General features: G+C 39.2%; 4 protein-coding genes across 9 annotated transcripts in view; 1 reads left to right on the top strand and 3 right to left on the bottom strand.

The window, feature by feature from the left end:
• Positions 1-5,922: 5,922 nt before the first annotated feature.
• Positions 5,923-14,270, bottom strand: C2H5orf15 (chromosome 2 C5orf15 homolog). Its single transcript, XM_063292318.1, has 3 exons — positions 14,063-14,270; positions 8,436-9,025; positions 5,923-7,023 (listed from the first exon to the last, which is right to left on the bottom strand). The coding sequence occupies exons 1-3, from the start codon at positions 14,199-14,201 to the stop codon at positions 6,892-6,894; spliced, it is 861 nt and encodes a 286-aa protein (XP_063148388.1). The 5' UTR covers positions 14,202-14,270; the 3' UTR covers positions 5,923-6,891.
• Positions 14,271-17,152: 2,882 nt separating this feature from the next.
• VDAC1 (voltage dependent anion channel 1) lies at positions 17,153-40,898 on the bottom strand. The gene is made up of 9 exons (XM_063292317.1): positions 40,677-40,898; positions 30,499-30,568; positions 27,796-27,845; positions 27,233-27,385; positions 27,085-27,137; positions 24,402-24,629; positions 21,870-22,020; positions 19,632-19,689; positions 17,153-18,098 (listed from the first exon to the last, which is right to left on the bottom strand). Exons 1-9 carry the CDS (start codon positions 40,797-40,799, stop codon positions 18,007-18,009), a joined length of 978 nt encoding a protein of 325 aa, XP_063148387.1. The 5' UTR covers positions 40,800-40,898; the 3' UTR covers positions 17,153-18,006.
• A 98,170-nt stretch (positions 40,899-139,068) lies between these two features.
• On the top strand, positions 139,069-270,765 carry TCF7 (transcription factor 7). Of its 6 annotated transcripts, none has more exons than XM_063292311.1 (12): positions 139,071-139,897; positions 140,014-140,080; positions 140,894-141,000; positions 223,103-223,235; positions 229,628-229,718; positions 242,356-242,442; positions 245,264-245,374; positions 247,582-247,744; positions 248,825-248,932; positions 258,776-258,868; positions 263,263-263,311; positions 270,584-270,765. In XM_063292311.1, exons 1-12 carry the CDS (start codon positions 139,649-139,651, stop codon positions 270,661-270,663), a joined length of 1,338 nt encoding a protein of 445 aa, XP_063148381.1. In that variant the 5' UTR covers positions 139,071-139,648; the 3' UTR covers positions 270,664-270,765. The 6 variants fall into 6 exon arrangements, with proteins under 6 accessions (XP_063148383.1, XP_063148381.1, XP_063148382.1 ...); XM_063292312.1 differs by having other exon boundaries at positions 270,561-270,671; XM_063292313.1 differs by lacking the exon at positions 242,356-242,442 and having other exon boundaries at positions 139,069-139,897.
• Positions 270,766-277,912: 7,147 nt separating this feature from the next.
• SKP1 (S-phase kinase associated protein 1) overlaps positions 277,913-288,358 on the bottom strand; it is a 12,832-nt gene continuing 2,386 nt past the window's right edge. The window contains exons 3-6 of the mRNA XM_063292310.1: positions 283,856-283,929; positions 281,544-281,687; positions 280,811-280,951; positions 277,913-278,994 (exon numbers count right to left, since the gene is read on the bottom strand). Coding sequence (XP_063148380.1) covers positions 278,959-278,994; positions 280,811-280,951; positions 281,544-281,687; positions 283,856-283,929 — 395 coding nt within the window. The 3' untranslated portion in view covers positions 277,913-278,958. The remainder of the gene's footprint in view (positions 278,995-280,810; positions 280,952-281,543; positions 281,688-283,855; positions 283,930-288,358) is intronic.

The raw sequence follows: 288,358 nt of genomic DNA, 5'->3' as shown, positions 1-288,358 counted from the left end.
AACTACAAAACTACAAAAAGAAAAAAGGGTGGAGATGAGGTTAGATGAATGGATAGCTGCATGAGAAAGAGAAGGAGGAGGAGGAGAAACTGAATGGAAGAGGGGTGGGGGGCAACAACATATAAGGAAGGGAAGGGAAGCCATGTTGACATCACAGAAAGGGTTAAAATTCACAGGGAAGCAGCCCTCCAGCAAAAGCTAAAGTCATTCCACAGAGTGGTGACAATCAGAGTCATCACGTTGTTCAGTAGCATGTTTCATCTCCCACCCATTTGTCTTCAAGGGAGCCTTTTATTCTTACTGCAACCAACACAAGATCATATCCCCACCACTACTACCACTACCTAGAAAAAAAACCTATGTTCTTTTATCAGATAAATAAGCTGTTGCTCTGGATTATCTTGAGTGTAATTGCACAAAATTCATTTTACTGTAATCTCATTTCACACAACATCCAATCTTCCATTGATTTTTGTCATATGAGATAATAAAGAATTTGACAGAAGATTGATTGAAGTAATGTTACTTCACTAGTGAATACAAATATGAACAGCTAAAACTGGCTTGTAGAACAGCTGGCCTTCTATATAAATACAGCTGGCAAACCAGAAATAGAAGGGGAAAGAGGATCAGCTTAATTCTCTAAACAGTACTGAATCAACTCACAAAATTCAAATCTGCTACTTTTAAGATGATTCTGCAGCCTCCGTGTTTGTTCTACCATTCTCTAATTCAGATGGCCTTCTTTCCATGCTTAGATAAGCAAAAGGAGACAGCCCTACTATTATGCAGCAAGAGGAGTTTACCACAGGTGGCAGAAGCTGAGGCTCAGTAGTGGCAGATACTTGAGGTCCCCGAGTTTCCCCCAAAATGCTAATCTTTCTATGGCCCTTTATGCTAGCTTTCTTTCTCGAGTTTGGTGGAGGATGGCAGCCCAGTCAGCTTCTGTATAGGAAAGGCACTGACAGCAGAATGTCTTGCACCAGCCTAGCAGAAATCTTAACAAAGATCAATGATAATTACATTTTAAAGAGAGACAGTAACTTAAAAAAGGACATCCAACATTTGGTATGAACATCATGGCAAAAAGTTTCACTGCGAGTCAGCTCAAACTATGAAAAATAGGTAAAGGTCAGTTATGGGCCACCCCTTTGTCTATTGATCAGTGATATGGATCGGTCTGAGACCATTGTCTCTACCAGGGCAGGCAGCCTGGAACCCTCCAAATGTTTTAGACTATCAAAATCTTTAGTTAGTAGACTCAATACTGTAAAGTCTATTTTAAATAAAATTCACGAATATCTGATACTAGGTTGCTGATACATAGCATACAGAATCATATCAGCCAGAATCCGTATCATTGTTCAACAAGTTCAGCTGTAAACTAAATACTAATTTTAAACTACTATTCACTTTCAGGTTACAGAAAGGCAGTAGGTAATACCACAAGAAATACAATGCCACAATTGAGCAAGAGTTGAAACCAAAAATATTACATGGACTGTAAGTCAAATAAGAAAGATCTGATTTGCTGATGGATTGAATTATGTCCATCACCCTTCCAGCAAATGTAATTTTTAACCTTGGCATAGTGTTTGCTCTTATTTCAAGGGAAGGAGAAAACTGACCATTGTTTTTCTCTTTTGCTAAAATGTAAACATTGTGTTGCATAGTAAGATTGAGTTCTAGTGGTAATACACTGCTTCCAGCTAGTTATTTTAGCTATGTTAACCAGGTGGCCTAGCAAACTATCACTCCATCTTGCCTCTTACCCTGTCTTCCAGCCAAACCTAGCTGCTTCAGCTGCTCAGTAATGGCAATTCCTGAGCTGGGCTGGTGATCTTTTAACATGTCTTTGTAGCATTTTAGCTGACCAGAGCTGACAGATGGAAATCATGCAGAAAAGGGTGCAGTTGGGGAAAGTGATCAATGCCAATGAGGAGGGACATTCAAAACTTTTTATCTTGCTTGTCAGAATTACATTACCAAGATAAACAACCTAGAACAAAAGGATGTACTTTATGTTATCACACAGCTGTCTTCTATCAGCTATTGTCTGAAGACCTTTCAGTGTTTGTTTGGAAACTTAACTCCTTTTTTCAGATTTTAAAAGTTATAATATGTAGTCACACTGCCCTCTGCTGCATAGTCAGCAGATCTCTTTTGATACAAGGAAACGAGTGGGTGTATTCTTTAACACACACAGAAACAGACAGAAATACAAATTTAATTTTACCTAAGGACAAAAAGTCCATGCTAGGCAAGACTAAACACTATTCTCTGACTCACTCATGGCTCAATGGCATTGTTAGTGTAGCCATAGTTTGCTGACTAAACCAAACTGGCTTATCACATTTCATGCTACACCATAAAGCCTGGTTTACAAACCACTGTTGTGGAAATTTGCACCCACCTTTCTAAGGAAGCAAACCAAGTGGAGATCTGCAACAAAGTTTTTTTACTAACACATGAAGACTGCAGTGATCACAGGGCTCCCAGCCAAGAATGCCGCAAGCCCTACACAATATACTTACAGTACTGCATTTTGTAGGCATGAGAGGATACTTAAGTTTATCATGAGTAATTAATTTATTACCACCAAGGGGGCATCTTCTCAAATGGCAGGGCAGCAAACCTTTGCCAATAGATGGTGCCCGATTGCGTCATCAAAAATTGCCCCCAATTTACGTATCAGCTCACAGTTACTATAAACGAAGTGCACTGACCTCTCTTCACCTTCACTAAAAGGATGACCTTCTTAACTTTTCTCCAAGGAAGTATTATGTTATTTGTCTCCTGGAGTACCAGCCCAGGGCCATTGATTCTTCAGAAAAACAACACATTTAAAAATCAAAAGGGAGTACAACAAAGTATGCTAACTTACAAAAGGTCTATATTGAGAGGGCACATGGTCTAAGGAAGCAAGGCACAGAAAGGCAAAGGTCTCCTAAAACTATAGAAAAGGAAAGTATTTTATTTTTTGATGTAGATCAAGTTCATTTAATATTTAATTATCCCCCACCATAATGCTAGGTTCATATATTATGGTAAACCACAGTTAAAAAAAAAACACAAGCACCATTGGGTCTAGTGGTGCTACAATCTAATTCAACAGTTTAAATACCCATTATGACTTGTTAGTTGTTAGTATATTTGCACCCCAAACTAAAAGCACAACATTAATCACTCAAACAGGCGTGGCCCTGGATGTAAGAATTTGCGTATCACAAGAGCTACAGTGAGGCAGGTCCCCCATTGCAACAACTTAAGGCAGATGATCATCTGTGCATCACTGTATCGTTCTCCACTGGAGTAACTGTCCAACATGAGAAAAAGGAGTACAAGGAGCGGCATCAGTGATATGGGCTAATCCTGCTTATTGTTCCAATAGTTCCAGCATAGAAAACTGATAACTCACACCTGCATAGTCTAGTCTCTTTATTTCCTATCCCCTAAAATATATTCAGGATTATGATTCTTAATTACATCCAAGTAAAATTAACCATTTGTTGAATATTTAATACTCGTTTTAAAGAACAAAAGGTTCATTGGTAACCAAAATCTAAGATTCCTTTTGTAAGATGTTAATGGTACAGATACTGTGGGTTGCTGGGAAAATACATGGAGGAGAAAATATTCTCATTACCATCACTCCCTAGGCCTTATGGACAATCAATGGAACCTTGGTTGCTGTATTACGTATCTTATTTGTGAAGAGACCTGATTACAGAATTTTCCTTTCTTGTTAAACATCCAATCTAGTTAATTTTCTCCCTTCGGGAAACATACAAAGTCCTGAAGTCCATTCTGCCATATTTCTGTCGGACTGTATTTGGTGATATTCAGAACAGCATTTCATAAAATGACCAAAGTACTCCTCCTATCCGTTGCCCCAAGTGTCAAGGCTCTTGAGTATCATCTCTCACAGGCTTGGCATCACTACTCTGAGGCCTTTCCTGACCTTTATGAGCATGCACAGGAACCATTTCCACCAGGATTCCCACTCATGTGAAGATTTTACCAAGACTGTGCCTTTCCAAGATGCAACTCCCTTGGTACTTCAAACAACATATCCAGTGGGCATGTCCATACCTTTGTAAAGTGCCCTCACAAATACTTTGCACAGCCCAAATATTTGGCTTTTGTAAGTGAAGCTATATGAGTATTAATTGACTTTCCTAGTCACCATTTATACTTTTGAAATTTGTAGCTAACATATTATCACAGCAGTCACAGTTCTGCTTACATCATTAATTAGCTCCTTCACATTTTAGAAGAGCCATTTTAAAAATTCAGTTAATCAGCATTTCACAAAATCATACAAAGCCAAATTTAACTATTCCATGATTATCAAAGTTGTGCACTATTCGTTCAGACAAGAGCTTTGGTGAGCCATGAGATAGAAGGGAGTTCTATATCCATTCATCGTTAGTAGATATCTACTAATCAGAGTCACAGATTCTGGTGATATATAAAGGCAGGCATCTTTAATTATTTAGAGAATATACAGATCTTGGTGCAATTATTTATAGAATTTATAGATCTTGGTTTGTATTCTAAAGTAGATGTAGAAAGCTGACAGAAGATGGCAAAAGAACAAACTACTCATAAAGTACTCTCCATTTCCTGTAGGAGAGAAATCTCTGATGACTGAAATGTTTTCAAAGTCAGTACCTATACAGCAACCTAAGTAAAGACCACTATCGGTATGTAAAAATTAAGGACAAGGCGAGACCTATCTGAAAATATAAGGATATTACTTGCTATGTTATGAACTATCAGATCCATATCTATCTGATAACTAATTCAGTTCTCATGCCAGGTAATACATTAATTCATGTTATTTACACAGATCTATGGTTTCCCATTCAGAGAAACAATGATACAACTTTGTATGAATTTGGCATCAACTTTGTGTGTCTACATGCTGGTTGTTAAAGCACTCCAGCTATTTATTTATGCATAGACATACACACACAGATACACACACACACATCCTTATTTTTCCTAAAAAGTTACCAAACCTTTTTAGGTATTCCTTCCAAACTGAAGAGGCTGCCTTCCAGATGTTATTCTGCATTTGACAGATTTTATCCTCTAGAAACAGTACTATGCCCAAAAATTTACCCAATTCTATCAAAAAAAAAATGAAAGAAGTAGAATCATTTCTTGATTTCCAGTGATCTCTGGGACAAATGAAGCCTCACATTTCAAAAGTAAAACTGTAACATAAACAACTGGCCTTCAGCTGAATGAAATTCTAAACTGAACCTTGCAGTTAAACTTGCCTCATCTTTTAGTCACAATATATATATTTCCCACTGAATCTTATGCTGCTCTAATGTCAGTGGCAATTATTGTATAGTTCAGTGCTCTATGCAGTCCTCACCAAGAAATAATTTTCTACAACTGTATACAAATCAAGCTAGTTGCAACATTATACAGTTTATTTGAAAAATCTTATTAAAAATAAGTCAAGTTCATAAGAATACTGCAAGAAAACAGTCCTACCACATATTTCTGTGTTTCTCACATTAAGTTCAGTTGCTTAATTTACTAACAGAAAGAATACAATGCTCACTGCAAATTTTCTTAGTCCAGAGTTTAAAAGTTTTCATAACATTGCATCACTTGAAAATAAAGTCATTAATTATGGTTCATTATTTACATATTTTTTAGCCCTGGGGTAAAGTTATAACTCACAAACAGGATTTTTACAGTATGTCAAACTGCTAACAAATATTTTACAATTATGTAGATCAATATAAATAGCAAAAGTATGCATTCAAAAAAACTACAACCATACCAATAATTTGTCATTCACCTCAAGCAGAAGAAATTTTCAAAGTTAAAGAAATTGGTGCACTATTCTCCAAAGCTGGGCAGCTTCATACGTATGTATGTATGTATGTATGTAGGTATGTATGTGAAACTAATTACCAGGTTGTACTGATCCCTAAATAATTTAAATAGTTCAAATCAACATCCACAATAGTAAATTTGTACTTGTACAATGGGACTTTCCATTCTTTTTCTGCCCATACCTTGCACTATGTCAAATTTTCTCCAGACTTTAGGGAGGCATAGAGGGGGAATGAAGAAGAAAAAGGAATCACTTCTGCCACTCATGTTCATTTTGCACTTGTTGGCAGAATGAGACTTTGATGCAATCTTTTTTTTTTCAGATGTACATGCCTTCAACATCTGTAATACCACAAAGATATGCCTTCACAAACCTTACTTAACATGCTAAAAGCAAATTACTATTATATTTTGGCACTAGTTTCTAGCCTGAAAAAGTTTGTCTTCATTCTGAGTGGAGCTTCTTCTGTTACACAGATTTTTGTTGCTAAGAAAAACTAAGATCAGAATCATCAGACCTCATATTTCTGAATTGTGTAAGATCAATTGATCAGCAATATGGAAGAAAATTATATTCTCTTAAAATGCTTCTTTATGCAAATGTTCCAGAGAAGAAATGTAAGCATGAACTTTTAAGAAATCATTTAGCTAGAATTATACTGATAGACTGTACATAGTATTAAGCAATTTGAATTGAGAAGGCAACAGGGTCAATTATCCAAACAGGGAATCTGGTACATTCTTCAGCATGTTGAATATTGATCAGCTGGAAAGGTTCTAGCTAGGACTAACTGCTCCAGGCAGAGAATACATGAAAAATAAATCAACTGATGAACAACTGGCTGTATGCACAAAAATGATGAAATACAACTTTCACCAAAATAAACATTTACTTTGCATACCCTCATATAAGGCTAAAACCTTCAAAGCAAGAAGAGAGTACACACATCACTGCTATGGCAATAATCCATATTATATTTTGAGAGGCAAAGAAAATTCTTAATTCTGCAAATTTGGGTCATGCTACTTTTAAAAAATATATTCATTGGTAATTTTTAATGAAGGCATAGCCTCATTCACATTTTGATCTAAACGTTGATATCCAACTGTTCTGGAGCACAGCCCATCTCGCCATCTTCTATTCTGAACCAACAAAATGATCTGAAAAGAACAGAACAGAACAGAACCATTAGATCATTTTAAAGTTATAACATGTGTATGTTTACAAAGATTTATAACAATATTTTCAGATCATTCTTTGCAAATGTTATAGATATATTTTTCATCAAGTCTCCATATTGATGTCTAATCTTTTTAGGTTCTTGCTAACAATGTTATCTATATTAACAAGGAAACTGCCTGCCTTATCCCTTATAGGGTTCACAACCTAATTACATAAAAATCTATTTTGCTTGGTTTTGCCCATTTATGATGATTGATCCAAAAATTATTTCTTACTGCAATACATGAAACATTTTTTTTTCTTATAAACCAGTGCCAGCTTTACACTTCTATAGGAAAACATGACATGCTACAGTTAAAGAGACAGCTGAAATGAAGAAACCCTGATTCATATTCTAATATCATTCAACAAGATCCCAGTTATACTGGGACTATAATGAGGGATAAAATGCAGTAGAAAACCCAATATACCCATAAGTGAAACTGAAAGAGGATATGGGGGAAAGGATTTTCATTTCCATGGACTTTTTAAAATATTTGCTCTGGTCTAGCTTGCATCTGTGAATCTAAAACTTTTAATCTAAAATACATTACCAGTAGCAGGTCCTTAAGCTGTAAAAATTCATGTTTATGATTCCAAACATCAAAGAAGCCTCAACAGAAGAATTTATTGTCTTTGAAAACTTGTAATAAAACAGCTTTCTATATTAGTGCAGATAACTGCAGAAAACATGACTATTGACAATGGAAGATAGATCTCCAATTTAAATAGGCTTGTAGACAAATCCCACTTTGCCATCCTGAAGCAGTAGTTTTGTCATCAATTCATCATGTTAGATTATAAATCCGCAATAAATAAAAGGGGGGAATAAAGATCAATGATACTGAAGCAAATTTACATTTCTCAGAAAAGCAGATTTAAAATTTATGATACAATTTTACAACTTATGTAATAGAACTACTCGTATATGCTGGCACATCTAGTAGGAGCTTTATGTCTAAGCATTTTTCTCAGCTTGCTTAGACTGGTATGTATTTATTTTTGTAAAATTATTAGAAATGCTGTGTAAAAAAGATTAATTTCAAGCAGATTAACCACTTGTAAATTCCAGGTGTTAAATTATCTCATTATTCTGCATTAGAAACCAATTTAACCTGAAGTTTTCTAAAGTTTACAGGTTTGCAGCTTATAGTTTAACTTTTCTTAGCCCTTATGTCAAGAATAAAAAAAGAAAATAAAAAAGATTCCTGATATTATCTGAATATTAGATCTCCATATTATTTATAAAACTTACCAATTAGCTAATTATTAACTGCCTCTAACTGTATTTCAAAATAACATTATTCCAATATTAACATCATATTGCAAGTTGTTAAGAAGCCCATCCTACCTTTCTTTTATTGTGATATGTGATATAAACTACAGCTACCAAAAAGGCAAAAATAACAAGGTGAAAAAAGAAATGACTATCATCTTCCAATCCTGAGACTGTGGCGTCCTTCATGTTATCAGCAAATGACTTTTTATTCTCGTAGGTCCTCATACTTGCCAACTCTTCTGCAAATTCTGATATGTCTTGGTCATCTTGATTGTTTTGAGAATTAGAAGCCATATCATACATGCTATAATCTTTAGAAATATCTTTAGGTTCTTTTGCTGTTGGTAGGGAACCAGCAAATATATTTCTGTCTGCCATGTCATATTCTTCACTATCTGCATCTTCTGAAACATCAATATTTTGTTGATTAATGCTAAGAGTTTCTGAAGGTGACACAGGAGGTTGGACTACTTCATTTTCTGCTAGAGTTGGTGCATGTACAACAGAAGCATCAACTTTCAAAGAAGTTGGGAGAATATCTTCATTTGTTTTATTCTTCATACTGTTCTCACTGGCTGCAGACATAACTGATGATAAATTCTGTTTTTCATCCTTATGAATTGACTTAAAGTTCTGAGGTATTTCTGCTTTAGGTGCAATATCTTGAACAAGGGAAAAAAGAATAATGTGAAATCTTAAGCAGTTAATTTCACTGTATACAAGGATACACAAATTAATATGGTTTGAGGATAAACAGTATCTGGGTTGACAATAATGCATCCAAAATTTATAGTAAATAAAAACATGGAAGATTAAAAAAGTAGTATTAGCATATCAGAATCAAATAATTAATAGACTAACGTGGAAATTTGCTTAAAATAGTTACAGAACTGAAGTATCAAAACAAAACATGCAGAAATCATATATTCAAAAACTCCTTTAAAAAAGAGAGCTGGGCCTGTGTGTTAAGCATTTGTGAAATCAAGACACAGCTACACAAGGCATTGTTCCATTATATCAACACTGTCTCATGCCTGCCTGCAAACCTACAGTAGGTTGCAATTATATTACTATTAACATTGCTTCTAGATAAAGTGGCACACCCTGATCCACACGTAAGAATAATTCATCAGTGGCTTGTTTGCTTTTAGCTTAGCTCGGTATATGACCCCACCTATTATGACTTATGTGTCAGTCAGGTAATGAATTGGATCCAGAGCTACATTTAGAATGGAACTACAGAAATCAGTGGGACCAGTTTCTAGCCTCCTGGTTTTCTTCAGTTCAAAAAGAAGCTACTTGCTTTATATTTTAATTAAAACATACGCTTGCATAAATTTGATGGTAACTGGAAAGCAAAAACGCATCTCTTCTTCATCCCCCTATGAACAAAAGCTTTGTGAAAAAGAAATTAAGAAATGAGCTCCAAAGCCAATGAGCTTGGTTATGTTCCTTCAGGATATGAGTCTTGGTGAACTCATAGCATTTTATGTAACAACATATTTAGAGGATTCTAGCTAAGAAATGAGAGATGCATACGAGTAATGTATCAGAAAGGAAGGCATTTAAATGGCATATGCGAAGAAGACTATCCAGTATAATTAAGAACACCGCTCCTGAAGATTACCAACACAGAGACATGCACAATATACTAAAAATGAGTTTTCTCTCACACAATGTTGAGCTATAGCAATATAATTTTAACAATATTTCAGAGGGATATTTTTGTTAATTTTGTTAAAATAGACTCCAAGTGAAATGAGGATTAATGAACAGGTTTGATCTGCCTTGTACTTTTTTAGTATAAGTAAACTAAATGCTAATTATAACAATTAAATGCAAGTGTAACAGCAAATTCATTCACTTACCATAGTAAACTTAATCGCCTTAACAACTAGACCAATTTTTCTGGTTTGCACAATAAACTAAAGTATAAACTAACTACAGATGCTGTGTTTGTACAATTGTACTACGTGTAAAATGTGGTTGGCTAGTTTATAATTCAGCCAATGAGGTTTAGCATCAAAAATTCTTGGGAGTATTGAACAAGAATATTTGTAATCACTCTGAAATAAAAATATTAAATAAATGTTGAAATAAAAAAATCATGGAGTTGTGGGATAATGGATTTATTTATTTATATACAAGAAACAGCTGAATAGCCTCTTTCTTATTATAAGCCACACTTTTTCTATATTAAACTGACTTTAGAATTTAAAACAAATACCCAAGGCACACAGTTTTCAATAGTTTGGAGGAAAAATCTTAGAATGTTTGCATTTAAAAAAAAACTTTAGATATCAGGAAAGGTGACTAAATAAACTCAAGAAAATCCTAGACATAATTCCATGACCAGATAATTTAAAAAGGAATCAAGATAATTTTTCTAAAGGTAGGGTTACAAAAAATCTTTATTTAAAGACCAATCTGTTTGCACAAAAAGGTTAGTGGTAAGTTTCTTAAAAAAATAAATGGAACAAAAGGACGAGTACACATGAATAGCCTCAAACTTGTAGGAACAGGATCAAGAAAGGGAAAGCAACAAAGGGCTTTTGTTGAAAATAATGTATGCTGCTCAGTAATACCCATGAAAAATTTAAAATGTGGTAGAAACTGCTCTCACCTTCCCTTAGAAGAAACCTTTGTGCAACTTCATTAGAGTGGCATGAAAAAATAAATGAGTTCAAATCTTCAGAATTGGAAGAGTTGTAACCTAGCCACTCAAAAATTGGCTACTGTCTCTCAGAACCTCTATTATCAAAACTACAAAATTCTTGAAATTGAATTCTTGAAGTGGCACTAAAACACTGAAGACAGCAAAATATTGGTCCAGTCTTCCCTTCCAACCCCCAAAAGGGGCAGGGGCGGGGAGACGGACAGGAAAACCCTAGAAACGATAAGCCATCACCTATCTTCCAAGGAGAGTATAAGAACAGACCACAAAGCAGCCAACATAAGCATTGTAACTATGTAATAAAGATTAAGAGAGCTGTGCACTACGTCCAATTAATAGGCACAAAGTGCTTCTGAGTACACACAGCATAACACCTGACTGCCATAAAATGGGTGCATCTTTTCCTGAGAGTACACAGATGGCCTCAACAGATGCACTGCAATCACAAGTAAGACTCATTTGGTATAAAGAGTTGCAGACAGGTGCTACTTTTGCATCCTTGCATCTTGTGAAGCATTTTTTGACTTCGAAATCAAAATGCTGCAGAACTCCAGTGACTAATAGAAACCAGTATGTTCAACAATCCCCCTTCCTTAAAAGTACTAGTTTTACAATTGTCAGAATGCTATATAGTTTGAGTTTCTTGTATCTCAAAGAGTTTTACAGAAAGCTGTGCATGAAAAAATTATGTCATTATCACTATTTTATGATATCTCATAAATCTTGAGGATAGAAACAAGTTTCTTGAAGGAGTGAGATCCTATATTCAAAATCTTTCCTATTCTAGCTTTTAAAGTTTGCTAAAACAGGAAGGGAGGGGTCTGGGTCTAATTAATTAATGCTTTTTTTGAGAGGAAAAAAGGAGCAAATTGCTCATAATCAATTATTAGCCCTTTCCTGAAAAACAATTACATCTGGACTTCTCATTATGTGTAACAACCTTTCTGTATCTACTTTCCCATTTTAAATGAGAACTTCTCCAATAGGAATACGTTTGGTTGTCTTGATCACTGTGTGCCTTAATGACACAAATTGTGGAATGAAAAGGAGAAACTTGCCTCTGTTAGTTCTCCTGGACCTCTTGGTGACTGTTAATACCAGCAACTGGATTATCCATTTAGGCTGGGTTGGTTTATGGACAATCAGTATGAACAATCCAATCTCACACAGAGCTGAGAAATTCTTATTTTTGTTTTGTGACCTTTGTTCTGTAAGGCAGCACAAAGTTCCATTCTGTTCCATGCTCCGTATCTGCTGGAATTTGGGGGTGTAGGAACTCTAATATAGAGATAAAATGCAGCTTTTAATCTACTAATGCCAGAGAGGCTGTGGAAGTCTTGAACAGATGTTTGTATGTGCTTTTGAGATGGATGACAGAATGCAAACTGGAACTTAATCCAGATAAATTGGAATTCTTGCGTTAGGAAATTTGCTGATTATAAACTGTACCAGATAAGCGTGAACAGTGGATTTATCACTGTCTATGGAAACACAAGTCATGACAGTAGTTCAGTAGGTCTTTCATCAACTTCAGACTTTGAGACTTCAGCTGGGAAAGATTTATATGATCTGAAGAGATACCAAAGTATACTGGTCTTGGGCCACAACAATAAAGATTTAATCCTACTGGACTTCAGCTGCTACACAGTGTACACTGCAGCCCTCAGTGGAATTAAAAACTCCAGTACTGCACTAATTGTTCATTTCTGTTCCTAATTAAAATGCTGGTTTTGACCATAAAACAGTGCAAGTTATTTGAAAAACTGCTTACATACATATGAGCCTGTCTGTTTTTAACATCAGTTATGAATAGGCTGCTCATGAGTCTACCATTAAGATCAGTACAAATGGCATTAGAAAGAAGAGTCTTCCAACTGGAAGCACCACTCTGCTGAATTCCCTCCTACAAGATACACAGCTGACAACATTTTGGTTGCATTTAAAAATTAGCTATTCTTAATGGGTACTTAGATTGTACTGGAATCTGTTCTTATCTAATTACATTTAATATTATATTTCTGTATCATATTACCCTATAAATTGCCTCGAAAAGTGTATGATCTTGAAAGGCCACTAGAAAATGGATAAAATTATCAAATGAGATTGCCAAGTTACCATGTCTTCTTGAAACTGTTCCAGTAGCCAAGCTCCAGAAGCTAAAATATCAACCAAAGAACTATTAATAAATTGTGTAATTATTCTATGAACTACGCATTATGCTTAAGTAGCAAGAGTTAAGAATATATGGAAGTTGCAGCCTGCCTGTTACATATGCATGCATGCGCGCGCGCACACACACACACAAAGGATATTCAAAAGGACAGTTAGAAACCCAGTACTGTAAAGCCATAAAATTCTGTTTGTTACACAACTAAGGAGCAAAGACATACAGTATTTGCACCAAAAGAGGAAGAAGCAGAATTTGTCTCGATTCTCTCTCTCTCTTTCTCTATACACATATATACTCTGTGTGAGTGAGTGAGGGAGGGAGGGAGGAAGGAAGAGAGTTCTTTCAGAGCAGTTGTACACAGCTCCCGATAGCCCCTTATAATATTCGTACCGAACTTCTTAAGAAGGCGGGAGCCACGATTAGGGCAACCCAGACAGACCTCTCGGAGTGGACAAAGTGCAGGAAAGCGCCACCTTCACCCTTGAAACCTCCGCAAAAACCTGCGAGGTCCCCATTCTCAGCAGACCGAAACTCACCGGTGAAGAGGAAAGGAAGAGGCGGGGGGTCTTCCAGATGTATTGAGGCACAAGCCCCATCACCCCCAGCCAAGAATGGCCACTCCACCGTGCTGTGGATGATAGGTGCGTGGTCCAACCCATCTAGGTGGCGCCAGATAGAAGCAGGTTGAAGGGGAGGTTGGGGGTAGAGGAGCCCGCTGCGTGACTTTACTCCAGCCAGTCTTCCCACCCCGACCCCGGCAAGCTCCCCGGACTCGCCGCTTCCTCCATCGGCACGTCCTCGCACGCGCCGTTTATCTGCCTTTCCCGCCCCGCCGAGCGATTGCTCGTTACTCACCGTTTGGAAGGTGGCCCCGAAGCGGCAAGGCCAGGAGCAAAAGAAAGACCGACGTCCGCGCCAAGAACGACAGCGTCGGCGCCTCCCCCATCGCAGTTCTCCTAGCTCTCCGTTCGGGGACCGCCATGGCTGCCGCCATACCGTCGCCGGGGGAGGTGGCCTCACCCAGGCCCGCCCACCACCCTCCCGCGCTACTAGGCAACTGCGTTCGCCAGGAAGGGAAGCCTCTGACGAAACGCGCACGAGCTCCCGTCCCCTGAGATAATCACGACCCTCACCCAACCTCAACTTCCTACAGAGGTACAGGATGTTATTTATAAAGTGGTGCCTCCTCTCTTCTGAATACAACACTTCCGGGTTTCCAATGCAGAAACGTCTATTGGAAAAGGAACCTCAGTGTGTGTCACTCTTCACGTTTCTATCTCTTACAGATTCTAATAAAAATCCGCAATCACCTGGCCTTCTAAATGGTCCAGGTATTCTTGCGGTTTTGACGGTAAGAGCTATACGTCATTTGCGTTGGAAGGTAAAAGGCGGGACTCAATTTGGTCTTAAAGCGGAAGTGCTGATGGGGATTTGTTATTCCCAGGTTGTAAAGTACAGTATTAGCTGGAATGCTATGTGTCAATCTGTTTACGTTCAACAGGATTTTCTTCTGAGTAGACACATATAAATATTGGCCACAGAGCTGAACATACAGATCATATGAATGATATCACAGAACATACTCAAACAGATCCAATTGTGAATTCCAGCAGTATACTGCCACTTTAACATGGGACCAATTATTTTGTAGCATAATCTAATTCATATCTACTCAAAAGGAAATCCCATTTTCTACTAGTAAGGTGGGTTGTACTCTAATATGCCCTGATATGATTCCTATGGTTTTTCTTTTTTGTACAAATGCATGACATGAACAAAATTAGGAATATTCTTCCAGGAAGTATCCAAAGGTACAGCCATAGCTTACCACTTAATTGATTCATGGATGTTGTCCTACATTCAGAGTAACTGAAGTAATTGTGTGTATAAACATTTCTTAAAGTATCATACTGATAAGGATCATATATTTGACTTGGCAGTCATTGTTTATCTGGCCTCCCACAACTTTCAAACATTACACTAAATTTCTAAAACACCAACATTCATATCCTTTACTCAGTTATTCTGTAGTATTTTTCCAGTGCCTTAGACCAAAGATCTTTCCTGCCAAGGTTTTTACATCACCTTGCATTCACAGAATCTTACAAAGGGCTGGTTAAGCACATTTTGTAAAGATCTGACACAGTTGACTCATTAATAACCTGACCCATGCATCCATGTAAAATGCAGATTTCAGATTTATTGCAGGTGTGTACAGAATGGAAGCAAAAAGCCACGACTAAAGATTCCCGTGCAAACTACCTAATTTAAAAGCACACAGGCATGTCAGAACCCCCCTCCACATTCCTTCCCCCTTCCACCAACAGTCCAGCATTCCAAGTCCGACCATCTCCGGCTAATAAGACCTTGGACACCATAATTAGACGAAACAGTATTCTCACTCTCAGCAAATCTCCCCCTCCCATCCGGTACTTGACACGCATTGACTGAGGCGGCAGAGAGCCCGACCAAATGATCTACCAGGTCTTTGATCGTGGGTTCTGATACATTTTGCCCAACACTTGTTTTTCTTTCTTGAGAAAAATATCTAGTGCCATATCTTATATATTAGAACTATGGGCCCACCATTTGGAAGGACTATTAGTTAGAAAGGTTTTATAGCAGTCTAAGATGATGAAGAAACATCCCTAGAATATAATTTATAGATCAAGGCAAGATCAAGAATACCATGAACATTACTTCATGTTCACCTAAGACTATTATTGTATATTCCCTGAAAGACCTGACTGGAATCACCCAAAAACTCACTTTGCACTTCATATTCCATCCTCAGTTGCTTTGATTCCAGAAACAGAAATGAGCATGCACAACTATCCCCATGGGAAGATACAAATCCTTACAAATTGCCTTTTTGTATGATTTCATTGCCAATTCTGGCCACTGAGTTATGGACAAGGAAATGCACTACATTGGAGGGCAATGGTTTTTGAAAAGGTGTTCTACAAGCAGAACTGTTTCTCAGAAGTCAATAATGCTAGCTGTGATCATTAGCTGTCAACCGAAAAGCTAGAGTGTTTCATGTATGATTAAATGGGCTAAGAATTCTGGATATAATATTCTGTTGGAGCAATGGGAGAATATGTGGAACAAAGGTTTGAAATTTACTTTGAGTTATAACTTAAAAGAGAATTTTTATAAAATGATGTGTCGTTGGTATTTAACTCCTGATAAGTTGTCAAAAATGTATAAAGGAATAACAAATGTTTGTTGGAAATGCTTTCTTGGTGAAGAAACTTTTTATCATCTTTGGTGGACTTGTGAAAAGGCTAAAAATTTTTGGGATCAAATATGTGCTAATATCCAAAAGATTCTTAAAGTGGACGTACAAAAAAAATCAGCAGTTTCTTTTAGGTTTGATGGAGAAACAGCTTGAGAAACAACATGGGACTTTGCTTTTATACATGATCACAGCAGAAAGACTTTTATACACACAGTGATGGAAAGATTCACAAGTACTTACAGTGGAGGGATGGATAATTAAATTGATGGAGCTGGCCCAAATGGCCAAGTTAACAGTGCTGGTAAGAGAAAATACTGTTTCTGGATTTCTTTCTGCTTGGCAACCACTTTTAGACTACTTGCTTGTGTTAGAAAAAATTAAATTTTGATTTTAGGTTTTGATAATTAAATTGTTTGATTTGATAGAAATAATGTTATTAAGGTTCAACTAATTGTAAGAGATTATATTTGTAAATGTATTCATATCTGTACTGGAGAAGGTCGGAAGTCACTTTCTGTTTCTGTTTTCTCTCTGTTCTGCACTCTAGTCCTGTACTCGAGCTTTTCTATATACTATATTTTGTATTTTAACTATAGTCTGAAAAATAATAAAAGTTCTTTATAAAAAAAAGAAAAAAGAAAAGCTAGAGTGTTTCATAAATACCCAGATAGGAATGTTAAAACTATTTAGGAAGACAGACACAATTAGAGATGAAGATGTTTTATTTATGTTGGAGGGAGGTTGTATTTTTTTCATCTTTAATTTTAAGTGGTGTCCAGTACAGCATTTGAGGGTCTAGTTCCACACACACAAAAAATGGAAGACTGAAGATGTATCAATTAAAATTGTTTTTTTAAAAAATGGTAAAACAAAGTCCATTTTGTTTAATGCAATGCCACTAAGGGATTACAATAACAACAGTTTTTCTGTTCATGGCTCTGTTATACAAGCTTTTCAATAATCAGTGCAAGGGAAAGGATGTGAAATTTTAAGTAGGATTGGCTGACTCACATCAAACTTCCTACACACCAAAGTAATACAAAGTGAACATTCTAAAGCACTCTAAAGATAAGCTGTTGGTGTAAAAAGAGAGCTGTAGGAAGGAAAAGTAAGAAATGGGTTTGATGCACCTGCCTAAGCAGCCTGTTGAATAAATGTGAATGCTCCATTAGAGAATGAAATCCTGATGAGTTAGATAGCAGAAAATTGTATTTTCTGCACCCTATGATGAATCAGCTTTTTCACAGCATGAATTTCAGATGTGTCTTCCATTACAATCATCATCATTTTACTGTAAGAAAAGATCATTCCTGCATCTAAGAGTTGATAAGCACAAAGCTCCAACCAACAATATACCCCAAATGCCTGGAACTGGAGAAAGAACTTCCATCTTTCTCTGAAAATACATGCTCTGAAGCTTAGCCTTTAACCAGATTCAATATGACTGACACACAGCAATAATTGCATCCCAGACATAAAACATTGAAAAATACACTAAATCCAGAAGGTAGCTATGCTGTATAGTGTTTCAGAATTAGTGATGGTAAAATCCCTTCTTTTATGCTTCGAATTCTAGTCCTAGACCTAGTTTGTGGCCACCTGCATTAATGTTCTTCCCATCCAATAAAGCAGACAACGTCAGTTTGATACCTAGGCAGGAAATAAGAGAAAAGATATTAGCATTAATTTCTAAGCATTGCAAGGACATTTCAAAGAACCTGATTAGGAAAAATATTGGAGTTCTATAAAAAGGAACCTATGGAGAAACATTTAACTTTCCTGATACACAATGAATTCACTCAATTGCTAAAATACTTATAATGTTAAGGATTGACCAGAATAGTGTCTTTTGTTCTTACCTATTTAGATTTAATTTGATGATAAACCATAGATACACCAGCACATAATTTTATGAATTCATAGAGAGTAGCATTTGCTTGGCTTAAGCAAGTCATCAGAGGAACTAATAATTAAAATAAATACACTAGGTTGCAGAAGAAAAATTTGATCTTATATGTTTAGATGCTCTTTGAACTTGGTAAGGTATGACTCTCTCTTGAAAATTCCATCAAATAGCATATATTAGATGCTCTTCATTAGGAGGTGCTTTTTTATTTTGTTTTTTGGTACTTTCAAATCAGTCTTGATTCCTGGTGACTGCCTGAACCAGTCCATGTGGTTTTCTTGGCAGCATTTTTGAAACTGGTTTTCCATTGCCTTCTTCCTAGAGCTGAGAGAAACCAACTGGCCCAAAATCACTCAACTGGCTTCCATACATGACTAGAACACTTTCTAGCCTGGTACCTTTAACCACTACACCAAACAGGTTGTCAGAAGGATTTTACACCCCAACCAATTATTCTTCAAAGATTCTGTGGTCCTATATGTAAGATCTGTAAGATTCAATAAAAAGGAACCTCTAATGTAAAAAGTTGTATGACTATATACCTATTTGAAAAAATAATAAAGCCCTTATGTCTGTGGAGAAATATATTTATGTAAGGTAAGTATGGTTCCCTTTATCCATAAATCTTTATAAAAAGTAGGTCTGTTGAAAGCATTCAAAAGAGATGTTTTGCAACATGAATTACTGCAAACAAAGCACCTCTCTCTGAATTGTTAAAGAAGCTGCATGTTGTGCAGATCCCATGATGCTATTTTGAATGCTTTACCTATTTGAGTAAGTGTGCGTTCGCATGTACTAACAATGCTTCTGCTGAGAACACTAGTGAAGTAAAGTCACTATGCAGATATGCACCAGCACAGATAGCAGGGACAAGTCCAAAACAGCTATATGACCTTTCCTTTGAAAATCCAGAGAGGTGCTTAGTTTAAACCAGTGTTTCTCAACCATGGCAGCTTTAAGATGTGCAGACTTCAAATTAACAAGTTGAAGTCTGCATGTCTTAACACTGCCAAGGTTGGGAAACATTGGTTTAAATAATTTTACAGTGTGAAGTAGCTCTTTCAAATACTTTGCACAGTCCCAATATAAAGGATTGCTTTTTCATTTCTTACAATGTGAAGAAAAGCTTCCACATCCTCAGCAAAGGTAGAAGAACTGATTGGTTTTCATCACAGTTTTCATACAAGTGGCATACAACAATTCACAGTTATTGGCAAAATAAGGCTTGAATTTAAGAAATATGTCAGTCACATCAAATACATTCCATCTGTACATACCTGGCTTCAGAATCTGAGTATATCCTAAACCAATCAGACTGGAATTATTCACTTTGGCCTGCAAAACAAAATCAGTCATGTAACAATATTCTTTCAAAGTGTTTGCTGCATGGTTCATAAACAATTCAACTGGTCAGATACAAGAAAGGGAGTATATTCAAGTACTGAATATAATGAAATAATGTTCAAATATTTTTTAACATTTCACTAAGTTCAGTGAATCTGCTCCCAAGTACATGTACACATGAATGCAATTCTAACGTTTACATTTTGTTCCAAAAATAGGGAGCTTTATAACAACTAGAGATGTGCAGAGGTCATATCTTAAGTTTCGAAATGACTTAGTCTGCTCTGGGTCACTCTAATAGTTCAGTGTGACTTGATGCCTACATCTGAGCAAAGATACAGAAAACCTATTCTGTATATTCCCCCTATTTTAGGATGAGAAAAAGCAGAAACCTCTATAACATTTTTGTTTTCATCAGATTGGGATGGAATTTGTAAGACAAGTTATGGGGGGTAAAATACACCCAATTTCATAGAAACTCATGTAATGCACTTAGAGCTATGTTTGTTTGTTTATCATTTATTATCACTGCAATCAAAACAGATTTTTCATTTCCTTGCAGTCAGATCTGTTTAATTCAAAAGAGCCTGTAACTACAGATTTGAAGCAGAGTATGAACAACTTTGCAGTGAAGGTTGTTAAACGTCATGCCAGACACAACAATGAATCTTGGCTCTCCCAGACTGCAACGCCATTCTGTAACCAGCTAACAGCAGAAGCTCCACAGACTCAATAAGACTAGCCATTGTTTTATCGTAGACAAGAAAGAAGTCATAGGTATACAAGACATCTGCCTACTGCAGAACACAGGAATTAAGCCATATATTCATGTGTACGTGTGTGTATGTGTATGTGTATGTGTATGTGAGAGAGAGAGGGAAAAGGAGGGAGGGAGGGAGGAAAAAAAAAAAGAGGAGTTAGCCAAAGGTCTTAATCCTAAGCCTTTTCCTCTGTCCTTTTCACAGTAAGATGTTTGGACATTCTTTTCTCAGTCAACAATGGAGACATGTGTTCCATGTTTATATAAGGGTTGTCAGGTCTGAGTCCCATTGATTCTCATCTCATCAGCATCAACCCTCACAAAAATTGGCAAATATTTATGACAAATTTCAGACAAATTGATTGAGTGCTAACCAAAAAAGATTATCTGGGTGGAACTTATTTATTTTCTATCCCACCTTTATTATTTTTATAAATAACTCAAGGCAGGGAACATACCTAATACTCTCTCCTCCTCCTTTTTTCTCCACAACAGTAACCCTGTGAGGTGGGTTGGGCAGAGAGTGACTGGCCCAAGGTCACCCAGCCGGTCTTTATGTCTAAGGCGGGACTAGAACTCTCAGTCTCCTGGTTTTTAGCCCACTGCCTTAACCACTAGACCAAACTGGCTGTGCATTTCAAATGGTACAAGTTAAGTTAGATTTAGTGAACAGCAAAAGAAATCTGTTTATCTGTCTGGCTGTCTGTCTCCCAGTAAATAATTTAATACATAAATAATTGGAACCTAATACTAAGCATAGGTTTTATGTCCTTTTAGCCTCAAAACTCAACCATAATCAATTAATGAACCCATTAAATAAGAAGTCTTCACTGCACTGTTTGTTTAAAAAGAAGAAAACCAGATTTGTGTTTTGACACTTTCCCATTCTAATCATTAACCAGTAGCTACAAGACTTTAAAAAAGAGTAATGAAATTTTGCATGTAGCTTATTGTTAACTCAGAACAGAACTATGGTAGTTCCATACACACTTCCACCCAACTATCATCAGCGTGCATGTGATAATCCAGAGGTGTCAGTTACTCACAATACACAATCAGGCAGTGTTAATATACAAATATAGGCAATTCAGTGAGAGATAAGAGAGTTACATACGCCAAACATATCTAAAGGAAACCAGAACAAAATAAAACGATTTTAAGATTGTGACACTGAGTGGAAAGCAGCATTTTAAGAACCTGTATTTATGACAAAGCATATGGTACTAGTTTCTCTTTTCTCCCAATGCTTCTTTACTTGCTTTTACCTCATTTGATAAAGAAACAATTCTGTGAAGCAAGAAAAAGGAGTGTTCACTAAACATTGTAGTGAAATCATTTGTTTAAGCAACAGTTGGCTTTGAAATTGAAGGAGCTCTAGTCCATTTTTGTCAAGGAATCAAATTCTACTCACAGAAAAAGTTGCATCTGAATCAATCTGATACTTGGCTGCTATTCCAAAGCGGGTGTTGCTATTTCCAGCTGTCCAAGCAAGATTGACAGCAGTTTCTAATTTATCATTCACCTTCTGATAAATGGAGCCTCCAAATTCTGTACCATCATTTCTATAACACAATCAAATCAATCAAATATTACATGTTATGAGAACCTAACTAATGAAAATAAAACATAGCTTTAAAAGATATTTTAAAACACTTTAAAAACTTCCCTACTTCATCAGTTAAGTACAGGAAGACTTGCACAATCCTTCAAAATCTAAAGAAAAATCTCCCAGTGGCCCAAACACATCATCTTCCCAACATAAGAACAATTATGTCTATATTCTGCATGTTTATACCTGATGGAAACGTGTGTGAAAATGGAAAAGTGCTTCAACCAGAAGGGCAAGAATACAAGTAAAGCCAGAGTAATATGGTCATGCAGAGAGGGCATGCTACGGACCCCGTCGGCAAGGGAATTCCATCTAGCGGGGTCCAGGAGGTGAGCCTTCTCTGCAGTGGTGCCCGCCCTGTGGAACATTCTGCCCCCCGAGGTGAAGCAGGCCCCTTCGCTCCCGGCCTTCTGGAAGAATTTGAAAACCTTGTTCTGCCTCACTTGGGATGGGAAGGGGAATAGCTCTTCCTGGGCGTGGCTGGCACCATAGTGCCCTCCCCATTGAATGAGAGCTTTTCGCCACAAGGATCTTATATTTATCCATAAGGATATATTTTTATAATGATGGTCTGTATCGTAATTTATGTTTTGTGGTTTTAAATTTATTTTGTTGTAAACCGCCAAGAGTCCCCCTTTGGGGGAGATGGGCAGTGACAGATTTGAAATATAAATAGATAAATAATATCATTTTAATTTATTCCTTTGAGTGTGTTTTTTGGAACAGCGAAACAGTATACATTTAACCTAATAACAATTCCTCCACCACCAGTTGAGCATGACTCCTGGAGATTTCATAGCCTTGATGATTCCTATGTTTTCTTGGCAACTACTTCTGCCGTTGTCTTTTTTCCGGACATTTTGTTGACTTCTCATATGAACGTAAAACCATGGGATTTCCCATCAGAATACTATTTGGTCTGACCCTGCTTAGTTTTCCAATAGTTGGTCAGTAAGGTAGCAAACAATTTGTAAAAACATCAGAAATATAGTAAAACTATAGAAAATCCTTACCTAATAACCTGAAAGCTTCTTAAACAAGAAAATCATATGAACTCTTCTTTTGTAAATAAAAGAGCTGATTAGCTCTTGGTCCCATGCTTATAGGCTCCAGATGATTTTAGAGATTAAAAAAAATCTTAAACTACAAATACAGATAATGCAAAACGTATGTAATGTGATCCCTTCATGAACCACCTATCTAATGTATCAGCTACAGTGGTCAGGTACTTTTCAATGGTTGCTCTGATACTATACACACATTATTTTATGATAGTTAGACTCTTGCTCCTAAGAAGCAAGTGAAAGGTTAGGATGACAGTACCACACTCACTAGCAATGAGCCAGTTTTTTAGATCTTCTCCTACCATCTGTGCTGTAATACAGCTTCATGCATATAGTACAGCTTCATTCTCCAAGAAGGCTGAGTATCAGCCAGGAATATCCGTGCTTGACCCTACATAATTTTCCTGACAACAGAAATCAATACTCATCGTTTTAATTACGTTGACAAGACCCTATCTTTGGATAATGGCGCTGGTTTTGATAAAAATGTTTTTGGAAAACAGCACTGGTTCTGATAAAAAAGTTTGTGGAAAACTTTTGATAAAAATGTTCACTCTGAATCAAAAGGGTTTTTTTAGGTGATCTACTGAGACTCAAAACAATGTCCAAGTTACCTTCAGCTACAAAAAAGTTTTAAAACTGCTGCTCTACTGCCAGAGGCAGCAACCTACATCCCCCAGATGTTTTAGATTTTAGCTTCCATAAAACCCAGGAGGCATATCCAGTGGCAAGAGGCTTTAAGATTACATTATGGTCTAAAATATCCGCTTATTCCTAGTCTAGCATATACAAACATTGTACACACCATTATGATGCACTCAAAAAGTTCTGTGTCACCATGATACTAGATAGTATTAGTTCAAAAAAGCAAAGTAAGATCATAAGGCAGGGTGGGCAAAATGTGACCCTCTAGTTGTTGGCTGATATTCTACCCAGCTCTACCCAGCCAATAGTGTGGGACTCTGGAATAGTTCAGCAACAGAGGAGGTCAAAAAGAGGTTTCCCATATCATTCTCCAAAAATCTTCCTCATTATACAAGTGTGTGTGTGTGTGTGTGTGTATACATACATACACACACACATACATACATACATGCGATATTCATCCTTCCAAAGCTTGTATTTAGGGTACCCAAATTATGTTTATCTTTTCTCTCTAAATTTTTTTTAAATGGAGAAGAATATATATGGAAAATAGTTCCTTCATTTTCACCAAGCTTTTTCCTTTTGTTATAATATTTTCACCCAGCACATTCTTATCAGTACTTACACATTAGTATGAAGCTGGAACTCATCAGTCTTATAGCCAACAGCAAAGTTACTCTGAGTTATTCTGGTTTTAGCTGTCTCAAAAGTCATTTGGTAGCCAGCCAGCCAGCCTTCATAGCCAAAGACAAAGGCACCACGTATTGAAGGACCCGCAATATCAAAATCCATATCACAGCCCACATTGATATGTTCCCGCTTGTATCCCGACTTGATTTTAGCATTCTTCTTTCTAAATGGAAGACAAAGTTTTACACTGCTATTTGTAAAATGTTCAGGCAATCTCTACTTTAATAGCTGCAAAGTAGGAAGAGACACACAATTTGACTCTGATCTCAAGAGCATAGCATATAAAGTGCATACAAAATAAACCAATTTTAAAAATGTAATACTCTACTTACCAGCTGACATCAGCATGCTACAGTCAAAGTTCACTTGTCTGACAGACGTGCATCTTTCATAGCCCATTCTTGGCTTTCACACATTTTGCATATTTTGGCTTAGTAAGACAAGATGGGAATGGTCAAGCCAGAACATCTTTATTTAATTATAGCAGGGGTAGGCAATTCAGTGCCCTCCAGCTGAATATATATGTGACTACTAGCAATACAATTAACACATTGTTATTGTGTAACCCAATTGACTTGACCTAATACGCCAAATTAGATGAGAATCATACTAATAGAAAACAAAGAGTAAGAAGGTAGCAACATGCAGAATCAGAGTGGTGGTTAAGCTGAGGCTGGGATGGTTCAGGAAGGGTTTGATAAAGTGGATCTTCCTAGTCTATATGCTAGACTAGGAATAATTTTAGGGTAGAACAAAGCATTGTGTAATCATGGATAGAAATGAAGGAAGAAGTGAAAGAAAGAAATCAAGTGTGGAAGTAAGAATGACCCCGAGAACTGAGCAGAGTAGATGAACTGGTAAAGGCAGAAAAGTGAGGAAAGAACAGCAGGCTGAGAGAGAGAGGATGGCTTGAATTCCCATCAGAATTGTAGAGGTAAACCTTACGGTCCAAAACAACTGAAAGATTCCAGGCTGCCAATTCTTGAGGTACTGTGACTCCTGGACAGACCTCCAGAGTATTGTGCAGAAGCTGGAATGGTATACCTTTGCATGCAAGGATATGATACATTACTGAGAGATTCTTCCTCCTCTAAAAGCGGAATGAAATTGCACTGGTAGAGCAGGGTTCTCAACCTGGGCCACTTTAAGATGTGTGGACTGCAACTCCCAAAATTTCCCAGCCAATGTTGCTGGCTGGGGAATTCTGGGAGTTGCAGTCCACACATCTTAAAGTGGCCCAGGTTGAGAAACTCTGCTGGTAGAGAGAGGAAAGGTTAAGGACAGTTCTACTAGCAAATGCTACCTGTCATTCTCCTCCTCCTTACCATTGCTACTGGCTCTTTGATCACTTCTCTGTGCCCTTCCCAATCTGTTCTTCCCACTTCCAAACTCTAATACAGGCCCCAAAACGAAAGGATGTGATAGACGTTCCCTAGCAAAAAAAAATCAGGACTCTGACAGAACCTTTTCTGACTAACAAACTTTATGAAAAGGCATAAGCTTTAAAAAAAAAAAGGCAAAAACAGTCAGAAGAATTAACTATTTCATCCATATATTGTACAGTCTGTAAGGATTTAGTCTAAAAATCCAGCCTGAAGAAAATAAGCTGCCAAAATAGTGCAGCTGACATACAGAAAGGAGGAGGCTAAGAGATCAGTTGCACTACTGAAATCTTGCACTGCCAACCATTGATACATCTATTTAGTCCTTATATTTTAGGCAGAAATTAGCAATAATTATGGCAAGAAGCTCAAATATTAAATATTTTAAATAGCATCACACTTCAGATCTTGAATTGATCTATGTAATGTGTTAGAAGAAGATGGAAGGAGTCCGTTCTGGTCTGAAATAGTAGAATCTAAGTAGCATCTTTGCTTTGTAAATAAAATACATTTATATACCACCCATTCCCAAATGTCTTGGTCCCAAATGGTTCTAGTCTGCTTATTATAGCGATATATAAGTACTATGGGTATGCAAAACATTTCATTCAATATTTTGAGCACTAAATTTCATGAAATGTCCCACCTAAAATACAAAATGCACAATTCTAAGGATTCTGGGAATGTTTTGAGCTTGCAGAAATGCTGCTCTTACACTCTGCTTTCATGTTCAGAATGCTTCCAAACTGCCTGAGATACCAGTTTCCTGGTCAAAACTAGTCATTTTGCTCAAAAATTCTGAGACAAAGATTTTGTATACCTCAAAAGATTTTGTATAACCAGAAATGGGCCTGCTTCAGCTCTAAAAAGAAATTTATGGTATTTAATAATAAAAGACCAGAAGGTAATCATATGAGCCAGTTTGGTGTAGTGGTTAAGGCAGCAGGCTAGAAACTTGGAGACCTTGAGTTCTAGTTCAACAACTTTAGGCACAAAGCCAGCTGGGTGACCTTGGGCCAGTCACTCTCTCTCAGCCCTAGGAAGTAGGCAATGGCAAACCACTTCTGAAATCTTGCCAAGAAAACTGCAGGGACCTGTCCAGGCTGTCACCAGGAGTCAACACTGACCTGAAGGCAGGCATAAATAAATAAATAAATGCACAGATGCGTGCACGCACACACAGGTAATCAATAACAAAAAATATTATTCTGCTGTTGAAATGTACTCATTCCTTACCCAGTGTTAGGTGAGAATGAGGAGTCAAAAGTCAGTTTCAGTCCATGTGCCAGCTGAAAAGAAATCCAGTAGTTGCATTTATAGGTTGAAAGCAGTTTGTTTAAAAATTTGATCCATTAAAGTATTTTGCAAGTCAATGGTCACTCACCTGATCTTCTAAAGTTATTTCTGTTCCTAAAGTATTGTCCGTGTTCCACTTCTCTGTAAATGTCAAGCCATATTCTGTCCATCTGTACTTAGTTTCCAAACTTCCAGTAACTTTGCTTGTTTCTGTATTTGCAGAACCTGAACTTGTAAATTCCTGAGGTCAAAACAGAGTATTTTTATTCACAATGACACCTTACAAAAAGGGGGGAAAGATATATCAATGTTCCATGTTATGAAGAATGTTATAATCTATATGAGAGAAATTCTTTGTGATTTTTATATGTCAGTTGCACTGACGCCACTAGAAATGCTAAGCATTTGTCATTCGAAGTGAGTAATGACCAACATCCCTCACCCTATCAAGCCCAGAAAATTGTATGAATGTGTACAGTAATGACATGGAGGGCACAATCTTGAATATCCCTGGTTCATGTTTCTATGGAAGTTGGATGTTTACAAAAAACTAAATGTTATAACAAGGCGAAATGCAAGCAACATCCAAAATGGTCAGAGATTCAAGTTTACACTTAAGTTTCAAATGCATGCTCAGCCTTTCCTACTCACCAGTCCATTTTCAGATTTTGTTTTCAAATCCAATTTTATTAAGCCAAATCCTAAGGAAATAAAAGTAGGCCAGTATAAGTAATATGTAAGGTGAGAGAAAATACATAGTATTTCTCATTATAAAATTTGAGCTTCCTATGAAGAAACCAGGTTTATTTGGTTTTATTTGGTTTTGTTTGCCCTGCTGTAAGACTACTGAATATAATGTTTACAAATGAACCTTTGCAATTCAGCCAGCCTTATTTATGGAAATTTACTGGGGGTGCATCATTTCTTTGCCCTTTATATTTTCCCATTGTTTTTTCAATACCCTTCTTTCCACAAAAAGCCCTTTCAAAAGGAAAAGGTGAAATTGCTAATCTGTCCTTTTGGAGTTTCAGCACCAGTTGCTCTGTGGCAGTGTTGAGAGGTAAACTGATGTGTAGTCACCAAAGGACGGCTTACATGGTACAAAGCCATTCCAGCTGCAGCCTGTGAGCAACCAACTGCCTGCAGAAGGGTCTCTGGGGCTCTGTTAAGGTCTCAGGGTGCTAAAGGCTGATTCAACAGGTGGTCAGGAGACTCAGGAGACAAGCCACCACCTGAGACTGACCCAGAAGCAATCAGCAGGAGTTGGGGACAAGGGGCCCAACCCTGGCAGAGTACCCAATCGAAGGATGCCTCAGTAGCTTTGAAGAGATGTGCCGAGGTGCTCTGTTCAGCTGCTTGAATACCCATAATTGCGCCATGCCTACACCTGGGCTGTTTCAGAGAAGCCACCGATGGCTGGCCTCTTTGTAAGGAATAACTGTGCCATCCTCAGATCTTCATCCTTGTGTCCTTGTTTCCTGCTCTGTCTCTTGCATCTTGGTTCTTCAGCTCAGATCATCTGACTCATCTCTTTGGCATTTGGACCTCTGGGCTGTTTTGGACTACACTTGTGGCTCTAAATCGGTGCTCAGTTTTAGACTGAACTAACTGCCTGGCTGTGAGGCAACATCCTTTTCTCTACATATATTTCCAGGGTGGCTGTGTACTTGCTATTCATGCTCTGTCAGCCTTTGCATGTGACTCCTTGCTATTCATCAGTAGCCGTTTGTAAATCAAGCTGGCCTGTGTGTGCTCAATCTGAAATGGAACAGGAAAGGCTCCACAGCAGGTCTTTTCTTCAGCAGCAGAGAAGATGCTGCCACTTAGAGAATCAGAAGAGGAGAGGGAAGAGAAGAAGGCTGGAAACCTTCTGTTATATCACATAAATTGTTAAATTACTACAAGAAGGCTTTCTACAAGCTTGTCCTTAAATGGCTAGATTTGCAATTTTCTATTTATTTATTTGAGAATGAAAACAATGAATCTTTCTTTTAAGTAGACATATTATGTATACTGATTGCATAATAAAGACATAAGTGGACTAAATTACAAGCTATCCATAAATGACAACTGGATTCTGGATCAGTAATACGATTGATTGCAATCAGTCTAGCACCTATTTATAATACACACAAGCAGTTTTCTTGATAAGAATAAGGAACGCATTGCTGAGGAAAATATCTCCAGCTCAACTTCTGGTAACTATATGGACAAGTCCTTGTTGTTTCCTTGGCAACAAAATGAGTTTGCCATAGCCTTCTGGAAGGTTTTTCTAAGCTACATCCCTGGGATTTTTGGTGGTCTCCGATCTAAGTACTAACCAAACCCAGCCCTGCTTAACTTTTTCCAGAATCATCCAAGGACATCTAGGTGCCGCCACCTGCTAGGATAAACCCAGATGCAACATAAAACTCTAGTGTCCAAGTTCAAGTCTTGCTAGATCTCAAAAGAGAAATAAAGCAACATGAATGATTACTTAGGCTGTCAAATAGGCCATTAAGCCTGGATAAAAAATGAGATGTATAACACATTGATTAGCTGATTGATAACCCTACAAGCATTTCGTTTCAAAAATTATTAAAAGCAATACGTAGAAAAAGGATTTTCTGATTATATTCATTTATTATTTATCCATCAATGTTAAAAGCTAAGGAAGGCATAGAGAAGTTAATTCATTACATTATGATATAACATCCTAAAGTATTAACAAAATAACATTGAAACTAAATAAAAATGTGGAAAGAATCTAAAGACAGTGTGAGTTAATACACTGGACTAAGCTATATTGTGGTTTACTTGGCTTTAATTAATCCACCCAGATATGTGGCTTATAAAACAAGCCATGGCTTAGCTGATTACATAGCTCCAGAATGACAGTGCAACGTAAATTCTTCTTTGAGCTAAACATTGCCCAGCAAAATGCCATGTAGCGAAGTGTAATGAATTTGACTTCCCACACTTTGTACCAATTACAAGTAGAAAATACTAAAATGCTGTAACGTAATTGCAAATAATGACTATTTACAAATTAAACAAATCTCCCCACTCTAAAAGAAACATAATGATCAATAACTTAACAACTTTTTCCTAATAGACCAACCATCCGTAAATAAAGGGAATTATATAAATAGATTTCAATCCAGAAAAATAAGGACATTCCAGCAAATCATGTACAAAACTAACAACTGTCAGTTGCCTACAAAGTCTTTCCCCTCAAAAAAGGTAACAGGGCAGAATGTAGAACGCACTCTTGATACATGTTATAGAGCCCTATTGCATCCTCTATGAACAGAAATTTCCTTTAGATGAAAGTGATAGAGTGAAAGTTGTCCCTTTTCACTTGGCAATATTTACCATATCCTTTGGTGAAGATGTCTCGAGCAGATTTTCCTAAATCAGCATACGGAGGAGGAATTTCCATTTTCTGTTAAAATAAAGATGCCAGAATTATGTTTCTACCACCAGTCCAAAGATCTGCACTTTATTTATGATTCTAAAAGTACAGTCATTGCTTAACCATGAAGCAACCTGTAGTTATCTATAGTAAACCATTTCCCTCTTTTGGATCCCATCATTACTAAATTCCAGACTTTAGCTTTGCAAGGAAATTAAAGGCCTTCAACACATTTGATCAGTTGTGTGATCAGACTGAAACCATTCTTTGTCATAACAAGAAAAATAAAACAAGATTAAATATTCACTGGCTTTATCTATCTTGACCCTGAATCCATACAGTTTCTGTACAGAAGCCGCTGCCAAAAACTGACCTTTGTGGTCCACATGTCCTAGTGAAACAATTCCGTGTGGCTGGTTCATACTTGTGCTTTGAAATCATGGTGTGCTTTTGTCTTTCTGGTGAAAATGGGTGGTTGATTTATAGCAGTGTTTTTCAAACTTGGCAACTTTAAGATGTATGGACTTCAGCTCCCAGAATTCCCCAGCCAGCATTGAAGTCCACACATCTTAAAGATAGATTCTTACAGATTCTTCATTTGTTCCTGGATCTTGCCCAAGCTTCTAACCAATCCATGGAGGTGCAAGGCAAGAGCCGCTAAAAACAGAGGAGAAACAAACTAGAAATTTTCCACATGAGCCAGAGTAATTTTGTTAATAAGAATGACTCTGACTTGGTCGACAAACCCAACTTAGCATATTATATTATCCAGAAAATGACTTGGATATAACAATTCCAATTAAAAGCTCAAGTTTTACATTACCCTTTTTTTCAAATATTCCCACCAAAGAAAAACACTTTCTAATTTAAGTTGTTCAATCTTCCCCTTCCAGAAGCAGAACAGCCATAATATAAGCTTGGATGGAATAGCTAAGAAGGGTTTAATACATGAGGCCCCAGAGATTTAGCTTCTTATCTGAGCATCTGTGAAAAAGACCCAGGTTACCTCATTTATGCATAATGTAAGTTGGTTCACTGTAAACATTAAAGGTTTCACCCTCATTTCTTTAATGGAGCAGCAAATGCAGGACCCTTTAACCTGCATAGGTTAATTTCTTTTACATTCACCACTACCTCTCTGCCTCTGAACAAGCAGCTAGGAAAACCTTTTGCTTGGCAAAGGTTTTGTCATTTAGGGCTTGCATTATCTTAATTTTGTTCAAGGAAAAAATAAATTAAAAACTAGGGATGTGCCACAGAGGTAAATGGTGAGCATTCTCAACTGTCACAGGTCCCTAAATCACTTTGTTAGAAACATCACGGACTGAATTATTGGTAATTTTGGCTCCTTATGAGAACTAATTTATGTTACCAGGGCATTACAAATGCAGTGATGCCCCCTAAGTATTTTAGTAGCTACTTTCAACATGAAGCATTAAGTGCAACAAACTATTGCATGTCAGAGCAGCTAGAGAAGTTAAGATTTTCTTTGCTGACTTGAGTTCAATGGAATTACTATCTCAACCATACCTAGGAAGCTTGTTATAAAGACACATAGTAGGACTACCAATATAGTCAAGGTTCCCAAGCTATATTAGCTAACAGGAGAATAACTGACTACTTCGGGGTAGGGTTACCAAATGTTAGGGTTACCCTAAACAGAGGGAAAGTTTGGGGGAGTTGACAAATGATGCTTCCAGCTACATAATCTCTCTCCTTCACTAAGAAGCCAGTATCAGAGCATATCCATTCAAAACTCAAATTCATACAGTTAAGTATATACGAGAAGTAGGAAAAAGTCTAAAATGACTCTACAGAACAGTAAAAGTTGCCAAAATTGACCAGCTGATATGGTTTATATAGCTGCCCATCTCACAGAATGACTCTAGGTGATGTACAAGGATGAAAAAACAAACAAACATGACATATAACCCTGGTGCTGAAGAAAAAAAAAAGCCCATCAATGACAGCAGAGCTCATCCAACCTACCGACCCAAATGCTTGGAGAAACAGCCAGGTCTTCAGGCCTTATGAAAGGCTAAAAGGGTTGGGGCCATCCAAATCCCATTTTATGCAAAATATACCAGCCTAATTTACACTGGCATACACTGAAGCCAAACTCTAATCTGCCTCAGCTTGTGAGGCTCCTGTCCTTACAGATTTACTGTGAGACCATTTAAGGCATTTGTAGAATCCTGTGGCTTTGTTTCCCCTCCCAAACAGTATCATCATGCAGAGAAAACCACTACCAACCATTCTCCTTAAAGTGTGGCAGGATAGGCCTGGGCAAATGTTAATGGGTACCTGGGATAGAGGTTTTACACAGTTGCTTGAATGACAGGTTGCTGGTGCAGAGATGCTTCGTGCTGATTATCTGTCATTCAGGACATTTCTGAACATAGGTCCACCAGTCATCTTGAAGACCGGTAGACCTGTCTGTGAAAATTACCCAACTGAAGAGAGGCGTAGGATGAAGTGGGAAGAAGTTTATCCAGCACACTGAACAAGTGCCCTCCTAGAAGAACCATTCCAATATCTTGAAATAAGTAGCAACGTTTTAATAATTCCCAGTATCTTCAGATAAGTAGCAAAATTTTAACTGCAAAAATAAGGGGAAGGACTTATAAGTATACTTATAAATACTTATACTCATGGCCGCTCTACCGAGTGCTGGTCTGCAGTGTGTTTCTTGATCACTTGTTCCTCACTATTGATGACTGATCCTAAAAGGCAGAAGCTATCCACCACTTTGATACCTTCATTGCCAGTTCTAAGGCTGGTTGTTCTACCTGTTGTCATTAGTTTGTTCTTTATATTTAATTTTAGCCCCATCTTTTTTAACTGTGCTCCTTGACTGTTATTACTAGAGCTTGCAGATCTTTTACATTTTCAGGTATCAGAGTAGTGTCATCAGCATAGCGCAGGTTATCGATGCTCCTTTCTCCAATTTAAAAAGCCTGCTCATCTTCTTCCAGTTCGGCTTCCCTTAATATATCTACCTTCCAGAAGAACCTGAAGACTTGGCTCTGCCGCCTCACTTGGGGTGGGAAGGGGAGTAGTTATTCCTGGGGGTGGCTGGCGCCTTAGGGTTCTCCTCACTGAATTAGATCTCTTATGGCCACTTGGATTTTATATTTATATTTATATCTGATAATTGTATTCATATTTTAGATGTTATTTATGGTTATTGTTCTGATGTGCTAGTTTTATTGTAAACCACCCAGAGTCCCTCTCTTTGGGGGAGATGAGTGGTGACAAAATTTGAAAAATAAATAAATATGTTCATCATATAGGTTGAATAAACAAGGGGAGAGTATACAGCCTTGTCTCACTCCTCTGCCAACCCGCGGCCACTCTGTTTTGCCATGTTCTATCAGGAAGGTGGCTTCCTGACCTGTATATAGGTTTTGTGTGAGGACAAGATATTCTGGGATTCCCCTTTTTCTAAGCACATTCCACAGCTGGGCGTGATAGACACAACTGAAAGCCTTTCTATAATCAATGAAGCACATGGTGACTTCTTTTTGGTATTCTTTGGCTTTCTCAGTTATCCAGTGTGCATCAGCAATAATGTCTCATGTTCCTTGGCCTTTTCTAAAGCCAACTTGAACATCTGGCATCTCTTCTTCCACGTAGGGCTCCAATCTGCGTTGGATGATCCTAAACATTATTTTGCTAGCATGTGAAATTAAGGATATTGTACGATAGTTTCCATGCTCTGTTTTTTGGTATTGGAATGTAGATTGACCTCTTCCAAATCTGTTGGCCACTGTGTTGTTTTCCAGATTTACTGGCATAGCCTGGTTAGAACCTTGACTGATTCTTCTTCTGCTTCTTGCCATATTTCAGTGGGTATTGCATCAGTTCCTGTAGCCTTCTGACTTGATAATGACTGGAGTGCTGATCTAACTTCATCTTCTAGTACCAGAGGTTCTTGTAAGTAGAGAATATCTTCTCAGATACCTTGGATGTTGACATCTCTACTGTACAGCATTTCAGCATACTCCTATCTTTCTTTGATCTCCTTTGAATCAGTTTCTTTGTGTCGATTGGCATCCTTTAGCATGCCAATTCGAGGTTGGGCCCCCTTCTGAGTTCATGCTTCTTATGCTTCATGTTCTTACTGTAATTCTGTCCTTGAAGTTTCAGATTTTCTTTTCCTGTATGGCAACATTAGCAACTAGACATCCCAAAGGCTTTAATCTAGCCATGTCATAAACATGATTAGAACTTGGAAAGATCCTCAACTCTTCCTCAGTACGTTGAGGGCCATCTGACCTGAAAGGCCTATCATCCAGCACTATATTGTAAACCATTTTATATTCATGTGATTTCCTGGTAAAAATACAGGAATGATTTACCATTGCATTCTTCCACACAGTATGAATTGATGCTTTGCTATTGTCACTAAAGAGATCATCTGCCTCCATTATCTTCCTATATTGCCATTTATTATAGGTGCCTGTTTGCTTTAGGTGGGCAGCTGGGATGACCTTCATGCCTTGGGTGACTCTGCTGGGAATATATACTCATGGCATACACTTCCAACTTTCTTTACTCATCCCCCCCACACACACACACCCGCCATAATGAGGCAGCAGAGCAAGACTTGGGGGAGGGAGGACTTTTGTTGATAGTTGTATATTAATTTGATTTTATTAATAACATGCAATTTTTAAAATGAAGTAAAAGATTTAGTTATGTAAAACCATACTAATGCTATCCTGAAAATTCTTACCTAATATATTCAAATTTATTCAATTTCATGATGTTTGTAAATTTCTCATTTATTCAGTACCTGTTTTATTCTTTTTTTTTGTCTATTTCTTTTTCTTTCATTTGTCTTTTTTCCCCTTTAAAATGATTAAAAGGTAAAGGTAAAGGTTTCCCTTGACGTAAAGTCCAGTCGTGTCCGACTCTAGGGGGCGGTGCTCATCTCCGTTTCTAAGCCTTGGAGCCGGCGTTGTCATAGACACTTCCGGGTCATGTGGCCAGCATGACTCACGGAACGCCGTTACCTTCCCGCCGAAGCGGTACCAATTAATCTACTCACATTTGCATGTTTTCGAACTGCTTGGTGTGCAGGAGCTGGGACGAGCAACGGGAGCTCACCCCGCCGCGCGGTTTCGAACCGCCGACCTTCCGATCGACAGCTCAGCGGTTTAACCCGCAGCGCCACCGCGTCCCTGTTAAAATGATTACCTTTTTTAAAATAAAAAATTGTCTTCTGCCTCATGTTTTCTTATTACAAGAGCTGATCAAGCATAAGCCACAGCCCAAAAATAAATGTAAATACTTTTGAGGGAGATGGGCGGTGACAAAATTTTAAATAAATAAATAAATAAATAAAATACCCCTCACATCAGCTCCAGGTGATTACACAAACACATCCATGATGTTCACCTGGTAGCAACATAGAGGGGACCACTACTACTTTCTTACTGGAAATTTTTTCAAGTTCTCAGTCTAGCCTACCACCCCGGGATTTCTTGATCATCTTCCATCCAAGTATTAACTGCTTAACTTTTTTGGACAATTAGTCAAAGTACACTAACTGGGGAACCAGCATGAGTTTTAGTTTTCATCGGACTCTACAACTGGTGGGAAACGTAGCTTTGGAGCCACCTAACGTATCAAAAATACAGTCTTGATTATCTCAGGATGCACCTCTTGTCTGAAAAACTATGGGCAAAACTGCCAGAATGAGTTCTCCCTGAAGACTTTCAAACATGAAAACTCTTGTCTGACAAAGGAAACTCTGGCTGGGTTCATACATCATTCTAAGCCACCAAAGCTTGGTTCACTCTTTGGTTAACCCAAAACCAAACAAAACCACAGGAAAATATAGTACAATGTGTGAAAACAAATGCTAAAGCTAAATATATAAATATATTATTAGTAGTTTGAACTAAACTTCAGGAACTTCAAGTCCCTGCTTTCACTAGAATTCAGTCTCTTAACAAACCTACATCCAGATGAGTGCCTGTAGCTATTGTTTTCTACCACCTGAATTAGCATTTCCTTCTGCTACTTGCTTCATAAATTATAGAAGGATTGGCTCAGAGCTCCTTCAATCACAGTCCGTTCTTATCTATTTTGGCAGTGAAGATGAAAAGTTGAAGTTGAAAATCCTGAAATGCTTGTGTACCTGGATCATTATTTTTTCTATAACAAGGGCAAACGGTTCAGGAAAAAAAGTTAATATTTTGCCCCCTTAAAGAAAAATGTTTAGCATTTGACTCTTGTTAGCATACAGCAACCTTTCACAATTCATGTATTTCCTGATATTTTGACTTAGCTTGTAAATGGCAAGGACTGAAGTTCCAAATGCCTGAAGGCTACCAGGCTGGGAAGGTATATAGTAAGTCTCCTACTTTCTTCAGGCTGAATATGTATGAAAGTATCACACATCTGACAAGATGAGAACAGTAAGCATCTATCAAGAACCAATTTTTGCTCATAAAGGTCCATTACCCATGGGAAAAGTCCATAAGGCTGATGGAGAATAAATTATGGAGAATTACAGGCAGATCTAGAATAAATGATGGTCAAAGCTATTTCCAGTGGTGGGCACAATGTACAGTGCTGCAGGACTGCATAGTTCATACAAATCATTTCTCCATACAAATCACTCTATCCCTTCTCTCTTTCCATGTTCATACAAAGCACAAAGTGGAAAAGAAAAAGCTTTTTCAGAGAGTTGCTTCAGAGAACAAGAAATGGCCACACAGTGTCCAGAAAAGTCACCACGCAGTGAACCAGTTTCCTCATCCCAGCTCTACCTTAAGCACACCAAGAAAAGCTTCAGTGACATGTTTTTATCGCAGTGTCTGACAGCCATTACAAAGTTCCAGCATACCAAGCAGCCACAAAATAGAAAGGCTGATCCTGAGACACTGATATTGCTCGGGCAATTCAAATAGGGAAAGGCAAAATATGGGAAGCAAAATGCTAGGAGGGCAACAACGGGTTCTCATGAGTGTTTTTGTTAAATCATACTATATTTTACGGTACATAATTTAGCTTTTCTTACTGCTAAGAGCAGAGAGAATGTGATGTATTGCAGCTGCCACAAGCAGTGTCCTGACCGTAGAAATTATTTTTAGCTATTCAGGTTGGAAAGGTTAAAAGAAACAGCCCTAGAAACATGAAGAATGACAGGAGAAATTCAGTGACGTTTTCTAGTTGGAGGTGCAAGCACTGGCCTCTTTTTCCTTATTCTTTTTTAAAAATAGCTTTGAAAGATGAAGTATCTTTTATTTTATTTTTAAAGTGCAACCTTTTGTGCTTTATGAAATGAGCATTTCAGGAAGTGTAACCAGCTTGAACACTGAACACCAAAAAGTAGAGGATGAACAGGAAGGGAGGGAGGGAAGGAGATTCAACCTGCAGCTACTTCATTATATTATTAAGATAAGAGCAAGCAAAATGACAAAACTCACATCCTCCAAAAAAGTTCCTCTAGGTTTTTTTTCTTCCTTATCAGAGCAGCAAAAATGTACACCCTGCTTCTGTGGAGTATTATGACATTGGAGAGCAGGGTCGGCATAGCTCTAAGTCAAAAGTTATTTTGTCACTAAGCAAAACCAATGCTGCTCCTAACGTTATCCCAAATTCTTATTAGAAAAGGTCCCCTACTGCAAAACATTCCTTATTCTGCCCTACTTTACTAATTGGGAGATTAAGTTTCGTCCTGACTTCCTGCATCATAAATTCCTCCATTTCTGCACACACAGGCTGTAGAGATTACACAATCACCTGAATTATATTGCTATTCTGTATGAGGCAAGAGAAAAAAACTGACCAAAAAGGGGAGGGGGGAATCCTTTTGCCAAAGACATGGTTGCATTTTACTGCCTTTATCTACAGTATCCTTGACTATCCCATCCAACTTTCAACAATATAGATCAATTCACACTTTTTCGCAGTTGATAAAACAAGGAAGTGTATGTTTTACCCTCTCTCTGCTTCCGTATTAAAACCTGGTTGTCTATGCTAGAGTTTTATTGCTGTGAAGCTCATGCTACAATATTGATACTCATTGACAAAACCTGAATGAAACATTGTAAGCATAGTTCCAAGTTCCAAAGAAGATGGAGATGTGCAAGGGGTAGAAATCATAAAAAATACTATTCATCAAATAAATAAACAATGGGCAGATTTCTGCAACTTATTTATCAAATAAATAAAGCATGTGTACTTAAAATACATAGTCCCTCAAAAGTAATAGTTGTGATTCAAATGTAATATTGGGCAATTTATTAGCCATATCTGGATGTTTAAGTTCTATTAAATAAACTACTTAATCAGAATCCTTTGCCCTTACTTGTAAACACACATGCATGCACACCTGGTTGACTGAATATGGCAAGGTTTTGGAGGGGTAGCGAGCATATTTAGAATACTGTTATAAATGTCCTCTAGTCTTCCTCCCATAGATGGCACTCCTTACATTTGATCTTTTCCTAGGCGGGTGTACTTACTGCACTAGGTTGCAGCCCCCACTGTTTTTATTTTCTAAAGGAATTTAGAACCTTATGGGATCCACAGGAATTTTTGGAAGTAAAGGCAATACTGATAGCTGCGCCAGCTCTGGTTTTTCCTGGTATTTCTCCCATTAGGAATCAACCAGGCTTGACCCAGGTTAATTTTGGAGCCCGTACAAGGTCACTGAGGACCTACCACCCAGTGATACCCATGCAACCTGTATCCAGCCATAAATGATAACTATCAATTATTAAAACTGCAATGCTGGTAGCATTCCAAAATTCTAAACATAATTCATTATCAAGGAGTTTTAGATGTGACCTTTTTAATATACTAAACTAATATCAATTGGAAAAGTAAAAAGGTGTTGGATTAATCTAATTTAATCAATGAAATTGATATATTTTTTTAAGTGTCTGATTTGGGGGGGGGGAGATAAAAACAGAATAAGTAGAGAAACATATAGATGGTGCCCTTGGATTTTAATTTGCAAATCTGGTCCCTCTCTGCCTCTGGGCACTTTTGAAGACATTGCAATGAAAGAGGTTGGAAATCCTTTGAAAACTGTCAAAACACAAATAACTTTCCTGGACCAAACCTCAGGATTTCACATCATCACCACTTGCCTTCTTCCTATGGGTGGGCGTAAGAGCAGGCAAGGACATTAAGGGCATTTGGAGGGCAAGGAAGAGCTGAAGACAGGAAGTGGGTAGAGGAAGGATAAGTGCCTGAAAAGTAGCCAGAAAGGGCTGCTAAGAAAGTGATCCCTTGGAATCGAGTCTTGCTACAGAGCTGCTGCCTGTGGTCAACGACATGGCTGCCCGACCTTGCTCTCCTGACTGTGCCCTGTGCGGCTCTCCATGAGGGAAGTTCGCATTCCGCTCGAGGCCTCCAGAGCGCACGGGAGAGAAGGCGCGCGCAGGGAGTCAAATGACCGGCGAGAGGCAAGGAACGCTTCGGGAAGGTCACCGAGAACTCGGCGCGCGCGACTGCAGGAGAGCGATCGATCCCGCTCTAAAACCCTCTCCTCGTATTTCCATAGTCACAGTCAAGGATTGGCAGGCAAACATACGGCGCTGCTTAAAATAGGGGCCCAATGGCAAGCAAGCCTCTTCTGGGAAGGGAGACCGGCAGCGGAGGCGCCGCCTGGGGAAGCAGAAACGACGGGTGGGAAAAGAGATGCTGGCGGCGATGGAATTGCCAACTTCTCAAAGAAGCTACTCCCCAAATTAGGTAGGGTGGGGACAGATGCTCCTTTCCTCTCTACCGCCCCAAGAAGAAACGGATGAGAGAAGGACGACTAGCGGCGCGCCCTCGGCCAGCGTGCGCGGCCTTGAAATAGGAAACAACCACTGACTCACCACTGGAGGACAAGAACAAGTCCCCATACATTCCCAACCACGACCTCCGAAGGCCCGTCGTGACTCAGAGTCTCCCCGCTCCTCCTCCTCCTTCCCCGGCATCTTTTCGGCCGCTGCGGGCGTCGAATGGCCGAATAACCAAGCCTGTGCTAACTCGGCCCCCGCCTCCAACGAGTCCCCTGAGCCCCCTCTGTTTCGTTTAATCCTCCCGAGCCCCGATTCCTGCGGCGGGCCCGGGGCTGGTCCACCATGATGTCGTCTCAAAAGCAGTTGGCCTGGCTTTGCCTTACCGCGCAATCCCGGTCTTTTTCGTGGCTGCAGCAAGGCTTCTGATGAGCGACAACTGGAGAGACAGAAGCGGCGACGGAGGAGGAATGAAATGGGGCGGGCCTCCCCTGCGCTGAGGCCAGCATAGCTAAAGCAAGGAAGCCCGGCAGGCACCGTGTGGCACGCCAACAGATGGAACCACCCCGGCTCACAGAGGGACGTGCCTGCACCGGCCTCGCACGCTCGCCTGCCCCCAGGCTGCGGATAGGCTGAAGGCTGGAGAGGCAGCAAAAGCGAGGCAGGACTTTCCGTGCCAAGACAGCGACTCCGCCAATCGAAGGGCGTCGTCTCTCGCGTCCTACACATCCGGGAGTGCGCCAAGATGCCAGATGCCGGGAGGGGGCTGTCGGCTGCAACGCGCGGGATCGGGGGAGCGCCCGGGCGCACGCGTCGCCTTCGGTGCTGTATCGCAGAGGTGGTGAAAGAAGAAAAAAGCGCCTTGTTGTTAGCCCCCACCCATCTCCATACTTATCAGCTTGGGGTGGAGGTGAACTGAACTAGGATGATTTTCTGACTTCCAAACCAATCTTCTTTCGGGCTTCTTTCCAACCAACCTAGCCCCTACAGTAGTTTGGTTCTTAAGCAGTTAATCCTCCTCTTCTGGTCCTATTGTTTTAGCTTCATGAATAAGTAAGCAAACCCCATTAAGCACCTTAAACGTGGAAGAGATGGGAGGTAGCAATCAGATGCTATTGGTTCATGCAATAAGCCAGATTTTATTTAACAGTGGTTTATTGAAGAAGACACAATTGGCTTGGTTTACACAACATCGATTCCAAATCACAAGACATGGATTCACTTACTTAGCTTAAACGAAATGTGGCAAAATGTGATGTGCAAGTCCAGATGATGTCTTTGCATGACATGCTAAGTCATTGTTTGCGTTAATCATAACATGCTGGAAATCTATGACTTAGGTTTTCACATAATGCTAGGCCATAGATTTACAAGGTGTGATGGCTGTGTTCACACATTGCACTAAACTCAACAAACCATATTATGGTGTATGTAAATCCAGCTGCTCAGACACTAGAGAGGTATCTCCTAGGTTTGAAATTTCTTGGGCATGTAATGTCAACCTTGGGACTGGAATGACAAGGCTGGGACTGAAATATTGGCAATTGAGGCTGGAGAAGGATGGCTCTTGGGAATGGAATGCCTTAAATTGAAAGCCACTTAAGTTACAGAGACATGAAGATTCTTAAATTAGGATTTTTGTTGTTGTCTATTCGTTTAGTCGCTTCTGACTCTTCGTGACTTCATGGACTAGCCCACGCCAGAGCTTCCTGTCGGTCATCAACACCTCCAGCTCCCCCAGGGACAAGTCCGTCACCTCTAGAATATCATCCATCCACCTTGCCCTTGGTCGGCCCCTCTTCCTTTTGGCCTCCACTCTCCCTAGCATCAGCATCTTCTCCAGGGTGTCCTGTCATCTCATTATGTGGCCAAAGTATTTCAGTTTTGCCTTGAATATCATTCCCTCAAGTGAGCAGTCTGGCTTTATTTCCTGGAGGATGGACTGGTTTGATCTTCTTGCAGTCCAAGGCACTCTCAGAATTTTCCTCCAACACCACAGTTCAAAAGCATCTATCTTCCTTCTCTCAGCCTTCCTTATGGTCCAGCTCTCACAGCCATATGTTACTACGAGGAACACCATTGCTTTAACTATGCGGACCTTTGTTGTCAGTGTGATGTCTCTGCTCTTCACTATTTTATCGAGATTTGTCATTGCTCTTCTCCCAAGGATTAAGCGTCTTCTGATTTCCTGACTGCAGTCAGCATCTGCAGTAATCTTCGCAAGTCTTTCACTGCTTCTACATTTTCTCCCTCTATTTGCCAGTTATCAATCAAGCTGGTTGCCATAATCTTGGTTTTTTTGAGGTTTAGCTGCAAGCCAGCTTTTGCACTTTCTTCATCATAAGGCTCCTCAGTTCCTCTTTGCTTTCAGCCATCAAAGTGGTATCATCTGCATATCTGAGATTGTTAATGTTTCTTCCAGCGATTTTAACTCCAGCCTTGGATTCCTCAAGCCCAGCATGTCGCATGATGTGTTCTGCGTACAAGTTGAATAGGTAGGGTGAGAGTATACAGCCCTGCCGTACTCCTTTCCCAATCTTAAACCAGTCCGTTGTTCCGTGGTCTGTTCTTACTGTTGCTACTTGGTCTTATACAGATTCCTCAGGAGGCAGACAAGATGACTTGGTATCCCCATACCACTAAGAACTTGCCACAATTTGTTATGGTCCACACAGTCAAAGGCTATACAATAGTCAATAAAACAGAAATAGATGTTTTTCTGAAACACCCTGGCTTTTTCCATTATCCAGCGGATATTGGCAATTTGGTCCCTAGTTCCTCTGCCTTTTCTAAACCCAGCTTGTACATCTGGCAATTCTCGCTCCATGAATTGCTGAAGTCTACCTTGCGGGATCTTGAGCGTTACCTTACTGGCATGTGAAATGAGTGCCACTGTTTGATAGTTTGAACATTCTCTAGTGTTTCCCTTTTTTGGTATGGGGATATAAGTTGATTTTTTCCAGTCTGATGGCCATTCTTGTGTTTTCCAAATTTGCTGGCATATAGCATGCATTACCTTGACAGCATCATCTTGCAAGATTTTGAACAATTCAGCTGGGATGCCGTCATCTCCTGCTGCCTTGTTATTAGCAATGCTTCTTAAGGCCCGTTCAACCTCACTCTTCAGGATGTCTGGCTCTAGCTCACTGACCACACCGTCAAAGCGATCCCCGATATTGTTATCCTTCCTATACAGGTCTTCTGTATATTCTTGCCACCTTTTCTTGATCTCTTCTTCTTTTGTTAGGTCCTTGCCATCTTTGTTTTTGATCATACCCATTTTTGCCTGGAATTTACCTCCGATATTTCTAATTTTCGGGAAGAGGTCTCTTGTCCTTCCTATTCTATTGTCTTCTTCCACTTCCATGCATTGCTTGTTTAAAAATAATTGCTTATCTCTTCTGGCTAACCTCTGGAATTTTGTATTTAATTGGGCATATCTCCCCCTATCGCTGTTGCCTTTTGCTTTCCTTCTTTCTTGGGCTACTTCTAGTGTCTCAGCAGACAGCCATTTTGCCTTCTTGGTTTTCTCTTTCTTTGGGATGTATTTTGTTGTTGCCTCCTGAACAATGTTACGAACTTCTGTCCATAGTTCTTCTGGGACCCTATCTACTAAGTCCAGTCCCTTAAATCTATTCTTCACCTCCACTGCATATTCCTTAGGAATATTAGTGAGCTCCTATTTAGCTGATCTGTGGGTCTTCCCTAATCTCTTTAGTCTGATCCTAAATTGTGCAAGAAGAAGTTCGTGATCTGAACTACAGTCAGCTCCAGGTCTTGTTTTTATGGACTGTATAGATGTCCGCCACCTTTGGCTGCAAAGGATGTAGTCAATCTGATTTCAGTGTTGTCCATCTGGTGAAGTCCATGTATAAAGCCGTCTCTTAGGTTGTTGGAAGAGAGTGTTTGTTATACAGAGTGAGTTATCTTGGCAAAATTCTATCAGCCTATGTCCTGCTTCGTTTTGTTCTCCCAGGCCATGCTTACCTGTAATTCCAGGTGTCATTTGACTGCCCACCTTAGCATTCCAGTCTCCCGTGATGAAAATAACATCTCTTTTAGGTGTGTTGTCCAGTAGGTGCTGCAGATCCTCATAGAACTGCTCTACTTCAGCTTCTTCAGCATCTGTGGTTGGGACATATATTTGGATCACTGTGATGTTAGATGGCTTGCCCTGAATTCGAATTGAGATCATTCTATCGTGTTTTGGATTTTATCCAAGCACTGCTTTAGCCACTTTACTATTAATTATGAAGGCTACTCCATTTCTTCTGTGGTCCTCTTGTCCACAGTAGTAGATCTGGTGGTCATTTGATGTGAAGTGGCCCATTCCAGTCCATTTCAGTTCAGTGACACCCAGAATGTCTATCTTTAATCTTGACATCTCCCCAATAACCACATCCAATTTGCCCTGGCTGATAGATCTCACATTCCAGGTTCCAATGGTGTGTTGATCCTTAGAACATCAGATTCGCCGTTCACCACCAGCACCGTCGGCCGCTAGCCGTCCTTTCGGCTTTGAGCTAGCTGCGTCATCACGTCTGGGGCTAGTTGAGCTCATCCTCTGTTCCTCCCCAGTAGCATTTTGACCATCTTCCGACCTGGGGGTCTCATCTTCCAATGGTATACCGACATATCTCTGGTTGTACTGATCCATTTAGTTTTCATGGCAAGAATGCTGGGGTGGGTTGCCATTACCTTCCCCAGGGATCGCATTTAGTCTGACCTCTCTGTCATGACCTTCCCGTCTTGGGTGGCCCTTCACGGTTTAGCTCATGGCATCATTGAGGTGCTCAAGCTCCAGCACCATGACAAGGTAACGATTTAAGTCCATTTTTTTTTTCTACCACCATAAAATACATTTAATTATTTCCAGACAGAATTCAGCTGTTTGGCTAATGATCTGAAGCAGATTTGTAAATGCTAATAAATATTTCAGTATCGACTTCCTAATTTATTTTGCTCTAGTTTTTGCTGTTGTTGTTATTCCTGCAGTTGCCTTTCCTTCCATTCCTGTTCCAGGACTAAAATTTTAAAACTAGCACTTCTAAAGTTGTTACTTGAAACCATTTCAGTTGTGTGTGATATCACTAAAAAGAACACCACCAAACCTTAATTTATTTTATTTCTATTTTAGAATAGCATATACACTTTTTGCACATAGCATAAGTTAAAAGCTTTGTAATGACCATCAGCAAGCAAGCAATAGGATGCAGCAGATCTGCAGCTAGAGCAAAATACCATACAATCTTCCCATGAGATGTTGTCTTTGCATGGCTTCTGAATGTGCACTTTTACTAGCTGTTTTTTTTTAATTTATGAGTGACAGAAAGATATGAGGGAGAGCTCCCTCCTCAAAAATAACTTCTGAGGTCATGCAAAGGAATTTGAATTACATTCTTTGACTCTGAATTCCTAACAGTAACATTACTTTTATATGATTATACATACACATATTATACATACCTTATTCGTCAATAACGTATCACTGTATGAGTTCTTTCAGGAACTTCAGTTCAACTTACGCTGGTAATCTACCTGCATTCCATTTCCAAACACCCTCAGTTGCAAATGCCTATGTTGCAGGAAAAAAGTAAAATGTCCTCATTGAGCATTGATTGATTGATTATGTGCCATCAAGTAATTGTCAGCTCTTGGTGACCACATCGATAGATTTTCTCCATGATGATCTGTCCCTAACCTAACCCTAGCTGACTGCACTCATTGCCACTGTAACTGAGTCTATTCACTCTGCTGCTGGTCATCCTCTTCTCTTTCCTTCCACCTCTTCCAATATTAGAGCCTTCTCTAGAGAGCTAGGTCTTCACAAAATCTGTCCAAAATAGGATAATTTGAGCCTGGTCATTTGTGCCTTGAATGGGTTGATTTGTTCCATGATCCATCGGTTTGTTTTCTTGGCTGCATTGAGCATTATATGGACTTTTTAAAATAATGTGGAATGCATACGTATTTTTCAAGAAACATTTTTATAGATGTGTATAATCTATTCTCAGTAAGTAAAACCTTTAAACAAATGAAAGTTATGCTTTACCGTTCCCATAGAACAAATTCTTGATTTATATATCAATTTCTGTGGCTACCCTAGAACTCTAAAGTACTCTATTTTCTGCCTCCTCTTTCTTCCCTTTTACTTTGGTTTGGAGTACATAAGAAGCATTTCTTATGGTGGAAAACCTGGAGTAGTAGTACTTTGCTGAATTTTAGAAACACGTTACAACTGTTCTTTGGGTTATAATTACCAAGATCACAATATGGGCATTAAAAAGATTAAGTCCACATATAGTACTGGTATAAAGCAATTAGCAGGGCTGTCATTCTTCCTTTTTATTTTGGCTGATATAATTGGATTTATTTATTTATTTATTTATTTGTCTATCAAATTTTATCACCGCCCATCTCCCCCCCAAGGAGGGACTCTGGGTGGTTTACAATAAAATAGAATTAAAAACCAAAACAGTTATAAATACAATATATACAATAAAAATAAGAATGGAATGGAATCGAGATGGGCAAGAGTTCTTTATCAGACCGTGAGAATAGTAGGTCCATCAGAAGTCACATCAGGGCACTAGCCATCCCCAAATACGGCTATTCCCTCTTCCATTCCAAGCCATTTATTTATTTACTTATTTATTTGTCACATTTATATTGCCACCCATCTCACACAAAGTGACTTTGGGTGGCATATAATAAAACCTTCTATTAAAAACATACTACAAACCCAGTTAAAACAGTAAACAAAGATAAAAACAAAACCACAAGTAGGAGAATATTACACATAATACAGCTAACATGCAGGCTCCCTGTTACCAGGGGATCCACAGGCCTGTTGAAAAAAAGATGTTTTAAGGGCTTTCCAGAATGCCATGAGGGTTGAGGCTAACTTCACCTCACTGGGATGATGTTCCAGAGGGCAGGTGCCATCGCTTCCTGGATCCCATCAGATAGACCTCCTTTGCAGACAGGACCCACAGCATGCCTCTCCTGCTGGACCTGAGAGGATGGGTAGGTGTAATGAAGACCTGGCAGGCAATCAGCCACCTGAGGCAGCTCTCAGAGACAATGAGCCTGTGCAGATAGGGGCTGATCCAGATAATGAGAGCCTAGCCCAAGAACATGCTAGCAGCGACAGAGGGCAAAGCAAAGGTGATCAACACATCTCTGTGAGAGGAGAGGGCAGCAACACCTGAGGCTGTATAGAAGAACAGTCTCCAGGCCCTTGCCCCACCATTAGAGCTAACTATCCAATTCTGGATACACGTTCCTGTTGCTCATGAGCTCCTTGCCTTCCATCTGGACCACCTTGTGGAATTCTCTGATAGTAGAAACCTGGAGTGTTACAAGCAATACTCCTACTGTATCTCCACCTCTGCCTTTCTCCTGCTAACAGATTGCAGATGGCTCAAGTTTCAAGTGCTCTCTGGCTAATTACTCCCCCAGTTCCCAACTAACCTCAGGAAGCTTGCGACACAGCAATATCATACAACTGTCCAACTTATATTTGCCCTGGCTTTCACTCTGCATTTACTGGACTAGGAAAAAGAGTAAAATGGGAACCAAATGCAACAGCCTGCCCATTGGTGGGTGAGAGCTGCTGTAATCACAAACACTGGTACTTAACTGGTTACCCATAGGCTTCCAAATACAGTTCAAAGTGCTGGTTGTTACCTATAAAACGGTACCTGGTTTGGCGTTGAAGGACCTGCAGATTACCTGCTTCAAGTGAATCAACCCATTTTGTGTCTGTGTCCCAAACTGGGATGCTGAGGATCCTCCCCCCATGTGAGATTTGGGAAAGAGGAGGCAATATTTTTCAGTCCCAGCAACATCCCTGTGGAACAGTTTGATAGCTTGCCCCTGGAGATCCTGATAGAGCAGTTCCTGACAGTCCTTAGGAAAGCAGTGAAAACAGAATTATGTCATAAAGCTTAACCTATAATACTGAGGCAGAGCTGAACATTTTTATGGCTTTGTCTGTTTTTTGGTTTTATGAATACAGTGTAAATAACTGGGAGTCTATGTAGACCTGCTGATTTATGAATAATGTAAATAAACAGCACACCATTCCATACTGTAATCTCACATTCTCAGATTGTGCTGCTTGAGTCCTATTTGGCTCCTTCTTTCTTTTATTGTCTGATTCCCCCCTGGTTTGTTAAGGATGCAGTTTGGGGGGGGGGTGGCTTCAAGTCAGTCCCTGCAATTTTCTAGGCAAAATTTCCGAAATGGTTTGCCATTGCTGGCTTCCTAGGGCTGAGAGGGAGTGACTGGCCCAAAGTCACCCAGCTGGTTTTGTGCCTAAGGCAGGACTAGAACTCAGTCTCCCACTTCTAGCCTGGTGCCATAACCACTACACCAAACTGGCTTTCTTATTAATGTTACTTGTTTTAATTTTTTTTTTGTCTTAGTTACTGTATTATCTGTCACCACTTTCTTCATGCAGTCAAGGGCTGTGTGTGAAGCAACTTCCAAATTTAGTGCTCATACAGTTAGCTGCTACAGTTCATTAGTTGCCATAGCAAAAGGGTTTCCATATGACCCTAATCTTGGAGGAATTATTTCAGTGAAAAATAGTGATTTTAACTTCCTTGAATTTAAGGTCATGTCAAATGTCTTCACCTTTGTCCATTAACAAGTGAGAGTCCTTAGGAAGTCGTCTTCTATGATCTGGAGATGGAATCTGTACTAGCCAAATGGTAGCCGCACCATCATCTGACCCAAATGTCATGTCGTGGGTACTGATGGTGAGCAGTGGGGGGCGGGGTCCTGTCCAGGGGGGAAAACGCATGCGTAGTGCTGAGGAGTTGAGCAGCCATTCAGGGAGACACAGATCAGACCCGCCTTGACTTTTGGGGTTTATCTGTCTGGGTTTTTCCCACGCTTCTTCAGTTTGTTAGGATTTTCTGTCTAATGTAGCAGTAATAAAACACTAGAGACCTATTCCTCGTCTCAGCGTGGTTCCTGGCTGTTAGGACATGTCAGCTGCTTCAAATGTTTATATGAAATGGGCTAGAATATTTTGAAGCAGGCAAGCCTTCAGTAACTTTGTTTTACCAATCGAAGCAAACTTCGTTTTTCTTATAATGATGCATATCTGGGATCATATCTGTCCACTCAAAATATACAACGTTATGCATTTTCTGGACAACTCTGTGCATATGTATCAAGATGATATGCCTCATAGAAAATGAAAGCATGCTTTGGTTATTATGTTTATCTCCCAGAAGATGGCAGTAAATCTCTTATTAATTTACTTACACATATCCTTTTTTTTTTTAAAAAGTAATAAATTGATCATGCTGTGGAACATTGAATGGAATTAATAACTGAGCAGAATATCCTCTGACAAGTGCTGTGGGCTGCCGTATCCCCTCCTATACTTCTCCTGGGAAGATTATTGGTTCTCCATGCAACCCTCTCACTGCTCTACGGGAACATACACTGGGAGGAGTTTTAGTCAGGAATTCCGGGAATTGCGATCCCGGCATACATGGAGAGCATCAGGTTGAAGAATAGTGGAATGCCTTCTCAGAAGTCAAACTTTGAGGCCACTGTGTTGAAGGTTTATTTTAACTTGTTTATTAGAAGTTGCTTGGAAGCCTACAAGAACTCATACAAGTATATTATCCCCATATTTTTCCACTATGACAGCCTTGCTAAAATCCTCACATGTTCCCACTTATAAAGATATTTTTAAAGCATAATGATGTTTTTCATATTGTTTTATTTTGCTTAATATGAGTTTAACCAATCTTTGCACTGGCCAGAAGAATGAGGCTATTAGCCAATGGAAAATCAGAAGCAGCAAACAGTGTTAAAGAGAAATTCAGTCCTTGGATTTGTACTTTGTAAACCTGTGTCCAAAGCTAAGGGGGATGTTTTACATTCAAATCATTGTGTGCCATGGAGGGATAGTGGTATGTGTTTTTTTAAAAAAAACCCCACCAGGTTCTTATCTTTTCTAAACCCTTTAATTTGAAATGTACTAGTGGTCATCTCGGTTGTTAAATTCGGAACAATTTGGAGGATGCCACTGTGGATGACAAAATTTGTCATCCTTATTATGGCTGCGAGACTGTTATATGCTCAACAATGGAAGGATTCACAAATACCTACGGTTGAAGATTGGATGATCAAACCAATGGACTTGGCTCAAATGGCTAAATTAACAGTTTTAATAAGAGAACAGTCTGTTTCTGGATTTGTATCTACTTGGCAACCATTTTTAGAGTATTTGCTTATAACAGAAAAAAAAGATGTTTTGACTTTAGGTTTTAGTGATTAAATGGTCTATTGTAATAGAAATAATGCTAAAATAGGTTAACTAAATTAATGGATTTAGTTCAAATAGCTAAATTAACAGTTTTAATAAGAGAACATTCTGTTTCTGGATTCATATCTACTTGGCAACTGCTTTTAGAGTACTTGCTTGTAATGGAAAAAAAACTATGTTTTGATTTTGGGTTTTCCTGATTAAATGGTTTGTTGTAATAGAAATAATGTTATGATAGGTTAACTAATTGTAAGAGTCTGGATTGTAAATCTATCTATATCTGTATTGGAGAAAGTCAGAAGTCACTCTTTGTCTTTTTTTTCTTTCTACTGACACTTTCATAGTTTTTTGTTTTTCTTTAGTTCTATTTTCCATCTATTCTATATTCTCTTTTTGTATTTTAACTATATCTTGAAAATAATAAAATTTTATTTAAAAAAACCAAATTTGTCATCCTTAAAAATAACCCCAGTACATGACATGCATTGACCAGCTTCTCCACTGATAGGTGGTTGAAGAGTAATTGATGCCTCATAAGATGGGTCCTCATGGATGCACATAGACTGCTCACAGATATACATCTGTTTAAGGTGGTGGTGGTGTTTTTTGTTTAGTTTCAGCTTGACTTGTTGTATAAACCCAGTGATTTTTGCTTCTAAAACATGGTTAGTGTAGCCCTCCCCAAAATAGCACCTTCCAGACATGTTGGATTTCCAACTTTTAAAATGACCATGCTGGCTGAGAGTCATGGGAATTGCAGGTCAACAGAACTGCAGAGCTCCATGTTAGAGATGGGTTAAAAGTATTGTGCAAAGCCATTGAATTGTGGTATTTCATTTAACCACAATGAAATAAACCACGGTGTAGCAAGTGTGAGTTCAGTTAAAGTTGTAGCTGTCACTCATATTTGATTTATTATTACTGCATGTTATTGCTTTCGAGGGTTGGAGAAATTGAGTAATGACGATGGAGCCATCATAACAATGTACAGTAGGTCAGTTTAAGATGCAGCTGGAAAATGCTAAGGTAACTCCATGAATCAAGCATGAGTCCTGATGACAGCATCGACCCATCCATTGTAATGAATGCCTATCCTAAAACACTATCAGACTCATGAGCAGGAATTCAAAGATATCTGATTTATTAAAGAATAGTATGCAGGATCACAAAGAAAGCTGAGAATGATAAAAGTGCGCCAAATGCAAACTAAAAACCCTCGGTGCAAATGAGATCCCTCCCCCCCCCCCCGTAGAATCTTCCCAAGCTCACAATCCCAGGTGCTCCTAATGGCTTCTGATGGTCTGCGGGAAAAGTCCTTGAACAGAGCACATAACCCAAACACATTCCATTGAAATGAACATAGATACAGAGCTTGGTACAAGGTTTCACAGCAGCTCCCTCCCAAACAGAAACGCGCGTCAGTGCCATGGCATGTGAAACGTTACGATGTACAGTGTACATTGAAACAGTGAACATGACATCCATGTTGTTTTCTTGGCAGCAATAGAGAAGCAGACTCCGCAGCCCCAAGTCTCGTGGTACTCCTTCATCTGAGTTCTACAGATGTGCCATTTCATGTTAAGGAGGGAGATATGACATTCTCTCATCACCCAGTAACCAATAACGAGATTCTACTACCAACATCATATAATTTAAAACCCTCCGGTCTGAACCAACCAGATCAGAGACAGAAAAGTAAGTTCCAGGGGCACATTTTGAGAATGCTTTAAGAGCCCTGAGTTTTTAAACTATTCCACAGAAGAATATTTCTGGGTTTGTGGGTATCTGGAATAAGGTAGGCTATGTCTGGAGAAAGATTCTTCCCTACGATGGCTCTTCAGTTTTGGTTTTTGCTGGAATTTTCTGTTTTTTCCTTGATTCCTCCTCTCATTTTTGTTATGTTTTCTATGCTACTTACCCATAGACTTTGTATAAGTCTATAAAGAGGGACTGTAACCTCTGTCTTTGCCTCCAGCACTGTCAATAAACCAATATGTGCTTCAATGTAATGTGTCCTGGTCTCTAGTTTAAATAAACTCTCTTAAAAGAAACATTTCCTGCTACATACCTGCTCCTTTTGCAGGAATGCAAAACTATTTGGAAGAGGCAGATTTTCCAGTTCCTATGCTCAGGAACCATCCACAGACAAGGTCTCCATCTTGTCAAGATTCAGCCTCAATTTATTGGCCCTCATAATCCAGATTCCAGTTTATGATGTACACAGCCTCTCTTGTTTCAGAGGTTACAAAGAAATACAGCTGGATGTCATCAGTAGATTGATGGTAGTGGGAACTGAAGCTTCTGATGACTACTTCAACACTTCATACAAATGTTAAAGAGCATTACAGACAAGATAGTTTCCCATTTGGCACCCCAGAATATAAGTGCATGGTTCACCATACACATATTTCCAACACTACTCTCTGAGAACATTCTGCCACTATAGAATCACTATAGAAGAATGCCTCCAATCTTCATTTCACAGACACAGTTCAGAAGGATACTATGGTCAAGAGTATCAAACATTGCTGGGGATCCAGTGAGATCACTAAAGTTGTACTCTCTCTGTTTCCTTCCACAAGAGGTCATCCATCAGAGTGGGAAAAAAGTTGATTCAGACCCCAAACCAGACTAAACTCAGAATAAAATGGCTCAAGATAATGTGTTTCTTCCAAGTACTCCTGTAGCTGCACAGACTTTTCCATCTCCAATATCTTGCCCTCCAAAAGAGAAATTGTGATTGGATAGAAGTTGTCATAAACTTTTGGATCTATAATCATTTTTAAGGCTGGTAAAACAACGCCACCATACATAGTTAAGCACTCCCTGGATCTGATATAGCATACTTCTATATATCTTATGCAAGTTATATTTTTACAGCCTGGCCTTTGCCTGAATAATGAGCAGTTTCTTTTTTTAACCTCATTCAAAGAGTTCATCCTAACCTGACTGAGATAGGGAATAAAAAAAAAGCACCTACTGTAAAATAACCCTTAGTAATATCTTGAAAATAATCAGAATTTCTAAAATAGCAGTGCAGCTAAAGTTTCCCAGATTTAAGCTTGCATTTATGAACAGACTTCCTTTGGACAGAGAGTCCTAGAATCTCAATGAACCACACTGTTTTTGTAACATGAATTTCATGCAGTTGTTCTTAACTGCTTTAAAAACAAAATAGGTCACAGAAAAGTTCCTTCTTCCCAACATTTCTGAAAGCATATGTTTTCTATATTCAAATACAGTACATGAAAAGAAACACCAGTAGGAGTTATGTGTCACATAATAGAACTCTGAATTTCCTCCCTACTCTTCACAAGCGCAGATCACTCTTAAATGATGGGAACAGGGATTCCTATAACAAAATTAGTAGATCAAATGTTTTGCCACTGCTGAAATAATTATATTCATAAAGGAATGAATGTAAGGTGACCCGAAATATATTTATTCAAAATGAAGGCTCACTGAATTAAGTTAGATTTGTTTTATACAGGATTAAAGTCTTGGTATATGAAGAATGGTGACTGTGGAGGAAAGAAATGTTCTCCAAGCAGTAGCTGGAACTCAGAAGCAAGAGGCTATTAAGATGTATGAGAAACATATGGGCATCAGGTAATGTACAACTGAGGACCCAGATGATGGTCCTCTAAGAAGGATGCCCTGCACTGTGTTGTTTAATAAGAATGTTATTAAATTTCAGGCAAAGGTAAAAGCTACAGAAAAAGAAAAAACTAAAAGAAAAAGCTGAAAAAGTGTAGAAACACAAGAGAATTTTTTTTCAAAATTACAAGAAGAGGTGTCATGTTACCCATTTCAATGTATTGTTAACATTGTAACGTTTCACATGTCATCTTCTGTTCCGTGTTTCTTCACCCATCCCGGGTTTTTCCATTCCTCCGCCCTCCGTTGTTTTGAGGGCTTGGAATGTATGTTTGGGTTTGCGCTCCTGCTCAAGGTTACTTTCCCAGGCGCGTCTAACGGTTCCTAGCACCTGGGAGGGGGTGCGCACTGACGGGGCATGGGGGCGGAACTTGCTCACAGGCAAGGCTTTTAAGTTTGTATTTGGCGCGCTTTTGCTCATTCTCAGCTTTCTCTGTATTTGCATACTATTCCTTTAATAAATCAGTTATCTTTAAGCCCGAGCTTGTGAGACTGAGTATTTGGGATTAGGCAACCATTACAAGAGGTGACTTCCGACTTTTAACAGCAAGGATATACAAAATTTTTCCCTTTTTCCATCCTAATCAACTTCCCCCCCAAAGATGACAGTTATTTAATTATTTCCTTCCTACTACTATTCTAAACATTCCTGTCTAACATAATAAAGATCAAACTAAAAAACATATAAATTGTCGGCCATTCTACTTGATAATACAACAATTTTGATAATCTTAATCATATTAAACCCAAAACCATCCAGGTAGACATTTATTATTTTTTAATTATACCTTAATAATCTTAATCCAAATTGTTAAAGATAAATGAAATCAGACAAACCCTAAAAGCAATCCACATAAATATTCTTAAACCCTTAACCCACTTAAAAATAAACCAGAGCATTTATATATCCCCACAATGCGCACAGAGCTTTTTTCTTTAAAAAAAATTGAGCAGCCCAACTGCCCCCCTCAAAAACTCTGACTTCTCTTCAGGAGACCTCCCATACATAATAACCCTTTATTTTCCATGGCGTTCCATCAGAAGATCAATTTCACTTATGACTTGCAGCTCACTCTCTCCCTTTAATTTCTTCAACTTGACTATCTGATCTTCATCCAGCATTTCAACAGAAGCCCTGATCTCACTCTTAGAAGAGACATTTCTGTCACTGTTAAATTTATCAGTTTCATCCACGACATCCCCAACCAGATGACACATTTTAGACCTCATATCTTCCACAATGTCCTGAATGCCTTGCATAAAAACTTGGTAGGAATCAGAAAGAATCTGTTTAAAATCTTGTTGGAAGTCAGAGAAAGTCTGTTCAAAACCCTCCATGTCTCAAGCAGTAGATTATGGCACCCCCTAGGAGCTCAACCAGTGAAAGTCAAAGATATGAAAGAATTCCAAAATGTGTTTACACAAGTGAAAGTGAGATATGCAGACAGTTCTCTAGGGAAAGTAGAAGCAGAAGACTGAAAGTTCAAAACTGCTGATTCAACATGTAGGAAAATGCTAAAATCTTCAAATTTAGTAGAAAAATAATAACAGTGAGACAATTATTTACTCTCAATCCTCCTTAATATTTGGAGGGAAAACAAAGTCCAAAACTTAAAGAGATTTTTTTTAAAAAAAATTGATCCCAAAAATAACAATAAGCACCAAGAGAACCCACTTCTCCTTGCTGTAGAATGGCTCTCTTAAGGTATGTGTACTTAAAAGAAATATAAATTGGGTGATTTAGAAATGGGGTGGCCAGTCTTAGTGTCCCTATAAGGCTACAGCACAACTTGGAAAATGATGACGTCCCAGCCTCCCGGCAGCTCTTACCAGTCGAGCACAAACACTATTTGCGATCTTCTGGCTGCAAGCAGCCATCCGGAGGACAGATGGGGTGATTCCAGGTGTTTTCCTTTTTCCAGAAAAACAGTCCTGGGTGTCATGTTCACTGTTTCAATGTGCACTGTACATCGTAACATTTCACATGCCATGGTGCTGACACACGTTTCTGTTGGGAGGGAGCTGCTGTGAATCCTTGTGCCAAGCTCTGTATCTGTGTTTGTTTCAATGGAATGTGTTTGGGTTATGTGCTCTGCTCAAGGACTTTTCCCTCAGACCATCAGAAGCCATTAGGAGCACCTGGGATTGTGAGCTTGGGAAGATTCTACGGGGGGAGGGATCTCATTTGTACTGAGGGTTTTTAGTTTGCATTTGGTGTGCTTTTTCCATTCTCAGCTTTCTTGGTGAACCTGCATACTATTCTTTAATAAATCAGATATCTTTGTGATCCTCTTATGAGTCTGATAGTGTTTAGAATAGGCAATCATTACACTGGGCTTCAGAAAAAACATGTTTGAGCCTGAAAAAACTGCCGCACTGTCAGTTCTGCCCACTGAGCCTGCAGGCACAGCTGTTCAGTCCGCCATGTCCCCACTGGAAGACCCAGGATGCCCTGCCCATTTGTCATCATCTGTCATGTTGTTGTCCTTTAAATGGGCTGCTGCTGAGCAAGCCATCTCTCCAATTAAAGTCTTTTACCCTAGCAATGTTAACAGGGCCTATGAAATGTCCAACATTACAAGTTGGTTAGTGGTTCTTTAGCTGTCTTGGTGGCTTGCACTTCAGTAGAGGAGGGCAGCTGGTTTCTAATTGCAGTTAGGCTTTAGATCTCAGCATCCGGCAGACAGAAGACAACTATGTTCTTGCATCCTGTAGTCCTGTATTCAGAGAACTGTCTCCCCCTTGAAACATGACCTGGCAACATCTTTTCCCCCCGCACTTTCCCATGATGCTGTCTTCTTCTCATCCCCAACCCATGGATGAGACAGGCATCCTTAGTTCTATGCAGTAATATAAAAGTAATATTTTTCCTTATTGCCACATTGTCCAAGGGACAATCTCAAGGTGGTTGGTTGGTTACCTTTTACCTTGGCAGAGAACACAGACATCCACGCGGAGGGGGGCAGGGGATGATAAAAGGTGCATCATAATGCAAAACAAGCAACTTGCATACTTGCAACAGATGCAAGTGCATAAGGGCAGGATTTGCAGCATGACACCATGTATCATCATTTTGACATAATCTCAGATTGTGACATCTGTGGAGGGAAGTCAATGACAGCAGTATTTTGAAAGGCCCAGAATCAGACAGACAAGCTTGCATGGACACAAACACTGCCCCACTGCCCTGTCAGTTATGTCTTCTCTATATTCAGAGCTGTGCCTCAGCATTTACACTCACCTGTACTGAGAACGGTCACCGCTTCCCTGATACTCCTCAGAGTAATACTGAGCAAATGACAATGAATGAACAAATATAAATGGCCATTTTTAACTGCCAGACATTTAGAGTTTAATCACAAGCTATGCACACATAGTAACTGTAGGGGGAGACTAAAACCTTCCATGAAAAGATGATGTAAGAAAAGAAATCTTGCTTCACTTAACACTTAGCAAATTATCATGATATGCTGGATGTATCTGGAGCAGCAGGATCTGGCCACATCCAGAGTTTCTTCAAAGCTGAAGATCCATTCAGATTCCATTTGTGAGCAGCACTGGAGCAGCCCTATGTTCTGGACTCAGTTCAGCAGCTAATACCCAGATATCACCAGCCTGGTCACTGAATCGTGGTATTTGCTAGCACTGAATGCTTTTTGCGCACATTCCAATATTACCCTCTTTAAAATAGAATGGTTGTGTCCAGACCAGACAGAATACAGCACTGTATTCTGCTGCTGCACTGGTAAGATCACACTTGAAGTATAATCTTCAGCACTGAGCAACCCCGCTTTAAAACAGACATAGAGAAATTGGCCTGGATTCAGAGGAGAGCTAGCAAGGTGAGAAGGGGTCTGGAAACCAAACCCCATGAGGAACAATTAAAGGAGTTGGATGTGTTTGGCTTGCAGAAGAGAAAATTAAGAGCAGATATGATACAGGTCTACATGTGGAGTCCTTGGTGCTCTCTAAATTTGGTTGTTTGCTTGCAGACGACTACGTAACATCGTCAGTGCACTGATGATGTTACCTAGCTGTGTAATGAAATGTCCACAAGCAGACAAGCAAGGTCAAAGAGCACCAAGGACTCCACAGTTCAACCCTGAGCTACAGATATTCTCTTCTGTTGGGACAGGTCTACATAGAGCTAAAAAGCTATTTTGTGCAGGGGCTAGAGATGTGTTCTCTGCTGAAACATTGATCTGCATAAAGAACAGTAGGTTGAAATTAAAAAAGAACTTCAGCAAGGAGAAAAGGAAAAAAATATTTGGAGGAAAACAATGTAGGAATACAGTGGCCAAGAAGAAATGAAAATGTGTGGTTGAAGAGAGGGAGAAATTGGGGATGAGTGTCCTAAAAGGAAAGTATAGGAATGGTAGAGAAGAAGGTGTCAGAGGGGGAAGAACCTGGAGAAAAAATTACAAGGTGGAATCAGTCGTAAAGAGGCAAGATGCAGGGAGAGCAGGATAGGCGAGGAAGAAATGGAGAGAACCACACAATCGCATATCAGGCTAGCTCTCCTCCCAGGTGTTGTGTAGGCAAGGTTGCAAGAAATTCCTACCCTGAAGCCTTACAGTTGTCTCTACAACTGGGAGACAATCAAATATGTGCTTAAACACAAGGAAGAGGTGGTAGAGAAAAAACCGAGCCAGAGTTTGTGGGACAGAGATCAGGGAAATGCAAATCTCTGGTCTCTTGCTTAACCCAGAAAGATCTGTGAAGAAGAAACTCAGGACCTTGAAATAAAGACTTACTTGTTGAAAGAACGCAACTCCTAAGGGGATTTGATTCAATGACTATCTGGGATCTGAGTCTTATTAGACATGTAGGAATGAAGTTGTTGTGTACCATTCCCAAAAGAAAGTACAATATATTCATAGGATTCAGAATACCTTCCTGAAATCTATGTCAATATATCTCTACACATCATCTCCCATATTTCTACGTGCTGCAGAAATATATGAAGTGGCTGTTTCAAACATTTGCTAATATTATTCCTGCTGCCTAAGCAGCATCCCAGTAAGGATTCTGGGTATTGTAGCCCCATTTGTAAAAAATACTGTGACTCTCTTGGGTGAGAGGGAGGCAAAGGAAGCACATGACATTTTCAACTATTCAGGGTATATTTAAAAGATCCCTTGGAGTTTTTCAGATCCTTGAATACAACAATCAAAGCCGCAAGCTCCTTTTTTAGATAAAAGAGAGAACGACCATCCTTCCTGAAATTCAACATCCTTTTTATCTTCCAATGGGTATAATAACTTGGACAAATACTTTTATATTGTTCTACTTGTAATTATATTTACATTTGGATCAGCTTTCACTACTCTGTCCCATATCCCCTTACTTCTATTTTCTGATACCATCTTCTGAAGATCACTTTTTTATGTATGCATACATAATGGTGCTACTTTATAAAATTTTATTACTCCTGAAGGCAAAACAGATGTTTTGTTTTTCTTCAAAGCAACTGTGGGGGAGTGTTAATTTGATGGGGGAAGGAGTGCAGTGCCAGAGGAGTCAAACTATTTTTTTTCCATGTCATTTCTTCAAACTCAATTGTCCCCAGCTGTGATTAGCCTCACACGGGGACAGAGACCCATAGACATCTCAGTGGGAAGAGGGCTAGCCGCTGGCTTGCTTGTGTGGTAAAGGAGGACCTACTAAACACTCAGGACCACTTCCCCAGACAAATTTGCATTCCATTCTGCAGGTTCCAAGGAAAGAAATGTCAAGACATTCTCTCATATCCTTTCTACTTCGTGTCAAGTTTATTTTAGTTCTGTGTCAGTTTGAAAAACAATCCTTCCCCCCCTCTCCCGAAATAAAGAAGTTGCTAAATGTGTTCTTTCATGGAAAGTCTTTGAACTGAGCAAGCATAGCTTAAAAATATTGCACAGGTTGGATCACTACAAGAACATTTTTTGCCAAGAAAAATATCTTCACTTTGCCCGTTCTGACCACTCCGGGACACTGGGTCAGGTGACATCATCAAGCCACACAGTCCCTGAATTTATTTGAAATCACACTGGCAGCAAGAAAATCATTTTTTAAAAAAGCATGAAACCATTCCCAACAGCAGCAAATAGGAGTGAAGATTTTTTTTTCAAAGACATTTCAACATTTGTGTAATATTTAGACCCTCCCAAAAGGCCTTTTCTCCCTTTCTTTTCATGATTTCCCCTCAAATTCTGGCTGTTTGTTGCTTCTCATGAAGAGACCACAAGGGGAGAATGGTGGTTTCTGGAAGGTGGGAGAACCAGGAGCCCAGGGAATTTGCCATACTTGCTCCAGCCGCAATCGGAGCCCTCCAAAGGACACGGTGTTTACACTTTCTCTCCTAATTGATTTCAAAATTGCCTATTGATTGCTTTAAAGAAGTTAGGCACCTTCAGAAATGACAAGGCTGGAAACACTGGGTGAGTGCCTTCAGTCCTCAATATAAGAAAATGAAACTCTATAACCTTTAAGAATTTAAAATAAACAGCAAAAAACAGGACAAGGTTTTGGCTATAGAAAGTTTAAACAGACTAAGAGCTCAGAAAAATTGGAATATTTGATTTTGAATATTAAGACTTTGAAATTAATTTTAAAGAATAAATGCATTTTTACAGGAAAGAAAAATTATTTTCAGTATTGGAGACATAACAAGATAAGCAACTTATAGTGGCTTTCAGAGACATTTTTGAGAAATTGTATCGGGACCTTGAATCAATAATGTCAATTGTATTGTGTCTTCTTAGGAACAGTCTGTTCCCAGAAGAAGCTGTTACAGAAAAAGATATGCAACGAAGTCTGAGAACAACATGAACAAGAATTTGTCATTAGACAATAAAAAAAATAATCAGATGAGGCTGTAAAAATTAAGAAGGAAATAAAAATGACAACCCCAGAGAGCAATTGGAATGAGTTCTTCTTGCTGGACTTAAAAAAGAAGCTTTTTAAGTTTTGAAGAAATTCGAGACAACAATCAATAATCATCTGAATGGATTAAAGAGCAAGATTGTTTTACGTAAAAAGAAGGAACACAAAGTCGTTTTATTTGATCAGGTTTAAAATGGGACATGTTATTTTGGGTGGTTCTCTTTGGACTTGCTGACATCTGGAATGGAAAAATGTTGTGTACTGGATTTGCTGACAGTTAACATGGTGCTTAAGCATTTTTCCCTACAGTTACTTTATGTATCCTAATCTGATAGCATTTAAATTGGCTTTGTATCTAACTGTCCTTTCACTTAAAGTAAGGGATTTTTGTGAGCTTGTTCTCTTTAAAGGAGAAATTGTCCCTCTTTGTCATGTTAAATTTCAGTCTTTTGTTCATACTAGGATAGTGGGACCACATTATGCCTTCTAAATGTGGATCTGCTTACAGTTAAGAGTTGAGATATGGAATTATGAGTTTTACATTTGTTAATTAATTTTATTATCTTAGGGTTCTGTTTGGACTTTTGTTGACACTTGGATTGGAGAAGACTTATCAGATTTATCTATAGTTAAGAGCCGAGTTATGGGATGAAGAGTTTTTTATCTGCTAATTAGGAGGAGATAGTGAAATTGTTTACAGGTAGTCTTCACTTAACGACCATTCATTCAGCAACCATTCAAAATCACAACGAAACTGAAAAAATTGATTTACAACCTGTGCCCGAAATTACAACTGTTGCAGCAACCCCGCAGTCACGTGATCAAAATTTGAGCACTTGGCAGCCCACCCACATTTACAACTGCAGATGTGCTTCAACTCCCCCCCCCCACCTATCTCCCCCCATCTCTGTCCTTTTGGAAGCCCTGCACCCTGCCTTGCGGGGTGGCAAGCAGGCCCAGAACTGCACTGTTCTGGGGCTGCAACCAGCTCCAGACTCCCTAGCCCAGCCACGTGAAGATCCAGCCTAGCTCATCCCAGCTGACCTGCACAAAAATCTAGCCCAGCCCAGCTGACCCGCTGTAATGATTGCCTATTCCAATAAAAGGAGTCTCATCAGTAATTACTAGAGAAAACTAATTTATTGAATGAATAGTATGCAAAGTACGAAGAAAGCTGAGAATGAGCAAAAGCGCGCCAAATACAAACTTAAAAAGCCTTGCTCCCGTTGCGAACCCTCCCCTCAGGCTAGCATAGCAACCACCCACCCCAGATGCTAGCAACTGTTAGAATCGGCCTGAGAAAGTAACCTTGAACAGCAGAGATAACCCAAACATACATTCCAGAAGATCACAAGTCAGCACAAAGGAAATTTACCAGCGTGGCCAGGCAGGCACGCAACTGCAGATATGACATGTGAAACGTTACGAGGAACCATAAACATCGGAACGGGAACATGACATACCGCCCCCCCACAAAGAAAAAAACTTAATTGTTAAGGCGCAGGTTTATCAGGGTAAGCAGCATGAAACTGAGCAACCAAGTGGGGAGAGCGCACATGTTGTGCAGGGACCCACTCTGGATGAGAGAAATGCTTCCAGCGAATGAGATATTGCAGAGTGGAATGGAAACGTCTAGAGTCTAGTATTTCCTTGACTTCGAAATGTTGTTGACCATCAATCATTATGGGGGGAGGTGCAGGCGGCTCAGGATGCCAATGGGTAGACTCCACGAATGGTTTAAGCAAACTGCAATGAAAAACAGGGTGTAAGCGCTTGAGATTGTGAGGTAAGTCCAACTTAAAGGTAACAGGATTAATCTGAGCAACAATAGGAAATGGACCTATGAACTTGGGCGCCAGTTTTTTGGATGGTTGAGGGGATTTGATGTATTTGGTGGAAAAGTATACTCTATCCCCTATTTGAAAAAGAGGTTGTGGTGCCCTTTTTTCGTTGGCATGTCGTTGATAAGTGGCTTGAGCATCGGCTAAAGCTTGCTGTAGTTTTGGCCAGGAATCTGCCAGTTGTGAGGCCCAATCGGTCGGGGAGGTGGGCGAAGTAGACGGTGGAGGCAATTCAGGAATAGGGACAAAGTCATGGCCGAATACAGTACGAAAGGGCACCGCCCCAGTACTTTGATGCACAGCATTATTGTAAGCAACTTCAGCAAATGGCAGGAGGTCTACCCAGTTGTCTTGTTGATAATTAACAAAAGCACGTAAATATTGCTCCAACGTGGCATTAACCGCCTCAGTATTTCCATCCATTTGGGGATGAAAAGCCGTGGATAGCGCCTGTTTAGTGCCCAATAGTTTCATAAATTCCCGCCAAAAGCGTGAAGTAAATTGTGTTCCTCTGTCGGTCACCAAGCGGGCGGGGCTACCGTGTAATCTGTACACGTGAACTAGAAAGAGGCGTGCCAGCTGTTGTGCAGATGGTAGAGACGCACAAGGGACGAAATGAGCTTGCTTCGAGAAAAAATCCTTAACAACCCAAATGACAGTCTTTCTCTGGCTAGGAGGTAGATCCACAATAAAATCCATAGAGATTTCCTCCCAGGGGTGGGAGGGATTGGCCACTGGCTGCACAAAGCCCTGGGGTTTTCCCCCCTTTTCGTTTTGCAGTAGCACAGACAGGGCAAGACTTGACATAGGCTTTTACATCTCGCCGAAGGGTTGGCCACCAGAACTGTCGACGCACTAGATGAATAGTTTTTGTAAAGCCAAAATGCCCAGCTGTTTTATTGTCATGAGACCTGAATAGCACGGTTTTGCGCAAGGTTACAGGCACATAGAGGCGATCATCTTTCCATGCCAAACCTTGCTTCAAAGTAACCTCGCTCTGATTGTTTTGCAACCAAGTATCCGATTTCAACTCTGCCAGAAACCTTTGTTGCAAATCTGCAGGAACGGATACATGTATCGCGCTAGGACCGGCAGGAGTGTCAGGTTGCTGCGCTCGCGTCTGACTGCGAGTGACTGCTGCTAGTGCCATTTGGGAATCTGTCCAGAGGGTTCCCACCACATCTGGGGCTGTTCCTGAATCCTGGGGTTGGCGTGACAGTGCATCAGCTAAAAAGTTTTTCTTTCCCAGAATGAATCTGAGTTTAAAATCAAAGCGGCTGAAGTACTGAGCCCATCGCACTTGCTTAGGGCTGAGCTTACGAGAGGCAGTAAGGGACTCCAAGTTTTTATGATCAGTCCACACTTCAAAAGGGTGTGCCGCCCCCTCCAATAGATGCCTCCAATTCTCCAAAGCGGCTTTCACCGCAAAAGCCTCCTTCTCCCAAACATGCCAGTGTCTCTCTGTCTCAGAGAATTTACGTGACAGATAAGCACAAGGCTTTAATTGTCCTTGCTCATCGCCTTGCAATAAGAGGGCACCAATAGAAAAGTCTGAGGCATCGACTTGCATCACAAATGGTCTGTCAGGATCAGGGTGTTGCAAGATTGGTTCAGAGGTAAACTGTCGCTTGAGTTGGTCAAACGCCTGTTGACAAGCAGGCGTCCATTTTAGGAGTGCCCCTGGATTCTTTGATTTGCGGGTGTCTCCCACACCCTTTGTTTTGAGTAATTCAGTTAGGGGTAAGGCAATCTCAGCAAATTTTTCTAAAAATGGACGATAGAAATTCGCAAATCCGAGGAATGATTGTAGTTGTTTGCGTGTGCGTGGGGGCTCCCATACTAAAATAGCCTCAATTTTGGCAGGATCCATTTCAATGCCTTTATCTGAAATCCTATACCCCAAATAATCAATTTGTGTTTGATGAAATGCACATTTGGATAGCTTGGCATACAATTCAGCATTTCTCAATTTGGTTAACACTTGCCTAACCAATTGCACATGTTCCCTCATGGTTTTTGAATATATTAACACATCATCTAAATAAACCAAAACCCCATTGAACAAGTGGTCGTGCAAGACCTCATTTATCAATTGCATAAAAACCCCAGGTGCCCCAGCCAATCCAAACGGTAACACTTTATACTGAAAAGCCCCAAATGCACAATTAAAAGCTGTTTTCCATTCATCCCCCTCCCGAATGCGAATGCGATAATACGCCTCCCTTAAGTCCAATTTAGAGAAGATTTCCCCCCCCGCCAAGTGGGTTAACATTTCCTTGATGACCGGGAGGGGAGATTTGTTTAATAGGGAGACTGCGTTTAACCCACGGAAATCCGTGCATAGTCTTAAAGTTCCATCTTTCTTTGATCTAAAGAGTACTGGAGCACCCACTGGTGAATTGGCTGGTTCTATGAAGCCCCGCTGTAAGTTTTTGTCTATGAATTCATGAAGAGTAGCCAATTCCTTTGGGGTCATTGCATATACCTTTGGTCTGGACAACTTGGCATTGGGAAGAATTTCAATGGCACAGTCAGTTTTCCGATGAGGCGGCAGCCGATCTGCCTCCTTCTCCCCAAACACATCAGCAAAGTCCTGGTATTGGTCCGGTAGCCCTTCCAATGGTACAGCGAGGGTATGCAGCGTTGACACTGCTGCCCTCCCCACATTGGTATCCTCCTCCTCATCATCCCCAGGAGGGGCTTTATAGAACCCATCTGCAAAAGTAACAGTTCGGTGTACCCAGTTTATACTAGGGTTCTGTTGAACAAACCAAGGCATCCCCAGAATGACCAAGGGACCACCCACCGGTGCAACTACAAAGGGCAACTTTTCCCAGTGGCTACCCAGTTGCAAAGCCACTAACGCTGTAGACTGGGTGACTGGTTTTCCCCCCGATATAGATCCATCCAATTGGGTGAAAATCATGGGACGTTTCAACGGGAAGGTGGGTAACTCCAAAGCAGCTACTACATCAGGATGCATTAAGGAACGTGAGCATCCAGAATCAATCATAGCCCATAGTTCCACAGTTTTTGTAGGGGAACCGAGCTTAAGTCTCACGGTTAACGTTGGGAAATTTCCACTCACCGAGACATGATCGCGCCCCTCTTCTTCCACCTGCTCTTTGGCGCTTTTTAGAGCAGGTGGCTGGAGTTTTCCACCGGTTGGGAGGCTTCTTTTTCGTCTTGCCCACCATAAAACAAGTCCACATCCTCCACCAGCTCTGCTACTGTCGCTTTCAGCTTCCTCGGTGCCACTGGTGATTTCCCCCCCGATCTGTCTCTCCGTTCCTCTGGTTTCCTGCGGGGACATGCAGCTGCCAGGTGCCCCTCCTTACCACACCGCAGGCACAATCCTTTGGCAAAACGGCTTTCTTTTTCTTCTTGCCACGACCGTCTCACTGGTTTGCTAGCAGTAGCTGCTGGCCTTGTAGGTTTCCCCATCGCTTGTTGTTTGGGACCTCTTTTAGTTTGAGTATACTTAGCTTGGGCTTGCTCAACCTTCGCAGCCAATTGTATCCACTCATACAGCGTTGCTGGGTCGTCCCGTACAACTGCCCATCGTAGGATATCTGGTCTTAGTCCATCTTTGAACATCTCTACAAGGGTGGTGGCAGACCAATCCTCTACTTTGCCGGAGAGTGCTTGAAACTCCAGCGCATAATCCGAGACTGATCTGGAGCCTTGAACCAACTCCCTTAGGGCTACCTTTGCTTTTTCCTCAGCTAGAGGATCACCAAAATGCATTTTCATTGCCCACATGAAATCATCAAAGCAATCCAACTCCAAAGCGTCCATGTCAACCAGTCTCACGAACCAGTCTGCTGCCCTCTCCTCTAGTTGGGTCGCGACAGCATTAATCTTAGCCCGCTCAGAATGAAACACGCTCCCAAACTCTTCCATATAGCTGTGTGCATTAGTCAAAAAAAATGACAGCTTTGTAGGATCCCCATTAAACTTCACATTAAAGTCTCGATATCGGACCCGGGTTGGGCTATCGTGTCTCTTTTTGTGCTTAGCCTTTCGTGGCTGTGGTGGCTCTTCCTCCTGCACCTCTGGCGCTATTTCTTGAGCCTCTGCCAGTCGAAGTTTCACACGTCTCCCCCCCTCCCGGCTCCATCCTCTCTCCTTCTGCTCCCTACTTGGGGAAGGTAAGGAGGCTTTCTTTGGAGGCCTGCTCGGCGGGGGCCCTCCCCCCCAATATTTCCGTTGCTTTCCCTGTTTGTCTACTGGGGGAGGGGGGTTGGGGACGCGGAGGTGTCAGGAGAGTCACTACCTTCTTCACCTCCCGTCTTTTCCTTTTTCTGAGTGTCCCTGGTAAAGGTTAACTTTGCCAACAAATCCTCTATGGATTTCATCCTCGCCTCCAGCTGCTGGGATTTCTCCGTCTCCATCTCCGTTGGTGTCACTGCTCTTGTCCTTTTGGTGATCTGCACGGTCGGAAACAGCGAGGAATACACCGGCTTGGCTGGGGCTGGTGGCGACCCATACAAGGGTCCCTCCATCTTCTTGACTACCACTGACTTCACTGCCTTCTCCGTATCGCAACTGGAATCCGTTGCCTCGGAGAGGTCATCCGACCCTGGCGTGAGAGTCCCCTCTCTCCGTGGTCCCATGGGCTCTTGTTCCCCACCTCTGGAGAGCTGACTTTCCCCCGAGCCGGTGGTTGAGGTTGGGGCAGTTTCAGTCATCGCTAATTAAACTCCTCACAGGAAACTGGATGGATGCTAGCAGACTGATATTAAAGATTCTCAGCTTTATGTAATGATTGCCTATTCCAATAAAAGGAGTCTCATCAGTAATTACTAGAGAAAACTAATTTATTGAATGAATAGTATGCAAAGTACGAAGAAAGCTGAGAACGAGCAAAAGCGCACCAAATACAAACTTAAAAAGCCTTGCTCCCGTTGCGAACCCTCCCCTCAGGCTAGCATAGCAACCACCCACACCAGATGCTAGCAACCGTTAGAATTGGCCTGAGAAAGTAACCTTGAACAGCAGAGATAACCCAAACATACATTCCAGAAGATCACAAGTCAGCACAAAGGAAATTTACCAGTGTGGCCAGGCAGGCACGCAACTGCAGATATGACATGTGAAACGTTACGAGGAACCATAAACATCGGAACGGGAACATGACACCCACATGAAAAGGGTGCAGGGCTTCCAAAGGAGCAGAGATTGGAGGGGAGATAGGTGGGTGGGGGGAGTTGAAGGCAGTGTTTGGGGCTGGGAGGGACCAAGCCTGGAATGGCTTGGATTGGGTTGGTGCTCAGGCTAACGACAGGTAAAATTCACTTAACAATGGCAAGGGGAGTTGCCAGGATTGCCGTTGCTAAGCGATGCCATCTTGCTTTACAACCATATTGCTTAGTGATGGAAATTCCAGGCTCTGTTACCGTCATTAAGTGAAGACTACCTGTATACTTGACATGATGAGGGTGGGAAGTCACTTTCTTAGGGTTTGTTTGTTTTTCTCTTTCTCTCTCTTTTTTTTCTTGCACCTTTTATTCTATTTTTTTCTTTTTAGTTTGTATTGTCTTTTACTGTTGTAATTAAAACTTTTAATAAAATTATTTTTAAAAAAGAAAAGTATAATTCAGGAAACTTCTAATTTTTTAAGCTGCCTACAAAATTATCAGTGCGTGAACTGGTAGAAAATCTTTCCCAAATTAGTATTGCACATAGTGAAACTGAACATTTTAAGTTTATTTCAATAGCTTAGGGTAAGAATGATTTTTCCCCCACTGTAGTGTAGTGTAATAGCTGAGCTGTAAATTAGGTTTTTCACAGTTGATTATGCATCAACTACTCAAGGCAGTTGTACAAAACTTTTGCAGTGTTTTGGGTTCCAATGATGTATTCTATAATGCTCTGACTTCACTTTTTCAGGATTTTCTCTCTGCAGCCTAACTATTGTGTTGAATCCTTGTGCCTGCTTTGGTTTACTCCATTTTGGAAGGGAAGATAGAGTTTCTCCCTTTCTCAGTTAAATTAATATCTAATAGAATGTTTGCCTATTTCAAGCTTGTTCTTGTTTTTGTTTTGTAAAAATAGATTCTATCCTTGTTTTCATATCAAATCTACACTTACAGGTACATTTAAAATCACAAAATATATTATTCAGTTGACAGAACTTGCTGAGATGACCAAACTGACTTCTTTGATTAGAGAAAGATCATTTTTGACATTCCTCAATAACTGGAAACTCCTTATGGACTTTTCATGTAAAAAAGAAAATGGTTTTGTGACTTATGGTTTTGATGATTAGAAAGGTTACAGAAAGAAGGGAATTATGATGTAATATTAGAGAGAGGGGTTTGATTAGAATTGTATGTATAACTGCCAAGAGAAAGATTGGAAGCCACTTCTTTATATATTTTGTTTTCATGTTTTCTCTTCTCTTCTTTTGTTTTCTTTTTCTTTTTTCTATCTCCTTTTTTCTTTGTCTCCTTTTCCTTTCTTTTCTTTTTTCTTTTGCATATTTACTATTTCTTTCTTTGCATGTATTTTGTATTATATATGTAAAATCTTTTAATAAAAACTATTTTTAAAAAAGGTAACAAAGTATTGGACTTAAAGATTAGGCTTGGATTTTAGTGATTTCTCTTTTCCTCATTCTGGAAAAGGATAGTCAAGAAATGGGAAATTGAGTTGAGTTCTAAGAATGAAGAGATAGTCTTTGTATAGTCTCATCCTTTATTTCCAAATAAATAGTAAAATATTCTTTATGGAAAAGGAAATAATGGACCTGAATCTTAATTACAATACATTTCTCTGTGTTGCTGAATACCTAGAAGTGGCATGCAAACTTTTAGGGAACCCCCTAGTCGATCAGCTATGTCAGTCCTCCTGGTCATGAGTTAATCCAATCCAGAATGGGTTTTTTAATTATTATTATTAATATTCAAATTTCTATTACCACCCATCTCCCCCCAAAGAGGGAGTTTCCCTCATTAGTTTCCCTGATAATCGGTTATCCAAACCTAGGTAAAGTAGTTTTGAATAAAAACTAGAGATAATCAAGGTGTACTCCCATCTTTTGTTTCCATTGTTGCTGATTTTATAACTGCATTCTCCCAAATAAGCAATCTGGCATTCATCTACCTACACTGTTTGGGTAACATCACACTGATAATCAAGGAGAAGTCACTGCCCCAAAGCACAAAAGCTGTGTCCTTTCCCCTAGGCTTTCCATAAGCTTATAAATAAGACCCCAGTAGCATGAGACCACTGCTTCTATGGAAACCTTCATGAAGTCTAGGATTTTCCAGGGGTCTGTTTTTCAATGGGATGATTTGACAGAAACAATGACTATTCTGGCCAAACCAAGACAGTACTCAATTACACTAGGCTGTGTCAGGAGGATTGGTTGACTGATGACAGTCTACTACAGTTTTGCTGTTATTGCTGTTCACTGCAAAACCATTTGGAGAACAGGTCCACCAATACAGTAAAATCTTCCCTACTGCAATTTGCACAAAATGCAATATACTGCTTGGAGCAATTCATTGCTACTATAGATAAACAAGTTTGTAGGGGTCACCTAAAAAATACTAATCTCTGTTTATTTCAAGAAATCTCTTAAGTATGAAAATGTTAATTGTGTGTACCTATTAGAGATGCTGGAATATTCACACAGCCATTACTCCAGCAGCTGTCAGACATCGCAGCCCCATAAAATGATAAAGGGATTTGTGAAACACACCCAAGGATAAATGATTTTATTGGGATTATGGCTGTGCAAGAAATAAATATACCACTTAATTTTAATAATTACATTTTAATCTATATAAATAAAGCATCACCTGCATATAGTTCAATGTCATCTGTCTTCTTTCTCTCCCACTTTCTCAATGTTTAGTTTTCATAGCTGTGCAATACCATTGGAAATACCATTAATCTACAGATCCAAATCTTAGAATTCCAAGTTCTCCATTTCACCAGCTGTTGTGTTCTAATCAGCCATTAGGAATACTACATCCTTAGAGATGTTGTATTTAACACAATGTGCCATAGAATTCTGCTACTCTTCTACCATTGTGCATGTAGAAGGCCATGCACTTGCATAACACTGATGTTCATGAATTGGCACTGATCCTGTTTTTTTATTTTATGAATTTTATGCATTATATGTATATATGTATTGTGTGAATGAATGCATGAAAAAGGTTTACTATGTATTTGTTGATTTTGAGAATGCATTTGATAAAAATGAGTGAGGTAGAATGTTTTGCATGAATGTGGAGTTGAAGATTAGTTGCTAAATTCAATCAACTATATTTGATGGAAGTCAAATATGCATAAGAATAAATTGAATCCTTAGTAAATATTTCAACACTGAATAGGGAGTAACTCAAGAATATGTAATGTTCACTTGGTTGTTTAATATAATTATGGACAATTATAAAAGGAAGCTTGTAGTGTTAGAAATCTGTGATTAAAAACATGAAAGATATACTTTTGTATGCAGATGATGCTGTTTGTTGTTTGAGAATCCAGATTACTTGCAGTACATGTTAAATTGTAGGATCACTGAGGTATACAGATCTGGAAATTAATGTATCAAGGACTAAGGTAGTTTGTATAGAATACAGAGATGGCCTTGAAGAAATATGCAACTGTTAGTAAAACATAAGCTCAGCCCCGGAAAACAGGAAAGTGTGAGAAAGAAACTCAAGATTACCCCTCTTTGACTCTATTTGGTATATGAGGGAGGGAAAGAGAGACTCTGTCAGGCTTTCAGCCTTTATCAACAAAGTAGAGTTCTAGGATTTATTGAGGTGTCTGTTTCCTAACTGGTTTACCTTGAAGGGCTAACAGTTTGACAGCGAAAATGAAGTGAACAGTTGCAAATTATTCATAATGGTGAAAAATTAGAGCATGTAGATGCATTTGCGTATTTTGGTAGAATGTTTATTAAAATGGTAACGTGGATGGGAAAAAAATTAAATGTGCAAATACTGGTGGAAAGATAGTACATTAGATAGTATGTGGTCTGCTGAGAAAAATGAACCTTTGTCAAAAGAAACAAAAATGAAATAACAGCATTGCTGGAGGATGGGAATGGATAACAATGGATAACAGATACATATACAGCTAACAACTGAAGACAGTGCTGTTTACTACTATACAAATGTAGTGCAAAGTATATTTACAAGATGTTATGCATGTGTGTGTGTGTGTGTGTATCCATCCATCCAGAGTGAAGAAGCATAAATATGTAGCCTAATACCTAACTTAATTTAATACTTGAAATGTAGCTGACTTAAATGTCTCCTGCTATGTTTGTAATCCAAAAATGCTTTGCTGCTAGTTTTTTCCTCCTCCCATACTTACCCCCCTAAAGGTTCAGGAATGCCAACAGCTTCTCCCCTTAATGCCCTCTTGCCCAGTAATCCAGTAATCCAGCCCTTGAACCACGTGGAGTTCACTCTGCCACTATCTCGAGCCCTGAGCTGCATTTTCTTTCTGCTGGCTCTTTTCTCTGGGTCCTCCTCCCTGGTGGTGGATCCTCTGGCTTCTGGCTCTCCCAGCTGTTGACTCTTCTGTTCCACACCTCATCTAGTCGCCTCTTACTCCAGCAGCATCTCCTTTCCTTGTTGATATGCAGAATTCTGAGTTGTTTATGTTTTTCCTTTTCTTGACATGAATTCCATTGCTGTGAGACTTCTTTCTTAATTGAATGCCTTCCTTGGGTCTCCTGGCTTTCTGTTTCCCAGTTATTAACTCTATCTCCTCTCCTTCAGGATATGGAATGTGGCCTACTGTAGCCGGGGGCCATTTCACTGGATTGTCTTGTGATTTATGTTCTTTTCCATTTAATGTTTTGAGTGTCAGTTCTGCCAATGTTTGTAGCAAATTTTTACACTCTTTTAAGAAGGATTGCATTGTGGAGATGTCCTGCATCCAAGTGGAGGCAAGGTTATTTAAATCCTGTTGTTGTTTGCTAAATATATCCATTAATGTTATCAAACAAGAAATTGTTTTCTTGTTTAATTTTATTGGCTTTATTATTGGCTTTTTCCACACTTTGCATAATGTTGCTTACTCCCGAAGGGAATAGTGTGATGCTTTTGTATGCTGTTTACTGAGTTATAGCTGAGTACGTAGCAATGTTGTTTTTTACTATCATTGCACTCCTTTTCATATAGTCTGAACTGTATATTAAGCAATAAACTAAAGTGGCCCATTTCAGTTTGCTTAAATTAACTCATTCCTAAAATTTCAAATTAGTATGTTTCATTTCTGCTTTAACAATTTCAAATTGTCTTTATATCATGCTCCATACATTCCATCTTCCAACTGTATGTGACTGACATATGAGAGATTCCTTTTTCAACATTGACTCCATCAGTGACCAGACTTCCTTGTGCTTTTTGTATGACTATATTATTACTCCAGATCTACCCTTGGAAACTCATTTTCTTCCTGAGTAACTAGAGGGCCCCTTTGACCTAGATAGCTTTTCCCACAGCACTCAAATTATCAGAATATTTCAGCCAGTTCCACAGAGTTTTCCTTTCAGAAAAACTTTGCTATTGCCTTATTCTAGCTATGATTTGGGGAGGTGGGGGTGGTGATTCTTAAGTAATTCGGCTTCTCTCACATCTGCAAAGCCCAATCTGCCTTTATTCCCATTGTGGATTACTCTTAATTTCACCCATCCCTTTTCAACCTTACTGGCTAGGGTACCCAGATGATCCACTGATATTGATGATATTGATCTCTGATGATATTGATGATATTGAGAGCTAGTTTGGTGGCTAGCTCTCCTCCAAAGTTTGGTGATTAAGATGCTGGCCTAGAAACCAGAAGACTGTGAGTTCTAGGCCTCCCTTAGACATGAAAGCCAGCTGGGTGATTTGGGGTCAATCACTCTCTTCCAGACCAACCCATCTCACAGGGTTGTTGTTGTGGGGAAAAATAGGAGGCAGGAGTATTAGGTATGTCTGCCGACTTGAGAGAGAGAGAGAGAGAGAGATGATAGAATAAAAATGTGATGATGATGATCATCATCATCCTCATCAACCCAGTATCATTGGAACTAGTGAGCTCTCCAGCCATGTCAAGGTCGTAATTCGATTAGTGGAAAAAAATTCTGAAGATATATTCAGGATTTTTTTTTTCAGTCCATTAAAATTATCTGTGCATGAGGAAAGTTCATTCACTTTGGGACCTCCCTACCTCTTTCTGATTAACACAGGTAAAGAAAGCAAATCTGTTCATCCGCCACCTCTAATACAAGTAGCCTCTCGTTTGTTTAATGGCAGAGCATCGTTGAGGCATCCAATGGCTTCCAATCTCATCTCTCGTTTTGTTTCTTTCCCCTCCGAGGCCAGACATGAAAAGAAAGCAGCCTTCCCTAATCCACATTTCTTTGAATCTTTGCTCTTTGAATTCTCAGCAATGGCCCTGCTGGCTGTGAGTTCTGAAAGTTGACATATCTGAAAGAGGCCAAGGTTGAAAAAGTGTGCCATGAACCATGGTGAATAAATCAGAAGTAACTGGATTTTACAGAAAAAGTGAAGCCAAAACCAATCAATTCATATTCGAGTTTAGTATATTTTGTGAACCACTCCTTTTAAAAATAATTTTATTGCTTTTTAATTAATAACAGAAAAAAGAAAGAACCCCAAAATAATATTAATATACATACACTATAAAGAATTAAAAAAACATAAAGAAGTGCTATTACAAAAAAGTGAAAAAATACAACAAAGGAAAAAACTTGTCATAGTATATCGTTACAGTTACAAAACTATATATATTTATCTATATACAGTATGTGTGTGTGTGTGTATATATATATATATATTAACCTACTGTATTTTGTATAAATGAGTTCTATATTTCATTATACTTGTCCATAAAAAAATCTAAATCTATAGGCAATCCGCTTGTAAGAAGCAAGTGCAGTCAGGTCTTCAATTCAATGAATAAATGGGGCCATACATTTTCCAGTGCTGCAATTCAAGGCTTTTGGCTGTAGTAAGGGTATGGAGAATCCAGTCCTTTTATTATGTAAGATTTGATATTGCGGTTGGGGCAGGAGGGGGCATCAACAAAGATGGGTGACTGCCACTGTGCGATCTAAGCTCATCCCTGTTTTGAAAGGATGGGGTTTCAATTGATTAGTCACAGTTGCCATCTTGACTTTTTTGACTCCCCCTAGAGACACACTTGATTTATGTGCTATTTGAAGAAAAAGAACCCACAATGATATGAAGATGATCTTGTAGTTATGATTATCATAATGCTTAGCATAATCAAATGAATAACTACTATCAGTATAATAATGGAGATGATAGAAAAAGGTGGAAATTCATGAATTCCAAATCAGTAGTTCAGGACAATGCTGCTGATTCATGAGTAAATCAACAGAGTTCCATAGTTTTATTTCTAAATAATTATGCATAGTACTGCAGTCGTATTTTGTCAGAAGTAATGGATTGCATATATTGATTCTAGAAATAATATACAACAAGGGACAATAGAAAGGTTCATTGAACATTTTGAGGAAATTACTGGAAATAGAGTACTTTGCATCTTCGAGATTTGAAAAGCAACAGAATTTAACACTGTGCTCTAGAGTGTTTAAAACATTCATGAAATGACAAAATGAATATAAGTTAAAGTATATATTTTGCTTGTTGTTTGTTAAAGGTTATTTTTAGGAAAATATTTTCGCTAATCTTTTGGGCATTCTTCTGTCTCTCTTTCCTTCTGTCCCCCTTCCCTCTTTTTACTCTTTCCCTCCTCCAACACCACCCAGCATATTCTAAGGAGAGAACATTTTGGATTACCCCTGGGGCATTGGATCAAAAGCCAGACATAGAATACTTCATTTACAAATGATAATCATTCCATCTACTTGCCTTTTCTTATATTTCTATTGCTATATTACACAGGAAAAAATAAATAAAAATACAAAACTATTTTTAAAAGGAAAACAAAAGCAGGTATCTGGTGTTTCCTGCAGGCCAAGCCAAAAATGGCCATTGGGGGCACTGCCCAGCAAGCAAAAAAGAGGGATCATGCCCACAACAGCCTCAAGTGGTCATTTGGAATTGGGAAAATCTCAGCTTTTGACTCTATCATGGACATCATGATCAATGAGGTGTCATACCTCATTCATATGGAAGGTTTAATATCAGGATATGGGGAAAAAGACTACTTTTAACACTACTTTTAACCTTGAGAAAGAGACAAATGTAACATTAATAGTATATGTCCTTTAACAATTTTTTAGCATCTTCGTAACTTTCCAGGGTGGTCAGCAGAACAATTATCTCCAAAGCTAATTGTGACCAGAAGTCATTAATACTTGGGTAAAAAACCATCAGGAAATTAGGTTGTAGTCTAGCCTGTGCTGTGGGGCAGGGGTGGGGGGGAGCCAAGAAGAAAACAATGACAAACTGCTGCGTCTTGTAGAGAAAACTACATGAATGAGTTCTTGCAGTCACCAGGAGCCAAGCCTGACTGAAATGAGGCTTTACCTTAATTATAGAAACTGTCCTGTTTAGAGGAACAGTTGTGCCATTACTCATGATGTGCCCAACACTAGATAAGAAAGGGTCTTGCTGGTGGCATCAGTTCTCTACCTGTCACTTTTCTCATCAACATAAGACATGAGATCAGTGCTTGGACATTATGGCTGTGCCCTTGTAGCATGTTAGAAGCACACAGTCAAGAAAAGATTAGAGTACTTCATATCATTCTTTGTCAGGGGATCTCTCAAATTCAGAATCACTGAAACACCTATCTCAGCAACAACACTGTTGCCAGAGAAAGGTGGTAGTAACAAGTGCCTTGGCCATAAAGTTAAGGCTAAGTTTTATGAGTTCCAAATGTTAAGGCTTACAAAAAAGCTTTACAATGGTTATTTAGAAGTCCAGATAACTCCTTCACACAAGAGGTATCTGGTAGACTGAAAACAACCCAATAAGGTCTATAAAGATAAGGCATGTATGAATGCTGACACAGATATTAAAGAAATAAGATAAGGTAGTGAATGTGTGTGTGTGTGTTATATGCCTGTTTGCCTGAATGCCTGTGGCTGGTTTGTACATCGTGGTAAGCCATAATGTGGTTTGATATCAACTTAGTGCAATATGAATTCAGGCAGTGTCTTTTTCTCTGCAGATATTCCATGTATGGGTGAATATAGAACTACTGTATAGTTAAAGAAGCAAAGAGAAAAAGGTAGCTGTCACATTATCCATTCCAGGAAGACCTTTCTAGGAAATGCAAACAGTTTTACAAGTCACTTCTCCTTCAGTATAAGCTCAGAGTGTCTCCACAGAACTCAGAAGTGGTTTCCTCAGAAGTGTCTTATTTTCTGCACATGGCTTGGTGGAAAAACTGCATCGAGGGAGCAATTTGTTTATCAGCTCAATATGAGCCACCACTAATTGGTCAGCAACTGTTCTGTTTATTTCACCTACCTGGGTGAAAATTGTGTTTTTCAGATGTGGTTAGTTTGTTTTTCTAGAATGCTTTCTGAACTCCACCCTTGCATTTGCATCTTCCTCCTATATTGCAGGCTTTTGTTTGGTTTTGTTGTTTTGTTGTTTTTTGTGGGTTTTTTGAACACTGGAGAGATACCTAGTAAAGGTCATTTATTTTTTTGTTAAAAATAAGAAGTGAAAGCTGCAAAAAAAAATTCATTGCTTTAGAGTAGATTTAGAAAAAAACATCTTTAGGAATAAAATTAGACCTTTCATCATTAGTCAGATGTACCTGATAGAGTTGCCTGTAACCCCTGACTGCTAATAGCAATGCTCTAGGCAATTTCCATTCTCTAAATTGTAACTAGACTTAACCCGGCTTCATGATTTGAAAAATAACACGGTTCCCTCTGTTGTCCAGCTTTTCCATATGACTTACTTGTGAACTTCAGGAGGAGGAGGAGGAAGAGGAGGAGGATTTCCTGTAGCCACCCACTCCAGTGGACTCCAGTGGATAATGAATGGAAAGTCTCCTTTGCTTCTCTGACTTTCTTTTTGCTTTGCTTTGTGTTTTCTTGCTGGCTTGTTTTGGTTTTGCTATTTTGTTATTCTGGGGATAAAATGAAGGGTGATTCTCATGTAACCATCTTAAGTGCCCAGGGAAAAGGTGCAATATAAATCTAACAAATAAAATAAAGTAATTGCCTTAAGAGTGCATCTAAAAGTATATGAACAGAACCCATTATTGCAAAGACAATTGAATGCCTTCTCAGCAATGTTCTTTTGGGGTTTTGTTTGTTTGGTGTTCCTTCAAGTCAGTTTTTGAATCCTGGCAACTGCCTGGACAAGTCCCTGCAGTTTCCTTGGCAAGGTTTTTCGGAAGTGGTTTGCCCTTGCCTGCTTCTTCCTAGGGCTGAGGAAGATGGACTGGCCCAAGGTCACCCAGCTGGCTTTGTGCCCAAGGCAGGACTAGAACTCACCATCTCCCGGGTTCTAGTCTGGTGTCTTAACCACTAGACCAAACTGTAGTCTTTTGGTTTACCATACAGTATATATTTCCATACATACAGTTCATAGTAACATTCTGAACCACACCTCCTGAATCTCCTAAGGCGACATTGTTTCATAGAGGATATTTGAAGCATGCCCATTCTGTTGGACTGGCAGATACATTTTAGTTTGTGTATTGTATTATACTGCTTTTGGGGGTCTCTATTTCTAGCTTTTTATAAACCATCCAGAGCCACTTTGCTGAGTTGAGCAGCCTCTCCCTCTCTCCCATTCTCTCTCTCTCTCTCTCTATATATATATATATATGATTTTTTTTCAGAAAAAAATGCTTTTTAAAAAATTCTTGCTTCTTTGTATTTATTGGAGAAATTGGTAAAAACTAAAAAATTAAAAAGACCATTAACCAGTTCCTAACATTAGCTAATGAACTAGTTCTCATGCAGCACACTTGATAATTTGAGCCTGAGACTCTTGCTTTAAGTTGTTGTAGCCCCCCCACCCCCAACTTCAGGCTTATAGCCTGACAGTATTTTAAGACTGAAACTTAATCCAAAATCCAATTGGCTATTTCAGTTCAAAGCACCTTGATGCTTCAGTTTCCAAGAAGTAACAAGACTTTAATTACATTTAGGTGGTAGTGGTAGTGATTAGATTTCTATCCCATTTTTTCCCCAAGAGCTCAATGTGACTCACCTGGAGATGTCTCTTCATGTTATCCCCACAACAACATCATTATGAGATAGATAGGGCTGAGACAGAGCATCTGGCACAAAAGTCACGCAGTGCATTTCAGTGGCGGAGGGCAGACTTGAATATGGGTCTCCTCAGTCTTAGTCCAACACCGTTACCACTAGTCCACATTAGTTTTTAGCAAAACAGAATAGAATTGCTTTCAGAATCTTCAGCAGGCTTAGCTTTTTCATGCAAAATAATGGAGATGTACCCCAGTAATACCTATTTTTGCTTCTAGCCTATCTCTGTGTACTCAGTTCTGATTGTGATATATTGATTCCCTATAACGTTTTCCACATGAATTTGCTGATCTAGTGAAATTGAAATATGATTTTTTTTTTAAAAAAAGCTAAGATTTCTTTCTTTCTTTCTTCTTGGGTAGTGGGATTGTCCTCCTGCTCCTGTTCTCTTTGTTTTCAGTGCAGTCTGCCACTGTAAAGTGGATGGTCACCGTAGATAGGCTCATTCTTTGGATTATGATACTGAAGTTCATCACATACTTTTATTCTATCAGGACCCCAGAAGTGCACCTTCTCTGTACCAGCACCTGTCCTCTGGAACAAGGTACCTCCAGAGATCCAGAAGGCACCCATTCTGCCATTGTTTAGAAGAGCCATGCAGACCTAGCTATTCACCCAGGCCTTCAGCGAAGGAGAATGAGACCCCTCACTTTATCATGATTGCCATCTTCTATTCTTAATTTTTTATGCTTTGTGTGTGTGCATATGTGTGTGTTTTATGAGTCACTTAGAGCCAGGCAGCATACAAGTTTAATAAATTATTATTTGTAGTATTAGTATTCAGTGGCAAGAAAGTATTGGAGGAAAATGGAAAAGAGATATTCAGATTGTTCTTGGATCAGTGTTCAGTTCCAGCATTTACTCTAGCAGTAAATGATAACTTTATGGGATTACATTTAAATACTTTTTATTACATTTGCATTCTAATTATCAAGTAAGTCGATGATATAACCATAGAGAGCTGTTCTACAAATATTTGGCAGAAACTTTCAAGAATATCAGACAGATATGCACATCCTTCACATCACATACTACTTGATCCTTTTTTAAAAAAAGAATTCTTGGGAGTTGAACCAGGATACGAGAGCTCTGTCATGAAGTGTAACTGCTCTGTGTGTGTGTGTGTGTGTGTGTGCATGTGTGCATAGGATTGATATTTTATAAGCTTTTGAATTAAGGGACAAGATGACAGAGAAGGAATAACTAAGCCATATATAAGCAACTGGTCTAGCCTTTGGCCAAAAACATGCAGATATATAGGTATACAGATCTTCCACTCAACTATTTCTCAGTATTGTTCAGCTTAGCGTAGCACTGTGTGGTGCCTTCTTAAACAACCGCTTTACAAAGTTGCTATTGTTGACAAGCTGACATCTCTATTTCAGCTGAAACATCTTTAGTTCTTTGTTGCTGTTAGTTACTGTATATGGGTTAGCATTTCCACCCTAAAACAGCTTTATAATTCTTTAATATATAGAAAACAAAAATTGTTCAAGGATGATATCATGAAAATAGTTTGGTTTATAGCCACTTGTGCACTTAATTTTTCTTCAGAACAGATGTTCAATGGGAACTGACAAAACAAAGAAAATGGACCACCAACCAAATGTTTCCACAACTAGAGCTTTTAACTTGGCTTCATAATATTAATCCACCCAATCCCAGCAGAAGATTATTTTTCAAATAGATGCTTAAATTTTTAGCCTAATTAAATGACAGACTACTAATTTCAGATCCCATTTCTTCATGGTACACACCCCATCAGTGTTTTCAATTATTTAACATAAACTCTAGCACATCTAATCTTTTAATGGTGGGTCTTGCACGGTATCACCATAGTTGGGCCACTTCGGCTGAGTCTTTGTGTCAGATCAATACTATGTTGGACAAAAGTGGCTGGTTCAGGTATGTATTTGCTCCATTTGAAGCAACCTTTTGGAGAGACAGAACCAGATGGAGAAATTAATATCTAATCCAGTGTATTTCTAGTTATGGTTGGTAGTTTCTGGTGTGAAAATATATGTAAGCTAAGGTTTGTGTTCTAGCTGTCATTTTCACACAAATTTCACCTGTACATACAGTGATGTTACATCTTTCTTAGGACCACTTTCTAAGGAGGCCTGGAGCCTTCAGCTAGTAGGAAACAATTTTCTGATTCCCTTTTCTGAATAATTTTGTCTATGTGCACTCAAAAACATGTGAATTCAGGGGGTTTACTCTCAGCATGACAGTAGGATATGATTGTGTACTGAGAGTTTTTGTAACCCTGAGAATGGCACCTTTGCGCTGAGGTAAGTTCATTCAATGAAACAATATATTTTTTAAAATTTTCCTGAGACTACGTTGAATACCAAGAAACATATAAAGGCATACAGAAGGTTTTTCCTGACAGAACTTTGCAATTTAATTTTGAATGGAATTTTGCCTGCTTTGATTATAAATAATACAGTACAAAATGCACAATCTCATTCATTTCATAAAACATGTCAGTGAATCTATGCTCCAGTTAAGTGTGCATACTACCTTTTTTTTTAAATGTCAGTAATGCACAGTCAATAGCTTAGTAGGTTATCATAAAACTGGCAAATACCACAAAGATTGTGCAAAGCACAACATGCATCAGGTAGAAACTACACTGATTAAATAGCAAAGTATCATTATTATGTTATAATTGCAGGGAACAGAACATTCAGTATCGGTCAGACGTATGTCTCTGTAATGCAAAATGTGGAATGTCCCTAACGTACAGTAAGAATTAAAAAAAAAAAACCCACCATGCATGTTTTTTCCAGTCCAAAGCCTGACAAGGTATCATGAAAATAAATGACGAGGTCTCCCTGAACCCTAGTTCCCTAAATCTAAGCTAGTCAAATACAGTTAAATCAGCTAACCCAAAGTCCTACTGCATAGAAAGTCCTCAGACATAGCCTTTGGTCCCTAGAAAAGCATGCTACTTAGACTAGACATAATTCTCAAAAATTAGATTTGTTTCACAATCTTTTTAAAGTAATCATTCAATTGTTCTGATTTTTTTTTTTGTGACCTGTTGGACAACAGTTAACCAGGATTGTCTGTCAGCAGCTATTTCTTTGAGTGCTTATAAGCTCATGCTAGTGATATCAGTAATAGCATCTAGCCATCTTGTCTTCTACCAGCCTCTATTTTTTTTTTATTGTCTTCCATTTTTCCAAGCACTGGGTTCTTCTCCAAAAACTCTTGCTTCTGTATTATGGGTCTGAAATATCTAAGTTTCATGATTAGAGCCTCCAGTAAGCAATCTCTCAATGATTTTTTTCAAGGACATAGTTACATTGATTATCCAACATAATTGTGACATACCTATGAAGACACCCAGAGAAGGCCTGATGAAAGTTCTACCTTGGCACATGGTGATGACCAGAAGGCAAGCCTTGTCACTGGTTGACCCCTCATTATGGAATATGCAACCTCCAAAGATACATTTAGGCTCCTCACTGCGTCCAGGAAGGTGTTAAAAACCTTCCTTTTTAAGCAGGCCTTTGACATTTAGTGCCATGCATGGAGGGCTATCTTGTTGGTGGTATAATTACTGTTTTGTTATCTGAAATTTCTGTAAACACATGGTAGTTTGCTGAACATTTCTTTTTATCAGTATTGAAACCATCTGGAATCATAGGATTTGGTGGTATAACAATCATGGGAATGATTGAGGAAACTACTGGCCTAGTTTGATTTGCACTAAATGAAAATATGGTTTCCACAAGTAAGCAAAACTTGTCTATATGATACCATACCATGCTAAAGTGGAATGTCTTATGTATACATTGCCATAGGGAAAAATCTGAGCCTTTCCTCTATTATACTACCATTGTACATGTAAGATTTTTTAAAATAAAAAATATTTAACAACAGTGCAGTCCAAGAACAGTTTTTAGCATTCATCTGTAGCCTGTGTGAAAGTTGATGTGTTTCCAGTAGAACAGAGAATAAAGCCTATTTATCTTTGGATTTTTAGGGCGATTATTATTATTATTCAAAGTATGTTGTGTATATATTGCATTAAATATTCCACCTTCAATTCTTGGAAATTCCAATAAAAGGGAGAGGGAGAGGGGGAAGGAAGGAAGGAAGGAAGGAAGGAAGGAAGGAAGGAAGGAAGGAAGGAAGGAAGGAAGGAAGGAAGATGCCAACATCTTCTAAATAACTTGGTATGATTAGTTTACCTGACCAACTCATACATATTAAGCACCTGCAGAATTTTATACAATTTAGCTGGAGGTCACTAGTGTCATACGTTAGAAGCTACAACAATCGTATTTTTCTGCAAGCTGATTGGATAAGAGGAGGATCTCTGAGCATGTACTGCATCATTATCTTTCTTTTATTATTTTGTAAGCACACCAAATAACAAATCTGTAACTGGGAACTTCTAAGCAGACATAAAGTCCTTCTCTTTCAGGCACTAGATTAATCTGATATTAGCTCTAAGTTCATTTAAATCATTCCCACCAGCATGGAACAAATTTTACATCAGGAGTTGATTTCCCAACAGCAAAGGCATTTCTCAGTGATGAGGTAGTTCTTCATTTCCTACAGAGTCATCAGACTAATTGGGTTGAATGAGAAACTGCAAGGGTTTCATTCTGAAACTTGATGTTCTTATTTTTAAAGTACATGATGGGCTTTATGAAATTAATCTAATATTTTCCAGTAACCTAAAATCCCACTAGAAAGTTAGAATCAGAGAACATCATGGCTTAGCTATTAACAGGCAACCATGGATTTCAATAATCAGAATGAGCCCTGAGTTTACATGCTTTTCCTTAACTCTTAACTCTGAAAACATCACAATGAGCTGATGGGATTGTGACATCACAGCTGTGGCTCTCTGGCTATTGCAGAGAGAGTTTGCTGTTCCTCTGTTGTATTTTACTCTATACTTTTATGCAACTTCTGCCATCATGCACAGCTTCCACATCAGCTTATTTTTTGGTCAGTTCCAGTACTCTTTTGCTCTGGAAGTTCTTCCTCATTTAGGGCTCTCCATTACTTTCCCCAGAGCCCCTAAAGAAGTGGGCCTGGCAGGGGCCTTCCAGATATGACAGGAACCTGGGAGTTGTAAGTTCCAACATATGGAGGCAGCAGTAAGTTAGGGAAACTTTCTGGCACAGAAAGTAGGGAGCAGAAGCAAATATGGTGGTGCAAGTGGTGTGTAAGATGTCCCCAAGATACCCCTTTGGTATTTTTCTTATGTGGAGGTGTGGGAAGAGGTTATGTGTAAGTAGCCTTTTTAGAGGTAGGCAGCTCTCAACTTTGGAATGGTTTCCCTAGTGAGGCATGGTGGCACTGCCCTTATTGTATTTTTGGTGTCATTTTTATTTTCCCAGTCCATTTGATAATGTTAATATTTTACTAACATGTGATTAATTATCTTTATAATTATATATGTGATTTATAACTCTTTGTTCATGCTTTTATTTTCTATTACTATGTTAATCTTGTATTGATTTTGCATTTTTACTGTATTTTATAAAATGTCTTATTTTGCATTTTTACATCTTAGCCTGATGTTTTTAATTGTAATTTGTCATTGTAACCACTTAAACATTTTTGTTCATGGGAAGCTGTATATAAAATGCTTAAATATATAAATAAGAGCTGGTAGAGTGTTTCAGAGATGCTTCTAAACTTCAAGATTCAATGAATTCCTTCCTGCCAAAGAACCTGCTTCATGACGAGCAAAGTTTTATCCTTTTTTAAATTATTATTTTGGCCTGCAAGAGAAAGCTGTTTGATTAGGAATGGTAGTTCTGTAGCTTTCTTCCCATAAGAGCTTGGCAGGATGTGGGAAACGGATATTTGGCAGCAGGCGTATTTCAGTGAAACAGAAAAGAAAGCAAAAGCATCACTGAAGAGCTACAAAAGGGAACTTCCTCACTACTAGTGTTTAGACCCCTGATCTGTCACAGAGCAGTTCGAACTGCCCTGTGGTCACCTTCACTTTTGCCAAGCAAAAAACACTAGTTCCATCCTTGTGAGCCAAACACTAGTTCCCTTCCTCAAGCTGATTAATAGGGGAATGTAAAGAAGGCCATTTAATTAAAATCCTGCTCCTTGAAATACCACTCTTCATGGAGTAAAGCAAGCCCACACCTTCTCCACACAAGTAACAAATAAGATAAATTGCTAGCATTTCACTTACCCATAATTTTTCAGTACATATATAATACCCTCCAAAGAATTCCTGGCTGCCTTGCAACCATTCCTCTATCACATTTAGATGTTCCTGTGAGTTGTGCAATTATAGGATATCAGAAATGTTATAACTGGATGCATTTCCCAATAGCTGTAATCAAGGTTGCATGCTATCCTGGTGTGGGGAGTGGAGGAACAGGTGATTAGTTCTAAACAACACATATAAGAAACGTCAGGCTCCATAAACAGGCAGTGAAACTCAGAGATAAAAACAACATTTGGCTTGGACCCAAGTATCCAGATGAGGGATGTGTCAAGAGTTCCCATCAATAGGAAAACAGGCCATCCACAAGGCCTGCAGAATTGCAGAAATTCAAAGGAAAATGCCAGACTTGCTTCAGTTTCAAATAAGCTAGGGGAGAGTCAGAAATGAATTCACCTCCCCAAAGGAGGCAGTTTTGTTAAAACAACCACATCCAGAGCTGATTCTAATGTGGTACAAAAATATTGGTGTAGAATTACCCATTTTGAGGAGAAACTGGAGGACACAACGTGCGATGTGACACTTTTACTAGCCTTTGAAAAACATGTTCAGTTGCCTTCCAGGCTTATAATTTTCTACCAACATTCAAGTTAGGTAGGTTGGGCTGAGAAACAGTGGGTAGCTAAAAGTCATCAAGTGGGTTTGCATAATTTGGGAGTTAAAGTAGGGTCTCCCCAGTTGTAGCCCAACAGGCCATATTTCAGGCAGTTCAAACTTGAGCTCCAATAAATATACCATATTTATTCTCCCTTATCTTTGCAACTAACATTATTTAAGCCACCATGGCACTACAAATCTGGCTGTAAGTTTTGAAAATAGGATTGCAGACAGCCTCTAATACAGCACAATGTGTGTCTGAGGGCAGCATGCTAGATTAGCTGTGACAATGTATGCACCATACACATTCTTGCAACTATGCATATGTTTATGGCTGCAGTAGCAGAAAGCAGAAGTCCCATTTATTTTTCCTCCCAGAACGGTCCCTGACTTCTTATGCATTTCTAATCACAAAGAATATGCTTCTTCATCTATGCAGCTGGGGGCAGTGGCATCTCCTGCCTCCTCCCCTCCACATGTTGCCATCTCTGCAAGCATCTCTACTAATAGGAATAACACCAGCTGGATTCTTTTTACTATTGCAAGGGTTTGCCATATGGTCTGCCTCTTGATTATACTTACCACAAAACCTATTTCAGAATGACAAGCACAGAACAAGATGATAGTCATATAACTGCCTGTGTGTCCTTTTTTACAGTACAGTATTTTTCATCTGCCATTCATAAATCATCAAGGAATTTTTCCCAATCAAACTGTTTCCCCATGGGCTAATTTTCTCCCTTTATATACATTCAACCATTGTCAACAGTCATCAGCTGTTCTTCATTTTCCCACCACCCAGTAGCATTATGGGAATCAATTCCTTCAGATAATCCAGTTCAGTGACATCTTACTAGAAATAAAGGTCAGTTATGCATGTATCATTATGTGCTTGCAAATGTACCAGGAACAGGCAAGAAAGACAGACACACACCTCTAAGGAGACAAAATACAAAATTTATTATTAACTCTAGAGACATATTTAAACCAGTAGTAAATCAGTAACAAGTCAGACTGTTTGGGACAGCTGTGGGAGATGTTCAATCAGTGACAGGCTCCTCTCTTGAAGCTTGGATAGGAATTCTAAGATTTGTTCATTTTTACAAGATTTTTATACTGCCTAATTCAGTTTGACTGGGGGGTGGGGTTACATAAGCCTAAAGCTACATACAAGAACACAATTAATACTTTAATACAGATGGTCACCCAAGTAGACATCAGTATCTACTCAACCTCGGCTTAGAACAAACTGCACCAACCTGCAAATGGTACAAGTAAGGTGTCCCAGAACATAGGGGCTACAGCTGAGAAGGACACCTCTCTCCACATTTATGAAAGGATGGGACTCACAACATCCCCTTCCTGCATGGGCCCAGCAACTGAACAAATTCCATCTGGAAGACACAGCTGAGAGGGGCCCAGAGATTTAGGTGGTACTTTAACAAAAATTGATACATTTCTCCTCAGTCTCACCTTGTAGGGGAAATACAGAGGTGTAACGTTTGGATTGTATTACAAAATGGAGGATAACTCTTTCTTCAAACATGACAACTGCCTTCTACAAAAATGACTGACTCTGTACTACAGTTACTGTCTTTTTGAAATCCTTCCTAGGTATGTCATCATCAAAATTGCCTCTAAAAAGTAGAGGGACATGTATCCATTTTGGAAATCTGTAAAGGCCTGACCCTACCTGAAAGGGCAAATAGGTCTGCAAATATCCTCCCATTATGCCAGGAGTTTAAAAAGCTGTTGCTTTTAAACCTAACACACCCACCAGAGAAAGTTTACTGCACCCAGTACAAACCCCCAAGCCTATTGCATGATTAAATTTTGCAGACTTCATCTTTTTGCATGGTTGCTACACCAGTACATTTCATTGGTTTTGGTTATATATGTCCCCAAAGTAGTTATGACTATTGATTTCAAGTGACAGTCAACAGGAATCATTAAGCTTTAGATTTTTAACTGTTGATTCAGAATTGACCCCCAAATCCAGATTCACTTAGATGCTTTTCTAAATCCAGAATCAGCATCCAAACTTACTCTTCCTGCTGTCCACTGATCATTATAATCCATTCCTCGTTCAGTGTAAATTTATACTCTAATACAGCATAATTTCTGCCATTTCTCTCCCTTCCCCTTAAAACATAATGTAGAGTTTTTCTCTTTTGCTCTTTGATGTGGGCCTTGTCCAGACCATAAGCTAAACCCAACACATTTGTTTTACTATGCAATTTAATATGGATCTTTAATATGGAACCAAACAAATCAGGAATTGGTCTTACCACACTTAGGGCTCATACACATATTATATTAGATCTGTTAAAACTGTTTTATTACTGTGGCAACGTGGACTAATTCCAAAGCAGATTCAGAAGTTCTGTATTAAGCTGATCATCACAAAACCATAATTTTTCAGTTGTTCTGCTGAGAAATAGCAACTGCATGCATGTGTCAACTGGCCAGCCAAGGCAATGGAGGGCTGTAATTGCATGCAACTGTACCAGTTGCTAGACTTTTAAGGGAACTGAAGAATTCATACATACAGGAAGATGAAGATCAAGCATGTGAAGCTGCCATTGACTGACTTAGGTCTTCAACTCACCTTACTCAATGCTGGTTGTTTGCTGTGCTACATGGGAGTTTGGAGAACTATAAGTTCATCCTCATGTCTCAGTAACCTTGGGATGAAGATGGCTTGCTGACCATTTTTAAAAGACATATCTTCATGATATTGCTTTCAACAAATGTCCAACCCACCATCTAGGTAGCTGATATTTGTCTTTAGTTGTTCCAGTTTTAAAACAGTGTTTTTACCTTTGTCCCAACATAATTCTTGCCATATGAATATTCTACTATGCCTCATTGATGATGTTTATGACGACTTGTCAGGGGCTGAGATTACTTGAAGTTGCTGCAGGAATGCCCCTCCCCTTATGTCACTGGCCACAATCCTCCATGGCCATTTTGGCTTTGACTGCAAGAGAGACCTGATGCTTGGCTTCCAGAAAGAGATTGCTCGTGTAATGTCTGCATATTCTAAAGTGCTTGTCAGGTCTTTAACAAACTCCTTATATACATGTGGTTATTGCTCTTTTAAAAGAGCATGAGCAAGATTCAGCAAGAGTAAGGTCCTGTAATATCCTTGGAGAGCTTCATCTGGCCTCAATGCGCTCTCCTCCTCCACTTCACCAATCTTTCAGCCAGACTATTTTTGAGATATGAGTTTTATTGCTCTTCCAGATCAGTGATAGCTTCATGTTCAGAAAAGACCTGATAGACAGGTCACCAGTGCAGAGAATCTCCACATTAATAACCTGCCACTTGAGCAACTTGAAAAGTGGTTACGGGCTCAATCCCAGGGACCTGCTTAGAGTGACCATGATTGGAGGATCTTTTTTTCCTGCCAGCAAGTGATGATGGATGGGAGGAGAGAGTCAGCTGGGGAATCCACTAACTGCTGCCTTTAAATTGTTCCATATTAAATTTGTAAGGATTCTTCCAATTCCTGGGCTCATCACGGAGGCAGAAAAAGACACAATCATCAAGGCAATACAGTTTAGGTCAGGATATGGTTCTGCTGATTTAAGGCCTGGAGAATGCATGTTACCATGGTTGTGAGGAAGAGCCTATCATCTCAGCACCTGAGAAGATCACCAGATTGGAGAAAACAATACCTTGTCTACATATACATCATCACTGAGCTAGCTAGGACAGTTCCCAGTAAAAGGCATGAAACCCTGGCATGTGAAGAAATGTTGCAAAGAATGAAAGAAACATAAATAAATGGGATAATTAGTCTGGCTTTATCCAGTCATGGCTCCACTTTGAAACCTCTGTTTCAAACAAACGTCTCTGTTTATAAGTTTATTTTTTTATTTTTGAAAAATATATATTAGGTGGGTTTGGGGCAAATAAATTGAAGTGATCCAAAAGTTCTCTTAGCCATGTTACTATGATCTCCAAATATTCATGAATGATACATAAATAGCAACTCCCATTAGACCTCAAAAGCTACAGGAATGTCAGCTCCTTATATCACGGCTTTACCTCAGAGCACTCATAAAAAAAAATAATGTTGTTGACATTTGAGGAAAAAGCAGGTTTCCTGTTTGAACTTTGACAAGTATCGGAAGATGTGAGTAATGTCAAATCTTGGGTTCACATTAAAGGCAGTCTGTGGTCAGGGGTTTCTCATATTTGTTGTGTGCCAAGCTACCTTGAATTGTTTGCAGTTTTAAAAGCAGTATTCTGTTTTCATGTCGTAGAAGAAGAAACCTCTTGGAGATTCTTATCAGGATCCGTTATGAAATATGTGCATTTGTGAATAGGCCACTGGAGATCAAAACCACTCCACATGGGGTTCATCGCTTGCTGTAAAATGTGGTTGATCATCCTGATACCTCTAAACACCCAGTGCATGCTGCATATACAAAATGATCTAGCTTGTTTCTACTTCAAAGTATTTGGTAAAAAAAGAAATGCTTTTTCTAAAATACCAGAGTTTTATTTGTTTTTTGTCTGAATCAACACCTTTGGACAACACAGGAGGCTCCTTGTGAAATTTAAATCAATAACATTGTACATTCTGATTAAGTCTGGACCTTGGATGATCTGGCTGTGGTGTGCGATATTCAGATTCAGAGAGGGAAAGGTGCTTTGGACCTGATGTGGACATGTTTGCTCTGTCCCTGCTCCATTGCCACTTCTTTAATGCCTTCGGAGCTCAGCTACATATTTTCCTGCCCCTGTGCAGGTACTGTGTGAGATCAGGAAAAAGCACCAGTTCTTTAAGATGCCACCAATTGGTATTGTAAGTACACCCACACCAGATCCAAAGCATCTTTCCCTAGTTGTGGATTATTTTTTTCTTATTCTTCCTGATTCTGAGAACTCTCATAAAGACTTACCTCAGTTTTTACTGAATTGGTGCCCTCTAGATCTCTTGAAGTACAAATCTATCTTGATGGATAGATCAAGGGGGTATGATGCGAGTTTTAATTCAACATGTCTGTTGTCAAAGTTTTGCTAGTAGCTAGAATCAGAGCAGGAATGCAGAGAATGTAAACCTACAACTGCCATTTACCAGCATGTGTGAGAAGGAAAAGGCAGGATTTCCATTGCACAGAGAGAAACATAAGCAGCTAGATGTTGGATTTGAATCCAAAGGACATATAAGTTCTGGAATCAGCCTAAGGGCTCACTGATCGTAAGCTGCTGGTAATGGCATCTGTTCTTGAATTACAGTAAAGATAAAAGTCAATGTTTTTCTTAAGTATAATATTAAATAGAGAGTCCATGTTCTGTCAAATCTCCGGGAAGCTTCAGTCAAGTTTGTACTTGCCTTTGAGGAGTCTCTCACAGCTGACAGGCATGAAATCAAGGAGGACAGGTCTATATACTGGCCTTCTCTGTACAGTACAAATGGCTGCCACTCTCTTCCCATTCAGCTGACTCACCTACACACACCAGCAGTAACATGGTTGGCTATTTCATGTAGTGTTGTTTTTAGTCTTCTAGATGATACAAGGGAGCCTGCTTCCCCTGCCTGCCTTTCTGGAATAATCAGGCTTAGTACAACCGCAGATAGATTCAAGGAGTCGTATGTCAAAAAGACTAATATTGGCTGGAATATAGGAAGCTTCTCTCTCTCTCTCATTTGTTGAGAGTGCAATTTGGACAGTTCCATTCTCACTGCACTACAATCCAAATTCAGTTTGGACTCTCTAATATTATACTTTAAAAAAGAAAAACAAGTTCAGACAAAAAGCTTCAAGTAATGTATTTAAGGTCACAGATAGTTAGGCTTGATTGTTCTTTGTCTTCCTTGAGTTACTGGGTGTGACCTTAGTCCAGAAGATTGGGCAGTTGCCTGTTGGAGGCAGTTCCCCAACTATTATGGCACTTAACAGGTTAGTCTGTTAGTAATTCATATATGTGTTCTGGTTTGGATTAAGGAGATCAAATGAACCAACTATCTATGATATCTAAGAGAAATGTTTATATGGAAATTGTTCAGACCATTTTAAACACCAGTAGGACCTACATGTTACTTTAATGTTTCTATGTTTAGATTGTCTGTTAGCAGCATCTAGTACAAAATTGATAAGGATCTTAGGTATAACTGTACCTGTGGTGAATGCATTTGCATAGATTCGTAGCAAGATAAAAAGAGGCAGTGGAAACATCTGCCACTTATAACGTCATTTTTTGTCAAGACTGTTCAGCATGTGTATTATTTTAAGGATACTAGTAGTTTTCCTCTTCCTTTGAACATAAACAAAGGTTTTATGAAAATATCCTGTTTCTGGATAATCAGAAATCAATTCACATTCATATGGATAGAATGTGTCACATGAATGTATGTAAAAACTGTAAAATATGCATGTGAACACACACATGCTCGCACTACCCAGGTTTGTTATCCACTTTTTAGAAAATTATAAAACCAGTATTATATCACCCTAATTTTACAAATATCCAATGTTTTAACAAACATATAACTGAAAATTCCCTGAAAGTTTGGTGAAAACCTTGGGAAGAACAAGATGGTTTTTTTTAAAATTGAGATCAATTTGTCTTCTCCTGAAAACTAAAAAGTTTGGGATATCATATTTTCCCCATCACTGCTTGCCTCAAAATCCTTCTATGTGTTAAAGACAAATGCAGCAAGGAGTTAGCCATTGGGTATCATTTGTAATAATGAATCAATCATTCCTGGAAACATGACAGAATTGTTCAGAAAAACTTCTCTCAGAAAACCTTTAAAACAATATCAAGTTATGAAGAGTGAAGAAGCTGCAGGTAGTCCCTTCAAATATTTCCCACAATCCCATTTGCTCCCCATCTTTTTTTTCATGTGTAGCATGTTTTCCTAATTAGATAGACTGTGAATCTTCTCAAATGATAATGTGCCTGTGTTCTTCCAAAATTATTTTTTCTTGAATCACCTCTCAGTGACAGAGATTGGGGAATTAACTCTTCCTTAGTTTGTCTATGTTCTACTTCAATTCACATAGAGATGAATGCATATATTTCTGTAGAATTCTAACCTTGTATTTTCAAGGATTGAGCAAGAATAATTAGGTGAAATAATCATTTTTAAAGGGCCACTTTTTCATACCGGCTACTTACAGATCACCAAAGGAGGTACATTACCACAAAAGAAAGAAGGCAAAGATTTGCATAAAATTTGTACATGCTAATTTTTCATATGGATAGAAATTCAGAAATAAGTAATGTAATTTAGATACTATGCGCCTTAGCTAGGAACATTTTAAAAAGTCATCAAGAATGACAGAACAAAATGGTGCAGTGTGCCAAAACAGACTCTGTCACAGTCTTTGTCAGCCAACCCAATGCAGCCAATGATTATGAGGATTGCAGTTGGTGAGGCAGGAACCAGCAGTTCTCAGCCAAGGGAGAATCTCATCTGCCTTCCAAGCCTTGAAAGAATGGCCAAATATCCTTTGGCTGAAAAAAGCAGTAGGAAAAACCTTCACATCCCGACCCCTAAGCACACAGCTAAATACAGCCATAGATGGCTTTGTTCTTCTCTGCAGTAGCAGATCTTCACTATGCATATGGCTTCCTCTTTGTCTGCAAAAAGGCAACTAGCCTAACCATGTTGTATCTGCGAGCTTCTACTGTAAGCAAGTTCCTAAATACACTGGCATGAAGTCTGCAAGGTAACAGCCATCATTTCCTGTTCAAAATGTGCATGTGTATTTTGGAATGGTGCATATACTTTTGAAAAAGCATAAATAGGGATAATTATCACTCTTTAAAAATATACACTAGAAAAAGTTACAGCATGTAGAAAATACAGTAGGGGTCTGTAGATTGTCTCTGATCTAACTGAGTAACTAAAATCTATTCAGAATTCAAGTTGATTTAATGCTTTTCTTGAAAGCACTGCTATGGTAATTATGATTGTTTTCCAAATCAATTTAATTAAAAGAAGACTTAAGGGGATAGGACAACTTAGTTACTGGCGAGCAAGGGAGACCTAATTGACCAAGAATCTGTACTCACCCCTTGTTCAAAAAGAGAAGGCTTTGTTTGGCTAGTGGTTTTCTGCATTTTAAGTAGGATGCAAAAAAGATATTAGCTGAAATGGCTTCTTGTCTAAAGGAACTCAGTGACTGATGTAAGGGAACTTCATGGAGAAAAAGTTACACTATGACTTGTTTTGAAACTCACCGGGCTAAAATGTAATGGGGGAGTTTGTGGCTCAGGATGGCAACATGTTATTACCATCGTGTATCATTGTGCCTAAAAAGTTAACATATTTGAAAGGCTTTTCCAACTGGTTTGCTCCACAGAGAATTGGGACATAGAAATTGATGAATTAAGGACAAATGCTTCAACAGGTGGAGACATTTCCCAAATTATAGTGCCCTTCTCCATTTCAGTAATGAATTTTATTTTCACTACAAAAGAAATCTGTTTAATTTCTCCTTTTGGGCTGAACAAATATTTTGTTCAAGTTCATTGTCAAGGTTATTCATTGGTCTTGATGTACACACATAGCATTCTCAGTGTTACCTCAATTGCAGCACACCTCTTACTCTTTTTAACATCCCTCTTATCCTCCCAACATACTATATCACTGGTAAATTTTAAAGTGCCTCATGGATTTCCAGTTCTGTGTTCAATCTTCACGGAATTTCAAGGCCGCATTCTAGCATTGATTCTTCCCTTACTAGAAGTTCAGATGAAAATCTGATTTGCTTTTTGATTTCAGCAAAGTAAAACAACCAGACTCTTGACTTTTTTGGGAGGATATCTTGTACTTCTCTACTTCATGTTCAAACTGGTAAGGTTTGTATTTGAAAATAAAATCTGATATATACACTGTTCTTTTACTCTATTAAATAAAAATTAATAATAGGTTTTTAAAATGTTTATTGAATCCAACTAATAAAAAAGGCAACATTCTACACATAAACAGAATTAATTAATTAATATAGCACTGAAGTATATGAAACAAAAGAAAAAAGGAAAGGAAAAACCTGGAAAAATATCTCATAAACAAAACAATTCCCCAAAATATGACCAAATTACTCAAAAGTTCTTTCCCCATGCCCCTTTGCTAAAAACAAACAACCACCTATTTCAAATGTAAGCAAGTCACATATTTCAGCCACCCACTGCTACAGATCAAGAAAATGTGTCCTTTCAAAGCTATCTTCTTTCTGCCATTCCCATTACATACACACATGGACATATATACACACATCAATTCAACTTGATATCTGTATATTCCAAATGCTGGAGATATAGCCAAATATGCAACCTTCAAGAACTAAGATATGCTCTACAACAGCCTTTTTTGACCCTGGAGGAACCCTTGCAATATTTTTCCTGTCTTGGGGAACCCCTGCACATTCAGGCTCAAATATAGGCCAGAACTTACAAAATCATTATACTCATTTCATGTGTAGGCCTGTATAGATGCATTAACAGTGTTCTTAAACTAAAAATAAAGAATGAAACTTACCTCTTTAATGTGAAGTTGCCCAAATTTGAAATAATTTTTTAAATAAATCATGATCTCCCAGGGAACCCCTAGTGACCTCTTGCAGAACCCTCGGGTTCCATGGAACCTGGTTGAGAAACCCCGCTCTAAAAGCATCTTAACAAATCCTGTGGATTTTACCCCAAAATGTGGCAATACTAGGAGAAATGAGTTAATGTTCCTTCTTCAACTGCAGTTAGAATTTTCTCTTGTACTAACTTCATTTTAAGATCAAAAGAAATTAATTTCATACTCTTTAAGGTAACCTTTCATTTATCCAGATATTTTTGTATCCAGATACAAAATATCCAGACCATTCAAACTTGTTATTCCAATGTTCACACAGAAAGTTAAGGTAAATTTATAAAGTTCTTTCAGCTTCTTATAAATTTGGGTTATCAGTTTATGAATCTCAACTGATACTCATAAAGTATTAATAACTGTGTACTTTCAGCAGCAACAATGGCTTAAGACCAAGCAGCCCAAATACCTGCTGAAGGTGAATAAATTGCCAAGAATCATTGTTAAGTGCTACAAATGACTTACAATGTTTAAGTAAAAGAGATGTCAATATAATAATGGTGAATCTCTTATTTTTCAGGGTTACACAAATATTAACAAATCACATGATCTGAATACTGAACTTGGTGAAGTCCAGTTATCAAGCTATCATTTTCTATTATCTGACATAAATTAAGCAGGAGGTAAGTAACTTTTCAAATATATATCAGAAATAATGAATGGATGTAATGTTCTTGGTGTGCAAAGACAAGCGATACTACAGAGCTGAAACCTGAGAACAGAGCTATATTGACTAACTTGCTCATTCATGCCAGAAGAGAATGTGGCCAGAGGAACTTACTATAAATAAGTATGAAAGGAATGCTCAACTTTGACCCATATATCTCAGCCATTGTAAAGAAATGACTTGTGATGTATCAAGGATTCAGCAAATATCTGAGTACACAGAAATACATATGGTACCTTATGGGGGGGTCAGTTATACAACTATTCCTTAAAAAGTGGCTATTTTCTTGCATCCTTGTCAGACTAGGGTCTAAAATTTTGCTGCTGGCTGTATATACAAAGCCCTGAATGGGAAGATGAGCCACTTTGAAAAATAGATTGATTTGTAGTATTGAAATACCATAAGATACGCTTTCTAGATAGTTAGCAAATGCATGTCTTAGAAATTTTTTCACAGATGTATCAGGTAACAAAGACTTTATTTGCATTGTTTCTCTTCTAATACAGTACAGTTGCAATCAAAATTATTCAACCCCCTTTGCAAATTAGGTTGATTGTCAAAATGTACAGACTTTCAGCTGTTTGCAATGAACAAATCAAACAAAAGCAATTGAAATAGCTCAACACAACGAATGCTTCAACTTACAATGACTTCTCCAGTCTCAAAACTATTCAACCCCCTGAATAGAATCCGTCACAACAGCACACATACAGTATGCAAAACAGGTGTTGTCTCAAGCACACCTGATGCAACTAATCAAGGGCTTCATTAGTTGCACCAGGTGTGCTTGAGCTGGAACACATGAAATACCTGAACTGGCTAGGGGTTTGTTGAGTGTCACGTTTGACTGCATGTTAGACATACAGTATGACTAAGTCAAAAGAATGGTCCAAAAAGGTAACAGAAGAGATCATTGCCCTTCACAAACAAGGAACAGGATATAAAAAGATAGCGAAGGCACTGAATGTTCCTAGAGACACCGCTGGAAGCATAGTTCGCAAGTTCAAAGAACAGTGGTCATACTACCTGGCAGGGCAGAAAAAGGAAGCTGTCAATGGCTGCAACCAGATTTCTGAGAAGGCAGGCGGAGAGAAACCCCCAAGTGACTGCAAAAGACCTGCAGCAAGACTTGGTGGCAACAGGCACTGAGGTTTCAGTGAGCACAGTAAGGCTTGTACTAAACACAGAAGGTTTCCATGCCAGAACTCCCAGACATACACCACTACTGGCCCAAAACCACAAGAAAAGTCGGCTCCAATATGCTCAAAATCATATAAATAAGCCACAGAAGTTTTGGGATTCTGTTCTGCAGAGCGATGAAACAAAACTGGACCTTTTTGGCCTGATGGATCAGCAGTATGTCTGGAGGAAGAACAATGAAGCATATGCTGAAAAGACCACTCTGCTTACAGTTAAGCATGATGGTGGTTCCGTGATGCTCTGGGGCTGCTTTGCTTCCTCTGGCACCGGAAACCTGCAGCATGTGGACAGCAAGATGGATTCACTGAAGTATCAGGAAATCCTAGGAGAAAACGTCATATCATCTGTAAAGAAGCTGAAGCTCGAGCATCATTGGACCTTCCAACAGGACAATGATCCCAAGCATACCTCAAATTCCACTAAGGCTTGATGCAGAAGAAGTCCTGGAAGATTCTACAGTGGCCATCACAGTCACCTGACTTGAACCCCATTGAAAAATCTCTGGTGGGATTTGAAGAAGGCGGTTGCAGCATGCAAACCCAAGAATATTACTGGACTGGAGGCCATTGCTTATGAGGAATGAGCTAAGATTCCTCAGGAACGCTGCCAGAAGCTGGTGTCTGGCTATGCATCTCATTTGCGGCAGGTCATAACAGCAAAAAGGGTACTCTACTAAGTACTGAAGATGTTTGCCATGAAGGGGTTGAATAATTTTGAGACTGGAGAAGTCATTATAAGTTGCATTTTCAGTTGAATTTGGGGATACCACTTGAAGCATTCGTTTAGTTGAGCTTTTTCAATTGCTTTTGATTTGTTCACTGCAAACAGCTGAAAGTCTGTACATTTTGACAATCAACCTGATTTGCAATGGGGGTTGAATCATTTCGATTGCAATTGTATAAGGAGATGTTTTCTGAAATTCCTGTATTGCCAATTTAGAATTTCCAGGATGGATACTGAAGCAAGACAACAGTAAAAGAGGCGCCAGGACCAAAAACTGTCTCTATTAATTACTTACAGCACCAAAGACCCCTCCTCCATCTGCCAAGTGACCCAAGTGGCAAGGATGGTCTCCAGAATTCAACTCACAAAGGGGTGGCTTACATTGGACAAGTTTTACAGTCCTGCAACCTCTCTTTCCCCCTCCATCCCCAGAGTTGCTCAATTTAGGAACCAGCAAGGGAAGATTAGATATGAGGATTAAGTGTGTAGCAGGCACTGGGTGTCTGCTATGACAATAGAGGGATAATTATCTGACTGGGGTTAGAGCTGGAAGTTTGTTTTCTCACAGCTCATAAGAGTAAATAAGAAGAGCTAGCTTGTCTAACCAGCCTTTCTTCCAGGTGTTAATTGAAAAATGCAGGTCAGTTACAGGACAGCAGAATTCACCTAAGTGCTATTTTAATTTGAGAAGTGGCATAAAATTCATTTTGGCAGGGCACTCTCCATTCCTCTACCTTTTCCATTCTACATTTTCCAAAATACATTGCCCAATCATCAGTAATCTTGAACCTTTTCCTTTTTGATATTTACATAAATAAAAAAACAAAGCAGTCAGTTTATCAATCACAGTGACATATTATGACATCACAACATAAATTCCATCTCTTTACTTGTTTGCAATATTCAGTGCAGGTACAAAAGGGCAGAACTTGACATCATGATGCTTGTTTCACCATTTTGACATCATAGTTAGGAACTGATGTCTATATTATGAACACGTATCTATGAAAAATTGTTTTTTTGTATTTTTAAACATCTGGTATCTGGAATGATATTCATTCTGCAAAACACTTGAAATGCAACTCTATGCTTGCCTATTTTCAGCAGTGAAATGTTCAGTGGTCACTGTGTTTTATTGCTTGTACTTAGTGGTTTACAACTTGTTTTATCTTCTGTGCATTAGCATAAGTAGTGGGCTATAAAAAGCCTCCTAAATATATATTACACCAAGACTGCTGGCCCTTCACAGCAAGGAATTTTGAGTTATATTCAGTAGTCAAATACTGGGCAATGTATTTTGGAGTCAATGAGATATATCCTAAATTTAGTATCCTGTGCAGTACTGACAGCCCCCAAAATAAACATGTGCAGTATATCATTTATCTTTACAAATATATTTTGACAGGTATGGCAGCAGTTGAGAGAGTCTACGTTCTGCACCATTCTATTATCTACTGAAGAACAAATTTCGAATCTCAACAAGCAAATACTTATGGGTAGCTAAGGAACTAGAGTGTAAATGGGAGGAATAGGAGCACATATCCTGCCTGTTCGTTGTACATGTGTAATGAAGGGTGTGCGACAACTTTATCAATAGGATACATGGACCATCAAAACATTAGCTGAGGTGTGTGGGAAAGTATATTGATCTGTTCCAACCCTGTCACATAAAGTTAATTTCTGGCATGAAAAGGTAAATGAAGGAGTAGATTCTGTAAGTTTGATGTAATACAAAAGTATTATCTGTAATACTTAATTTCGATAGTCGAGGGAAGTGGAATGCATAAATGATCTCTAGAATACAAAACTGTATTCTAAATTTGAGCCTTAAATAAATGCTTAAAAACAGACAAGCAGTACCTAAAAAAGCCCTGTAGCTGAAACAGTCTAGGTAAATAAACAAGACATTCATATTCTGCACAGTTCCATCTTCTGCAATACTACTGCATGCATAGGATTTATCTCTTCTTCTACCCACATTGGGACATTCTCTCCTGTTCTAGACCATTGACCACATCGACAAATACAGCTTATGCAGAAAACAAAACAAAAAGGTCATGGAAAAACATTAGGAAATGATAGAAGTTGAGGAAATACAGTGACATCTTATACATATTTACTCACAAGTAACCCCCACTGAGTTCAGTGTAACCTACACTCAGAAAAGAAGGCATAAGATTACAACCTCAGTTTTTCAGAATGTGTAGCCAACTAAAATCCCTGTTTACCATATGCTAGTTCTGTCTCTAATAAAATCCAGTAAGAAATGCTTTCCCGCGCATTGAATTGGCTCAGTTTGTCTTGGGACTGATCCAGTCGTCCATTACATCTTTCCACCCCCTTTCATGGATGATGTTTTGTTCTTAAAAGGTTTTACTTCCACAACCTTTTATCAGCAACAGTTCCATGAACACAAGAGATTGGTCAAACTATCCCTACTGACATATCACTACCAGTTTAAATCCATTATTTATAGATTCCAGTAGAATCTAACATAACACTAGTTAAATGTTATGCTTTCAATGGAAAACATGCGGGCTTAGCCCATATAGACAAACAGTCTGGACTGATTACCAAATGTGACGTAGGCACTGCTGACACAAGGGTTTTGTCTTTAAATTAATTTGGTGGGAGGGGGGAATCAAAAAGCTGAATAATCCCTTTAATTATATGTTTAAGACACTGAATGGAAGAAATTAGGGGATATGAAGGAACAAATGTATACTAATTATTCCTTGTTTTTCAGCAAATATATTTCTATGGTAACCACTGTGGTCTTAGAAGAAATTAAATGACTTTTTAAATCAGATCATCAGCAAAGTTACCCAGTAGAGCCACAAACCAATACTCTTCCAAATAAATCTTTAGATGATGAAGGAGAAAAGCATTCATCTTCCCAGATGTTGGCCATTAGAGCTATGAAATGCGATTTTCATTAAAAACCACGAAGCAGAGGATTTCTTATTTGTTATGAGAGAAGGGTGTGGGTTTGAAGGAAAAATCATTTAAAAATATAATACATTTCATGTTTCAATTGTAATTAGGTACATGGCAAATTTTGTGCACCATCCTGGACAGATCATATTCCCAAACCTTTTCATAATTATATTTGGATTGATTCCCAAGTAGTTTGGAATCCATCTAATGAAAAATCTTCACACGGCAAGGTACCTATTTTCTTACTCTGTCACCCATACTTCCATATGTCACAAAAGAAGGCAAACATCTCCAGGTTCAAATAATGTCATTTGATTTGCATTTTAATTTCCTGATCCTAAATATTTCACCTAGAAACAAGCCAGAGGCACATGAATGGCATTTGTTCCATATAAACAGATTGGTCTTCCAAACCATGGGAACGGAAAAGACCAACTTTGATCTTGTGTGATATACTTTAAAAAGAAAGCTATAACCCCACTGATCCATTAGTTTAATTTTAATTTACCAAAAATGTATAATCAAGGACCCTGCAGTTTGTCTCAAGTTCCATCCTAAATAATGAATCTGGAGACTTCCTAATGAATGAAGCTAATCCAATAGTAGTCATTCATCAAGAGTACAAAACATGTTCTACCCGTTCGAATGATCATTGGCTCTACTTTTTCTGAATTGTGTTTTATTTTTGTCCATGTGAAACATCTCTCTGTGTGGTATACTTCAAGGTTTGTTAGGATGATCAAATGCAAAGCTGGAATAGGGCTGAACATTATCTAGGCTCCATAAAAGTTGCAAGATCTTCCAAAATATTGAAACAGACCATTTTATGGATAGCGTGAGCCTATAATTAATTGAGTGAGTGGGTTCCATAGTTTCAGTTGCAAAGAAAACTAAGCCATACGATTTCAGATGTGTGACCCCATGCTGACTCTAAAGTCAGCAGGCCAATCCCTCTTTAAGATGGTCTCATTTCTTCAGGCACAGAATATGCTGCCAAGAGAGTTGAGAACAGTCTCCAGTTTTTCTGCTTTCAGGAAAGAAGTTGAGGTTTTCCTTGTTAGTGAGGTTTTTTCAGTCTGAGTTACACGTAATTATTCTGTTTGGTAGTGTAAGTGTTTGTGTCTTTGTCATAGCTGTGCTGTTAGCTGCCTTGGGTGCTCTGTAGGAGAAAAAGCAGGACAGAAATTGTATAAATAAGTCAATGTAGCTGTTGAAAAAGGAATATATTTATCCAAAGAACTGGCATGAACAATCCTGGTTTTATTTCTAAAAAAGGTTGGATGCCTCGGTCTTTGTGTTGCAGAATGAAGCTCAAGTATGACTCATTGCCTTTTGCAACACGAAGACAGGAGGAACAATAGACTCTTGTGTATTGTTAGCTGAAAGCAAAGCTATATTTTGTACACATGTCATTCTTGCAACTTAGGAAAGGCTAAACTTTTCACTTCAAAATCCGGTTTTGCTGCAGATTTTCGCAGTAGATAGAAAATATTGCATGTCATCAGTGGAAATCAATATTGGCTGTATTAGAAATAATATCTGTACTGCTTCTATTCTGTCCTACTGTATGATAAGTATTCCTAATGATCTTTCCAGTCCTCTCAACAAATTGCCAAATACCTCTTTTGCCTGAGACAGATAATTTCCGATAGTATCTCTAAGAAAATGATTGTCTTTGTTCTCTTCAGGTTCCAGTGACTTCAGTGAAAATCTAACTGATTTCAGAATGACAGCAGCTTTGCTTTGTTGGAAGAATATGCAATTCATAGGTAGAATGGACTTAATAGTTAAATAGGGGTGTGTGTGTGTGTGGAGAGAGAGAGAGAGAGAGAGAGAGAGATTCACAAAATGATATACCAGAGAAATTCAAGGGAATTTTTATGTATTCTGTGCCTAAACCTGAAATAAATTGAAGTGAATTAAATTCAAACAAAATAAATTCATATCAGTTCTGATCTTAAAGCTAAATTAAGAATTTTGATGAAGTTGTACTTATGCATAAGTTGTGTCTAGCTGAAATAAGATATTGGGCACCACAGCTGGAACTGTATTGATAGGAACTTGAATGGGGCTTTGGAAAATGTGTTCTGGAGTTTGTGGCCTTTGCATATATCTAGAAGAGTAGTTCTCCAGATGTATTTTAAGGGAAATTGTTAATGAAAGTACAACTTCATTGATTGACTAAATTAGCAAATATTGTCTGAATGCTTAAGAAAAGAAAAAAGTTTGATGATCATGCAACACCTGTAGCTACTTGGTATTTTGACTGAACTGGACACCCAGTATATGTTCAGAATAAGTCATCCACAGATACCCCCTTGAAATTATAGTATCTATACCTGCCTTTCTCAACCTTTTGACCCTGGAGGAACCCTTGAAATATTTTTCAGGCCTTGGGGACCCCCTGCACATTCAGGCTCAAATATAGGCCAGAACTTACAAAATCATTATACTCGTTCCATGTGTAAGCCTGTATAGATGCATTAACAGTGTTCTTAAACTAAAAATAAAGACTGAAACTTACCTCTTTAATGTGAAGCTGCCCAAAGTTGAAATAATTTTTTAAAATAAATCGTGATCTCCCAGGGAACCCCTAGTGCCCTCTCGCAGAACATTAGGGTTCTATGGAACCCTGGTTGAGAAACCCTGATCTATACTCTCAGCTTTTCTCCACTGATGTTGAATAAAGGTACCATTGAAGCATTGCTACCTATTTCAGAGAAAACAAAGGCTTTTGAGACAACAGATAAGAGGACGCTGGGGAAGAACAGTATGAGAAAGAAGAACATGAAATAAATGTAGCATTAGGGAATGCAGCCCACTTCACTTCCACACATGAATTAAGGGTAAATATTGGCAGTTATTTTATATACAGTTTTGCTCATAAGCCTTATGAGGCTTGCCTACAAATACTATTTCATCCGCCTGTACCAAAATAATGCTTACCCTGGCTCTTTACTCAAATAAATATTGTAAACCACCAGAGTCCCTCCTTTGGGGGGAGATGGGCAGTGATAAAAATTAATTAATTAATTAAACAAACAAACAAACAAACCTTTTTTAGCAGGAATTTGGGAGGAGAAGGTGCTTGCTAAGGAAAGCTCCTCAGCTGTTCTACAGGCATCCACAAGGGGGTGCAGGAAATCTAGCACTCTCTTCCAGCTGCTTGAATCACGACAGTGCTCTGCAGGCTTGCCTCCACACCTTCTGCTGCTGGTGCAAAAAAAAAAAAAAGACAAAAGCACCCATGCTCTTGGGCTGGAGGCTTCACAGAGCTCTCAAACAGAATCTAAATATTAATAATCCAAACCTCCCTGATGCATCCCTGTTGATAGCTCCCCCATGCTATCCCCTCAAAACTGCAGTTTTGAGAAGTGTGCAATAAAAGATGAACATATCAAGAAATACAACCCAATAATCTCTGGGCAAATCTTTTCAGAGATCAGGCTTTCATTCTTAAGAATTAGCTCTTGAGCATTTGGTTTGGGGCTGTTTCAGTTCTTAATAAAAGCAGGATGAACAAACTACTTGTTTTGTGAAGACTAGACCTAATTATGAAATTAATGGGTATACTCTTCCATTAGATCCACTGGTATTATTGCTATGTTGTACATCAAAGCATTGTTAGACATAAAATTCTGATTGCTGATCTAATGATGTCTCCAAGGATAGATGATGTCCATAATTAAATAAAGTCTGGTATTAATTTAGAACTGGGGTGCACTTTTGCCTCATATAAACTACTGTTCGTTCTAACTTATTGCAATCCTCACATCCTATTTTCAAAGCAAGAAGTACATATTCAAAAACCATCAAAAATTAAGGCAAATATTCATTGTATTTATTGCTTTTGAAAAGATGTGCATTTTTCATAGTATTGGGACAAGGCCCACCTACTCCTACAATCTTTGCAAGCAACCCAATCATAAATAAGCCAACTGTCTTTCAATTGACTAATCTATTCTCTGTCCATCATATTTTAGATTTGGGATGTTACTATCCCAATGCAGTCACTCAGTTTTGCTCACAAAACTAGATATACACATCTAAGGACACCTTAATATCCCCATATTTGACAATTCAGTCCTCAATTTTTGTTTTTGAAGGGTCCCCTCTGCAGGGGACTTTATTCACACTCACTAAACCTAAACCCAGGTTAACCAGAAGGAATTACTATATTCACGTAACATGCTATGCCAGATCACCTAAACCATATGAGGGCTTAGCATGATGATGGCCTATTTCTTACTGCATACCATGACAGGGGCTGTGTTCCCACAACATAGAGACCCACAAAACCCCTTTTAATCTAGTCTGTTGAGTCAACCCAGGCAATGAATTCATAGCTGGAATGAGATTTGAGCCATGGACTTCCCAGATCTCAATTTTATGATTATATAAATGAGCCATCTTTCTTGTTTTCCCCCAGGTTTGGAAACCTAATAGACTTGTTCACAATTTATGCTTTGTAATGATTGAAAGCGACGCAATACAATATAATTTAAAATAGCACTGATAATAGCTATAATTGTTTCAAGCAAGGTGTAATGTAATACACCCCACAGGGTTTAATTGTTCTGTATCCCTCATTGTGATCTCTTAACTCAGTATCTTTACACATACATGATGCTGTAAGTGAAACAGCATTAAATAAACATGACCAAATTGCAAATGGAGATGCAATGCCTCCCACTTGCAACGTGTTGTAATGAGCTCCTCTAACAAGTACCTTTTATTTCTATTTTACCACATTTTAAACTCATCATTCAACTTCAGATAGTTTTTTTTATCCTACTAGGGAGCCTCCCTTGCTTATTTATATTTTACTTATACTACTTATCTCTTGATATGGGGAAAAGGAAGAAGAGACAACACAACCCTCTTCTAAACTGCTGAAACAACAGAAGGTGGACAGATTTGTTACAACTAAGCGAACCTCATCAGTAAACTATGATTCCCCAACTTACTTACTGAATAGAAAGGATTCTTTGGAGTGGGACTTACAGGCTGAGATAGAGAGTCAGCAATTGTTGGAGTTTTCTTCACCATTGCTAGAAAATGCGTCTTCCCCAGAGGCTGTTGCTGTCTGCACAGCTGCTGAACAATTAAATAAGGAAGGACTCCTTGATCATAAAAGCTTGGAAGTCCAAAACTCGTTGGAATTTATAACCAGACACAGTCTATTGACGGCACAGACAGTTCTCTCAATCTTTGATTTACTGACTACGATCAAAACTCAGGTTGATTCTTTAAGAGACTCCCTGGTTGAATTCGGCACGAGTCATGCAAATCAAACTGAGGCCTCTGATAAAGCTAAGGGCTTACACCTGCGCCACTCCCCTCAGTCAGGCTGTGGAGGAAGGAAAGCTTCAACCTCTGAAGTTAACCCTATATTAAGAGCTAAAAGGGAAGATAAGAAAATGACAATCATCTGTATAGAAATGGATGAAAAGGGTAAAAACCTGTATTAGGTAAATGTCACTTACAACCCAATAAGATAGCCCTTCAAATACAAACTAATAGAATTAATGGAGGTAAATGGGAGTCGAAAAGAGCTATACTGCAATCATTAAGCCAGTTACTACGATGTGAGAAACAATTTGTGGATTTACAAAAGATAGACTGGCTACCAGCCAGAGGCAGCTTTAGATGGATTCTCTTGACTTTTGGTCTTTCTGTGATACCAAGTATGCTCCTAAAAATGAAACCTTTTCTGAATACTTTCTCAATATTCCCAATTCAAGTTCTTCATTCAGAGGAAGTTAGTCCCCTTATAATTCAGCATAATCAAGAGAGTGTTAGAAATTTAACTCATAGTAGAAATACTCCTGCAGATAAATCCAAGGACACAACATTAATGGAGACTATGCCAAGGAACAATAATAGTAAACATTCTCTCCACTCGATAACAACTCAGTTGCCTCCTGTTCCTTTAGAACGGAACTTAATTAACTTATCCAGTGTTCTACCAGATAATAGGCAAGTTGATACACTTAAGAAATTAAATGACTTAAAAGGAGCTTTAATGGCAATTTGCCACACAGTGAACCCTCTATTCAATTCAACACTTCAAACAATGCAAGAAGAAAATCCTCACTTGGGACAACAATATCAATGCACTGAAAGAGAGAGCAAACTAGCTGTAGGCAGAAAGCTGTCAATGAGAACCAAGAACTACAAAATCCAGATGTAATATCTGAGATAGAGGAGCCTTTTGCTCTCACTACAAGTATTAATATCATACAGAAGCAAGTGGAAACAACTAAAGCAAAAATTTTTACAGTGGCCCAAGTTCACGAGCAACCCTTAGAAATTTCCAACCTTGGCTCTTTAGAAGATGAGGATATGGATGGAACCCACTTGGGTCATAAAGAGGGTTTGTCTAGATCAAGGATATTAATGCATATGGCCTGACGGTATGCAGACCAGTGTAAGATAAATCCCCGGAAAATTATTTCGTGGAATATAGCCGGATGGTATCGTAACAAAGGCCTTAACCATCTAGATCATTTGTTAGATACGGATATCCTTTTGCTTCAGGAAACTTGGACAGCCGATGATCTTGTATTCAATGGCTATTATTCGTACAAGTTGGAGGCAACCGCTGGCAGAGGGCCAGGGCAGATGAAAGGTGGACTGGGAATTCTTATTTCTACCGCTCTGAGAGTAGGCCATAAATCCATTCAGCCACTTAATCAAATAACTATGGCTGTACTCTTAGATCTGGGAAATATTTCCTTATTAATTATTAATGTGTATTTCCCGCCAATACAAAGAAGAGCCAAAATAAAAGCAATGTGGTCAGATCTAGGGCAGTACGTGGATAACCTCCTTTTGGAATATCCTAGTGCCTCGGTACTACTCAGGGGGGATTTTAACGCCAGGCTAGGTCCTGATGACCAAACACTGCTCTCTAAATTTCAGCAGTATCCGCCAACCCATGCTCCTAATTTACCTGATGCCACTCTTGTACGCCTCTTCAAAGATAAAAGATCTAAGTATGCTGGGATTTGTCTGGCCAAGTTTGCAAACAAGTTTAATCTATACATACTAAATGGCTCCATGAAAAGTGATCACCCAGGAGAATATACATTTATGGCTGGAACTAGGAAAAGTACTATTGATTATATGCTAGTCTCTATTAACTCATTACATTCAGTGGAGTCCTTTAAGGTGCTTCTGCATCTAGAAAATGACCATCTTCCTTTATGTCTACATTTGAAGATACCTATTAGTCAGCTGCGGCCGGAGACATATTTTACCCCTGTCATTGTACCAGCAGGACAAGTAAGTTGTTGTGCCAGATGGACCTTACAACTTGATCAAAGGGTGAGGAAGACATTGGCAGAGGATGATTTACAAACAATTCGATCATCGTTTATGTCTCCCAATACCTCACAAGACCCATTGATTTTGTATAAAAAATTAGTACAAAAATTACAACCGGTATTGACTCACATTACTAACCCTGACAGCAAAAGGGTTGTGACTTTCTCTAAGACATGGTTCGACAAAGAATGTGTTGAAGCTAAGAAAGCCCTCACTGCAGCTTATCACTTATATAAATCTGAGACGCAGTCTATTAACAACGCAAATACAAAATCTCTTGAACACCTCCTTGCTAGCAAAAAACAGTATAAGAGACTGGTGGCTGATAAGAAGAAGCAGGACATGAAACCATGTGGAAACGTCTTATTGAAGCTGCTAAACTGAAGAACGCCTCTCTTTTTTGGCAACTATTATCCAATCAGACTGTCAGATCATCTACTATTCTAGACTCTCACATTTCACCAGAGGTGTGGGAATACCATTTCCAGAAAATGTATGAGGATCCTAACAATGCGATGTTGACACAAATGAACGAAGGTCTAACCAAGTGGTCCCCAGTCTCGGTGGCTGAAATCAAATTTCTTATTGGACAGCTTAGAAAAGGGAAGGCTCCGGGAATGGATTTTATTTCAGCTGAAGTATTAAAGAATAATGTTGAATGGTGGTCCCCAATTTTAGCATCACAATTTTAGCATCACCTATATTGATAATTCGGGGAGAATCCCAGAGGATTAGGGCCTGGCTATTATAGTCCCAATTTTTTAAAAAAGGGAAGACAAATTATCCTGCCAATTACCGACCTATTAGTCTATTGAAAATAATTAGCAAGCTATATGCTAGACATTTGCAAGGAAAACTCAAAGACTGGCTGGACCAGAGAAATCTTATAGCAGACGAACAGGCTGGCTTTAGAGAGGGCAGAGGAACTATTGAACAATGTCTGATTCTTCAACACTCGATTGAAAAATATTGTACCAACAAGATAACATCATTGTATGCTGCTTACATAGACTTAAAGGCAGCTTTTGATTCTATATCTAGGCCTAAGCTGTGGGAGAAGTTGTAAGCCACCTCAATAGATAGCAGGCTTCTCTACCTAATACGTGCCCTACACTCTGATATGGCCTTGAAGGTCAGGTGCAATTGATCTGAGTCACTTTCCAAGCCGATTAAAGTACAAAAGGGGGTGAAACAGGGCTGCATTTTGGCTCCCCTACTTTTTAACTTTTACATTAATGATATGGTAAGATGCCTAAGTCACCCAGACTATCATCCTCCTAAATTAGGGGACCGAAGTATTGCCCTGCTGCTGTATGCAGACAATGCAGTCATACTCTCTAGGACTCCTATAGGTCTCAAGAGAGCTTTGACATCCTTGGCCCAATATCGTATTAATAATAAGTTAGAAATAAATTATCAGAAAACAAAGATAATGACCTTCGCTAAAAGGCCAAAACTTCACTCCTGGCATATATATGGGCACAGAATAGAGCAAGTGACAAGCTTCAAATACTTAGGGGTAGTTGTGCATGCCACTGGATCTAGGAAACCTCACTTTGACTATGCAGCTGATTCTGGACAAAAATCAGGCAATGCCATTCTAAAGTTTTTCCGAAGCAAAGGTGGACACTGTATTCCAGCAGCTCTTAAGCTCTTCCAGGCAAAGTCATTAGCCCAGCTCCTTTACGGGTCCTGCACTGGTGCTCCGACTTCAAGCATTACACCTCTGGAAAGAGTGCAGTCCAAATTTATTAGAGCAGTACTCCAAATGCCCAAATGTGTGACAAACGTTCAACTTCGATTGGAAGTTGGCATGATAAAAGTCGAGGCAAGAGTGTGTCTAGCCTCCCTGAACCTTTGGCTAAAACTCAAGCATTATCCCCAAGGTTTAACACCACTCATTTTTCAAGATTACTTCCAATCCTCTTGGTTAAAGGATATTTAGCCTTGCAAAGCTAGGACTTTCTACAGATTCAATTCTTAGGATGGATTACAAACAGGCAAAATTGATCCTGAAGCAAAGGATAAAGGATATAGAGAGACAAATGGACTTACAGAAGTCCCCTCATTTCCTATCTTCAGAGCATAATAAATATATTGTCAATACTGCTAACTACCTTTCTCAACTTGAAATTCCTAGTCAGCGGAAAGCTTTCTCCCTAGCTCGAAGCCATGCACTCCCTTCTGCAGTCTTGGAAGGCAGATACAAAAAAATCCCAATAGCTGCAAGGCGGTGCCCTTGTAACAATGGAGAGATAGAAACTACAGACCATGTGCTTCTCCGTTGTCCTCAGGAGTAAACTAATATTACCTTTGATTAGTAAATGCCCTAGATGGAAAGATATAGATTGTATGCAAATGTTACTTATAGATGAATATCCAACTGTCACGGCACAAGTAGCCAGATTCTGTGCAGCTGCTATGAAGATACATCAGATTATGATTGGAAAAATGTAGTAATGTATCCCTTGTAATAACTTTGTGGTCTATATAACACATTTTATATATGATATTTTAGTCTTTTTATCACTCTTTTTAATATTTTACATATATTTTTATAGACACTTATACCTGAAAGAATATTAGTCATGATAATGCAAATTAATAAGATTGTTTTTAAACTCGATTAAGGGGCTCACTTACATTGTGATCCAAACGTATTTTAACACTTAATTGGAACTTGTAAACTCAAATTTAAAATTATTTTAATTTAGATGGCTCATTTTATGGCTAATGGCTAATGTGCATATTTTTATAGAATTGTATCTTGTACTGGTCAGTGACCATAATAAAATCAATTGAACTGAAATTGCAAATGTGCAAAAAATAATAAAGAAAGAAAGAAGTGAAAAATGGAGATGTGTATGAAACCAAACTGGAGGAAACACTTTGTTGGGCATACGTTTTTTTAACAACTGGTCCTAGGAATCTTTGTATGCTTTCCTGTTATGCTTTTTTTCTTTCTTTCTTTCTTTCTTTCTTTCTTTCTTTCTTTCTTTCTTTCTTTATTTATTTATTTATTTATTTATTTAATGGCATTTGTATAGCTGCCCATCTCACATAGTGACTCTGGGTGGAGTACATAGTAATAATCAAGAATGTATAAAAACCCTTAAAACAACCAATTTCAATTAAAATTTTAAAAAATGGCAGGAGAACATACAGAGAATGCATTCCATTAACTCTCATACAACCACCTCACAGATTCCACTGTGCCACGGGATCCCAAAGCCATGTTTTAAGGGCCTTCTGGAAGGCCAGCAGGGTTGGGGCCAACCTCACCTCAAGGGGAGTGATGTTCCACAGGGTGGGTACCACGGCAGAAAAAGCTTTCTTCCTAAATCCCACCAGAAGACATTCCCTAGCTGATGGGACCCGCAACGTGCCTCTCCTGCTGGACCTGATGGGATGGGTAGATGTAACCAGGGAGAGGTGGTCCCTCAAATAACCCAGCCCCATGCCATGTAGGCCTTTAAAGGTGATAATCAACACCTTGAATTGGACCCAGAAGCAAACTGGCACCCAATGCAGCTCACATAGCAGAGGTATAATGTGTGCAGATCTTGGAGCATACATAATTGCCTGCATCACTGCATTCTGTAACACCTGAAGCTTCCCGATATTCTTTGCCCCAGCTGAAGCTTCCAGATACTCTTCAAGGGCAGCCCCATGTAGAGTGCACTATGGTAGTAATGTTCATACATGTCATGTTCACTGAGTATTTGGGATTAGGCAACCATTACAATACATAACATTCAGCCAGGATTTCTTAAACTTGAGCCCTTAGTGTGAAAGGTAATGCATATTTAGGTTTGTGAGAGAGAGACAGAGAGAGATTGATTGATTGATTGATTGATTGATTGATTGATTGATTCCAGTTATTACACTGGAAAATAAATTCCTTTTCCTATGAAAAAAGAGGGATCCCTCTTTTTAAACTGTGCTTCCTAACTGTAATGTTTATATGGACTTGTATTAAAATTAGTATTTTTTTTAGAATACTGCATGACTAATAGATAGCATCTTTATATTCAGTTAAGGCAGCCATTCTGTGACTCTTAAGAAGGTATACCAGGGAACAAAGGCTTTGCTAGAGTTCCCTCCTCAGGGTCAGAGAGAAAGGCCCAACCTCAGAGGGAGGGAGCAGAGTTAAAAACCTGCCACTTCTAACTCATCTGCCCAGCTCTTTCCTACGTCAGAAAAATTTGACAGCTGAAAGGCCAAAAAGGCCATGCTGCAGAAGAGGCCATCCATCTGCTGTATGCCCCAAATTGGCATGGAATCTATTGCCAAATCTGGAGATGGTGTAGATAAATTTTCTTTCATTGTTTACAATGTGAGGGAAGCCTTTTTTAATGGCTAGGAGGACAGGGAGGAGCACACAAAGATCTTCTCCCACCTTAGCCTTCTTTCACGTCTCTACAGTTTTCCTGCCAGCAGAAATTCTCCACACTCGCTTGGATAAAATCTTCTTGCACTGAATAGGATGTACTGCTAAATATACTGTATATACTGTATATCCATAAGATTCTTCTGCTATAGCTTTTAAGAGAGTAACTCAAAGAAAGTCAGAGACAAAAATATCTATGCTTGACTGAACCACTAAAATATCCCTTCATTGTTGTTGTTGTTGTTGTTATTGGCACATAACAGTTTCAATCACCTTCAACAACACAACTTATCCCATACAGATGGCATCATCCTTACCAATCAGGAGGCTCACAGACATGGGAAGGAGGATGATCACTTTATTTTCAGTGATTGCTTTCTTTTTGGCTATAAACCCAGGCATTGGATAGATTCAAAACTTCTTCTGACTCTCCTGTTCCAGCAGGATGCTACCTACAGCCCTTGTAAATTGGTGTAGAGCCAAATGGGGAATTTGTAGGAGTCTGGTCCTTCAAGTGAAGTCTGGATCTCTTCCTTGACTTCCAATTTTCATTTCATATAATAGGTCTAGAACATTTTTCTTGTGAAGATTTGAGGGAAAATGTGCTAGTAGAATCCACCAATCACTGAACCATGGGAACAGCTTCTTCAGAAAAGTATCTCAAGGAGTAACTCCTCCCATCTAGGCTGACTATTGGATTCTTCTGGACAGAAAGCCCTTGATGCTCCCTTTGGTCCAGAAGGATTCTATAGCCAGGCTAGATTTTATTTTATTTTATTTTATTTTATTTTATTTTATTTTATTTTATTTTATTTTATTTTATTTTATTTTATTTTATTTTATTTTTATCCTGCCTGTATTATTTTTATAAATAACTCAAGGCGGGGAACATACCGAATACTCCTTCCTCCTCCTATTTTCCCCACAACAACAACCCTGTGAGGTGGTTGGGCTGAGAGAGAGGGACTGGCCCAAGGTCACCCAGCCAGCTTTCATCCCTAAGGCAGGACTAGAACTCAGTCGCCAGGTTTCTAGCCCAGCACCTTAACCACTAGACCGGTGGGATAAGTTTACTCCCATTGCTAGCAGGACTTTACTTATTTTATTTTAGCATACTACTTTGCAGGATTCTTTGGTGGAAGCCAGGATTATAGTGTTAATACTTAGATATGTTGAGGAAGACAACCAGGCAGGCTTCACTTGTAGCAGTATGAATGTAATAATATGAATTTGCCCACAAGGTATTACCTTATCGATATGAAAATCATGCAGTGTTAGTAATACTGATTCCCTAAGTGCCATAAATAGCAGGCACCCAGGCTAGTTGCTATATATACCTTTTCTAAACCCTGGACTTAGAAGATTTCTAAAATCAGATATTATGTGTTTGCAATGGAGGCAACATTTGAAAACCAGTATTCTGAAAAGATAATTGCAAAAGGTGGAGAAGAGCTGACAGTCATAATATTGTTGATGAGCCAGGAGGACTCCAGAAGTGAGTAACAGCGGCTCAGCAAATGAATATGGTTTGTTGGGGCATGTCCAGAAGAGCGTCAGAAATTCCCTTTGGCAGAAGCTGGATTTCTGTGGTTGATGATGTAGCTCCTGCAAGCCTAAATGAGTATATAGACCCATCCCATGAATCATCCTTATTCATGCAGTGTCCACCAAGCTCAGTCACATGATTATGAACTGTACTATAGTGACCCAAATATTTGCAATTTAGCATCAGATATACAAATTATAAACTACTGTAAGTCTAACTTTATAAAAGCAATCTTGCTGAAGTTAATAAACCAACTGTAAAAGACGGATTAGACTACTAGAACTGGCAAGGATTGTTTTGGAGCTAAAATGATTTTAAAAATCAATATTAATATGTGTAATATTTATATATCAGAATACTTTACTCTGGATTAAATAAAGATAGTTGATCATAATGATGGATTAAAAGGCCCATGGAAAAGGTTCTGTGAAAAATTAAACTCCAATTGAAAAGTTAATTTTTAAAATTCTACAACTCGAACTATTTTTCAGGATGTCTGAAAATGAACCATACAACTCAGTGAACATTTTGATCCTTTGTCCTAGAGTTGTTCTGCTGCTTTTCATTTTATGATATTTTTTATGATCCTCTGAGCAAATAGAGATCCCTAAGCTTTTCCAGGCAGCGGGCCTTGAATCTGCAATCATAATGCTGTTACAATATAACTGCTAGGAAAGGGAACTTAATTTTTCACCAAAGGCCTTTGACTGAGCTGGCAGACACAAATCTTCAACTTAATAGGAGGCAAACTGAGGAGGATGCTCCGTACCATCTCATCAAGGCTCCTAGGGTATGCTTAGTTCCTTTTAAACCGCCCCCCAAGTTTATGTTTCTCTTTTGTCCAGGTAGTCAATCAAACTTTCAAATGAAACACTGAAGCAATTCTCTATTTTTATCTAAGAAGGCTTATGGGGCCCATTTGGATACCTGGAAATCATGAATAATTTGGAAACTGATACATTGCATTGCAGCATACCAACTTTTCTTTAGAAAAATAATAAAAGAATTGAACTGTAGAAGACCAGGTAACATGGGAGCTTGGTGTATAAAAAAGAAAATATTTGCTGGTATACTATTGCCCTGGGGTGCTATATAGAAGAGCCCCAAACCTGAAACATCAAGGAAAAATATTTAATGGATCCAATAAATTCAATAAAGGTAAGTTAATGGAGTATGAACTGAGGGAATGGGCCTAGATAATTTATATTTTATAAAGTCATAAATAGAATAGCAGTACATTACAAAGATAAGTTAAGGCTAATGGAGCTAGAAGAAAGTTTTGATCAAATTCAACTTTCAGTCATTTCTTTGTGCTATACTCTTGTGCATAGCTCTATCTTGAGGGTTGAAAGATGATGTCTATTATTTTGCTACCAATTGTCATGTTCACCGTTTCAATGTTAAATGTACATCGTAACGTTTCGCATGTCATTTTGCTGATGCGTGTTTAGGTTGGGAGGGGAGGAGGATTCTGTCTCCTGGGATGTTATCTGTATTCAGCTGGATTGGAATGTGTTTGGGTTATTTTGTGTGTTCAAGGTTTTCTTCCCAGGACATCAGCAGAAATTGTCACCAGAACCTGCGGTGGGGAATTTGAAACGGTTTGGGCGAGGGGAGGAATTACGTTCGCACCGAGGGTTTTTAATTTGTATTTGGCGCGCTTTTGCTCATTCTCAGCTTTCTCTGTATTTGCACACTATTCTTTAATAAATCAGATATCATTAAGCTTCTACTTGTGAGTCTGGTTTTGTTAGGGTAGGCAATCATTACATAAAGCTGAGAATCCTAAAAATTTACCATTAGCCCCTTTCCGGATTTATCTTGTGAGGGAGTAGCGCTAGCGATGACTGAACCAAAACCCCAAACCGGGGAAAGTGAGGACACGAGCGATGGGGAACCCGACTCCACGGTGAGGAGAACGGAGAGGGTCCCTACCCGGGAACTATCTGAGGTACAGGAGATTTCGTGTTCCAGTCCGGAGGAAGAGGAGGTTGGAGGAAAAGGAGCCCCTGAGCCTATCGAAGAGTCACCCGGCAAGCTGATCACTTGGGATGAAGCACGGGGACCTCTGCCAGGGACGTCCAGGACGTCGTGGAAGCAGCGGTACCCAATGTCCCCAATCATTGTGAGGCAGGACGGGGGAGGGAAAGAGGATTCCCAAACCCCTGAAAGAATAAGACTGTTGGAGGCCAAATTTGAGTCGGAATATATGTTAAAGAAACTGTCAATGGACTGGGGGCCCCGGGAGAGGGGGAGAGGAGAATCAAGCACCAGGTATTCATCCCCTTCTCCTCCTCCTCGATCGGCGGAAAGAGGAAGGAGATGGCACAGGGCTGAGCCAAAATCTCACAGAGTGAGAATTTCGAGGTCCCCTCTTCGAGAGCGGAGATCTCCAGTATCCAAAAGAAAGACCGACTGCCCAGATGTGGCGAGGGGCCCGTCTGGAGTGGGGGTTAAAGACTTTCCAGTCAAATTTGACGGGGATCCAACTAAGCTGTCATTCTTTCTTACCAACGCAAGTAGTTATATGGATGAATTCGGACCGTATTTCCGTTCCGAAAGAGCCAAGATAAATGCCATTGCCACCAAGCTAAAGGGGCGGGCTGCTGACTGGTTTGTCCAGTTAAATGAGGCAGACGCTCCTGAGCTGGAGGATTTTGAAGAATTCCTGTGGGCATTAAAGCTGCACTTTGTAGACCCATTAGCCAAAGAACGGGCGAAGAGGGCTCTTAAAGAGCTCAGCCAGGGGCAAAGATCTGTAGCCGACTATGCTTTGGAATTCAAGGCTTTGGCTGGAAAGGTTGAGGACTGGTCCCAGGCCACCTTAATAGAGCTGTTTAAGGATGGCCTGAACATGGAGGTCCTGCAGTGGTCGTTGGGCAGGGACAACCCAGATACTTTGTATGAATGGATACAGTTGGCAGGGAAGGCTGAACATGCCCATGAGACTTTCACACACAGTAGGAAGGCGTTGAGATACGCGGCACTCAGCAAGGGATCCCGACCCACTGCCACGACTGGGAAACCTGGGCAACATGCCTGGGAGGAGGAGAGGGAGCGCCGTTATGCCAAAGGGCAGTGCCTTCTCTGCAGGAAGGAGGGCCACCGGGTGGCTGCTTGCCCAAAACCCAGGCCAGACAATCGGTCTGGAAAAGCGGTGGGCAAATCGCCCTCACTGCCCAGGAAAATGAAGGCAGCCAAGGTGGAAACCGAAGTGGAGGAGGTTCCCTACTTCGGGGGAGAGGAGGAAAATGATCTAAAAGAGCTGGCAGGAAACGCCAGCCACCTGCTCTGAAAAGCGCCTGTGGGCAGGTGGTGGATGACGGGCACAAAGATGTTTTGGTGAGTGCAAATTGTCCCACACTGAATGTGAAAGTGAAGTTAGGCTCCCGCACTAAGACCGTTGAGGTTTGGGCATTAATCGACTCGGGGTGTTCGAGATGTTTAATGCACCCTGACATGGTGGCTGCTTTGGACTTACCCAGCTTCCCATTGCAGCGGCCCATGATTTTCACCCAGCTGGATGGTTCAACGGCGGGAGGGAAACCGGTGACTCATTTCACAGGCACGGTGGCATTGCAATTGGGCAGCCACCGTGAGGGGTTACAATTTGTGGTAGCACCTGTGGGTCATCCCCTCGTCATCTTGGGGATTCCCTGGCTAGTCCAGCAAAACCCCTACATAAATTGGGAACACAGGACTTTGACTTTTTCCGATGGCTTTTACCAAGCTCCCGCAGCGGAACAAGTACCGTCTGCTGTGGTGGGGAGGGCTTTCATTTTTGAAACTGGTTGGCACCAAACAGGCATTGTCCACTGCTTCGCATCCGGAGACTGACAGATCTACAGAGGTTTTAAATTCGACCCTTGAACAATTTTTAAGGTCATTTGTTAACTATCAACAAGATAATTGGGTTGATTTGCTAACTTTTGCTGAGGTGGCTTATAACAATGCTGTCCATCAAAGCACGGGGCACACCCCTTTTCGGGTGGTTTCTGGGCAAGATTTTGTACCCCTTCCTGAGTTGCCACAACCTTCTACGCAGCCCTGTTCTGCTTCTGATTGGGCTGCTCAGCTGGCTGACTCGTGGCCGGTGATTCAGCAGGCATTGGCTGATGCCCAGTCTGCTTATAAATTGCACGCAGATAAGCGGAGAGCCCTTCAACCTGATTTTAAGATTGGTGATCAGGTCTACCTTTCCACCAAGTTCATGAAGTCCCCACAGCCTTCCCGAAAATTGGCTCCCAAATTTGTGGGTCCTTTCCCCATTGTGGGGGTTGTGAACCCTGTCACATTTAAATTGGACTTGCCTCACAATCTGAAATTCTTGCATCCTGTTTTTCATTGCAGCTTGCTTAAGCCTGTCAGCCATTCGTCCCACTGGCATCCACAGCCTCCACCTCCTGCTCCGATCATGATTGACGGGCAGCAGCATTTTGAGGTGAAGGAGGTCCTTGATTCCCGCAGGATTCGTGGGACCCTGCAATACCTGATTCAGTGGAAGCACTTCCCCCACCCTGAGTGGGTGTCTGCCCGTGATGTTAATTCTCCTGTTTTAGTTAGCCGCTTTCGTGTCGCTTATCCTCTGAAACCTGCTCCCTGATGTTTTGCTTATTTTGGGGGGGCGGTATGTCATGTTCACCGTTTCGATGTTAAACGTACATCGTAACATTTCGCATGTCATTTTGCTGATGCGTGTTTAGGTTGGGAGGGGAGGAGGATTCTGTTTCCTGGGATGTTATCTGTATTCAGCTGGATTGGAATGTGTTTGGGTTATTTTGTGTGTTCAAGGTTTTCTTCCCAGGACATCAGCAGAAATTGTCACCAGCACCTGCGGTGGGGAATTTGAAACGGTTTGGGCGAGGGGAGGGATTACGTTCGCACCGAGGGTTTTTAATTTGTATTTGGCACGCTTTTGCTCATTCTCAGCTTTCTCTGTATTTGCACACTATTCTTTAATAAATCAGATCTCATTAAGCTTCTACTTGTGAGTCTGGTTTTGTTAGGGTAGGCAATCATTACACCAATAATGTACTGGATAGAAGTATGACCTTGATGAATGGATGGATAAATCTGGGCAAGTCACCATCTGTCAGCTTTGCCTCTCCAGCTCACAGTGACTTCACAAGTGTCAGGAGGGGCTGAAACCAGCTGTTTGAGATGAACTGAATCGTGAAAGAAAACCAGAGATATAAGATAAAGAACAAGTCATGGGAAAAAAAGATCAAGGCGTAAGAAGGAGGCATGATAAAGGAGCAAGGCAGATGTCAGAGATGAAGAAGGTCAACCAAAGGAAGAAGACATAAACAATCTTGTTATTCTCTGGGCTAAAGCACAAAGGAAAAGGTGTGCTTTACTGAAACTTGGAGATCTAAAAAGAACTCTATTACCTTGAGGGGAATATGAGTAGTAAAGGTAAAGGTTTCCCTTGACATTAAGTCTAGTCATGTCCGACTCTAGGGGGCAGTGCTCATCTCCGTTTCAAAGCCGAAGAGTCGGTGTTTGTCCCTAGACACTTCCTGGTCATGTGGCCGGCATGACTACACGGAATGCTGTTACCTGCCCGCCGAAGCGGTACCTATTAATCTACTCACATTTGCATGTTTTTGATCTGCTAGGTTGGCAGGAGCTGGGACTAGCAACGGAAGCTCACCCCGTCACGTGGATTCGAACCGCTGACCTTCCAATTGGCAAGCTCAGCAGCTCAGCGGTTTAACCCACAGCGTCACTGCGTCCCTTAATATGAGTAGAAATAGAAATGTATATTTGAGCATTCTACTAAGATTGCCATTTTTTTTTGCCAAATATATAAATAGATGCAGAAAGAGGGCCATATATATATATGGTTACCCTCTCTTCCATGTTCATAAAATGGGCCATTTCTTCAACAGATCCATTTTTTCAGAAATACAGAGTGTGGACATATGAAGCTGAGTTTCATAGGTGAGCAATGGCTCATGCAGGAGAATAGTTGGGTTGACAGAAGAAATATGGCACATTCTACATCCCCTCTGCTAGAGGAACTGAGCCTCTTTGCCAAACCTCTTCTAGAAATGCATTTCTCTTCCCTTGCTAATCATCATAAAATGTTTTGCAGACTAGTACATTTTGTGGTCTTACGTACAATTTGTCTGTAAGAGTGGAGCATAAATCCCCTGCCCTCAGGATAAGCTTTTCTCCAGTGATCTATCTGGTCCCTCCATAAAAGTAACAAGTAAAAAAAAAATGTTGCTGGAAGTTCCCATTTTGAAGGTTCAGGTAACTACAGGTGATAATGAACATCTTGGGTATGTCATGGGAAATGAATGCTCCGCAAGGTGGAAAATATTCTTTGGAAAATGTCCTCTTATCATTCAGTCCTGAACTAACTCAGCTCCAAGAACTGATTCCACTGCAGGCTGTAATTTACTAAATCCATCTGTTGCTTCTTGGAAACATTTCCAGGGCCTGATATATAAGAGAAGGTCAAAGAATGATGCAGTCCCTTTTAATTGAAAGAAACTTGAAAGAAAAGGAAAAGGCAACTTATATTTAGGAACAGACATGATTAACTAGGGGGAAGTCTTATTAGGACATTCCAATAAATGGACTGGAATAGCTTGATTATGCTTCAAGGAAAAGAGTATTTGTACGCATACATAAAAAGTTAAGGAATGCTACACTGAAAGGCTTTCAATCCATAATTTATGCTTCATGTTCATTATCCTTACAAAATGTATCTTTAAATGAATGAAAAATCAGACCAAATATATTTTGGGGTTCATTTCCCTCCTCCTCATCAGTGTTTTTAGCAAACCTGTGATCAGCTACTAATGTCTTTCTTACAATTAACCATCTAGTGTTTTTTAACTATTTCTACTAAGAATGCAGCTTCTGCTTTTCTTTGCTTTATGTATAAATAGAAAGCAGCAGTTTGGAAGACCTGAAATTCCCACTTAATTCTTTCTCAGTGAAATTAATGAGATTGTGGTCTGCATAAATCAGGCTGTAGAGTTATAGGTTGGGTTCACATTGACAGTTTAGTAAAAAAGAACTCTGAAACAGACACCGACAAGAAGACCATCCAGATTTTCAGTTCCCCTTCTCCCTGGCTTTCCCCTTTACAAGGTTTTTTTAGGAAGAAAAAGCTAAACTTTATGTTGGAAATCTTATGTCTAAGAAGCCACAGCCTGAAGCTGATTGGCTTAATTATTTGTTTTTAGAAAATGTATATATTACCCATTCAGTTAATGGTGCTGGGCAACTTACAAGATTCAGAAAAAACATCCATTAAAAAAACATTGAAACGTAACAGATATAAAAGACAAAAGCTAAAGCAATAGCATTAAATGGCCTGGGAAAATAAATGAGGTAGGTAGGAGGCCCTTCCTAAGTTCAAGAGAGAATGGGCTTTCTTCATCTCCAGTGGCAATTTAATTCATAATATGAGCCCCATCATAGAAAAAGCACAATTGATAGTTGACACTAAACAATTCCATGGTAGGACCCATAAAAAATACCCCACTGATGACTTAAGAGTGAGGATTAGACATTATGGAATAGGTGACCTCGTAAAGTAGCTTGGCCCTAAATGGGTTCAGGATTTATACACCATTGAGATCAGCTTGAGTTGGGCTCAGAAGGCAGCTGGTAAGTACGTGAAGTTGTTTGAACACCAGGATACTGAGGGACTTCAAAGAGCACCCCTTCCAACCTGTACTGCCACAATCTGAACCATTTGCAACTTCATCCTCAAAGGCCATTTCACAAACAGTACTTTGCAGTAGTCCAGCTCTGAGGTTACCAAGCCCTTGTCACTGAAGACAGATTGCTCCCCCTCCAGACAGGAATATTCATTTTTTCTCAGTCAAAGCTGATAAAAGGCCCTCTTCACTACTGATGGTACTATATGTGGCTATCTAGCCTCAGTGAAGGATCTAGGAGGCAACCTGTTCCTTAAAGAGGAGTACATCCTTATCCAGAACTGATGTGTCTCTTGCGTCCTGAAATCCTTATGATGTTTCCTTGCTTGTTTGGAAACAACAAGTCAAGAGTTAGAACTGGATAAACTACTACCCTGGTGTTTTTTGTTTTTTTGTTTTTTTGTTTTTTACTATTGGTAACTGGTTATTAGAAATGGTAAGAACAGCTGAGCAAGAGCAGTTAAACAACATATACTGGTACCTTTCACAATACGCTAGGATTCTCTTAAATTCTGGCTTAACATTTATGAATGTAGACATTGGATTAGATCTAGATAAATATAAATCTCTCTGATTTCAGTGAATTGGATTTGGATTAGTGTATTGTGTGAATCCAGCCATAGTTGTTTCTAAACCATGCTTTGTATTTTAGTGCTATGTTTAGATTCAACCTATTAAGTTAAAGAAATGGTAGAATGTATATGATGTCTCCTGGGTTAAACTTGCTTTATACAGCTCTCCGTGGAAGTTATGAACATACAAATTTGCTTGGTCGTTTCAGACAAATGATCCATTTCCTCAGGGCAGTTTGATTTAAGCAGTTTTCCAAAGTCTCTTCCTGCCCCAGACCTGATATTCTTTCACTGGGTTGTTACCTAAATCTGGGATCTTGCGTATGATCAAGCATTATACTGCTGCATAATTATGAATCCTCATCATGGGTTGAAGTAAAGAGTTCTACCTTCACCCTAAGACTTACACTGGTAATTTCCTCCTCCATATACCAGGGTCAAGCTCATGGGAGATGGAGTAAAAATAACAATTCGACCATAAAAATTGCCTGGAGCTTTATATTCCAACCTGTATTACTTCTCAGAGCACTTTATCCATGCCATCTTCAAGACTATCGATGTAGTTACTGTGGTGATTCTGTCACTGCCCAGCAGCAATTTGATTTTAAAGAAGCCAGGAGTGCTAAGTGTATTTCTCCCCTCCTTTTTCCCTAGTCTCCAGAAAAACTAGGGAGGGTTCCTTCTGAAATTCTTCCCAGGCTTTCCCCCATCTGCGAACTGAGTTGTCTCATGTCAGACCATTGCCTAGCCTACGGGTCTGCCTCCTGTCTCCCAAGGTCATTCCCACATACCATTACAGAAGGTCAAATTGTACAGAAATCCTGTATCAAGACATATTTAGTAGCTTCATCCAATTCTACCTTCATGGTAGAACTGGAATAATTCTCTATGGTACCAAATGTTTGGATGTGGTGGATGTAATATCTATCATGTCCACCAGAATTCTGGTTTTAAGTTTCATTTGCTTTAAAAGGTTTCAATCACCTGAATCTCTCTTCCCATGTTCCCTTAGTCTTCTGCCCCAAATCAAGTCCTGCACTTCTAGAAATACTGTATATTATATTATTCCCAGGAATCCTGTATTAATGCTGGGTCCAGGGAGCCCTTGGTAGTTTGGCAACTGGTGAGAAATGGACTCACATCCTTGATTATACTTCAGTTCCTCTCTTATATGTGACCATTTTGAAAAGGACAGATCACTGGAGTTGCTAACTCTTGTTCAGGAGGTACTCATAAGTGAGCATTGTGGTAGTTGCTAATAGTGGCCGCAATTTCTGCAATCAGTTGAAAGATGAAGCCTTTACCAAAGGAGCACATATACTATCAGTATTAGAAGCAACACTAAAAATCAGCTAACACAGCTATTATACTATTTTTGGCAGTAATTCAGGGAGGGAGACTTTATATCTAACATCAGTGCTGATAATCCACTGATAATCATATTGCACTTTGACAGTGGTGCTGCAATAATTCAGTCCCCTTTCTCTTGAACAGGGACACAGGATATCATTAGTTCTGTATTCATTGCTGTGGCTGATTGATGGTTCTGTATCCCAGTTCACACACACCTACCTACTGAGAAGTCAATTGCAAAAAGAAATTAAAAAACCAATAAAGAGTAACTGTAAAAGAAAAACAATTTTGTTGCACAAGAGGACAATTTCCATTGGTCCAACAGGAGGGGGGAAGGCCCAGGGATCTCTCTCTCTCTCAGACACACACACACACACACACACAATAAATATACATACATATATACATACATACATACATACATACATACATACATACATATCTTTGCCTGGAGAAAAAAGGATCTGGTTAACAGCCCTATGCCACAGCCTTGCCAGCAACAGATGTGTGCAGATATACACCTCCTGAAACAAGCAACCACAGAAACATACCGATTTAAAAACCTATTTTTCTCTCTGTTATATTGAGTTATGTCAAAACAATTGTCTCAAGTTTGCACAGATATGGGTGGCTTTATTTTATTTTTTACCAACATCCTCATTCAGATCTATGTTACCTTTTTATAAATGACTATGGGTATAGACACACCCCAATTAAGTGTATCTGCTCTGAGCTCGTCAGATAAACAATACTGCTAAGGCATTTTGACAAACTCTTCCAGAAACACTGATTCAGACTTTCCTCAGGTTAGAAGACTTTGCCTGCTATTTTCTTTTCTATTAGGCAGTTCTTACCAGCTCCCTTCTGTTGTGGGGAAAGTTGTTCATGATGATGGAGTGGGGAGGTAGTGTTTCTCATATGTTATTTCAACTATTCTCAAAAAACTTTGTAATGAAAATCAGTGTTATTGCCTCCCTATGAATTCCACAGTTGGCTTTCTCTCAACTTTCATTTACATTTTCAGTAAGGAGATGATAATAAATATGAACTGCCTTAAAGAGAGGTAATGATATTACTGATTACCTTACAAGCATATGATAAAGATAATTTGTGATATTATGTAGAAAATACATATGTTAATATTTAGCATCCTCTCCATCAACTTAACTCAAATGAGATTTTTTTTCACTGTTATTTGGTTTTGCAAAAAAGAGGAGACTCTAGAAAATTGATAGTTTTCCATGGAAAATTGTTGTTGTTGTTTTTCCTTTCTATCTCACCTTCTCTCTGAGACCTCAAGGGAAGGACATGTGACAGGTAAAGGGGAGAGTGGGATAGGCAGCACAGGGGACACTCTGGGGAGGAGTGCAGTAGCTAAGCATGGGCAGAAAGAAACAGCCAAAAAACAACAACCCAGTAATGTGAGGAGAAAATGGAGAGCAATAGAGAAGCTCAGGCACGTGGGTAGAGGAAGTGAAAAACTAGAAAAGCAAGAGAAAGAATGTCAATATGCCACACAGACACAGAAAGAGAACGAATATTGTGCATGGGACCAAAAGTGCTCCAAAATTGAATGAGTTTTCCTGGACATTGGGGGGGGGGTTAAATTTACAGCTAGTCATTTTTACTTGAAATGTCTTTTGTGGGAAATACTCTGCATGTGGTAACCCCACTCCGTGGGCTATATCTAAAGATCATTATGCTTAGAGTTGATCTTCTAAAATCAATGGGATATGTTAGGATTAATTTAAGTCTCTGTTGTTTCAGTGGTTCAGTTCTAAGGTGGACCAAGTCTGGATCCAGTTCACTGTTTCCATCGTCCATTTTCCCCTTTACCAAGGTTTACAGTCTGCTTGTTTCTTCATGGATGTTACATGCTTTTCCCAGATCTTTAACTTCTCTTTGCTACTCCTCTCCAAAACCTTGTATATCCCCTTTCATTGAAGAAGTCTACCTCTGCTGGATCTTCAGTTGAAACTGGAAGTCACAGCGGAATAGAGCATACAGGAAAGCTTTCAGGAGAAATACCCCACTCCCAGAGCCAATGTGGATGATCGTTTATTAGTTCGCTGGAAATGGAATATTTAAAAGATTGCACTTCAGAAGATGGATCCGGGGAACAGGAAAAAGCACCACCCTGCCTGATCCTCTTGGGAGCAACTCATTTGGTCTCTTCCACAGTATAAGTCAGTCACTTGTTCTGCAAAAAAGAAGTGAGCCTGTTTGTGACAGAAATATCGAGAGAATTCAGAAGGTTTGGTGAAGTTTTCATTTATAAGGCATTAATTTGAGAATGAATATGGTTGACAAGCTTTGCCAAATGTGGCACATTCCAGAAGCGTAGTTCCTATCACTGTAGGCACTATAAGCTCTGCTGGGGCACTGTAATCCAACTCCTCTGAGGATGCCAAGTTGGTGATGGATCCTATGAACAGAGGGTAGAAATGTAGCTGGAAGAGGAGTGGGGACCCTTTTATGGGCCAAGGACTACACTTAGTCTTGGAATGTGCACCAGGGATCGCATAATCAAAAATGAGTGAAGCAGGATAAAAATGAAAAATGATTGCATGTTAATTGTGTTTTAAAGTACTTTTGATCCCATTATCCCTCTTTTATGTAATATTTTTTTCCTGCTGCCACTTTGAAAATCACAATTTGGTAGCATATTTTGGAGGGTCTTGATGGCATACCCAAAGTTTTTGGGGGGCTCATGCCATCTGGGATCTCTGGTTGCACGTCCCTGAGCTAGGAACCTGGTGGGTTAATATTCCCAGGATCCAAAAGGATAAAAATGCTACATGTTTTATAGAAATAAATACAATTTTTAAAGCATAACTCACTTTTAGGGAGCCAGATTAATAATAGCACTCAGGGCTTCTTCACAGCAGAACTATTAAAATGTATTGGAAATAATCATTTTAAAAATGATTTTTTTAAGGGAGAAAAATTTCCAGGCATGGATGTGTTTGGCTACATATTTTATAAGCTTCTTTTATAAGCAATTCCAAAACACTTTACTTCCATATTTACTGAAACTATTTAATTTGATTCTGGAAGCAGTAGAAATCCTCAGATCCTGAAGCCAGATCCAAATAATAATTATATACAAACAAGAAAAAAATCCTATGTCACCCTAGTCATATAAGCAATCTCTGTTTAAAATCATCATGCCATTCTAAATTATAGTAAGCAGTGTAAATTACTATTCTCAGCTTTAGTAAATAGGATGAATGTGTTTTAGTGGAATACATATCAACATCAGGGTTCATTTCCAAAAGGAATATACCTGATTTAAAATATTGAATGTAATTAACCACTTTCAAACATCACAAGTACTGCAGAGGTCTTCTCACTTTGGACATATTCAAGGCCTTTGAAATGATGGAAATATCCTTTATTAAAGTACTAAATTAAATTTCCTAAACTTTCACATTTAATAGCATAACAGTATTCATCTGCTACCACCATAATTAGAACTAGATTCAGATTTCTCTTCTGCGTTTGAAGGAAGCATCATGCAAGACTTCCTTTTCTCATCAGTATGATGTATATTAAGTATGGCAGTCTTAGTCAAGGAAATTCGATACAATCCATCAGAGGAACTGAAGTAACTAAGACAAAGAAACAAACGTCTTAAGAAGTCTGAGGGGATTATATATTGAAGGAGAACTAACATCAGTAGAACTGGTTGTGTATTGTGCGAATGAGACTAGACATTGCAAAATCTAGTACAGTACTGAATGTGTACATTGATCTCAGGCTTTGAAGGAAGGGATACTTGAACTTGGTTCATTGGCAGGCTCCAAGTAGCAATTAGGACCATATTCCAATTACTCATCCATGAGCTGTCTCCTGGTTGATATGCCAACCTTCCATTTGAAAATTGAGTATGTATTTGCTTCAATATACAGGTTGAGTCTGTTTTACACATCATTTTAAAGTGCCCACTGTACTCCCTTTGGTGATCAGAGCTAATACACCCACTCTTTAGTGTGATCAACTTCACTCATGATGAGGAGTTTGGGGTATTCTTATTAAATGACCAATACCCAGGTGTTTCAAAGACAGTAACAATTTTTTTTATTTATAGCCTTTTATTTTAAAAAATTATAATTTTTTTATTTTATTTATAGAAGCTATTTGGGCCCTTCAATGAAATATTAACTTTATAGGGCTTCCTTCTTTTATATATGTATGTATTATATTTAGTTACTTATGCTTGTATTAATGGTGTGCTGTGTTTTTAAATTCTGTGACCTGGTCTTGGACCGTCAATAAATCAATCAATTGATCCATGAATTTGTCCAATCTCTTTTTGTTGTTTATTCGTTTAGTCGCTTCCGACTCTTCGTGACTTCATGGACCAGCCCACGCCAGAGCTTCCTGTCGGTCGTCAACACCCCCAGCTCCCCCAGGGACGAGTCCGTCACCTCTAGAATATCATCCATCCATCTTGCCCTTGGTCGGCCCCTCTTCCTTTTGCCTTCCACTCTCCCTAGCATCAGCATCTTCTCCAGGGTGTCCTGTCTTCTCATTATGTGGCCAACGTATTTCAGTTTTGCCTTTAATATCATTCCCTCAAGTGAGCAGTCTGGCTTTATTTCCTGGAGGATGGACTGGTTGGATCTTCTTGCAGTCCAAGGCACTCTCAGAATTTTCCTCCAACACCACAGTTCAAAAGCATCGATCTTCCTTCGCTCAGCCTTCCTTATGGTCCAGCTCTCGCAGCCATATGTTACTACAGGGAACACCATTGCTTTAACTATGCGTGCCTTTGTTGTCAGTGTGATGTCTCTGCTCTTAACTATTTTATCGAGATTTGTCATTGCTCTTCTTCCAAGGATTAAGCGTCTTCTGATTTCCTGACTGCAGTCAGCATCTGCAGTAATCTTCGCACCTAGGAATACAAAGTCTTTCACTGCTTCTACATTTTCTCCCTCTATTTGCCAGTTATCAATCAAGCTGGTTGCCATAATCTTGGTTTTTTTGAGGTTTAGCTGCAAACCAGCTTTTGCACTTTCTTCTTTCACCTTCATCATAAGGCTCCTCAGTTCCTCTTCGCTTTCAGCCATCAAAGTGGTATCATCTGCATATCTGAGATTGTTAATGTTTCTTCCAGAGATTTTAACTCCAGCCTTGGATTCCTCAAGGCCAGCTTGTCGCATGATGTGTTCTGCATACAAGTTGAATAGGTAGGGTGAGAGTATACAGCCCTGCCGTACTCCTTTCCCAATCTTAAACCAGTCTGTTGTTCCGTGGTCTGTTCTTACTGTTGCTACTTGGTCGTTATACAGATTCTTCAGGAGGCATACAAGATGACTTGGTATCCCCATACCACTAAGAACGTGCCACAATTTGTTATGGTCCACACAGTCAAAGGCTTTAGAATAGTCAATCAAACAGAAATAGATGTTTTTCTGAAACTCCCTGGCTTTTTCCATTATCCAGCGGATATTGGCAATTTGGTCTCTAGTTCCTCTGCCTTTTCTAAACCCAGCTTGTACATCTGGCAATTCTCGCTCCATGAACTGCTGAAGTCTACCTTGCAGGATCTTGAGCATTACCTTACTGGCATGTGAAATTAGTGCCACTGTTCGATAGTTTGAACATTCTTTAGTGTTTCCCTTTTTTGGTATGGGGATATAAGTTGATTTTTTCCAGTCTGATGGCCATTCTTGTGTTTTCCAAATTTGCTGGCATATAGCATGCATTACCTTGACAGCATCATCTTGCAAGATTTTGAACAGTTCAGCTGGGATGCCGTCGTCTCCTGTTGCCTTGTTATTAGCAATGCTTCTTAAGGCCCACTCAACCTCACTCTTCAGGATGTCTGGCTCTAGCTCACCGACCACACTGTCAAAGCTATCCCCGATATTGTTATCCTTCCTATACAGGTCTTCTGTATATTCTTGCCACCTTTTCTTGATCTCTTCTTCTTCTGTTAGGTCCTTGCCATCTTTGTTTTTGATCATACCCATTTTGGCCTGGAATTTACCTCCAATGTTTCTAATTTTCTGGAAGAGGTCTCTTGTCCTTCCTATTCTATTGTCTTCTTCCACTTCCACGCATTGCTTGTTTAAAAATAATTCCTTATCTCTTCTGGCTAACCTCTGGAATTTTGCATTTAATTGGGCATATCTCCCCCTATCACTGTTGCCTTTTGCTTTCCTTCTTTCTTGGGCTACTTCTAGTGTCTCAGCAGACAGCCATTTTGCCTTCTTGGTTTTCTCTTTCTTTGGGATGTATTTTGTTGCCGCCTCCTGAACAATGCTGCCAACTTCTGTCCAGAGTTCTTCCGGGACCCTATCTACTAAGTCCAGTCCCTTAAATCTATTCTTCACCTCCACTGCATATTCCTTAGGAATATTAGTGAGCTCATATCTAGCTGATCTGTGGGTCTTCCCTAATCTCTTTAGTCTGATTCTAAATTGTGCAAGAAGAAGTTCGTGATCTGAACTACAGTCAGCTCCAGGCCTTGTTTTTACCGACTGTACAGATGTCCGCCACCTTTGGCTGCAAAGGATGTAATCAATCTGATTTCGGTGTTGTCCATCTGGTGAAGTCCATGTATAAAGCCGTCTCTTAGGTTGTTGGAAGAGAGTGTTTGTTATGCAGAGCGAATTGTCTTGGCAAAATTCTATCAGCCTGTGTCCTGCTTCGTTTTGTTCTCCCAGGCCATACTTACCTGTAATTCGAGGTGTCATTTGACTGCCCACCTTAGCATTCCAGTCTCCTGTGATGAAAATAACATCTCTTTTAGGCGTGTTGTCCAGTAGGTGCTGCAGATCCTCATAGAACTGCTCTACTTCAGCTTCTTCAGCATTTGTGGTTGGGGCATATATTTGGATCACTGTGATGTTAGATGGCTTGCCCTGAATTCGAATTGAGATCATTCTGTCGTTTTTTGGGTTGTATCCAAGCACTGCTTTAGCCACTTTACTATTAATTATGAAGGCTACTCCATTTCTTCTGTGGTCCTCTTTTCCACAGTAGTAGATCTGGTGGTCATTTGATGTGAAGTGGCCCATTCCAGTCCATTTCAGTTCACTGACGCCCAGAATGTCTATCTTTAATCTTGACATCTCACCAATAACCACATCCAATTTGCCCTGGCTCATAGATCTTACATTCCAGGTTCCAATGGTGTGTTGATCCTTAGAACATCGGATTCGCCGTTCACCACCAGCACCGTCGGCCGCTAGCCGTCCTTTCGGCTTTGAGCTAGCTGCGTCATCACGTCTGGGGCTAGTTGAGCTCATCCTCTGTTCCTCCCCAGTAGCATTTTGACCATCTTCCGACCTGGGGGTCTCATCTTCCGATGGTATACCGACATATCTCTGGTTGTACTGATCCTTTGAGTTTTCACGGCAAGAATATTGGGGTGGGTTGCCATTACCTTCCCCAGGGATCGCATTTAGTCTGACCTCTCTGTCATGACCTTCCCGTCTTGGGTGGCCCTTCACGGTTTAGCTCATGGCATCATTGAGGTGCTCAAGCTCCAGCACCACGACAAGGTAACGATCCTTTGCTGAAGCCAATCTCTTTTAACCCTACTTTATCTTGTGGTGGCAAGCTCCCACAAAAGCAGATCACATTTTCTTTCACATGATTAACAGAACAAATAATAAAATATAGGGAAACCAAAGTTATGTGCAATACAAAGTATTCAGATTATGACTTGAGTTCAGGGAGGTTTAATTCCTAGGGAAATGTGTACAGGATCACAGCCTAAAACCCAGTGCAAAGTGAATTTAGCCTAAAAAGAAGTAGATCAAAGTTAGGCTCACTAAAAGCTCAGCAAAAACTATTACAGTTATTATACAAAATAATGTTAGAAGTCTTGAAGCCTCTAGGATGAGATCCAGATAAACAAACTAACACTATAGCTCTCTGAGAGGAAAAGGAAGGTGTATCATTCATAGCATCTACAAAGAAAAAAAAATCATAATTTGCTCAACAATATCTGGAGACAGCGGTCAACACAGGCAAGATGGCAGACAAAACATCACAATGCAAGCCCCACCCTGTTTGTATGGTCATGTGTACAAAAGGATTAGAGCTTGCATTGCAACACTTTGTCTGCCACCATGCCAACTCTGACATAAGCACATCACTCTCCCCCTGCCCCCAGACACTGTGAGTTTGCCTGAAGTTTACAGGGCGGGTATAAGAGAGGAAGGGAATTCCATGACATTTGCCATTCCAGGAAGAGGGTGCCCTGCCCTGCTTCTGAAAATAGTGTCCAAAAGTTTATTTACAATGTTAACCAAATGCACGGTTATTCAGAGGTAAGTTCATTTGCAATCAGTGGGGCATACTCAGATGTTAAAAGAGGTTTGCCAACAAAAAGGCAAAGAGGCTCATTGCAGCAACATACTCAGTAAATATTCTTAGTTTTTTTCATGGTAGAAATTAAAAAAACAAACTGAAGTTGATGCTCCCTCTGGACCTTGAGGTCTGTGGTGAGAGACCCAGCTCTGCCATTGCAGGGCAGGCAGAATGACTTATTCCCTTTGCTCTAATCCTTTTGTACAGCAGGTCCAGAACTGTGTTCTGGTCGGATGCCGGTACAGCTAAACTACTGAAAGCTCTGGCTTATTGGCCTGATGGGCATTCCATTCAGATGGCCAAAGTGCATTACTCTGAAAGCAGCACTATCTTGTTAAAGAACAATTTTAAGTAACATGAGCAGATGTGTAGCTATAGATACTCAACACTACTCCCCTGACTATACAGTCTTTTGAAAAAAGAAAGGAAAGGATGCCATGGTGTGGGGAGTATTCATGCAGGGAGGGAGGGAGGGAGGGGAGTTAAAAAAAAAATCAAGATGGCAAGTTCAACTGTGGGATCAAAACCCTGCACCGTTTTTCACATGCACCCACATTAAAAAGGCGTGAGGCTTTGATCATGCAGTAATGCCTGCCATCTTGTCTTTTTGACTCCCCTTGCAGATGTCCCTGCTATGGTGAGTAATGTCAGCCTCCTTGGCCCTCGCCTGTCCAGGCAGGGCAGTCCTTTAGCCATTCCCCCCACAGTTTTGGGGTCCCAGGCAGGGGTGTCTGGACTTCTTTCATACAATCAAATGCCAGGACTGTGTTTGAGGCCCCAGGTAAGGGTGACACACATTGAATTAAAAAACATCACCATTGGAGTGTTGACAAAAAAAGACGTCATAAAAATATCTTGGGGAGGAGAGATTAAATAATAAGGTGGCTTTGATTTCTTTCATACTCTAGCCCCACAATCGTCCAAAAGCAGTCCACTAGAGAAATCTGGTTTGCAAAGGCAAACAAGAATAACAGTGTTCCAAGGGGAAGAAACATTTTCCTGCTATTTTTTATTTGAGCAATTGCTGCTCACTAAAACTTGCTTTTCTAATTCCAGCATCTTCTTGTAGAATTTCTCTGCCATGTCTTCACTAAGATCCATCTTGCGGGTCTCAGTATAATTCTTCCCAAAGAAGGTGGTACACCTGCGATATTTCGCCAGGGGATCCCGCAACTCTGGCTTCTGCTTGAACAACCAAATCTGTGCTTCTGCTCCCTTGTATGGGGCCAGAGTGTACGTGGGGGTGCACAGGTGTAACAGCCAGAAGAAAGGGAGAAACAGCTTCCAGAAAAGAGGGGACATCATTTCATATGTCATGTTGGTCATCACAATGCCTGGACACATGACACTTGAAAATAAGCCCTGCTTGTTAAAATGGTTGTTTAAAGCCACACTGAAAATAGTGATTTTATCGGAATGGACCAGCACCTTTTTCTTATATTCTGATACAAATAACTTGCCATGTAAACAGATACTGGAAAGACCAGATCAGGGATTCATATTCCAGTATTAAATTCAGTGTTTTAGTAAACACAAACACACCTAAAATGCTACTGAATCGCAGCCAAAGGGAACCCTCTGAGAACCCACAAGTGGAACAGACAAAGCATCAGGCCTTCTCTATGGCGCCCCCCTATTGCGGAGTGGAACATTCTACCCCCAGAGATTTGAATGGCTCCTTCCATTCTGGGATTCCAGAACATTGCTAAAGCCTCTTCCTGTTGCAACAAGCCTTTGGCTGCAACTGATTGTTGCAGGTGCCCATCTTTGTACAGTACTTACATAATTTCCGTATACTGTCTGATGGTGTTTATATTTGAATAACATATTTTGTTACGTTTTCTTGCTTTGTTGTATACACCACCCACAGAGTCATAAGATTGGGGTGATTAACAAATGCAGCAAATAAAGAAATAAATTTTGACACGAAAAAGTTTGGCATTTTAAAAATGTGTTTATTTTACCTTTCCTATTTCCTGCAGGGAAGCAGCTAGGAACCCACCCACTGGATATCCAGCAGCATTTCATTTTTTATTTCTCTTAAGAAGGTCCTTCATGTCAGAGGAACTAAAACGAAGGCATCCAATTGCTTTTTTCTTAATTTATAGTTGGGTGCCTCTTCCCCAAATCACTGAACTAGAAAACTTGCCTTCACTGAAATCACTGGAGAAACTTGTACAATGTAATTAAGATACTGTATGCCAAGGCCTTCTTCAGGACTTCTTTCCCATAACAACAATACAAATCAACATGTGGCATTGCCTGCAGATATGATCTGACAAATGCATCAAGCTGCTTGTTTCACTTTGATGTGCCTCCAATAAGATACCAGAAATATGATTTTCTTCTAAATAAGATTTTTTTTTAATTTTAGGGTGTGTATGCCATCAATCCAATCACAAACCTGAATTCTGTGCTTAAAGGAATACTTTTCATAGAACGACCTGCCTTCTACCATCATAGTCTTCCAAACATGAAGACTTAAATCAACAAATGGGTATGAAGTACAATTACAGTAGAAGAAAGTTCGTTGGATCAGTTTGCATTAATTCCACTCACACCATTCAGACTCCCACATGATGCATTACATGCTACCCTTGCTTCTAGAAATGCAACATTATTACCAGAGATAATAGCACATTTCTTGCAGTCACTGTCACATGTTACATTTTTAAAAAGTGGCTTAAGAAAGCTCTTCCATGTAAAAAAGGAAAGTTGGACTCCCAGTGACTGCATGGAGACATTCATGTTATTTTCTTGGCACCTGTACGGAGATGGGTTGCTGTTACCTGCTTCTGGGATATTTATTTATGTTGATTTAATTTTTCCATCTATTTATTCATCTATTTATCTTCCTGGCCTCAATTACAACCTCAGATTTCCTGGTAGTCTTTCTTCCAAATTCTAACCAGGTGCAGTTGAGCTTAGCTTTTTGAGATCAGCCAAGACTGGTGAGGTACTGGCATATACTTAATTCTTTAACTTAAGTGGTCCTCAGTTCTGAGGTTGCATTAAAAAAAAACAAAAACCCTCAGATGTAGAATTCAGGGTCCAAGGTAGTAACAGTGACAACCTTCATTGTACTGTGTTCTGTTCCAATTTGATTTGATTTGATAGCCAAGTTTGCCATGCCTTTCTTGATATAGCAGATGAGCTCAGCAATTAGAGAGAATATTGACAGGCAGGGAATGCAAGCCTCTGCATGTTTAGCCAGGCTGCATTATGCCTAAAATCAAAAGCCTTACTTTTCTGTAAACCACACTTATTTAAATGTAAATCCCTTTGAATTTGGCGGGATGTATTTCCAAATGAAGCAGTGTAGGGTTGTGGTATAGCTGCAGATCTCCCAAGGCACACAGGCAACAACTTGTGCAGGGACCCAGCATTGCAGTGGCCTTCATGTCTTGTTTCTCCTCCTCCAACTGATACACATCCTAGTGGATGTCTTTTTATGCAACTTCCCGGCGTGTTCTGCCACTTACATCAGCAAGTGCAGGCAGTTCTCAATCTGCTGGCCATGGCCAAGTGAATTGGGAATTAAGGTTTTTAGGGAACATTTTTATTATTATGATTATGATTATTTTCATTGTTGCTGGTCAGTCAGTCTCTTTTCCCGGATCATAAGTTAGCATAAATATTTTGTAATTCCAGATCTTTCCCCTGAAGAAATAAAAGGGGATAAGAGGAATGTGGATAAATTGTGGGTGCTTTATTTAGGGACTTAATTGTAAAGTTTCTGTGTACAGCATAGGCAGCTGATATACGAAGTGTCACCTTAAGAAAATTATTCAGACCTCTTGCTCCTTTATCTTGATTTAAACTTGAGTTAACTGTATCTCTGTTACTTAAATCTTCAGTCTATATTACATCTCTGTGCACTAGACTTGTAGGAGAAAATATTTGCTCTGTTGGAAGATTTTGTGATATTTGTATTCTAAGCCTCACCACTGTGGGTTTCTTTAAATAGAAGCTATACTTTACTCCTAAATTGCTTAAGGCAAAGGAAGCAGAAATGATGTTTATGAATGTCTAAATGCAAATGGAACTAAGAGTGAATGCTATGCTAGCTAACATCAAAGGCTCACCAAAGACTCTGCATTAATGAGCCTCTTTGTTTTCTGGATCACAGATTACAACAGGTTTCCAACTCATTGCCAAGGTTTTATCTCCATTTGGGAGGGCTGTAAATCGCAGGCTATTTCTCTCGCTCGCTGGCTTTCACATGCAAAACAAGGGAGTCTCAAAAAGCCAGGGAAGAAGGAAACGAAAACCTGGAAGCAGAAATCTGCCTCAAGCTTTTCCCTTCCTCTCCTCGCCGCCCCTCGCCTTTTGCTTGCGAGCAGAAGAGGGAAGAAAAGCAAGGCGCGACCCGGGCTGATGTTTAATCTAGAGAGGGTTTATTTCAGGAGGTACTTCGGACCTTTGGCGAGTGGGGAAGACCTCGGGGAGCTCCGCACGGCTAGATTTTCGGTCCTTCAGGAGGATGCCAGTGGCTGGGAGACGGAGGCTTGCCCGTCTCCATCCTTAGCTCACCCGCTTCTTCTTAAAAAGAAGGGGGTGGGGAGAAAAGTGGGGGGCAGAGATCTATTGCCCGCCCTGAGAAGTCATGAATCTGATGGAAAGGCTGTTTCTTCTCCTTTTTCAGTGGAAAGGTGGGTTTGCTTTTGAGCTGCCGAAAAATAAATCTTTTCAATAGCAGAACACGACCTTTAAACAGAGGGAAGCGCTGAGGATAATTGAGGTGTTGAAAGTGACAATTACGTGCCATGCGGAGAGCTATGAAGACCTCTTTACGTGGAATTGTTCAAATCCCAGACCAGATGGAAGATTTGCAAGACCCGCCGCTGCCCCGCTATGAAAAGGAGAGGGGGGAGTGTCGGAGTGTTACTGTTTATTAACTCTTGTATACAAGAATTACGGGCGCCAGGTTGGGAAATACCGTCTCAGAACTGTCTTGTGTATAGCAGGGACCTTGAGAAGGACCCCAAACGAAAATGTTGCCTCCTAAGTTCACACACACCCCACCCCTGGATGACACCCCACTTTAAGTGCTTTGGAAATCGGCTGAAAAGTTGCTAATTTCATGTTTCCTGACCCTCCGGGCAACCTAGGAAAAGTAATAATTATCTGAGACCCAGTATTAACACGTCTGTATTTCGGAGGGATCACCGATACCAGAGGAGAAGAAAATGGAAACATCAAGAAAAAAAATGGAAAAAATGTAGAGGTGCTTCCTGATGGGGGGGCGTGTGCTTCGGGAACCTGGAAACCCCATCACACGTAGGCAGTTGCTTTTAGCACTGCCTGACCAGTAGTCAGGCACAAAAAGAGAGAAAATGGCTTTGCCCATTCACAACACAGCCTCACCCCAAACACACATGGGGCATCTCTTGGCCCCAGGTTAGGTGAGTTTCTTTGCAATCAGTGAGACCAGAAGGGAGGCTAGCAGACAGGGGGTAAATATCACGCTTAATTTACTCCGAAGTAAGTCATTGGTTCAATGTGCCAGCAAATGTGGCTAGAGTTGCAGGCGTAGCTGGAAAAGCCAAGTCTTTATTAATGAAAACCCAATGCTGATGTTTCATGTTGTTTGACTAGTTTAGGTTTAGTCTAAACCCCAACTTTAATTTAAAAAATAGTTCTGCCCATTCATTAAGAAAATAAAATCCAGTAAAATAAGGGCAATTAAAGCTGTAATCTAACTCATGCTTATTTAAAAGTTGGTGCCATTAGAATTAAGAAAATTGTGTCTAGGATCAGTGGGGAAGACAGGCATTGTCTCCCTAGAACAACAGCTGTGAATGGCAGTGCAATTTTGGGTGACTGTCAGAAAGTCCTGATTTTACTTTCTGGTACTATAGCATGGTGATGTAGAAATAGTCCTGATCCATATGAGTCTATCAGGAAATAGTGTGACTGGTTGGAGTCATAACATGATTTGTTTGTTGCATGAACCTAGTCAACTGTGTTTGATGCAACAAAACATGGTTTAACAAATCATAGTTTGGCATGATGGGTGAACCCATCCAGGTTGCATTCCCCTGAGGTGACTTCCAAATAAATGGTCATGGGATCAGACCCTTAACAGCAATCAATACGCTTTGCTCAGAAATAAAACCCACTGTGACCTCTTCCAGATATGATGGATGGAGTGATTATTACATAGGAATGGTTCGAAAAAGTTAACAGGGTATTCCGAAGCGATAAGGGGGATTTTTAAAGGTGAATATTAAGATGAATACAGAGTCTTAATAAAAGCCACCCTCGTCTCATTGACTAAGGCAAGTATCTAATGATTACTGCGGTCGCATTAAAACAGGCTTCCCGACCTGCTTTCCTGCAGACGTGTTGGACGACAACTCCCATAACCCCCTTTGGTTAGGCGAGCTGACTGGGAATTCTGCGAGTTGTCCGAGACATCTGGAGGCAGCCAGGTCGGGAAAGGGAAGGGCCACGGGCGGCACGGAGGCAAGCCCATTGTTCGTTCGTTTCGTTGCTCTCCTTCTTTTACAGAGCCCAATCCTATCTGCGTACAGGACGGCAGCGTCTGTGTATTACTTGCGCACCGACACGTGTAAGTGCGCCAGTCCATCGGTTGGGACCAGCTTGCTTCAGGAGAGGGAAAGCTCGCCCCCCCCCTCTTCCTCGCCGAGTTGCTGTTCCGTCCCTGCCAACGCTGGGGAACGGCTTCTGCGCTCCCGCCCTTCACCCCACCGAGACGAGAGCGCTGGCTCTAATTGCTCGCAGCGAGCATCCCCTCCAGCCGTGCAGGAGAAGACGGGCGCTGTCTCTTTAAGGCTGAAGCGCGTCGCGGGAGAACAGAGTCCTCCAGTCCCGCCCCGCCGCTGTCAATCAGCCGGCGGCGGCTTTGATGTTGAAAGTCTTTGGCTAGGACTCTCTAGTGTTCTTCCCAAGTCGTGCACTTTACAGCGCTCGCTCGGGTGGTGCTCGGGTTTTTTCCCAGCGAAACCCGCCGGCGCTGCCGCTCCTGCTTTCTCATCCAGGCTAGGCTGGCTGGCTGGCTGGCTGGCTGGCTGGCTGGCTGCTACTTAGTCAAACTTCCCGGGGCTGGGGAGGGAGGGGCACCCAAGACCGCGGGGGAAGGGCTTGGTCACTGCCTCGACCCCTCCGGTTGCCTTTGCCTCCCTCGGACTGCAAGCAAACTCCCCTCTCCCTCCCTAGGCTAGCGCTCCAACGAGAGTTGGGTGCCAGGATACCGGCAGCGAGCTCGCCAAACATTTGCCGCCTCTTCAAGAAAGAAAGGGACCCAGAGCCCGCCGCTCTCCTTCCCAGCGCCGCTCCGACGCACAAGTTCGCTCGTTCCTTGCGTGGCTCGGGAGGAAAATGCCCCAGCTCAGCGGCGGAGGCGACGATCTGGGAGCCAATGACGAGATGATCGCTTTTAAGGACGAAGGCGAGCAGGAGGAGAAAATCCAGGCCAACGTCTTCACCGAGGGAGACCTGGCTGACCTCAAATCATCTCTGGTGAATGAGTCGGAAAGCACCGGCGGCGGCGGCGGCGGCGGCAACCGTCAGACGTCGAACCCAGCAGCGACCGTGGCCGGAGCCGCCGCCGCAGGAGCCCACCCCGAGGTGAGACCGAGCCCCACCCTCCCCAGATCCCCATCTCGTTTCACGCCGAGGAATTGGAAACTTTTTTTTTTAATAATCCCCGGCCTTCATCCCTTTCTCTCCTCTCGTCTTTGCAGGCAATCAGGCGGCTGCAGGATCCTCAGAGGGTCTATCCAGAGAAACTCCAGGATCACATGGATGAGGGTCTGTTTCGAAAAGCCACCCGTTCTTCTCGTTCCCTCTCCCACCGCCCACCTTTTCCTCTCCCCTCCGTGCTTCAAGGGAGGGAGCATGACCGCCGAGGGGAGGGGAGAAGGGGGAAGGTTGGGCAGCCCTCGTGGTCGCGGGGAAACGTCAGCGCGTCGCTGCCAGGTCGAAGCAGGCAAACGCCTCGCGCTCGCTCAGGAGAGGGACCCAGCTTCGCTCGCGGAAGCCCTGCCCTTTGGGTCTGCCGGTGCAGGCGGCTGAAACTTAATATAAAGGTGCTCCTCCGCAGGCAGTCATCCTCCCCCCATCCGGGACACACACACCATTTTTCCATAATTGACTATTACATCGTGGGAAGTAATGTTGGCCTGGACACTGCTGGTACAGCACAGGGACCCCTTGGAGGGGAGACCCCCTGAAAATTTGGGGAGGAGGGAGGGACCGAGTACAAATACCTGGGACAGAATGCATCCCATTTCCTTATTAACCAAGAACATCAGTTTAACCAACTAGAGAAAATGATGTTCTAACCAAGGTAGAGAAATGAGCATGTGTGCACAATGTTTTCATTCTGGGACAAGTTCCTTTCATTTGTGGCTCTTCCATTACCACCAGATAAGTTGGGAATTGAGGCTCATGCGTGGCAGGAACAGGGAGGTGAATTTCAGGTGAACCTGAATATCTGATGCTGGTGAGTGAAAGGCAGCCCCTGAGCAAAAATTATGCACCTTCTTGTAAAACAAGTGTAAATGGAATGGAGGGGAAATTGGTTTGAGGCAAAGTCCTAACCAGAGACTTGCATTTTAACAGGTTTAAAACATCAGGACCCAGGGATGTATAAAGGATCTCCTTATTCTGGATACCCTTTCCTCATGCTGTCTGATCCTTACCTGCCAAATGGATCTATGTCACCTTTGGTGAGTACACCTCCCCTCCCATTCCTAAAATCTTACACTGTCATGTGTACAGGAAAGACTACAGATAACATGTCTTTAGTCTTCAAAACTTTAACATTGTGGGTTCAACTAAGTGGTGATCCAAGAAGAGGGATGGTTGGCTTTTAGGCAATTCCTCCTTTGTCTTGCAATGCTCCTGTGCCCAGTTGCTTATTGGGGTTTCCTGTCACCCTAGAGCAGACTTGTAAAGCAAATTAGCAAAATTATATTATTATTACTACTACTACTGTTCCACTATTATAAAGGAACCAAAGTTATTAAAAATCACTTGAGCAGAAATGGCCCAGTTAAGAATCTGTTTCTCCACTCATTTTTTTAAAGTTTCCTCGGGCAAACTGAGGATTTTTTCCCATTGTGCCTTAAGCTAAGTAGGCTTTATAAATGTGTACCTTACAGATGCTGAGCTCTACTTATTTCTAGATAAATATAAGGGTTAGAGATTTCATTAGTGCATGCATTCATGTGTGTAGAGATTGAAGTGTCTATTAATCATGCTCATTCCACAGTAAATCCCCCTGAATTTGAAGTAGAGGCGTTAGAACTGAATTCTGAATCCTCACTTTTATTCTCCCTTTGAACAGTAAGCTAGTGTTGAGATTATTTTAATAAGGCAAACTTTGTATTCATGAAATGGCCTAGTGACCACAGGTTAGAAATGAGCTGGTTGCCTACTTTGTAAGATTACGGCATACAGGCACATAGGAAAAGTTCATTTTAGTACCCTGCATACATTAGAGGAAAAAACTTGCTTTAATGAAAACTTCTTTTGTCACATTGGAGAAGCAGGGAATATATTACCATTGGATATCAGGAAATAAGGTATAAATCAAAGTTCTTTTATATAGCATTTATTATTGGTATTTGGTATTAATACAATGTTTATCCTACATTTTCTTTCTTTTAAAATATCTTTTGTTTCCTTCACTGTATAGAGATCTGAAAATATAAATATTTTTTCCATTTAATAAAAGAATTGCAAAAATATATGCATAGCAGTCATATTAAATAAACCAGCTTTTTTTTTAAAAGTGCTAATATTTTTAGTATTCTGTGAAACACTCCTAGCAGCAGGGCAACACTTTGTGCTTATTGATAAATGATTATAATACAAGCCCCAGGCTATGATTTTGTGCTCACTAGTTACAGATAGGTTCTGTGGATATCAGATGGATCTGGCTGCTGATAGGATGTGTTTGAGGTATAGACGCTAGATTGTAAAAAGCTGGCTGCAGTTTCTTTCTTACTTTCTAGTAAAAAAGGATAAACCAATCAGTTTAATAAAATGTTGCCTCTTCCGGCCTTCTTATTTGTCATTTTCCTGCAAGTGTCTTATGTAATTTTTGAAAGGTTTTCCTTTGTGCTTATATTCATCTCAGTGAAGCCTCCTTTCAACTGTTTGGTTTAAGACCGTGAGGTTAGTAGGAAGATTTAAATGTTGCTATGAGTGTTGCTTTTACTTAACCCCAAGTAAATGTGGATTGAGTTGCAGTCTTACTCTGGAATTCTAAATTGGTTTCCTCAGCAATATATCTAGTTCATTTCAATGGGGCTTAGTCCCAGATTTGCTCCTTCAGGCTGCAATCTAGTACACAATTAACTGGAAGTAAGTCCATTAATCAAAAAGGGATTGTTTCTACTTTAGTATGCATAGGATGGTGCAGTTAAGGACAATTTCTCTGCCCTTTCAATATAATTTGATTGCACTTCAGATCTTGGAGAGCTTTGTTCCTTCAACATCTTGATTCTGTCCAAAACCCACGAAAGGCCAGTGTCAAAAGAAATCTAGTCAAGGAAATGTAACACTGTGTGCTCTCACTAGAAATTGGTAGAATATTTAAGTCAGAAAATGGATTGCTTTCTCTTAGGTTGAATATTTGAGTTTTGTGGAGCATAACATCAGTATTGTCTCCTCCTTCCTCAAAGTGAACAGATTTCCTGGACAGCTAGCTGGTATCAGAGAGAGGTGTTTCAATTCAGCTATTTTTTTTTAGATAAAATAAAACTTTGGAGAAAAGCGGCACTTCAGATTTTTACAAGGAAATAGTTTGAAGCATTGGTGGTAGCAGACTCCAAGGGGAATTCTACAGAGCAAGTAAATGAATCCATCTTGAGCTGAGCTTGCTAGATAGTACCAAAGTCCACATCACTTGCTTCCTGTGTCTTACTCATACACAGAAGGCAACAACTTCTCCCTAGTCACCCTAGCAATTGGCATTTTGGGATATCATGACAGTGAAAGTGGAAGTTCCACTTTGCTGTTTAGGCAGTCTGTCAACAACTTATTATCTCCATTTAAAGCCATCTCTGCCAGTAGTTGTCGACTCAAATTGTGGCAGCAGAATCTTGAGTTAATTTAAACATTCAATTAAAACAGTATCTGGACTGTAAATAGCGTAAGCGATATGGATTAAAAATGGTAAATTTCCTAAGCTACAAGAGCCAAACTACTGCTGCTTCCCCCCCCTCCTTTTTTTTATATGTATGTATGTATGTATGTATGTATGTTTCGGCCCCTTGGTAGTTTTGGTTGTCCCTTTCTGCAACTTTTCTATGTCAGCAGTAACTTTTTATGGCAATTATTTGTATAAAACCAATAAGCAAAATGATAAACAAGCCAATTTCAGGCAGTTTCCCCCCAACAAGGATCAAAGGACATGAACGTTTTTCATGTAAAAAAATTCTTCACTGTGAACTATAAGAATAATAGGGGGTGCCTGTAAATGGAAACTGTACATATTGCTAGAAACCAGGGAGAAAGTAACACCAAGATGACCGTTGTCCAAACTAACAATTCTGGTACTTGCCCCGTAAGTGCATTGCAGCATCTAAAGTGAGATTGGGACTTATTTCTCTTCCCTCCTTAGCAACCGATTGACACTATTGAATTTTTAGCACTGATCATTAGATAGTATACGACAAGCAGGGTGACCATGTAAAGTTCAGTGTAAGCTTTTCTTTGATCAGAAATTGTTGGGATTGATAGTAAAGCTGATCCATGTTTCAACTGGCTTCTCTGGACCAGATTTAAATAAAGTATAGATGCTAATTTTAGCATTCTAAAAATTCTGAAATTTCTGGAAAAGTAGTGCCTCATTTTAAAAATACTATTTTTCTCAGTATTTCTTAATAATAAGGGGAAAAAAAGAATTTAGCAACAGTGCATTTTAAAAAAACAGAAGAAGAGACATCTAGCTTTATAGGGTTTTACTGACCTTTGAATTTTCTCTCAGTCATCTTCAAATACATGAGAAAGCAATGGATGCAGCCACTTTAAAGAGTTGCAGGCAGGTACTATGTTCATATTCTTGCATATTGCGAATCACCTTTTCTCATTTTTCTGTAGCGTGTTGCATAGCCCTACTATATATAATAAAATTATCTTTCCTGCTTGAGAATTAAATGTAAGAGCATCAATCTTATTTACATATGATGTCAGATGAGTTTTGAAATACAGCCTGGAAGAGATTTACCCAAACAGATCTATCAAAAGAGATACTCGGCTATCATTAATTAACTAATGGAGCAAAACTCCGTTGTATGGAGTATATCAGCAGCTTTTATTAGAGCAACTTTGTGGGCTATCTCTTATGCAGAAAGATTACTGACATTTCCTTCTCTAGTACTTTCACATAATATGTGAAATTGTTCTTTGAAATTTGCTGGCCTCACAAAAGTCTCTTTGCCAAGGGACTTTTGTGAAGCCACTAATGGCACAGTGGTCAAAGCACAGGACTCTGTTTGTAGTGCTGTCCTATACGGTACATATCTGCTAAAAATAAATGGCATTGTTTGCAATAGATCTTGCCCCAGGTGTTCATAGGATCACAACCTTAAACTGTTTTTCTGGATGCAGAAAACGAAATGGAACAGCAATTTGAACTAACAGAGCTCTTCGTATGGAGACAGAAAAGGATAATTCTCCGTTGATGTACTAAAATAGAATGCACATGTTTATCAATGGCTGGCTTTCAGAAACAGGTTGAAGCTAATAATATTAAAACTTATAATCAGGAAAATACTAAACAAAACTGTGTGCGGCACATGCAGATGTGCTTATATGATTTCACAGCTGGATCTTTCCAGTGTGTTCAAATTTTTTATTATCAATGAGGAAAAGAATTTTTATTTTGAATTGCAAGTTAGCAGAATAATGCTGTGTTTGATTGAACTGTACGAATGGCTTCCAGTCTACACATCTATTCAAAAGTTCCATTTAATTCACTTGAATACACACCTGAGGAGGTGATTTATTTTTATTTATTTATTTATGCATCTAATTTATCCCCGCCCATCTCCTCCCGTCGGAGGACTCTGGGCAGTTTACAACAATCGATTATGATATAATACACGTAATGTATTCTATTACATGTAATGTAATAAAAACAATCATCTGCTAGTTTTACCTTGGAGAACATAGAGGAGTATTGGGGTAACAGAGAATGAAGGGCATACTCTAGTATTTAAGACACTATAGAAAAGGCCCATTTTGGTTAGGCCCATTGCATTTTGTGCAAATCTTTTGGAAAAAGGTGCTTTGCAACATGCAGGAGCACGTACAAAGCAGCTTTCCTAAAATGGTTAAAGGAGCACAGTCCTTTCCTAGGCTTACGTGGCTGCTTTGTAGGCTGCTGCTGTCTCTGCATGTGTGCATAGGACAGCCACTTGGCTTTGTTGTAAAAAACAAACAAGTGGCTGTGCATGATTTCCCCAAAGCTACAGAAAATTGTATTTTAGTACTAGTTATTCAGCTAGAGGTCTCATCCTATATAAGTATCATCTGCAATATACAGTATCTCTTTCAAGCAAAATTCTTCAAGATTCTATAAACCAGTGTTTCTCAACCTTGGCAACTTTAAGATGTGTGAACTTCAACTCCCAGACTTCCCCAGCCAGCAACTCCATTCAGAGAGGAACATCATCACCAAAATAAGCCCAGCTATGCAGAACGGCTATAGCAGCTGAATATAAAGTACAGTAGCTACACTGTGATGCTAGCATAGTGTTGTGGTTAAATTGTCAGATTAGAATTGGAGTGATCCAGATTCAACTACCTGTGTGTTCAGAAAGCTCAGTGGGTGACTCTGACCCATTCATGATCTCTTAGCCTAACTTACAGCACAGGGAACAAAATATCCATTCAGTCATGTGCATGACTTGAGCTCTTTGAAGAAAAGGTATGGTGTCAAGGTATTACTAATGCCATTATTTCATATTTATTATTTATTTTATTCAAGTTGGATGCTGCTCAACTCCACTCAACTTTGGGTTAAAAAATAAACAGCAATATGCAATCCAGATAAAATAGACTGTGAACAAGGTGGCAAATCCAGCTAGCACCAATATTTATCACCAGTTTCCATTTATTTCATGTATCCTGTTTTCAGAGTTGCTTGTTTTGTTCATGGATCTGATACTAACGTGTTACTAGGTCTGTGTTCAGTTGAAGCTGTAGTGAAATAAGCTTAAGGTCAAAACATGGTCCTGTTATTTGCAGGAGGGATAAATCATTCAATATAGCAACATTAGAGAGGTGCTACCAATCTGTGCACCAAATAGACCAATAGTTTAATTGATAGGATTTCACTGATCAATTGCATCAAACCATTATAGATACAGGCAATAACGTTTTTCTTATTATGGCTTCTAATTTATGGTTGATTGCTTAACTTGTATGACTGTTAACTGTGGAGGTAACTGTGGCTTATTTAGTGTATCATGTCTGAAATGAATCATGTAATGGCATAGTTTGTGAACTGGGTCATTACATGGGAACCTCCTATGTTCCTAAATTAGTCCCAGGCACAGTTTGCTGGAGAAAGCATGTCCCAGCAGTGGCCAGGGAGAAAAAACTCTGCTTGCTTGCTTATCAATCCTTTTTTTAAAAATATTATTAAAAATTACAGTTAAAAAGATACAAACTAATACAAACTAAAAGAAAAAAAGAAAAAATGCAGAAAAGAAAGAAAAAATAAGAATATAGTAAAGAAAAAGAAAAGAAATAAAGGAATAAAGGATTTAAAAAGGAAGTATGCAAACCCAGTGTCCTTGGAAAAGATGTGGACTGGGGAAGAAATGGCAAACTGAAGACAGCTCCACTAAAAGTGGAGCTGGACAACCACAAGAAAGCAGTCTCCAGCGGGTTTCGAGCCCTGGGAGATGAGAGAAAGCTTGATTATCAGTCCTGTGACACAGATAATATGCCGAAGTGGAAGAGGAAACAAAGGCAGGAGGCAAAATAGCACTAGGACCGACCAACCAATGATTCAGAGACAAGTGACTTCACATCCAGCTGTGTTTGCCGGCATATGATTCAGTTAGTAATGTTTTTTAGTAATATTTATTTATTTATTTATTTATTTGTCATATTTCTTTACCACCCAACTGGTATTATAATGACTCTGAGCGATTACAGAATTCTCTCAAGGGACTGGCATGTCTTGCCCATCATTGTTTGCAATGCACTGATCTTTACAGTGATCCGGAGATCATGCAAGCATTTTAGGAGCAACTGAGCAGAGAAACTGTTTCAGGGATTGATCTACCAGTATTAGTTGGGAGCTTTGTGCCAATAGTAGCATCTGCTAGCTAGCAGAAAAAGTGAAACAGGCACCAGTTGGTATAAAAGCATAGAAAGGTTTCCAGATTAATGTCTCCTTCCTATATAATGCATGAATCTATGCTTTAGCAAACAATGAATTATCAGCGTTCATGTGAACATGTATAGGATGTTGGGATTAATACTATAATCTTTTCTCTTGACATTCTTTCATGCCTCACTTCATGAACATGTTTTTCCAATTGTCATGGCTCATATTCTGATAAATCACTTAAGAATGCTTCAGTTGCAGTAATGAAAGATCACGGATATTCATTGTTTAGAAGCTGACATATCCCATGTATCTTTATCCAGAGGTAAAGGGTACAGGTCTCACTTCCTGGTAAATTCATTTGGGATTCCAAAATATCTTCTCCTACTATGCATTATCATAACTCTAAAATTGTATTTTGGTGAGGAGGTGCTTTTTTTTTCCTGTGATGGAGAGAGAGAGAGATTGGGATTCAGCATGGAGAAAACCCATTTTCTGATTTATACAGAGGGGGGAATCAGTTTTGGATTTCAGGGGACAAAGATATTTATTAATAGCGGCAACATTTCAAAGAAATGTAAAGCTGTTCTTGGCTAAACCTGTTAAATATTAAGTGGTTTAAATCATTAACTATTGAATAGTTGTAAAAATGCAGTTAGTAATGTTTTTTAAAACTGATTTCTTTTTTTCTTTTTCCTTTAATTATCAGTTACACTATGAAGATTAAGCAGTTCTGTGTGTGTGTGTGTGTGTGTGTTTGTGTGGGTGAGAAAGAGAGACAGAGAAAAGTACAGTGATTTTTTTTTGCCCTTGGCCTACATTCCTTGAGCAGAGGATCAATTAACTATTTAGCAATTCACTCACTGGAATGAAATAGCATAAGAAATGGGCTCATAGTGGTGTCATAATAAATTTTAATATTTATAAAGTTTTCATGTGTTCAAAGCACTTCACATACTTGACTGTAATCTGCACAGCTTTATAAATAAAATCAGTTTTATTTTTCCCTTTATTATAGATGGATGAACTGAGGCTAACAGCAATTCTTAGCCCAAAACCACCTAGTGATTCATAGCAGAGGCACCTGACATTACTGATAATGGGTGGTAAAAGCTAATTTCATTTTCATATACTTAATAGCACATTTAAGACAAAGTGATGCCTAAAATGCACACAGAAAGCTATTACTTTATCAATCCCTAGTACAGTCCTTTAAAATGGGAAGATTGGGATATTCCAGGTAGACTGTTCATGCAGCAAATAGTTTCATGTACAGCAAGCAAGTGGAAAGTTGATATACTTAGAATGATAGAAGGGAAAATAGACAGCATCCAGTCCAATTCTTCTGCTCAGTCTAGGATCCATCTGAATACCTCCAACATCACCAGTCTCACCACATCATGTGGCAGCTTGTTTCTCTGGCTGATAGCTCATGCAGTCAGGAGATTCCTCTTGAACGTCCTTCCATGTAATGTTAATCCATAGGTCCCAATCCTGCCCTCTGGAGCAATAGGAAACAAGGCCACTGCATTTTCTGTGTGAAAAACCTTCAGAAATTTAAAGTATTTTCTGTAGGTTGAACATATCCAGATCCTTTAATTATTTCTCATAGAGTTTGGTTTCCAGACCATTCACCATTCTGGTAGGCCTCCTCTGAACTTGTTCCAATTTGTCAATGTCCTTTTTGAACAAATGGAGTCTGGCCAGGACAAAGTTGAAGAGGACAATTACTTTCCATGAGTTGCATTCTATAATCCTATTAATGTACCCCCAAGGAAGCAATTGCCTTTTTAACAGCTGTATCATACTGTTGGCTCTTGTTTAATCTAAAGTCAGCAAGGACGTCTAGATTCTTTTCATATATACTAGGGCCAAGCTAGCTCTCCCCCATCCTATTCTTGTGCCCTACAATTTTCCTAGTCAGGTGCAGTACTTTATGTTTCTCTTTATTAAATTCCTATTCATTTCAGCCCACTACTCAAGGCTGTCTAGATCTTTTTGAAGCATTTCTTTCATCTAAAGAATTAGCCATCTTCCCAGTTCTGTGTCTTATACAAACTTCTGCACACTGCAAGTATCCTCCTTTGTTTCATCAGGCCTTAGGGTTGCATACTGTGAGTTTGTTCACTCTAGTAGTGGAAGGTTTCTTTTTAATTTGGTTGAATCAATTGTGTAATGTTCCCAGTGATATCTACCGATACCAATACTGATACCCATATCCATGAATGAATGAGAGCCAATCTGGTATAGTGGTTCAGGTGCTGGACTAGGCACAGGAGACCCAAGTTCTAGTCCTCCTCCAGGCATGGGAGCCAGTTGGGTGACTCTGAGCTAGTCATTCTCTCAACACTAGACTGGAGTAAAAAAAAAAATCTATCTACCAATCCACACTAGACCTACATGATAGATTACGGTCCGTTACCCTCAATGAAGAAGCCTTCGTCCTATAGTGCACTGATGTGGGAATAATAATAATAATATATTATTGATATGTTTCGCTTTTTATTGTTTCATTTTAAGCCGACTTACAGAAGTGGGATATAGACCACTCAGTGTTGTTCATGTCTAAAGAGGCCTATAAGCCCAGTAAAATAATAGTAAATTTATCTCATTTTGGTAAAAAATTTGAACAGAATAGGCCAGAGCTTTTTGGCACTTGGCTCAGTACTTCCCTCCAAGCAAAAGTGGAACCATTAACAAGCACTCTTTGACTGCTGCTATTCAGCGAACTGTGAATTCATCTAACAGTGGTATCATCTAGCCCATATTCTACTATTTTATTTTTAAAAAATGAGGCATTCTGCTGAAAGCTTTGCTGAGGTCCAGATACATTACATCTATGGCATTACCCCAATCAACTAAGTTGTACCCCTATCAAAGGAGATAAGGTTTGCCTGATTAGTTTGCAGCAAACCAGTGATGTCTTTGTTAATTGTAGTGTCCAAGTGCTCACAAAAATGCTGTTACAATAATTTGCTTGAGAACTTTGCCTTGTTACCCTTCCTGAGGATGGGCACAACTTTTGTTTTAACCCTCAGTCTTATGGGATCTTACCAGTCTTCCAGAAGTTCTCAAAGGTTACCAGGACTGGTTTTGTGATCAGCTCCAGTTGTTCCTTCAGTACCCTGAAATGTAATCCATCTGGTCCAGGAGACTTGGATTCATTTAAATGCCAGAAAAAGATGGGAAGTGCAGTGCTGTCAATATTTTAGGACCTCTTGATGGCTTTCGATACTGTCGACCACAGTATCACTTCGGGGCATTTGGAGAGGAAGCAAAAGACACCTCTCTGAAGGACTTTGCTCCAAACCCTTTGGCTGCTATCACCACGGCTACAACTGGGGGGGACAAGCGGGGCATGTGCCCCAGGAGCTGCGCTGGAGGGGTGCCAAAATGGGCACAGGATCCATGTTTGCCCTGGGTGACACAGACTGTCATGAGCACTGATGGTGAGCAGGAGGGGGCCCCTATCCAGGGGGGAAAACGCATGCGTAGTACTGAGGAGTTGAGCAGTCATTCAGGGAAACACAGAACAGACCCGCCTTGACTTTTGGGGTTTATCTGTATGAGTTTTCTCATGCTTCTCCAGTTTGTTAGGATTTTCTGTCTAATGTAGCAGTAATAAAACACTAGAGACTTATTCCTCGTCTCAGTGGGGTTCCTGACTGTTAGGACACAGACCCTAGTTGCGGGCCTGGCTATCACACAGTCATATTGAGAGAAATCTGCTTTAGCCTTGTGGGCAGAGGGGGCACAAAGTTGCATCTTATCACCCATATTATTTGATACATAACCAAAGCCATGGGGGAGGATGAAAGTGAGTTTGGAGTCAATTGACATCAGCACGCGGATGATACATAACTATACTTTTCCTTTCCTGTAAGCTCAGAATTGGATGTTTTGAGTGTAGGCCATAACATTTTTCTCCAGACTGTAATGTTTTGGACACTGGAAAAAAGGTTAGCAAATCAGACAAGATCACATTTTTGCTGATTTCAGGAACTGGACTTTAGGATTCAGTGCTTCTGCATGCTGTCATGCTCTGCCTTTAGGAACCGATTCGCAGTCTGTGGATCCCCCTGTCCTGATGGCAGTGATATAACATCTCTGTGGCAAGGGAGGCCTTTCATCAGCTTTGGCTAATAAACCAGGTGTGCCTCTACCTGAAGGAGACAGAGCTGGAATTGGTGACAAATGCACATATAACCTCAATAATGAGTAATTGCAATGCACTCCATGCAGAACAGCGCTTGGAAAACAGTCTGCAAATTGCAGTTGGCCCAGAATGCATCAGTAGAATTGTTCTGAGCAATTATAGTACATAAGTTACTTTTTGAGCTTGATTCGAAGTGCTTACTGGTGTACAAAGCCTCCCATGGCTTAAGCCTGAAGCTCCAGTAGGAGTACACGTACAGTCTCCCTCACAAACTCATCTTCAAAAGAGTACATTTTGCAGGTTCTGCTGTGTCTAAATTCTTCTTTTCCTGTGCTGCAGCTTTCATTGTTCATCTAACTGCTGATGGAGAGGAGGCAAGCTCCCTCCTTATTACAGCTTAAAGCCTACCATTTTACCCAGGTCTTTCTGAGTGTTTAGGTGTTCTTATGTTGCTGGTTTATATATAGTAAGCTGCCCAGAGTCATTTGGGAGTGGGCAGCATATACATTTATAAATAAATACATGAGAGCAAAATTCAAAATATTTTGGCTGTAAGGAAGATAGTTGTCATTTAGTTGGGAGATTGCTGATATTCTGGCAATTAGATTATAGGCATGGATAGAGATTTTGCTTGAAATTCAGAGTTTCTCAGCATTGGTATCTCCATGTGCACCCCTTCCTTCCTTCCTTCCTGATCCCACTTTCTGAAGATTTGGTGATAACTGAATAGCCAAAATAACAAAGATAAGCATCCAAGAGGGCTGCACAACAATCCAGATTCAAAATGGAAATGGTGATGTCATGCACACAGAGGCATGCACTTCCTTGGACCAAACATCTCTCCCTTTTTTGGTTTTGGGGCAGAAGCTGGCCTGCAAGCCCAGGAAAACAGGCAGCTCTTTTAAGGAGCTACTCCCAAGGGCTACCAAAAGCACCTCATGTGCTCAGCATCATCTTTTCCCCTTTGAATCCAGATTGCTGTACAGCCTTTCCTACTAGCTAAATTCAAATATTGCACTTCCAGCACAGTAGACTGTTTGTGTAAATCTATTAATTTACCTTTAGATGTATATCCTCCCTTTTGTACAAGAGCTCAAGGCACCATACCCAGTTTTCCCTCCTCCTATTTTCCCCCACAACCACAGTCCAAGATGCAGTTGTGCTGAGAGAGAATAACTGGCCCAAAGTTACCCAGGGGACGAAAACCTGGGTCTTCCTGCTGCCGTTAGCCACCATGTCATGGTGGTTCTTAGATAGACATTTTCAGGAAGCACCTACATTCATTTTAAAACTTTGAATATGTTCTGGCCCCTTTGATAAATGTGGCTGGGCTACATATTTAAATCTTTGCTGGAAAATTAATGCATTCAGATATTATCTTGCATATGGGCTTTCGTTGAACATTGGATTTTCCAACAGTGGAACTTACATTTTAAGAATTAAACCTGCAATATTTTGCCTTCTTCCTGGCCTTCATGAAAAACTATGCAAATATTTTTATTTTATCCTGCTACAGCTAGATGAATAACACTCAAGATAAATGCTCCATGACTCTACCCTCTTCCACCAAGACTGTCTTAATGTAGTTTCAATAGTCTTGTTTAATAGCAAACTCATTTCTTCCTGTGGTAAGATGATGAGAGCCAAAGCAGAGCCCTTGAAAAATGAAAAGGAAGCATTGGCATACTTGGATGGAATCAGGTAAAAACTGAAGGCATGCAGAAGTAAAATATTCTTTAAATGCATGGGGGCCCAGCCTTTCTCCCTAAAATAGCTAATTAGGGCCATTATGCGGAGTGAATTAGAAATCCCAGGCAGTTACCTTTTGCTGTCAAGAAAGGAGGGCAAATGCGGGGGGGGGGGATTTACTTTATCAGAGGAGGTGAAGCTGATTTTGTGCAGCTTGATGCCTCAGGTACCACAACACCTTGACAGACCTTGAGTCTTAAATACACTGAGGACCACTTGTTGCTTCATTTTAGGCAGCAAAACGCCTTGGGTTGGGTCCTCAATTGAGGATCTCAGTATCATGAAAAAGCTAACATAGAGAGCTTAGCCATGGTTTGCAGGGCTGCAACTAGGGTCTGTGTCACCCGGGGCAAACATGGATTCTGTGCCAATTTTGGCACCCCGCCAGGGCTCATTTTGGCACTCCTCTGCTCATTTTGGTGCCCCCCCAGCGCAGTGCCCGGGGCACATGCCCCGCTTGCCCCCTCCCCCCCCCGTTGCAGCCCTGGTGGTTGTCAAACAAGCTATGGTACTGTAGCTTAGCCATACTGCTCAGCCATGAAACAGACTGGCTGACTTTGCAGGACACACTAAGCCCAACTCAGACAAATTGCATTTCAGCTTATTATGATGTGTGAACTTAACCATATTATAAATACCATGCCTCAGGGTTCCTCAACCTTGGCAACCCTAAGCTGTGCGGACTTCAACTCCCAGAGTTGCCAAGGTTGAGGAACCCTACTGTACCTGACAATTTCTTCCTGCACTTTTTTCCTCTTTGCAAAGGACTCATTCTGAAAATGGAAGAAAAGATATTTATTGCACACCTGTGTGAAGTATAGTATTATTAGCTAATTCCCTTTCCCTTAAAAAATAATGAAAGTTTATCCTTTTTTAAATGGTACAAATGATTTTAAAAACAAATTGAGGTGTCTCAGGACTAGGTAGATCTGCCTTTTAGGTGGTTACAAACCTTAAAGGTCAGACATGTTGGAACTTTGATCAGATTAAGCTTTTCTCCTTGCTATGGCAATATAATTAAGACCTGAGGGGATTTTATGAACATTGTTGCATCTTGTAGCAGGTTGGTAATATATAGGAGGCAAAAGGCTTGAAGAAGCACTTTGGTTTCTTAATTTTGGATCTGGGTGTGTAAGCTATGGAAATGAACTGGGGTTTCCCATAGGTGTTTGTCAGCCCATCTTGCCCAGCCTCAGGAAACATTAGGACTCCCTTTGGCTTCTGCAAGCTGAAGTCAGATACATAGAGTTTTATGAGCTGAAAGTAAACATTTATGATGTAAGGGTAAATTCTGGCTTGGTCTTAGCCTGATTTATTGATGTATTAAGAAACATTTGCTTAATTCCAAGTCTAACCTTTCTTTTTCTTGTTTCCCCATACAAAAGAGTTATATTGCATGTTAGAAATGAATTGTGGCCTTTTTTCCCCCCTTCTAGAATGGAAGACCCAAGATTTATGATACCTCTTCCAAAATACCATGTATGCATTGAAAAAGCCATGTAAGGTTCTTCAGAAATGGAGGATCACAACCAAATGCATGTTCTATTTTTAGCTATATTTCTCCTGATTCTACATGGGAAGTGCCCCTTATTAAGTTAGAACACCTGCACTTTGGGGTTCTTAGATTTAGTTCAAGGAATCTCTGCACTAAGGAATTCCTGAGAGTCAAACTAGATCAATGTAGTTTTGCAACAATTAACATGCATTCAAAAAAACAACCAACCAAGAAATTGTATCTGCCATGGTCCCCCACCCCCCACCCCCCACCCCAAATCACCTTTCTTGAATATGGCATGCATGCAGATGGGGAGAGGGACATTTGTATTGATTCTAATGGAGACTTCCCTGACAGTGCAGTTAATGCTTTCATAAGGACCACAAGACAACCCCCCCATTCCCTGTGTCCTTGATGTTGTGGTTACTATTTACTAGGGGTGTGTAGATCACTGAAGATCCTTGCAAAGGCATGTTGTTTAGATTTGATGCATGGAAGCATGTAATTCCACTTTGATCTACTTCGCTTACAGCAGCTTCTGCACAGACACAGAAGCCAATTTTGCTGAGCAAAATAGTATGGCTTTTCCACCATGATGAAAATAAAGGGAGCACAGCTTTGCATCAGAGTTGCAAGCAAAGTACCCCTATTAAGGTTGTATCAAGTTTTGATTCAAAGACTCAGTTTGAACATGGTTGCATCAAATTAGCCAGCTAAATTACCATATCAGTTGAATACATTTAATCAGTTACTTTCAAGTTGATTTGAAGATTTGGTGAACTTTTGTTTGTGGACATGCATGCTTGAAAACAAGTAATGTTGCACCTAATTTGGCCCTGTCTCTGCCAGCTGCCAAATATGAATACTTTGACACTTTCAGTTTTTTTTACCAGCCAAACATTTTGAAGGATTCTCACCCCTACAGCAACTGTGTTAAGCAATAAAGACTGTGGAACTTGATTTTGAAGTAAATAGATATTGTGTACCAGGGTTGTTTTCAGTGCTTTTTAAAGCCAGCATTATTGCTAGTCACTAACAAATCCTATGGTGTTAAGTTCTAAAGATAGTTGCACATTGTGTAAAAATATTTTTTCTTACTTCTCTTTTTCTTTTCACCTTCTTGTATCTTCCTTTCACTTTTTTTGCATCACATCCATCTGGAAGTACTGTTCACCTTAAAAAAGACATTTTGCTTGATTAATGCCTTCTAATCTTCCTTTCCCCAAGGAACTTGTTTTACCTTTTATTGTAATACAACATTTGTATTTTCAAGGTCTGTGGAGTACATAAAGCATTTTCATAAATAGAAAAATTGAATGTATTCATAAACTTTAGAAGGTTGTCGTGACATAGCTCTATGGATTGTACAAAAGGAATTGATATTTCAGGAAGAATTGGATAATTAAGGTCTGGATGATGATGATGATGATGATGATGATGATGCTCATTATCATCATCATCATCTCTTACTTCATATGTTACTACTATCTCAGCTCAGTGAATATCCTCCTGCAGGTTATTTTCTCTTGGCCTTCACCTAAACAAAGAACAATCATGATTTTTAAAAAAACGACTCATAGGATGCTCTGCAAATAGAAGTGATAAGGAATGTAAAGCACAGTCAAAACAAACATGAATAAGTGAAGTTAATGAACATGGTAACTTAAATCACAGAATATTCAAACTGACAGGTGGGTGAAGAGGCATCAATTTCAATGCCTGGCTTTATAATGAAATGCCATATGAAGCTAAGGGAAAGTATTATGGAAGCTTCTGTATTTTTATTTCTTTTGTAATATTTCCTCTCAGGCTGATAATGTCCATCAACAAGCTGCATAGTTTATCAGTATTTATGTTCATTAGAATAACTGAAGTTAAGTCTCCATCTTTCTGAACACAGCAGAAGGATGTTTGTTGAAATGGCACAAAAGCTTTTTATTATTATTATTTTCTTTTTTAGAAGAGGAAGCAAAACCCAAACCCACAAGGCTTATCCACGTTACCAATTAACATCCTAGAAACTTTCACTTTGAAGTACAAAGTGATTTCTGAACTAAATGAGTACACAATGTATCTGGGAAATGGCAGCATTTTTGTTCAGTTTAATAGACCTAACTTGAAAAGAACAGATATATGAAATAATAGGGAAAGAATACCTAGATTCTATCGGCTCTCCCACTACTCATAATAACCTGAAATGAATTTTTACCTAGTAAGTTGGTGGGTTTGTCTTTGCTGGGTGTGTTCAAGGAAAGTCAAGTAGGTATCCCTTAGGTCTATGTTGATTTAGATTGGACTCAATGGCTAAAACATTCCTCTATGCCTTGATGATTCTGTGGAATAGTTCAGCTTAGTTTTGTTTTTTTAATATAGGACTTGAAAAGGAAAAGAGGAAGAACAGGTATCCATAATAATTAGACAATATTGCTTAAAGAACCTCTCTAATGAACTGCAAATATAATGACAAATTTCATTTGCTCTGCTGAATATTAAAGTGCTTTAGAGGATTTCCAGCTAACTATTCACTGTAATTATTAGCTTAAAAGCTTAATCTATCCTGCCTCTGATTATTTAGTAATTTAACTGTTAGAACACTGACAAGCAAAGCAACTCAGCAGCAAATATAACCATGATTGTTTACTTCTCACCTTTTCAAGCACCAGAGAGTCCTTCCAGCTTTGATTTTCTAATGTGTTGCCACTGTGGAGGGGATTTAAGAAGATGCTCTTGAAATGGTTTCCTTGATAAACTTTACCACTTCTCTAACTTTAATTTCAATTAAAATTCAAACAAAAATTAAACCTGCTAATATTAATGCTAAAGTTGTATCTTCATGTATCAGCAATTATATTCAACTCCCTGAATATTCTTTGAGTTATAATAATTGCAGTTGCTAGTAGCTTCAAGCCAATGTTGCATAATATACATTAAATACTCTGGCATGGTAGTTCACTAATAAAAAATGAACTAATACATTTACAGTTCTAAACAGAATAGTCTAACAGAATCAGTACATTCATTATTACTTCCTAGTCTGTACATTATATGAAATGAATGTAATCTAAATACTGATTCAAATGATTTATCACAATATGGAGCTAGATTTAATACAACCGTTATAATGTGAATTTTGGACTTGCATTTTATACAAATCAAGCAAATGGTAGCTTATTATCGATTTCAAACAAACCATGGCTTAATGAGAAGCTGGAAGTGTAGAGAGTGACAGATTTTTTTTCTGAATGTCCAAATTATATAATTAATGCCCAATGTTCCCTGTTCCATGTTTATCTGCCTATATTCTATACATTCCTTTCAATTTGGATGGGAAAAATGGCTTAGGGTACCTTCTGTGTAGCTTAATCTTATGATTTATTTGGGATTAAGTCTTACAGCACTGAATGAGATTGATATTCACAGGTCAGTGGAATCAGCCACAAGATTTTGATTTTCGTATTCGTTAAAATGAATCTCATCTCTTCATACTTGGGAGGCTACACTTGCTTATTCTGGTTGCCCATTATATGAGCAGATTTCAAACACTGACAGGGACAACTTTCAGTCATGATCTACTCAGGTGAGCAGCCTTGAAGTGTTAGCAATGAAATGTTCATTGCATTGCAGAGGAAGCAGAACATGACAGATATTCTTCAGTGAACAGAAATTTCCAGTTCCAGTTACGTTCATTCCTTCTCTCTCCAAGTTGACTAGAAATCCTTTGCGATCGTTCTCTTCCAAAGTTAAACTGCTTAAACAAATATACCGGCTTTCCCCAACCATTCCTCTCCAGATATGCTGGGAATACAGTTCCCAGATTTCCCAGCCAAGGAACATGCTGGCAAGATGTCTAGGACCAAGATGAGCTGGGGAAAGCTGAAGTAGTCCAATTCACAGTTTAGCCAAGTTGTAAATTAGTTTTAATATGCCAACCCCTGGACATCTTTACAAGTACAAGAATTGATAGTAACTGCCTCTAAGTTTCATATTTTAGTCTGAGGAAGAGTGTGTGTGTGTGTGTGTGTGTGAAGTTAAGCACAATTCCCTGGGATTTCATTGGAATGATAAACATACACTTATTGCTAGCCCTTAGAGCTCAGTGGGCTTAAATCTCAGGAGACAGGTATATACAGTAAGTGCTTGGTGGATATTCTTTGTATTGGACGGGGAAGACTTCAACTTCAGATCTGTACAAGGAAGGCTATTAAAATTAACTGATATTTTAAAGAGGAAAACCCTGCTCCTTATCAGGAAAACTAAAAGTTCCTAAGATCTTGCCTATATCCTTTTGCTCAAATTTTGGCAGAAAGCAGACTGGGGGGGTGGGGGGAACAGTATGACTGAATATTCCACTCCACATTGGAACTGCCTGTTTCCTGCCTGCCTTCAACCAAGCTTTCAAACTTGGCTCTTCCCCCAGACCTAGGATAGTTGTCAGGCCCCTTTAGATTGGGTATTGTATGAGAAAAAGGGGTTTCATTGTTCCCTATGGGCGACTATAATTCTTTTCTGATGTTATGATAGTTCTTGTTTTTTTTTTAATTTGCAAGATGCCTGCAGTCATTCTGGAGTCTGGCGGCCCTAGAAATGTGTTTTATAAATAAATAAATAACTTGCAGCATAAAGGAAAAGAGAGCACACCCTCTGTGTCTGTATGCATGTACTTAGCTATCTCTTATACACAGCAATTTTATGAAGACTCTGTAGCATATGAAACACATTATAAATGCTCTTGTAAAATCCACATCATTTTGCCACATGAAAGGCTAAGGCCTAAAAATAGCTATTCAGAGAATATGTAAGTTAGTCATAATTTAAGTGCTCATGAAATAGACAGCCATTTTCCCAGCAGTAATTCTATAGGTTGACTCTACCCAGCCACAGTAGTTCCTTGCATTTTGTTACCCATCCCATAGAAATCATGATACACCCTCACATCTTCCCATTGCTGCATTAAATTTGCCCGGCTAACTTCAATCGTTTTAGCATTTCCTTACTCTAGGATTATTTCTTGGCAAACTCTGTCAATAAGAGCACTGCCAACCAGTTTAAAAGTTTTAGCACATGCTCTTTTCTCTCTGATTTATCTTTCTTTATTGCTTATTAAAAATCTTTTTCTTTCTAACAAATGATAACATTTTCATTTTGCTATAATGGATTTTCGGCTTGACATTGGAAAGTGAAGAAATTAGCTTTCAGCACAGACATAAAAGAGGAAGCAAAGCTACATATTCACAGAGTGGAACAAAATGCCTGTTGCCATGTTGAGGTTAAATTTAAATCCATCCTGAGATACAAGCAATCCTATAGAAAGCCAATCTTTTAACCTCTGGAGATGTGATCTACTTCCCATGTCTACTGTTTTCCATTTTGTGAGGGGTTGTCCATTTCACCTGGTTGGGTGATACGGATCTTCTGTTCTCCACTCACAGAAGCATCAGCTATAAATGGATTGCCACCCTTCAGAAATATATTGCTTCTCTATACTTTTAAAAAAAAATTGAGATTAAAAACATTTTAAAAAGCCAAGCCACTAAAAATCTAAACTACTTAAATAATATGTATAAAATGATAAAATTAAAGGCATATACCATTTAGTTTAAATTAAAGTACTTTATTTCCATAAAAATCCATTTGCCTTTGGGATGAAGGCGGCAGAATGAGAACTTGGCAGATATTTAATGAAATAATAGGATTCTCTATAAAAACAATATTGCAGTTTAATAAGAGGCATAAAAGTCATTAAATCCAGAGCTTCATTCAATTCAGATGTAGCTAGGGTGCACAAAATCTTTGGGAAACATACCATTAAGTGATTTTCTGTGGCTGTTTTTATCCATTTTCCAAGGGTATGTTTTAATTTAAATCTGTGCTGCATGTTCAGCTCTTTCTCAAAAGGCAGCAGTTCCCTACTAACATTTCCATCCAGCTGCTAAATTTTTACTGGACCTCAGTACCACTGAAATAATTGCTCTAAACTAACATCATAATGATACGTTCTCTGTGGCCTGCATAAGTTCCTTAAGTATGTGGAAGAAAATCAAATCATAGGAAGCAAAGACAATGGTTTTCAATTGTTCTCACTGTATATCTATAACAAAAGAAGTTCTGAAGGTAAATCTTCACCTCCATGCTGTGGTCATAGTAACTGAGGTGTCCATATCAATGGGTGCATTCAGATGAATCCCCATCCCCAGACAAAATTACTAAAACTAGTCTTCTTTTACATAAGAATTGCTGGGCACACTGTTCTCCGCTGAAGATATTATACTTGGGAAACCTTTCAGTTTTTTTTTTCTTCAGTACTAACCTCCTGATGCTGTTTCAGATAAATGTCTACCAGATTTTTGCTGTCTTGTCTTTGATCTTTAGGGTTTACTACCCAGAGGAGGAAGGCAAACCTTTCTTCCCAGTGTCTGCCAACTCATGGCCTTGTTCCTCATGAGAGATAATGGCTTTCTTCAGGTATTCATAAACTAAATCTGAAGGCAACAGGGACGTATGCTGTAGTTCCACCTTCTCACTCAACTCATGACCTCTGTCTGATCACATGGAAGTTTTGCAGTCAAAATGTAACTGTCATAGTACTCCATTGCCTTGTTGGAATGCCTGGTTATGTGGAGTTTTTACATGCTTAATTAGCTAAATACAACTGTATTTTCATTGCATTACTTCCCAGGTAAATACATCCAGATCATGAATGCCCAAAGAGGGTAAATAAAATTTCCAGAGATGGAAGAAAGAAGAATGGGAACTAAAACGACAGTCTGCATTTTATGGACTTTCATATCTTTGTTTAGAGTGGAAAGGAAGATTCAGGAATTATTGGCTTAAGGGATCAATGTGACCCATCTCATATTGACTTTGCCCTGAGTTTGGAACTGAATCTACCTTGTTTGCCCTTGTTCACAATATTCCCAAGAAAAAAAGAGAGGACCTAAATGATTTCTTTCAACTTTATGATTGTGTCGATTCTTCGGCCATGCTTTCTATTTGTACTGCTGCCAGAGCAGACATTCTTCTTGGATATATATTTTCTAGAAGATGTTGGGAAATAGCTGCTCTGCCCTGAGGCATTCATGCTGTGGTTTTGCAAACCTTTTCTGGTCTAACATTGTGGTGACTTACAGCTCTCCATCCCTCTCCCCTCCCAAAAGTTATTAATATTCTAAATAATAGCTTGGAGTCAATGATGGGCTTGATGGAGACCACTACACTGAAATTCAGTTCAGATTAGCTTGAGATATTATTGGTGGAAAATGTAGTTAAGTTACTCTAATGACTTGGATCTGCAGTTTGAAGGTGCAATTGCTGGTGGTTTAATGAAGCAAGGTAAGGGTGCCTAGTAGCTGTGACTCTTCCCCCCCAAAATCAACTGACCTCACTTTCCTTTTTCTTTTTTAATTAATGTAAAAATTACTGCTGGGGTGGATTCACATGTGATGTTAAGCTATACTCTACCATGTTTGGTTTTGGTTTAGAAGTGTAGCCTCTAGGATTTGTAACTCATAATTGATGGCTTAGTATTATCTCTGAACTAAAAGAGATGGTTTATTTCAAAGTATTATCTGGCTCCGAATACAACAGTGAGCCTGTTAACTGGAACATCTCAAAATTAGTACATTTTGCCAGTACTTAAAGTTACATTGGCTCATGATCTCAGCACCTGAAGGAATGCTTTCTTCCAAAAAGAACTGCTCAGTCAGTTCTGGATGCCTCCAACTTCGGTGGTAAGGTGGGTGGTTTCCAGAGACGAAGTATTTTCAGAAATTGCACCTCACTTGTGAAACTGCCTCCCCAGTCTACTCTTCCTTGCTTGGTAAAAACGCTGTGCATTTTTCTGAGCTTTGGATGACCTCTAGGTCACTGTTGCTTTGTATTTCTTTCAATGCCTTTTAAATATCTTTTGCTTTTATGATGTGCTGCTTTTAACTACTATCATAAGTCAGTTTGGCTTCAGAGTTGGGGTACAAATGTTTTTAAATAACTTTCCAGTTGGGGAAAAGAAACTGCCAAAACAGAAGGCCTAAAGGTCTCCACAAGAACTGGAATCTACTTGTGGTAGCACTGTAAGATGTGCAGGATAATTCTCAGATGCATTTAACTGAGAATTTGCATCCAGTGAATATGGCCTTTAAAATCAGACACATTTGGAGAGCACCAGGTTGAAGATGGCTCAGTTAGTGATTATTCTGGACCTTTACACAGTTTCAAGACTGGTAGAAATTCTAGGTCTTGTTTTTGAAGTACAGTGGCTAGGACAACCACCTTATGCAGTTCTGCTTGCCAAACTTCTTCTTCTTGTTGTTGTTAGATTTATATCCTGCCTTTCCTACAGGAAAGCTCAAGGCAGCATCCGTTCCATTCCATTCTCCACTTTTCTCCACAAAAGTACCCTGTGGGTAAGATTGGACTGAGAGATAATGACTGGCCCAAAGTTACATCAAAATGTTCATGTTTCAAGACAGACTTGAACCTGGGTCTCCTACTCTAGTACTTTTAGAATAGGGGGTTTTATCTTGTCTATGCTAGGCATTAATCATGCTTAATATTTTATTGCTTTTTTCTTTTTAATGTTTAAAACATTTTAAAAGTGTTTATGATCTTTTAATTCACTCAGAGCTTGGGATGTTGGGTAGATTAGAAATATAACAATATAAATTATGGAGTCCCTTTTCAAAAGGAGAAAAAGAAAAGATGTTCTCAAACCATTGGATTTTTTCTAGAGAAAAAATAAATAAAGCAGTTGCAAAGACCAGAAAAGATGCATTTACATCTTTGTGTTAGAGTGTAACTCAATGTATTACAATTACAATTTATTTCTCTTAATTTTTACAAACATAATAGGAGCTAAATTTGGAAAGGAAAGAATGATACCAGAAATGTGGGAAGACACTTGAGGATTGAAAATATCTATTTTTTAGTACAGGTACTAAAGCTTTCACTGTGTAATTCAAATCCCTAGTTGTATAGAACAGATGCATTTGTTTTGAAACCTTTTACCTCAGTTAAAGCAGTACTGTACTATAATCCCTGTCTGGGAAATGGTTGATTAACAATAGCTAGCAGCCAGTCTGTCAACTAATAGCTTGAGGGGGAAAAAAATCAGGCAGCAAGGAAATTCTTTCAAAGGACTGTTCCAAGTACACACGGCCTGAAAGGTTTAATGGGAGTGTTAACAACTGCCTAGCTGTGAGAAGACATGAAGCATCCAGGAGCAGCTTGGCTGTAGTTGGGCTCCTTGTTAGCCCAACCATTTAGAAGATATCAAAGCTGTCAGTCGCATGTGTGTGTTTTTGACTTTGAAGTCTTCCTTGTGTAAATAGAGGGTGCTGGTTATGAGCATGCAAACACCAATGCTGCACATGTGTATGGCCTGACAGCTTGTGCATCCTCATTCTATGATGCTCCCTCTCCGGCAAACATGAGAGGCAAGGATATAACATAAAGCTGGCTGGATGGTAGTGACATACATTAATTTTACTTCAGAATTTAAAGGTAACTTATTTTTCACTTTCTCTCTTTGAGTAACATTCCAGCATATTCTGGAGGCACTTACGTCCTCAAATTCATGTTTACATTAAGCAGTTGTTCTGGGGGTGGCAGCAGAAAGACCTAACATTTCCAGGAACAAGGGATGGTGCAAATTGTGGTTTTACCGTAATGCTTTTTCTGCTGTAGAAGAAGGGAGTGGAAAGCAAGTTTCCCTAGATTTGTTAGGGAAAGATATTTGGGCAAAGATTGGCAGAGATCTTTAACTAGCAAGGTGGCTCTTTCTCCAGTAGGGTGCCTGCCATTAACTCTTGAATAGCAATAAAAAATCTAGGACCAGCTTTTCCTCAGTGGGCAATTCAGTCCAGCTAAAACAAAAGGCTGGCAAACCTAGTGGTTCCTTAGCATGATTGTCTTCCCTTCCAGGTTCTCTTTGGTATGGATGAAAACAGATTAGTCAGGAGTCTTGAGGCTAAATTAGGTATTCTGCCAGAAGGCATCAAATCTGGAGCTTTTAGTACCTATTCCATTTGCATGTCCTGGAGACTTGCAGGTCTGAGGCCCTTTCGATAGTTGACATCCCCACTCCCTCCCTGTCTTCCCAGAGAACAGGGTGGTAACTTGGGGAGTTGAACCCTCTGGTATTTTAGGAGTTCCACATGGAAAGAGAAAATCTGGCTCATTATCTCCTTGCCAGGAGCTGGGCTTGGGGATGGAGCTAATTGTGTGGAAGTAAATGCAGTCAGCTTTTATTAAACTGGCTTGTAGGTTACTTTGAGGAGATAATTTGTGTGCATGATTGAATATTGTGTGTGCGTCTACTTCTCTTTTGTAAGGGGAAGAACGTATTCTGCTCCGTCAACATATAAAGCTTGACAGTACAGATAATTACATTGACTTCTTAATGCTGCAATTTTTGCTCAAAACATTTTTTCTTACAGCTGGCATCCATTTTAAAGAGGAACATAGTTACATCTAGGCAAACAATGGGAACTTGCATTTTGCTGAAGAACTGATTTGAAGAATTTCACAACCAGTGGGGAAGAGAAGAAAAGCTCAGATAATATACCTTTGCAAAAAGAAAAAAAGTATGCAATTTTAAAAGGTTCAATCAGTTGGATCAGCTCACAAGACCTAGTCAAGATGAGTGTGATTATGGCTCTGTCTGCTCAGGATCATAGCTGCCTTTGTGGCCCAAGTGGTGATGGTCACAAACATGTGACAAGGGTGAGTCTGAAGTCAGCAAAGTGGAGTGTAGTACTTGGATTTCTTTCATTAGAGATGCCTTGAATGTTGGCTAAAAGGAGCTAACACAGAGGGGGATATGTGGAATGCTCTCCTCTATGTTGAAAGTGGCCCAGTCTCATCCAAGAGCTGGCAAGTCCTGATAGATATGTGTGCATTCATCACAACTATTGATTTAGATTGATTTCATCTGGGCATTTCCAAGGAAATGACTATCTGTCACTCATGTAAATCCCTCCTCTAAACTGTTTAATGGTTAAACCCGTTGGAACTAAGTGATTTTGTGTTTAAGGTTACAGGCTTCAATCGCATAGTTACCAAGACTGCTTTAATCCAATTGAATGGCCCATATCTATTCACTTAAGTTTGTTTTCCCTCCTAATAGCTTGAGATAGAATCTTAATAGAAGAGAATATGTGTAGCTTGGGGTTGAACTGTGGAGTCCTTGGTGCTCTCTGAGCTTGGTTGTTTGTTTGCAGATGTTTCATTACCCAACTAGGTAACATCATCAGTGCTAGTGAGTGGGGGGGGGTGCTCCCTCTTTAAGCTCCTTGAAAGAGAATATTTGAAAGAACAGGACTGGGAGTATCTTGCCTTTACTGCAATCCATAATAGTATCTTGTAGGTAGTCAGATGTTACTCTTTGTAAGGCTCATTTTCTTATAGCTGGATAGTCTTATCTCTCTATTATTTCTCTCTGCTATATGGATACTTCTGCTGTGGTTTTTATGTGCAATGAAATCAGATTGATTTATTGATTATGTGCCATCAAGTTGTTTTCAACTCCTAGCAACCACATAGATTTTCTCCACCTGTTCTCTCAAGTCTCCAACCATGCACTCATCACCACTGTAGCTGAGTCCATCCACCTTGCTTCTTTTCCTTTCACCTTTCCCAGCATTTAGGGAAAGGTGAAATCACAGAGATACCCTTTTCTGAAATCACAGAGAAATGTATTATTTGGCAAATTCCACTACCACGTATTTCAGTCATCCCTTGATTTGCAGTTAAATGTGGGGATTCTACTGAAAATCATGGAGATATCCACATTCTACCTTAATTTTGATTTGTAAGGATGATTTAAATATTCTGTCCACCAGAGGTTGATGCAATCATGAGGTGGGAGAATACATGCATGAACTCATTTATTCTAATTCATACCCTGTGTTCCTGTATCTGTTTTTGCATGTGTGGATAGACAGGAGGAATTGAAGGAAGGTAGAGAGCAGCTGCTTTATGTTAGTTTGATGTTGACCAAAATGTATGATCAGTAAAACAGTTGAAAATGCTTTCATATTAATTTAATAGAAACATGGTTTGATATAAAGGTCTGTGTGAACCAAAGCCATTTGGATTCATACTCTTTATAGCTGCTGCCAAAACTTGGGTATGAGCCAAAGGCTTACTCCCACATCCCAATATTATTTTTCAGATATTTTGTTTTAGCTGTTGGAGCCACTTAATTGTATTTTACCTCAGGGGGCAATTCATGCCTGTCTGCTTAGGACTGGCAAAAAGTTTAACTATTCCTGACACTGAAACTGTTTACAATCCTCATAGTAATTTTATCAAAAATGCTTGCAATTTACTGTATTCAGTTTAGGAATCCAATAAACACAGGCAACATTAACTTAACAAGATTAAATTAAGCTCAGGACTTGCCTGGTAGTAAACTCCGTTGCACTGTTACCTGGAGGTTAAATCCACAGACAACAATGGGATCTATTTCTGAATATGCATGTGTACATTTGCACTGTTAAGCTGCAGTCCTCTGAATGTTTAATTGACAGCATGTCCATGTGAGCTTCATACATCATCCAACTCACATGTGTTGGAACAAGTTGTTGATTAGTTTCAAAAACAACACTGAAGGTTGCAATCATGTATATTAGATTTCAAAATTTGACTTAACTATTTTCTTTATTTAGCCAATAGCATTCACAAGTAATATATTTGTGACCTGGTTCACACTATGCTATAATCTGGTTTATTTGGTTTTGGCTCAGCATCATGTGTTACACCCATGATAGCTATCCATTATCTGCACTATGCCTTACCATCAAACCATTGTTTTTTTAAAAAAGTCTTAATGTTGCATATGACCCAGAAGCCCAGTTAATCAATCTCTTGTCTGATTAATACTTTCCACAATCAGATAGTGTCCATATGTATTGGACTACAACCCCAGAATTCTCTTCCAGAATTTCCAACCAGGTTAGTGAAAGGTGAATTAATTTTTCCAGATTAAATACATTGTTAATAACAAGTACTTAAACTCTTCTTAATCTCATGATCATGGTTGGCAGAAGAGCTATTTTGCCAAGTTTGCAAATATTCTGCCAGTTTGGGTTTTAATTACAAATACCCTACTGCCAGCTCACTTCCTTATGGTAGTTATTGGCAAATTAAAACACAGGACCTGATGTGTTGGGCGGGTTCGAGTACAGACATTAATTGTTGCTTTTAGGCCATTTTCCACGCAGCGTAAGCATTTATACTAAGGCCGTTCATCTACCATGCTATCTTTATTCTCTCCTTTCTCCTAATGATCTGTCATTAAGGAGCATCACTCAAACTATCCTTGATTAAACTTAGCCATGTTCTGAGGTTTCTTTTATACTGTTTCTGGTCTAACCTTCCCAATTTGATACCAAATAAAATGTATTAGCAGCTAAAATCAGATCACATCTATTCAGTTTCCTTGCTAGTCTGACCCCTTACCATATATTCTTAATGAGTTTACTTCCAGATTCTCCTTCTGCAATCTCTCAGAGAAAGTTCCAGGGGGTTTTCAAGCCAAGTTCACCCTGCATGTTGAACTATCCTGTATTAAGCATCCTGAGGCCTCCAAGCTCAGTAATAAACATGATATCTTAACTGTGGAGTAATAGAGGGAGAGGAACACTGAAAACTCTCTGCAGTCAATATAGGCACCATGGTCCCAGCATCTGACTTCTGCGAGATCAGCAATTCTAGTTGTGCTCCACTGGGGGAGAGGGACACAATGTAAAAATTTATTCACTTCTATTTTTGTCCAGTGTGCAAACTTTATTTCAGAGGAATAGCAAGGCAGCTTTAGGATTTTGTGCTGGAATAGGTGACCTGTTGCCTTAGATGTTTTAATCTGCAGCTTCCATAATTTCTGACATCTGGCTGTACTGATGCCACTTTAAAAGGTTGTAGTGCCATAAGGCCATTTATACTCCCAATCCTCCTTATAGTGCTAGCAAAAAAAAAAACAAAACAGAGGAGAAGTTCCTTAACATATTGCAAATTATTGGGTTTATTAGTCTTGAATCTTGAGTGAGTCTAAAGTTCATTCAAGATCAGCACCGCAACTGCTGTCAAAAGTAGGACTATAAAATTGATGTGGATCATCTCCATCATTTATTCAGAGCATAGAGACAGAATTGTAGAGAAAAATAAGAAAAGTCAGATATTATTTTAGGAATAGAGAGAGAATGCTGGCTATCCCATGATTTGGAATTAAGGTAGAGCCTTGGGTAATCGTTTAACAAAACTTCTATTTTTTTAAAAAAATGTTACCAAATATTAGACTGCTAGGATGAAATGTTGTTGTTTGTTGTTCAGGATGTCATAAATCCTCTTCCACTTGGCATCTATGATCTTCATAGAATTGTATTAGGTGGTTTAATTGGTAAAAGAATAATTCATCTTGAGGTGATCCTTTCAACAGAAATACATAACCCACATACAAATGTGCATGCACAGTCTTTTGGTTCCAAATTTCGCTACATGGTGGTTTTACTGGTTCTTGGTTTCTTGTATTTCCTTTTCTCTAGGAAGTTTATCTTCACGTTTGTTCCTGTTTCCACATCAATCTTATTCTTGCTCCTTCAGACTCAAACATGGGAGACTGCCTTATTCCAACTCAGACCACTGGCCCCAGTTTAATCTGATCTGTCCTGACTGTCAAGAGCTCTCCAGGGGCGCTCTCTGACATCTCAGCACCAGGCTTTGAATCCAGGAAGTTCTTCATGCTTTGGCACCAACCTAACCATCATGTTGCTCAGATCTACATTATGCTTTAATCTCTCAGCTGGTCTCCATGGCCAAGCATCAGTGTCTTATCTTGACTTTGCCCCTGAAACTACAAGCAGCCCTCAGGTGCAAGGTAAAGAAAGATCTTGCCCGATCATGGTTTGGCTTCTATCCTTATAAGTGAGGATATCCGTATATGGTCTAAGCTTATTTTTCTGAAATATTATACCCATTCCTCTTAGGGACCTTTTCTACCTTTCTTTCTTTCTTTCTTTCTTTCTTTCTTTCTTTCTTTCTTTCTTTCTTTCTTATCACATCAATTTATATAGTTGCCCATCTCACAGTCATGGCTCTGGGTGGCAAATGCAAGAATGTATCCTGCTAGGCGGGCACAAATCTTAGGCTTGCCTTTAGTAAAGAAAGTTTAGCTGGTGGGCATTCTTGATATTCCCATGAAACCCCGTGTGCATCTAATAACTGGGGAGGACTGCTTTTAACCTTAAAATGGACATGTGGTTGAGGGAACTGAGGCCCACTATGACCCAAATTCATTTTTCCTTTTCAGTACTAGAATGAAATTTTCGGGGAAAGAATATGTTCTTTTGAAAAGATTAGAACATGGACGTGAGAATCAGTTCCTGCATCCATGAGCCCCTTTGCACTTAAAGTTGCCACTTTGCTTTTTCAATTAAATTCTGAAATGGGCATAATTGCTTTTTCAGACAGTTATAAGTTTACCTTTCCCAACCTGGTGAGCACCATGGACGTTCACCCAAATTACAATTTCCAACCTGAGAATTCTAGGATTAGTAGTCTAAATATGTCTGGAGACTTGGCAACTGGTTGTGGTACCCAACTAATGATGAGATATGCTGTCTGGTTCAAAACTGTAGCTACCTAATGTTGAGAGGTTTGCATGGGATGGCTTGGGGATGGAGTGGGAGGTAATTTAAGCTTCATAAAAACACAGTAGGTAAGGTGAGAAGTTTTTTGCAACCACCCTTAGGAAGTTGTTCCTAGTCTTTACACAATCAGTGCAGACACCAGTTCAAGCATATTTCCCCTTGCTTTAAAACAATAGAAGACACAGTTCCATTGCAAAAAAGGATTATGTTTTAATTCATACTTGTTCTAATTATCAAAGACCATGTTGCTGAAAACATTGTGCCACCCTTCCGTTTTGTAGCAAAACACCTCATTGCTTCCGGTAGATTTTTGGGAAACTATGCAGTGTGTATTTTTACAGTGTACTATCTCTATATGAGAATCTTTGCACTGCGATGTTTTGGCTAAAAAAATTGACTTCAGTTGTTCATTGGATCTATCTGTACATGCATCAAGCTCTTATTTAGTCACCAGAAGGTCACAGGAAGTATGCACACAGCTACAGTAAGATCAAAGCTCCAGGATGCTACACAAGTGCTTGTAGCAACAGCTGAGAAAAGTTCATATTTTCCTCCAGCAAAATCATTGTGCATTATCTTTGGAAGAACTAAAAAAAATTTCTTTCTGCAAGGGACCGCTTGGTAGCAATGGGCACATATATCTGGGCTTCTATGTCTGGTTTGCTAAGAATATTTTATGTAAAGTGTGTATGTGCATGTGTGCTGTTTTAACACACAGTCTTCACTTTTGCTCTGACCAAGGTACCTGTTAACAGACTTTTCTAAAAAATGCCAAGAGAAAGATACAGTCAGTGGTAAGCAGTTTGAGGTTAACTGTCATATGACGGGGGTAACCACAGGCACACCTGGTTTGCCAAGAAAAAAAAGGCTGTAGACAGTTAACATAGGATAAGACTGTGACACTAAGGAAGACTGTGATGTTTAATAGCTTCTGTCTATATATAACAATTCAGTCAAGTAACAATTGTGCATGTGTCCATATACAGACAGCCACAGCATTAGATTTAGAGAACAGCCTTAATTCAGTTCAGTGGTTACTCCTTTTTCCCCACAGAAAATGAGGAGAGAACTTATCATTTTCCAGCCAGGCCAGTGGTGAGGGATGATCAGAGCTTCGCTTTAGCAACAAGTAGCAATTTTTGATGCAGGTTCACCAAGATAATACTGCATCTAATTCACAGAGCTCAATAGCAATGTTTGTTTATATGATGCTATACTTGTTTTTGGTATGACAAACTTTCAATTGTTCCCCTCTTTTTCCTTCTGCCTCCATACACACACCCTGTAATAGTGTCCGTGCCACTTTAATAGTCCATTAGTTATTTGTATCGATAATTTCTGTCCCATACTCCTGTATCAAAAATACACTCAGAATGAACAGTAAATCAGTAAACAGAATCTACAAGAAAACCAACATATGGAATAAACAAGAAAAAGATACATCAATTTTTTAAAAATGAAGTGTGTTAGGAAGGGGCTTAATTTTGAAAAAAAAAAAAACATTTTGTGACAAAACCCTAGCATTGATATGGCATAGGAGTGACCATTAAGCATCTGATAAATCTATTCCCTGCAGCGAGGCCTGATTAGATGGCGTTTAGCTTTTCTCTCCCCCCAAAAGCTTCTTTTATATCATTCTGCTTATACAAAGGCACAAATAACAGAAATTCTAATTCTGCCAAGGGTAATTAGGGGGGTTGGTTTAGCTCCCAGATAATTTCTGATTTCCTGGCTAGACCCGGGACATTCCAATTTTGTCCTTGACTGAGCAAAGTGCTCGTCCATCTCCCAGAAGAAGCCGGCTTTCACTAAGGATAAATTCTCAAGAGAGAAGGAGCAGAAGAACATACAAGCAGGAGGCCCAGATGATCGCTCTTAACCCATCCTCTGTGTGATGAACAGGGGTTGGAACCCCAGAGCTTATCCAAGGATATAATTTTATTTTTCTTTAAGATCTGCTTTAAATTGGGGGTTGGGGAGACCAGGTAAACTTCTCTTATGTAAGGAGGCATAGAAATATAATCCAATAACATATTTCAATTGCGGGGCTTTGAGTTAATCCAGATATAAGGTGAACCAGATATAATATTTACCCTGTGTGCTACTGGTTCATTTGCATGTTATGCTATCATGCCAGTTGTATATCTCCCTTGGTAAAGTGGTAATTGAGGGTGATTTCTTGGCTCCTGTTCTTAAAACATGGCATAACATGGAAGTTCTTGAAACTTGAGTTGGTACCTAGGGCCTGCATAAGACATAGGTACATCCCATCAACTCAATAACATTTGTATGATTTACAAACCAGGTATTATGTAACTTGCCAGAAGCCTGACAACCTCCCATCCACCCATCATCTACTGCTGCCTTTGTTTTTTCATCCCATATGCTCCAAGCTGCATACGTTTGTGCAGCAGGGGCTAGTCTTGGTTCTCCTCAAAAAATAATTCAGCACATACTGAATTAGGCTCTCAAAAAGCATGTATAGCAAAATATTTTAAAGGGGGTGAACAGAAGCAAAGCTATGAACACCAAGCTGTTACTGTGCCTGGATGGCCTGTTTCCAAACCCAATTAAAAAGGCCGATTATCCCCTGTTAAGTAATGTCCTAAACAGCTTCTGGCTTGCCTGTTGTAATTTGGCAAGTCAACTGTTTGAAGGATGATAGGTAGTTATATTAGATAGGAAGTTTTGGTTGCGGTTCCTAACTTTTGGTACTTCTTCCCTAGCAAATTCACTTACCTTTATTTGTTTTCTAAAGGCCAGTAAAAGCCAATGTGGGTGGCTTCCATTTTAGGATACTCTGCATTTTCCAGGTGCGATGGTATTCAGACAATGGTGCCAAGAATTCCCAAACAGTATCCCTAACACAGTGTTGGTTGGCAATTCTGGGTGCTGCAGTCCCAATATGTTTTGAGAATTCCAACTTGGTGAAAGTTACTATAGTGTCTTCATGTTCTATTTGTCAATAAGGTTTCTGCAGTATTACTGAATAATGATTATATTATATATTATTAGTGATTATATTATATTTGTGATTATATTAGTGATTATATTATATACTATATACTATATATTATATTACACTGCTAGAGGTCTAGGAGTCAAAAAAGCAGCCCAGACATAAGAAATAAACAGCCAGTTTGGCCTAGTGGTTAAGGTGCTGAGCTAGAAACCAGGAGACCGAGAGTTCTAGTCCCACCTTAGGCATGAAAGCCGGCTGGGTGACCTTGGTGACTCTCTCTCAGCCCAACTCACCTCACAGGATTGCTGTTGTGGGGAAAATAGTATTAGGTATGTTCACCAGCAGGATAAAAAATCTAAAAAAACCCACCCTTTTCTCAGCTGTTTGTGAAAAGTCTCTTGTGAAATATCAACTGAGGGTTAAAATGCACTTCAGGAAATGTCTAACATTGGCCATTTCCCATATTGGTTAGGATGTGCAGTTTTTGCTCACAGCTTCCTGCTGCATTCTATGATACTGGTTGGGTTGTATGTGTACATGTGTGTGTCTATTCCTATTGGTACTAATCTATAGTCGGTCATTCGGATTTAAAATATATTAAAAATACAATTTTCCATACTTTGCCATCACTAAATTTGGGGCAGGAAATGTACAGTTAAGGTTGCAACTGGCATCTTCACACCTGCTGTCAAACTGTGCCTTTGTTATGCTATGCTTCTCTTGATTATAAATGTTAGCATGCAGAACCCGCATTTAGATGCAATAAATTAAGATACTCGACCTGGTAAAGCTACCACTTTAAGCTTTTAAACTTGCAGATAGGCCTTTTCTGCTGCATATTGACTTGGCGGACATCCTTGATAATAAATGGGAAGGAACTTAATATTTCTGTTGCAATGTTTTTTATTTTCAGGTGTTAAGGCAATAGGTAAAGGTAAAGGTTTCCCTTGACGTAAAGTCCAGTCGTGTCCGACTCTAGGGGGCGGTGCTCATCTCCGTTTCTAAGCCGAAGAGCCGGCGTTTGTCCGTAGACACTTCCAGGTCATGTGGCCAGCATGACGACACGGAACGCCGTTACCTTCCCGCCAAAGCGGTACCTATTGATCTACTCACATTGGCATGTTTTCGAACTGCTAGGTGAGCAGGAGCTGGGACGAGCAACGGGAGCTCACCCCGCCGCGCGGTTTCGAACCGCCGACCTTCCGATCGGCAGCTCAGTGGTTTATGAATAGTAGCAGCATTTAAAGCCGTATTGTTGCTTCTGCAGTTAAAACTATTTGAGAATTGCCAGGAAGAAAGATGAGCTCCTATAAACGTTAGCACAGGTAGAGCTGGTAGGGAGAAGACAGTAGCAAATCTTGATCTATTCCAAGACTGTGGTGAGACTACCAAGAACTCCTCCTCCTGAGAACCTGGAGTTGGGGGAGGTACTCTTCCTTGGCCAATTGTGTAACATATGCCACTACTTTCTCCTCTGTACGTCCTTGCCTTCAACAACTGGGCAGGTCAGAAGCTAATTTTTAATGCAGTGTCCTGGTTATAGAAGCCATCCCTTGGCAGGTTTGGCAAGCACCGGTGTTTTTATCATTGAAACAAGAGATCAAGTATTATTATTATTATTATTATTATTATTATTATTATTATTATTCTCCTCTAGGACTTTTTATAAGGGGTTGCAAGTTAGGGTTTTCTTTTCTTTTCTTTCATCACTACCTTCTCTGGCTTTAGATGTTATATGATTTTGGACTGCATTTACTGCTGATTTTTAAAAAATGGAATTGTTTTATGTGCTTTATCATGATAGATAGTCCTTGAGTTACGACCACTCATTCAGTGACCATTCAAAGTTACGGCAGTGCTGAATGAGGGGGACTCAACAACCGGTCCTCAAAGTTGTGGCCCTTGCCGTGCCCCTGCAGTCACATGAACGCGATTCAGGCGCTTGGCAACCGGCTCGCACTTGCGACGGTTGCAGCGTCCTGCGGTCATGTGATCAGCATTTGCAACCTTTTCTGCCAGCTTCCCACAAGGAAGGCAATGGGGAAGCTGGCAGGAGGTTGCAAGTCACTCCAGTAAGTTGCTCCTGCTCCTGCTGCTTTTTCTCCCAAGGAGCCCCCACTCACCCCAGGTTGTAGTATCTCCTCTGCCCACACTCGCACCAGTCAGCTTTGCCATTTCCACGAGGTCTGTCAATTTTATAATACAATCTTCTACTGCGAGTATTTCATAATTCTTCCATTTTTGTGGGTACAATAAACTTGCCACAGTTACCATATACAGTATTAATTTCCTGTATTTTCTAGTTCATCATCCATAAAACCCAATAAAAATAATTCTGCTTCTTGTGTATTTCTAATGCATACCGTATTGAAAGCATAATGGGTGATATCAATCAAGACTTAACGTTGTCACGCACTGTTCCGGTTTTGGAGTGATTAAAACCCATTGTTTTCAATTTCACATCATTTCTACTATGCTTTTCTGATTAATCTTTTCTAATTAAACAGTATTGTACTGTTATCCCTTTTAAAAAAAAAGATGTTGTAAACTGTTTTATGAGCTTTGCTTTGATAAGCAATACATACAGAAATGAAATGTTTCCATCACTTATAAGAAGCTGTCTGTATCTTAGTGGCTTTTAAGAGTCAGGTTTTCCACCAAAGGACCTTGGAACTGGACTAATGAAAATAATTATGTTGGAGAATTCTTGTCCCAACTCCCTTCTTCACATACAACAGCTCCTGGGGTTTTGCCAAATGAAGGAACAACAATTATTACTCCAGTTGAAGCTTCAGTTGCCATACAAATTGTGATTATTTTATCCCAGCTTTCTTTGTATAGGATTCTTAAGTAGTCTAGGACTTTAAACCAGCATATTAGGATTGGATAGCATATCTATAATGTACATATAATGCCCCTCAAATCAATGTAACCTTCTTCAAAATGAAACTTGCAACATGCTGGTGTTCTGTCAGATTCAGATTTAAGTCTGTCATAATTAAATTAAATCGTACTCATTTCAGTGGGCATGCTTTGAACCATGATCCAGCCAATTGTATGTTTGGCATGTTGCACCTTGCCAAAGAAAAAACATTGGTGATGTTTGAGAGCAGAACACTCACAACCATGGAAACGGTATCCAGGGTTGGACCACAATGGAGGAAGTTAACTGCAAAGATAATGAAGGGTTCCTAATGTCTTTTTAAAGAAACCTTTTAGAAGGAGACACACTCCCACTGAACTGATTCTGGCTTGTGACGACGGCTTCTTTCTGACTATTCAGATCTCTCGTATTAAGACTGTAAATCCTCAAAGCAGGTACTTTAATGTGTCTTGGTAGCAGCCAGGGTAATAACTGCTGACTCTGATAGGCTGCTTGGTAAATTATCCTGTACAAATAATAACCTTGACAGCCGGAAGGTTAGAAACAATTTTCTTAAAATAAATTTGATCTTTTATCCTGAGATTAGGGGAGAGTTTTTAGAAAATTTGGTGCCAACAGGAACTCACTCACACACATACTATACAAACACACACACACAACGTGGAACTGATCTCTTCATTAAATGATATGGAGCTTAAAATGCTCAGTGATAATGTGACTCTTATTTCCTAATAAGTTGCAGTTGATATTTCCTCTTAATCAGTTAATAATAGTTGGGTATAGACTTCCCATTGAAGTGCATAATCTCTCTTCCTTTAATGAAAGCCTTTCGTTGGGAGTAGGTATTATGCTTTGGATTAAGGATGGATCATGTAGGCGTGTAATGGATTGTCCTTTCCATTTCTCTTTTTTTCTTTTCTGTAACCTTTGTTTGACAAATTTGAGCATATGTTGCCATGGGAAAACCCTCACTTTGGTGTTCATTCTGTGATTCCAGTGTATTACTCTTCCATATTGCTTACTAGTGCCACTGAACTTTGAATTCAATAAAAATTCCATTATTATTGTCACTGGGAAAATGTACACAGTTATGACAGTTAAATATGACTCTATGTATGCAATCCTTATATCCTTGCTGTTGAATGACAGCTGTCATTCAGTCAGTAATTGGATCTATCCAACTGTTTTCTCACTGGTTATTGGCTGTCCTCCCTTATCTGTTATACATGGGGTACCTCTACCAAAACTTCATGTTTTCTAGGCATTGTGGTAGGCTATTAGGTCAACTGACACACTACAATGCCTTCACTCCAAGATGGCTATGCAAGGTGGGTAATATATGATTCACATTGCAAAGTTTTGCATAGCTACTGGTAAGTTTCTTTGAGAAAAATTCTTCAGAGATGGCAGTATGCTATTTGATGCAGGGTACTGCTGCATCTAACTTTGCACAGCAGCATTTCATACTGATTTCTTCAATATAATTTCTTCCTTATCATGATGACATGATGAAGATGCAGCTCCACTTATAATGAATGTCCTGTTCCACAGCAATATTTAGGATCTGCAGTGCACTACTACAGGTGTAGCAGTTAAGGCACCAGGCTAGAAACCAGGAGACAATGAGTTCTAATCCTGCCTTAGACACAAAGCCAACTAGGTAACCTTGGGCCAGTCACTCTCTCTCAGCCCTAAGAAGGAGGCAATGGCAAACCCCAAGAAAACTGCAGGGACTTGTCCAGGCAGTTGCCAGGAGTCAACACTGACTTGAAGGCACAACCCCACCCCCACAAAACACAAAACACCAACAAATCTGTATGATATTCTCTATATTCTCTCCTATTCAAATCAGTATGAATGTGAACAAATTAGGCTCTATCATTCATTTCATGGGGTACTTCTGTTGCATCCTCCTAAAGTTTAATCCAGTTATTCCAGTACAATCCCTCATCATTTGTGTGTGTGAATGCATAGAGGATAATTACAATCCAGGCTGTCACCAAAGTGAAGTAGGAAGGTCTTCGAAGCAGCTACATCAAACTCAGAAGAGGATATTATTGCTTCGTGTCTTTGATGTGGCATTTTTCTTGCACTGCTGCTATAAATTAAGGACTTTTCTGAAAGATTTGTACAGCTGTAGTAGAAACATCACTGAAAATCATTGCTTAATAGAAACCAAGGCAGACTGTTTATTGTAATGTAAAATTTCATTAAACTGCACTGCCTTTGGCTTTCTGATGGGATATACTGTATGTTCTGGGGAAATGTTCACAAAAGTTTCAAGCTAAATATGCTTTTGTCTTACACCTGGAAGCAAATTTGGGTCCTAGACTCAGTCTGAACCAAACATTAAACATTATGTAACCATAGATAATGGATGGGTACTGCCTGTCATGATTGGCTGTTGCAAGCAAGCAAAATTGTACCCTGTGAGAAGGATTCTCCTAGTTTTGCATGTATAACTTTCAAGTTAAGTTGGAGTATATGAAACTCTGGAAGTTTCAATATGGTTTCTAAATATTGTAAGTAGGCACTGCCATTGGCCCTTCAGAGCATGCAAGTTATTAAGCTAGCAAACTCACTATTAGTGGTATTAAAACCAGCCCTGATCTGATTTGAATTTCAGTATCAATTTGAAAATAGATTTGATGATGCAATTTGCTTTAGAAAATTGACATAATTTGAGATGGACTTTTGAAGTGCATTTGTGCATGCTGTAGTGGAATCCTCAATAGACGTCATTGCTTAACAGAATCTAAGATGGATTGGTTATTGTAATACTAAGTTTCAAATGTCAACCTCTCCATTTCAAATTAGAATATTCCCAAAACAGTTTAGAGATGTCTAAGTCAGTTTGAATCCAAATCCAAGTCATACAGCCTTACTAAATGCATTCCAGAAAACATAGTGTACCAGAAATCCTACACTCATAACCAGACTCCTTTAAATTCTCGCCCTGCCTTAGGCATGAAAACCAGCTGGGTGACCCTGGGCCAGTCATTCTCTCTCAGCCCAACTCACCTCACAGGGTGGTTGTTGTGGGGAAAATAGGAGGAGGAAGGAGTATTAGGTATGTCCCCTGCCTTGAGTTATTTGTAAAAATAATAAAGGCGGGATAAAAATTAAATTTAAAAAATTGATTCATGATATGAAATATGCAAGATTAGGCTACTTACACATAATGAATACTAGCCTGACAGTCAATAAATACTGACAATTGATGTAGCAGTCTTCTTGGCTGTGCTGTATTAAGATGTTCTATGCGAAGACCATTGCAAGGATCACTGGTTTGCTCTTGTTATCTGACAACAATATGGTTGCAACCATGGTTCGCCATACATTCTTAAGAGCTACAAGCCTCTGTCTTGCAAAACAGACCATGTGGTTGTATACTCCATCAGAAAGCAAAGTCTTCAAAGGAGACTGAGGCCTCACTGAAGTGGTAAAATTACATTGGGGCTGTACTATTTACAAACGTTGATGAAGACATCTATGAAGGACTGTTTTCCCACAAAAAGACATTTATGTACATTGAAAACAACCATGTTGGGAAGAAAGCTATGTTAGTCCTTCTTTCTAAGATGTTTTCTATGTGCAGCATTTTGTATAAATTCAGTCCCTTAAGTCACCATCAGTGTTCTAAAGAGGAGGAGCTCAGATGGAGGCTTATAATTTTGCTAGGATCCAGGCTACAGACTGAAAGATGTTCAGACATTCTCTCTAAATATTTACCCTTATGCTATGTGATTCATTTCTTTATGTTATCTTGAAAGTGAGGATTTTAAGCTCTAAAGAATCATGTGCATACTCATGGTTAGCTGATATCAAAGGTGGGTATTACCACAAATGCCCAGTTCGGTTTGTTTAGATGCTTATAAATTACCTCAGTTGCCACAAAATAGTTCTAGATTGGCACAGTAAAAACCTTCAGATTTGAATGTTATTGTGCTGAAACTCCATTCAGTTTACTTTTTTCAGGTTCCTATGTGTAGTTTTCATACAAGGTAGTCATTTATCTGAACTATTGACTTTCTGGTTTTTAGAAACTATTCAAGTATTTTAAATATATTTTAGAACTAGTGTCCATCTTCAAGGTTTCTATATTATATTGTATCATCTGCCTGCATCTGTAATAATTCTGTAAAGTTGTAGCTTGCATAGGCTCTGCTCCATCTATTCTGTATTAATTTTATTATATGAAGAAAGCCCACTGAAACATTGTATCTCTTGTGTATGAAACAAAAATTAGTCTTTCATATATATTCATTGCCAATTTTTAATGTTTAAGTCAGCTTACTTAATAAGAGGGAAGAAAAGGAAATTAAGCATAGGAACTACTATGAACAGTCCTTCTATAAAGTCTTCCAGGCAGAAAAAATGTTTGCTAAAATATAGGAACTAAGTTGAGCTCTTCAGACTATTGTATAATTGGTGACCAAGAGGCATCCTTCCACCCTGGGATTCTGTTCTAGTTAGGCTGTCACTTTGTATGCCCACTTCTTGATCCTCCTTGCTTACATCACTGGCTGACATCTCAGCCATTGTTCATTGTTTGTACAGCTTTTTCTTTCATTTCTCAAAGCAAAACATTGCTTTCTGGAGCAATGGGTGGGCAACTTGCATCCCTTGTTCTGCACGTGGTCCCTCTTTTTTGCAGTCCCCAGGGACTTGGGATATGTTGGTAACAAACTACCAACGTAATCCCCCCTCGCTTAAAAAAAAACAACAATCTGTCCCTTCAAAACCCTGGAAAAGTCAAATCTATCCACTGTGGCGAGATCCCCTCATCACTCACCACCCACTTCAGCCCTCAGCCACTACAGTTAAAAAAAAGAAAGGTACAATCCTGTCCACAGAAAGGTTACCTTCTCTGTGGTATGGCCTATCTTCTTGTGCCATGGGCCCTTTGGGTGTCTGGTAAAACCTATGGACCACTTCTCAGAATTATGCTCAAATACGATTATCAAAACATTAAAAATAACGAACATGTAATATAATAATATAGGTGCTTTATTAATCCATTGAATCAATATCTGACACTAATTTTTTTAGGGTATAATAATTTTAGATAGTGAAATTTACTGAAGTTAAGAAATATTTTTAAAGTCCAGACGCTTAAATTACTTTGTTGCCTACCTACATTATTCAATGAAAAGCTCTATTTCAGTCAAAGGTCAGTGACAATAATGGGTTGGATGTGGGTTTTTTTTGTTTGTTTGTTTCATCCGAGTTCACAGACTCCCTGAAATCTATCCACAGACCTTCAAGGGATTGGTGGACCTCAGGATAAGACTCCCTGTTACAGACGTTAGCCTAAGAATTTGTAATTCCTAAGAAGGTTTACTTCCAGCTGTAATCCAGGCAAGATTTTATTTTGTCCCTGTTTCAGAAATGACATATTTTTAGTTTGTTGAGCAGATGTTCAATGGTAACTGAGTCTTCAAGCTGCCACAGTTGTCAATGGCATCCATTCCAATTATATGAATTAACATAAACCCCAGAGAAGTACTGGTATTGGGGAAAATCTGCTTGCCAAGAGGAGAAACAACATTGTTGTGAAAAGGAATACAAAGGATGAAAGTCCCTATTTTTAAAAAATAGTTCAATTACCTGTGATACACTCTGAGATTCAGTCTCCTAATTTAACCCACAGGTCTCTTGTCATTCTTGCTCAAGTGAAGGTAGAGTTCCAGTTCAAATTGCCTGGGGTTGTAGGGTGAATCATGGCATAACTATGTGACAGCTTTGCCAGGCACACCTATGTATCAGCTCCTTCCCCATGTAAGGAAATTGTATCTAAACCATGATATCATAAAAAAAAAAACTAGAGTAGTCCCACAACTGAGCATAGGCATCAGGGCTCCAGCTTGGTTTGGTTCCAGATGGTCTCCTTTATGCAGATCAGTGACAGAGGATTCTTTGGTTTATGTGGTTTTCCTTCATTTTGATTTTCTTTGTATCGGTTTTCTTTCTATTAGTGAGGAGTGTCGCCTATGCTTTACTGGGGGGGGAGGGGTATTGCAGTTTCTGGGTGTGTTTAATGCTGCCTTTATTGCCTGTGTTTTGTGGGGATTTTTTTAACTGGCTGGTTTATGGGAGTTGCTTTGTCTGTGGGCTCTGCCGTGTTGTTTCAGGGTGTTCAGTCCGTGTTTGGTAAAAGCATAAATTGGTTGGATTAACTGTAGGATGGATGTATATTTTGTCTTGTTACATACATTCCCCCATTTGTGACATGGGTCTTTTCCAGTGTTTTATAGGACTAAATATCTGATTTCATTGTCACCTGGAAGAATTCAGAATCTGAGGAAAATGGAAAAGAACAATGACTTCAATCTGAGGCAATTTGACTTTCATAGCTCTGTGGCTGTAAGAGACTAGTGTGTGGTGCAAGAGCCTGAAAGCTGTGTTTATAGTAGCAAGCAATGGTTAAAGTAAGCAAAAATGTATAACCCATGGTTCAGATTGGAGAGTCTTGCCTGGAATGGAATCAGACGTTCAGATAAAACACGGTTAGATAAAATAATCTTCACTTTGAAGTTTTATGTTAATATTAGCCTCTTTTTAAAAAAAACATACTTCTTTTGTGAAGCAAAGTACACTGATGATGTTACCTAGTTGGGTAATGAAGCATCTGCAAGAAAACAGCAAGGCTCAGAGAGCACCAAGGACTCCACAGTTCAACCCTGAGCTACAGATATTCGCTTCTATTGAAACTTAACTGTACTTCATAACTGAAGAATCATGAGAGTAGGCAGCATAGAAAAATTTGTAAATAAATATAGAAAAGATTTGGTACCTACCTGGCGTGGGATGTAAGGACCTGATTGATCATTTGTGGCTTCTTCCATTTGCCTGTTCCCCTATAAAGCCAGGCCATTATTCAGAAGAAACTGGCCCTTTGTGGTGACTGCTCCCATTTTGTACAATTCCTTACTCCTTAAGGTTCCCTAACTCTAACTCATGTTGTTTTCAAGCGTTAGACCAGTGAATCTCAACCTTGGTAGCTTTAGGATGGGTGGACTTCAGCTCCCAGAATTCCTCAGCCAGCCATGCTCCTGGGGAATTCTGGGAGTTGATGTCCACCCATCCTAAAGCTGCCAAGGTTGAGATTCACTGCTTTAGAGAAAGGCCTGGTTTTTTCCATTGGCTTTAGCTGATTTTATTTAGCTGTTCTGTCCACCGGTTTTTCTTCTGTCTCATTGATTTGTGTTTTACATGTACATTGTACCTATTAATCATTATTTTAAATATGTTTTTATCCTGTTTTTAAATAACTTTGTTAGCTGCTCTGAGCGCTTTTTAAGCAGAAAACTGCAATAAAAATGTTAATAAACTAGTCTGACATTCAGAGACTGCATTTGGATGTCAGGATGTTAGGAAAAGTATACAAACTATTTCAAATTTGAACTGTTTTTAATTCAAACTGCCAGTTTTAAGCTCAAAGCACCTCTAAAATGCACTTTACTGTTTCACCCTCAGAGTGGGGCATTTATTTTTGAAAGTTCAAATTCAAACTGTTTTGCATGCTCCTATAAATCAGGGTAATGGTTTAACCAGTAATGTGTTGGTTTAAACCAACCAGTTCTTCCAGTACATGGGGCACTGTGGCAGTGCGAAGCTTTCAGTTTGCTTATAGCTTTCATTTTCTGGTGGTTCCATCTAGAAAAAGCTATCATATTGTATTTAGATGTCCTGACAAGCCAGGGTCACAAGTAGCAGTGCCCCAAAAGTAGGAGGAGCCATCAGGTACAAGCTGATATGCACAGAAGCTATTTTGCTTCTTTTTAGAATTAATATTCTAGTTTGACTTAATTAGCTTTGTCTCTCCATTCAGGCTTCATTATCATCTGCCAGTTTAAGTCTGTGAAATAGCCCTCAGCCCATCAGGCATCACTGTATTTATTTCTTTACTTGTAAGATTTGTAAATCACTTTACTCCAAAGATTCTAGGTGGTGACCAATCTGTTTACAAGTGTTGCATATTATGTTTATGTTTATGCCACATAGCGATTAATTAAAATTCATACAGTACACATCCCTTTCTCCCTATTGCCTAATATAAAGCTAAATTTATTCTGGATAAGGGTTAACTACTAGACTAAAAATCCTAGTTTGCATTTCATGTTGTGATTCAAACAAGCTGATTTGGGCAGCAGGAATATTACTGAATTATTGACTCCAGAGTGGTAATGTTTTTATTTCAAACAGAGCTGGTGATATTACCCATTGGGCAAAATTTAGCAACCATTCACTGAAGCAAAGACCTGTTGAAAGCAATAGATTTTGAAACAAAACCCAATCTTATCCTTGGTAGTGCGATATATTGCCCAATGAGTTGAGCAGGACTTACTGCTAAGTCCTGCTCAAGGATCTGCAACTTTAGTACAACTTCATTACAACTTTATTACAACTATCTTCATTTAAAATGAAGACTTTTTATCAGTTTGTGACACTCTGTGGCACCTTGTCAGTTCTAAGCATTCTCCTCTCCTCTCCAGAGCAGCTTTGGGGAGGCCATGGGAGACTGCAGGGAGAAGGCTAATAATGTCTGCTGGAATATCATCTGTTGGGTCCAACCCTTTGGATTTTTGCTGCTTTGTGACTTTTCAATAACACAAACATAACTTTGAAGGCTTTGTTTAGTTCTGGTATCTGCCCTCTGATATCCCCCCAGAGATCTGGTTGACTCCCACCCTGATGACATTCGGGAGCCTATTGCAGGCTTGGCTATGTAGGTTTTTATAAGTAATGGAATCACAACAGCAACCCAATATTTTCCTTTTGCGACTTGCAACATTGAATGTAGACATTGAAACCAATCCACAAACCAAGATCTCAATATCTACCAAGATTTAATTGAGGCCAGAGATGACCTCAAAGGTGAACTGAATTCTGACATACTTTATTGCAATCAGTAACCAAGTTTCAGTCAAATGTGCCATTGTAGGCAGCATGGAGAATTACATCCACGTTTCTCAGTTGCCAATTGTAATTTTATGGACAGATAATTTCAAATGCTGACTATATTTAAAAATCACCCTTTTCTTTCAAATATATATAGTAGCAACTAGTATCGTAACTCAGAGTTGACACCAAACCTAGCAACTGTAACAGGAATTGGTTCAAGTTCTCAGTGCATACAGTATCAATTAGAATGTGCTAGGAAATATGGACAATAAACCAGCAGGATTAATTAGAGAAGAACTGTTGGCTGATTTTCCTGATTTCTTCAAAAGGACTGGCTAATTGGACATTGCCACCAAAGATGGTAATATGTACCAATTTGCTCCCAGCAGTGCCAATGTCGTGTAGAAAGGTTACAATTTCGAGTTCCACACTTGGAAAAAAGGGCGAGAGCTACACCAGTTGTTTCCCTCCCTTACGCTCTCTCTGCAATGCAGCTGTTCTGGCTGGAATTTGCAAGCCAGGAAAGCAGCCACTGCCAGAGAGAATGAAAGCAGAGTTGAAGTGGTTTCCTTATTTTCTCTGCCCTGAGGATGAGGCAGGGGCCTTCTCACAGCATAGCTGGAGCCGACAGCTAGCCAAGGATACCGTAAGGTCTCCGTTGTATCATGTCCATGTAATGTTATTGGCAGCAGGGCAGAAGTGGTTTCAATTGTCTTCTGGGATGTTCTGTGGATTGCCCACTCTACCCGCCACTCCTGATATTCCGTGGTGACACCCCCCCCCCATTCAAGTACCAACCACACGTATGAATGACTATAGGCTATATATAAAATATATTCGTGAACAACTATTCATCAAATACATAACAAAATAGAATTCTAAAGAACATAAAGATTTCATTAGCACCAATGTTGCCTTGATATGGTTTTGTTTTTGTTTTTTAGTGAAATTTCCCTTGAATACAGCTTGATCACTGGTAATTTCATGGACACATTCATGTAGATTTCTTGGCAGCAATATAGAAGTGGTTGGGCATTGCCTTTTCAAGCTGTTTTTTTTTAATCTAGTCAAGAGGCCCAGGATTAAGCTTTTAGAAATCAGCTAAGATCATCCAGGTATTACCCTCTAATTGGGCACTGTTGGTTGTGCCAGCTGCCACCACTCAAGGATACTGGAATACGGGGATGCTCACAGAGGATCTTGAAGATTTCCTGAATTAAAGGAGTGTCAGAATTTTATCTAAAGTAAATAAAGATTTCTGGGGCTTGTAAAAGCTAACCTGTGTGTGTGTGTGTGTGTGTGTGGCATAAGCTTTTGGGTGCTATGTTGCATCTGTTAGAACTGAATACATTCCACCAAACAATCTACTGTTACCAGTGTAATTGTTAAGGCTTTGTTGTTTTTCCTGCACTAGACTACCATAGCAGCCTTTCTGGAAGCATTTAAATTGTTTACCTTAAACTTCATGCATAAATCTCAGAACTTCATTAGTAAGTTTGGCATTCATACAGTTTTATAAGTGGGGTCTCAAAGTCTGTCATAACAAACTGCATGCCCCATTTCAGAGAAACAAGTTTTACGTGAGTCAAAACAACAAAATAATTGGCTAGAAATATTCACTTGCATCCCATATATGGGACAAAGCAATTAATTAGATGTGACCACAACAGAACGAGCTTCTAGAATCTTTTCCCAATTTCTGATACCTAAAATGTAATTTTCTGAACTGAAATTGGAGGCAGAATTTACTGTGGCACCAAACAATGTTTTTTAAGGGGGGAAAAAAGTAACATTCTCACTTTCTTTTTCATATATTAGGGCAGAAAACAAAGTAGTGGTAGGGTTCACACAGACTGTTTCCAGTTCAATCCCTAACCTATTTAAATAGCATGAAAGGTAAACTCATGTGCCCAAGATCTTGCAGAATACCTGCCAGCCAGAGAAAAGTATTAGGCTAGATGGGAAAACAATCTGCCCTGGCATATTTTTTTTCCAGGCTGTGACTTCTGACTAGATGAAAATAAGCAAGCCCAGAAGTCTCCACTTGGAATGAAACATTCCATAGAGATTTTTCTTTAGTAGTAACCGTATGACATGAAAACATCAGGTACAGAGATAGAGGAGAATTGCTCTCCACCCCTTGAACCTGGGCAGGCAAGGTCAGTGGATACCTTATAGAAAAACACTGGACAGGCAATGGGTTCTTCCCACAGCCCACAAATTATTTCTAATGCAGCAAGCAACTTTGGAATGAGGGCTGAAATAGATAGCAAGCAAGCAGGGGAAGGCAACCAGGAGCCCTTGAGATGTCTTGGGTTTATAACCATAATTTCTTACAAATAGTCCCAACTGATGGGACTTGAAGTTCTAAACTCCTGGAAGTCAACAAGTTGCCAATCACTGCTTTATGGAGACTGAAGATGTTATAGGAAGTTGTGTCCTTTCATCATTCCCTAAGAGCCATGCATGGAGCCTTGTTACAAAGATGGAAAGCCTAGATAAGCCATTAGTTGACTATTAGAGGCACACAACTTTTATAGAAGCAAATTATCTTTATTTTTCATGTTGTTTGGGATTAGTTATGAAATACAAATGTGTATTGTTATTATACAGTCCAAACCCCTATTTGTCAATCCAGGGAGGAGGAGTATCCTCCCAAAATAAACTGGAAATCTGCTGAGGAGCGACCCAAGTGTTTTACTATCTGTGGTGAATGCCATGATGTTTTCTTCATTCTGTTCCACATACAGAACTAATTAAAGTACTCTTCAGGTGTTCATTGTAAGTTGGTGGGAACTGATGTCAAGTTGGTAGAGAATAAAGTTGCATGTGTATCTCCCCAGCTGTTATGTTTAGCTAAGGGGCCTGATGGTTGCTGGAGTCACATTGACTTGAATAAGAAAAGTGGTCCAGGAGATCTGGGACTCAGATGCCATGGAAAGCTGTACAAACACAAAAACAGGTAGTCCTCACTTACCAGCTATGCATTCAGTGACCATTTGAAGTTATGACAGCGCTGAAAAAGGAGACTTACAACTGGTCCTCAAGGTTCTGGTCATCACAGCACCCCTGTGGTCACATGATTGCAATCTGGGCACTTGGCAACCAGCTCACATTTACAATGGTTGCAGTATCCTGTGGTCAGATGATTGCCATTTGTGACCTTCCCTGCCAGTTTCCCACAAGCAAAGTCAATGGGGAAGCCAACAGGGAAGGGTGCAAGTCACCCTGGTAAGTTGCTTGCACCCTCCTCTGCCCAGCAACAGCCACCCCTGACCCTGCTGTGCTCATGCTGTGCCTCATGGGTCACTTGCACACCCTCCCCTGCCTGGCAACAGCTGGCCTGCAGCACTCACACCACACCTTACCTTATCTGCCTGCTAGCCTGCTTGCAAGCCGCCTGGGACTCGCTTAACAACCCATGATCCTCACTTAACAACAGCAACAGGGAGTGCCATAATTGCTGTCAATAAGCGATATGGTCACATGATATAGCACTTTATGACCACATAGTTTAGCAAAGACATTCCAGTCCCAATTACCATTGTTAACTGAGGACTACCTGTACACCTCCTGTTCAAACTTCCCAGCTGAACTCATTCATGGACACTGGGATCGCAGATGAATAGGACCCTGTTTTTTACCCTGTTGGAAGCTTTCATGTGATCATCTGAACATTTGAAAAAGGCTGCTCTGCCCAGTTAAATTTTGCTTCAGATAAAGAAAAATTAGTATTTTTACAAAATTCCAGTTCAGTAAGATTCTTTGCATGCTTTATTATTACCTGGTATCTTTGTAAATAGGCATCCAAACTTGGCTTCTGGTCCAAGACTCTTATAGCAATGTTCAGCAATGAAAGCCCAAAGTCAAGGGAAGATACACCTTGAATCTTGTAGATAGCTTTTCCGAACTTTACCAAAGTATCAAAATTCAACTCCAGTAATTCCCAACCAAAATGTATCTAGAAAGCACTCAATTTGGGAAAGGCTGTTTTAACTTTATTTTTCCACCACAGGCAAATTTTCATGTTGCAAGAAGGATAATATTTTTTATTATTTGGAGGGCAGCCAGCTGTCAACAACAAAATAAGTACTTACAGCTTATTAGGAGAATTTTTTACATTTATATTTAAATTAGGTGAAGCCACAGGCTCTTGGCAAGAGACCTCTGAAGGCCTTCAACTGCAGAGGTTTTGTACCACTGATGAACAAGGCAAATCCCATCTCCATTGACATAGTCTGTCTGAATACTGCATCACAACTGAAATGGCTTGGAGGTGTTGGCTGAGAAATCTGGTTTGATCATTTGGGCATGTGGTTGATAGATTTGGACGTAAAGTTACATATCTCATCACATATACCCATAAAATATGTTAATGTATCTCTTTTGGATATCTCCTAATTCCTAGGGAATTAAATGGTAAAGCATCAAGATCTAGAATGAAGATACGATAATTAACTTTAATCTGAGCTCCTGCCTGAGGAGGGAATGTGTTAGCTATGCACTCTGTCTTCTGTCAATGATATTTAATTTTTTTAATTAGGACCATTCATGCACATAAAGGATGCATGTAGGTCTTCTTTGGTGTTTTGTTTTGGCAGTGGTGGGTATACAGTATTTCAGGACTGTCCACAGCAGCCCTCTGGCTTCTACTTTTCACTTGGCTTTCTTCTATAACTGCAGTCACACGAATCCAACAAACTTCATTAGATACTTGTCAAGGAAACTGCTTAGGAGAAATGCTGTTCTGTTTTATTCCATTTCTTTTCGTCTGGTGCACTGGGACTGATCCACAGATTTTTGTGTGTTGAGATGTGCAAAGTTCTCTATGTACCTTTTCGTCTTTAGGAGAATAGTGGGTAAATGAGATTAAGGGCCTACATCCTAGACCCAAACATATAACTGTAGTTCAGATCAATAGTGACTATTCAGTGCTATGCACTAAATGCAAGTCCAGGCAAGTGGGACCTCATGAGTGCTAGATATGATGATCTTAGAGGAAAAGCTACCTATATTACACACCTAAGACCTATATATGGATACTAGTTCCTGCATGTTTTTGCTGGAGTAGAGGAATTCTTTATATACAGGAATGTGCTTACTACTTTCTCCTTACAAACTAATCAAAGCATTGGTGTTCAACAGAACACACAAAATCACATGAATACAGAGAAATATACAAAGGAGACACATGCCATGAACTCTAGTTGATGCATCTACTGAACATGCTCCCATCATCTGTATGTTCAACACATGTGAGAAGACCCATTATGCATGAATTAAAATGTATAACATGAAGCAATTCCAAACCTCCATGAATATATAATGGAATATATGTGGTGTCTCTGGTGTATATGTTAAATGTCTAGTTGAGCAGATTTGCTCATCACGTGTGATGATAACAACCAAGGAATCTAGCTGTCTTTCTTCTTATCAGCATCTGTTGGGATGATCAAGAATACTTCCTTATTTAATGGTAACAAGTTACTGGTTGTGATAACATAACTAGGCTTAAGTATATCTGATTTTATATAATCTAGATTAAGTGGGAGGAATCCTGGGGAAAGTGATGTAACCAAATGCTCAGGTATCAGTGAGATGTAGTACATGAGGCAGAAAGCTGAGAATTAAGATTTAGGACACGTTTGCATGCCACTATAAGCTGGAATTGTAAAGAATTATTAGAAAATGAGCAGCCAGCAAGAGTACATTGGTCTATCACTCTTCCTTGGTACTTTCTGCTTCTGGGAGTGACTAGACAGAAAAAGTAGCTTTCTTTATATTAGGTTTAATCTGGAATGCTTGTCTTCTTTCTTGTCCAACAAGACAGTCATAAACCAAGGGAAAAAAATAGCAACATCTGATCTACCTCTTTATTAAGAGGAAATGTCAGAATTCCTAGGAAGTATATAATGATAAACCAAACATGTACAGTTAGCTACTCATCCTCAAATAAATCAGAATTCTTTACCATTTTGGCATATCACTCTGTACAACTATATCCTTTAGAAACGTTCAACCATTGACCCAGATGAAACAGCCAATGATTGCAAGCAATCCATCAAGGACTGCCCCTCTACTTCATGCCACTGTTTCAAGGAGTCTGGCAGAGACTTGCCAATTACTGTGCTGCAGGGGAATCCTGGGAATTTAGTCCAGTATAACCCTTCAACTAAAATGTGCTATATAAGAATTGATTTATTTATTATATTTTTAAACTGCAGATCAGCACAATATTTCTATGATCAATCTTAAATGTTGGTTTGTTGAAAATGCTGTAATTAAAACAAAGTACTTTCTTTTCCATGAACTATATGATGATTCATAACTCCATTAAATTATTCTGATCAGATATAGCATTAAAATATATTTAAAATGTGTTTCTGACTACATAGCAAAGCAGTTAAATCTGAATAACTATTGAAACAATAGTTTGTCTTCCAGAATGTTCATTATTTCCTGCTTTGTTTATCTTGTTCAAGTGATTGATGAGTCTAAAATTACAACCATAGGATTCAGACTTGCTTGAGCTTACCACTGTCTGGTTGCCTGAAGGACAGTATGCAGCAGCTTACTGCTCATGTAATTATGGAAACATACTGATATGTGAGAATTCTGTTCATGAACCAGTGGAATTGTTACTCTTAATTGATTCAGTATTTTCAGTATATATCAGTTGCTGGAAAAAGAACAGCAAGAGAGAGCTGTTACGCTCAAACCTTGCTGGTGGGCTTCCCAGAGATATCTTGTTATCTCCACGAGAAACATCATACTAGGCTAGATGAACCTTTGGAAAGTTGTAGAATAGCTGGGAGCAGGATTCTAACTTGAAAAGGATACTTAACTGACTGCCCTCTGATGGTCATCCTTGGCAGCGGGTTTCTGAGGGCCACCATTGTTAACTTCTCACCGTGCTACAAATCCGTGGAGATGTGGAGAATTAAAATGAGAGGTACATATGCCTTTGTGGTGCTGCTCAGAGTACCATGCCAGGAAAAAATATTAGGGGGAGCCCAGTCAGGAATGGAACCTGCCAGGTTCTTGGCTGTAACTGCTGTCAATATGCATATGTACAATACATCTGATATACATATTGCATACATACAATACATCTGATCTGATCGTACCTTATCTTGTCACCGGTCTCCATTATGACTCTGGGCAGCATATAATATATAACATTAAAAAATATAGGTAATATAGACTGACCATACATACCATTTTGAATGGGGCAGTCCCATTTTTTTAACATTTCCCGACCATCCCGTCGTTTTAATGTAAATGTCAATTTTGTCCCGTTTTTAAAAAAATGTTGGAGCCGTTATTGTTAGAATGCAGTCTGAGCTTTGCAGCAACAGCAGAACAGTTGCAACAAAGCTCAGCTTGACAGTTGGGAAGAGCGCCAAAAAGAAAGCAAGCCCATTGGCTGCTATCTCCAAACGGCACGAAGAAAAAAGAATAAAAGGACGGAAAAAAGAGGAACGGGTTGTCGGGGACAACCATTCTTCAGGCTCAACTTCCAGACCTCGCCTCTTGACTCCAGTTGAATCCAGAACCGGGAAGACCTTGCCAGCCTTGCACAGCCGGACCACCAGACAAGCCTGCCTTCCCTCCTGTGCCTTCTCTGCCCACCGCCGCTCCCAGTCCTGCCCTGCTGAACCAGCCCGCCGCCCAAGCCTGCCTGCCTGCGCCTCCTCTGATCACTGCCGCTGCCTCCAAGGGCTACCAGGCTGGAGCTCCATGCCTGAACTTGCTGGCTTCCCTGCCAGTCCTAGTGCCTGCCTTGTACCTAGTGTGAACTGGACTCATATTTTTTTATAGCTTGAAGTCTACCCTTGCAATGCCAAAGACAAAGAGGCGAAACTGCAGTTTTAATGACTATCTCCAGGAGGAATTCAAATTTATTAAACTGGACAAATGTGCAGTGATGGAACAAAAGTAGTATGCCAACATTGTAATATCCATTTTTCCATTGCTCATGGAGGTAGAAGTGACATCAACCAACATCTACATAGCCAGAAACATAAGATGCTGAAAAGACTCTGGCTTCAGTTAAAAACATCAGTTCGTTTATGAGACGTGATGGTGATAGTGAAAGTGATAAAATACAGTCCCCCTCTATGTCTACCTAAATTTTTGATGAGTTCTGTCACTGAAGAATAATTGTTAGCTCAATATGTTCATGTAATCAAACTTTTTCATTTTAATGAACACAAAAATCTTTTTATATAAACAGTAATCTGTTTAAGGATTAGCAAATGGATCTTAAAAACTTCTTAAAACTTTTTTTATCGTCTTACATTTTCATGAATACGGGATATTACATAAGTTTAACCCCGTCCCGTTTTGCCATCCCAACAGCCCGTTTTTGTCTCAAGGAGATATGGTCAGCCTAATGTAATATGAAATACAAAATAACATCTAAGGAGACAACTGCCATCTCACAAATCAGACAATCCACAAGGGGCCTGCCACCTGCTCTAGTCGAAGGCCTGGGAGGAGAGCAAGGTCTTACGGGCTTGTCTAAGTAAGATAATAATAGGGACCATACACAAATCTCTGGGTAGCTATGATTCCAGAGGACAGGTGCTATAACAGAGGAGGCCCATTGTGTGGTGTTGCTTAATCAATGGGACCCAGAGTGCGCCAACTCTGCTGGCTTGTATAGGATGAACAGCAACTATGGAAGAGAGGCAGATAAAACAGACAATACATCCCACATCTCTCTCCACTTGATCATATCAAGTATATATTGGCTGTTCACAGACTGTAATAATCAAATTTATTGTGGTTATTACTTCCTTGGTTAGGAGAGTACTGTATTTGATGGGGGAGTAGGGTGATAAATAATTTTTCCAGGCATTCGTGTTTCTAGAAATATGAAGATCTCTAGCCCATGGAGTCTAAAGCTGACTAGAAGAGCCTATTCAATACCACATAAGTAATGATAAACTATTATTAGTGTGTTTTATGTTATAATTATTATTATTACAATGAACACATTTCAGCAAACATCCTTACAGTTAAGGCCTTCTTGTATTTTTATTCACAGCCAAACAAAAAATTTTCCACCTAACATGCATGCATTACAGGAAACTGCAAAGCCAATATAATTCCTACTGTGCTGGAATGATTATTTACGTGCCACAGAGATGTTGCAATACTTGAAAGGATGACTTTGCTAAATATAATGGGTGTAATAAAAGGTTGCGTGTGTGTGCATGTGTGTGTGTGTGTTGGGAATGGTTCCAGATCACATTTAGAGCTCAATCTTGTCATTCTTTTTCAGTAAAGAGATGCCCTTCCCCATTGTTTGAATGAAGCTAGTAGTAAACATCCCCTTTGCATTACTGGCATACGGTGGTAGGAAGAATGGAAAGTTTGTATCAATTTTTCTTGCTAAAGAGTTCCCTGTTCTTCAGAATACTAATGGCTCTGTTAATGATGGCATTTTTTTTCCAGTGACAATTGTGCATATTTGCTTTTTTTAAAATGTAGTAGTCCAGCTGGCACTGGACATAATCCAACAGAGTGTCCACCTCTATTAAGCATCTTTAATATACATTAATATATTAGGTAAATGGTTAATGTCAAGCTACCAACAGAATCTCTAGGCTCATACTTGACTTAAGATGCTCTCAGATGCACAACATGGCACAGCTGGTTCAGAATTGCGATTTCCTTTTTATGCTTGTGGTAGTTAAATTCTAGCATTTCTTTCTCTCAACCCTCCCATTGTTAACAGGCTTATAGCCTGTGCTTCTCAATCTAGAAGCTGGTTAGTTGTTGACATAACTGACATCTCACCCTGAAAAACTCTGGCTCCCAACTCTCATAAGTATGTTGCAACGCAGAGTCAGATCATAATCCACAGTGATACAGTATGTGCATGTTACACACATAGGTCTTATAACAGGGACATACATCTGCATGTACTTATCGATACATAATTTGCTGGACAAATTTGTGATGTCCATGCATTTCTGGATTTATTATTTGCAAAATGATCACCTGATTCAGTGAGGAATAAGCCTCTAGGAAAAGCAGTTCCTGCAAATGGGTCATCTCTACCTCAGAAGCAAAAGGTTTTTAATGGTCTTGCTTCTGACCTAGAGATCCGCACTCATAGCAGGAGTCAATAGGCCTTCTGCTGAACTTGATAATCTCCCCTCTGACATGTACAGGAAATGTTCACTCAGTGCACTTTCTTTCCCTACCCATTAGACCATCTGTTTGGTGAAGAAAATGATGACTTTCCAACCGATACTGTTACTGATAATGGTCAAATAACAAAAGCTCTCTCAAGTTGAACTAGACGCTTAGTAACTTCATGGACACAGGCATGATGTTTTCTAAGTAGTGATTTACTGTACAAAATGGTTTGTCATTGCCCATTGCCTTATGCCAGGATTTTTTTTTTAACTTTCCAGTCCTGCCTGTAGCCCTGAGAGGTACTTTCAATAACTGGTCTAACCATGCCAAGTTTCCAAGCCCAAACAAGGTCAACCATGTGCTGCCACCTGCTGAGCCACTGTTACGATAGCATCTTGAATGAACCAGATACTGGGATCATTTACCATGTAGTGATAACGAAGGTGAGGGAAAGTTTATTATAGGAGTTCACAACCCATAGCCCCTAAAAGCCTACACATGGCCCCCAGAACCTTTCTGAAAGTGGTCGCCAAATGGTGATTTTTTTAACATGACAGATGGAAAAATAATTACATACACAGGGAGTGTTGCATTAACTCTAGTAAGTGTTGCAATTACATTAATTTTAAGACATTGAATCAAATAATGTTTTTGCCCCTGGCCTGAAAAACTTCATTATGATAAATCCACCTATGATGTTGTGAGAAAGAAGCTTTCTTTGCTTCCTGTTCCACAAGATATTAGAATCTTCCAGATGACAGAAGCCCAACATGATGATAGTTGAGTTTGATGTTTGGGCTACAACCTGTTAGTTAATTATGAGGCATACTGTCATGTTAATACAAAGCCTCCCTTAAGCTTGAAAAATAGTTTTGTTATTCATTAATGAACAATCAGTGGAGCAAATCATCTTGGCCATTTGGAGATTCCATTCAAACAACCTTGCTGAGTGTGAGATGACTAAACCATTTCATTACCCAAGCTAAGTGACGGGGTGGTACAGGTAAGGGATTATGAAAAAAAAGTCTCTCTGTGTGTGTGTGTTTTTTTTAAGAAATGGCAGGGTGAATAGAATTGGCCCAGAGAATTATTGAGAATTTTTTTAGGAAAATTTTTTTTTTAAGTTTGGTACAGATGTTACTATAGATCTTACACTACCTGGTTGTAAATACTCCTCATTTTCTTTGCCTCCTTCAGAAACAATCATGATATTTTATGTTTCTACCTAAATGATGTTGAGAGGAGGAAATGGATTGATTTCCTGGGCATAGATGGGGTTTTATATGCCCTTAGCCTCAGTGCCCAGCATTTCTCTATTCAATTACTTTAATAAAAGAAGATAGTGCAAGTTAGGTTCCAAATGAAGTCCATTTGCCCTGGGACCATCAGCAGTAAATCACTTTACACCTAAAACGGATAACTGATAATAAGACATAAATGCATCTTCAGTGGAATGGATTTTTAAATAAAACCACCTAAACTAAATAGGCATTCAAGAATTTGTGGCCTGTAAAGTTAAGTGAGAGACCCAGTTTGGTCTAGTGGTTAAGGCACCAGGCTAGAAACCGGGAGACTGTGAGTTCTAGTCCTGCCTTAGACACAAAGCCAGCTGGGTGACCTTAGGCCAGTGACTTTCTCTCAGCCCTAGGAAGGAGGCCATGGCAAACCACTTCCGAAAGACCTCACCAAGAAAACTGCAAGCGCTTGTCCAGGCAGTCACCAGGAATCAACACTAACTCAAAGGTGTACACACACACACACACACACACACAAGGTTAAATGTAGGAAGCTCAAAGTTCTAATTCACATTATATTTATGATGTCCTACCTTTACACAAGGCTTCTAATTATCTCAAAAGCAAGGGGTTAGTAGAGTAGATTCATTTTTTGTTGGTTTCAGTAATGATGTTGATCAGTTCCTCGCTTTATCTTTAGCGATATTACAGCCTCATATGTTCCTAGCCCAGCTTTTCCTAAGCTGATGGCTTTAGAATACTTTATCCATCATACCAGCTTGTAATGCAAATGCATTATTACTTATACTCAACTATTATTGTTATTATGCACTGTATTGGTGTTGGTGTGTGTTTGTGTTTGTATTTGTATTTGTATTTGGGGGTTTACCCGCAAACCAAAGAATAGAACATACAGTACATGTATTACCTCAGAAAAATGTAGCACTAACTGTAGTAGAGTTACCCAAAAGTATCTTACCAACAGTAAAAATCTGTCCACTTTTCTGATGAGCATACTTGCAAGAATTGTATTGATGAACATCAGCCAAATTAAATGAAAGGAAAGTCCGTGATGCTGGAAATTAAGCCCTCAAACTAGTCCATTCAATATGAAATTAATTTTAAAATCCACTTCATAGAGAACAGAATTAAAATTTAATTTTACAAAATGTAGTCACTTAATTCTTACTTCCTTGCTTTTTAGAAGTCTTTTGCATTTAAAATACAATTGAAAACAATTTATTGAAGATTATTTACCAATACTATTAACCGGTTATGCTGCATGAGTAAATGCACCAAAGGCGATAAAAGCCATATTGCAAATTGCTGGGGTAGTGGGACTTTTATTCGTCTGAGAGCCAGCTGGCTTCTGAGGATACCTTATTAGAGTTTTCTATGCCACATATTGTCAGTGAGTAGGATCAAAAATTCCTCTCCTTCTCCAAAGGCTCTCTCCTTAGGGTCAGGGATTTGGCAAAGAATGAGACTGGAGCCATTTCTGCCCTCAATACTCTTGGATGCAGTTTTGCACTGCTTCAAGATGCCCTTACCATGCACAGAGTTCTTAAAAATGAGTTGTCCAGCATTCCTTTCATCTGGCCATCAGGGGAGCACAGAAGTTGATATGTAGTTGGCACCCCATTCCTTGTCCTTGCCATGCCATCTTTGTTTTCACAGCAAGAAAAAGAAATGATACCCTTCTACTCTTTAAATGTGGTGAAATGATGGCAAGGGAATCATGGTACCTTTGACATCTCCTTTATCAGTTTAATGAAACCCACTAAAACCACACCAAGAGTCAAGATACCTTGGTTCTTGGAAGGAAGAGAGCCAAGGAACTAGGGTGGGATAAGATGAAAGCCACCTGCACCTGGATCAAGAGTTAATATTGCAGAACTATTTTTGCAGTGTTTTCTCTTGTGCTGCAACTAAGCCAGAATTAATCAGCTCCATTGCACAAGGGCTTCAGAAGTCCTACAACTTTATGGGGACACAAGAGCATGACACTGATTTTGTGCTAGAGTAAGTGACATCTGTTGAGAGGAGCACATCACCAGATTGCTTCATGAATCATTTCATTAAAAGAAAGTGGTTGCCTCTTTCTTTATTCATGAATCAGGGCCTCTTTGACCATTTTCTCTGTGCAAGGAAAATTAATTTTCCTTGTGCAAAAATTGATCCAATGATGGAGGAGGAGATATAGTTACTCTTTCTCTCAGCAGACTTTGAAGAGTAAAAGTTGGGAGGGATTTTGTGGAGCTTCAGAAAGACCATCTTGACCGTATTGCATGGAAAAGAACTCTTCTTACCACCTTTTGGCAGTGTAATATTTAGGTCATTATTATCAGGGCCCAGGGTGCTTGTTTTCTAACATGTGATCCCCAGTATTTAATTTCTAGATTCTGGGTCAGCACATACTCTGAGCTCTGATACTCATCTCTGATACTTAGCCTTCCTCTTGAGAAATTCTTGGAGTGAGTTGGATTGTCTTTTGACAGCAAACCCCCAACACTGCTGTAGACTTACAAGATACCCTGTACAGTCAGCAACATGTAAAAATCTATATATGAAGACAGAACTGCATGTATATAGCCACTTCATATTTGATGTATGTAGCTATTGATTGATCTGTGGTTTTTACAGAGAAGACAACAGCCCTATGCCAATGTCAGCTATATGCCCCGTATCAGACATTTTGCAACGTAGGTGGCATAGCCCATAGCTGCAATTTCCTTCCCAACTCATGTCTTGGTGAGAAGTTAATCTGAATATGTCTTCCATTTTCTTCCCCATCTTTTACTCTTTCTCCTTCACACTTTGAGCTCCTTGATGCAGGAAGTTAATTTTTCCTTTTGGCTAATTTTTTTTCCTGCTCTATTCAATATATTATGCACAATGAAAGTGTGGTTTCATTCATTCATTCAGAAGTCCTCGAGGCCCTTTTGTCTCTTAACTTTACAGACTGTATCTCAGCCTCTGACCTTCATTCCTTCTCCTCTGCCTTTCGCCATAGAAAAATTACTCCATTCTTTATCCCTTGCTACCTTGTGAACTTGACACTGTCATCCAGAATGACTGTGTGATGCCCCTGTCCTCCTTCCTTGAGATAGCACCTCAGTACAAGTACTTGTTTTTTTCTTGAAACCTTCAGTATATTTCCCTTGGTCCTCATGCCCTGCTGAAACAATAGATAACTAAGCCTAAATCCATGTATCTGACCCCTTCTTCTGTTGCTTTGCCATGTATCATTATAAATTCCATGGAGCAATGACCTGTCCTCTTTTACTCTGTAAGATACTGTGCACACTGATAGCATAAGTGGAGCAGTAGCTGAAATTCTTGGAGCTTGATTTTTGGCATTGATGATCAAATTCTGGGATATAAATTCAGCCCCTGTGATTCTTAGTGCAAGCAGAGCTACAGTGTTGTACCATTATCTCTTCTGCTCTGTCTGAGGACCCCCACAACTGAACACAGATGATGGGTTATGCAAACATTTGAGAGAAGAAACTGAAGCATGCAAAGAGAATGTACTAGCATGGCTAAACTACAGCTTGAGTTTCATTAAAATAGGCCTGTTGAACTGAAGCAGGGAGCTGGCTAGAAATGTGGCCTGGAACGTGGGGAATAGAATGGCTGACTTTTTCCCCATCTTAAATAGCACGCTGCCTTGATTAAATGCCAACCTTGGTTTAGATTTCACCTTTCCATCAATCCATATGTACATCTCCCACTTGTTAGCCAGGCTTTTGACTATCATGTTTTCTCCAGTACCTTTAGTACAGTTTTCAGCTTTTTCCAAGATGTGCAGATGTTTTGTTATCCATTATGCATACAAGAAGTGGAAATATGTACAGTAATTAAAAGAAAGCCCTTTCTTACACAGCACCTGGATTAGCTTTAGGGAAAACAGTCCCATAAAAATGCTTGCAAGCAATCTTCCATAATAAGGTAATATTTCAGAAAATTCAAAAAGTCAAGTCCTGAGACTGGATTAATTACGAACCTTGTCTAATCCATATCATACTGGCATAGACTCCATTATTAAAATAAACAAGTTTGTGTTTGTTTCAGTCCTGCTATTATCCTGAGAAGATAAATGATCTTGAATGTATTACTAATAGTACTAATAGAAAATGAATCCACATTTCACTTTTGGTTAATCTAAAAAACCTACACATTTAAAAACATCATATACAAAACAACATTAATTCAATTTCCTGTTAATGTCCCTGATTGGTCTAAAATTATGCAAATCCACACAGCACAGGTCTTCATTCAGACATCCTTTTCAAGAGATCAAAGAGAGAGGCAGAATGAGGGAAAAAATGGGATTTATTATTTTACAGTGGGGCTTTAAAAAATAATTCTGCAGCAAGAGACAGTTTATCTTTAATCTGAACTGTTTGTTTTGCCCTGCACAATAAAGTTTGCCTTTGAAAGGAAGGGTGGCAAAAAGAGGAATTAGAAACTGAAAGGCACTAATTCTGTATCTCAAGAAAGTGAGGGTTTCTACCTGCAGATCTATGGGTATCATCTAGGATTAGTAACAGTGGTATTTTTTTGTCAACCTGTCATGGTTGAAAGTGAGGAACATGGGGAACAACAATCATTTTCCCTGCTGCAGGGTGTCAGTAATTCATTTTACACTCAAGATGATTATCCCATCTTTGGTACCACAGATAGAGAGAGACGCAGGGGAAAAAAGGGGTTAGCAGAGATTAGCTGTACATCATAGGCAAGGCTAAAATGGAATTTATATACAAAATACTGCAAACCTCACCCTGCCTGCCACAGATCTTATTTATAACATAAGACAGCCTTCAATTTGTCTTTCTATAGTTTCGCTTTTTGATCATCTGATGGGACTCTGACCTGTATGCAGATATTAAAGAAATTCTGCATAAGTCATATTCTGTAATTTGCCAACTTGCCAACTGTATTTCTGTAGAACTGGGAAACATCTTTAAAGGAGTAGGATGCAGTCTTATACCTGATACACATATTCTGTGTTTTTTATATTATTATTACTATTACTATTATTACTACTGTTATTATTCGTGTTCTGGTATGTTTATTCATATTTATTTATTTATATTCATCATATTTATATAGCCGTCCATCTCACAATCAAGTCACTTTGGGTGGTGTACAACAAAGTTAAAAACAAAATATATAAATTAATATTATTAATATTGAAAACTTTAAAATGATAAAAACACAAAACTAAAAAAAAATTAAAAAGAGATTAGGCGAAGAGGAGGTGATAATTACCCAGGAGCCATCTCAATATTTTGCCAGTCCCCTGGGGTCCCCAGGCCCACTGACACAACCAGGTCTTGAGGGACCTCCAGAAAGCTAAGAGGGAGGGGGCAGAGCCTCACATCAGGGGGAAGGATGTTCCATAAAGCAGGGGCCACAGCAGAAAAGGCCCACCACCGAGGACCTGCCAAATGAAACTTCCTAGTTGATGGGACCCGCAGCATACCCTCTCTGCTGGATCTGGTGGGGGCAGGCAGACATAATCAGGGAGAGGCAGTCCCTCAAATGTTTCCCAGAGTAAGCACCGATATCCGTGTTGTAGGCTAGATAATGTGTGCTGGAAGTTTCTTTCATGTTCTCTCTTAGAAATATCTGGAGATGTGGACAAATGTTAATCCTGGCTGTATAATCACCAACCAGTGGCAGCCAACCAAGCAGGGAAGTTGTAGCAATTGTGGAAGGACCCACTTCTAGCAAGTTTTCTAGAATTGGAGAAAGTTATTTACATTTATTTAATATAACATTAAACATTATATTTCTATGCATAATATAAATGATTTATTTATTTAAAATCCAAACACAATAAAAAGGATACAGTGGCTGTGCCTAAATGCTAATATATAGAAGAAGGTGGTGGGAAGAACAAGGATTGAAGGAGTGTGCAGCTGAATGAAATTCTTAACTTAGTATAATCAAGAATGCATGACATGACTGCATCACATCCACTGGCTGCCCTTCACACACATACACACTTGCCTCAGCAAGGCTCCGAAAGGAAGATTCGAGAGGACAGAAACCAAGACAGAAGAATCACACTTTCTTGTAGGCTCAGCTCAACTCTGTGTATAAGATGGGGGGAGAGTCTGTACCAGCCTTGATGAAGACAGAGGTAGAAAATGAGGAACTCCAGGCACACACACACACAAAACACACACACACTTGGGCAGAATACACAATGCAGCCTTTTAGTTTAGATCACATACTACTTCCACACACTCAATTTATTATCAGCACTGTTTTGCCTTCTACTATTAATTTAAACCATGACTGTGTCCAATATTCCACTTGATTTAGTTCTCAGGAAATGTATTATCTGTGCAACTTCCCAAGAGAGAAAGAAGCCCTGTATTTTCGTCATAGGTTATACCTGGTGGCCAGTAAGATTGCTGCCACAAGGCTGAAGGGTGATGAACACTTCAGTGGAAAACTATGGAGCTGAATGGGAGCAATCTTCAGCCAGACATTTTAGCATATTTCAAATGGGGTTTGTACAAAGGAATCATTGTGCCCAGACAGGCCCAATTTTGGTAATTACTTGTTTTCTACATGCTGCAAGTTTACATTCTGGAGCATGTAACCACACCAAAATATGAAAGTCTAAGACTTCAGCATGAATGGGAGTAGTAAGGCTAAGTTTACATCTTATGTAAGCAAATGTGAATGAGCATCCCCTGGAATTAAAAGAAGGCATGATCATTTTAGTCAGTTGGAGAACTGGTCTCTTATATTAACTATCTGTCTCTCAACTTGCTAGTGGAGCATTTTAAGGACCTTTAAAGTGTTGCAATTATGTTGACATTTCATTTGGAGTCATCTGTAATTCAAAGGGTAGAGAGATGTAAGAGGAAGAGCAATTTGCCACTGAAATTGGAATATTAGATGAATGCTTTACCAAGCATATGGTCAATAAGTAATGTCAACTTTCCCATTGACTGCAATGCAGAATTTGTCACACTTGTGCACTGTGAAATGCACAAGTAGAAGTCATTATCTGATACGAAACAGCCAGCTTGATTCAATTGTATGAATGCTTCTGATGTTCCCCTGTTCACATCTCTGATCTTCAATCACTTCATGATGGAAACAAAACAAATACAAGGAATTTGAAGTAACAACAACTGAAAAAAAAGGATCAGCTAGTGCTGTAATTGAAGCACTGAAGAAGAGTAATTCTCATAGCTGATTAGGAATTTTTCATAATTAATAAAACCTAATCATAATCACTCATGAGCTTTATAGAAAGACAGCTGAAATGATTAAAGAGAATAGATAAGAAAAGGTTTCCTGAAATTCAGATATGCACATTTAGAATGAATATATTTCTTAAATTTATGAAGAAATATAAGTGCAGTTGTATTATTCATCTCATTCAGAATGTATCATTCATGTATTTAGATTAACATTTATGAATGCAGAATAGAATTGTGTCTATATTGACTTTATTAGTCAGCTATGCTGAGATCTGCAGCTTTAAAAATTAGTATTCTAGAATGAGTCAACATAAAAGAATCATGGAGTTGGAAAGAGCCATTTAGGCCATTGAATTTGACCTCCTTTTCAGTGCAGGAATCGAAAATGAAGCATCCCAGAGAGATGGCCATTAGTCTTCATTTGAATGCATTCTGTCAAGGGGAACCCACTGCTTTAGCTAATTAGCTGAACTGCTCTTACTCTTGATTATGATGATTGAGTGCCATCAAGTCATTGCCAACTCTTAGTGACCACATAGATAGATTTTCTCCATGATGATCTATCCCTAACCTGGTCCTTCAGCATTTCCAATGATGCACTCTTCACTACTGTAACTGAGTCCATTCACTTTGCTGCTGGTCATCCTCTTCTTCTCTTCCCTTCCACCTTTCCCAGTATTAGAGCTTTCCTCTGAGAGCCAAGCCTTGCATAATGTGTCCAAAGAAGGATAGTTTGTGCCTTAGTTGAGAACTCTGGGTTGATTTGTTTGATGATCCATTTGTTTGGTTTTTTTGGCTGTTCATGGTATTCTCGGGAGTCTTCTCCAACACCAAAGTTCAAAGGCATCAATACTCTTCCTATCTTGCTTCTTCAAAGTCCAACTTTCGTTTCCATAGAGTATCACAGGGAATACCATGGCTTGCTCTTTTTCGTAGGAAGGGTTTTCCCCCAGTCAGAACCTGCTTCCTTATCTTGAATCCATTGTTCAATGACTTGTATTCTGGACCTTCTCTTGCGTGAGTTCCTTTCAGGCAGCTGAAGAATGTTGTCATATCTCCTCAGTGTTAAACATGCCTAGCTCCTTTAGCCTCTCTTTATAGGACATCTTTTCTGTCCATAGTTTTGGTGTAGCGGCTAAGGTGCTGGACTAGACTGTGAGTTCTAGTCCTTATCTAGGCATAAAATCTGGCTGGGTAACTTTTGGCCAGACACTCTCCCTCAGCCCAACCCACCTCCCAGGCCTGCTGTTGTGGGTGAAATAGGTGGGAACTTTATGTACACTGCCTTGAGTTATACAAAATAAAAGCTGGATATAAATCTAATAATAAATTAATGAATTTTCATTGTCCATCTCTGCACCTTTTCCATCTTGTCTAAAGCCTTCTTAAAATGTAGTGCCCAGAACTGAATGCAATATTGACAGGGGTCTTAACCAATCCAGAATAAAAAAGAACTATTGCTTTCCACAATTTGGAAACTGTATTTCCTTTTGATGCACCTAAAATTGCATTTGCATTTTTTGCAGCCATATTACACTTTGATTCATGGAGAGATATCTCACTGACCTATTGTATGCCCCTTGGATTTACATAACAGAGAGACTTTACTGATTCCAACCTGCCTTCTCATTTGGCCACTGTGTTAGGGAGGGACATGTCATTGAGAAGAATGCACAAGTGTAAAATTGAGAGGAGTTCAAACGATCTGCCCTGAAGCAACCGAGTTTCACCCTGTCTGATGTCAAAAGAATCGAAACCCCCATGAATCACATCATGTAGGTCTTATTTCCCTTCCATACTTTCAGGGTCATGTTTTTGTTTATAACGAGAAGGAATTTGTGTGCAATAATGCACTCTTGACTCCAGTTACAAAAAAATAAACAAGATTTCAGTGAATACTGAGTACGGGTTATATTCACAATTACCTCTATCAGGTGTGTTACGCTGTGCAGATGGGTTGAGGCTGTCAAAACATTTAGATCATGAGATGATAGGAAAAGGAGCTGATTTTTTTGAGAGATATGTTAGCATCTTACTTCTGGAGAATGTGGTCAGGTGAGACAGCCACTGTGTTTAATCCAACTGGTGTGTCTCTACCCACAGATTGATAGATCTACTGAAGTTCTCAGCAGAAGAATAGGCAGACAAGCAATTTTGGGTGATTTCTACTTCTTCCTTCAGTGTCTCTGCTTCCCCCATCCCTACCCTCAGTTGGCTCCAGCCATCTCCTGGACATCCTTTTCCCCCCAAAATGACTGAAATATGTTACTAGATATTACCAAGGTCAAAGAGATCAGATCTTCTGTCGTAAATACAGTTTGTCTAGAGATAGTATGAAAATAATGGTTAAGGTGCTGGAATAGGGAACTGAAACTCAGGTTCAAGTCTACCTGCAGCCATGGAAACTCACTGGATAAATTCGAGTCAGTTACTCTCTCAGCCTGACTTACCTCACAGGATTGTTGTGGAATAAAACGAAGGGAGAAAACAATGTAAAATGCCTTAAGCACCTGGACAAAAGGCAGGATATAAATCAAACCAATTGTAATAATTTGTCAGGCTTCTCTCTGTGACAAACAGGGATTATATATTTTTAAACAAACAACAACCTGATTATATGGAATATCATTTTCCTTGTCAGTTGAGGCCTTCCACTTGTGGAAAAGTGAAGAAGTGAACAGTTCAACTTTAAATAGCCCTGTTTCATTAATGTGATGCTTCTGGGGAGCAGAAGGGTTTATGTAAGTAAATTCAAAAAAAGTAATGGGGCTTTCTTTATGGTTAAGACACTGATCTGTGTGAGGTTGTTTTTCTCGTAAATGTACTGTAACAGTAAAATCATATGAAACAATAGAGGCCAGAAGTGTTTTGTGATGATTTGACTGTTGGGGCAGCACAAGTAGCCTCTGCCAAACAGTTTGACCTCATTTTTCCACTTTTCTTCTTTTCCTGCTGAACCACCTACATCTTCCTCTCAGAAGAGAAATGCTTGCAAAGCAAAAATAAAAGAAAAAAGAAGTGTATCAGCACTCTAGCCCATTTAGTATGCAGTTGCGAAACTTTTTAAAAATCCATTCTCAGAAATTGAAACTTATTGCAAATCTCTGAACAATATCTAAGTGTTGCTAGCAATCCTGATGCCATTTAAATGATGAGGTTTATTCTGAGATTTGCAAATCAGGCAGTTTTGCCACAGAAACAGTTGCTCAAATAGCCCTCTGGAATGTGGAATGGTTTTAAGAAACCCTGGCATTGTTGCATTGTCACCTTTAAGCAGGCCCCAGAGCAGGGCTACAACTAGGGGGTGGGCAAGCAGGGCATGTGCCCCGGGTGCCACTCGGGGGGGGGGGCGCCAAATTGGGTGTGGAATCCATGTTTGCCCGGGTGACACAGATCCTAGTTGCAGCCCTGCCCCAGGGGTGGAACTAAAGGAGAGAAGAAAGAAGCAAAGGGTGTCTGTTCCGTAAAGGTGACTCACCTTTTTGTCACCTCTGAAGGTGAGGGATGAAGGGATGCTGAAAAGTAAGCAGGTCTATATCACAAATATTGGTTTCTGTCCTAACAGCCAGGAACCACGCTGAGACAAGGAGTAGGTCTCTAGTGTTTATTTACTGCTACATAACAGAGAATCCTAACAAACTGAAGAAGCGTGGGAAAAACCCAGACATATAAACCCCAAAGGCTAAGGCGGGCCCGATCTGTGTCTCTTTGAATGGCCACCTAATTCCTCAGTACTACGCATGCGCTTTACAGCCTGGATGGGAGCCCCCTGCTCGCCATCCTCACTCATGACAGTTTCTTTTTCTCTGTACAGGGAGAAAGAATTGGGATTCTTTTGCATTTTTTAGAATTATGTTAAATGCATTTTAAGGCTTTCCCTCAAAATTACATTAAATGTAGAAGCACAGAAGCACAGAGTTGGAAGGCTCATTAGAGGTCATCTAGTCCAACCTCCTAGAATTGCTGACAGATGATTATCCAGCCTCAGTTTGAAGACCTCTAGCAAATGAGAATTCACCACATGACATGGCTGTCTGTTCCACTAGCTGACAGCTGTTACAGCCAGGAAGTTCCTCCTGATGTCCAGCCCAGCTGGAATCTGCTTCCTTGTAATGTTAACCCATTGATCCTGGTCCTGCCCCCCTGGAGCAGCAGAGAATTAATCTACTACCTCTTCTGTGTGACAACCCTTCAAATATTTGAAGTCTTTTCTGTAGGCTGTAGTAATTGTTCTGTTGTGGTCAGAACCAATTTGGAGTACAATGTCCAGTGTTGGGCATCATATTTCAAAAAGGACAGTGACAAATTACAGCAAGTTCCAAGGATGGCTACCAAGGTGGGGAGGACTCTACAAACCAAGCCCTGTAAACACCTTGGGCATTTTCTTACATTCCCCCAAAACATGGGAACTGGGATAGAGAACTGCATAGTTCCATCAAGAGAACATTTAGACAACAATCCAGGTCATATATGTCAGATATATAGTATTCTTCCAGAGATGGATCCTCTGAAGATACAGGTTTTTAAAATCAGCTGTGTTGATAAGACAGATCTTTGAAGAACTCCATTGGTTATTTCTCTTTTCCTTGTCAATTTCCTCCTTTTACTGCACAACCTATTCATGTTTACTCACAAGTGAAATCCTTCTGTCTAGCTTATATATCCAGAAAAGTGCTCATTCTTGACACTGAGATGCAATCCTTGTTTTCTGGACTTAACCTAAAAGGTGAAGTCTGTTATCCACAGTGTTGCCCTTGACTTCCTTCTTGCACTTCAGTACTGCAGTTCTCACATTTGATGGAAATGTGTGGAAAGAGCTTAGTTGTAGAACACATGCTTTGGATGCAAAATACATGGAGTTCAGACTTCGACATCTCTAACTCAGACTGGAAGAAATTCTAGTCTGAGACCCTGGAGAGCTAATGCCAACCTGGGATGATGGATTAGTGGCTTGATTTGCTACAAAATACCTTTCTAAGTAGCTATGCAACTTCTGTCAAGTTACAGTTTTGTTTGCCAGCTGCAGATGGTCCATATACAGTTTTTATTTATTTATTTATTTATTATCCTGCCTTTATTATTTTTATAAATAACTCAAGGTGGCGAACATACCTAGTACTCCTTCCTCTTCCTATTTTCCCCACAACAACAACCCTGTGAGGTGAGTTGGGCTGAGAGAGAGTGACTGGCCCAAGGTCACCCAGCCGGCTTTCATGCCTAAGGCGGGACTAGAACTCCCAGTCTCCTGGTTTCTAGCCCAGCACCTGAACCACTAGACCAAACTGGCTGTCGTTATTTTACCATAATGTATCAGGCAGACAGGGTGGTTCCCACTGCACTGTACCCTTCTTAGGGGTGCAACAGCTTTGCATGCTAGGAAGATTACTGTCTCATAAGTTGAACTCCCAGTGGACCCAGTGTGACAGATGGTGAGATTCTGCATTCCTTTATCTACATTTGCTGAGCCAGCAGCCTAGAGGCTCAGGTCACATAGCAGTTGTGAGCACAGCTGCATTGCGTAGAAGTTTTACCACTGCAATCATTGTCAGAGGAAAACTTATGTCCGCCACTCTAATGTGGTCAGACCCGAATTGCATCATAGTTCTTTCTCCTAAATGCAGATCTCAATGCAGGGACAGTGTGGGAAGGAGCTGGCAGTAATAAAACCCCAAGCGTAGGTGACAATAACTTTCCCTTATTTCCTTTTTGTAATGCCAGTGGGCTGAAGCAAACTGATTGCAGCAAAAGTGAGAAAACAAAAAACAATCTGCTGAATTCTGAAATGACTCTTTGTTGATCACATCCTGACAGCAAGTTGAAAAGAGTTATTGAGGTTGCTGTTGACATGTCTTTTGAGAAGTTCATGAAACCAAATTTGGAAAACTGATATGGAAGCTATCAATTTTTATCATCATTCTTTTTCCATACAGCTTGCATTAGGTTATGTTGAGCAGATGTCCAGGACACATAGCAGATAGCTTTGTAACTATTAGATTTAGATTCATATCCCAGCAATCCTTTGGTTGATGTTTCACCCTTCACAATAAGCCATGGTTTGTTGAATCTGCCACAATGATTACATTCACCCAGCATTCACTTAACCCAGGTTTACAAACAGCAGTGGCTGGGTTCACACAATACGTTAATCCGAAACCAAACTAACTTCATTAGTGTGATGCATGATCTAAGTCATTGTCTTGCAACCCTTGTAGCATAAAAACCTCTGATTATGAACATTTCAGTGAAGTGGATTGACTTAGCCAGTAATGACCAGGTGTAATGCTTAGGTAATTCTCAGACTTTTGTCACTGTTTGGACTAATACTAAAAAGTACTTGCTATATAAGTACCCTGCATCTAACACTTTCACATTTCTGTTTTCTTAGCTGCAAATTCTCACTGTAACTAGATGTGTGGCTATTCTTCCGTTCGTTCTTTCGTTCTTTCTTTCTTTCTTTCTTTCTTTCTTTCTTTCTTTCTTTCTTTCTTTCTTTCTTTCTTATACCTCATTCTTTCTGAATTTTCAGATGCTGTATTCTACAAAATTCTCCCCATGGCCGAAATATTTAAAAAGTATCAAAGACGTAGCATAAATACTTTCACTTCTTGTACCAGGAACTTGAGCTGAGACTTGACTCTTCTTCTTTAATAGCTTCTTGGGGGCTAGCAAACTAGGAAAGTTTTGAGGGTGAAATGACTCATTGAATTTACCACAGCTAGGGCTTACTTGCCTGAGTGCTAAGAACCACAAGGTGAATTTACTCAGCAGCCGCGACAAAGTTATGTACAGTGTTTGGTTGATAACAGTGCAATACTTGTCATATCAAAACCTGTTGGGGTGTTTCCACCACAGCTTCACTAGTGACCAAAGATGGCTGCTCGGGGCAAGCTGAAGAGATTACTTTGAAATGGAGCAATGAAATTAGTTCAAAAATAATATCAAATGACTATCTTTTCTAACAGCAGCACTGTTTATGCAGATAAGGCTATCTTCTATCCCCTTCTTTTGAGCCTAGAGCCAATTCATTTAGTCTTCTCCTCTGCATTAGTGCAGAGAGAAAGGCACTTACTGTATGCAGTCAGCCCTGGAAAATATTTCCTTACAAAAATGAACAGGTTCTGCCTGCTTTTCAAACCCAAATGGGTGAGCACAGAAGGCAAATGGGGTAGGGAGATAAAACTGCACAGTGTCCAGTTTTGCATTTAAAAAGTACTGTGAGTAGGAATAGCGCAAGGGTTCTGCCATCCCACAAATGTGCCTTTCAGTGGTGGAGTCATATGAATGACTGCTCTTCCGTTTAGGAACGTCCCTTCATACCAAACACAAAAAGGTGGACATTGGGGAAGGGTTGCAACTACTTTTCTCCTTAATTTCTTTCTGTATGGTTGCAATTACAGCCAACTCCCTGGAGTTAACCTATGTATATTCTCAGGGATTATTGGTTTAACCATAGTGAACTGTGCAGGGTCTGCTTCACTCATCTGCCAATTCACCCATATTTTTTGAAGAAAATCCTGTACCCATTTATTGAATAATATTGGTCATTTTTTATTGTAACAGTGCTTGTCCACTGAGTTCTATAGCTTCAAGGGTGGCTACTTAACCTTTGCATTAAACAATCTAATTAAGGAAGAGATCTGCTGATGATATTTTTTTTCCCCTTCCTTAAATTGTTTCTAAAGATGAGTTGGCAAAATAAATAAGCTATCCAGCAAGTTGTCCATAGCTTTTCTCCTAAATACTGCGATCATACAGTATATGGAAGAGATGGCTAGGGGCACATAAATTACTTTTTCTTTGGTTTCTATGTCCTATTCAATCTTTACTAGGGATGAATATCCCCTGTACAAATTAAAATTATGCTAAACTATCTTAGGTGTGCAAATACTAAATAATGCCGTGGTCTTTTTTTGGTAAAATTCAGGTCAAAGATTCATGAAGGAGGCATCCAGTGTAAGTGGTATCTGTATCAAGAGTTTTCTACTTTCTTAAATCTAAAATACAGGTCCTTTCATGGACTACTGACTACTAACCCTTCGCTTACAGTGTGTCCCATGGGACTATAGAAACTAAGTGCACATGAAAAAATATCAAAGCAGAAATAAACTAGCCCATCTCATGTTATATGCTAAATGCTAGATGATAAATAATAGTTTGCGGCCCCAGTAAGAATGTCTTCAAATGGAAAAGCTAAGATAGTTGGTATGTCTGTTGCATGGTGATTGCTGCAGTGAACCCTGTCATATGTGAAGTATTTAGGGAAATGTTTGAAAGCATATGTTCCAGAAAGCCATGGGCCACCACAACAAATACACTATCAGCTGCACATCTCTTCATGAGGATTTAAAAGAAACAGATAATTAATTCCACATTCTCCTTCCATACCAGCTGCATAAACTTCTTCATATCTTTGCATGTGTATACCCACAAATCTGTTTCATGATATTTACATAGTAATCTCTATATTTTATTTTTAATTAGCACAAAAATAAATGTACATTTCATTTGTTGTACATTTTGAAAGAGAATAAGAGAATCAATTTAAAGTATATATCCCTAAACTTGATCTCTTTCAAAATTCTCTCTCTCTCTCTCTCTCCCTCCCATATATGTGTATATATATATGTACTGTATAGTGTGTATATATATATATCAACTTGAGCTGACAGCTGCAGCAGAATTTCTGGGAAGTGCAAATGCCTGAATTTTTTAAAGTAAATCTTCCTTCTGATCCACACATTGCCCAGGAGATGAAGATGGATCAGTTCATATCACAGAATCAGTTTGCATTTTGCCAGCTATTATTTTCTTAATCAGTTCATAGTTCACATGTGGCAAACCAAAGGCCATATGTTCATCACAAATACAAACCACAATTTTGAATACAACTGGAAATCACAATAATGTGGGTTGCATGGTGATATGCAAAACTGCAGTTTGTGATAAAATACTCAGACATCTTACTCATTAAATGTACAGAGCAATCCATGATAGGGGGAAAAGAAATAGCTGTCAATGAGATGAATGATGCTGTTAGGTAGCTAAGGGAATGATACTTCCCCTGATCTTCAACTCTAATGTCTGGTTGTATAGTCACATAGTAAATTCAAGTGGCATACTAACAGTTTGATTTAAGAACAACAACTTTGGGATGTCTCACAGTTATAGAGGTCCTTAGAGTTGTCCTAATTATCATATCAATACTGTAAGATTTTAAGAGTCAAAACATGTAACGTGAAACTCCATAATCTGTTGTAATGGACTTGTAATACAGTTAGAAAGCAACATCTCTGGCTATTTAAATGTTCTTAAGAGTCAAGTATAAGACAGAAATCATAGAGTTGGAGGAAGCCATCAGGTTCAATCCCCAGCTCAGTACAGAAGTCCCTGTTATAGCAACACTGAGAGATGATTGCCCAGCGTCTGTTTGAACCACTCCAGCAAAATAGAACCTACCATCTCTTGAGGTACAGTAATTAATTCCACTGCCAAACTCCTCCTATTGTTAGGAAGTTTTTCTTAACATTTAGCCAGAATCCGCCTTCCTCTAATAATAGGGCATTAGTTTTATATCTTCCTCTATGAAAATCTGCAGGTATTTGAAATAGAATAATGTGTTTCCCTCTGGTTTTTTCTTGAAATAGATCCTATTCCTTCCATCTCTCCTCTTAGGACTTCATTTTCAGGTCTTTGAGCATCCTGGTTACCATTCTTTGAATCTGTTCCAATTTGTCTGAATCCTTTTTGAACTGTGGTGCCTAGTGTTGGACCCAGGACTCAAGGAGGTTTCTGATCAATGCAGGCTAGATGGTCCAGCTTTACTATGAATGAAGATGTAGACAGTACGTATGCAATTGAATTGTTACTGGATCAAATTACAGTATAACAGCATGTGATGTTCAGGGAATCAGTTTACAGAGAAGCTTCCTGGCTTCTTTTCATGAATAAAAGAATTTTGAGAAGAAATTAAAGATAATCCATTGGCAACATTAGTATATATTAAATTATGCCCCAACAAAAAATTAAGCCACAAATTAAATCTTCTGTTGCCTTTGGAATACTATCCAAGACCTATCTTTTAAGAAAGCTCTGGATTTGTTGGGTTACTGATTAACATTTTTATCTTTAACTTAGCTGGCTTGGTTAATTGTGCTCTAGTATTTATTTTAACTAATGTTTAATTCACTTTTTATTGTTTAAATGATTTTTAGAGCCTTTGAAGTCTTAGCATCATAAGATAAAAATATAATAGTTTTTAACCAAAGGTATCATAGCAGACATAAAAGATTAGGTGCCCAAGTTTAACAAAAAAGATAACTAGTTGTCAGTGTATAAGGTAACAACAGTAACATTCTAAGCAGGGAAATAGTGCTATGGTGCTGGTGGGGGTTTGCTTTTGTTTTAATTATTTGTGAGAATAGAATGTCATGGAACATTTCTTAATAGCTACATCTAGGTCTGATCATTGTTTACAAAAGTACTTAGTCTCAGGTTTTTGTCTGAATGACTTATATACCAATTTATTGGCTAAGTGTTTTTGATAGTTACACTTATTTTGAGAAATTCTAAACATGGTTCTCTGAGGTTTGGCTTTTTTGCTTACCAGGAAGAACAGTTTTCCCTTATTTGGAACTACTCTAACCCTGAGCCAGATCAGTGATCCATCTAGATCAAAATTGTCCATACCAGCCTTTCCCGAACATACCTACAAATCTATTGCGATTACTGAAGTTTCCAGCCAACACAGTTAACAGAAATGGTAGGCCTAACATACCTGAGAGCTTATGGGTGGGGGAACTTCCACATAATTACTGGTCTTGTCCCTTAAGCCACTGCAGCAGTGTTGGGCAGTGCTTCAGGGCCTTCACTGCTTCCTCTGTCCTCCAGTGAGTCAAGAGCTGCTTATTCAAGCTGGAGAAAAAAACAGCAGTTAGTGGTGTCCCCTCTGCCTTCTTGGTCTCCCTTCACCATGCTTTGCTTTTTGTGGGGATAAACAAATTCCCAACTGGCCTTTGCACTGAGGAACCCCTCCAAAAACCCACCCCACCCTGTTCCCTAGAGGGACTAGGAAAGAGAGGGAAACAGCAGCAATGAAATCTTGGCTGCAGGAGACAGGGGTATCCCAAGAGACAAGGCAAGGCAAGAGTTCCTACCAACAGGAAATTACCATCTTCATAATTGCAGGGCAAACCCTCCAGAACTACTGAACCTTCTACTGGAGTAAGAGCAGGAACTCAGCTAACAATTAATTGGCTCAGCATCCCAAGCAACACAGGATAATAATAATTAATAATTTATTAAATGAATATGCCACCCAACTCCCAGTGAATCACAGTGGGGGAGGGCACTGGGATTTGGCATTGATCTTGGATCAGCACCGGGTTTCCATGTGGAAGGGCCGTGGTCTTCAAAATCTAGAAGGCATCTAGTTGGGGAAGGCTAGTCCACACCAACAGGCAGCAGCTCTCCAGGGGGGGTTGTTCTTGGCACCTTCAGTGGATGCAAAGCATGTCCTCTGCCATTCTCTTCCTGAATAAATATGTTCTGATAATGATTTTGCATGGCCTTTCAGCTGGACAATTAAAGTCACAATCCTGTGCATGTCCATTGAAGAGTAACACAGTGGAGCCTGCTTCTGAATAAATATGCATACAATTGCTCTGCATGCAAAGTGATTTTAAAGGAGAATCAAATAACGGTGCAGATTGCTATAACTATTTAATATGAAGCCAAACTTGAGAAGATTATAGGTAAACTTTGATGGAGGAAAGAAAGATGCCACTGAAAGTTTCAGCAATGCAAACAAGATTCAGCAAGGACCAATCCAATATCCCAGTGTTTATTTAGAATGTACTACTATTAAATTCTCAAGTAGCCCGCCACAATGCAAATCAACAAATGAGATACTATTACAAAAGTTAAAACTGTGAAAGCCCACCATAGGAACATAAATGTTAAACCACACAGCAGCATAAATTCAGCCAAAATCCTGATTAATCGCTTAAAGGTTTTGTTGATTCTGAAAATGTGGGTACCAACTTATACTTAACAAGGAGGCTAATCCACATTTAGAATATCAGTATCAAAAAAGTTATCTCTGATAAAAGCATCATTATCAAGGTGCATTATTACTTGATCATAATTGCTGGTCTAAGTATATGGGGAAGAAAACAGGCCATCAATTATAGTTCCTCTCTAATTAAACCTTTTCAGATCAAATCATTTTTCCCACTCTACTTATACGTACCTCCCTCCCTAGCATATAAATTGCATTTATGCCTTTAAGAAAAACTGAATTTCCTGAGAAACGGAATGCAAGTGACAACTCTCTACACTTCTCAAGACTGCAGATGTCTTTCCCAGCCAAAGAAGGCTTTTCCTCTCTGTGCAGACCCTGCTAAGGTGGAGGTTCACCACAGAAGTCAGATGCCCAATGTCTGTTATGTAATTTGAATGGTGTGGTTAGCATGAAATACATTTTTGATTGACTGTGGCAGTACCTGCTTATCTCTTTAAAAAGTGTGTCTGGTAAATAACAGAAATGAGAGTGCAGGTGTGTGTCCACAAGACATTTGGGAACATGCCAAGCAGTTAAGCTAGCTGCTAACCTCCTGCAGGCTGTTTGAAAGCACTTAGTGCCACCTCTAATCTCAGAGAAGCCCACAGAAAAACTGTCCTTGGATCAGAATCCTTGTAAATGAAGGGGCAGCTGAATGTGCCAAGAGAAGGAGAATTCAGTTAACACTTTGAAGCAAGCATGATAAGAAGGAAGAATGTGGGTGTTTTTATTTTTGTGCCTACCTCATAAATTTAAAGAACAGTAAACGTGTTTGTATGAACTGAACACGTGCAAGCTTTCAGAACAATGGGATAATTTTCAATAACATGACTTTAGAATAAAATGACTTAAAATATTTTCCAAAAGCTGATGTTGCTGTTGATTTCTTTATGAATAAACCATATGTCTTTTACAAAGCCTCAATAGGTAGCTCAGATTAGTTTTGAAACTGAAAATTATTCTGCTGTGCTTCTCTTGTTTTAACAAAAAAAAGCCCTGAGATTGGTCCAGCGGCAACCACCTGCTGATTGGTGGCCATCAGCCACTGTGAATACTTCAGCATTTCCAGGAGTCTAAATTCATGGCTTTACTTTTTTTAAAACTTTAAGCCTAAAATGGAATTGAGGGGAACAAACCCAAACAGTCTCCCATTTAATTTAATTTTTACACTATTTGGTATTGTCATTCTGAGCCCACACAAGAGACTGACTGATGGTCCAAATGAGAATTTATATCCCACTTGTTTCAAATCATACCTCATCTGTAACTTAAATGATGTATAATACCATAGGGACAAACGTCTAGCAAAATTATGCATGGACTGGTTTCATGCCTTTCTGATAAATTGCCTTCTATTGTTCTGAAATGTTAACCTAAAATGTTTTCTCCCATCTGTTTTTGATACCAACTTTAATATTTTATACATCTGATAACAATTTTTATCACTAATCATTCAAGTTTTGTGAATGATCTAAATCGGCGTTTCTCAAACTTGGCAATTTTAAGATCTGTGGACTTCACCTCTCAGAATTCCCCAACCAGCCATGCTTAGACTGCTGAGATCTTCTCTGATACAAATAAATTAAGAAATAGAACCTGTATATATTGATGCATTATATTTAAATAAATAAACATATTGAAAAAGAACATTCACTCGGTATAAATACAGAAGTGCCAGGTATTAGTAATGAAATAAGAAAATTGTACCCAAATTAGCTCAGTAGAATGTATTGCAACAATTTCCAGAAGGATATATGTGTTAGAATACAGCCTTCTAGCACCTTAATGACAAATGCATTATCCTTATATCATAATAAATGTGCTAGTCTTTAAGATGCCACAGGATTCTTTGATACACGATAATCTTCAGATGGCCATGTTGAGTGAGATAAAGTCCATTACATCTGGAAGGCCCAAGGTTTGGAAAGAATGAAATAATGCTTGAGTTATACTTGTTGTTTAATGAGTGTATACCTTCCTGTATTCAGAAAAGGTATCTCATAGTATATAATATGACAACTGTCTGTAAGGAGGACAGGCAGCAAATTCTTAATTTATCAGATGCTAGAATAGTCAAATAAAACCTCTTGAGCTAGTCCAAATTTGTATCTTAATTTAAAGCAAGTGGAATTTAAATCCTGCGACTTAAATTTCATAGGGCAGCTCTGATGAAGGGTAGATTATGATATAATCAGATCTAAAATGAAGTAGAAGGTCTTAATAAAGTTATACCTGTCTTCCTGTGTTTCAGGATTTATTCTCCAGGTTGCAGTACTATACATTTCACTATTTAAATCTCACTGAATTTAGTTGGGCTACCCATGCGTACCTCGCTTGCTGCCTCTGGATGAAACATAGGACTGCCTTCCATTGTTAATTTGATGGAAGGTGAGGACCTCAGAGCTCGGGGAGTTGTAAAGCTGGCAGCAGCAGAAGCTCTCACAATGCTATATTAGGGCCACAGTCAGTAATTTTGCAGGATAATATGGGAATTTAATTAGTGAAAAAAGCAAAGATAGAAGACTGGTTGCCATATTAAATTAAAAAATCTGGAAAGTCTTGTGGTTTGAGGCTGAAACTAAGCCTAAGAGCTACTTGGATCAACAAAAACATTAATAGCCTAGCCTTTGCAGCAGAACTCAGAAGGTTCTACTCTGTCTAAATGGAAAAAAGACTAGTTGCAGTTCTTACGTGGCTCTGGCACTTGTTATCTGTACCTGTTCATCAGTTCAGAGGGGGCAGGTTCTCCTCTAAAGTTAATGCATAAAGGAAGAAGTTGTTGGCTCCACCCTATTTTCCAGTTTCCACATAAGATGCCTCATTGTAACCCTCCCTGGCTGTCAGTCTCCCCCACAGGGGTTTTTAAACTAATGAATGAAGAGCCCCTGGCTGGGACCTTATACCAGCAGAGTGACCGAAGGGAAATGCTGATTGGTAGCCCCTGTCTTGGCCTCACTTTTCATACATATCCAATCTATAACTCTTCTCGTCTCTAAGAATGGCCATAGCACAAATAAACCTTTAACCCTATTGGCCAGTCAGCCTAGGAAACTGTATGCCCACATCTTGAATTACAGATTATTGGAGTGGCTGGACCAGGAAAGGGTCGTAACTGATGAGCAAGCAGGATTTAGGGCAGGCAAATCATAATGGATCACTGCGCCATCATGCAATTTTTAATAGTGAAATACACACATCAGCCACTTTGCCTTTTATATGTTGTCTTCATTGGCCTTTGATTCTGTTCCGAGGGACAGACACTAGTGGAAGCTGTTCCTCACGTCCATTGATCAGCGGCCAATCTTCCTAATTATGACACTTTTTAAAAGGTCACCCGGGTTAGATGTAACAGGCCAGGCCACCTTGCTGCAGACATTCCAATCCATCAAGAAGTGGAAGAGAGTTGCATTCTAGCTCCCCTGTTGTTTAATATCTACGTGAAGCTGCCTTAACCAAAAAGGAGTCCCACCCTCCTAAACTCAGTGACAGACATTTGGCAGTGCTGCCGTATGCCTATGATCCAGCAATCCTTTTGCTTACACCGGTGGGCCTCAGGAAAAGCCTGTGGGCCTTAGTGGGATTTTGGCTCATTTCAACACCTTACCCTCTGCAGTACTGGGTGGAAGGCACAGTATGCCCCCATTCCCCGAGAGAAGCTGTCCTTGGGATCAGAATGAATCTGGGACTTTATCACTTGTACTGTATTTCTCTGCTGCCCTTGTTACAGTAATGTACATGCAGGCACACCTTTGTTGCCTCCTAACAAAATCCAGATCTGTTACAGAGGAGAGGCAGTTTACTTTCTACTGACGGATCAGGACCCCGCCATCACTAATGGAGGTCTGAAGCTTCTATCTGCAGCAATTTCCATAAGTAGACATAAGATGTCCTAATCATAGAATGATTATTTATTTATTGTGCCTTCAGTCAATCTTGACTGTTGGTGACTGCCTGCACAAGTCCATGCAATTTCCTTGGCAACATTTTTGGAAGTGGTTTGCCACTGTTGTCTTCCTAGGCTGAGGGAGAGGGACTGGCCCAAGGTCGCCCAGTTGGCTTGGTGCCTAAGGCAAGACCAGAACACACAGTCTTCTAGTTTCTAACTAGGTGCCTTTAACCACTACACCAAACAGACCAGGGTTATGATATTAGGAAGTTTTTTTTTATTATTTGTTTTATTCTGTTTCTATTTTATCTTATGTTTTATATTTTATTGTTTCAAGTTTTCCTCTTTCCTGTTTTCTAAGTCTTCACTTGTAGGCTTATTTATTTAGTAAACAAATGGAGGAAAAAGCTGGAAATCAATATGTAATTCATTATATGTATGCATTATAAACATTATGTATTATCCTTCATGTTTTCATCATGCATCATATTTCCATGAGGTTTATTTTAAAAAACTGGTAAATTCAAAGTAATTGAATTTACAGTAGTACATTGCACTATTTACAAAATTTACGATGAATTTACAATAGTATTATTGTCATCATAATCAACAACAAAACAGTAATATGTCTTGGTATCAGTGTTGACACCAAGACGACAAGCAGTAGCTAATAGACCATCCTCAGCTGAGGTGGGATGAGTTCTTGTCCTTCCTGAACTGCAAGTATGAACATGTGTATGTGTTCTTTCTGTTCCATACCTTTTTCTAGGTATGTGCAGACCTGTGTATATCCTTTTTGATTTGCTTTGACAGTCTCTGCTATAGTTTTTCATGTATTAGTTATAGACATCAGAGATAATTCAGTAATGAGTTAAAGTTAAAAACTGGGCAAATTGTCTTTCAGTATTCTCCATTTGTGAAACAGATTCATGTTTCCTATATGTGGTGCTTTATTTTTTAACCTAATGCACCATAGTATGTGGTTTGGTTGACTTGTTTTAATGATCATATTCAGCTCCATATAGATCTGCAAATAGTTTAGTTTCTATGAATGTGGAACTAACTAATAACTATATATTTAAATGTGGCTCATTTGCTTCATGTTTTGATTTGTGGCCCCTCATACAGATGGCATTTCTTGTTGATTATGCAATAGTGATATACCTTGATCGATCAAAACATATTCTTGTCCTCTGGGCTCCATCCAACTTAATTTGAGAATTGGAACTTTGTCATCATGCATATTTTTTTCCTGCATGTACAAGCTGAGCTCATTATATTCAGCATTTCTCCACCCCCACTCCAGTATATTGACTGCCTTGAATATATTCATCTATGCATCATGTAGAAAATGTCAGGTGTGACAATATCAAACTTAGATGTAATGGTTTGCTTGTTTACTCTTGTTTGGTAGTGCTTTTCTCTGTTGGACTTGCATGGTGCATGTAGCAGTTTGCAAGACTCCGCTTTCTATAATCAGTGAATATCCTGCATTTGTTAAATCCTTATTGTTCCCCCCCCCGACAAGTACTTTTCTGAGAGCCTTTCAGAACGACAAACTTCAATTTTTCCAGTTTTGGTATTGTCAGTGTCAATGTAAAGGCAACTATGGGCGAAACTGGGCAAGTATGAAATAGTAAGACTGCTTGAGGCAGGCAGGAAGATTCATGTATGCATTTCTCTAATAGCACAACTACTATTATTCTTTTGGAACAAGTTCCTCTAAATTTGTTGCAGTTGGAAAATGTTGATAGTTTTCAACCTAATCTTTTCACCTAATTCTTTTCAACCAAAAAAATAACCACAACATAGGTGTGGGCATATATTATCTTGTCCTCCTTTAATATGACAAGGCAGAACTGAACGTGTTTGATGAATTTCCTTCAAGCCTGAATAAGCTGAAAGTCCTATACAAAAGATCACTGTGTTGCATTCATTGTCAGGCCTTTAAAAGATAGTTGACTGATATAGAGTAACTTCAGATGACAGTACCCTTATTCCACAGTTGAAAAATCACTCTGCAGAATTCAGCCCATCAACTTCAGATCCTCTGTGCTATTCCAGGTACACTAATCTGAGCTGCAAAACATTGTTGGGATAGCACATGTGACCCACAAAGAACATGTTTGTGCAAGTGTGCAGGTTCACAGTTGTTCATAGGACTTTTCAGCAGTAACTGCCCTGATACACTTTTCTCCAGACCTGCCCTGATCTACTTCAGTGTTTAAAAGTCTTGTGACTACATACATATGGCCAGTCTCCTAGGACTTCCCTTGGAATCAGCCCTGTACAGTATAGAGGGATACCAGTTCCACATTTATTCATTTTATCCCCATAGTCACAACCTTCTAAAGCATAGTCCTGCAGACACTGCTGAATTATCATTGCTGAACAGTAATTCCCAGAAGGTTAACAATGAGAGATGCTGAAGACTGTAGTTCAGCATCATGAAGTAGAATTCATGTTCTCCATCTCTAAAAAGTATTAGTTTGAAAAGCAACCTTGAAGCCATTATAACATGTTGAAAACTTCCTAAAGTTTCAAGATTTGATGAAGTGCTCTGTATTCAAGAATGCCGAAATGCTTCCTTATTCCCATTGGTAAAGGTAAATGTCTAGCAAGTAAATTGAAATACAAATGTATACAAAGTAAATTGGCATGCTAATTTAGGCAGGCCAATAGAGCTAAGCACCTTACATGAGAAGATCATGTCATAAAAGTCATCTTGAGGGATGCTGGCAAGCAGTTCACACAGCAACAGCTCTATTCAGCCAGTTTATTACTAAGCATGGCAATTACTAAAGTAAATCCTACATTTGGCAAACCTGTTCTAACTGATTTTCATTCCAGCTATCTCACTAATAAAGACATAGTCAGACTGGATTAATTGTTCACTGTCATGCAGCTGTTGAAGAGTTAGTGTTTACGTATTCATCTCTAAAGCTTCTGTGATGTCTAGTGAGCAAGTTGTTGTATTGTCACTGATGATAAGTAATTTGGTGGTGAAGAGGGAAATTTTAGGATGCTTCTGACTTGGGTTCTTCTGCCTCCACCCCTAACCTACAGAGCTCAAAGGCTAGCATTTCTAAGTCCTCTCTCTTCTGACTTCTGTTTTTCAGTCTAACAAGGTTCCTGTAGTACAGCCATCCCATGGGGTCCATCCACTCACCCCACTCATCCCATATAGCAATGAACATTTCAGCCATGGCTCCCATTCACCACACCTGCCAGCCGACATCAACCAGAAACAAGGTAACTAATTCGTCACCTCTACTGTGATATTACTCTTGAAAAAAGATGTGGGTTAAAAATGTATGCTGTGGGGTGTTCACCCATAGTCATGAAGTTTGGAATGTCTGCCACAAACTTTCACCTTCCAACTCTGCACTTCCTAATAGACTCTGCCCATTTTGCATACCACTTTCATGTCTCTTGAAGGTCTAACTGCATGCTCTATAGCAACAAACATATTATGTCTGCTAACTTATGGGTGCTTGAAAGAACAGCAGTTTTAGGAAGAGATTACTCTGGGCAGAGAAACAGGAGAAGTCAGTAATCTTTGCTTTTTGGAGGCCAATTTTTTCTTTTCAAAGATCCTCTGATTTGCTGCTAAATGTCTGAGAGATGCAAACAAAGTAATGTTTAAAAAATACCAAAAAAGCATTGTGTTTTTGTACTTAAAAATGGAGAAGCAGATTGCAGGATCGCAGGGCGTATGCATGATACTGCAGTTTAGGAAGAAAGTTAAATACCCTATTGCTTCAAATACCTTTTTTTAATTGATAAAAACAATGCTATGTTCTAGTTCTAGTAAGGGACGCGGTGGCGCTGCGGGTTAAACCGCTGAGCTGTCGATCGGAAGGTCGGCGGTTCGAAACCGCGCGGCGGGGTGAGCTCCCGTTGCTCGTCCCAGCTCCTGCTCACCTAGCAGTTCGAAAACATGCAAATGTGAGTAGATCAATAGGTACCGCTTCGGCGGGAAGGTAACGGCGTTCCGAGTCGTCATGCTGGCCACATGACCCGGAAGTGTCTATGACAACGCCGGCTCCAAGGCTTAGAAACGGAGATGAGCACCGCCCCCTAGAGTCGGATTCGACTGGACTTTACGTCAAGGGAAACCTTTACCTTTACCTTATGTTCTAGTTTAAGTCCTTTAATACAGGGGTCCCCAACCCCCAAGCCGCGGATCGGGACCAGTCCGTGGCCTGTGAGGAACCGGGCCGCACAGCAGGAGGTGAGCGGTGGGCGAGTGAGCGAATTTACAGCCTGAGTATTTACAGCCGCTCCCCATCACTCACATTACCGCTTGAGCTCCGCCTCCTGTCAGAGAAAGCAAGCCCAGTGGCTGCTATCTCCAAATGGCGCGAAGAAAAAAGAATAAAAGGTTGGGGAAAAAGAGGAAGTGCTTGAATATCCCGAAACCATCTCCCCGCCCCCCCAGTCTGTGGAAAAATTGTCTTCCACAAAACCAGTCCCTGGTGCCGAAAAGGTTGGGACCTGCTGCTTTAATATAACAGCAAGTTCACAGAAGTTCACATCTACAGCTAAGCATATCTTGGCTGATCTGAAGTCATCCTCAAGAGTTTGGTGTATGACTCCCTCTGCCTAAGAAATGGCTCAACCCACATTTATTGCACTGTCACAAACCTGAGGGTATATGGAAGATTTGTCATTGGGATCAATCTAACATATACTTCTATTGATTGAAAACCCAATTTATAGATCAAGAAAGAGTGATGTTTTAGTAAATGTATTCTAATTTTTCACCACTTTCCATTTCCTGACTGAATCTCACATTAGCTGTATAGGGTGTATTAGAAAGAAGAAACCAGGTACACTTGGGATGAACTGTTTAGGTCGGAAAATAAAGTAATGTCTTCAGGAGCATCATCATCATCATCATCATCATGAAAACATTCCAGATCTCAGTCATGAGTCTCTTGCTTCTCATCTAGTTTGGCTCAGAGTGACTAGGTTCAAGCTGCAAATTGTAGATTTGATTGCATCGTAGCTTTATCTGTTTCAGATTGAATTTTTATGAACTATCCCATAGCATTATAGTATGATTGGGTGATCTATTCAAATATGGTGGAGACTAAAAGCAACTCAGTGCAGTAATAGTTCCACAGGATGCCTCTTTAAAGCCCATTGTAATATATGAGAACTAGGTCACAGCTCTGTTCCTTGTGTTGTGATATCTTCCTTTGGCTGACTAATTATTATCAAGCAATAAAATTCTTTAAAATTCCATTATAAATTAATTTTCTAATTTTAATTACAGCTTCATCATGTGGTATTGGGTGCTGACTGATGGCATCAATCTATAAATTAAGGCATATGATCATCCTATTTCTGCACTAATGAGAATATCAAATTAAATGAAACCATGGTACAAAAGTACCAAAAGTGAAACAGAAACTAACAACTGAGGTTTTTTTGATTGCTCTATTTCTTTTTGTATACCCAGCTTTGTTGTCACAAGACAGAGGAAAAGTTGAATAACTGACTGATAACCATTAGGAGTAGTAGTGTTATATATTTATTACATATACTTTTAGGACTGCTTTTTTAAACTCCATGAATGATTTTTTATTAATTAAGTGAACTAATGGATGCACTTATTTATATACGGACAGGAAAGCTATAGATGTACTCAAGTGTAAATATATGGCTCTCATTTTGTCTATAAAAGTCTTTGGAGGAAAAGGTGGTGAGAATGAGAATATTAATGAAAATCCTGTTTCATTTAAAATTCATAATTTATCCAAAACTCAGATTCACAGGCCATGGCAGTTTCACTTGCAGCTGAGGTAGTTATATCACCTGTTTATCTATCAGTCTCAACACTGCATTTCTTACATATCTACTCACATGACTAATAGAGATATAGTGGATACCTGACACAGTCTTCACAGATTTGTTCTAACTTGGCATGTTCACAAAGGATTACATAGTAAATCCTTCTTCCTGTTGCATTATCTTTTCACATAGAAGGAGACAATAATAACGTGGATCCTGTCAGAGAAGGCATTTTCCAACCCAGCTGAAGAAAAGCATATGAGAAAATATGACCCCTTTCTTTCTTTTCCATAGTATCTTTCTCACAACCTGATTGCCTACTAGAGTTTATACATTGCCCTTTGTGTCTTCCATACACATCTTCTCTCATATACTCTAAACACAACCCATACCCACAGTGCACTATGATTTCTTAGAGAAGTCTAACACTAGCATAGAATTTGACAGAACAACACTGTCGTCTCCTCCTCCTCCTCCTCCTCCTCCTTCTTTGGCTTCATTTCACCAATAGGCACATGTTTCAGAGAACCCATTCTCCACCTGCATTCAGAGATAGTACAATCCAATATGGTTTTTGGCTTTCCTAGACATTTACATCCAATCTCACTGTGACATTCCTGAATAAACACACCTTGATAGATATAAAAGATGTTCCATCCATAGTATTTCTCAGTATGTTTGTTTGGAACAGTCAATTTTTTTTAAACTTTCACTGTAATAATTACCAATTACCTGTTCGTTTTCCCCCCTATGCTCTAAAACCACAACAAAACTGAATACCATGCATGGTTAAGCATGCTGCCAAACACAGGGACTATGGAGAAGTGAGTGTGAAACTGGAAAAATGTCTATATCTGAAGCCCCTTTTGGCATTGTTTCTAACAATGCAGATTTTGCAGATATTAAGGTGGTCTCCCAAGATTTTTCATTATCTTCTTCTCTACACATTGATAATACCCTCAGCATATCTAACCTTTCAGAACTGCTCACCTGCTTTCCATAATGTCAAGAGGAAAAAAATAGTTACCAAATCATAAGTTACTAGAAGCTCCACAAAGGGCAAATATCCAAGTCTGTCAGGAAGTGGTAAGTGAGATAGTTCAAATCTTGCTTGGCTCTTCAGGGAATAAAACACAAAGCAACTTAGAACTTAACATATTGAGAGAAGAGTCCCATTACTCAACCAGAAATTTTGAAATTCTCTGTGATGTTCCTAAAAGGCCACTTGTTAAAATAAAAACAAACAAGCTTACTCTGAGAATGCAAGGCTCTTCTGCTAGCTACTCTTACTGACATTAGGAGCGTAGCTAGTGACAGAGCCCAATATGACTCTCTGCCCCAAATTAGATCTGAAAATCTTTTGGCAACCAATGCAGGGCTCACTTAATCACTTTTATATGCTCCCATCACATGCATGGGCTTCTATATCCTTTGCCGATTGCAGTTTACAAATAACCTTTAAGGGCAGCCCCATGTAAAATGTACTACAGTAGTCTAGCCAGTGATGAGGACATGAATTACTGGACATAGCATGGGTCCAGGCTACCTGAGGGACCATCTCATCCCCATTACATAAACCCATCCCACCTAGTCATGCAGAGAGGGCATGCTATGGACCCCGTCTGTAAGAGAATTCCATCTGGCAGGGTCCAGGAGGTGGGCCTTCTCTGCAGCAGCTCCCACCCTTTGGAACATCCTTCCCCTAGAAGTGAGGTTAGCCCCCTCTCTCCAGAAAAATATTGAAGACCTGGTTTTGCCATCATGCTTGGAGTGGGGAGAGGAATAGCCATTGGGGCTGGCTGGTTCCCTAGTCCTTACTGGCTTGTAGGCTGAATTAGATCTGCCATTACTTGGATTTGACTATATTTTATATACTTATTGATTATTGGTATTATTTATTATTTTTATTGAATTTTAAATTGTTTTTACTGTGAACCACCCAGGGTCCCTCCTTGTGGGGGAGATGGGTGGTGATAAAAATATGATAAATAAATAAATAACTATTGCCAGGTTCTCCAGCACCAGTTAAGGTCACAATTGGCGCACCAGCCACAGCTGAGCAAAGGTAGCCATGGCCTCCATCTACTAGTCTAGCAGGAGCTGTGAGTCTAGAAAAATCCCCCAAACACAAACCTGCTCTTTCGAAGGTAGTGCCTGCCTATGCAGAGAACATCTTGGCATCGACAGAGAATCTGATGTTACCTTCTCCTTTCTGTCCTAAGCTGCAGATCCCTCCTTGCCCAAGTGATAGAATGATGACCAACTAGGACTCTATTTTGTTTGAGAAAATAGAAGTTAGAAGGTTCACCTGTTACCAGCTCTCCATTTTTCCTCTTAGTCAATTTACACCTCTTTGGCTTTGCTTTCTTTCAAACATACCTGAAGCTTTTTTTTTTCCTGGTTTCTCTCTCAAGCCTCAGCTTATTCTGAGCTTCACCTTCCTGACACAATTCTTGAAAGTTTCTGAAGCCGACCTTGAATTCTTCTTTGGTAATAGGACCTGCTTTCCATTTCCCATAGATGTCCCTTTTCCTCTGCAGTATTTTTGAGAGCTCTGTGCATATTCATGCTGGCCTAGATTTCTCCCATTTTTCATCCTGATAGGAACTATTCACAATTAGGTTTTCAGTATCTCATTTTGTGGGATTTTCCCTCCTTCCTGGACACTCTCCTTTGTCAGGATTTCAGGCTATTGGTTCTGACCTCTCTTCCCTTGGAGTTAATCAAAATCCACTCTTCTGAAGTCAAGTATACACATCTGAATCTTCCCACTTCTCCTCCTTTGGACATCATGATTTCAAAGATAACACATTCATTTTTCCCCAAGTAATCAAACTTTTGCTTTTTCAACCAATCCATCCCTGCTGGCAAGGGTTCAGTCCAGGATAGCAGACCTTCTTGTTCTTTCCTCCACTTTCTGAGAAATAAATCCAACAAGAACAGAAAAAACATTTTTGGACCTCTGACCTTTGGTAGTTTCCCAGCAGATGTCAGAATAATTGAAATCTCCCAATATCGCAGTTGGATGTCTCTTTGAAGGACCAACCAGTCATCTGATGCAGAACACACACTATGCTAAAACATTCCATACTCTATGTTCTCTCTATTTTCATAACAGCCCTATGAAATATACTTTCTCTGTACTACATCACTTTATAGCAAATATTAAGCTAAGAGGTAGGAATATTTTTTTTCAAATTTCATTAATGGATAAATAGGTTAAAGGATGGATCGATAGACAGACAGAATTTAAAAACTCTGAGCCCATTAATTTGTTGAGTAGTGGAACTGAGTAAAGCTCGTTGTCTTTTCTCACAAGAATCCAAGCAGGTTTCTTGCATGCTTTCTTCATTTCAGCAATATGATTTGGGGCAGAAAGGAAGTCATTTTCATATTGCTTTCTTCAGAAGTCTTTGCTGATTGAATTTGAATTTGAATTTGCTTTGAATTTGCTCACTATCTACCACTAAATGTAGATCTTCTGCCTAACTGTGCACAACACCAACTTTATCTTCTCTGTACTGTAGATAATTTGAGTGTTCCACTCACTTCCTGCACTGCTTCCTTTTCATGGCCCTACCTTGACTGTGTTCTATTCATTTTCTCTTATCTTTACTCTGGATACTTTTGTCCCACTCACTTCCTCTATGCCAAACACTAGATTACCTGCCTGCGACTTTTGTTTAAAAAGAATGTTATAACTAAGAAAGAATATTTATTTTGGTAATAAACAGGAGGAGGAACAAGGTTAGCAAACATGAATCTTTTGAATCCATTTTAATGTCTCAATACAAAGCTAGAAATAAAGCTAACCTAAATTTCCTCTTGTTTTCATTTTCTGCTAGGTGTACATCGTCCTTCTCAAACATCAGATATTTCTGGTTTTTATTCCCTCCCTCCCAGTGGGGTTGGACAGATAACACCTTCTGTGGGATGGTAAGTATTTAAGGTCTTCAGCTGAAGAAAGTTTTAAATAATACACTGGACATGTATTAATACACATCATCCTTCACAGTAGCTGAATTTTAGCATGTTTCCTAGATACCATGTTTATATCTCTGAGTTCATATTGAGTGAGATATTGGTTCTCTCTCTTGCACTCCTACTTTTTTTGATCAGTATCATTGCACTGGGACTTGGGATAGCTTCATGTATTGAGCCCTCTGCTGCCATTCTGAAATATTACTAATAAGGAAGATCAGGTTGTAGAATTTAGATTGTTACTAAAGCAGGGTACACAGCTTTTTCTGAGCCAAGAGCTGCACATGGCTACTGAGTGACCTGTCAGGAGCTGACATGCTCCAAAAAGTAGTAGGTGGAGCCAGGATAAAAACATACATCAATTTTATTTTATTTATTTTCATTTAAACCTAAAATTAAATAAAGAACAATGTTCCCCCTTTTATATTAAACGTTATAATCTGGTAACAACTTTTAGAATTCTTTGGAGTCCAAATATGGCCCATGTCCTCAAGTTATGCATCTCTGCACTAAAAAATGTGTGAAGACCTATGCATCATTCCTTTTGTAATTGATTTTTCAAGGTGATAAAAAGATAGAAATTGTAGGAAACATGGGAAGCTTTTGTTGTGATAGCTAAAACTCTCTGTTGATTGCAGATAAAAAAACATCTGAAAGCATTGTTTGTATCTGTGTAAGAATAATTCTAGATAGGCAGAAAATACTATTGTTGGCATAGTCTCCATTTCATGGATAGATGGAAAGAAAGAAAGAAGGAAATTCAGTCAATATGCACTCGTTCAACTCCTGATGGATTTTTTCCCCACTCTATTTAATCCATATAATCCCTTTAGCTTCATGGATGTGATGTGGCAGATGTTTATTTGACCTGAATAATGTGGGATTCCATCCCATGTTGATTCACTGCCATTTCTGACCTGGAGGACTGACTCAATATATTTAATGTGGTGAAATATTCTTTTCCCCTATGTGGTAAAGTTATGCCTGAGAAAATGCTTGCTGTCTAACATTTCTGAAATGGTACAGTAGAATGTCATCTTATTTTCTCAAGAGTCATCAATATTGTTGGGAAAAAAGTTCTTGGTAATGACTAGTATTCCTCACCTCCCCTGGAATAGTTGGATGAAACAGCTCTTCTTGTTTATTCGTTTAGTTGCTTCCGACTCTTCGTGACTTCATGGACCAGCCCACGCCAGAGCTTCCTGTCGGTCGTCAACACCCCCAGCTCCCCCAGGGACGAGTCCATCACCTCTAGAATACCATCATCCACCGTGCCCTTAGTCGGCCCCTCTTCCTTTTGCCCTCCACTCTTCCTAGCATCAGCATCTTCTCCAGGGTGTCCTGTCTTCTCATTATGTGGCCAAAGTATTTCAGTTTTGCCTTTAATATCATTCCCTCAAGTGAGCAGTCTGGCTTTATTTCCTGGAGGATGGACTGGTTTGATCTTCTTGCAGTCCAAGGCACTCTCAGAATTTTCCTCCAACACCACAGTTCCAAAGCATCTATCTTCCTTCTCTCAGCCTTCCTTATGGTCCAGCTCTCGCAGCCATATGTTACTACGGGGAACACCATTGCTTTAACTATGCGGGCCTTTGTTGTCAGTGTGATGTCTCTGCTCTTAACTATTTTATTGAGATTTGTCATTGCTCTTCTCCCAAGGATTAAGCATCTTCTGATTTCCTGACCGCAGTCAGCATCTGCAGTAATCTTGGCACCTAGAAATACAAAGTCTTTCACTGCTTCTACATTTTCTCCCTCTATTTGCCAGTTATCGATCAAGCTGGTTGCCATAATCTTGGTTTTTTTGAGGTTTAGCTGCAAGCCAGCTTTTTCACTTTCTTTTTTCACTTTGATCATAAGGCTCCTCAGTTCCTCCTCGCTTTCAGCCATCAAAGTGGTATCATCTGCATATCTGAGATTGTTAATGTTTCTTCCAGCGATTTTAACTCCAGCCTTGGATTCCTCAAGGCCAGCTTGTCGCATGATGTGTTCTGCATACAAGTTGAATAGGTAGGGTGAGAGTATACAGCCCTGCCGTACTCCTTTCCCAATCTTAAACCAGTCCGTTGTTCCATGGTCTGTTCTTACTGTTGCTACTTGGTCGTTATACAGATTCTTCAGGAGGCAGACAAGATGACTTGGTATCCCCATACCACTAAGAACTTGCCACAATTTGTTATGGTCCACACAGTCAAAGGCTTTAGAATAGTCAATAAAACAGAAATAGATGTTTTTCTGAAACTCCCTGGCTTTTTCCATTATCCAGTGGATATTGGCAATTTGGTCTCTAGTTCCTCTGCCTTTTCTAAACCCAGCTTGTACATCTGGCAATTCTCGCTCCATGAACTGCTGAAGTCTACCTTGCAGGATCTTGAGCATTACCTTACTGGCATGTGAAATGAGTGCCACTGTTCGATAGTTTGAACATTCTTTAGTGTTTCCCTTTTTTGGTATGGGGATATAAGTTGATTTTTTCCAGTCTGATGGCCATTCTTGTGTTTTCCAAATTTGCTGGCATATTTGCTAGCTCTTACTCTTAAGATATTAATACTCAGCATTACAAACCTGGAACAATCTCCAGTTATTAAGATAAATACCCAAGAGTGGAGGATTAGAACTACCTTAAGCAGAATATGGTTGGAAAGTGGCCAAAAAAGTACACCACAACTGCTTACACTGGTGTAATGTATTGAAAGCCCATTGAGATCACAATGTTCTAAACTGGTGTGTTGACTGGCTTGAGTTTTTATGGGTGTGTGTGTGTATGTGGTAGTTAGTGCAAATCTTTAATGGATTTAAACTACACAATTTATGAGCCATCAAGCCAATCCACAGTCTACCAGCTATGTATTGTTGCCTGCCAGGAATTTCACAGCTCTGCTTGTTTTTTCAGAGACGACAGAAATGCAACAGATTTATGCAGCATGTTAAGGGCTGTCATATACAGTCAGTTTGTCTTGTAAGCTGTACATTTTGCAAGCCTGTCTTAAATCAAACGTAAGATTGGAAAGTGATTATTTCTCTGATCAACCGATTAGAGTGTGCAAATTGGAATGGTACACTGGCATAGAAAGGTTACGTGCATTTTGTAAGGGAGATGTGATCATAAACTGCCCTGCAAGTTAAGCAGTAAGATATTTGCTTACCAAAGAATGTGATTAAATTCACAAAGAAGAAATGCCTAAAGCTTCAACTTAAGTCAAGGTTGATTATTTAAATTTCTCTCTCTCTTTTCCTTAAAAAATTGTATTTGTCCTAAACTGGTTACATTGTGGGTGATGATTAACCACTCAGACAATGGGGGGAAAAAACATTTTAGAGTGGATAAGAGAAATATTGCCTAGAAATATTGGTAAGGTGGCAAATGCAAACATTCTTCTGGAAAGGAAGACATAAATATGTTGGAGGAACAAAGAAAATATTTTTTTCTCAAACAACTTTCCTTCTAAATACTTTTGACTTCAGCTCCCATTATCCCTGCATGTGATAGGTGATATAGTTTTGGATGTGAATCATGATAATTGTGGTCCAATGTGTCTCAGCTGATAGCCAGCAGAGAGAATTTCCCTATTTTTGATATTGTCAAAAATATCAAAAAACCTCAAACATTTGCATCTTTGGGCCCTTCTATGGAGAGTCTAAGCCCATTTGGAAATGGCTCCAGAGCTCTGTGTTCCCATAACACCAACAGTGCCTGAGAGCTGTCCTGATTTATTTCTGGCTGAGCTGTGGTGTAATTAAAACTGCTGCGAAGCTCCAGCATTTCGTTTTTGTTTTATGTAGCGGTGACTCCATTGGCCCACTGGTGGAAGAGTGAGCAAGCTCTTCCACCTGTGGGGCAATGGAGCCACTGCTGCATAAAACAAAAACGGAAGCTTGGAAGCTTGAGGTCCTGAAAGCGGTATCCTAGCCTGGCAACTCCCCCTCTGAAGTTCAAACAAAAGGAGCAGGGGGTGAAATTGACAAGACCTTTGTCAGTTTCCCTTTCCTCTTCTGTATCAAAGGAGCTAATGTGCAGATGCCAGGCTGCTTCTTCCTGCCTCTCCCTTTGTCTTTATGTGGAGGGGAGTGAAGGGATCGCTGTTGCTGCAGGACCAGCGGTAACTTAGGGCAGGGAAGGACAGCACAGGGGTTGTTTGTTTGTTTGTTTATCAAATTTATATGGCCGCCCATCTCACCAGAAGTAATTCTGGGCAGTGTACAACTATCAACCTCCTTCTCAGCCTTTCAAGGGATGAAAACAGGAATGGATTGCCTTCTAAGCATTTGGGGAGTGAAAGCAGTGACACCGTGGAAGTGTTTGAAGAGCCCTGTTTTGATTCTGGCAAAATAAAGTGAGAGTTCATAGCACACATTTATAAAATTGTCTCTTTTATATATGACCTCAGGTATAAATCTATGAACTAAAGGGTAACAGTACATCTGGCATTAAATATCTTCCTTTTAAAATCCCCCATTGGGGAAGATGGGCGGTGATATAAATTTAATTAATTAATAAATAAATAAATAAATAAAATAATGGGTTGATCATGATTAGGATTTGCATCATAGCGCCCAGGAATGTAGTTTAATCTTTTGGTTCTGTCAGGGTCAGTGCCTTCTTCCCCAAGTCTCCTTTAAGCTAGAAGGGAAACTAGCTGGGTAATTCTGGAGGGAGCCCAAGTTGAGGAAGGCTGGTCTAGACGTAAGGGTTTCTGCTCTCTCCCTCCCCACCCCCACACCAGCTAGGGCTGCAGTCCTTATCCTGACTGGGTCCTACTTTGTTAATTTTTAATCTGGTTTTTTTTTTTAAAAAAGAACAAACATGTGATCTGGCTTTAAACTGACACCTTTGCCAGGACTGTATTACAAGAATCATTTGCCTCTAATTGCAGCACATTATAATACAAAAGAGAAACTGTTACTAAAATCTCACATCAATGTGCCTAGTTTGTGGCAGGTTTCAGCCAACAGACTGGAACCACTTGGGTAGCTTGCAAGAAAACCAAGGACTTTGGATCACTAAAGTCTCATTGAAGAAAGTTAGGAAGCCACACCAAAGAATCTTGGCAATTGCTGGGATTCAAGAACAAGTCTTGTATACTGAAAGAGTGTTCAGACCGCTAGTGTTTCTTTCTTTCTTACCCTTCCTGCCTTAAGTCACAGACTGCCTGGCTCCCTCTTTTGAGCAAGCTGGCTTGTTTCCATCTCTCCTTTATTTTTGCAATGGTCAGATTTGCTATCATACTGCTTCTCACTAACTGTGTGAGAACTAACTCTCAGTCTGACCCCTCAGAAATAATTTTATGAAGCGTCCTACTTGCACTGCAGCAATATGCGCAGACCCCAAAGTCACAGCAGTTGCATGTGTTAAACAGTAATTGTGCTGGCTGCTAATACGCTACCAGTCTTCAATTGGTATTTTCCACTGCCAACCAGCAAAAGGAGTACCTAAATGCACATTGAGAGAGGGGGATCCATTTTATTTGGCCATTATTTTATTGGGCTGATTTTATTTGTACACAATTTCATTTTCTCAGAAACCCATATATAGGGTATATGCAGCACATGACAGTTGGCATCCAGGGCTAGGCTGCAACCCCGCCTTTACCTTCTCAATGTACATACATGCCTTGAAAGCCCCACAGATATAATAATTGCACAATGCTATTTACATGTGAGTTTCCTTCCATGTATTCTGTAATCTTGCCCCCGCAAAACTGGCTCACGTGTTTCCATCAACTTGCAGATAAAGCCTTTTATCCCAGAGAACCTCATGCTATCCCAATTGCCTGTATGGACAAACATGGCCAATGTTCTTACTCACTTCCATAAAAATAATGGGCTTGCTGTGGGTTAAACCACTGAGCTGCTGAGCTTGCCGATCAGAAGGTCGGCAGTTCGAATCCACGTGACGGGGTGAGCACCCGTTGCTAGTCCCAGCTCCTGCCAACCTAGCAGTTCGAAAACATGCAAATGTGAGTAGATTAATAGGTACCGCTTCGGCGGGCAGGTAACGGCGTTCCGTGTAGTCATGCCGGCCACATGACCACAGAAGTGTCTAGGGACAAACGCCGGCTCTTCGGCTTTGAAACGGAGATGAGCACCGCCCCCTAGAGTCGGACACGACTGGACTTAATGTCAAGGGAAACCTTTACCTTTTTTACCCAAGCAATAAATCTACAAAGGGGTTTCCTTCCCTGCCTCCCTCCTTGCTGTATCATCCTTTGCAGAGGCTTGGCAGTGTTGACTGCTTTCAAATCAGTTTGGGGAGAGAAGACAGAGAAAGAGGGAGACTCCAGAACCCCTTTTTGCCAGTAATGACCACTGTGGTGTGCCAGTGGCTCTGAACAGGTTCACTGTTCTGGAAGAAAGCTGACTTCAAACCCATAGTGCTCTTAATACAGGAAGCAGCTTTTCCTCAGAAGGGAAAAGTTCAGCAGGAATGGCCTCACAACCTGCCAAGTCTTCTGGAGAAGAGTAAGTCTCCCATTAGTTGGATGGAAGGACTCTTGAGAACTATCCGAATGACTTGGAGTCCAGTCTGGTGAATTTGATTGTGAAGTTTAGCAACACCTCTTCCCTAAAGAGTCTCGTAAATATGAGCTATGTAATAACTTAGATAGCATCTCTTTATTAAGGGTTCCCCCCCCTTCTTGGAACTATGCCAACTCTTCAAAAACAGTAGAAGGAATTTTCCCTTGACAGGATTGTACTGGAAGTGCTGCAAATAATAAAGGAAAAAGAGCATTTCACCTTGCCTGAATTGATTTGGCAATTTAATATATTTTGGGGTGGGGGTTTTCAATGAAGTGTCTTGGGTCATGGAGTGACCAATTTCCACTCTGGAATTAGACTTCACTGTTTTCTCAGCCCTAAAGCCAAAATGCTAAATTTCAATGTTCACTTAGGTTTCATGCTGTATTATAGGTCTTGGCTGGTTCATGTCATATTGAATGATACTTCCAAATTCTCACCAGTATAATCTGTCTCACAAGTTTAAAGCCAAAACTCTAATAAAAAAGATCAATAACCAAACTGATAATGATAATTAATAGTAATGCTTATCTAACACTTTCGAAGTATTTCAGATGGATTATTTCAGCATACCTTATAGTAGCACTACAAGATCATTCTCACTTGCTGAAAGAACAAAGGGTTTCCTAAGATCCCCTCATGAGCAGAGCTGATTATATCTTGAACCAGTGACTTTTCAATACAAAACATGGTCTTAACCACTGCACTTCACTCAATTAATACCTCTATTAATACTGATATAGGCAGGCCTATTCAGACAGTGCAACTAATTCAGTTGCAAAGGTGAATAGTAGCTCAAGGAACCAATATAAATTAATATGGTAGCTTGTGCAACAGTCTTCCATGTGTGATTCTGCCTATTTTCTGTTTCCTAATTGGGTTATCAGCAAATAACATAGATCTCTACCATACACCCATATTGCAAAAGTAATTTCGATCATCATATTCTTCCCCACCTGGCACCCTCTAAGTTGCTGGATGAGTTTTCACTCTTCACTGTCTCCATACTGAATGTGCACTTTTAGTAAGTTGTCTTTTACAGCTCCAGCAACTTTTTTTTCCTGTTCAATTTTCAGTCCAAGACTCTTCAGGATGTATGATAAATTTTAATTTCCCCCCAGCATGCACTGCACTTGCAATGTTGGCCATTCATCCAACTGGAAAAGTCATTTTGGAGTTCTTTGGAGTCTTCTGACTTCATAAGCCTGGACAATTAGATGTCAACCTCATTTTTTGCCTCATTTTCTTTATTACTGCAATTAAATTAATCAGCTTTAGCTCAGTTACCATTTATTTTCCCACATTATCAGAACTCTCCAGTTATTCTTGCTTGTTTTGTATTACTTATTTGTGAGTCATAAAAGGACTTGTATTTCTAAAGAAAATGGGGAGGCTTCATCAAAAGTTTTTTGAAAATCAAAGAATTCATTTCAACCCATGTGGATTCAAGAAATCCAGGAATCCATAAAGAGATATGTGAGTCCATAAATGCCAGTCCAGATTGTGCTGATTTTGCACGGTTGTTGATAACTCTCAAAAGCTATGATCTGAAAGATTTCTCTTTGCCAAGCTTCTACTGATTTTCCACACAAAGACTTGTCCTTTTATATGTTTCAGAATGTAAGAATTCTGCATTTAATAATTGTTTTCACCTACTTGTTCAAAATACACATTACCCCAATTTAGGTTACAATGTCCTGTTCTTCTCTGGTATCGCACCACACAAGTGCACACATTTAAAAATGGCTTTATTTTGCTTTCAGTTCTCTACAAAGTTATTTTAACAGCAACTTGTCTGTTTTTGTTAGAGATTGGCAAGATCTCATTTGAATTCTTCAAGACATTTCAGGTGAAAGTTATCTGGCCCCCCTGACTTGTTATTGTGCAATATATGATGTCACTGTTATTTGACATGCATTTTCAGATGTTATCCCTCCTCAAATGATCATACAGGTATAACCATTTTCTCCAACAAGTATTTTTCACAGTAAAGATAGATGTGAAAAATCAATTTTGCCTCTCTGCTGTCTTCTTGTCCTCCTTTTATCTAGATATCTTGTTTGTTCTGTGGTGACCTCAGACTCCTGGTATACTGGAGAGGGAAGCCAAAGCTTCAGCTCTTCTTTACATTTTCTTCATATTGGCAACATACCTGGTTTTTTAAAGGGAAGCCACCTTGTCTTTTGTAGACCATGATAGAGCCACCCTAGTGTCATTTATACTTTCCCTCTCCCCTGGTATAAACAGATTGATTTCAGCCTTTATGGTAGAAGTTTGAATACTCACTTAATTTTCTTCCCATTAAGAATTGCATATGTGTGCAGGGGTGGGGGGTGGAACACTGGGACTGTGGTAAGGATAAGACTTAAAATTGCCTTCCCTTTGTACCTCAAGTTGTCTTCTGGTATTTGAAAACTATGTTAAGTTCTGGAAGGATAGCGATGAGGACGATGCAGACAGTAGAGGAGATATTACAGATAGTTCTCTGGATGTTAAGGTTGGACCACCTACTCCTTCTGGATTCAACCTATATGTGTCCTGATTACCAGGAAACACACTGAGACAATGACTTGGTCTCTAATATTTATTAGTAGTACTTAACAAGAATCCTAACAAACTGAGGAAGCGTGGGAAAAACCCAGCCATATAAACCCCAAAGGTTAAGGCGGTCCCGATCTGTGTCTCTTTGAATGGCTGAACAGTTCCTCAGTGCTACGCATGCGCTTGACAGTCTGGGTGGGAGCCCCCTGCTCGCCATCCTTACTCATGACAATATGTGTCTTTATTTTTATAGTCAGATCTTAAGCAAATCTTTGCTCAAGGAAAGAGCTAGTGCAATGGTTCAGTAATTTGCACTTTCTTGTATCTTCTTTGTTTAGTATAGGTATATTCACTGATGATTTCCAACCTCTAGGAAACTCAGACTTATTCAATATTTGTTAGCCTGCAGCTATTTACCTCCTCTTCAGTTTGACAACTGATTTGTTGCCTGTTCTGTCTCACTGTCTAGTAGACCTGGTTGTTGAATATTTGCTTTCTACACAAAAGTTTGTCATTTTGAAAGCCCATTGTAAAATATTTCATTTTAGTATTTCTACCTTATTTTAGCCTTTTTGCCTCTAGTAGATCTTTTTAATAATACCTCTTGAGGAATGGCTGTATATTTTTCTGTGGGTTTGTTTTTTTCTGATTTTCTTCAGTAGCTCTTGTTGTCCCTTCCTTGATACACTCTTTTATTTGCTGATGTTCTTGATTATCTTTCCTTATCCTTTCTTGCTTGACACTGAAAGTCTGTGTTCAGTCATTGTACATCCTTGTTACCCAAGGTTTTCATTCTCCATCTTTCACTAGCTGTAGTGATAGCTTATTCTGAAAGCCATTTGGATCTTTTCCTAAGATTTTAGGAATATTTTTTCTGCTTTGGTTTTCACAATGTGTCTCTTGTTTCTTCCTAAGCTCCTCATGTCCTCTTCCTTGAATTTTAAGTATACTGAATCTATTCCTTACATTAATCCTGTATCTGTCTATATGTCCTTCAAACTGAAACTTGCTGACATAAATACTGCCTTTAATTTTCTAAGTTTAACCCATATATTTGACAGGAATAATTTCACTATCTGTACTTGGAAGTGTCCTGGCTGACTGGACTGCACTTCTCCATTTTCCAGTTCCTATTATGTAGTTAATGTGATGCTCCAGTGTAGAGTCTGTATTTATGTTGCTTAAAATAAATATTAACAATGAACAAATAATTCTCTTCACAGAACTCTACTGTCCTATCTCCTGCCATCTTGTGGTTGGCCATCCCAAATCTTCCTGTAATTGCTTGTTTTGTTTGCATTGTAATTATCCATTAGTAGTACTACATTCCTAGGTGTTGCATTCAGTACCATTTGAGGTTTGCCATAGACTACTTCTATGTCTTTCATCATTGTGTTGTAGTAGGTACATCTGCTTGTGTGATATTCATATTCACTGGATATACACTGATTTCAGTTGATATGATTTACTGGATTATAGCTGAGCGCATAATTATCATTGTCCTTTCCATTCTGTTGCCACACCATTGCCCTTGCTACTCCATTCTTTCTTATGGTCTCATGCCCTGAATATCATCCCATTTAAGTTGACTTATTCGAGACCATCTTTAATGTGCTTCCTTTCTGCCTTCAAAATGTCAAGCTATATTTGTTCATGCTTTTCACATTCTGTGGTCCCATCGCATGTGTCCTTGTAAAATGAGGAATCTCTTTCAATGCTGGCACCACTGGTGCGCATTTTTCCTTGTGGCTTTGTCACAGTACCTCCAGATCTACATCTACTGAAGTTTGATGATCTTCCCCAACAACTAAGAAATGGTTTCCAACCTGGGGGTCCTATCATCTCGTGCTCACTCTAAACCTTCAGCCAAGTCCATGTAATTTTCTAGGGCATTTTTCAGGTTTAATTTTGGAGTTCCTTTTCCTAGGGTTGGTTTCTCTCATGCATTCAGTGCTCCACCTGCCCTCTTCCCCTCTTACATTTATCTCTTTCCTTTTGACCTTACCTTGAGTTTCTACCAGCATTGCTTTCAGCACTGTTCTTCCAGAATTTGAGATAGCTGAGCAGTATATTCTAATCAAATTTGTGATTCTTAGCAAGACAACCACTAGATGCTTCCAGCCTATCATAATAGTGCACAGCTCAGAGGTCTTGGACTAGAGTTTTCCAGTCTTCACAACTTCCAAATGCATGGACTTCAATTCCCCAAATTCTGAGCAGTAATCATGCTAGCTGGGAAATTCTAGGAGTAAAAGTCAATACATCTGGAAGGTACCCAGGCAGGGAAATGCTATCCTAGATTGTATTTTGGATTAAGATAAGAGTAGACAATTTCCACCCAGGAGGAAGGCTGCAAATGTGCTCACTTCAAAATCCCTGAAAGCTAATCAGTAATTATAGCAGACACTGATATTTTCTCAGAATTTCACAATTTGATCCACTGCGTACCTTTGCTCAGTGTAGGTTATTGCAAGCAGTTATCTGTTTAACAAGAGTGGAAAGAGTATTAATCATATATACTTACATTTTTGATGTGGAGGCTTACATAAACAAGGCTTACATAAACAATACTATATTGGCCTAGGGTCAGTTGAATTTCGCAGAAGCATTCCCAGTTTAGTCCTCTGATCACTTGCCACTTCATGTTTCCCTATGATGTAATGCTAAGTTATTTTTGCCAGCTTTGCTGACATAAAGGCATCCCACACACAGGTCTTGGCTAATAACCAAAGATGCATATATTTGTTTGTCGTTTTGCTAACAGCACACTGGAAATGTGCTTGGTTTGGGATTTTTTTTTAAGCTATGCAATAAAACTCAAGAGATTTCAACCCTTTTTTGAAAAGAAGAAAAGTCAGCACGTACAAGGCTAAACAATGTCCTTTACTGTTGAAATGTCATATTCTGTAACCTTTTGGAGTATGGTCAGAGTAGAGCATTTTCTAAGAGCAATTTATGTAAGAGAACAAGTGATATGACTGGTGTCATTTCAGACTGACCTAAGAGTATCAACTAAGAAATGGTTTCGTGTTTATGTCAAATAGGATTTGAAACTTTGTTCTTTAGACTTAGATCCCTAATACTGCAAAGAGGATATGAACGAAGATGGTAGAGATATTTGTCTGGATTTCTAGGGGCATTAATTTTGCATTGCTTGCTTGCACCCGAGTGACTTGACCGGATGAATCCCTTAATGCATGGGAGAAGGGTTACGTCAAAGGTCTCCACCTGATTGCGCAGCTCAGCCAGGATTGAAAGCCTACTTCTCTAGCCATGTTTCAAAGCTAATCATAGAGTCATTACAGGTAGCCTTTTAAGCATTGTTGGTGAAACTTCAGGGAAAACTTGAGACTCTTCTCTGGACAAAATTCATTTAGACAAAAGCCAGTGAATAACAAAAAGTTCACCTTTCCCCAACATACAAGTTCCCAACTTTAGCCAGCTATGAGTCCAGGCAAAAAAGAAAACAAAAAAGGTATACAGGAAAAGTGACATGGGTGTAGATGCTTTATAGCCTCTTTCTTCCTGCTCCCAGGCAGAGCCAGCCTGTCTGCCCTTTCCAGTCATGCGGATTTAGACAGCCCTATACGTCGGCGCTCTCTGCTGGGGCTACTTTCTCCAGGTAAGTAGAAGCTGCCTAAGCCAGGACATGCTGCTCTGCTTCTTTTGCCATTCAAACCATGCCAGGCGCAGGATTTAGGGAGAAGCTCTCAGGTCCAGGTGGCAGCAACAGGGAAGGAATTCTCTTATTTTAAACAGATGGACTTTTAAAACCAAAAATAAATAATTTGATGAACTTCCAAAGAGGAGAAACAGAGTTTGGTGGTGGTCAACAATAGTAGGAGGGTAGAGAGAGAGAACCCTCACAAAGATGTTATAAAGCCAAAGAAGATGTCTCTTATTGTCATATATCTAGAAATGGAAAATAGCTTGAGGAGAGCTGAAAATGCTCTGATGAGAGTTTTTACTATCCAGAGTACATGCACATTTAAGCTCTCTCAAAATTGCTTCTGGTTATATTAGGTCTGCCTACCCCCACCCCAGTCCTCTTTTCAGATTTGGAAGCAGTGCAAAATTTTGCAAAGCCTATTTTCCAGGGACATTGGTAGGATGGCCATACTGTATGTGTCATTACTAGTGATTCCTCTTTCATACTGTTCTGGGTTCTCAAAAGACAAAATGAAGCAAAATCTTGTTGGCTGTTAATTAAAATAATATTGCCTATCTGGTGTAGCTTCAAGAACATAATGGACTTCCTTATAACTTTGTTCAATTAGTAATCTTTAACAGAAATAGAAATCAGGTGGAGAACCTGATACATTCAAATTACCAGGTTCTCTTCCTTCTCCACTGCATCACTTGAGCCCATTTTCGCTTTTGCTCAATGCACTTTTGCTCTGCTGAGTTATGGAAGAGTTACAGTTTTCTCTTAATTCCACTAATATCCTGGTGGCCACCAGCTAGCATCAGACTACTGGCTTTGCTTCATTGGAAATGTGTGGCGGTTTACGACAGCTGAGGGTTGTAGTGCAAGTGTGAGTGTGCCATCATACAAGCCAAATACCTAGGATATTTCTACTTCTCCAGCCACAACTGAGTGGTCTGCAGACTACCCATAGAAAACTTTTTTTTTTAATGGCTTCAAAAGGGAATACTGTACACATTTGCCACTGGCTTTCCTGATCACCACAACAGAATTTGATCAATTGGCATGGATTTGTTTCACTTATTCAAATGCTGGTTGTAAATTTTGGGGAGTTAATCAGAATGCCCCGAATGCCAAATTTCTTTTTCTTTATTTCTTCTGAGAAGATCCATCTGAGGTACACAATAAACTACAGGGAAAATATGTGCAAGCACCACTCACTGCATTCCTCCTTTGGCTTCTGCTTTGTGTTGTCCTAATGAGTCTCTTGATGAAGACATTCTGGGAGTTGTAATGGGGAAAGGCACATCATTATTTTTACTATTACAGTGTTATTACCATTACCTTAATGTTTAGTCTGCCTCGGGCACCTGTGCCTGTCTAAGTATCTTAATATTTAAGATAAATGAATTATAGACCTCCCAGTTACCTGATAGTTTCATTCTTTGCCATAGCAGTATTCCCATTAACTGCAGAGAATGAGGCAGGTTTTTCAGACAAGAATGCACACCTTGACAGATAATGATCAAGCTTCAAGCTATGCCAGTAGATTAACATCAAGCATCATCTCTTTTTGTGCCAGCAGAGCTAATGAACAGTTGGTTGTCTCCCATGGGCAAATCTGCTGTCTCAAGCTTTAGTCATGATGCTTAGTAAATTGACAGCAACTTTCTACAATGCTGAAAGTATTTTTCAGAACTGGTGAAGGTTGTGCTGATGATTAGTCTTTATAATCTGGTTCATGAACACCCCAATAGTGTGGTCCTCACTTTCTGATATCCCATAGTATTCAGAATTACTGAAGAAAAGGAGAGGGCCATTCAATGTGTTATATAGCACTAACCCCACAGACTCGGATGCAGATCATAGGAAGTTAGACTGTTTGGCAAAGCATTGGTATACAAACTAAGTCTAGGCCCTAATCTAAAATGGGCTTAGTCATCCAACAGCCTAGTTTCCTTGGCAAGAACAGCATGCCTAAAATAATTATCGTAAAGAACTCAAGCCAGAAAATCAGCATAAAATTTTCCCCACCCCCTTTTTATTTTTCTTAGAATTTAAACCTGAGGTACATGTAGGGAACTGTTAAATACAGCTCTTTAATCAAACACCAAATTAAGTCTTGCAGTCTTTATTTAACTACAGGCACTGTAAGAAGAAAATACCAAGTTGGAGTTGGCACTGCCTGACTCAGCATTGCCATAAGCTTCACCAAGAGTCATGTCAAAGCATTCCTTGATGTCCTTCATCCAGGAAGAATGCTTCCATTACAGAATTTCAGGATAACCAAAGATGATGGTAATAGATGGGAGCGTGTCATTTGACATGTAACATATACTGAATAATGGGTTTGTGCTAGTTTGCTCCAACAGTGAATGTAGGGAAAACAGCAGCAACCTAGATAGTGCCACCTAGTGTGCCAGACTTTTGTCTCACAATTGATTGAAGACCAAATTCTATGGAAGTGCAGATTAGCATATGGTTGCCATTGCTGCATTTCTCAGTCCTAATTCAGAATACAGCAGCTACAGAGTGAGTACCTGAGCACCCATTGTGAAGCATGTTGCAGTTCCAGAAGGCTTTAGAAACCCAGGCCTCAATTTCTGCTCTGGTGTGTCTCTGCAGTTGTCAACTTGCATGGAAGCCAGCAAAGTTTGCTGTTAAATATCCACGCACAGTTCTCTGAGACAGTTTGTCACTCTCTATATCTAGAAACAAGTCCAAGTATAGTACAAAACCCAGAAGGTCTGTAATGCATTAAAAGTCCAGGCAGTAACAAATCTGTATTATATTACAGGATTACACATCCATTGGTGCTTAGCTCTGGAATGCATGCACCAGGACTCCCACACCCAGGCATCACATCTCCATCTGGGAAACAAGAAATGGATCATTACGACCGAAGCATGTAAGTAGCCAAGAACTGGGATGAAGATCTGTAGGTACAGTGCCATTTATTTATATATTAAGTTTCTACGCTGCTGAATCTTCAAGACTCACAGCCCTTACAGCAACATATTAAGAGACAATAAACTTTCCACAAGAAAATAAAAGTAATACAATGCACAACAAAGACAGAACTATGATTACAGGTAGCCCTCAAGTTACGACCATTCATTCAGCGACCATTTGAAGTTACAGCAGTGCTGAACAAGTGGTACTTACGCCCAGTCCCCAAAGTTATGGCCATTGCAGTGCCTCTGCAGTCACATGATCTAAATTTGGCTGCTTGGCAGCCCACCCGCACTTATGGCCGCAGGGGCACTTCAACTCCCCCCCCCCCCACCTGCTTATTTCCACCCATCTCTGCCCTTTGGCCACCCTGCACATGGCACTCCTCAGAAGCAGCGGCAGCACTGGGGCTGAAGTAGAGGCCTGAGGCCTTTAGCAGTCTCAGCCAGCTGCCCCCACCCTGGGGCCTATTCTTCAGCCCCAGCACTGCTGCCGCCGAGGAGTACTGCCTCAAGCCCCAGAGCCAGCCACCACAGCGCCACAGTGCAAGGCCCCAGCCATCCCCGCTGCCCTGTGCTCCGCAGGCCCTGCTGTGCCCAGCTGACCTTTGCCATCTTCCTCCCACTGCTGACAAGGTGCACCTATCCTGGCCCTGTGCGAGGGAGCTGCTGGTCACGCCACCCTTCTTCCTGAGGCTGCTTATGCCATTCTCCAAATAGTGCATGCTGTTCTCCAAATAGCGTGTGCTGTTCTCGTGATGCTTCGGAAGGCCTCTGAAGCTTTCAGAAGGCTTTCGGAAGCATCGCAAAAATGGAGCGAGTGATATGGAGAACAGTGGGCACAGCCATCTTGCAAGGTTTTAGAAGGCCAGAAAAGCCTTCCGAAGCATTGTGAGAATGACACATGCTTTTTGGAGAACGGCACAAGCAGCCTTGGGAAGAAGGCCTGGCACGGCCAGCAGCTGCCTCGTGAAGGACCAGGCCGGGTGTGCCTCGTCAGCAGTGGGAGGAAGATGGCAAAGGTCAGCTGAGTGTGGCAGGGCCAGTGAGCACAGGGTGGCAAGGCCGGGAGAGGCAGCAAGGCTGGCAGAAGCAGCAAGGCCGGCGGAGGCGATGGAGTGCAAGGTGGCCAAAAGGGCAAAAATGGGAGGGAGATAGGCAGGTGGAGGGAGTTGAAGAGGAGGCAGCCCCTTACCAAGGCTCAGGGCTGGGAGGGACCAAGCTGGGAGTGGCTTGGATCGGGGTGGTCCTCTCCTAACAACCGGTGGGATTCTGTTAACAACAGCAACGGGGAGTGCCGGGAGTGCCATCGCTAAACGATGCAGTCACATGATGTGCTTTACGGCTACATCGCTTAACAATGAAAATTCCAGTCCCAATTATCTTCATAACTCAAAGATTACCTATAATTAATAACTAATAATGCGTAATTTCCAAGTAGTGAGAGCAAACAATCATTCCATAAAGGCTCTCCAGAAAACGTCAGTCTTTAAAAGCCTCTGGAAGGCCATCACAGAAGGGGGCAGCCATGATAGAAATGCAGTGCTTTCTGGCCTCTGCCACCCTCACTTCACAGGAATGGGTTATCATAAGCTGCATCTCCTAGAGAAACCTCCTCAGTTGGGATGAATCTGGAAGGAGTAGGTGGTCTAATATGTTCTCCTGGCATGCTCCCTACCAGTTCCATCTCTTGGAAGAGCAGCTGCTGCTTCTCATTTCTAAGCCAGTGTCCACAAGCCTCATTTTCAGGGTGCCAGACTAGAAGATTGCATGTTACCCTTCTGCTGATTACCCATCAGACATACCCATGCACGTATCTGTTGTAGCAGTTCAGATAGAATATCTTCATTTCTTCCAGACAGAGTAATAAACATGCTGGTTCTTACCTGAATATTTAATATGTCAGATTAACAGACCAAATTGAATGAATTGGATTAGTAGGACCATCTAGTCCAAAACCATATCTCCAATGACAGCCCCTTGGAGTTGGCTACTATTAGAAAAAAGATTTTGCTGTTTTAATGTTGAAATTGTATAAATCTGATCTTTGACTCATCAGTTTTATTCTTTCCTGGCAGTCCTCGTTTCTAATTGTTTTCTATAGGGTTACCAAAGTGAGGTGAGACCCCATATTCTCAATTGTTTCTTTTCTATTTCATATAAGGAAATCACAACCAGAACCAAAGAGAGAAAAGGAATCTAAGAAGCCCACAATCAAGAAGCCTTTGAATGCTTTTATGTTGTACATGAAAGAAATGCGGGCAAAGGTCATCGCTGAATGCACCTTGAAGGAAAGTGCTGCGATCAACCAGATTTTAGGGAGGCGGGTAAGAGCACAAGCGGACTGCCTTGTTCTGATGAACATAGAGGCATTAGGAAAGAATTCCACAATCTGATCTTGATTTTAGATTTAAACAGTAAAAACGTAAAATGGATATATTTTTGTTTATTGTGTAAACAAAAAGTTAAAAACAAGTTGTTGGTGAATTCACTGTCAGAATCTCTCCTTCCACAAATTTTGGGTTTTTTGAACAATCCAGCTTATGTACAGACTAAGAGAAGACTGGCTTCTCTTTATTTAATAAACTCTTGCTGTTGCTTCCTGCACACAGAAGTTCATTCTGCATAAAAACTGTTAAGTACAGGCATATGCAAATAGATGACAGCAACTGAAGTAGTAATTAGTGATTCGGGGATTTTAGGACCAGAGAAATTCTAAAAGAAATTGCTATTTCTGCATTTTTTATTTCATGTTCTAGTACAAAAACTTGTAGGTGGAAGGGGGAAGTACAGCATTACCTTTTCACAAGTGTTCCAATGTATTGTTGCTGAATTGCAATTCCAAGGATCCTTCCCACTGGTCACTCTTCAGAGTTGCAACAGCAAGATGGGTAGCTAGGTAAATCGATATAATTAATAAGCAAACAAACTTCTAGCAGTTGTAGTTCAGCCACATCTGCAAGGTCACGGATTCCTCATTCTGCTCTGTTATGTGAAAGGTTCTTCTAAAATATCAACGCATTATTTTCCAAATTCTTCCTGTATAAAGACGTGTCTCTTTCATGTGTTTATCAAGATCAGATGTGTGCAACAGATTGTTTCAAATACCATGTGTAAAATTAAGGATTGGATAGGCTGGTATCCTTGTTAATGTGTTAATTTTCCTTCTGCCCACCTTGCATCTATAGAATAAATAAGATGGTGAGACAATTACGATTTCTAGAAATATTTTAGATCTTGTTTAAGAATGCAGATGGTTGCTGCTGATGGGAGCTGAGGTCTACCGACACCTGGAAGGCCACAGTTTCCTTTCCTGATAATTGGGGGTCTGGAACTCTTTTCTGATCAGGGTATGAGAGCACTGTAGGCTCCCTGGGAGCTCACTGTTTTCTATGGTTCCTTTTCAGTGGCACGCATTGTCACGGGAGGAGCAAGCCAAGTATTATGAACTGGCCCGCAAGGAAAGGCAGCTTCACATGCAGCTCTACCCTGGCTGGTCTGCAAGAGATAACTATGTGAGTATTTGGGATCCGAGGTAGTGGTGGAGTTTGTCTAGGACAATAGCTATTTTTGCTTTTTAAATAATGTCAAGCTTCTTCACCCTTGCCAGTACAGGCTTTCAGTTACCTGTCTTAGTAGTTTGCAGATGATGGTTTCCAAAGCATTAGGGTTAGCTGGATCATCTGAATATCATGTAAAAGTCACTGCCAACTGGTAGAGGAAGGTCAAGTATTGACATCAAGAGTGTTTTATTTTGCATTTCACCCTGAAAACTTTCTGAGCTTAAAGTTGAAAAGAACTTTTCTAGGTTCAGTGGGATTCTCTTTTCTGCTACCCTGCCATCACTTTCTCACATTGTATTGCAAGCCAAAATTCACACATACACAAACTCCTTGTTTCAGATGAATCCTTTGCAGCAGGGGTGGGGGGTGGGGAATTAGAACAGAAAGAAATGACACCATACTGTGCTCAGGAACTAGTGAGACCGCTGTCTGGGTGCTGGAAGCAGTAGAGCAATGTATCTCAACCTTGGCAACTTTAAGATCCATGCTGGCTGGGGAATTCTGGGAGTTGAAGTCCACGCATCTAAAAGTTGCCAAGGCTGAGAAGCATTGCAGTAGAGAAACTGATTTTCTAGAAAGTTCTCTGGTTTAGGATGCAAATTCAATAGGTCATTATATGCCAGAATATTGAGAGTAGATTAAACCCTGCATTGCTGTTAGCTGCCCTTCAGTCATTTGTTTCAACAGGATCTTGTAAAATTAACTTCAGTACAACTCAAAAAGATGTTCAGTGTATCTAATGCCATTATCTCTATTTAGCATGAGAGTGGATGACTGTGTTTGTCCACAATTGTTCTGATTGTGCCACAGGCTGACATATTGGAATATTCTAAAATGTGTTGAGTTTTCACAGTGGAAAATCTATGCTTTTTCATAGGTTTCTATTTTACATCCTTCATGTTCTTTGCTATTTTGGTTTGCCACTTATTTATTTTGCCAATGTATGTCATAGCTTGCTGAACCTTATCTTTTCCCTCCACTTTCTGAGAGTGGTATTTTGGGCGTATTCTCTTAAACTTCTTCCTACTGGGGTCTATTATTTCAACTTTCAATATTTGTTTTCACTTCTAAACAGAAGACATGTAAGCTTATTTTTTTTCTTTGCATACATTTTGCATACCTTTGCATACTTTTTTATACAGTATTTTGACGTGGATTCTAATGATTTCTAACTGGGTACCTCAGATTACTTATTGCTCCGTCTCTACACATCTTTCATTTTCTTTCACTTTTTATCCTCCATTCTATTCACAGACAGAATATATAAAATGTAAAAACTCTTTCTCATATTTACACAAGTTGCTATTTCCAACTTTTGAATGTTGATAAAATTCCTTTTTGATACTTCCTTTCTTCTTACCCTCCTTGATTCCTGCCATCCCATTGGCTTTTACTTGTTTCATTCTTATCTCTATCCTCTTTTTTCTTACTTTTAGTTTTAGTACCAATATTGTTTTGTTTTGTTCTGTTTTCTGTATCTTATTTGTCTCATAGTATATATTCCCTTCCTTCCTCAACAAATCCATAAACCTCTTTTTAAAAAACAAATCATTGAGATTTTGGCTCCTCATCTATCTTCTGTTTGCCATCTTGTAGCTTCCACTCTGTAAGAACTATATTTTACCCTTTGCATTGACTTCCACTTAGTGCTTCTATTTTATGTCCCTTTCTCTTTGCCTGGAATTCATGGTTCCCACAGGATCTGCATCTCCCCATGCGTACCTCTGTTTACACAGTGCTCAGAAATGTATTTCTTCTCCTACACATTCAACCTTTGATCTTTGCTACCTTTTTTCATTCTCCATCTTTTCCATGTCCCCTTTTTTATTTGTTGAGCATTATGCTTTATGAATATGGGACCTCAAAACATTATGCTATGAAACCCAATCTCAAAACGATTTTTTTCAAGAGTTCTAACATCACTATGTGACATTCTGAGTATTCAGGAAGTATCCAACCTTGAAATGGGCTGTTTCAAAAAGTGACCTCATTTATCCATGGCCCATTTTCAGAATAGAAAGTATCTGGAACACTTGAAGCCCCCTATTTCACAGTCAAAACATTCCATTCCAAAATGTTTTGTGGATATGTATTTATGAACAGTCAAAATAAATGATATCATTATTATGATGCTGATTGGTCGCACAGTCAGTCAGATGTTTAGATTGGATTTGGCATTTTGGTCCACCTATCAAGTCCTTCCCAAGGACTTGATAGGTGGACCACAGATGTTGTTTTTTAATAATATTAAGGGTATCGTCACAAGAGGTAAGCTGTTCCAAGTAAAGCTGCCTTTTGCAATTGACTGATGGTGATTTTGTCAATGTTGATGGTGTTCAAGTGGTGCTCCAGATGTTTTGGAATTGCATCCAAGGCACCTAGTACTATTGAGACTATCGTTGCTTGCTTTTGTCGTTCTAATTCTATTTGCAGGTCTTTGTATTTTGTTATTTTTCTCCAGTTTTTTTCTCTTTTCTGCTGTCTACAGGTATTACTATCCAGGTTTTTTGTCTTTATCAACAATCATTAAGTCTGGGGTGTTATGTGGCAGATGCTTTTCTGTTTGAATTCTAAAGTCCTAGAACACTTTAGCTTCTTCATTTTCTATTACTTTGCCTATTTTGTGGTCCCACCAGTTCTTGCTTGCCGGCAAGTGGTATCTTTTTCATTTATTTTATATCCTACCTTTATTATTTTTATAAACAACTCAAGGCGGCAAACATACCAAATACTCCTTTCTCCTCCTCTTTTCCCCACAACAACAGCAACCCTGTGAGGTGAGTTGGGCTGAGAGAGTGCGGTTGGCCCAAGGTCACCCAGCCAGCTTTCGTGCCTAAGGCGGGACTAGAATTCACAGTCTCCTGGTTTCTAGCCCAGTGCCTTAACCACTAGACCGAACTGGCTCTTTCTATACCAAACTGGTATTTCTTGCAGATATTCCAATGCACCATTCTTGCCAGTTTGTTATGCCATTGTTTGTAATCAGTCTGTGCAATCTTGCAGCAACTAACTAGGTGGTCCACTGTTTCTTCAGTTTCTTTGCAGAGATGGCATTTGCTGTCTGCTGCTGTCTTCTCAATTCTGGCTTTATGTGCATTTATTTTTAAGGCTTGGTCTTGTGCAGCCAGAATTAGCCCCTCTGTTTCTTTCTTCAACTTTCCTGCACTTAGCCATTGCCAGGTCCTCTTGTTATCTGCTTTACCTGCCAGTTTTTTTTTATGTACTGGCTGTGTAATACTTTGCCTTGCCATGTCTCTTTTCTGTTCTTCATTTAGTCTTTCTTATAAGCCAGCTTGGTCTCTTTGGTGTTCAGTAAGCCTTCATAGTGTACTAGCTTCAGTGCATCTTCTCCACTGTCCTTCAGGTATTCTTCCAATGCCCTTTTTTCTTCTTCAGCTGTCTGGTTTCACGCCCACCTATGATCCTTAGTAAACAGAGTCTGTCAACATCACTGCATGGATGAAGGGCATGATTCATTGTCATTATTTTTCTGGTCTTCCTATCCAGGGCTGCTGCTGCTGCTGCTGCTTATTATTATTATTATTATGATTATGATTATGATTCAGTGCTCCCTTAACTTAAATGGGATTGAATATGACATTGACAAATTTCCCCTGTCAATATTCCCCTGAGAATATTCAAAACAAGTGACTGACAATAAAGGCTAGAGGTATGTAAATGCTTAGGTATGACACATGATACCTAGTTCTTGTGATAAAAATAAACAATTACTGTAAGGTACTTCTCCACACAATATAATGTCTTGCCTTGAAACTGAGTAAGGGTTTAATTTAAAGTTTTGAAAATCTCTTTATTAACTTATTGCTATCATCAAGAAACAATTTACTTCCTCCACATGCTCACAGTGTAAAATAGGTTAAAAAAATAGTCAGATAATACAAAGAGGAATTATTTCCTTTAAATTTATATGAACTTGAATTAGATTTATCGTCATCATAAATAAGATCAAGGAAAATTACAGTGGGGAAAAGGAGAGAGGCTTTGCTAGTATTCTCAGAGTTAATAATAATCTCACTGAAACTGATGTTTTGATTCTTAATGATTGTTGTAAATGAACATGTTGGATCTTTCTCAATAACATGATTTATCTCATCCTTTTTGTGTGTGATTATTGTAACTGCATTCAGCCGGTTTAATACTGCTAAATCTAAATTGTTCTTGGTTCAGAGAAATGTGGTACAGCTTTTCATGATCAGGCACCCTTGAAATGTGTTGCACATCATCTGCAGCCATGTAAGAATGATGAGAATTGCTATCCAGCTAATTTGATGGATACCAGGATGTGTAAGGCTGAGACTGAGCATTACATTTGTCTTGCATTCATATCAGCTCTATAATTTACACTTCTTTGCTACCAGTTGAAGTGTTTTAATATGAATTGGCAGCAGTTCTTTAGTCTTCAGGTTATGTTTTGATCTTTCTGTTGTTTGGTTAAGAGGAAGCCATTTAGCCAAAAAATCACAGAACTGTACATCAGTTTCATAGATTTTTGGAGGAAAAGGCTTCAACTTTTACAGTAATGCTTATTATTCCTACCATTCCTGTCTATTCGTTTGCTTCTCAAATTTCATGGAGTTGCAAACTACTACATGTTCATCTTTTGAAATTTGCTCCTCGCCTATAAGGTTTCCTGTACAGAGTGAAAAGTTGCATATGTAAAAATGCAATATGCATTTTAATTTTTTAAAGGAATATTGGTGGGTCCCCATAGAAAACAGACTCTAAGGAGGAGCAAGAGATGTTGCCAGCCTTCTAGCAGATAATGTCCACACCTCTTTTCACTAGGGACAATTCTTTGGTTAGTAAGTTCTCATTTCAAATAACAGCTGCTTTTATTTTCCAAAATCTATTGATATTATGAGAGAACTCAGCAAGCATCCGTTTTTTGGAGCATTCTAGCATTTTATAACCCCAGAGCTAAAAAGGAAAAAATGAAAGCTTGCATGCAGGTATATATGCAGCTAGGTGGCAGCACCCAGCCAACTTTGCTCTTGAATAGATACGCAAGATTGGACCTCAGTTGTGCTTGGATGAAAAGCAAAGGAGAGTCCAGGGCTCTCAAGTTAGAAGGAAGTTGAAAAATCATGCTAGAAGTGGCAAACACCTGCCAAGAAAACTACATGACCTCAAAGTCACAGAGAAGTTGGATTCAAAGGATACAGGTAGTCCTTGCTTAACTACCACAACTGGGACCGGCAACTCCATTGTTAAGTGATGTGATTGTTAAGTGAGACATCACATGACCACAACAGACTTATAACCTCACTTCTGCCAGTCATTAAGTGAATTACCCATGGTCATTAAGCGAGATATCATATGACCACAACTTGTGATTTTACTGCCAGCTTCCCCATTGACTCTGCTTGTTGGAGTGTGAAGTATGCAGTACTGTGAAGTATGCAAATGGCAATCACATAACTGTAGGACTCTGTAATGGTTGTAAATGCCCGCCGGTGCAAAGTGCCCAAATCTCAATCATATGACCACAAGGAGGCTGCAACAGTCATAACTTCAAAGACTAGTCATAAAGTTCATTTTCAACGCTGTCATAACTTTGAACAGTCACTAAACAGGGCAGTTATTAAGCGAGGATACCTATACTTCTCTTTATGCAGGTCTATTGAAGGTCTAGGCTAAATACTTCCATTGCATTTGAGGATGAACACTGTAGGGAACAAAGTGTCCAGAAATCTGGGTACATCTTGTCGTGATCCATCAGCTTGTATGAATAGTGCAAAACAGATTTCTTTGCAGTATAATGCACAACAGGAATGCACTTATGGATACTTAATAGCAGTTCAATAAACAAAAAATGGAAAAGCAGCAACAGAAAGAAGACTCATATCTGGATATAGCTGGACTTGATCTCATCCATGAAATGTGACAAAGAAAGAAAATCAAAGGAATATTCAGTGATAGTCAAGCTACACCATGCTTCTTTAAATGTGATGGTGCCTTCCCTGATGCACCTGTCACTTTGGCTGATCTCAGAAGCTAAATATGGTCAGCTGTGAATAGTACTTGGAAGAGTTCCAGTAAAGAATTCCAGGGTTGTTGACTAGGCTGGGAGTTTGAAAAAAACAGAAAACAATGGCAAAACATTTCCATAGCACTGCTAAGAAGACAGACTTGGATTAAGGATGTCTACTTTTATTTACCTACATCTCTATTCCTTCTGCAAGGGATCTTGCATAAGAATGTGAATCTTGGGAATTGAGGATTTTGCCTGAATGAACTGGCACCAATGAGCCCCCTAAAACTCTTAAGCTCTCCAAAGGAAGACGGAAAGCTCAGAAGATAAATTCCTTAGCTTAAGTTTGGGATTTTATGGCTAAATGTAAAAGAAGGATTCTGCACATTATACCTCCAGTTCTTTGGGGAATCTTTCCTTTAAATTTTCCCTCACATCGCTATTCACTAATTTATTTGCTTAAAGAATCCACTTTTTCTTCAGAGGGAAAGTCACTCATTGGGCACTGGTATGGTAAGAGATCATGAATGCAGTCACAGGAAAAGCATACAAGTGTAGGCAGGCAAATGTCCATTTTAAATGTCTCAAAGGTCAGCAGTGCCTAATGACATGCCCAAATTATTAGGGTCAGTGAACTATTGTAGGACAGACAAATAGTGGTGTTGTGGTTAATATGTCAGACTCTGATGGGAAACCTAGGTTTACATGCATGATGGTTACTAGATGAATTTGACAGCTACTGGAATGGATCCAGAGTGTTTATTCTTTGACTGGAATTAATGGTGAAGGAGAGACCCTTTTTACCTACTCACCTTCCTCTGTAATCCACAGCACTGCTGTCCTTTACCATTTCAGAGAACCAACCCTCAGGAATAATTTTATAAGGAACATAGGAAGTTGGGGAATCCTGTTGAGCTAGAGGAAAATCTCAGCTGGATCATAAACATCCACTGACAGAAAGAGCATTTCTGTCCGCTGTAATTTTTGTTCTAGATCTAGCCCAGTTTAAACCTAGTTAAAAACAAGGGGTTCATTGTCAAGATAAGTCTGTTCTCCAATCCCCTGCTTCCCCTCTGTCCCCAAGAATGCAAAGGAAAATTGCTGTGGCAAATTATGCTATTGCTCTTGTAAAATTAGTACAAGAATACTAATCTTTATCTTACTGGTGTGCAAGGAAAACCAGGGTTTGCTAATCAGTGTGCACTTAACATTGTTTCAGGTAATCTTGATATGCTAAGAGGTGTTGAGTGCATGCTAGCCCATTCTTAAAATACATTTGACCCTTCCCCCACTTGCATCTTTCCACGATAGAAACATTTCCTGGGGACATTTTTTATTCTGCTGTGTACCCAAACTGTTGCCTTCATTTCAGAGTGAAAAAAACCTGCTGGCATTTTTCTTTTTTTCTAGAAGGGAACTGCAGGGCACAGCTGCTGGCTGCCATGGAATTGGCAGATCCCTCAGATAGTGACCAGCTGATGGGTGTGCTGGGGAGCTGCCCAGTAAAATGAGAAAGCCAACTCTCTCGCCAGCTTTGGAGAGAACCAGCTCTTTCTGATTTTTGAGTGGCACAGGAGGCCTTTGTCAGCAACATTTCTACTTCCTATAATGCATTTCTCTGAGGTCCTTACTTGAGGGCTCTATTTCCACTCCCAATAGGATTCAGTTTAAAGGCCACCTAGTGAACTTTGCCATGCTTTGGCCCAACATTTTTACCAGTCCTTGTGAGATGCAACCACTTGTGTGCCAGTAGTCCACCATCTAGATAAATCAGATAATAGTCCCAGAATCCAACTTTTTCCAGTTGACAGCACTTGCATAGACAGTCATCTTTCCCTTTCTGATTGTCTTCCATGCACTGAAAGGATGGATGAGAATACCAGGGTCTTGAACTTTCTTCTGAGATTTTCAAGTCTGTTATCATATGGTTATAGCTCTTCTTTATGACATCACTTTTCCTCACATCTATAAACAGGAAGGAATAATTGGTAAATCTTAGAAAATTTTCTGTCATATCCTTGAACCTTGTTCCTGGCAAATAGCAAACTTCATTAGTTGATGGATCCAGTCAACATACGTTTGTTTCAATTGTTGTAGTACTGAATAATCAATTACTATAACTTGTCTTCTTCTTGGGCACAGTTGCCTCCAATTTTTTAGAGTCATGCCCTATGTCACATTCTTTTTCATCCCTTTGAACACCCATAGTCTGAATCTGTAAGGGCCTGAATACGGTTTCTGATTTCTAGTGGGGCAGTATATCTTCATTTCTTGCTCTTGGTTTTAACTTTCATCCACTGCACTGTGTCTCTTTCTCCATCTACTTCCACTCTTATGTTTATGTTGTAGAGCCTCCTTTTTTGAAGTGTGGCTATTTGAGCACCAATTCCTTGACTTTTTCCTCAAGGCCTGTTATATGCTTTCATTTGCTGTGAATATATTCCAGGTTGTTTTCAGGAAGGAAGACAAACTTACCACAAGCATTGCAGGTCACAATTGGACACTCTTGCCTGTTGATCTTCAGGTTTTCTTCATAAAGCACCACAAGCAGAAAGGCTTTTATTTCTTGTTATTGTTTCTTAGACTCTTACATCAGTCAAGTACCCTTGACTTAGAAGAATATTGGTTAGGGGCTCCCCCAAGACTCTCCAGGCAAACTAGCTTACTGATCTTGTACAACCTGCCATATTTCTTTAAAAATGTTTTGGTGGATTTTTAAGGTGAATAGATTGCTATCAATTTTTTTTAATGTAAAGCATTATTAAATTACCCCAAATTAATACATTTTTTGTGGGGAGAAGGGAAGGAATAACTAATAGGAAGGCATTACTCTGTGTGTGTGTGTTTATTACAGGTTAATTTTATAATTTTAAAAAGTTGGGCAACAGAAAATGTTTTGGGGAGGAAAATGCAACCCAATCAATACATTATTTATCTGAATTTCTGCATTAATAGTAGAAGCCTACTACCCCCCAAAAAAGGATCCTACTCTTACAACTTTATGCAATAGAGGATATGGCTTCAGTATTTTCTGCATTGGGGAAAAACAGCAAAAACAGTCTTTGTCATAGGAGGATGGGTTTTTAGAAAACAGAAATTACTATCTCATAGTAATTGTTTTATGTTCTTATCTACTGAACAGAATTTTAGACCACAGTTCTGTGCCCATCTACATGGTATCAAACCTCACAAGAGGCTCAGCAAAACTGACTTCTGAATAGACAAATATCAGATTGCATTTAAAGGTATTCATTAATAAATACATGTAGTGAAAAAAAAGTACAGCTCACCCACTGACCTGGCGAAGAGATGACTTTTCATCTTAAGTCCAAAGTTAAATTGTGAAAAAGTGTGTGAAACTTTTTCTGGGGCTACTTCTCTTTCTGCTCTATGCCAAACGTCAAAATGGATGAAGTAAAAGGTTCAAATCAGAGAAAACTAACAACTTCACAATAGATAATTCTACCCATTATTCTAAAGCAAGAAAGGCTTCATGTTCAGCATTCATATAGAATAAATGCCAGGTGACAAAAAGTAAAATGAGATCTAATTCCCACCCTTTATCCTTCAAAGTTCATTTGTTATTGTATTACTCAAAGTAATTATGGTTTCAAGATATATTTCCAGGAGGAAGGCAAGTGATTTGCTTTAGTAAACAACAGTGATAGTGAATTCACTCTTTGCCTGGAACGTGGTGGTGGTGTCCTGCATACTTCCTGATGTGTTCATGTGCTTATTTGGTGCAATTTTTTTTCCCTGCTCACCATAGCTGTTATTTTAACGCTTTACCCCTTGCTCTTCAGTCTTCTTCAGGCTCTTCATCCCGCGATCACACACAGTTTAATTCAGGGCCCCTGGAATTCAGCAGCACTTCCTGGCCAGTTTCTGCGGCAAGGGTAAGAGAATTCTGCAGCAAATGTCATTCTGCATTATGGCAGTGAGAGTCTGGAACCATCTGCCACTCATGCATCCACCTAACCCAGCGTTGGCTGCAGAATTCCAGGAGCCCTGAGCTTTTCCATGGCCATAGAATTGCTCATTGGCTGTGGAATTTCTTAATTTGGAGGGAACAATCAATAAGCTATATATGATTTTTCAGGTGGCTAACTTGTGTGTCAGTGGAAGTGGGTGGACACTCCATGCCAGCAGTTTCATTGGTAAAATGAACAATACATCAGTCATGTTTAATCAAAACTCTGGAATCACGGCATGTCTCCACTTCTCCATTTATACTCTTTTCTACATTGTTCTGAGAGCATATAAACAGAGGGCTGCAATTTTGAATTCCCAAGGGCCCAGAAATATATTACTATAAATCTTTTTCCTTGTTATCTAAGTCTTGGGAGGGTAGCTTAGGGAAAATGCCTGCCATAGCATTGGGGATTTACAGGTTGGACAACATAGGAAGCAGAAACAATGTACCTGTAATCAGGCCTTTCACAGTACTCTTATATTTCATTGGACATGATTGAAGCTATAAGTGAAGTCCCAGAAATAAGAAAAAGCTTTTCAACATTCAATTTTCTAAGTGGCAAATACCTGCTGGTACATACATACATAAACATACACAGAATACAGTACATAAGGGATGGATTGTTACACTGCACAGGAAATGGTAGTCTGAGGTGCAACTGCATCTTTAATACCGTAAGAACTTCTCTTCTTGGCCAGATCAAGGGCCATTGAGTCCAGCATGCTGTTTTCAGGAGCAGTTGGACAGATGCTTACAAGAAGCCCACAAGCAGTAAAGTAGTCTCTGCTACTAGTTCCCAGTATTTGGGGGTTATCTGTGTTTATCATTCATATTGGTGTAATGGGTAAGGCACCAGGTTAGAAACCAGGAGACTGAGTTCTAGTCCTGCCTGAGGCACAAAGCCAGCTGGGTGACCTTGGGCCAGTCACTCCCTCTAGCCCTAGGAAGGAGGCAATGGCAAACCACTTCCAAGAAATCTTGCCAAGAAAGCTGCAGGGATGTGGCTAGGCAGTCACCAGGAGTCAACACTGACTTGAAGGCACCCCCCAAACTGAATAAATACAGGCAAGTAAGTTGTTGGTCATCCAAAGCAGCATTGGTGCTTACATATTAATGATCTATGGTAGTAGCTGATGCGTTTTAATCATCTTTTTTTATGAAATTCCTTCTCTTCCTGTCCTACCCTCATATATGTGATTGATTTCCATAGCTTTCTGCCTCATCAAACAGGACAGAAAGCTGTTAACAGTAAAAGTGAAAGCAGAATAAATGGCCCTTCCAACATCAGCAACCTTGTTATTGTTGTTACTGCTTTCATCTTCATAATCCAAACTGTCCATAAACAGAACAGTAGCAAAGTAGGAATTTTATGACAGTTTTAATACTTCTCCTTTGGGAAAGTGTTTCTTGTTCTCCCTCCCTCCCATATAGGTGATGCCCTCTTGTGGAAGTAATGTTCTTGACATCTAAAAGGCTTGTTTTGGACATTTCCTGGGCTACCTAGTGGTAGGACTAGATTTTTAATCAGGAAAACAGTACTGGAAAGTAATGAGACACAGCCTTGGTGCTTGGTGCAATCCACTAGCCTCTTTTAACTATTCCTGCCATATGAAACCTTCACATTTTTATGAGTTCCAAATTACACACAAAACTCCATACCTTTTAAACTGGCCTGCCACTGGTTTTCCACTGCAAAACTTGGCTTGAATTGTATAATTTGCAGGATTCAGGTTTTGGAAAGATGGCTTCTTCCCTCCTCAATTCATTCCCTGCTCCTAGTCCTCCCACCAGCATCCCGGATTGGCTCGCTCCCCATCCATAGAACTAGGTAGAATCTCCAATGGTGTGAAAACGTGGAAAGCAGGGGAAAAGGCAAAACCGCTTGTAAGATGACATTGATTGGGGGAGGGGGGAATGAGTACTTTCCTCTGTCCCTGACTGGCACAGAAGCAGCGGCTGAACTTTAATGAAGGGTCTGATCTGTCATTGATCAAAATAAAGATATTTGAATGAAATGCAATCTGTGAGGCACTTAGGGAGCACATCAAAACTCCCTGTGGGATAACAGTTCCCATCTTCATGTGCCAGGATGTTTGACACAACAAACCTCTAAAAGGCAACACCCCCACCTACCCCATGCACTTTTTAAATATGGCACCTAAGAATACTACCACCTACAGTACTTTCCCTGAGATTTATGAATTTTTCAGTGTTGGAAAGAGCGCCCAATTTTTAGGCCATGACTTGCTTTATGATTCTAAGCAGAGGTGCCTTTCCAAACCAGGACCATTGGTTTGCAATAATAATGCCCAGTGTATATTTTGATTGTATTTCCATTGTACAGCTGAAATGTAGTTTTGTGTCACAATATAGGCATGGAGCTTGTCAGCTAGCAACCACCACCAACTTTGTGTTTTAATTGTGGGTTTTGGGAGTTTTGCAGTAACTTGGCCTCTAGATGCAAGCAAAATCAGCACTGTATGGGCAGAAGTGTGGGAAAAACACAATCTGGTTTGATTTTGTCTGCTTTCATCAGGGAAGTGGGTTTTTTGTGCCTAGTTAATGACAAACATATTTAAATGTTGTTTGAACTTAAAATGGAACAGTCTTTGTTTTGTCCAAAGTTGCAGTTGCATCTCTGGCAGTTAAACAAAGACTACAGTCCTAAACATATTTACTACAGAGTAAGTTACTCAGTGGGAACTTCTTATGAAAATATACTTTGGACTGGGCTGCCCAAACCTGCAAGTGTTGTGTGTCTTTTAAGATGCTGGTGGTTATAGATTTTATAGCCAAGAGGTTAATATAATTAAGACATTAGTATGTTAGCATGATACATATTAAAACATGAAGAGGCCCTAGCTATAAGGCACATGTCTTTGTAGGTAGATTGGAAATAGTTTTTGATTCTGGAGTATTTAAAATTTGAATTATACTATTTTATTTTGTTATGCTGTACCATAAACTGAAACAAATTTCTCTCCATCCCATTACCTCCCCCATTCTGCTCCTGGATTCTTTAAAATATATAGATCAGTATTTTGTTTCATTCAAGGAACAATTGTACACAGGATGCAGATCAGCTGTGGCTGAGCATGACTGCAAATGCAATCCTTTATTTCATCCATGCGCAGTCGTCTTCTGCATTCAATACCAGCTATTTTTTCTCCAACTCCGTTGGAAAGAAACTCTTCAAGTACAGAGTACCTCTGGGTCATTTACAGACACTTACCAAAAGTTGTGTATGCAGAAGTCATGCTTCTTCCTCAATCCAGATCAGGGCATCATGGCAGCAATATGGTTTTTACAGATCACATTGGAAACAGTGTCACTGTGTAATATGCAGGACTTTTGTTACAACCATGAACCATTTCAAACTTCTGATCCAATGAGTATGGCCTACAATAAGCATGTTCAATGTGCCAGTTTATGCATTAGATTCTTAGCAGATCCGAAAACCGAAGGAAGTCTCTTCTTAATCTCATAGAAGTCATGAGAGGGACAAGTTCATATTGATCTCATTGAAACATCAGCAATGATCTTAATGTATGACTTTAATAGCAGCTATGAGCTGCCAATAAAGAGAATACTGTGTATCATCAACAGACTTGGAATAGTGCAAAGCCATGGCATATCTGTTGCTGCATGATACAGTTCTCAGTTGTAATTATAGTGGAACAACCATGTTCCTGCCCATTCATTGCAACTGAGGCGGCAAGGTAGAAAGCCTTAGACAAGAACTGTCCAGACTTCACAGTAAAGATAGAGAGGTCTTTAGCACATACATTTTTCCTTTGTGTGGCAGAGATGTCTCTGTATTATGGGTATGGGTATACTCCTCATTAACCACAGTCATCTCTTTTATTGCAATTGAAGCTGCTGCTCTCAAACGTCATCCTCCTCCCTTTAACAAGTTCCAGGGATCTGGGTTTGTCTCAGCTAAAGCACTGCTTCCCAATGGTAGTCTAGACCCACACTAGCTTGGCTTTTGGTGGGGTTAAAAACTGAAGCAATTACATTCAGGGCCGTAAGGATAGCTACTTCTATCATGTTTTGAAAGTAAGAAGTGCTTTGGGGTATAGTCAGTAAGAGCCTATGTGCTGTGTTTGGATGTCTGGTGAACAGGGCCATCTCACTTTAGCAAATAAGGAATTTGAAATACCAAAATCTTTGGTGATAAAACAACAGCAGAGGATGGGAGGTGAAAGCTGTGTTGCACTAGTTCCTATTTCTTATTCACTTGGCCCTTTCTAAATAAAACTAGCTTGTTTTGCTCAATTTATGACTTATTTTCTCCTCCCCCTTTTTTAATCTTAGGGAAAAAAGAAAAGACGAACAAGAGAAAAACAGCAAGATTCCAATTCAGGTAAACCTGCTGGTGCAAAATCTAGCACATTATCTGGTTACTGCTTGCCTCATTTACATTGGTAAGAAATTAGCTGCAGTAGCCAACAAGATTTCTTCCAGGATTTATAGCTATGGCTTATTGTGACTGGGGTTATCTATGCTAATCTCCTCCTTTTTCTATAGTTAAGTTACTGTCTGCACTAATCTTTCTAGCTTTGCCACTATCTACAATTATATATTCTGTCTGCTATCCTGTGATGACAGCAACAATCAACAGACCAATTAAAAGTAACTAATTCACATTAGCTGCATTTTGACACATCAAGTTAATCCTATCCTCTGCCCTTAACAATCTCTTTAGGTAGCTGCTTTAGGTTTTTTAAAATAAAAATATGAGGAAAGCAAAAGGGCAAAAAGACATGATCCTTTCATAAATAAAATAAGTATTCTCCCTTGGCAATAACTGCCAGATGCTGTTTTTATAGTTAAGTATCTACATTTTGGAAAAGTAGATTTTCAGTATGTGTTTTTTCCTTTGCAATTAATTAATTAAAATTAATTGCTTTTTTTAACTTTCAATCAGCAAAGGCCTTTGGTTAGTGGATTAGAAATATGTAACAGGGATGATAATTGTAACAGTAATAATAGTTTCTAAGAAGAATATAAAACCTTAACAGACAGGATAACAAATTCTCATATATGCCTTTTTAATGTAGGTTTTTTTCCTTAAAATTAACTGTATACACATATTAAAATGTAACAAACCCATTTTATCATCAGATAGGGCATTTGAAAAGATGATGCAGTGTCAAAGAAAATCAGATTAATTCCAAAGTATTTCTTAATTTATATTAAGCACATTCATGAATCTTAAATTCATCCTGGATAATAAACATTAGTCAATTTCTTTTTATGACTCTTGAGCCTTTTTGAAAAAGAAAGAAGTATTTCAAAGTCATTTCCCAATTTTCAACAGCAAGAGGAAGGTTCTCTGAGGGTCCCGCCAAAGCCTCTGGGATGTAAGTTTCCCATATATAATAATTCATTCATTGGCTTCTGTCTCATGTACTTGCTGTTCTAATGTCACATGATTTTCTGACTTGGTGTTTCAGACATCAGTTTGGAATCACCAGTATCGTTAATAAAAGCAATAGATTCATATAGAAACTTACCTGTGGCAGCCATTTTTTAGGACTAAGCATCCATGCACTGAAAAACGTGTACAGAAGAGCTCGTAGTGATTTTAAAATGTCAGGCAGAGGCAGTATATACCCTCGTGAAAGCTGTGGGTATAGTGATGCTCCTGTGCCCCACCAGACGCTGCTGAAGTGCAACATCCATCACAGTGACTGGGCGGGCTGGACCTACAAGGGCTATAGTTCAGCAACATCTGGAGGGCTACAGGCACTCCTGATCTAGACTATAGCTACATATCACTAATTTCCAAATGATTTGCTTTTTTTTCCTGTTTGTTTAGTAATAAGGAGTTGGCACATAGATGGTTTTTAAGTTGCTTTCCTCATGAGGAAGAATATAACAAAATTCTAACATAAAAAGCAGACTTGCTTGCTAGTTCAGCAGAATTTCAGATCTAATCAAACCCCAAAGGGCTTTCTCAATATATTCTAAAAAATGCAAAGGTTAAAACACAAGAGTGACCGAAATGAAAAAAAGAATAAAAATCCTAGTATTTTATAGTAGTGATCTGCAATTTATTTTCCTAATCATTGCATTTGTGACCCTATCAAATCTTGGGAATTTGTTTAACACTCACTCTGTTTTGGGAAAGATGATGCTGGTAGACATTTATTGTGAAAAATTGGGTTTACATGGCCTGTTTAGTTTTGTCTTCAGCAGCTAAATCAACGTTGCATCTTTTCTTCCTCCTCCTGCTCTTGCTGCTGTTTGTGCCTCTGCCTTGCCCATTCACTGCGCATGCTCCTTGTTCAGATCCTGCCTCTCCTAAGAAATGCAGAGCTCGCTTTGGCCTCAACCAACAAATGGACTGGTGCGGCCCATGCAGGTGTGTATCAGGAACTTTAGCTTTGCAGCCTTGTTCCTTACCATAAAGATGGTTGTTCTCTATTTGATTTATCTCTCATGCATCATTTCTATAGCTGCCTTTTCTAACTCTACTAATGGTGCTGCTTAGGCTTGCTCTTGATGGCCTATCTAGATTTTCCACATGCTCCATTTGAGTGTTGCCTACAGATGGTTTCTGCATTTAAGACAGAAAAGGGAGATTCATTAGTAAAGTACCTCATCACAATGTATATATGGTGAGGGGGGGAAATGCTTTTTTAACTAAAGTGGTATACGGACAAATGATTAAAAATATTGGAAGATGGCGTCAGATTTAATTAAAATGGACTAAAGGATAAAAATGGTAAACTATCAGAATACTTTTTCTGTGGATCAGCTACCAAAACCTGCTGACAGGTGCTACATGCCCTTGCCAATTGCCAATCCAAACAGACAAGAATTTTGCACTTTCTATGTTCATAAGACAGCATGGCTTCTATGGGCTTGTTAGCATGTGGTCCTCCAAAAATTCTCTTCTTAGTGGTCCTTTAGGAAAATGACTGCTGCTCCTTTAGAATTTTGGCTAAGGAAGCAATGACATTTATTTTTCTTGATATCAGCTGGCCTCAATACCGATGTTATAGACTATCCCCTACAATTAATATTTTTAATTTCTTATCCTGGCAAATGCATTATCTTCAGCCACAGATTGATTCAAGTATACTGTCCTCACTTTTTTCTTCCAGAATAAACAGATTCTCAGGCTGTTTTTGAAGTAATGGATGAAAAAAAAATGTAACACAGGGCTCCTCAAACATGTGCTTCTAGCGCAGACAGAACTTCCCAGGGTTTGTTATTTGTTGCTTTTTTTTTTTTGTAGGATTGCTAAGTAAAATATGATTCTGCAAGTCTAACAAATACCTAATGGCTTCCATTTGTGACAGGAACAACAGGAACAAATAATAGTCTGTAAACAAAAGTGTTGCTACTTGAAAGGTACTCTTAACACAGAAAAGGAAGAACACAGAGCCTTCAAACATTGAGTAGGGGCAACAATCCTTGCTCAGATCCTGCCTCTCCTAAATAAAGCAGGACTGATAAGAGAATATGTGCTCACCTCTCCCATAATAGCAATGCTCTTATTTTGGTTTTCCTTTAGAGTAGAACACAACTTGTAAAAGAGCCTATAGTTTTTCACATTCTGGCATCATTACTATTGATGGCTTCCAGTACTTTTTTTTTTTTTTAATTTGGAGAGCTTCTCAGGCCTAAGGAAAATCTTGGTGCTCTTTGGAAGCACAGCGTAAGGATATTTATTCTAGGTTTGGGAGATCATGGATCTAAAATCATGCTCTCGCTCCATCATGATTCTACCCCAGTTTGTTGATTCAAACATCTCCAATTAAATATAAAATTTTTACTTCACTGGTTGGTATAAAGAATTTTTTCTCTCTTGATTTATTGGGTGAAAAAATTCAATACATAATGGATGCTATAACTACATGCAATGGTTTCATCAAGTCTACCTAGCCATCAGAATGGTGAACTTCTAGGAAAAAACCTCAATATTCACTCTGATTATTCTCATTAGCTACTAAATGACTTCTCATCTATAAATGGTATCCATGTAAAATAATTACACTTAACAATTAATGTGCAAGACTAGAACCAAGAGTAGACTGGTGACAGTCTCTAGCAATACAATTATTAACCAATGGCACTCTTAACAACTTTTCTTTCTGAATATCTGGATTTATACTGAGGTAAGAATTAACACTTTGCTTGTAGTCAACATCGCTTCCAGACTAACAAAAGTAGTTGAGCTGCATCTTTAAGATGCTTTCTTATTTCCTTCCTTCTAAGTGTGAGGCACCAACCAACTTGCATATCTGAAAGGGAGTAGGAAAGTGAGTCTAGATAGGCAATGCAGCTGGATCTTACTGCAATTCAAATCCTTGGCTTACTGATTTATCTTTTCCCAAAATAATAATGGTTGTACAAAGCTTCAAAGGTTGCATTCCCTTGAAGTTGTTTTGCAATGCAATAAAGATCCCCACACTTGTAAGACAATTGTTCCACTTCAGTCTGCTTTAGAGTCCCTCTCATCATACTCCCACAGCTATGAATGTAAGCTGAGAAGAATCTTCTTTGGCAAGCCCCATGGGAGAAGATTAAGAGGTGCCTTCTCAGTACAGACTAGATATCTCCCGGTGTGGGCTGGGAGAATACCAGAGCTTATCCAGTGTATCCTGGGCAGAAAAAGCCAGTGGCACCATTGGCTTACTTGTTCTCCCCAAGACCAGCTGGGCAGGAGCACTCCCCAGCAAGTGCCAGATAGATTAGACATGTGGTAAGCAAGGTGGCACCACCAGCTCAGCTGTCCTGACACATGCTTGCAAGACTTTTTGCCAGCCAATGCCAGAAGGACACAAGTGGGACTGCCACTGGCTCATCAGCCCTGGCCATGCTGGTCAACAGTCCCCAGGAGATATGTGGCTGGTTGGTATCAATGGTTCAACTCTCCAGGATGCACTGGCCAAAATACCACCATTACTGCACCTGCTTCCTTTCTACATACATAGGCTGAAAATCTTCAGACTGAAGTGTTTTCAAGCTGGCCACTTTTACTGCATGCTGCAGAGAATCCTGCTGTGTTTGTCAAAATCAATCAGCCTGGAAAACTTTTACACACCAAGACGGCTCGTATAGGCTGGCTTTGGTGAGTGCTACAGAATTGCTTAGAACACATGTATCAAAGGCATTCATCATTAATCCACTCGCATAAACTGAAGCCTTTCCAAGCTAAATGGCTTCATTGCACACTATAGGCAATTGCCTGGTCAGAAAGCCCATCAACCAATCCTGGGTGAAAAGGCTGAGAGAGCCCATTTCCCACAGCCTTAGCCTGAAGTGGTTTGAGGCCACCTAAATAGCTTAATCAAAGTGAATTAGATGGCCTTTTCAGTGAAGTGAATTTGCTTTCACAGCTCAAGCCACTTTGTCAAAATAAATCTTAATGATTTGCACAAGCTGTATTGGAAATATGCAGAACTTCAATGGAAGATAAAATAGATTATAATTTTGAAACTAATGCAATATCCTTTCTTAGTCAAGGGGTATCTATCACCAATGATTTACAGGCAATTACTTCATATTCAAGGAAGCAGAATAATTACTAAAATATGTTCAAGTACAACACATTGACAGAGCATCCTTAGAATTACCCCTGCCAAAACTACTCATCTTATTTCTAGATTTTTTTTTTTTGGTGCCTTTGAGTCAGTGTGGACCCCTGGTGACTGCCTGGACAAGTCCCTGCAGTTTTCTTGGCAAGATATCAGAATTGGTTTGCTACTGCCTCCTTCCAAGTGCTGAGAGAAACTGACTGGCCTCAGGTCACCCAGCTGGCTTTTATGCCTAAGGCAGGACTAGAACTCACATAGTTTCTAGCCTGGTCTCCCAGTTTCTAGCCTGGTGTCTTAATCATTACACCAAAACCAGCTCTCATTTCTGCATAAATATGACCTAAAGCATGATCTGTTTTCCACACAAGTCCTAAAACTAGATCAAGAAAACCCAATTAAACAAATGAGTCAAAAACATTACACTTGTTATTTATTGAGAAAAATTATACAAATCTACCTATTTCCATGTGGCAAAAGTATGTGAACCTCTAGGATTATCAGTTCATTAGAAGGGGAAATTAAAAGTTAGGTGTTTCAATCAGTGGGATGATAATTAGGTGTGAGTACATTTATGCCAAAATATTGAAATTCAAAAGTGTTCACAAACTTCAAAGCACCACTCTAACACTGAATTGGGATTTAATCATGATTTGAACAAGTCATAGTGGCTTGGTTCACAAATTACACTAAACCAAAAAGCACCCACATTACAATTTAAGGTGATGTGTAAAACAGACCATTGTGCTATTAAGCACTGAACAGATAAACTTTGATTACAAGGTAACAGCCACCATAAGGCTCTGAATCAATTTATCAGTCACTGAATTCTGTATGAGAGCAGTAATGCATACCTGATCATAAGTGAAACAGGCAGTAAGAGCTTACAAGAGCTAATCTCCTCCTCCTCCTCCCCTCCTCCCCTTCTTGCAGTTACAATTAAAGCATATTCAGCTTTGTTTTCTTGTTGGCTTCTGGAGAAAATCTATTCATGTGATTGCTAAGAGTCGACACCAACTTGATAGCCCATAATCAATTTCTTTTTTGGCATTATCCACTTGCCCAGAAACAATATTGGATGAATCAAATATATAATGAAATTTTACTACAGTAAGGAGTCATACAAGACACTGCAGGCTACTTTCTTAGTAAAAGTTACAACTATCAGGATTTTGGGATCTTTCAAATGCTTAAGTGTTTGCTGGACACATTTCAGAAAAATTCTTTGTCAAAGATACCTTCCATAAAAGTGTTATTAGCCCCAAGAGAGCTATTCATATTTCTTTTCTTTACTGTGCATGCTGTACCATAGCAGGCTCAACCATGACTACTGAAGCTTATCATAAGAGTCTTCTAGCTCTTTTCCACAACGTATCTCTCCTCAACATATCACGATTTTTTTCAAATCCACTTAAAATGCATGATGCCTAATGTGTACACACAGCACCTCTTCAACTGCAAATCAAGAAAACACATTAAGAAGCCAACAGATCTTGCCTATACTAAACATGATCACTGAAAACTGAAAACTTGCTGTACAGAAACATTTCAGTGAATGTGTGAAAATCTTTATTCTGGCAATTTTCAATAAAAATTGAAGAGGTGGACTTGGAGGACATCTCTTGGAAAATTAACAAAGCATATAATGATTCAATTAGTGCAATAAAGAAAAAGATCAAGCCTTCCCTTATCTGTTAATTTGTTTTTGTTTAGCTAATCAAAATATTTGGGATTTGTCCAACTCTCTTCAGATGTCTTACTATCAAAGGAAGGTTCATATGATCCCATACTTCCTTTGAAATATGCTATACTGGTAGTTACACCTCCATCTAGTGGTAAAAAGTACAAGCTGCCAATAATAATAATAATAATAATAATAATAATAATAATAATAATAATAATAATAATAATAAAAAAACACTTCTTACACCTGAGCAGTAGGAGTTAAGAATGAATAATTTTTTCCACCTAAATCCTTGTTTCTTAGACACTATACTTGTATTAAATGCTATAATCCTTTCATTTTTTAAAATATGACCCTGTAAATTCACCCTTTATTTACAGATAACTCTCTTCACTGTTCTTAGGAGGAAAAAGAAGTGCATTCGGTACCTACAAGGAAAAGGACACTGCACCAGCCCAGTTTCTTCCAATGGAAGTGCTATAGATTCCCCTCCCTCCCCTTTAGATGTGCTCCAGTGTACATCCTCTGCTTTTATTCCAAACAAGCTTGCTGCTCCTGCTGATCTCACACACCAAAACCAAGCCAATCCTTCCTCCGTATCTGCACATCTCAAAACTGCTACAAGCACATCGGGACTTACTTCTGAATGCTCAACAGTGCCTCATAAATCCATACTGCCAAGTGAATCCTCAGGGCACAGTATGGTATCAATAGGAACATAGTACTAATGTGATGACAAGGCTCACAGATTCATCAGGCACTTTGATTATTGGTTCTGCTGCATATGGAAGCTACAGAGAGACAACTCCAGCATGACATCAAATGGTAGTCTTAAAGTCAGTCAAAAGCCAAATCAGAAAACAACACTGCAGCACTAAACGTGTTGTCTAAGTAAGGACACCAACAGTCTCTTTGAAAAGTATGAAGATTAACTTAATTCTGGTCAGTAACTGAATTATTTCATTCCTTTTCCAATTGAGATAAAAACAAAATACACTGATTTAATTGCAGATGAGAGATGCTATAAATGTTAAGGCATTTATTAAACTGTTACAGTCAGAGTCCTGAGTTTCAGTCACCCAATAGATGTTATACACTATACAAAAGCAGTTGTTGATTGACAAGTTCAAATGTTCCACAGAAAAAGCATAAAGCAGCCTGTAAGAAACTAAAATATTTAATTATGCCTCATCTTTGGGAACAAGGGTGGATTGCATTAACAAATGTTTATTCCAGCAGCTTAAAGGCAGAAGTACTTATTAGGTGATAAAATAGGAGAAAACAATGGCTGTATGAAAGTCTGTCCAGTATTCCAGACATAGGTCTATGTGCATTACAACTTTCCAGCTGTAAAGATTTTTTTCTGCAATCTATTGTGAAGTATGCAAAACTCGAAAATACTTACTGTGCTTTTGCTAGGTAACGGGTTGGGGAAAAAGATAGGGTATAAGCTGTGCCTCTAATCACTAAAAATTTACTTTGCAGCCTTTCTGGCTTCTTAAAAGCTTGCCAAGATTTATCCACCATCTAATTTTAAGCCTACTGAGACAGCACAACTCTGCCTATAAAGTCATTTCTACCACAACTGCTATGTTGAAGCCTAGTCGCATTCCTCATTCTCTGTATCCCTTTTGTCCATTTTACAGGGAAGATATTTATTTTAAAGTTACATGCTTCCCTGGAGCCCAATTCATTTTCAGTGTAAAGCAAAGTTGATTGTCTGAACTTTAAGCATATAATCAACACAGATGTCCCCTTTCTGGTGCATTCTTTAGGGATGGTAGTTTTCTCAGAAAACAAATACACAGTCACATATTGATACTAATCCCAACATACTGAGATAACTTCAGTGAGATTGCTGAGCTACTGGAGAAAAGTAGGAGAATTCATAATGTAGAAAAGATGAAATGGGTGGTCACTTCATTATCAATGATAAGGTAGAACCCTATGACCTTTACAACAGTATTTCAACAAACCTTACCTTAACCTTTCTGGGAATCAAAGGAAGGTTACAAAAAGCACAGCCTTGAGGAGTTTGCAAGCCTTGAAACTAAACTACTGCACTTCATCTGAAAAGAATTCAATAAAGCTGAACATGGATGTGAGCTTTAGCATGAGTGGCTAGCATGGGAAAACATTATTCAATTCCCCCTATTTTTTTCCTCCTCCTCTGATCATTTATCCTTTTCCAATGTGGCATGAATTGACATTAAAACTTATCAATTCATCACTCAGAGAGCATGACAGAAGATTACTAGACCAAACACCAATCTTGCAGAAATCGTGAACATGTGTATAATTAAGGGTTTCCCTTATCTTTAATACACCTTAAGCTCACTGCTGTAATCACTGCAATAGGGTAAAATGAAACAAAACTACCTTTTCCAATAGACAAAACCTGTATCTAAGGCAATCTCATAAAAATCTGAACTTTATTTATTGGAATAAACTAAAAGCTGATTTTGTACTACTTTCTTTCCTTTTTCACCTAAAGCACTATTCTGAAATATTCCTAGACAGTCTTTAACTGTTGTGCAATGATGATATCACCGTGGGCAAAATCCAGTATTGTGCAGATGGAAGACTGCTTGCACAACAAATTTTTCTCTTATCTCGTGCAACCACTCAATCCTGTAGAACATCTCTGATCTCTCCCAGAACAGATTTGGTGGGAGGATGGTGGTGGTGGTGGTGGTGGTGGTGGGATGTAGGCTGAAGAGTACAGAAGAATTGTTTCCCTCCCTGTTCTCTTAACAAACACCATTCTATCACTAAAAAGGGCTACATCAGATTCCATTCTAGGTAAGAACAGCAGCAGCAATACAACACACCCAGCTGAAAAGACAATTTGAGCCTTTGAACTAGAGATAGATTAAGACTGTACCACTGAAACATCCAAGATCTGCTCCCACTGCAATTTACTGCAATACCTACTTTCTGTAACAGTATATTAATGGATGATTAACATTTTTTTTTCAAATCTTATGTTTAGAAAAATGAAGCATACATCTGTAACAGTTTATATTTGCTCTCTCCCTATTTTAATGATACCTTCCTTTCTCTGTATGAACATGCACAGCATGGGATAAAAAATTATTGGGTTAAAATCTGCAATATGTTCATACTTGACTAGCAAGAGTAAAAGAAAGGGGAAGATCTAGATACTTGTGCACTGTATTGAGCTTGCTGCTTGTTTTTTTAATCTAAAAACATGAAGTTTAGTGAAGAACGCAACATTCTACATTAGCAAGTTTATTCTCTAACTGCCTTTACTGAAGAAACCTTACACTGAATCCTGAACAAATGAAGTTTAGAAAAGGCTATTTCTAAAGGAATGAGTAGAAAAAAAGGCAAGAGAAACTGATTCAGACAAATGAAATACAAATGTTCTCATATGCAAGCTAGTGCAGCGAAGACACAAAGTTAACTACACAATTTGTAGTTAACAAATTTGTTAACAAACATATTGAGGAGCACACAATACGTTTCCCATAGTGTTTATTCTGCATAATAGGAGGAAACTGCCTCCAATTCTACCCACTTATTTCTCTTGAGAAGGAAAACAGGAATTTCTGTGGAATGAGGCATCCTTACAGCTTTAAATCAGCATAAATAGTGGTTAGGTTTTTCTTCACTGTTTACAAGAAAATTGTGAACACTGTCTGTCAGAAATATAAGATCTGACACAGAGTGAAGATCTCCTGACATGATGCTTCCATATTAACATTCTAGTTCTAGCTTCTGAGGAGAAATGTGCCTCATAAAAAGAATCAAGAAAATATGTAGAAAAGGAGTATCTAAAAGGACAGTCTACGACTTGATATTAATACTTCCTTAGGCGTAGACCTACATTTGAAAGGAACTCCTTTATTGACCACCTAATTTTTTCAGACCCCAATCACGGTTAACTAACTATTCCTTCTATTTTCTGCAAGATTAGAGAGAGACTAATGCTGACTGTCAAATTACAGTTTGAGAAAAAGTAGCAAGTAAGCCTCGAAGGTAGAATAGGGCAGATTGGACCTCCTAATATTCACATGATGTTCTCATTCAAGTATCTTAGGAACTGAAGGAAAGCAAGAAGAAAAGTGAGTCCTGATCTGAATTTTTTGAATAATTTCAGAAACCCCATTAAATCAAGAGTAGATAAGCCATAGTCTAAGAACTGTATTCTGCTCCCAGACACTTTTTCCAGCACTCTGAAGCTATCTGATTTAGCCATCCAATAGAATAGTGTGATTGCTAAGAACAGATGGTACTGTTTTCCCCATCTTCAAGGCAGAAACACACCAAAAAAGTATAGTGTAAATCCTAAAATATTTCAGTTTCAAAAACTTATCCAAGCTGGGAAAATCCCAGCCTACCTACATATATGTATTTTATTTTACTTCATTTGTGCCTTTGAGTTAGCTTTGATCTAGGCAACTACACAAACAAGTCCATGCAGTTTTCTTAGCAACATTTTCCAGAAATGGTTTGCCATTGCTTTTTTCCCAGGGCTGTGTGTGACTGGCACTAAGTCACCAAGTTGGCTTTGTGTCTAAAGTAGGACTAGAATCCACAGTCTCCTAGCTTCTAGCTTGGTGCCTTTAGCCACACATGAAATAGTCCTCCATTAAAGCCTTCAGTACTCCAAGGAAAATTAAGTGTGCCTTCTGGCATTAAAAGTTTGCCCATTCTTGATTTCAAGTCTACGCAAAAGAGCTTGCACCAGAATATCATCATTTTGAAATTTTACTCTTTAAAATGTTATACTTAATTTCTCCTCCTTCCAGAAAGGCTCACCCAATCCATAGTTCAGAGGAACTCTGAAATTTGTGAAAGCCTCTTGGACCCAATATGACATAAGCATAGCTCATAAAGAGGCACTTCTGCATTTACAATCAGATGAATACATAACTAGATGGATTAACTATTCAGTATTGATCAGCGTGATTATCATTTCTACAACTAGGAAGATAAGCTATTTTTTATTTAGATTATGGCAGTCACAAGAATTAATGAATTTAGATAAACTTTTATAAATACACCACAAAACATTTAAAAACAATCAAGATTCCAAAAATGCAAGTATCACTTAAATGCCAAAAATAGGTGTTTAAAAATGCTACATTAAAATTTCTGTATGAATAAATTTATCTGTTCTTGCTGTGTAAAATGAAAGCTTTGACTATGGTGTTTTATTCAAGAGTTAAATGTATACACAGCAAGTGCAGTTTTAATGCCATTATTTGCTTTTCTGAAGAGACTGTACTATGTCATGGAAATATAACTTTAATAAGCCTCAAAAAATCTCTGTATGTATGTAGCAGGGGAAGATGTCTCATTTGTACAATTATCACCTGGAGTTTTGTTTTGTCTTTGTTTTTTTAATCTTGAATTTGTTTTGCTTCTTTGTTTAAAATTTGTTTATGGCTTTATAAATAAAAGTGATCTACCAGATTGTCCATTCAAAAATGGGCAACTGGGGACTATAATCCTATAAACAATGTTATATGTTTTATTTTTGTGTATCTTTCCATATTACAAAAGCATGTGTGTATATGACATAGTTTATGAAGAAAACCAATGACCCACAGATAATTTTAGACTCATCAAGCATTCAAATTTAGAATTGAACATCATTTTTAGGAAGTAGCATTTTATCTAACAGTGTTAAAAGGACAAGCTTTATCCTTAAAAGATAGTATGCACTGACTGCAATCAAAACACCAGCATCTTAAGTGCATAAATCAACAGAGCTAGATCTAGCTAGCCACTTACAGACAATGACAGTGAAAATTGATCATTCTACCTATTATCTTCATAAGCTTCCTACAAAAAGGGAAATGCTTTCTCAGGCTCAGGGGATACTCTCAAGTGGATATAGCTATACCGGTTTGAGGGGAGAGGTACAATTACAGAAAATCTAATAAAGCCACTGTACATGCTGCATACCCAAGGCATCTCTGCCTGTTTTTGTGTGAGCTCCCTCTTATTCTCCATACATGTAGTATTTCACTTCAATCAGCTGTGCCTCTTCAACTTTAAATGAATATATTAAGTACCATGCATGTAAAAAATATGTATCTCCAACTATTTTAAAGTGACCATTTGAAAACATACATCTGGATATAAAGAAATGTGAAAGGGTACTATTTCAGAGATTTATATTACTCAATGCCCAGACTGCTCCCTATAGTTAGAACGGTGCCCTATCCAACCTCCCAAAATGAGTCTGTAATAGCCATCAGAGAGAAAGCCATGATTTTCCACTTGAAAGAGTAGAGCAGAATAGCATTCTTCAGCATGCTAAAGCAAATTGGCTCCCATTTTTGCATCAGTCATTATTAGAAGGCAGGACCACTTACTGCTTGAAAAATATACAGTATGTATATTTTGGGTGCCTTCAAGTCAGTGTTGACTCCTGGTAACTGCCTGAACTAGCCCCTGCAATTTTCTTGGCAAGATTTTCAGAAATGGTTTGCCATGCCTTTTTCATAGGGCTGAGTGCGCGCAACTGGCCCAAAGTCCCACCTTCATGCCTAAGGTGGAACTAGAACTCACATACCTTTTAGCCTGTTGCTTTAACCGCTACTGTACAGAAACTGGTTCTTCTGCTAGAAAAAGCATGACAGGTATTAAATGCTAGCATGAGCTTCCCCTCTGGACTAGGCTAAAAGAAAAATACATCATCTCCCTTGCCTCTCTGGGAGACAGTCCCTAACTTTTTTGCAAGGCAGTGGAGTAAAAACAAATTAGGTGAACAGCTGTTCTTTACTGATAAGAATAGGATTTTGCCATAGTGCATACTCTGCGATGACAGCAGACCACACTGCCTTGAACTCAGTTCTCAGAGAGCATTGTAGATGGAAGAAACCAGCATACTTATAATTTCAGAAGCTTTGTTCTGAGCATAAGACAAGCAATACACATTTTTGAAACCTACAGGGAAGAGTCTCCATTCCTTTCTTATGGGCTCCAAGATCTCTGCCATCCTAGTTCATATGCCCCAGAAAGCATGGATTTCACCCAACTTTCCAGACAAGTGCCAACCCCTATCATTTTCCTTATTGTTCTCTTATAATAGCCTATTTAAATCCTGTAAGTCTTATCTCCACCAGTCTTAGAAAAGCCGAACAATGGGAGTGACTAAAAAGCCATGGGGATTTGTACTACCTTCTTTCTTTTACAACAGACCACTGTTATCATCTCAAGACAGATTCCAATGCAACCTCACGCTGGGCTCAGTAGGTTGCCAAAGTGTGTTCTGAGACAATACCTTGAATGCTGCAATGTATATATACATAGGTCAAACATTTAAGACACATTGAGCCATAAAGAGTAGTGGATGGATTGGAATAGACGCTTTGTTCAGAAATTAAGATTGTTGTTTTCAATTTGTTTTGTTTTCTTTTTCACCACCCTCCCATCTATTCCTGACATGTTGAAAAGAGACAAATTGTGTTGCCTTTGCAAAGCTCCATTCATTACTCATTTCATCATCGCTAGATTCTTCAACTGAAACTTATAGTGATGTGTGAAATATTTTGAAGGAAATCCACTTATGTTTATTATTAAAACATTACTGGTAATTAAGTTAATCCTTTTGGCAACCTTTTTCTTAAAAATGTCTTTGTTACTTCTGATAATGACCAAATTTGTGAAATTACCCAGTAATATACATTTTGATTGCTATGCATAGTTAAATGTTAAAATTCTTTATTCTTTATTAAATGCTTAAGGTCATCACTGATCTTTAAAGTAAATATTTATTTAACTTATATTCTACCTAGTGTGCATACAGAAAATGGAATGCAGTACAAGCTCAATTGCTTATTACATATCACTCCTCTAATCCCTAAACAGAATCATAAAGAATGAAAAAATTACTAAGCTTTTGGCAAGTGTTTTGATCCTAAATAATACAACATCAATATCACCACTCAGCATGCAGTGACAAATCACTGCAATCTGATGTCATGTACAAATGTTCCAGGCCTTTTCAAAGTAGTATAAAGCATTTCCGATAGCTATAAGGAAATACTGAAGCTTAACTAATAGGAAGCCCGATATTCACTGTCCAAGAAATGTTTTTTTACAAATCTATTTTTAATCAAATACAGAGATTTCTATTGGTTTAAGAACCAAATACTATGCTTCTTTACAGAAGCTACAAGTATTTAGTCAGAAGAGGGCTTTAACTGCCCAGTCACTACCAGGGTCACACCTATATTAGAGCATCAGAATGTTAAGTATCAAGCAAAACTTATTTTAGTTTTAACAATAACTGTCTCTACTACAAAAGATGTAGAATGGAAGAAATCCCAAAACAATTATTCCAACTTGTTTTTTAAAACATTTTGTGGCTCTGAGAAGCTATTACTCCATGAATAAAAGTAGGCTTCACCGATTCAGTTTCACAAAACTTTTGCAAGTAGTTTTATTTACAATGTCAGATACTTCTGAATTCTGACATCCTAAATATTTTAATGTGACAGTGAAACATTCAGAAGCATGGAAGGGCTAGTGTGCAGTGCTAATTGCCATACAGAACCTGCATGGAGTTTAGTTTTATTTAGAGAAGAGGGAAAATAAGGAAATCAGATTACACTGGCAAAAACTCAACCACAGGATTTAAATCTATATTCAAACATTACACATGCAAATAGAACACCACCAGACTAGTACAACTTCATTTGCTGCTGCATTTGTCTAATATTAACAATTATAAACAGAGCAGTGCAACTGATATTTGGAACAATTCTTACAGTGTTGTTAGGTATCAGGCACAAAGCTTCACTTCTCTTCACACCACTGGTTTTCTTTGCGTACCTGAAAATAAAGACAAACCTCATAATTACATCTTAAGAGCAATGTCAAATGTCTCCTCTAGATATTTACCCTGTGAATTACTAGCATTCCCATGATTCCAATGAATTCCATTTCAGATGTCTTCCAGATATCAAGTACTATTTAAAAATAAAGTGTACCATTGTGCCAAACTAATATATCCATATCTACAGAAATATACTTATGACTACTTTAGAACGGAGTGCATGCAACTTTGTAACTTGGTAAACTCATTCTGCCAAAAGAAAATCAAAAGTGGGTAAAGATACAGGGTAGGGAAATGGGTTTTATTAGCCAGAATATTGGTTGCAGGATACCAGCAGTTATTTTCAACATGCTAAATGATCTACTGAAATCAAATGGATAAACGGTAGGACTTGTGTCTGAAAATTCTCTTTGTAGTCAAACATGGATAGTGCTAGAATTAAAAAGAACTACACAGTGATTCCATACTAAAAAACTGGACTTGAGTCTTTCTAATTGGAATCTAACAATAATGAGACTTAAGCTACAGACTTAGGCTACCATCTGCCAAGGATTTTTCTCATCAGCACCACTCAGAGGCCATGCATATGGTGATTCTAGTCTAAAATCTAGACTCTGTCAGGCAATCTATCCCAATTCATGCTTAACCAACAGTAAAGATACATTTTGCCAAGACATCTTCTTTACCTCTGATATGGGAGAAAATTTATTTATTTACCTACAACTGGATTCAAGAGCTAAATCTTAGTGTAGTTAGAACTATGAGAAGGGGAAATGGAACCACGCCGATTGACTTAATTCTGTGCATACTGAGTTGGTAAAGGCCAGACAGAAAATTTAATGGTATCAGCTTGATCTCTTTAAGAGCAAGCTGGAGAACTGCCACAAGCAATTAGACATCTGCAGAGAGAGACTGCATCAATGGCAGGATCATCCTTTGGGGGACAATGAAAGGTTGGAGATGCCTTGCCTTTTTGGAATGCTGTAACAATATCTATCTATCTATCTCATAATGCATTCTCTGGGTAAGAGCCAGAAAGTGAAAGCTGAAGGCCCACTTGGGAATCAGAAGGAAGGTCAGAGTTTACTGCCAACCCCCTCCCAGAACTTTAATTAAAGAAAGGTCCTCAAAGGAAAGGAACTGTGGAGGTGAAAGCAGGGCCTAGTGAAGGATAAATTACCTGGTGGACCCACACTGGTAATGCACTTTGCAGAATTTTTGCTTATTCTGTACTCATTATCTTGGTATCAGAGAGAACAAGCTAATTATTCTGCATAGAATATCTTGTCCTGGACAAGGTAGAGTGCCTAGGTGACAGGGGCCAAGGGAGAGAGCTTAGAAGTGCTAGGCTTTGCATATGTCTAATATGCTGGATTATGAGCATAAAAAAGATTTGATTTGATTATGTATATGTATAAAGGCTGTTTTTGTATATAGTTCTAAGCTCCCTAATGAAGGAATAGCAGTAGTGTATTAATACAAATAGAGTAAGCTAGCTGCTTGAGACTTCTTTTGCCCATATATGAATGATGGCAGGGTCAGTGAATGGGACAAATTACTTAGAGCACAGATTCATTTTCTCCATCATTTGATGTTAATCATATGAAGGCTAAATTCCCAGATAGGGATAAGTATTCATTGTCTATAAAAACAAACATTCTAGAGTCTTACTGCAACACCAGCTTCATAAGCAATATATATATCTCTCTCTCTCAATCAACAGAAACCAACTATTTTAGCTTACAGAGGCTAAAATATTTGTAGGTTCAAATATCAAACAGATCTTCTTTTAAATAAAAGAGCTTGGCATACCTGGGCTTCCTCCTCTTCAGTGAAATCATTTTTAATATTGAAGGTCTTGCGTATTTCTTCTGGTGTTTTTCCTTTAATCATATTTGCAACAGTCTTGCATGTGACATCCAGTAAGCCTTTGATGTCTAAGTAGTTCGCAGCCTTTACAGAAAGCAACAGATTATTAAAGACTCTGCAAATTAGTGTTCTATTATTTAATGGTGCACATTATATTTCTAGCAGTAATTGTACACAACAGCAACCAATGATAACTGAAAATGAAGCCTGATGTAACTATTTTCTTGTAGGATCTAGAAACATTATTGCAAATGGCAATAACAAGCTTTTCTTTCATTTACAGACTTTATAGGAACTGCTAGTTAAAAATTCACAGTACTGTTATAAATTCTGTACTTTGGAATACATATTCCTTAAGACACAATATTCCAAGTTTTCATAGTTCAACTAGTTTTGCTGAGCTTTCAAAAAACAGCAAAGAACTACAAACCAGGAAACATACTTATTTTTAATCTCGTTTAAACTTGTGAGATAAATAGAGCAAATCTCAGCCTTGCATCCTGTAGGCACAATTATACATGCTCTGAAATTTGATATTTTAGATTTCATAGGCATTTTGCTTAACCCAACAGACTGCAATGTATTTATGACACTAAAATCACACAAGCTCTGTTATACTGCAATATTTCATTAGTCTGTAAATATCAGTGGAATAGGATATACCAGGCCGACCTACCAGGATAAGTTCAAAGAGAGTTCCTTGGTCTACTTTGAGAAATTCTTGGTCCCACACAGGGATGTCATCTGTTCGTTTCTCTTTGTTCTCATCATCCTCAGGAGGAGGAGGATCATCTTTATGATGGGTACACCACTGAATCACCTTTGGAAATTAAGGTATGTTATGAAAGAGCTTTATAAAATTTCTTGTGTTTTTTGGTGAACATTTGCTCTACCAGCATTCATAGGGCTTTCGTATAAACACTACTTAGCACAATATTGCAAACTGTTAATTGTTAAACATGATTTAGGTGTTTAAACAGAAGGTTGTACCATTTTCAAACTAAGCATGCTCACAATGTTTAAGTACCGATCTTTTAGAGATAAAGAGCTGACAACAGGAATCAGATTTCACGTATTTCTTAAATTATTCTCAATTCCAGACCTAATTAGATATTAGATACACTAATACAAGGAATTTGCAAAAAAAGTGTTCAAAGAAACCAAATAAAACAGTAAAAATGCTCAACAGAAATATTTAATTACTTTTAGCTAAGGAAACACTTTCAACTACTTAAAATTATTTTTAATGTAAAATAATGCTAATTTCAATTTTATAATGTATAGATAAAGAAAGCCCAGGTAAAGTAAGACAAACACTTTATTTAACAATTTTGCCAGGATATGGGTCTGATATTAACTATATAATCAAACATTGTTTTTCAACAACTATTTGAGCCATCTTCCAGTACAGAAACGGCACTGAACACAACCTATTCTTTAAAAATTAAGTTTAATTTTAAACATTTAAAAAGTACAAAGCTAAAAAACAATCTGCCTAAAAGTAAAGCAAACAGGCATAATCTAATCAGAATAAAAACTGCATAATTGGGCTATTACCACAAGAAGGTTCTGTCCCAGGTTTTTACCATTCTAACGGCTCTTGGGTATGAGAAACATAAGAAACCTTCTGAAGCAGAACTTAAATAAATGTAATCAATGCAGGGGATAGAAAAATATCACTGGCGTAAGATTATCAACAAAATGCGTGCAAGAAGGCTGTCATATCTGCACTAACTGGAACTTCCAAAGATTCAAGGGCAGCTTCATGTGAAATGCACTGCAGGAATCTATATAGGAAATGCTTTATTCATTCTGTTTCATTACAGACAAACCTACATTTTCCAGAAATGGCACAGGTGATGCAATGGCAAAGCTGGCAGTGGCATTCTTGACCAGAGCAATGAGGGATTCAAAAGCACTCCAACTAGAAAAACTAATCCTTTGGAAGGCATCAACTCCACATAGGTGTAGAAGCATAGTTCTGGCATAGCCACTGGGGAAATATTTATTTATTACAAATGCCTTTACACTATTCAGTCATTCAAAATCTAAGTAGCTCACAGAATATTCAGGAATACACTACAAACATAAAATAATCATAAAACAGAACACATGTACAATAATAAGCCAATAGTTAGAACTTAACCAATATTAAATATTATAGGGATAGTCTACTGCTCTATGGAAACAATTGTTGGATGTGTGCCCCATAATGAACTGAATATTGTGAAAAAAGCACAACCAAAGAGGGCCCCATACCTTTAGCATTTACTACTGTATAAGAATTCAAGAGATTAACATGTTCAGTTAACTATACCATAGTGCACAACAAAATCTATTTATTTAATGATCCCACCACAATCTCGCAGGTCTTGGGAGTTACAATGTTACAATAAAAACAACAGAATTAAAACAATATACAATCCAAATCACAAAGCCAAAATCAAAGGAGAAAAAAATAACAAGAGGTGCAGATGAAGTTACAGAAGGTCTCTCTGAAAAAGCTACCAGTCCAGTCTGATTTCAGTAGGAAGCCCATTCTGTAACACTGGCACTACTATGAAGCTAACATTATATAGCAAAATGTGAGATGAGGAGCCCCTCCCTCCATGATATAACAGGCCAGGCTGAATCTGACTGGACAAGGTAACCGCACAGGTACCCAGATGCCAAGCAATGAAGGGCTCTATAATTAACACCAGCATTTGAAACTGCACTTTGAACTGGTAACTAGGGCAAGGCCCACAGTATAGGTGAAATATGCTCACGGTTTCCCAAATGAATAGGATTCTGTAGCAAATCCAAGAATATACCTATAAACTTGCAATTATAAACCATCCAATAGTTCTCAGATAAACAGACCTGTCTTCCCCCAAGCATTAGATATACTTCTCAATTAAGAATTAGCTTAGAAAACGTTTGTATTGTGCAAACAGATTAAGAGTGTGAAAATTCATTTTCTGTATTTTATTAAAATAGAATTGTTACCTTTTTTAGTATAGCTGCATTAACATTTGGAAGAGGAACAGGATCATCATCCCCTTCATCATCCATTCCTAAATCTAAAAATAAAAACCAAGCAACTGAGATAGCCCAAAAACAGATTAGTAGCCATTTTACTAATACAGTAGTGAAGTCAGTCTAGCATTTTCCAATAACACTTGCTCTTTTCCTGTGTAAAGAATGTATGAAGAGTAGACAGTTTCTACTATTGCTCCAAAAAAAGGATATATACGCATACTTTAACATCACCATGGGCCACCATTTGGGCCATAAAATACCGTATTCACAGAAGTAAAGGACTTAAGGAACTCCTAAGGAAATATGCACAGGCCAAGATTGTTAGCAGATCTGTCTCTCTTCCTTGTCTCTCTCACTCAACCATGAGCATACAATGTGCAAAGACATCCTAAATGTCATATAATCTAAAACATATAGTCCCCAAACAGCCTAAGGATTTCATTTGAATTCTAGATGTCTATTTCCTGATTCCTATCAAGAATCCCAAATCATAAACAGGCTACATCACCACTACCACCCTTAAAAGCAGTAAAACTACTTGATTTTTTCTCTGCATGAATGCTAGCATTCCCTTTATATATCAGAAATATGACAACATATAGAATTCAACTGTAATTGGTGGTCTCAAAGAATGACAGAGTTGGAAATAACTTTAAAAATTGTTAATTCAATCTTCATTAGGAATATTCCTCCTGACTGGTAGCAATATATTTCCGCTTGAGAATCTCTATCTCATAGAAGGTTTTTAAGAGTGAAGTCAATATTTAATTTAGTATAATTCATGAACAAGATAAATACTCTTTCACTCTGAGTTTGACTCCGGTAACTTTGTGGACACATCCATGTTGTTTTCTTGGCAATAATAAAGTAGTAGTTTGCCACTGCCTTCTCTTGGAAATTTTTTCAACTTCTTCATCTAGTCTACTACCCCTGAAATTTCCTGGTAGCTCCCTATCTAAGTACTAAATAAATATGACCCTTCTCAACTTTTGGGAGTTAAACCAAAATCAGCTAGGTTCTGCTGCCTACTATCGCTTCTACAGGTAATTCTTGGTTCACAACCAACTTGTTCAGTGACTGTTGAAAGTTGCGACAGCACTAAACAAGTGGTACTTATGACCAGTCCAAGTTCTGGCTGTCATAGCACCCCTGTGGTCACATGATCATGATTGGGGTGCTCAGCAACCTGCTCAAACTTAAAATGATCGCAGCATCCTGCAGTCACGTGATTGCCATTTGTGACCTTCCCTGTCAGCTTTCTACAAGCAAATTCAACAGGCAAGCTGGCAGGGAAGGTCACATGGTGCTCCCATTTTCTCTCCTGAGGAGCCTGCTACAGAACCAGGGATCTCATATACTCCATAGCATGCACCTGCCCACAGCACTACATAGCACACAGTGCCGCAGCACCCTCTCCCCACGGTCACATGGCACCGTGACACCCCCCCAACCACACTTCGTAGGACTCACCTGCCCGCTGGCCTGCTTGCGAGCCACCTAGGACTTGTGACTTCCTGTCGGCTTCACCATTGACTTTGCTTGTTGGAAGCCAGCAGAAAGTCTTAAGTTGTGGTAACGTGAGGTCCTAACTTAATGATCCGCGACTCTTGCTTAACAACAGCAATGAGGACCACCAGAATTGCAATCATTAAGTGATGAGGTCACGTGACATCGCACTTTACTACCATATCATTTAGCAATGGAAATTTCAGTCCCAATTACTGTTGTTAAGCAAGGCCTACTGTAATTCAAAACATAACCCATATTAAAAAATGCTGCACATAAGAAATATAGCATGATATTCTTATAACCTTAGAGCTGCTTAACTTTTAGTGCTTTTACCATGGCATAACAAACACAAATACATCATTTTAGTTAAAATTAGTTCACGTTTCAGTATACCATTGTATTAAAATATAAATGTTTGATTAGATCTGAATGAGAATTATAAAAGTAAGGAATATCGCTTATCAGTCTTGCTAAGCTATTATGATTACCAAGAATCCAGCACTCAACAATATACATGTCATTATGCTCTGAGAAAAAGTGGTATTAAAACAAATATTTCTGGGCTTACATTGAACAGGATTGCAAGCACATTTTAATCCATTTTAATTGATGGATTTATCTGGTTTAAAGCAGCTGTCTAGTACCCTGAAATAGCAGTCAAGAAACATGAGCAGAACAAGTGGTATAAATATGGTTATAGCATAAGAGGAGGACAGTAACATTAAGATATTACAAACACTTTAAAGAATGCTTTACATAACTCTAAATTTATGTTAATAAAACCTCCAATTATGTGTAAATATTATTACGATTATTTGATGTAGCTGTACCCTTATAAACTAACCAAACTACTATAAAGTATGCAAATTTCCAGAATTTTTGAAGAGATACAGTTTTTTAGAAGATGAAATATAAAAAATACTTAATTTTTGCAAAGTCAAATAACATGGTTTTGGTTTACTTGGAAAAGCATACTTGGTAATACATTTTAACAGTATATTTTATGCAAAAAATTACCAATTTAATGATTGAATTTAGTTTAAAATATTTTAATTTGTGTTACAAATGGAGCTACAAGCTGTTTACCTCTAAACAATGTAGAGTCACTTTGTTCTCCCCTACTTAGTAAAAATGGGCAGGCAAAAACAATTAAAATAGAAGAAATCAACATTGTAAAAAAAGGAAGTTTACATATTCTAAATGTTGTCATCCACTTTATCAAACAGATAAAACAAGCATTAATGGGGAGGGACATAAAAAGGGACTAAGAATATATATTTTTATCACATAAAACATCATTTTCTGAATGTTATTTTATGTTGTTACTCTCATTGACTTAGACAAATTTCTCCACCTTTTTTCATTTTGATTTATTTGGTGAAGTTCCAAACATAAACCAATGCCTTCCACATCTTAACTATTTTATCATTCAAAATAAAAATACATATAGTATTTCCTAACTTAATTTTTCAGAAATAAATTTTAAAAGGTTTCAGACTTTCCCAACTCTACTATTACTGGGACAAGCAATCACCTGAATGATTACAGGTAGTCCTCAATGGTTACAAGGTTCAGCAACAGTTCAAAGTAAAGATGGCACTGAATGAGGGGGACATACAACAGGTCCTCAAAGTTCCAGCCATCATAGCATCCCCACGGTCACATGACTGCAATCTGGGGTCACAATTATGTCACGGCAAGCCGCAGTCAGATGATCATACTTTGACATATCTTGCCAGCTTCCCACAAGCAAAGTCAGTGGGGAAGCCAGAAGGAAGTTGGAAGTCACAATCATGCAAGGTCCTTGCTTAATGACCCACAAGGTCCTTGTTTAATGGCAGCAACCAGTACTGACGGAATTGCCATCACTATGTGAAATTGATAGTGAAATTTAGAAAGACTGTTTACAATTTAGCATTTGTGTATACAAGTATTGATTTACTGACAGAGCAAAGGGCTAAACTATTTCTTCTAGCAAAAATACTGCTTAGTCCTCCAACATTCAAACTAACTAAATGTAGTTTGCAATCAATGCACTAGATCATGAAAATGTCAAATCCATATTTAAAAAAAAATCACAACACAGTCAAGAGAAAATTCTGGGAAGCAATCTTTAAAGCTCTCTAGACTTTTTCCAAGGTCTATGAACAATTGATTTAAAATATAAGCTATCTGGCTAGATTCCACAGCATTTTTTAAAATATGCTGACAAGCAAAACTAAGCTTTTATCCTGCAGGGCTCAATTCCAAAATTTCACATTTTTAATTATCCATCTGTATTGCCCTCATACTATCACTTCACAAGGCTTAACTGTAACCCAATCAGGCACAGTAAAAATTCACATTAAGCCTTAACAGAACTTAGACATCCTTAACATCATGCACTCAGGCATACCTCTGCCCAGCAGCTCCTAGTCTCAGGCAATCCTCTAGGCTGCAAAGACCCTCCTTTGTCCTCCTAACCTGAAGGGAAAGAAATCCCATGACCCCTAAGACTGATCTCTACCTGCACCTGCAACTTCAATTTTAGGAGAAACACTGAGCTTGTTACACTCATCAGATGCTATCAATTCGCTTGCCATTGCAAGCAAAAATAAGGCTAGACTGAATTATCAGATTGATTCATAGCACTTATGAATTATATAATTCATATATAACAACTGATCCATAATGTTTACTATTTTTACTATTTACTATTTTTTCCTATTTTATTTTCAGCAGATTAAATAATTTAAAAGTACCAGTGCACTCAGGTTTTTCAATCAGTTATATTCTTCACAAGTTAAGCTTTCTGTCCTGGACAGCTACTCCAAACTTTATTTCAGCATAAAAAAGGATATAATAAAATAATATTCTGATTATTTATACTTAATTTTGCTCTCCTTCAACAGAACTCCCAAGGATTTAGAAAACTGAATTCCAGAAACAATGTATCTAATAAGTGAGAGACTAGGTACAAGC

The sequence above is a fragment of the Candoia aspera genome, chromosome 2 (assembly GCF_035149785.1).
Source record: "Candoia aspera isolate rCanAsp1 chromosome 2, rCanAsp1.hap2, whole genome shotgun sequence".
Taxonomy (NCBI): domain Eukaryota; kingdom Metazoa; phylum Chordata; class Lepidosauria; order Squamata; family Boidae; genus Candoia; species Candoia aspera.
Note: the sequence above shows the minus strand (reverse complement) of the source record. Positions and strands in the feature narration are given on the sequence as shown.

Excerpts from the sequence above, each read along its gene's own strand:
- C2H5orf15 (XM_063292318.1), bottom strand. The coding sequence starts at position 14,201 with ATGGCGGCAGCCATGGCGGTCCCCGAACGGAGAGCTAGGAGAACTGCG. Across the intron at positions 9,026-14,062 it reads TCGGGGCCACCTTCCAAACG|ATATTGCACCTAAAGCAGAA; the intron begins GTGAGTAACGAG and ends CCCTTGTTCAAG. Across the intron at positions 7,024-8,435 it reads CATATCACAATAAAAGAAAG|ATCATTTTGTTGGTTCAGAA; the intron begins GTAGGATGGGCT and ends TGTTCTTTTCAG.
- VDAC1 (XM_063292317.1), bottom strand. The coding sequence starts at position 40,799 with ATGCTGGCCTCAGCGCAGGGGAGGCCCGCCCCATTTCATTCCTCCTCC. Across the intron at positions 24,630-27,084 it reads TCATTCTCACCTAACACTGG|AAAGAAGAATGCTAAAATCA; the intron begins GTAAGGAATGAG and ends TCTTCCATTTAG. Across the intron at positions 22,021-24,401 it reads TTCCAGCTTCATACTAATGT|AAATGATGGTACAGAATTTG; the intron begins GTAAGTACTGAT and ends ATTGTGTTATAG.
- TCF7 (XM_063292311.1), top strand. The coding sequence starts at position 139,649 with ATGCCCCAGCTCAGCGGCGGAGGCGACGATCTGGGAGCCAATGACGAG. Across the intron at positions 139,898-140,013 it reads CCGCAGGAGCCCACCCCGAG|GCAATCAGGCGGCTGCAGGA; the intron begins GTGAGACCGAGC and ends TCGTCTTTGCAG. Across the intron at positions 263,312-270,583 it reads ACAGCAAGATTCCAATTCAG|GAGGAAAAAGAAGTGCATTC; the intron begins GTAAACCTGCTG and ends CACTGTTCTTAG.